The sequence below is a fragment of the Numida meleagris genome, chromosome 2 (genome assembly GCF_002078875.1).
Source record: "Numida meleagris isolate 19003 breed g44 Domestic line chromosome 2, NumMel1.0, whole genome shotgun sequence".
Classification (NCBI taxonomy): Eukaryota; Metazoa; Chordata; class Aves; order Galliformes; family Numididae; genus Numida; species Numida meleagris.
In genome coordinates this window covers 14854519-15142876 of record NC_034410.1, presented here as the reverse complement: position 1 = coordinate 15142876, position 288358 = coordinate 14854519, and the positions used below count along the sequence as shown (strand labels likewise).

The following is a 288358-nucleotide window of genomic DNA, read 5'->3' as shown; positions in this document are numbered from 1 at the left end:
GGGCTGGGTTAGGGTTTTAGGATTTTAGGGTTAGGGTTAGGGGTAGGTGGAGGTGACCGCAGCACAGTGAGACCCTGCTTCTCGCTCAGCCACATGCATTTCTGCGTGACCTCCAGGATTGCACAATCTCCGCGTCTCTATTCTGCAGCTGCAACGTGGGAATAATAACACTTCCTCTCCTTTCCCTGCTTCCTCCTCTGTTTTTGGCAAGCAGCTAATGCGAGAGGGCTTGATCTCAGTTGGAATCTATCAGTGCTACTGACATGTTAATAATACTCGCGGAGACGTTTCCTCTCTGCCTCGCACTGACAGCGCTCTGCGCAGGGCTCCCGGCGTGTCAGCCCGCGCCGTATTCCCTTTCAACCCCAGATCTGAGGCGCTTTCCGGAGACAAGACAGAGAGCACGCACAATTCCTTCTGACTTTTAGGATTTTAAACAGAGAGACGCAACCATAATGCGCTTCAGTTTGATGGCCCTCCTGTTGCTGCGTAGAGCTCCCGAACACCCTGAGCTGCTTGCACTGCGTAAAACCTCGTGTGGGTCATAGAATCATAGAGTCATTAAGGTTGGAAAAGACCCCTCAGATCATCTAGTCCAACCGTCCACCTACCACCAATGTTGTCCACTAAACAAAGTTCCTTAGTACCACATCTACACGTTTCTTCAACACCTACAGGGGCAGTGACTTTGCCACATCCCTGGGCAGCCCATTCCGGTGCCTGATCACTGAGTATCCTAATATCCAGCCTGAACCTCCCCTGGTGCAATTTGAGGCCATTCCATCTCATCCTATCTCTGTTACCTGGGAGAAGAGGCCAACCCCTACCTCCTTTCAGGCAGTAGTACAGAGGATCGGGCAGGGCTGCGGGGATGCTCTGCCTGGAAGCTGCTCAGGTGGCTTCTGGGCAATGCAGATGCAATTGAGGGAGATTTGTGTCCTGGAGGGAAACCCCAAAGGCAAAGCACCATGTCTGCAGGCAGTGTGGGTCACTGTGGGCTGATGGGACCCCACTCACAGTGCTCTGCTCGAAGTCACCCTGCAGATGGAGCCTGAGAAAGTCAGAGGACAAAATGGAGTTGTGGAAAGATTCTCTAGAGATGCTTTGCAATTAATGTTTTTGGCCCAAGTTCGAAAATGTCCTTCCTTATAACTTGCAGTTATATAAAAATGTCTCCCCAGTTGCTCTCGTTCTTACATAATTGATCATTCATAAATCTCTGATGACTTAGATGGTTTCTCAGCATTTTCCAGTAATAATAAATACAAATGTTTGTGCAAGCAGATTAAAAAGCCAGGCAGACACTATTAATCTGCTTAGCCGGTGCTGATAGCTGTATTCTTTTCTTTTAGTGGGACTGAATTTAAAGCTCTGTGAAGAGTTTTAAAACACACAAATACCATTCCCACCAGGGTGAAAGCCAACAATTCAGCAGCAGTTGGTGTTGGCCGTGCCGGTGGGCTCCGCAGCCGATGCCCGCCGAGGGGCACCGAGCTCGCGCTGTGTTTTCCTGTTTTTGCGCAGGGTTTGGGTCCTGCAGGGCGCAAACCGTGCGGTGCGGCACTGCAGCTCCCGTACAAACCCTTCGTATTTGTTATTGGCGAGGCTGAGGCATGCACGCCAGCGGAGGAAATAGCTGGCACATCTTCATTAATTCCTTTTGGTTCTAAAGTAGTTTTCAGGAAATAATTCTGCAAGCCCTTGGCTCCGCACACAGCGCATTTATTCAGAGCTCGCAGGGGCACCGGGAGCCGTGTAGTTCGCAGAGCCCCGCGTTCCTCTGGATCCTGGAGGTGTTTATCAGAAAGGGCTCTCGGGCCGCTCGCAGCCCCACACATCTGTGGCGCGGTTCCTGGGCACTCACTGGCGGCTCCGAGCACCTGTGGCTCAATCCCTGCCCCCGTCCACCTGTGAATAATCCTAGGGAATCCCTCGATGGCATTAGGGGCACTGCAGAGGAGGCGTTGTCCACCCGAGCACGTCAAGTGAATGTTGCCTTTGTCCATTTTTCTTCTCAGTTATTTGACTGTAACTATTATCTTTTCCTCTGTAATGGGACTATTTGACTTGTGACCTCAGGAATACTTTTGTTGTTGCTTTGAGATCTCGCCATGACTAAAACCAGAAGTTTAGAGATATATTCAGACTTTTTTTTGTCTGAAAAATAGACTGAAAATCTTGAATATCAGTCTCCCTCATGAGATGTCCTGATTTCACGCATTTCAGCGGGGCCAGAAATAACATGAGAACAGCTTTTCTCACAGTATTTCGGTAGTTCTTTCCTGGCCATTGCCAAAAGCAGGATGTGAAGACATGCATGAACATTAAAGCAAACTCCTATTAGAATAGTTCAAGTTCCTCCAGCATTGTGGTAAAAATTTGTGTCAATTTTTATTCTATTCAGGCTGTTTCAACCCTTTCAGTACTTCAAAAATCCGTCAGTGTTTTCTCTTAATAAATCATTCTGCTAGGTTGAATGTGATTTGTGGGTTTTCATCTGTTTTTTTTTTTCTTTTTCTTTTTTTTTAAAATGCGCCAAGAATATGACAAAGCGCTCTGACCTAAATTGCGCATTTGATCGTGTGCATAAATGTTGGCTCTCCCACCGGCTGCCCCCTTGGCTTCGCCATTTCTCTTCTGTGTGATGTACACGTGCAGTGAGTGTTTGCTGCGCTGGGACAGGAGCTGCCCTGAGTCCCCAGTGACGATTCGCGGGATCGTTCCTCAGGGTGTAAGGACAGAATCAGCCTCAGCTTTGCGTATTAAATTGTTTCCTTCCAAGCTGTCAACAAATTCAGGTGCCAGTCACCTCGCAGAGTTTCCACAAAGTAGCAAAAGGGTATAGGGTTACCGGTGTGCTGCCAGGGTAAACACCGGCCGTGAGAGCGAGCGGAGAGCGGGGTCACAGCCTGCTGCTGCTGCGCCACGTGTCCACAGAATTGCAGAATCATTAAGGTTGGAAAAGACCTCTAAAATCATCCAGTCCATCCATCCCCCTACCACCAATAATGTTGCCCACTGCACCATGTCCCTTAGTACCACATCTACACATTTCTTCCACACCTCCAGGGATGGTGACTCCATCACCTCCCTAGGCAGCCTATTCCAGTGCCCAACCGCTCTTTCTGAGAAGTTTTTCCTAATATCCAACCTGACACCACATCCATGTGTGTGCTCCTCTAGGCAAGCCATGCCCAGGGCAAGCAGCCCTGCCAGGCTGGGGACATCCTCGGGCTGAAACCCCAGCCTGAAGGAGAGGTTCCCTGTGTGCACCAGTCCTGGTGATACCGGTGGGGTCGTGTCCTTCTGCAAGGGAGAGATGCTCCAAGCATCTTGGCCTGGTGCTCCAAGCATCTTGGCGTGGCACAGCAGGTCATCTATCCTTCCTGGACTCTGTTTTCTTCATCAAGTTAAAGCAAGGCATAGCCCAGCATGTTTTAAGACTGTGTTTGCCTATGTTTTCTCCTCACCAGTTCTGTAAGGAAAGAAATTCAGGGAGTAGAGAGCAGCATTTCTGACAGCACTAGCAGGGGTGATGCTTTTCCCAATGAGGAGCCAGGCGCCTCTCCTGTAACTTCCCATAAACCGGGTTCTCCAACCAGAGGGAAAGTGTACAGTGCCATGGACTTATCTAGGCAGCAGCGACAGCCCAGATCTCAATGGATCTGAATGCTGGCTGCTAGCCCAGGACCAGCAGGTGTCACCAGGTGGTTGGCTCACACACTGCCCTTCTTAGGAAAGCTCTCAGGACACAGGTGAAGTGGGTCAGGCCATGGTTAAGTACAGAGAGGAGACCTCTGCTTTTGTGCTGAGACTCTCCCTGAGGACAGCTGAGGTACTGGTGCCTTTCTCCAGGTGGATCTGGCAGCCACAGTTCTCCAGGACACTTGAAATCTAGTCCACAGTTTGTGAACCCAGCCCCAGCATAATGAATCCCTGGATCTCAGATCAAGAGGGTACTTAGGAATGGCCAAAGCCAAAGCCTAGCTGGGGATTTTGCCATTCACTGTTCTACAGGCAATATCTGGGTTAAAACCACTGAAATCACCCAAGACCAGGCAGATCATGCCATTTCAAATTGAGTGATCTGAAGGGACCCTGTTCTGGATACACTCCCCATTCTCTGTTGGGAGTTAAATGTAGATGTGTATCAGAAAAGGATGGGGACAGGGTCCTCTCTGTGAGATTTATGGCTCTTCCTCAGGTGCTCACATGACCTCTTCTGCCCACAGAGGCAGGAAATTTGTTGACCAACCTTCAGGGGCCTCTATCTGCCTCTGTGCATCAGGATGCAGATATCTGGTGAGGAGCCTTCTGCAGTGCACAGGTAACACTGCTGCTTTTATGGAAGAAGCTGGAGCCCTCGAGGAAGTCACTCTCAGCAGCTGCTGGGATTCAGTGAACTCACCCATGAGAACTTTTCCAGTGTTGTTGCCACTACTGTCCTGTAAGAGGCTGTGATGATAATGCCAGCACCTGGCTGGAGCACTTTCTCCAAAAAAAGGCACTTCAGTTGGTGCCTGTGTTTATGTGGGAGGCTCTCCATGGATTGAGCCATAAGGTCCCAGTTAAGGTAATTCTCTTTGGCAGGAGCACTAGGTAGTTTGCAATAAACATTTACAAACCAGCCAAAGAATATGATTTCTTGAAAAAAAAAAAAAAATCCAGCTTTTTAAGGTTCTTACCCATGGACTTGCTTCAAGCAGTCACCTCCCTTGGAAGGACTCCTCCATCCTGAAACCAGGTGGCTGATAGTGCAGAAATGCTCTGTTCCTTGGAATGGACACAGTCATGTCAGTCGTCTCCAATGAAGGTAGCAGTCACAAACACATGGGTTTGCCAAAAGTCTTTGACTAGTTCCAGGAAGCCTTCATTTGTTTGCATTGCTAATCTAGCACGGTCTGAGACTGCTTGCGGAGATATGGAGCCTTTTGTAAATTCTCTCTCGTGCCACCTCTTTTGAGATCTGCAGGATAGAAGCCATCTGAGAAGGCTTTGGGAGACTGCCCTCATTATTGGGCTGAGACAGAAGGAGCTGTTCTGAGCTGGAGGGCAAGGCAGCCTCTGGAGCTCAGTGTGTGTTTTCATTCTGCAAGTCTTCTTTTGCTTTCCCAGTGATTCAGCTTCTTGCCAGGGGTGGGAAACAGAAAAACTCACTGCAGAGGGGTCTGGACAGACTGGTGGGGTGCCCTTCTGGGTGTGTCTTCTTGGCATTCAGTGAGTGCTGGGGTACCAGGTGGGCACTTGACTCACAGGTGACGTCGCAGTCAGCACAGCAAGAAGGGTTTCTGTAAGCACTCTTGGAGCTCCCTTCTCATAGGAGAGTGAGGAGGATGATTGATATCTGCACAGCCTTTCATATCATTCAGGAAAGGAGAGCAGCATGAGAGTAATGTATGAAGCATCCATCTTTGGATTTACCTCCTGCAGCTGCCCAAGGAACCTGTGCCTGCTCACAGCAGGTTGGCTTGCAGCACATCCTCAGCCACCAGGACTTTTCCTGCATCCCTTTTTGTCTCACACCATCATCTGGGGAACAGTTATTCAAGATCACAGTTGGCCAGTGAGAAATGTTACCTCCCCAAGCTAAGCGAGAGCCAAGGCCAAGACTTCATGTGTTTTTCCACAAACATTAATGATTAAAACCTTGACTGGGTGCCTGCAGGTGGCAGCCACCTTTTGTAATTGCATTTCCTCCACATTCTTAGTTTGCAGAACTGCTACTAGTTGATTGTATCGACACAATCTTCTTACTTTGTTGGACTGCTTCATTTTAGAAATGTAAATCTCATGGACTTCTGACAATTACTAAATTTCTTGTTGGATTAAATTCTTAGACAGCTTTATTGTTTCATGCTGTGGGGTTTTCCAGAGTTTTCTTTGGCTGGGTCAGCCTTTCTAAACTGCCACTTAGATCTGCTATGCAAACACTTGCCTCTGTGCGCCCAGTGCACTCTGCCGGGTGCATGGTACAAGCCACGGGCCCAGGCTCACCACGCTGCTGGATGCCCACAGATCTCTAGTGCTGGGACCCTTCAGTCCTCCCATGTTGCTTTCCATATTTTTGCATATTTTTGGACATTTCCACTGCATGGACATCCTCATATGCACCAAGCTTGGGGCTCACAGCACTGGGAAACACAGTAGAGAAGATCTGTGTTTGATCTCAACCCTCTCAGGGACACAGACACTTGCTGTTGCTAGCAAAGAGCTGCTGGAGTAGAGCATTTTGGTCAGCACTTTCTGAGGTCCCAATATCACAGCTGCATTTTGTCCTGCCCTGGCTGACCATTATATAGAATAGCCATTCCCAGGTCACAGGGCTCCTCTCTTACATCGGCTTTCTCTGATGGGGATTCCCTGGGATATGCAGAGGGTCTGAGCATGCTGCCCAGCTCTCGAGCCTGCACTCCCCATCTCCCAGAGCAAAGATGCTCATGGTGGAATACAGGGTATTTCACTCTTAAAGCTGAAATGTGTTTTACTTCTTCAGGAGGGATGTGACAGTCATGTAGGAGAGGAGACATATGATTCACATTCCCTTCTAGCAAAAGTTAAAGTGGTTTCTATTACACATTCCTACAAAGTTCAGAATGGATTAAGTGGTAATTAGATATCAGTAATTGCCAGTGGAACTAAAATCGTAACACAGCTCTCAGTAACAGTGTTGATTTAGAAATGCTGGCAATTATGAATCTATGCTGGTACTTGTACAGCCCTAAGACTGTTGAGTATGAGCATGTCTACAGGATGGAAGAGCCTCAAAGATATGCAAAGGGATGGAAAGAAACATGGGGGCATGAAGAAAGTTCTGTTCTGGGGATGTTTTTTCTTTATGCTGAGTTTGGAAAGAATTAGGCCTCAGTCTCTGCAGAGAAATCACTCCTCTTTGTTTTGCACCTCTTTGTCCCACATCAGATCCAGTGCTTGGCAGCCACCTCTACTCCTGAGTTGCTACACTGAAAAACATTCACCTAGTCATTACATTCTGGGAAGCATACCAAGGCTGGCCCACAGATGTCCGGATTTCCAAATAGTTTTCCTTTTACATGACACCCCACCACAGACAGTTGTGGAACGGGCTGGAAGGAGGCATCGATCTGACCATAACTTCTACTTCTGAACATACTCTGGCCCTGTGCTGCAAGTGCACACAGAATATTTCTCTCAAAGAGTTTCTCCAGCTCCGTGGTGAATATTTTCCTGCCTAACCTCACACTGAGGTAAGGGCTACGTATTCTGCTTTCCAAATGGTCTAATTAGAAAAGAATGTCAGCCATGAGTATAATGAAGGTCTGCAGAGCAAGACAAGCAGCAATGGGGAAAGGAATTTCCAAATACTGGGCAAACAGCACAGATGGTGCCATGTGCCGGCGCATCCATCATAACCAAGCACAGTTTTGAAGGATGAGGTATTTTAGTCAGAGTGAAGCAGCATGTGTCTCTTCTCTGAGTATATCAAAATCTGGTTTCCTTTCCGGGTTGCCCCAAGGAATTTTATGCCTATTTAATACAAGGCGACATCTCTCAGTGGGTCTGAGCTTGGCCCCAGTCAACCTCAGTTCCACAACCAAGGCTTACTAACCTCTGACCATCCACCACTAGGCTCCTTTTAAAATTTTTTTGGAGTGTCTGTTTGTCCCAATATGGGTTCCCCCACCCTTCCGTCACTGGAAGGTTTAATGCTGAGTGAAAAACCACGAATAGACTTTGAACATGTTCTGCCAAGTCTCTTTACAGTACAATACTGGCAGGAGCGAAACACTGGGGCCAGGCAAATATGCAAGCTTCATCACATTAAAGGAAGCAGAGCAGCATGGCTATTGCATCATTCTATGGCTTCCCAGACGTTGCTGTTATTTTTTCATTAGAGCAACAGAAATGCACTTGGCGCTTTTTGCTGAAGAGCCAAGGAGGCCCCAAAAGGCTGTCGACTGGAGGATAATGCAGCAACTGGAAAGATGAGCGGTTTACTGCACTAATTTTATAGCACAGCCTTTACCAGTCTGTGGTAGAGGGAACCAGCAACATGATCTGAGCTCACATTTTTTTACAAAAAAGACACATAGCCAAATACTTAAAACTATTTGCTTGTTCAAGACAAGTTATTCAAAAATTTTAACTACTACCGAATCAACCAGCATTTTTCAACACTAAATCATTTCAATTCTGTATCATATGTTTTTAATTTTATCAGCATCTGTAACTTTTTAATTACCGTTTTTATTAAAGCCTTCTTTTATTTTTTTTCAGAAGCGGTACACAAATCCCTCGTTATTTAACCCGGGTATTAGAACGTGCAGCTCACAGCCTGGCTACAGAAGCTAATCCCTGCTGCCAGATGTGCCCTGCAGACCATAGGTGCTCTGCGCTGCTCTCCTGCAGCTGCCACGCTCCTCAGAGAAGCCGGGGTTGTCACAGCATGGCCAGGCAGAACTTGCTGCTGTGATTTTAATGAACACGTTTGCCCTCCAAAAGTGTCTAGGCAGATTCCCACCTAACAAAGAGGAGGGAATCTTTAAGGCAGTCAGGGTTCTGCTGTAGTGTTTTATGACATAATGTTTCATGGTTCAGCATTAATATAATGTCATTCTTCTAGCCCCTGTCCAATATACACTCAAAGTGACAACATGCAAAGTTTTTGACTGGCAAACTGCTATCATATCAACACATAGAGATTCCCAAATTTGGATGAAACACATGAAATTAGTAATGATTTTTTGATATTTTGAGCCACTTGAGAGCTGCAAAAGAGGTAGGGTTAGGCCACATCACATAATTTGGTAGCCAAAGCCAAAGTTACCCTTCATGGGCTTATGAATGTTTCAGGAAGAAAACTTTTGTACACAAAGCAAAATTTATTACAGTTGTCATAAAAACAGATCAGACAGCTGAAGGGTACTGTGCTGCCTGTAGACTGGGATAAAACATACAACTTGCCAATGACAACAACTGGAAAAGGGAGCAGACCTTGCCAACTAAAAGGTGTCTGGCAGATAGCACACAAAAAGTTGGGAGAATAAACACAAGCTTAGGCAATGCTGTCCAAAGAGATCCTTTCCAGCAAGCAATGGATACTACTGAAACGATAGCCAGGCAATAGGATAGAAAGCACATAGCACAAAGTCAAATTGCACTCAAGGAAAAGATTCCTGAAAATGATTGATTCTTGACTTGCTTCAGTACCCAAAGCACCAAAATGTGGAGCATCGAGGAATGTCTCTGCTTAAGCAGAAGATGGAACAATAATTGGTAAGATTTTTTCCCTCAGAAGCTGTGTAATGTAACATCCTCCTTCCGTGTCTTCCGTGCAGACACTTTTGTCCTAGCACCATCAGGTCACCAAACCACAGGTGAGGCTGCCTGAATCTAGCTGTGGCTAAGATGCGTTGCTTCTTTCTCTTGTTCTGGATCTTGAACAGTCTGTGCAAAGTTTAAGTGGCTAAAGAGGCAAACCACAGTTTACAGCTGGGGAGCAGTTAGCTTCTGCTTCTGGAAATAAGCTCTGCAAACTGCCTGCATGAAAACTTGAGTACCGTTGCCAAAGAAACATATTTCCACTGTAGTCGTTCTGTTGTCATGTGTAAGACAAAGATTATTTTCATAGAAATGTTCAAGGAACAATCATTTAATTTATCATGAGATGAAATTCTTAAGTTAACATGTTATCTTGCTCAGCCTCCTGGGACAATTCCCATCTGATCCCCGTGTCAGCAGCTCATTTGACTCATTTTAGGTGACATGGACCGAAAGAGACATCACAATTTCACAAAGTGATCAAGACAGCCCCGTGAATCTTTTGCTCGTTCATTCAGCAAAGAAAAATTCTGGTGACGGAGCAAAATAACAGCCCCCAATACATCACAGATCCAGCGCACCCAGCCCCTGAAGTTTATTTTTCCCCAACAACTTGGAGACAGTATGGTGTGTCAGAACATATGCACTTGCCATTAGCATGAACATTAAAAGGAAATGAACATAAATCCCAGATTTAAATGTGCAGTTTGAACATCCTGGGGCAATTAAATTATTGATAATGGTTATCTGTCACCAAGCAATAAATCATGGACTCACGGAGCGGTAAAAGAAAAGCTATCTCTCTGCTGACAGATGCACAGACTGAAAGATTTGGTGGGCCTTTCAGGTTCCAGAAATAATTACATAAAGGTGAAAGATTTCTTCTCTTGCTTTTTTTCTCGTCAACTCTAGATTTTCTATACTTGAAACAACGCTTTCTGCTGACAACTTTTCTTACTTGGCCTCTACATTTTCTGACATCTCGATGAAAATGAGGAACGTTTGACATTTTGATGAACTACTTAAAGGAGCAGCTGGGGAAGAGCAGGCCTGTTACATCGCTGCGAGCTGCAGCACAGAGCTCTGCACCGACGGAGGAGCTCCCAGAATTGTGCAAGGTGATGTGTACTCTCTGCTGATGGTAACACCAGTGTAAATAAACAGTGTGTTGTAAAAAGACTGTGAAAATACAGAAAAAATCAAGAAGGAAGGAGCAGGAGACAGCAAGGGAAGGGGACAGAGGATTGACTTCAAATTGCACCGAAAATAGTTGCTCAAGTTCTCCACATCAGCATATTTCCTTGGAGGCTCCAGGGTTACGTGGGTAAGGACTGGGAGAGGGACAGAGGCACTCCCTGCCAGGCGCAGCAAGGAATGAGCCAGCCAGTGCCTGGCTCTCAGAGCTGCAAATGGTGGGGCCGCTGCCAGGCCTGAGTGAGCCGCGGGCCTGCAAGGCCTGAATGGGCCATGGGCTGCCAGGAGGGGATGTGCGCGGGCCTGGCACCCTGCTTTATGAGCTGCCAGCACCCTGCTTTGTGAGCAGGCTTTTCAGGAGGCTGTGGTGTAGTGGAACTCAGCACTGCTCTGCTGAGAAAGTGGAAGCTTTTCCAATGTACATGCTGTACTGCAGTCTTTAGGGGAGCCAGGAACTGGGTTCATTTATTCATTTTCCAGCAGCTAAATCTCTTTATACTAATTACGTGGAATTCAGCAGCTTTGGCCAAAGAAAGATGTACTTTTTAATACTGATCCTTGGACTGTATAGAGATCAATTTCAAAACTACTACTTCTTGTATAGTACTTAAAAACTGTGGGCATGGTAGGGGAAAAGAAAACAGCACGAATAATTTGGCTTAAGTCTGGGATGAACTGTCTGAGACCTTAAAATAAAAGACTTCAGATTAACTACTCAGAGGCGTATGGGCTACCAGCCTGAGTGTGAGTGTCAAGCTGAGGCCATTTAATTGTCAGGAACCTGACATTTATTGCCCTGACGCCTGTATCATAAAATTAAGTTTACTTTAGAACTTATTCCATATGAAATCTGTGTTGAACAGTCAAGAGTGCTTTGAAAGGTCACGTTAAGGACAATTATTGTTGGGGAGTCTTTTTCCCCATAACAGTAAGAAAAATCATCCATCAATTTACATATTTTTCATAATCAAGACAGTGACAAACTGTATCTATAATAATTCTAATTTAAAAAATGAAGTGTATCCTCTCCTAAATGAATTTGGCAATCGTATACCCATAAGTATTTTTTGGTACAGCAATGAAGCATATGATACTACTACAGCAGTGTCATCTGTACAATGATATGGATGTATCAGCTCTATAGGGCTGACGTGGAAAATGCCTAGAATAATACTTGCTTGGTTGTTGATAGAATTGGTGACAAGCCCATGATCATGCACTTATCAAAAAATACTAATTGGATTCATATTTTGATCTCCATGCTGAGAGCACCTGTCTGTAGTTTGTTTCAATTAAGATACTCTTTATACCTTACCAAAGGGCCCAATGCAATCCTCCTTTTTCAGGACTCTATCAGTCTTCTAAAAATAATTTTTAAATTAACTTTTAAAGGAAATAGAAATGAAAAGATGTATTTGCATTTTGTATTCATTAGAAGCTTCTGCCAACAGTAAAATAAGTTGCCTTTAGTAGCCATGATGGATAGAGGAGTATTAACTGAATTATAAACTGCTTCCAAAACAAGAAAATGGTTAATTACTAAGTGAAGAAGAAAATCATTCAGAAGTGAGTACTTGACAAACACCAGTTATTTAAACATCTGGTTTGAGGTGTGTTTTTTGTTTCAGATGTCAGATGACTGTGCTTATAATTAAGACATTACTGCTCTCAAAGAAATGTCCTTGTGTTATTTGTTGAGCACAGAATGTAGAGTGGTTCTCTTATCTGTAATTACAACAATAAACGCTTACATGATTATTGAAATGAACTCTGTGAATATAATTTTATATAGAAAATAAAGTAACTACATCAATACAATGTTGTACTCATTTTAAAAATGGGAAAACAATCAGATAATGTGTAAACACAAATGCAATACTCTACTTTTTATTTACAGCTCATAAATTTTAATTTTATTTAAAGACATATGTTAACTAAAACACATTTCACCAGCTACTTATAAAATTAAGCTCTATTTTGTTTGATGTCATTAGAAACAGGAAATTTTGAGTGATGCCTACTGCTACAGCTGCTTGCAGTCCTTATGTAACACCAGATGTGAGATTGATGTATCTGTATTTTGTCCTCTCCTGTGAGTTGCAAGTGATCAAACAGGCAAAAACATAATGACAGAATGATTAGACTAATTTAGCACAAAGGGAATTGTTCAAGACATTCATCAGTTACCTCACAACCACACACACTGTGATGGAAAATGTATTTATTGCAATGTCACAGATAAGCAAAACCATTTTTTATCTACAACTAATTTCAAAGACAAGTTTATTACTGTAGAAATCATCTCTTAGACATAACTGATGTTTTTTTATAAGATGTAATATGAAAAGATCCAGAAAACTAGCTGTGAGTGTTTTCTGAATTTCAGGAGTGACGAATCATTAATGCAAAAACAAACACCATTTTCCACAGATGTATTTTTTTAAGCAAATTATTCTAATTTAAATGAGCTCTGCTATGAAACACCAATGCTAGAAGTAATCATGTATTCAAATGTAGTTGGATTGCAACTCAAGTGTGCTGGTAAAAGCTGTTAAGGCATCAGCCATACTTCGCTTTTTCTGTTGCTAGAGCCAATCTGCGAATGTTTGCTATGCAACCAGCTGCTGCCTCCTGCAGAGTTTCATCTGTAGAGCCTACCATAGCCAGTAGGAGCTGGTGAAAATAACAATAAAAATAGAGTAAGAAATACAAATGAGTACGCTACTATTTAAAAAACATTCAAATCATATTTGGAACAACCGTAGGCTACTATTTAAAAATATTCAAATTGTATTTTGAACAACTGTATGCATTCACTCACACACATATAAGAAATAAAATTGAAAATTACATTAACAAAAACATTGTATTATATAGGTACATACATATACACATTTACGTATGATTTTGTATATCTATATGCATTAGCATACGTATAGAGCACAACCCTTTATATTTTATCATATTTGTATCTGTAATTTGATATTTGCTTGTCTGATTTTCTATTTATTTTTTTCACGCCTGTCTACTGGTTCTGAATTGGATTTTTTCTTATAAGTAGAAATTGTGTATATGCAAACCCAAATCACTGTTTCCCCTGAAGGCATACTAATGAATTTATGCTCCAGACTTTTAATAAACAAGACCATGCTTTTCTTTTTGGTTTCCATCATAAAACTGGATCCATGTAAAGGGACCCTAGCGTCCCGCTGCTTGTGGTAGGTTTCTTTACTGTCACAGCAACCCACTTGTGTGAAACTGCTTGAGGGATACAGACCTGAACATAACATTCTTATATATTTACATGGAAATTTACATGGAAATATAAAAAATAAAGGCTCGACAAAGGCACCAAACTTTTGGAGTTGATTCAGCTCTACAGTTCTGTGGAGGAGATCCTTCACTCTGGAAGCCATCCAGTTTTTTTCAATGGAAATTCCCTTGGAGTAAGGTACTGTTCCACACAGGCATGACATAACACAAACCTTGATGATAAACCACTTTTACATATCAGAAAATCATTAACACTTTGGGATCTCATTTCCTTGGAGTGCTGCAAGTCTGTGATGCAACTGTAAATACAACACACATTGGAAAACAGCAGAAAAAGCAGACTCTTTGCTAGTTTAAATCAGCATCTCACAATCCTCAGATTTCTGAAAATCTGCCAAGCGCAATGTGTGTCCAGGTATTTTGAAGCTCAGACAGCTCTAATTAAAACCTATATTTTCAGTCTGCAATACTTAGGATTCTGTGTTCACCCAAACAATGTTGAGTCAAACCACAAAGAAATCTGTTATCACTCAACTCCAGTGTATATTTTTCATGCAGCTAAAATATTACATAAAATTATGAACTGCTAAATATAAAAGCATAAATTGAATGCAGACATCAAATTCATACGCTACCTTTTTCTAACCTTCCAGCAATCGTGAGGCATGGGCCACAGCTGCACACATATGGCATTTGCTTATAGAGATCAAAGCATTTTATACTTGAGGAAGTATTTGTGTTAGCCAAATGTACCAAACAAGCATCTTGCCAGTCACCTTTCACCCTTTGACCCTTATATGCAATTTGTAAGAGTGCCTGTGACATGCCCATATCACGTCAAAAAGACTATTATGTAAATTAAGCATCAATTATATTATTTTCTAGCATTTCTTCCTATAATTTCCATTCATGTAACCAACAATCTATGTCCAAATAGCTAGATAAGAATTCTGAAAGTGTGAACACTTCTGAATGGATATACCACAGGGTAGACGGCTCAAGAAGAAAATGCAATGAGAAAGCTTTATACTTCTGTGCTTTATTTGCAGGCAAAATCTGAGTCAGGTTCAGCAGCCACTGGAGATGGTGAAGCTTCACCACTGCCTTCAGCAGAATGGCCAAGCAGCATGTCTCTACAGTGGTCAAGCTGCTCAAAAAGCACATGGGCCAGAATGCAAGTCTTAGCAGAAACCTAGCATTTTTTAGAGAAATATTGCTAAATGAAGATCTCTCTTCCTTCTAATTTCCACCAGCTGATTTCTCGTTAACCTAAAGTGTTTCTTTGGGTGCCTCACAAACTTCTTGTATAACTTACAGACAAAAACTGGTATAGATCCTTCACATCCCTGACTCAAAACCAAAAATATGTATGCACATACCATTCATACGGTGGTTCTGGTAACACCATAAGTTTCAAATTTGGGAGCAAGGAAACTATATGCCATATGTGATTATTTACTGCATCTTCATAGATCTAGTGCAAGGCTTTTTGAAGTGTAGTGACTGTGGAACTTAAACTTTTATAATAAATTCAGCATGAGATTTTTTATCAGTTCATGAGAGCAGAAGGTTGTCATGAAATTAATATTTCAGAAATATATTTTTTACTGGAAATATAGCAAAAAAAATCAGAACAAAAATAAACCTCTCCCTCTGTTATGACTCCATGTTAGGTAGTCCTTGATACAAGGTTACTGATACCATCTTTTAGTCATCACTTACTTCTGGGCTCAGAAGACATAGGAAAATAAATACTTTTTTTGTCGCTTCCCAAGGTGAGCTCAATGTTAAGCAATGGCAATGGCAGAGGCAGGGTTGAAGGGGGTGATCTCTACTCTTCATTGCAGCTACTTTTTGGAGAACCAGAGCTTAGTATCAAAGAACAACACATTACAGGACACAGATTTGAAGTACCTCTTCAGATGCCTAAAGAATTAGTGGTATTCAACAACGCAACAGTAATTTTTAGAAAAACATTAAAAACTGTTTTGTTTTTTTTCTCCTTCTGATTTTGGCAGTTAAAGGATCAATTGCTCTCTAATTTGTTGTTCTTCTAAATCACTTGCCAGTGGTAACATCCATAAGAACTGCCATGTTATACAAAATCCTTGTTCAGGATTTTCAGAGCATGACTTCAAAGAAATAGTCCTGGAAACAGTCTAATACAGTAGCTGCCTCTAGGGATAGAGGATATACAGAAACATTTGTCTGTCAACTTACTCCATGTTGTAATAAGAAGGAAAGTAGAGAGAAGATTATTGAAAATGCAAAATATTGAAATGTAAGCAGATAATTCTTACATATTTAGGAATCTAACTTCAAAGACTGTCATATAAATGCTGTGTTAAATGAAGCAAAATTTTATCATTTTCATATATACTAACAAAGCTATAATTCTCTCACTTCCGGACTGCCAATTCTCAAACTTGTGGATTCATGGATTCATTTCAATTTACTGGCAATTTGGGTCATCCAATTCGGCTGTGGAAATGTATTCATAGAATGCATACACAGACCAAATCCACATACTGCATATATTTGACAAGTCCAAGAAAGCTTTTTTCTTTTTAATTTCAATGCGCCAGTGCAACATTACATGTCCTTCTTGATGCAATGCCCTTGAACTTCATGTATCCCTTCCCTTTACTGTTCAGGTATTGTCTTCTGACACATGTAAATGTTAACAGATGTGAGAAGCAGTGAAAAAGCATGTGGTATAAATGCTTCTTTCTGGCACATAAGAGGCACTTTCCATAGACAGAGAAAGCATTTGCAGTACTATGTAGACTTCATTTTCAGTTGGCAGGTATCTATATTCTAAGGCAAGAGTCCAAAATTTTTTGCACAGTTAGCACGTCATACCAGCAAATAAGCACAAATACAAGCTGTTTGGAGAACGTACAGAGCATATGTTGCATTTATGGGTTCCAAAAGCAAGAGTTACGCACGGCCAAATCATTTAAATATTCAGAACAATTAAGAAGACTTGTGCTATTACTATCCTAGCTTTAAAATAGCACAGAATTGTGTGGCCTCATCAGGGCAGCAAAGTCAGAGTAACACAGAATGGATGGGGTTTCAAAAGGTCTCTGGTCCAGTTCATGCACAAAGCGTGGTCAGCCATCAGATTAGACCAGGTTGCTATGGGATTTATCCAGCCCGATCTTGAAAACCGCTGAGGACAGAGACTGCACAATCTCTTCGAGCGACCTGTTCCAGTGTTTGTCTTCATAGTGAAATGATTTTCCCTATATTCAGTCTCTCTTGTTTCAGTTTATGCCTGTTGACTCTCACCCAAAAGCCATACATCACTGGCAAAAGCCTTGCTACATCTGTTTGATGACTGACCTCCTTGTAGGTACTGGGATGCTGATGTTAAGTTCACTTGAAGCTCTCTCTTCTCCAAGCTGAAAACCCACTTCCCTGAGCTTTTCCTCACAGGACAGGTGCACCGGTTTTGGTCCTCGTGGCACTCTGCTGGGACCACTAGCTCTGGGTTAGCCATGTCTTTCCTGTGCTGGAGGGCTGACTGCAGTATTCTAGGTGTGGTCTAACGAGTACTATGGGGAAGAAAAATCACTTCCTTCAATACACTGACCATGCTCCTGCTAGTGCAGCCCACTACTGTGTCTTCTTTGCTTTCAGGAGACACTGCTGGCCAGTGTTCAGCCCTCTGTTTACCAAAATCCCCATGCCCTTTTCTGTAGAACTGCTCCATATCCACTCAGTCTCTAGCCAGTATCACTGCCAGGGCAAGTGCAAGTGCCAGTGTAAGTCCTTCTCAGTTGCAGGATGTTGCATTTATCTTTGCTGAAATTCATGATGTTCCATTGACCTGGCCTTGCCCTGGACTATGTGGAAACCACCTCCCTCTCTGGCAACCATGCTCTTTGGTATACCAAAGTCATGACAGTTCTTTTTCAAGGCAATAGTCAGATGTAAAGGGGTAAGCCAGAATACTGGCTTGCATGTTACTGTATCATGAATGATGCTACCTGATACCCTCTGAAAGCAGAGCTTCCTTAAAAATATTATCTCTACAGTCACAAAATAACTAATTGAAAGGTTTTGTTTTTTTTTTTTCAAACAAAACAAGATTTGATGAAAGAACTTGTAAATGTGTCCTTCCAAGATGGGTAATAAAAATTAGTATTTCTTGTTTTTATGAAGATGTCTTTCAAGAATTTTTCATTACAAAAGAGTAGCATAAGATTTAAAAGAAGAAAAAATGCAGACAAGCATTACCCCAGTAAATCAATAAACAAAATCTTGTAAGGTTCAGATGCTCCATGCGCTGGGTACAATAATTCGTAAGTACTCAGTTTCCTACTTTCCTTTAGTCACAATCATTGCAGCTTCCAGACTCACAGGTGGGAAGCAAGAAATAGAAGAAGCAGTGTTGTCAGAAAGAATACATTTTGCATGTATTCTTCTTTAAAAGGGGGTTAGTCACTTGATTTTTCTACAACAAGTTTTCCAAAACAGTGGAAAGTGTGGAACAGTACTACTGGGCAGAGGTTCCTTTGCTCATGCAAAATAGACATAGATCAGTCTAAGCAATACTCTGGAGTCCTGTGAAAATGAAAGCAAATAACGAAGAAAGAATAGCTAAATAATATCAATATTTAATTTAATTTATTTTGATATAAATAATATCAAAATAATTTCTAATGCCAGTTTTTCAAGCTTTTTTTCTTTTTTAGAAGGAAATATAGACGGGCTCCTTCAATAAGGTTCATATCTATACTGGGAAGCTAGTCACAGTTCACATCGAGCTTAAAATTCCTGGAAATAAAGACACTCAACATAACTGCTGCTTCTATCTGCTATGCTGGTGATGACATCTTGTAGATTGACATAGCATTTCCAGTTGGTGATAGGACTTGCCATCTCTTTTTTTAAACTGAGATTTAGTATCTGACTTACTTTACTTGCAACATTTCCTACAGGATACTAAATTTCTAGCACTGTGATTTTCTAATTGCGTAACACTTCTTTTCCAAAAAAGACATTTTTCACATGCTTTTTATAAACCTAACCTAAGAGAAAAAAATACTTTAAATAAAAGCATATGGTAGAAGCTTATCCAAGAAAGTATCAGTCTAGATCCAGCCAGCAGTTTGCTAACTTTCAACACCATGCTGCACACTGGAAAATATTAAAGCACCTAGTTTGAGGATTACGTTACACGTATTCCTATGAAAATATTTCTCACGAAATTGAATTATAAATAATAAAGCATACTCCTCAATCAAAGTATAATTAAGGTTAAGCTAAGCAACTGCTTCTAAATTAAAATTCAGGACCTTTTACTGATTTTCTCTTTCAGCAGAAAGGATGCACCATGTACCATGCATAGTCTCCTAAGAAGATGCTCATGCAAGTTCTGCAGTGTTTTCTCCTGATTTTGTTTTTTCTTGTGCAACACAAAGACAATAAACTTCAGATGTAAAGTCTTTGGGCCAGGGAATGCTAAGCTAGCAGAGGAGGAAAACCCAGTACTACAAGTCCCAGCAAATGCAAAAGATGGGCAGGACAGACACGCACTGTGTTGACTGCCTCTCATGAAACACCTCTCCTCTCCGGAACTAAAGTCAGAGCAGCACCTGGTGTAGCCCAGCTTGCTCACACTGAATGTGAAGATGCAGGAACTGAAGCTCCCTGTCTGGGCATGGTGAAATCCTAGGAAGATCCCACCTGGTTTCTTTTTCTTTATTCTCTCATTCCTGTCTTTCCTCTTCTCTCTCCCCTGAAACACATCTCCATTTAGCAGCTATGGAAAAAGGATAACAACACTTGAGAGTCAGTCAAGCACTACAGGGGGATGAGAAGGCCTGAAAGATAAAGCTGAGGCCAAGGTGCACCTCAAAGTGGTGGCAGTCAGCAGATCAGGCAGGAGCTGTCTCCTTTTTCTCATTTTTTCCTTACTCCTTAAAAAACAACAACAACAACACACCAAGAACAAAAAAGAAACAACAGTGAAAAGAGTGCAGGAGAAAATCTGCACCCTTTCTGAAAATAGGTGCAGAACAGACTACGAAATACGTGCCTGCAGTTTGTGCTACATTTTGCTATCTATTCTTTTTTGTATATTTCTTTTGTTTAGTTACAGCAAAACAAAAAGTACTGGAGGCAATGGCTATCTTTCTCCACCATGTCTGAACTGTGCCTACCTCACTCTTGAACAGAAATCCTCTTAGGCAAACACTAACAAAATACAAAATAAAATGTAGCTCCCATACTATCCAATTAGTTTAAAGGTGGCATTGCTTCACTTGTTGGAAAAATGCATACAACATGGATGCCTAAAGGAGATTATAATATGGTATGCAATTTAAGTATACTTCCAAGTCTATGTATATGTACAAAATATGAACAAAATAATCTACACTTCATTCTACAGCTATTATTTTGGGAAGGGTGCTCCACTTCTGTGCAAAGATATAACAAAAGGGCAGAGGATCCTGAATATCTGACAAGGAGAATGGGAACAAAATGCTAAATGGTAAAACGTAGAATAGTTTTAAAACTTGGTAAACTTGCAGGCCACTTTAGAATACACTAAGTTGAAAGGCTTTCCCATCACAAGTTGTTAGGCATAGAACTTCAGAGGAATATTTCCCCCTATTTCAGGTACGAGTGAATATAAACATATCATGGAAAGGTAATAAAGCTAAATAAAACTAGTAATAAAAGGAACTTTAAATCACTGTTTAAAAGGTACAATTATATGCAACCAATCAGAGTCCTTAAAGGCAGATAGTCTGAGTCCACATTCAGCTGTAAGAAGTTTGGTGCAATATTAAGAAAGAATTCAATCATCGTGAACATTCCAATATACAGAACGGTCTTACAGGATATGAAATTCATCCCACTGAAAGCAATAGGCAGATCTGATAATCCAGAAGTGATGAAGCCCAAGGTCTTACAGCATATTTTTACTTGAGCCACTTCATTTTATCCTTATTTCATGTCGTTTTCAAGAGAAGATTAACACATAAAAGGCCCTTGGTGGCACAGAGAGAATAAAGAACTTTTTCATAACATCAGTAGTCACATAAAAAAAAGCTTGTTTTTCAATTCACTGGAAATTCATTGTATTAAAACAGGAGCCTGCTTACTTAACAACATGTAAAGGACACAAGTAGGCTTATGTCATGGATGTTCCTTTCCTTTCATAATGAAGTCTAGCTCTGTAGCACGCTGGGGACCACTTCTTTATTTTATTGCATCCTGATCAATCTTTCTTTTTTATTCCCTACTCACTTTCAGTACTCATCTGCTGTTTCATACTTGCTTTTTTCATATTTTGCTTTCTTCTTCCTTTTACAGAAGCACAGCTTCTACCTTGCCCTTCCTTCCTTAATATATCTGTCAAGGTAGTTTAGGAAGTTTGAGAAAGGACTGCTAAATCAGTTTCGGTTTTCAAAATGTAAAAAAATTACTATTAAGAAGAATACTGCCTCTGTCTGTCAATCAGTCAGTCAGTCACATAAGGGCTATATAGAAGCTGAGGGAGATCAGTTGCAAATAAACTCTCAGGGGCAAGTCAGAGAAAAAAAAGGAGACTTGAGCTGTCCAGGAACCTTAATACACTGATAGATTCTGCCTGACTTCTCAGCAATACCCTGAAAACATCTTGCATTTTGTTCTCTTGTTTACCTGATATTCCTGAAGCACACTATAAGCAGTTTATTTTTGAAGTCAGCATTGAACTACAGTAAAGAGAAACCAGTTTCCAGACTAGTGAAAGAATTCTCTATGTTTATCTTAAGCTGCATCTTACTCTGAGAACATTGTGCAAAACCTTACAGTACTACTATTTCAAAAATATGTTACATCTACTGGTGTGCATGGACTGACTTCAAACTCTCTTCTCTATTCATTTCCAAGTACTGATTTTGATCTCTAAAGTCAATATAGATTTAAGACCAATGGCCCAACTGTGTGTCTCTCAGCCTAAGTATGACCGCAATAATCAAAACCAGTGGAGTGCTTCTGCTAGTAAACCTTAACCTTCTGGGGATAAAAGCAGGACAGTCATGCTGTAGATGTGTACAACAGCATTTGTCTCAAATAATGATTCAAGTCACCTTTTTTTTGTGGTGTACTAAAAGATCTATATCCTCATGTTTTAAGATGTGTGGGTGGCAACAGTGCATACATTTACATAAACTGGAAGACAACTGGTATTATTCAATTTATAGTCTGTTTTTAAACTAGAGAACATTCAACTAGAACATTTTATGAAAATAATAGAAAAAATACTATATAAGGTCAAAAAATAATAAATGACTGCTGTAATACAATCTGGATAGATTCTGAGAATAATGATAATTTAATTATGATTTAATTCTTCACATTTAGATCTCCCTCCTAACTGAAGGTAACTTCCCAAAACAAATAATATTTAAGACAAAATGAGAATAAACAGGTACATAAATTAACTATCCCTTTGGACACAATTAGAAACTCTTCCAGTCTAGAAAGGAAATAATTTCTCATAGGTCTAAATATGAGAAGTCTATTCAAACTGATTATTTAGTTGTTTGTCTTCCTGTATTAATGTCTTTCATGATGGGGCACTACTAAAGATAATTAGTAGAGAGCAGTCACATTAAACACAGGAAAAAAAATAGCAGAACAAAAATGAATGTATGGATGGTATGAACATAGTTTACCTTTACTCAAACAAATACGACATTCTGAATGTGAGAAAGCAAGAAATGAGCTGGGTTGCTTCACAGACGAAGGTCTGTATATAGTCCACATGTTAATTCATATCTGCAGATTTAAAAAATTTGTCTGTTGTCTGTACTTCTTGGTTTTCCACTTTGTGAGTTTTTGCTTTGGATTACAGAGAGAGATGAACTGCTAGAATACATTTTCCTATCTTTAAATTGATATTGGTATTTGCAGACCTCTGGATATAATGCACATTTTTGTATTTCTTTTTTGTCATTACTTTTGTGATGTATAAAGGACGAATGACTCAGAAGTAAATGTATGGTATATAAAAATGTAGAAGCAACAGTTAGGAATCAGTTGAACATTGTATGAACACAATATGATCTAGTGATGCTAATGCTAGCACAACAACATTAACAGCATGTTAGACCTTCCTGGGTGAGGATACTTGACGAACAATGCAGCCTAATTACTACAGTATGGGTAAACCGTTGTAAAACAAAGTACTGCACCTGTACGTGTAATGTTGCCTTCTTCATTTTTCAGCTCTCAACACAAAGATGCTACTTTTTCAGGAAAATACTACATCACATGCTTGAGTCATGATAAACTTAAGGAGATTAACATCTATTCCATCTTTATGAAGAGCACTGGCACTTGCTAAAGAATAGTTTCTAGAAATACAATTCTATACAATAGAATACAATGTTCAAGAATTAAACAAATAATCAATTTCTCTCCTCGCTCCCTAGGAAGTCTACGCAAATTTACAGATAAATAACTCTTACAGATAACTACAAATCCCATGAGAATTCTGGAACAAAGAGAGGAAGAGCAAAGAGATTAACAGAAACAGCCTGAAGAGTAAGAAGCAAACCCAAGATCCAAAATAGAACTTCAAGGAGTTCCTAGCTCTACATTACACAGAATTTTTGTTTTCCAGATTTTTTTTTATGGGGACTTAATTGCCTTGCCCAAATATCAGAACATATTTTCAGTTCTAAAAAATTGTTACTGACTGTCCCTATGCTCCTGCTGCACATGAGTGCCACAGGGTCTGGTGCAGTAAAACCAATGCTTTCACGAAAGGTATAAACTTTGCACTGAGCTATAATGTCCTTGCACAATAGATTTGACATGGCAAAGTACTGTGAACTGCAAATTGCAATCTGCTGTCATCTCTACTACAATGAAGGATTTGATACTGTCAGCCAGCTTTGCCAGTGTTCACAACCTTTTTCATTATCATTTATGAAACACTGAATGGCAAGATCCCTTGGTTGCAAAATCTGATTTTAATTCCTAATTCCTACAACTCAATTTCTAATTTCCAGCCAATTATTTATCCTTTCTAGGACTTTTTCTCCCAGTGACATAGCAATTTTATTTGTTTATGAGTTTTTGGTGAAGAGCCCTCTTGAACGGTCTCCTACAACCCAAGGGGGGTAAACCCAACACTTAAAATAAGAAGAGGATTATTGCACATGAATAAAACAGCATGGCTACTGATGAAAAGATGAAATGCTTTGAGAAGCAAAAGATTAATAAAATATTATTTACACAGTGAATGCCCAGGAAATCCATGACAAAAGTATGGCAGACCTTTAGATACATACACACTCCATTAGCCTACAATGCCTCTGGAGTCCAGAAGTTCTCTATCTTTGGATTTCTACAAAGGAGGTAAGCCTATCTGATGACTTTTGGATCTGTTCAAGTTTTACACATACAACATACAGAGACAAAAATATCAAATTAACTCAGATTTTTCCCACATATCTGGGCTCAAGGTAGGTGATAGGAAAAAAGTGGTGAACTCTCTGTGGCAATTCTGATTTTAGGTGTTCTAAATACCTTTTGGAGATCTTTTAATCTTTGCATATTGCCACAGAGACTAAATTATATATCTTATCCTTAGTCGAGTATTTGGAACTGTAATGTCTGCATGGCATTATGGAAGCACCTTTATGCATGCCTGCTCTCTCAATTCTTTATCATATATAGTTTCTTATTTTTATCTCTATCTTCAACACAAATGCAATGAACATACTGGATATGACCTAAATTCATTTACAATCTATCTTTCTCATTTCCCGCATAATTTGCAGTTTATCAGACTCCTTTTGTAATTGACTAGCAATAATGACCAATATGCTAGAGATAATAAAAATAAATAAAAAAATAGAGATTTCTAATAAAATGAAAATGTATGGACTTTCGTAGTCTAGTAGAAGATATATTTTGGCCTTTGATTGACTGTTATTTAATCACCACTGCAACTGTATTCATAATCTGATCCAGCCGTTACTGGACATAATTATGTCGTCAGCGACATAATTCTCATCAACCTCACGTGCCCTGGCAGCCTGGTCAAGTCTTTAGACTTTATGCCAAAATATGGAACACTAATCAGGAACATTATCACAAGGGCCTATCTCAAAATCTACACATTGTGAAAGGACTTTTCCTTAGCATCTTTACCTTGAAAGTGACAGCAGCAAGATGTGCCATATTATTAAAAGACACTGCAGGGTGCTCTTTGCAACATAAAAGAGAATACAATGACTAGGGCTTGAAGCCAACTATAACAGAGTGATTGATTCTCCAGGGAGAAGTAAAAAGAATTTCTACAGACAACAACATTAAATGTAAATTTTGGTACATTAAGGACTCCTGAATGGTAATTCAGTCTCTATTTACAACTATGTATTAGTTTGTATCTACACACATATATATTGCTCTTATTATTTCTTATATTCATCTTCTTTGAATAGCTCCTTACAGACAAGGAAACTATTTTTGATCAGCTGAATGCCAAAAATAATTACCTGGCATTCTGCCCTTGTGCATTAAGCCAAGTACCCCTCAATTAAAAAAACTAATTTAATATCAGATAACGTAGCTACTACTCCATATAAAATAAAACATTTCAATATTTCTTTTCTTATTATTACCAAATTAGAAAGAAATATTTCACACTGACACAAGGATGAGTCTTAGTACAGGGAGCTAAACAATTGCAAGAAGCTGTTCTGTGTATTTCTGTGGTTTAGAAATAGTGCCAAGTCGGAAGGAAAAGACATTCTCTGCATTTTCTAAAGCAAGATAAATACAGAAAAGAAATATAGATGAAAGATGGAACAGCTATCTATGAACTCTGCCAGATTCCTTGGCTTTTTGGCACACCTATTGATGCTGGCAGACTTAGCCAGTAGCAATCTTTTCCATTAAAAGAAGCACCATATATTTTGGTTTAATGTACTTTGTTTGTGCATTTTTAAGCTTCAAAAATGTCTATTTAAATTTTTTTTAATGATTCCTTCTGCACAGTTGGCTGCAATTGCACTTTATTTGAAGCAGCTCATTTATCACTAAAAGAGCTGCAGGGCACAGCTACTGTTAAACAGCTCCAACAAACCTACAGCTTAGTGGGACAAACTTCTTTTTATAAGACTGAAAGATGCTTAACTCGTGCCAAGAGGAGTTTTATGCCAGCCTCTAGGTTTGTTATCCAAATGTTACTAAATTAGAGGTCTTCTGAAGCATAGGATTTGGGCAAAGACAAGCTGATCTCCCTTGGGCTGCTTTTTTTTCCTATCTGGGATCAGCCAGATTTTAACAGAACACTTGCTACGTATCATAAACTTTAGTAGTGTGAAATTTTGAAACATCATTGAAACTCTAAGGCTTAATCTACGCTGAAGTCAAACTTCATTACCTTTGGCAATGGCACAAAAGTGAAATGTTTTACATGTAAGTACCCCTACTTTATGAATGGTGAATTCTACTTATTATGAAGGTAGAGGCTTACTGGTTTCTGTTTCTTGGAGCTGAAACTGTAAGGAAAATGTCCACACCTGGCAGCTGCCAACACAATAGAAATTGCAGTGGTGTAACATTGTCAGTTATCATTAATCCTTCCGAAACAAAACAACAAATGCCAGCATTGGACTTAGTTTGTGGAAAATCTTGCACATGAAATTTTAAAGTGTTATGCGATCAATACATTTGTGGGTGAAGGAACGGGGTGAAATTTCTGTAGCCAACAGTCAGGCAGCAATTTTGCCATCTAGTGCCCTCTTCCTTGACATCTAAGAACTGTAACAACTAATTTATGAAAAACAGCAGGCACAAGCCAGGAGTTATGTGCCAAACAATTGCATCTCCAGTCTGAAGAGTGGAGCCTGAGTAGAGCCAACCATGACTGGTAAAAGGGGGTTCTTCTAAACTGAAAATAAATATGGAAATATGGAAATATGTAACTATATTTTTACTGCACATGGACAACATTACTGCATAGATATATGAAATATTTTGGATTGATTTATTTAAGTACTTTCTTAAAAAACCAAACCTCTGATCAAACACATCTAGGGAATTAGGTGCCAGTGCATTTGTATTTCAGTTTCTGAACCTCAGACATATATGGTATACGCCAAAGAGGGAGTTTTTAAAATTTTCTTTAAAAATTACTAGTAATTGTCTTCCACATTCTGTATTTCACAAAGATGATCCTAGGAAAGACTATTCACATTAAAAAAACTAGCCAAAACTTGTAAGAATTTATGGCTTTAGTAAATAATGAGCAAAATTCAGAAGCAATTCAAAATAAAACACCCAAAATACATTCTTTAATACAGTCATTGTAACAAAGTACAGAAGAACTCTCCAAACAGAAAAACTACATTTCACAATACAGTTACAAAATCATGGTAAAACCAACTATTTTTATATCTTAGATTATTACAGGGGAAAGGAAGAGCCTTTGTGTGATTAACCTTTCTACCATTAAAAATAGAACTCAGAACGCACAAATACTTCACAGATTAGTTCATAGTACAATTTAGAAAATACATCATAGCTGTTACAGCTTCTTTGCAAAAATAAAAGCAAACAAAATGAAAAACAACTACGCATCTCTTGAGGCTATAGCATGATGAGAAGAAAAATTGTGATGGATTAATTAAAAACATATCTATCCATATGTATAAGCACATAGGCACACTAAGAAACATCTTGTACGCTCTTAGAAGCATGAGACTATTTTGCCTCCCTTATACCAAGGGTTTAAAATTAAGTTTTCAGTATTTCTGGCGAAGATCCTACTAGCTCCAACCAATATCAACTGATATTTTGCAGCATTACGGAAACTGAGCACTCCTATGTTGTGCAAATAATTCAGTGAAACCAAAGAGTAAAGATCAATTCTATACACTGGCAAGTTGGATGGACGCTTTCAATATTAAAAAGTGTCAGAACATGAATTGGAAAGTCTGATCTGCATTTCAGATACGCACTGCAATTAGTGGATCCTCTGGCCCAAATATGTCCACATACAGTGGAATAACAGGTGAAAATAGACTTATTCATAGTGCAGGAAAAAATATCATCTTTACATCAACTTTTCTGAATAATAAAACCAGCTCGGAACAAAACAGAGCTCAACAGAGGCTAACATAACTGACTTTCTGTAGCCTTCAGCAGATAGACAATAGCACCAGCCATGGCTCTCATATAGGTTAAGTACCTTAATGTCTGGGTGATTGGGTACTATCTGGTGGATCTGCTCTCTTGATTTTCACAAAAAGCTTATAGCTAGTATCTGGTATTTATATTTTGCTTATAAAAATAGAGTTGGAGTTACAAATTAGCAGTGATTGCATCTTGGTTTGCTTGAATTATCAAATATAAGCAATACACGTACTTTTAGATTTTTTTCTGCTTAATTCCTATCTGTTCACCTCCACATTGTTGCGTCCTACATTTAAACAGTAAGTTATCTGAGTTCTTTTTCTGATATAGCTATACATCACTGCCTAGCAAGAACAATTCAACTGTGATGAATGACTTTAAGCACTCTGACAATGCAGATAAACAAGGGAAATGACAAATTAATATTATTTATTAGTTAGGAATTCAAGCACAAACTTTACTCAAAGTCAAAATGTCAGGAGATCCTCATACAAAACACTAGAAATAACCTCACTGAGAAGATGTCCCTGAATATTTTAGAATATCTATGTACCGTCTGATCAGCTGCTTGCAAATGTAGAATATTTAGCAAACAGAAGGGGTGGTATTTAGCTTCATACTTTGCAATCAAAACAAATAATATTCTTTTCATAGACCTTAATCCATTTGTGCATAATTCAACTCTCAGCCAGCAAAATTCAGGTTTTTAATAAATCATATCTCTTCCAAAACTGGAAGGCAGCATTTTTCATTTTTTTTAAAGGCATTATTGGAAGAGTTATTGTGTTGGTGTCTTAAAATTTTCTTCTCTAAAACAATAAAATGCTTGAGTACATTTTGTGGCTGCTTTTATACTGTGAATGATTAATATAAAAAAGGCAGGTAACTCTTCTGAGACTTACAAAGTATACTGACAACTGTTAAAATCTGATTTAATCTCTTGAAAAAAAAATCAACTTACTTCACTAGGTCTTAATTCACTAGTGATTTATTCCAATCAGTATTACCTTATGTTAATTTTTACCCCTGTGTAGGAAAGCCAGCATTATAGCATGGGAACAGCTAGCCTGGTGAACAGTCAAAGTAAAAAACAAGACGAATATGAACTTTGAGGTCAATACTGAAGTCAAACAGAATAATGAAAATCTCTGATGTTCAAACAGAGCTTACATAGAAACAGGGAAGTTATTTTACCTGTTTTAAGAATTTATACTACTATTACTGGAATACTGAATTCTGTCCTGAAATATGCTGAAATTCAGTCCAAAAAATGAAATTTCAGAAAAAAAGATTCAGAGCTGATCCACCAAAAAAAAAAAAAACCAAAAAAAACCCCACAACTGAAAATACAGAGATTACATCAGAGATTACACTCATTAAAGGGATGATAATGGAGTGATTTGATTTCACTACATGAGAATATTTGTGAAAACAGAAGCTATATAGGGCTTTTCAGTTTACCAAGCAACAGTTTCATACACATAATGGCAGAAGATAAAGCTAGACTAACTTGACACTACAAATAAGGTGCAAATGTTTTTATGGGGAAGGTATTTAACTACTGGAAAAAGTTTTGATAGCTCTAGTAGATTTTCCATTGCTGGAATTTTTTAAGTAAAGAGTCAGTGTTTTTCTAAAAGATATACTCTATTCCAAACAGAAATAAATTGAAGCCATGCCTCTGGCTTGTATGAGCAAGGCTAGTCAGACCAGACCATTACAATGATCTCTTCTAGTATTATAATGTACAGTGTAGTACTATAATGTGTATCTATGATTATTCAACATGAGAATAGTGCCCAGTTTACAGGACTATAAACTTATTTAGGCTTTTAAAATATTGGCACATTAATTTTCTCCCAGCCCTGCAAGTTTCGCTGTACTGCAAAGCTCGCCAAAAGTCAACATTCAGGAGGATAGTAATTTAAATTTAGCAGCCTGAAAGACAGCTGTTTAGTCTGAGCTACAGACTTAGGTCGTTTCAATACTCAGTGGAGAAAACAAGAAACCTTCATGAGCCTATACTTTTCAGATATCTTGGGCATCTATTTTCAGCTAGCATAAGCCTGCAGGTGCCCCTCTTTCCATTGGCTAGTGAAGGTGTCTCAGTTTAGATTGGTTTAAACTCCAAACCTAAGAGTGGCCAGAGTTAAATGAAAGGAACCCATCCTTAATACTCCAAAGTCCTTCTTCAAAATCCCTGGATTCAAGTTAGTTAGATACACTAATTCAAAACATCTGTCTTTGTTAGATCATGTTTAAAGAGTGCTTCAGTTACTGTTGGGCAGATAGTGTTTCATCTCCAACATACCATAAACACATCTCATCTGTATTTTTCCAAGAAAAGAATAAAGTACATTTTGAATACCTCCTTCATATTGCACTATTATTCAAAAGTCTGTTATTCCTACCTAAAAATGAACTGGACCGCATAGTTATGTCCACAGGTATGAACTTTGTGAGACACCTCCTTAAACACAGATATGGGGCGAAGCAATTGTGTAGATTTGAACTTTGTACCTGCACTTCAGTTACAGCTAAAGGAGACCAGACAGTATTGCTGGTAGAGACTGAGGTGCCTTATCTTTGCATAAATTTCTAAATTAGGAGATAAATGAAACACAGTAAAGGGTCTAGACATGAAGACGCATAAAGAGTGGCTGAAGTTCCTTGGTTTGTTCTCTCTGGTGACCAGCGATAGAACCTGAGGGAACAGCATGGCGCTGTGACAGAGGAGGTTCAGGCTGGATGTCAGGAAAAAGTTCTTCATCTTAAAAGAGCAAGCCTGTAAAAAACCTATACTCTTTAGCAGAGATCTTTTCTTGAACAAGTTTGATTCCTTTAAAGCTTCTAGAGCACTCAACCATAGGTAAAAGTCTTTGTTCCTTTGCAACAGCTTCATGTTTCCAAGAAGAATGCTGCGATCGGTGGAGACTTCTAGTTGTCTGTGATTTTTACTATTTCTCTTCTCTAATTGTAAGGGAACTCCAAGAGTGAAGCATGTTGCCTGGTACTCATGCTTATCTTGGCTAAAAGCTGCTATCCCACTGCTGGATTTCTCTTCTTTGTCGATGGACAGCTATTTCCCATCTTGAATTCAGAGTGATGCCTGTTCCTTACCCTAACGTATAAAAATGTCCCATGTTCTAATGTCCCAAATGTCATTACTCGGTCCTCAAAAATACTTTTCCAGTACAGCCATGAATTTTTACTTCAGAAGGAGGAAGTACTTTCTGGGGCTTGATAGAAAGAAAGCATTGATTCATCTGTCACATGTCATAACCATTGTTCGACTCCTAGTCAGAAGAATATTGAGTGTAGAACATAAAACAAAAAACTTCATTCATTGCCTTTCTAAACTTCCTCCAAAATCATCCTGTTTGTCTACTCAGAATTTCACAAGGCAGTTCACGTACACCAGTGTTGCCATAACTTTTTGCCACTCAGACTTGCATGAGAAAACTGACTGTATATTGGGTGCAGCTACAAATAGTTGAGAACCTGGACTGGTTTTCTCTCACAACTGTGCACATACATCTGTTGTTTTGAAATAAGTGATTAGCAATGACTGTTTGCAGTAGTAAAATATGAAATATGAGAATCTGCCTGAAATGTGTTTCTCCATATATTTTTATTCCTGGTTTCCTGGACAGAAACTTGTACGTACACATTGTGTAGAAAATAGTCAGAAGTCTGATGCTTTGCAATGGTCTCTGACCAACTGCTCAAGCGTTCTGCAGATGTGTCATTCATGCAGAGTAAATGTTTCCCTGAAGCATCAGACTTTCTGTGCAGCATGGATGTTGAAGGACATCCAGGATTCAGCATGAATTGCAAACAGTTGTGATTACTGAAACACTAGATAGCTGGTAAAAGGATGAAAAAATATCAAAAGAATCCAGAAAAAAATTCCAGAAGTAAAAATAGGATGGGTCATGGAAACTTTTGGACACAAGAACCCCTACATAAATTTAGAAGTATGCTCTCAGTCAGCTCTTCACTAGAGAGGCTAAAAGAATGAAAATGGCCAAATATACTGTGATCACTGAGAAGCATCATGCAAAGATACCCAATAGCACATGCACAGACCCATTAGCACTGCAATAGTCTCATCTGTGCCTGGCAAACCAACTGAACAGATCAAGCAAGATTTAGCACTGCACTGACTCTTGCATTGAGTTAATAAACATTCTCCACTCACTCTCCTTTCTACCTGGGAATTCCTCTTTCACCTTTCTGAAACTCCACTAATTGATTCCCGATGGTAATTCCAATAATGTCAACACAGAAGTTAAGTTCATAAGCCTTGCTGGATCGGCCAGCTGAGTACAGAGCTACCAGGATGTCCATGCTGTGCCCCATGATATGCACAGCTCTGGCAACACTCAACAAAGACATTTTTGGTAGGACTTGAGGACAAACTGTTACAGGTCCAACAGAGTATGTCTTCCCAAATTGTACACCATGCTTTACCTATAATATGATCATCCACATTAGATAGGAGTCACTATGTGTCACTAGTGTGCTCTGCCCTTTGTATCTATATCCTACAAGAAAGCTTATTTGTTGTTTTACTTTGCTTTTCTGCTTTGATATTCTAGGTATTTAACTCAACATAAAACCCTTAGAAAGTAGCTGGAAATCTCACAGCATGATAACTGCTAATTAAAACAGCCTCTATTTAGGAATAGAAACTCTAGATGACCACAGATACTTTCCTCTTGTGGTTCAGAAAACTCCTTCTCTTTAAAAATTGAGTTAAAAACAAGCTGATACTTTTTTTAAATATAGATACGCCTATACTGCCTCACAGTACTAGAATAAGGTAAATCTAACATTGAGCTCCATGCTACCAAAGCTAGACAAATAAGAAAGACCAAGATAGCTTGAGAAAGCTAGCTCTGATAACCTGTCACAGCACTTCTGTCACTTAATGTCCTAGGGAGAACAGAACAGGGTGTAAACTTGTACAGTTTATTAATATGGATCTTTGAGCCATGTTAACTTCAATACACACACTAGTAGTGGATTCACTATGGCTACATCCTAGTTGAAAGGAAAATGTATTTTGCAGTATATCTTGCAGTCCTAATTCCCAATTGTTCCTGCATACTGTAGTTTCAATGCTGCTTCGCTTTTTTTTTTTTTTTTTTTGGACAGAACATTCTGGTACGCATCCAGATTTAGCCTTAATGTGCAGTCAGTATAAGGCCAGGCTATACACCTGGACTTAAGAGTTGGGAATTGCTCCAGGGTCCCAATGTTTAGACCTATCCATTTTATCAATTTGCCTTGTGTTAATGATTTCTTAAAACACAAATGAATAAAACTCTTACTAACAGCTTGATTTATAATAATTATGTTCGAAAAAAGTTTCCATAAAACTTATTTGAAAATATCTCGATGATTAAAAATACAGAAAGTAACAGTGAGTAGCACACTTGCATTCATTAGAAGATTGACAGGGTTCCTCCATGTAAACTAATTGAATTTATGAATTAAAGTAAGGGAGCCGGGAGTTGGACTCGATGATCCTAGTCGAACCATTCCAACTCAGGATATTCTTTGATTCTATGATGTCTTACTATGAATCATTTATTTTAAATGTATCAAACTTGTTTTCAAGACAAACTACAGCAGTAAATTCGTATTGTTACAAATTTGCTGGGCGACTCCAGGATTTCAGATTCTATGCTATATATACACTGAACAAAAGACAGTTGAAGATGATCAAAGGGCTGGAGCACCTCTCCTATAAAGAAGACCCGAGAGAGCTGGCCTTGTTCAGTCTGGAAAAGAGAAGGCTGTGGGGAGACCTCATTGTGGCCTGTCAGTACTTAAAGGGAGCTTATAAACAGAAGGGAGACCAACTTTTTACACAGTCTGATAGTGAAAGGACAAGGGGGCATAGTTGTAAACTAGAAGAGGGAGATTTAGGTTAGATATTAGGAGGGAATTCTTTACTCAGAGCGTGGTGAGGCCCTGGCACAGGCTGCCCAGAGAAGCTGTGCCCCATCCCTGGAGGTGCTCAGGGCTGGGTTAGATGGGGCCCTGGGCAGCCTGAGCTGGTGGCTGGCAACCAGCCCATGGCACTAGATGGAACTAGATGATCTTTAAGTTCTCTTCCAGTCAGAGCCATTCTATGATTCTATGAACTCTTCTTAAAAATTTGCAATTAACCAGTACATTTGACTGCCTGTTGGCTGACAGTGTTTGATATGAATGACATCAAGCTTTCAGCTAGTTTGACTGAAAAAACACTGTCAAACTTCCACTATTTTTGCTTCCGGGGAGGGGCTAGCAATAGCAAATCTATCAGGTATAGTAGTGCCTTCAAAGGTTATTATATTTTTATTGCCAAGAAGGAGAACAGGCACTAAAGAACCACAGTCCTTCTTTTCCCACTTAAATGTTCGGTTCACAGTCACCTCCCGGCTGTAATAAGATTCCAGTCTACCAAACTGAACAGCTTATGGCATCAATTGACAGAGGAGCCTTTGAATACTATAGATGATACTCCAAATCAATTCCAAAATATCCTTCCCATGACTTTTGTATATTTAGATTCAGAGCAGGTATAAAGAGCTATTCCAGGTCTTTCATGGCAAAATGCGGTCATTGGTGTTTTTTATCTAAATGCTCTCCTTTAATTCCTTAATACTTGATAATGTTTGGTTGCATTTTGAACACCTGTTATGGAATCAGGTTTTCTCGCAGTTTGACTTTTCTCCTAAAAATTGAGATATTGTGAAGTATAGAGGAGGATTAGCCAAACCTTGTAGAATTCTGAAATACTTTAAGGTATATGGAATAACACTGCATCTCTTAGTCACATGCATTTGCAGATCAGACATAAAATTCAAGTGAATTGCCTGTTTACGGAATTAATATTCCATTTCTGAATGATAAAGAGCAGAAGTCAGACACTTCATCCTACACATCTCCATAACTATCTAAACAACAGACTGATTAAATCTGTTCCTCTGACAGTATTTCTTTTGAGATACTTATCTCACGAAGTACACTGAGGAAAGGGTGACTACTTCTGCACAGAGGATAGGAAAGGCTAGTACCACAAACAATGGCTATTTTCCCTAACTGGATGTGCCACAGGAACGGATCAATAAAGTACATAGAAAAGCTGGAGTATACTGCTCCACTAGCAAAGGATTGTGGAGTTTTGCAAAGATTGATCATTATTTTCCATCTGTTAGAAATCAGATGATCTGGATCACTGAATCACTCAGGTTGGAATTTTATCTCACGTAGGCTGACCTGCTGCTCAAAGCAAGGTCAGCACTGAATTCAGAACAGGTTGCTGATTTCTTTCAAGACAGGTGTTCAGATTTTCTTGGATGTAGACTTCACAGCCACTGTAGGAAAGTGTTCCAGTGTACCCTCCCAGTGGAATTTTTTTCCTCAAATCTAGCTGGAATCCATCAGTTTCAATCTGTGATATCTCTTGTCTTGATATCATGTAATTCAGTAAAGAACCTCCCTCTGTTATGAGACAAAACCTTTCAGAAATCATTTTCAGAGAAAAATTTTTTCTAGAGCCTTTGAAAAACGTTCCTGTGCTGAACACTTAAGATTTTTCATGAGTGCATGGTTCCAGGTAAACTTCATTTCTTAATTCTAATCTTAAATTCCCCCCAAACCCAGTCACACACAGTTCCAAGGTGGCTTTCTACCACAGTGGTCAACTATCCATGCTGTTAAAATGCATGAATCATGCATGCTGATAAAATGCTGAGGTAATGTCACTACCAGCTGAGGTCAAAGTCGAGCAAAGCACTCTAGAAACGAATGTCGATGTCATACTGAAATACTCTTCACTATTTCACTGCCATCAAGCTTTTCTAGGACAAAGCTCAGAACATTTGAGGTACTCTGCAGTATTTAAAAGCTATTTCAAATGAAAAGTCGCTTTTACCAAGTCAAGTAAGAAATTTCCACCTCACCTTCACCACTCCATTTTCATGCATGGTGATACAGTTGCTGGGATCCTCTGAAAGCTGATATAAAGCCTGAGCTGTAGCTCTATGGACCAACGGATCATTTGACTTCAAGTAATGCACTAAAGGAGCTACTGCTTTGTTTTCTCCAAAGGTAACTCTATTGCTTCCCCACATGCAACAGTGAGAAATGGCCTCTGCTAAGTGATGTCTTAATTTGTCATTGTTCTGAAGAAGGTAAAAACATAATAAATCAAAAACAATATAATACAATAAAAATTTCATAGAAAGCAGAACTGCATTCTCAAACACCCTTACGTCATCTCAATTTAATGGTAGCACAATTAAGAATTGGAAAGAACTGTGAGGCACGAAGCTAGTAGCACTTTGTAAGAAGTGCTGCTAATTTTTATATTATTTTAAACGTGATTTTAGACTGGCTGGAAATTTTATAAGATTAGCATTAAAATTTAACACAGAGCCCTATCATTGTGATTCTCTGTGCATTTCAGATTTATTGCTCTCTCGATCCTTTGTGCTTTTTCCGTTCAGCAGCTGTGTTTCTGAAAAGCAATATTCAGCAACAGTGATTATTAAAATGAAGCTCATCTTCCAAAGTAATTTTAGTACCAGCCACGGAATGATTTTATGTCCAAAATACATTTCATAGAGGAGGAATTCTATAGCTCTTCGTTACAGCTGCTGAAAAATCTATCACTCATGTCACAATCTTTTATTTGGATATAATGCAGATTAATGAAAGAAATTCAGATACTTAATATAATATGTTTAGCTGTTACTTACTGTGTTTACTAGTTTAGACAACAGAGGGACGACTCCATGATCTGTTATAACAGCTAAATTTTCTTCATCTTTAGCTATATTTGTAATGGCTGCACATACACTTGCTAAAACTTCTTTATTCTTTGATTTTAGCAAATTGACTATCAGTTCCAAGCCACCAACAAAGGACCGAACCATTTCCCCTGCATCCTAAATAAGAATTAAAGGGAACATTATTTTAGAATACCCAGTCTATATTATATTAAAATGTTAAACACACAAAAGAGATTATCAGGACAATTTTTCAAAACTGCAACTAATTTCTTCACCAAGAAATATGGCTAAATTGGAACTTCAAACTCTCTTGACTGACAGATTACATTTAGACTGTTTACATACTACCATGTAGGCAAAAATTCAATGCCTAAGTAAAGGTATCTAGTGTCATTTTAGATACAGTGGGGTGTTCTTTATGACCTCAACTTGTCATTCCAAAAGGTGTGCAAGTTTCCCTTACTGCTGTATTGTATTTGCCAGGATGTGCCTCATAAACTCAACAGCATCTAAAACAACAGTAGACATCCTTGTTTAGAATGATAGAATCCTTAGAGTTGGAATGGACCTTTAGAGGTCATCTAGTCCATCTCCCTGCAATGAAAAGGGACTACATAGATACATCAGGCTGCTCAGAGCCTGGTCTAGCCTGGCCTTGAATGTCTCCAGGGATGGGATATCCACCACATCTCTGGGCAATCTGTTCCAGTGTCAAAGACTTTTTCCTTATATCCAACCTAAATTTACTCTCTTAGTTTAGGCTCTCCTAAATGTCTTCTGTTTCTCACGTTGTCTAACAGCTAAGACATAGGAGCAGTAATATGCTTTTCTTCAATGCAAATCTCTATTCAGGAATACTTTCAAACTTAATCAAGAAGAGGTTACATAAGTTGTGATAGCAACTATAAGAGAATCATTGTGCACTTCAGAGTATGAAGAATCAACATAAAATGTAGGTAAAAGATGCAAACACAAATCTAGAAAAATGTCTGTTTTTAGAAAAGAAATATAAAAGTAAACATAGAACATCATTGTGACTCTATATAAATTAATGTTTATCTTAATTGTGAATATAGGATGCAGATCTGGTCCATTTATTCCATCTCAAAAAAAGTTACAGTAAAATTAGAAAAGGTTTAGAGAAAGAAAACAAGAATATCAAAGAAAGGGAACTGCTCTCTGGAAGGAATGATTAACCAACTGGAACACTCAAGGCTGTAAAACTGAAGAATGAGAATAGATATGATAGAAGTATATTGAATGTTGAGATGAATAGAAAGGTAATACAGGAAATCTCTCTTCTAAGAGAAAACTGGAAGCATCAGATGAAAATAGCAGGCGGCATGTTAGCATAGTTACGACGCTGAAGTCCTTGGAGCAGGATTATAGGAGCTGTTAAAAGTTTCTAAGTTTGAAATTCACTGGACTAATTCACAAAAAATAAAATCATTAAGGTTTATTTAATAAAAAAGCATTTCCTCTGATTTTCAAAGTTCAAGGGCCACAGATTTCTCAAAAGTGGGAGAGAATTCTGGGGAGAGAAGCCACTGCTACGAGTTGGCCACATACTTCTACATTTCTTTAGGCATCCCCAGTAGGCCAGGATAAGAAATAGAATACTGGGGCCGTGAACCTTTGGCCTAACACAGAATAAGCTATACTTACATTCTTGTGTTTGTTAGTTAATTCAAATTAGCAAGCACACGTTTACATGTTAATGCGTAAAACAGAAAAACAGCAGTTTCGGCACTGTGAGACTGAGCTAACAGGTATGGAATTCATTTGGTTGCCTCAAGCAAAGAAGAACTGGCAGTTATCTCATAAAGTGGCATGCAGCATGCAGTACTTCATGTACCCTTAAAAGCACACAGGATATAAACCTAAGTTTTGTTTAAGCACAAATTCTTAACTGATTAAATTACATAGTCACTGACTAATGCTGTACAACAAGATTCATTACAGTCCATTAAACTGCCAGAAAGGAAACGTCTCTCTGTTCTTCTGGTAAGATGTTCCACCATGCATTACTTTAGTCAATCTCTTTTCACCTTCCTCGGGGACAGAAAAAATGCTAGAATAGAAAAACATCAACTACTTTAAATGTTTTCTAAATATATTTCTTAAACCTGTAGTTAATTCCAAGAAGCATTCTGTCAACAACCTACAAGAGATTCTCAGGATGTCTACTTGCAAAAAGCCTGAGATACAACACTGCGGAGTGCAGTACCATTTTCAGAAACTTAATTGCAAGCATAAAAATTAGCAAAAAGGTGGGTGGAACATCAAGTGCCTAAGCAGAGGATAACAAGCATTGCAATATAATCTGAAGAAATCACTATTGTTGTCTGAATGGGCCCTTCAGTTACTTACATAAGTGTACCTGTATACTAAACACAGGTACCTGTGTTTTATTATCACTCCTAAATATAATTTCTAATCCAGCCCAACACTGTTTTGGTAGATTTTCAACCTTTCAAGTATGGATGTGGAAAAAAGAGTTGTTCTCTTAAAGCTCTTTGTCCAGTGATCAGACAAACTAGCGTAAGACGAAATTTTGCTTAACAAGGATTTTGGTAGAAGCATAAAATCTAACCTAACCTGTTGATCTTGAAAAAGATACAAGTCAGAAACCACCATGGGAAAAACCTTCAGGTGTTTTTTTTTTGGGTTTTTTTTTGTTTGTTTGTTTTTTAATAATAATCTAATTTTTATGGAAAACTATTTACCAAAAGTAGAATCACGGAATCATAGAATTAGCTAGGTTGGAAAAGACCTACAAGATCATCCAGTCCAACCATCCACCCTCCACCAATAACCCCACTAAACCATGTCTCTCAACGCTACATCTAATTGTTTCTTGAACACCTCCAGGGACGGTGACTCATCCACCTCCATGGGCAGCCTGTTCCAGTGCCTGACCACTCTTTCAGAAAAGTAGAATTTCCTAATGTCCAGCCTAAATCTCCCCTGGTGCAACTTGAGTCCATTCCCCCTCGTCCTGTCACTAGTTACAATAGAGAAGAAGCCAACCCCCAGCTCACTACAACCTCCCTTCAGGTAGTTGTAGAGAATATGCCATTAGTGCCCAAATCTTACCCTTCATAAAAGGATGAGTAGCAAGGACACTGTTTTTACGAACAAGTAGAACAGGCAATGTGGTAAACAAGATCAAAGAGCTTTTGTATTAAAGAGACGGGATTAGGTACGATCCCATGAAAGGATCCAGTTCCTAAAAGGAAGCACTATTGAATTAATAACTATAGAAACCTGCTAGAAGTAGGGTAAAAGAAAACAAGAAAAGGGAAAGCAAGAACTCTTTAACCATGGATCTAGTTGAAGACAATTATCAGATATAACTAGAAAGCATTATCATCGAGAATTCCATTGATACTGTTTAGACAGGTGGATGTGGTGGATGCTTTTTTGCTGTTTATAGAGATATTATCAGAAAAGAAGGCTAATAAAGCCTCAGAGGACATCCAATAAGCACATATGCAGGTGGCAGATGTTCTGATTTAGGTGATGCAAGTGAAATGCATTAAATATAAACCTGGTAATAGAGAAAGTGTTCTGTTAGTCTGGATACAGACACTTGAAATGTCCTGATATCAAAACTGCGAGGGCACATTTCCAGGCAGGAGCCTTTCCAATTACTTGGTTAAAAACGTACCTGATGATGACTGCCATTTAACATTATCTGAGATGTCCTAGTCCTGAAATATGTAAATTATGATATATACTTGAATCTCCAATTTGCATTCACACAATCTGAAGTGCTTGGTGCTGAGGGGCAGTGATGGCCAGAGCACTGTATATCTGAAGAACGCTGGAGTCTAGTTTGAGAGGGCTGGGAGACAACAAATAGTATAGACCGTAAGAAGCTAAGTTAAGTAATGCTGGAGCAGTTCAATGGATCTCAACAGAGCTGTTCAACTGAGTAAAAAACCTTGTCTATGGCAGAGCTGGAGAATCCCTTGCTCCCAAGAGGACCTTCAAAAGCAGTCTTCTATATGGTACTGAAATTCTTAGCATAGGCTAGGGATTTGAAAACCTCTAAATAAGTATACTACTTGCAATCATCAGCTGAATGACAATAATAGAATCATAGAATGGCCTGAGTTGAAAAGGACCTCAAAGATCATCTAGTTTCAACCCCCTGCTGTGGGCAGGGTCACCAACCACTAGACCAGGCTGCCCAGAGCCACATCCACCCTTGCAGTATAAGGCAAAAATAAGGTAATAAAGGCACACGAATCCAAAGACTGATGCAAATGAATACTCTTTAAGAATGCTAACATTTTTATTAGTTCTAAAAAAGATTTGTAACTATCCTGTGACTGTTCCGGGGAAAGGCAGAATCTAGGAGCACCAAGGACATGTTCTGAAAAATTCTTGGTGACATCTTGCTGTACAAAGGGGGCATCAGATGGCCTGATGTCAAGCTCCTAATACTCCGAAAGGAGAGTAAAAGTGCCTGGCTAAATGGTCAGAAGTAAATTTGTAGAAGTTTTAGTCTGCATACAGCAGTGATGGAAAAAGTGGAAAAAAGATCTACAAGGGGAATTTAATTCATGCACTTTCCTTAAAAGGTCAATAGGATAATTCTGAATAAAGCAACCAGAATTTCTCCTGAAAACCTTCTGGAGTGAAAGGTCTTAGGATTTCATGAAAACACAAATGTGGACAGTATAAACTTTGTTAGGGCCAGTGAGTGACCATGAAACTAAGAATGGTTTAGATTATATTTACTTCTTTTTCTGAGCTGATTTACAAGCAGAAAAGGGCTTCAATTGTATTGTGCTAGTTTTGCTGAGCAAATCAATCAAATTGCTCATGGACTTGGTAAATAAAAACTCCTACTTTTCTAGTTCTGGGTTTATATGCCAAACAAATAAATCTTACAGAAGATTCCTACCTGTACATAATTTCTTTCCAGGTGATTAGAAACCTACTTCTTAAACTCCTCTTCTGACAAGACTGCATTTTCCACATTTTGTAAAAGAGTACAGTCATACTGATCGAATGGAATAACATATAAACAATCCAGCAGTAAGTAAAAGAAGGGAGTTTCAATAATTGTCTGTGAAACCAGCTAAATGCAAGGACAGAACTTTCTACCAGTGATGAAAAGCAGAGGGAAACTGCAGAAACCACATGTCAGGAAAGTTTCCCAAATGTGATTGTGGGTGTAGTCTGGTGGTCTGTGCAAGACAAAGAGAAAAGCAAAAAAAAGCAAGAATTTTGAAGAACAATGAGCAGAAAGAAGGAATGAAATGAAAGCTTTATAATCCATTATGTTACTTAAAAATTTTTTTCTTTCAAAGAAGTATAAACAATAAATGCAACCTTTTTGATATAATTTAGCAGAACCATATATTTGCTTTGTACAGTAACGTTCTACTTTCCTTTCTTCTACAGCAATGTCTATTTATTACATACAGTTGCCATAATTTAAAGATATTTTCATGTGAAGAAATTTTACAAAGCTGTGCTCGTGATTGCAGGGGTCTGGATTCAATTATTTTGAATCTGCGTTCTTTGAGAATAATTTTATTAATGATCAGATAACTATTCATACTATAAAGTCTAAAGAAATTCTATGATTTCAGTTTCCAAATCAAATGGTTACCTCAGGCATTTTCATCTGTATTTATTTTTGTAACGTAAGAGAAGAAAAATCAGATATAAAATGTTTTTGGAAATGTATTTTTTACTTTTGGTTTCAGGTTAAAAAGAAGCAACCTTTAATTTCCACCTTTAAAAATAATTAAAGAACAACTTTTTTTGTGAGCTTTAACTCAAAGAGCTTGTCATTTCCAGATATTTGTGTGTATTAAGCTTTCATATTTAATTGTAGCCCTTAAAACTCACTGCAAAAATGTAAATGGCATTGTTTCAAGGTCTAGGCTGTATAACTAGCTTACTATTAGGTAATAACATTAAAAGATGGACATTTAAAGGAGCAATAAAAATATAAAAAATCATGGGGCAAGAGCATTTTATTGTACTAAGAGGAGATAACTTCATTTAGATCATCAGTATTATATGTTTTAATGTAAAATTCAACCTCATGTGACAGATATGAAAAAAATGTGGTTTGTTAAACTACTTTTAAAGTGGTTGGAAAAGATAGGAGATAACAGGATTTTCATTACTTCACATGACCACATCTTTCTTCTAACCACTGGGCAGCAAAGTTTTTGTTCTCAGAAAGTATGATAAATATTATTTCAAAGGCGGATTCAAAGAAAAGGAGTCTGCAATTTCAAGAAGTTAAAAAAAAAAAATAGCTGGCATAGATACTGAGGACAGCAAGTTACCTGCCATGCTAGTAAAAGGTTCATCCTGATAGCCTTTAATCACATACTTTCATCTTGAACAGCATGATCATTAACAAAATTTAGTTAACTTTCCCTATTCAGATATTTGTACGCTGGCTTCTGCCAAGAGCAGAAATACTGTAAGACAGACAAGCCTTTTTTTTTTTTTTTTAAAGTAGGAGCAGAAAGCATTACAATATTTGCAGAAAAGACAGATTTGGAAAAATCATTTGATCTTTGCCATATTTATAGAAGAACAACAGTTGGGATTTTTAACTTCTCTTGTCATCATATTATGTGGGGTTTTTTGTGGTTATTTTCATTGAATAAATAAAGTTCATCAGCCTTAAGTTGAGACATACAGTACTTGAACGGGCAGTACTGAATACTTTTGTAACTGGATTCAGTTTTTATTTCTTCCAAAATGAATGCTGCTTTCTCTATTTGAAAGATTTAAAGCTAAACACTATATTAAAAAAACTCATTGTGTTTATCTTTAAAAATACTCCACTTGAAAGATAAATGTTTCTCCACTAAAAACAAGTAGTATTTCACTCTTAGAACATCTTAAAAAGCTTAAGGTGTCAGAGCTGATTTGTCAAATTGAAATGCTTTTGCCCAAAAAAGTGATGGTATGGCTGTGTAAATAAACTCCAATTACCTAGAGTCATCTTTGGTCTACCTTCACTTTACTGAAGGAAGCAGTCCATTTCCATCCTCTATTGCCAGCTGAATGACTTATCGTAATGCAAAATCAACTTAAAATTCAAAACAAAGAAATGCAACAGATAATTTTCTATATTATGGCTGTTTAGTGGAAAAAGGAAATGCAATTTATGTATGGATATTTCTGTTCATTTTTCAAATTAAACACAACAGTAATATTAATTCAAATGACTTTAAAGATTATTTTTTTTCCCCGTCTGTAGAGCTGTATGCTTCCACTGTAGGAGAACTAATGAAGAATCCCTTGCAAGCTGAGACTATTTTACTACATCTCACAACTCTTACTCTCTAGATTGCAAGCTTGTGAGAAAGTAACAGCAGACTATCAGCATGTACTTTCCTGTCCTCTTTACGTCACTGAAGCAGCTAACGTCAGAGAAGGCTTAGTGTTATATTAGTAGTTTTAACATGGCTCCAGAATAGGATTATAAATAGCTTGGAAGAGTAGAATCCCCTATTTCTGGTTCTTCAGGGATAGGATCATTGCACAGCTAAATACTTAGTGAGTATATTGCTACTCATAGTTTCAAGAAACAAAAGTAAAGTCCATTTAGACAAGCATACAGACCAATAAAGCATGCAACGCATGTTCTCTAAAAGTTAGTGGGGAAAAAGGATTTTCATAGTCTCTCATGCAACTTATAGAAGTCCTTTTGTCTATTCCTTACTTCTCAGTCTGGCAGACTACCTCTACTCTTCCTCCCCTCCTCCCTTTCACTCCTCACAACTCTCAGTCTTGCGTAAATGCCAAAACCTATTTTTTTTTTTTTTTCACAGAAGCAGTTAAACTACTAATATCAGAGTCCTTTGAGGCCACAGTGGCAAAAACGTCATGATTTGCTTTAGATTATTTTGAAAAGCATTATGATAGTGGAAGCATGAGAAACTGATGACACTGAATAATTGGAAAAACTAAACACTGTTTCCATTGGATTAGGGTTGAACTGAATCCAAGTAAGCGCTCTAAACATTGACTCAGAATAAGTGTCTAAGTAAACTTCTTCACATAATTATTAACATACTTATGAGATACTGGCAGTAATGTAGGTTAATATTGCAGTGCTGCAAGAGAGTAAAATTAAAATGTTCCAAGGACAGTCCAACAAGACAATCAATGAATTGACAACACAAACAAATAAATTGTTATAACAATTATTGTTTGTGTCATCGCAACTCATGGCGTGGTTCCATAAATTAGAGTGGTATTTGAGAAGGCAATCATATCATATTTTACCAATTGCAATTACAGACCACTGAGAAACTGAACAAGCAGCATGAGGTATAATATATGTTATATTTCAGTCAAAAGCTTCTGGGCTAGATAAAATGATTGCTTGAAATGTTCTGGTTTATATTATACAGCAAATGAGACACAATGATCTCCATGCTCTTTTCTTGCCTTAAAAATCTACGGCAGTCCTATGTGGTAAGCGAGGGGGTAAATACAGAAAAATGTGAGATGGACAAGGATAAACAGAAAAGAGATAAGAAAAAAATGGGAGAAATATGAGCTTTAAGCTTTTTATAGATTTTAAAATCTAATTAGCAAGTCTAATTTAAAAGTACAGAAGCTACATGACAAGCTGTTGACTAGTATATGTAGCTATTATAAACTAAGCTACAAGGAAAGCTGGTCGAATATTTTCCAGTGGAATAGTATTCCATCTGAAAATGCTAATGGAATGGAACCAAAACCTACCATAAGAACACGACTTCTTGAAAAGTTTTGACAGAAACCAGGCAAAAAGGCAGGCTAAATTACCAACGTGCCTCTTCATCTTTCTCTTGTCAGCCAGATGGCTGTTGAATAGCCTGCCAGGCTGCTTGGCTTCTGGTTTTCACAGAATCCCTGACTTCTTGCCCAATGAGCTGCCAAACAGCTGGAAAGCCAGGTCTCCAGCAGCCCCTATGCTTTTTGGCTTCTTAAGTTCTTCAAGCTCTCAGTCAGCTGCTTTGCATGGAACTTTGCATCTGAGGCTCCTCAGTGAAGGAGACATGGGTTACGCTCTTAGTTTCCTGTTGCTTCCCAGCTTTCAGATTGGTGTTTTACATGATTTGGGCTCCTAAGGACCTCAGGGCAATTTAAGGGAGACTCTTCAAGCTCTCTAGGATAACATGTCTATTGCAGCCCAAACTCTCCATGATAGCTGGTTCATTAAACTTCTAGGCAGCCTGTAGCAAAAGTCATTGAAAAGGCTGGTTCTTCATGCCCCCAGCAAGCATGGCAGCCAACTATGAGCTCACCAAGTTTGACTTCGTAGGCTTCCTAAGTCTCCAAGGACCCCGTTCTTCTGGAAGGCCTGAATGGCAAGCTAAAAATTCCTTTTTGTCTCTCTTACAGCAACTCTTTTGAAGTTCAGTTCATACAAATAGCTTAAAAACTTGGAAAGTCTACATTCGGGTAATAGAGATTAAAAATGCATTAAAATGAGATCAAATATAGAGTAGATGTGAATGACGTTAAAATATGATAATGGCTAGAGAAAAAAAATCAGAAAATGGAGAGAAACAAGTAAGGAGCATTACGATGAACTGCCAAGGTTTCTGTATGTGAATGTAAGAGGCATGGTAAGGAAAACAAAGCAACTTGAAAATGCTGTGCATACTCAAGCAGGGAATTCTGACATTATAGGTTTAACAAAAGAATAATATGTTAAGAACAATACATAGATACTGCTTGCATACAATTTTTAAAATATAAGCAAGTAAACAGCAGTTCGCATTATGGGAACTACTAACCTTCATACACATGTTATTGATCTGTAAGATGCGTAAAAAATAAACAATTCATATGAAACAGTAAATAATTTTAGCATTTGTCAAATATCAAAAGAACTTGCACGTTCAACTACCTTTCCTTGTTACTTTAATACAGAAGTATCCTTACTGGTTTTATACATGTGGTTACATTAAAATTTCTGTAACAAGAACATTTTATATAAGAATCTGAAATAGCATGGGTCATCTGTAACACATTTTCCACCTGTAGGTTAACTCCAGATCACTGGCTCCAGTAGAATTCAGTTCCTCAGTGTATTATACGTCTGCAAAGGTGAAGGCTACTAAACTGTCACACCTACCCATCTCTAGACCTTCCTGCCTAAACCTGGTTTAGTTTTGCTTTTGTATTTTTTGGTGTCAGTGGGGACATTATCTTTCCCTATATTTAGGAAATACACGGTAATCTTTAGATGTCCAATCATCCTCCATCACACTTATGAAATTCCACTGTTGGGCTGAAAAGGAGGCAATAGCATAGGGGGAGGGGAGGAAATCACACTTTATTAGAAAACGGAGATAGCATTTTACAAGTACATTTTAAGAAAATAAGATTTTAAAAGATTCTCTCTTCTCTCAAATTGACATTCTCAGATTGTTTACTTAAGCTATTTTAACAGACTTTATACATCGCTTATTTCCTGAAGTTCCCTAAGAAAGCCTTTATAGTTGTAGACAGAAGCAAAAGTTACAACTTCAAAAGCTGAAAGCTAATAAGCAAACACAGACAAAAGACAGAGGAAAGGATGAGCCTGACATTACTTGTTTGCACCCCAAACTCCATTAAATACAAGGATTGAAAATAACCTCAAGAACCTTGTCTTTTTGTTTTGATTTCAAAACATGCTATTTAAAGGTTCATCTGTAAGGAAATAGGTATTCCTATACAAACTCAAGTTGGCAGTGCTCCTCTTTCTGGCAAAATCCCTTTGAATTCTCTAATAGCCTAAATAACATTTCTGTAGAGTTTCTCTCAGTTTTTCTGTCTGGGCTGATGTACCAGAGGATAACACTATGAATGCTGATTTTCAAAGTAGCATCATAACCAAGTATTGCTGCTCCAACATCAACACAGTTGAGTAGACTTTTCTTAGCAATTTTTCATAATCATTTGTGTTTCTTGGACAGTGCACTTATACTTTACTAACGTGCCTGCAGTAGTAACCTTTCATTTTGGAAGTAACTAATTAATAAGAACTTGCATCTATTACAATAATTCACTTGAAAAAATGACACACCTCTTTTAGAGTATTTTAAAGAAAAGTGTACACTAGTTTATCCAAAATTATAAGACATTTGTTCTAAGACTCACAAGTAGCACTGACAGGTGCAGTGCAAATTTTCTCAGGAGAGTTCTACCACCTAAACTATGCCACTGGCAATCTACCTTAAGATCTTCACTCTACAAACAATTCTTAAGACTAGAAATTTTTATACCTAGTGCTGGCCATCGAAAGTGAGGACAGGCATCAAACCAATACTATGACTGTCAGAGCTGTAACAATTTGTGTACTGTAATGTATAATTTAATCCTCGATTTTAAAAAATCTTCAATCTGACACAGACTAAACATCGCTGCCCTAAATCCAATTGATGTAATAAACAATATCACATAGCTAGAACATTGTATTCAACAATGTTGTCAATCAAATTATATGATACTATTCCATAGGAAGTACTCTGAACCAGTTATCATGAAGTAACTGTTAGTTTTCATATAATCTAGACACACAGGCACTTAGATTCTCATCCCTCATTTACTATTAAATTCCTGTCTAGAAACAGGCAAATTATTTAGATCCAAATGCTCAAAACTATCTTTGAGATTTCAGGACTGGGCATTTTTTGTCTTTGAACCTTCTAATTGTAAAACAGAAATGGTGAATTTTCTAATCTTAAACAGATTGTGGCAAGATCAAGTGTGTGAGATACCTGCGTACTCATGTATTATGGACAATAAAAGGCATGTGATTCTATAAATATCACAGCAAATAAACTTGAAGTTGTATATACAGAAAATGTCTGTTCAGGAAAGCGGATGCTGTACTGTATTGTTTTAAAACTTGTTTCTGATACTGTTAACAAGTTCTGTTTTACCTATCTACCTCCACATTACAGAAGACAACCTCTAGAAGACAACCAACATTATAGAAGACAACCATCTTCCTCAAAACAAACAAAAAAACCAGCAGATTTTGAGCTGAAAGCTGCTTGAAACATGTTTTGCAATTTCAAGCAGAGGCTTGGAAAATCCAGAATACCCACAACTCATCTGAAGTCATATACTTATTTCTACATTTGGATCAAGCACTGCATAAACCAAACTGCACTTTTTGGAAGATTGTGTAAATTGTTGAGTATTATTAACTGTGAATAAAAATAAAAATTATGTTTAGATTGAAATAGTCACTGCATGCCCACAGTTTGGCTATAATTGACGTTTTATACATATTTCATTCCATTTAGAGTCAGAGGAAAGGGTATTACTGGTAGGTTTGTTTCAGTGTGCCAGTCGGCCTCAATCTCACACAAAGAACTCTTTGTGAGGTCACAGATTAGCATTTGGGCAGGCCGCCAAGAGAGATGAAAGGAGAGTGGCTACACTAAGGATGTACATAGCTTACACTCATCAAATACCCGGAGGAAAAAACAGAGAAAAGAGTCTACATCGTCTACAATTTCAGTTGCTATACTCTATCCCTCTTATTTCTGAAAAAGCATTTTGAGTGGAAGCTCTAGGAATACATAATTCTACTCTGACACCATAAGTCATGGAGTTTTATACATAATGAGTATTACCTCAGTAATGAGATAAAGCAGTATCTTAACATTTAGTTACAGAAATATTGTTTGAGAAAGATGCAGGTATAGCCATATCTTGACAGAAGAGACACATATACACCCCACCATTAGGTAATATAAAACTTCTATACGTATATAGAACATATGTTATATAAAAAAAGATGAAAAGATAATTTAGAATAACCAGGATGTTTGGGAAATGGCCATTAAGATACCATTGTAGAAATCATTTTGAAGAAACAGAAACTGCTTAAGTTATAAAAATCATGAGCAAATGTTCGTGAAATGACTTCACCTATATAGCTATACCTACATCTATCCATATAAGTAAATAGCAACCACACAGGCTCAATTCCAAACAGGAAACTGCCTGCAGAGGATATCTACTACTTTCAGTGAATTTCCATTCTTAACATAGTCACATTGCAAGTCATATATGGAAGGACATGTATGTGTGGTATAGTAGAGAGAAAATGAAAAAATTACATTGAACTGCTGTACAAAGATTAAGGTTAGTATTCCATGAAACCAATGAGAAAAAATTGTCTGCATTTATTTTACCAATTTATTGAAGATGAGTTACAGATTATACAAACCATTTATCTCTGTGTGGGAACCAACACAAAATAAATGAATAGCTCAGTTTTCTGTGCACAACTGACCTGCACAACAACCGCTATTCACAACTGGCACTTTTTGTTGGCAGTCTGAACAGAAAATCTAAGGATTACATTGGCAGTGAGTCTAAAATATGCTCTGAAACCAAAAGGCAGTCTCTTGAGAACGCAGCTGAAGTACCTCATAGTGGTGAACAACTACAACTACCTGCGCTATTCATAGGTCACGAGTAAAAGTTTTCTGTTTCCAGCATTGTCAGATTGACTTTTTCAGCATACTTTGTTTGGGAACAATAAGTTTGGATCCTGCTAAGTTATTGAAATATATTTTCCAAACACAGTAAGTGCTCCTAAGGCAAAACAGAATGCCTCTATCTAGTACAAAAAATGTGCTAGCTGGAGGATTATTGCTGTATTTTAAAATAATTACTTCATCAATTATTTAAAGCAGTGAAAAGAATGAAACAGAAAGAGCATAAGTTGCAAGCAGCAAAGTATTGCTAGAAGACATCTATCCAAATATAACAATTATATGTGAGTATGTATGTGACAAGACTATTACTTTCTCACCTTGGCATTTTCAATGCAAGGACAAATAGCCCAAGCTGCATTTGCTTGAACATCTGGATTAGGATTTTTCAGCAATGACCATAACAAACGAACTCCATCTAAACGGTCAATTATCCTATTGTAGAAACAGAAAAAAAAGATATTTAATTACGGAGTACGCAATGTTCAATTTTAAATTATGTTGGTTTGTTTGGAAAATTGCTTTAAGAAGCATTGGTATGGTTTTCCTCAGCATACTATTTTGCTTTACATCAGTGCTTGTGTTTTATTGTCAGTTGATTACCATCAACATATACAGTAGGCATTTCTTGCTAGGGCAGATGAGCGTGAACAAATTATGTAAAGATAGAATATATTTTCTAAATCTCAAGCATCTTGTTTACCTTTTGCTCAATGCTGTGATGTGAAATGCTTACAGAAGATAAGTGAACCGCATTATTACAAGAACTCGCAGAAAAGTAAAAACAAGCATGTGACTTTTTAATGATCTGTATGCAAAGTAAAATCTGAATTCAAGCATACTGGCTTCTTTCACACAGTAACAAATACTTTCCAAAACAAATATTTATGCCCAAAACTATGAACTTTTTATTCAATCTATGCTTAATGTATTTACTTTACTGTACAACATATTTTAAAGTTCTGTGTTACTAATCTAGCATTAGAAATTAAAATGGTCACACCACACTGCATCCTTTGTGAGTTGTGAATAACGTGTAACTTGTTTCCCAGGTATTCCTCACCAACAAGACTAACATTGAACACTACGTTATAATTACTTAAACACACTGTAATCAAAGTATCTTCACAACTAGATGAAAACTGAATTATCATCAGAATCATCTCTATGCCATCTGTGTAATGTTTACATATCAATCAGGCTTAGGGATCATAGGGTCCAGAGAATACCTTAAAAGGAAATGAAGGTCAAACAAAACTTAATAGCCTTTACAAACTTGCTTTTTTTCAAAAAGATATATTAAACCCAAAGCAGATGAGCTGAAAAAGAAAAAGTATACTTTGATTTTCTAACTCCAAAAGTAAAAATTCCATTGTATACATAGAAGTCTACATGCTTAACGGTAAATACAAAAAAAAAAAAAAGAGAAATAAAATACAGCTTAGTTCTAAAAAAAAAAAAATCACATAAAACATCTAACTTGTGTTCACTAAATATATTTGCCAAAATATATTTATGCACACAATCCTAACATCATTTGAAAGAGAAAAAAAATAGTTAAGGACATGAACTCTGTCTACAATAAGCGGGGACTTTATTTGAAACACTTTTGTGCAAGCTAGTTAAAAAACTTCATTTTCAAAACAATAACTTTTTGCTTCGAAGATTGGTTAAGCTGAAGAACTGTTAATTTTTAAGACCTGCTAATTTTAATACAGCTTATTTTAGATACTCAGCTCCAAACCAACTGTGTATTCAAAGGGAAAATTCAGAAACAATAACACAACAAATTAGAATAGCTTGATCACAAAACACACTATAACACATGGAGCGTATAACACTGGAGCGTGTTCAGAGGAGGGCGACGAAGCTGGTGAGGGGTCTGGAGCACAGGCCTTATGAGGAGCGGCTGAGGGAGCTGGGATTGTTCAGTCTGGAGAAGAGGAGGCTCAGGGGAGACCTCATCGCTCTCTATAACTACCTGAAGGGAGGTTGTAGTGAGCTGGGGGTCAGCCTCTTCTCTCTTGTAACTAGTGACAGGACAAGGGGGAATGGCTTCAAGTTGCGCCAGGGGAGATTTAGGCTGGGCATTAGGAAATACTACTTTTCTGAAAGAGTGGTCAGGCGCTGGAATGGGCTGCCCAGGGAGGTGGTGGAGTCACTGTCCCTGGAGGTGTTCAAGAAACGTTTAGATATAGCGTTGAGAGACCTGGTTTAGTGGGGTTATGTTGGTGGTAGGTGGATGGTTGGACTGGGTGATCTTGTAGGTCTTTTCCAACCTAGCTAATTCTATGATTCTACATACATGTTCACAGAGTAAGGATGACTTCAGTAAAAACACCCAAACAAGCTTTTAAATCACTTCAAATCCCTGCGCCTTTGAGCAATTTTAATAACGCTTTCCTGTAATTTCAGAAAATAATTTTTTTCCATGTTGGATTAATGAAGAAAGATCCAGAAGTCTTTTTTCCCAAGTCAAGCAGAGTACTGACAATTACCAACGTGAGATACTTCTTCCCAAGAGAAGCTAAATATGAATGACTCAACTCCAATCAGTATACAAAAATCAAGCAATACAAGTCAAACACCGAGCTCAGATTTTTCAACCATGTTTAAGAAAAGAACCTCAGGTCTAATTTATCTTCTCTTTTTTTTTTTTTTTCAAAGCCTTCTTCTCCATATAAAATCCACTTTTCAGTTTTCTCGTCTTCTCTTCCCCTTTTCAAGGTGAACTATCATCACTTAATGGTTCCATTTGTGAAGGAAGTTTTTGCTTTTAGTTGAAGACCAGAAAGATCAGTTGTGCTAGACCCGATAGAATGAACAACACATGAACATGTAGAGCTCAAAATCAAGAGCCTAGATTCCAAACTGCCATGCCTGTATCTCTTAACATGTCTAAAGCTTCTCAGAATAGACCTGGATCTCCTCTGACTCAAAACAACGACACTTCATCATAGACTGTTATTATTTGATAACTGATACAATTTAGAATAAGGTGTAAATTATTCTTCTCGAAAAACCCAATAAGCAGTTTTATTGGTGTGTGGAAGCAGATGAAGTGAGGAGGTGTCCCTGACATGCACTCTGGTACTAACCAGACATGACAAGAGCAAAGATGAAGGGATATGGCTGCTTCGTAATGTTTCCAACATCACTTTTCCAAAAGATTAATTACAGGGCATGTGACCAAATGCTTTTCAGTTTCCACATAGAACAATTTACGTATGGTGAATACAGAATACACCATATAGATAAATAATTTCAATGCAATGAATGCCATCCTTAGACTACTGGAGTGCCCAGGTGATCCTCTGAGCAATCTCAGGTTATTGTGAATTGCTATTTCCTATTTGATCAGTGCAGGTAGTTTAATTAGCTAACTTTTTGAATGACTTTCATTGGCTGTTTACATATGAAAGTTGTTTAATAAAGGCTTTTTACATAATTCCATTTAAAAAAACTTGATGCCATAGCATCACTAAACATCGTGATACATCTATGCAAAAAAAAAGTCACGATTCTAGGAATTTATGTTGCTTTACAAAATACCTGAAACTAGCAAACCTGCTGATCTGATATAGTCCTTCTCTTTAGAACTTAATCTAACACTGAACATTTCTCGTAGAAACGTCAACATGAATTACTTGAATACACATACACGCACATAGCCTACACATCTGTTTGTCATATCTATCATCTTTTTCTGTTACAGTATTATTTGCCAGAACTTTTGAGAACTCTAGTTTTATAGCCTGCCAATCTAAACCACAAATACAAATGTAAATAAACAAAGTTATACTGACTGTATTGTGCTCACTGGTAAGATTACAGGGTTAAATTCTGGTAGAATGTAATATTGTCTTTTCTGAAACCACAATTTAGCATGTTCCTTAAAAACTTTCACTGTTTGCTACAGAGTGCTTTGATACATAGTATTACATACCAGTGAGTCAAACTCTATCCCTCTGGCCGAAACAGAACGCTCAACAGAATGATACACATTTAGCTGTATTTTTTAAGATGAGGACATAAAGACTGGAAAACTGTTTATCTGATATATATCATAAAGCTGTAGCAGCCTTTTTTTTTTTTTAAGTAGAAATCTGTAGATGTTACTACACATAAACTATCAAAATAAGTAACCGTAATTTATGGTCCATTTTCCCCTTCGAGGATGTGGCATCACAGAAACATCACATCAAATGCTTGGAACTTGAGCATCCATGTAGTGTTCAATTTCCGCAATTCATATCATTAATTTATGAATTGAGCAGAAGCATATCAGTGTTTCTTGTTCTTAAAATCTCAGAAACAAAAGTCTTAGTCCCCAGTTCTGTAACTGGAACAAAGTAGTATTACAGATTATGTATCCTCCTTGTATTTGGTCACTTACTCTTCTCAAAAAAGAGGAAAGTGGTCTGTATGAAGAGCTACAGCTTCAATTACTTCTATACTGGTCTAAGGAGAAGGAAGAAGGAATGGATAGCCTTTATTTCTAGGGGGAAGAAATTGAACACCTTAACTTTGCTAGAGGCAGAGCAAAAACCAAACGGAATTATTTAAATGCGTGAGTAGTTATACTGACATCAATGTTTGAACTAGGCATTGTCAGAACATTTTCCTGGTTCAGGATCAAAGTTGTCCTCACCTGGTTGAATCATATTTCTGATAAAGATAGTGTTACCTTTTCTAGTGCTACACGTCTGAACTTCCACTAGCACAATACTTCCAGTAAATGTCACAGTCTTGCTAATGTAAGCAATTTCTGAGTAAATATATAAGTACAGTTTGCTCCTGGACTAAGATCTTCCTTATTCTTTAATTTCATAAAATATTTAAAAAAAACAAGCAAACAACAAATAACTTTTTAAACGTTGAGAACCTTCAGTAGAGAATTTTTCTTTCATATGAACTGAATTCAACATTTGAATCCTTCACCAGCTCTTGGCAAACTCTGAAATTTCCTCCCAAACAACCTGCACTCTCTCCTCCTGAAAAACAAGCTGAACTTTGTTTTATCACAATTTTAGCAGTAACTTGTGTTATTTTTGCTGCTTATGCTGACCGCATTCCAGTGTGAAGCTATCCATACTAGATAATACAAGTGATAGTCCCGAGTCTGAGAATATCAATTTATATTTATTGACTTTCTAAATTTCTCATTTGATCTACAGTGTTAATTTTGTTAAAATATTCCTGTAAATGTAGAAGTTTAGTATTCTTCATTTTAGATATGCAGTGAAGATATTTTCATTTACATGCACTTTTACACTACATGGCTAACAGTTCACACAACTCATGTTTACAGTTGTGTACCATCTATCCTTTTGCCACTGGGTGACAGCCAAAGCATGAAAACAAAAACTCTATTCAGGAAAAGAATTCCCTGCACTGCTATATGAATATCAAGTGAATTATGCAAATCAGAACAGGAGGAGTTTACTAAAACTCTCTTTTTGACCTTCCATCTGTGTAAGGAGGGAAATATGCTGAGAATCTTGATGTAAATATCCCTGCTAGGGAACAGTAAGCACAGTAAATGCCTACCTCAACTTTTAACTGGAATGCTTAATCATAAAGATCAAGAGTCTTTGTAAGCTGTACAAATCTACGTTACAAACCAAAGAGAGTAGCAATCCTCTCAGTAAAAAGGCAGTCTTTTTCTTCGGTCTTGCAAAGAAGTAAGAGGGGAAAAAAGGGTCCAAAGAAAGTATTCTTAAAAGAAATGATGAAGGTGGACAAAACTTATAAAATACAAATAATACTCTATTTCAAAAATTTCCAAATTATTTTTATGACAGTAAATGCACACCTTTCTTCCGGAATGGCTTTCTCTAATTTAGGAAATCATTTATTATATGACACCAGTAGCATAGCAGATAGTCCATCAACTCCCTGAGTTAATACCATGAACTGTAAATATCTTTTCAAACATCCCTATTACATGAACTAACTATTCTGTGATTGCAATACCATAAAATTCCATTTGAACATAAGAAAAAAAAAAACTATTTTGCAGTCAGGAAGTTCAAAAACCAGAGCAGGTTGCTCAGAGAAGGGGCTGAGCCTCTATCCATGGAGATATCAGATGTGGTCTTAGGTAACCTGCTTTAGCTGACTGTGCTTGAGCAGGAGAGTTGGACTAGATGATCTGAATAGGTCCCTTACAACCTCAATGGTTCTGTGATTCTGTGATACCTGATTACTTAGATACATGTTTTTAAATATTTTGTAACATATTCTAGCTGCCGTCACATTAGAACTTCTAGTGTTGACCCAAAAATATTATCAGTATTTCTGTCAGAATTTTTTTTTTGCAATATTTAAAAATATGAATAGCTTACATCATATTTTCAGGTTCTGTTGCACAAGCTCCCACTGTTTTTGTGACATTCACAAGTAATGCCTGATTAGTTCCAGTAAGTAACTTCACTAGGGATGGTATCCCACCACATTTACGGATAATAGATCGATTTACTGGTTCTTGGCAACATTCCCCCAGTGCTCCAACGATATTTACAAGAACTTCTTCAGGTTGATCAGTGAGCAGTCCTACCAAAGCTTCTGTGACTTTATATTCAAGAAATCTAAACAACAGCAACAAAAACAAAGTTGTTACATTCAGAATGTTACCGCTGTAAGGTAATGCTAAGTAGATTACCTTGTCGAACAAATCACAGTACACGTAAAACATTCAAATGCAATTCTTGAAAGTGTGATATAAAGCACCATTTCTTATTTTACATTTTTAAAATATATTTCTCTAATTTAACTTTCTAGGAATCTACAGAGTCATTTGAGGGCTGTTTAAAACTTAACAAGTAGATGCAATACCTAGAACCAGCTGAAAACATACTGAAAGACTGGCAAGTAAAGTATCATCCTAATTTCCGGTTATTTTTCCTGCCATATTAACAACAGCTGGAGCAGGAATATATCAGACTCTCTTACACCTCTCTGAAGCCAAAGGATCACCTTACTTTTCAATAAATGTTAGTCTCACCAGTTCCATATCTTGCTCAGGACATGTACATTTTTTGTAATTCTTATTATTGAAATTCTGATGGCAGAAGTACAACAGTTACAATAAAAGTTAATTTTTCCAAGCTGGTTTCAGTATAACTATTAACGTAACTGAGAAATGAGAAATTCTCAGTTGTCATGATTTGCTTGTTTTTGATAAACTTCTACTTATAGAAAGATTTTTCTCAGTTCAATTTCATTTGGAAGTGTCCCTATTTTTTTTTCCAAGAGAAAAAAAACATAGCATGGAAAAGAGCGGCAAGGTAAGTGAAAAATGTAAAGTATGCTTATTTATTTCTCTGGCTACTTCATCTGCATTGCAGACTAATTGCTTCATAGGTACAATAATATGAACTGGCTCTGTGATGGGCAGGCTACAGACTGACAGAGTTGCTGGCTCGGGCCATCTTGTGTCCAGAAGCAGTACCGCTGCTTGCACGCTAATGAATCTGAGCTAGTAAGGCCCGGGCACCTGTATCAGCTCACTGCTGAGTCAGCACAACTTGTCAGCAATCTATTTAATGTAGACGAAGTACTGTGGTGTAGTCTGAAGATAATTAAGTGGCCCTGCAGGAACCGGTCAGGTTTGCTAGTTCTAGCTTTGTGCCAAACTCAAGCTCATCCCTCCAGATCTACTCATGTGTTTTCATATTATCCTGCCTCACTGTTCTGCAGTGTACTCCCATCCTGACTTTGGATAGGATTTACTGCTTCAGACTCAGCAGTACATAATACGTTAATTTAGCACAAGTCTGGAGCAGCGCCTGACTAGTAACCTTCACAGAGCTTCAAGCCCTTGTGAAGATATGTGAGTAGCCCAGAAAAACAACTGTTTGCATTTGCACAGAATTATTGAATATAGCTACACTGATTATTTAACGGGCAAAGGCTCATTCTGTAGCCCTGAGGACAAGAAGCACAACATAGCATCCATGTGACTAAAATCTTTTATCCTTACCATTCAGAGTGGCCTCACCCTTTCTGCTTAATGGAAAAAAAAAATCTATTGCCTGCGCTGGCAGTGTCTGAGCATCCCCAAGGAGAGTGCTTTCTGGCACAGGTCAAACTGTGCAAGAGACTGTGCTAGAACTTAAACAGTATGGATAATCATAATTTAGTGATCAAACCCAAGGTTGGGTCCTACTTATTTTAGTAGTATAGATGGAGACATTCAGTTCATCTCATCATTGATTTGGAACTTGTGTGCAGATACTGAAAGGCCACAGAAAAGGAGGATACACCTTTCTGGAAAGCCAGGATCCTGTAAAATGAGGAATGCAAAAAGAAGTAGGACAGAAGAAGAGAATGTAAAGACCATGGTTCTGTATAACAATAGGTTGGTAACTCATACAGAACAATAAAAAGCCAGACTTCAAACTCAGATTATTAGAATTATTTCAGATTTTTATCCAGGAATTACCCATAGTATCTTCTTGCCCAGCAAAGTACATTAGAATTAGGGCTGCAGGAAGAGATTACTTCTTACTGATTCACCTTCCAGTCTGTCAATCTAGCATTCCCCTGTACAGAGCAGGGTAACTTCAGCAGGAAGCCTAGTACATACTTCAGTGGAGCAGGCATTTTACCAAGGTAAAGTGCATTAATCTGATGAATTAAAAGATGAGAGGGGCTACATATTCTCAGTCACTGAGCTATGCCGTAAGAGATAGAGAGTGGTAACTCCTGATGCCAAATTCTTAGATAATCACTCTGTGCTGTAATACTGAGAGAATATACATACCTATGCCAGGACTCTTACAGTTAAATCCAGTCCTTTAGAAGGTGAGTGTCCAGATTAAGCTACTTTCCTGAGCCTCTTCTGTAGTTAAAGAAAGAATAGTCTAGGCTAATTGTTCTAGCTTCCAATATATTTCTAAAGCAAGTGGACCTAGTATCTGCCTCAAAATTAGATAACGTGTATCCTCTCTCTCGACCTAAAACACTAAAGCAAAATGTACTGGCTACTCCCCATCAACTAGCCATGAGCCCAGTTTGTAAGCTGGAGAGGAGCGGGGATATCAGATACACCCACATGTAAAATATTTTCTGTTTTAGTACATCACCTGACTCAGTGGTCTATATTCTTCAGAGCCACCAATTCTCCACATTCACTATTAAGTTTTTAGGAAACTAACACTGTTTCCAGGGCACTCTGATGAGGTCACACAGCAATTTTTTGGTAGTATCTAAGTTGAAAGCCTCATTAAATACAAAATATGGTTTTGTAGAAGCATGACAATATTTTTTGTAAACAAGAGAAGCCTATAAAATAAAAACTTTATATTGTAATGAAAGATTTTTAAACTAAATTGTTACTTTGACACGTTTTCTTCACTGATTGCACATTTCCAGATTGCTCCTGTCACAGCTGCTAGAAGTCTTTTATTTTCAGAGTTATCAAGTAGAACAGACAGTGGTTGTAGACCGCCATGCTGTCTAACCAGGTCACGTGTTTCTTTATCTTCTGCACACTATGCAAAAAAAATTAAATATGTATGTTATGCAAAATGTGTAGAGCAATGTCTTTGAAAGTTAGGCGTATTATGCAGTAACTAGTCAAAACTAATACAGAAGGATATGCAAATATTTTGTTGAATTACTTGAATATGCTAGCATCTCACTAAGGGATATCAGGCAGTAAACAGTTACTGTATACATAGCAGTGCTTCTAATGCCGCATTGTCCATGTTGCGTGCAAGAAAACATTAAAAACATAGCTTCTTGCACAACCTCTCCCCATTAGTTAATGGTGGAATTTAGGTGTTACACACAAGAGGAACAAGAATGGGAGTGCAATATCAAATATGAAGCTAGAACATCCTCAGAAAAATTAGCCAAAGAACATCAAAATTTTTGCAAAGTGATTTCTCACACAATAGGGAAATAGTAAAACTGAGAAATATTAAAGATAAGTGTAAACTATATACGAAAACAAAGCACAAATCCTGGCTCCTATCTACTGATTAAGATAATACAATTACCTTAAATATGGCACTAGCACAGTGCATTTGAAGCTCCTCTTGTTCACTACTCAGATTTTTCACAAGGTTCTCAATCATTCCTTCTGTTCTTATTGCAAGTCTATAACTTGGCTAAATATATAAACAGCACATTTTAAACCCTGTATATTAACAGTGACAATAGTCAGTGCAGTCATTATCACTAATCCCAGTAATAGCACAGTGCTAAAATTCTAGGCTTTGATACTGTGAAGCCTTGTATTCTAAGCTCAAGTCAACTGTAATGCTTTGAATATATTATTGATGTTCTCAATGTTAAACAAATACATAAATTCACTGTAGGGCTGTGATCTTCAAATCCCCGATAAAACCAGGAATTGCCACGCCTACTTTGTAGCCAGCTGGTTAACCAGAATGCAGAATATTCTGAAAGGTGTCCAGACTTCCTGCTCAGAACCAGGGAAGAGAAATATTCTTCAGAACTGAATCACCAATACCCATTCATTTCATCTACAGCATTAGCCAGAGCAACAGAACTATTCAGTATTTAAAATGAACTTATAAACAAGATGGATACTGACATCTTACACAGAATGACAGCTATAGGATAAAAGGGAACAGTTTTTAACTAAATGAGAGGAGATTCAGGTTAGATGTTAAGAGGAAATTTGTTACTCAGAAGGTAGTGAGGCACAGGACCAGACTGCTCAGGGAAGCTGTGGATGCCCCGTCTTTGGAGGTGTGCACAGGCTGATTAGGGCCCTGCACAATTTGGTCAAGTGGCTGATGTCCCTGTTCAGGGCTAGGAGGTTGGAACAGGATCATCTTTAAGTTCTCTTCCAACATAAGCCATTCTGTGGATTATATGGTTCCTAGAATAAGGCTAGAAAAACATATTTTAGCATTCACGTTTTTCAGTGATCTTTTTTTCCAATTTGTTACCCAGACACTGGAGCAGGGGACTATTAATTAAGAGAAGAGAAACAGTTGTGTAAACAGCACATTTAGTGCTCCCTCCAAATTATGTCCAAGTTTGGCCAGGTAATGAACTCTTGAAAATGTACACTGCTCAATATTAAAGGTAAAATGATGCCACATCGAGCATGCCTAATTTTGTGTAGTTCAAGAAGCTATTTTTGAAAATAAAAATTTTTATAATGAAAAGTCTTTCAAAAATCATGTCTAGCATGTCTCAAATTCATCAAGCAAATTTATGTATATCTTTGACCTTAAGCACAACATACCTTTAATTTCAAATGATTCCACAAATAGAGAAATAACCATTCATCTCAGATGCATAGGGTGAAAATAACTGTATTCAAATTTAAAAATTTAATACACTCAAAGCTGTGAAACCTGACACGAAAATCTGTAGAAAAAATCACATATATTCCTTTCTTCTTTTTGCAATTGATCACATACATTATCCTTGTGAACTAAGTAAGACAGTAAAACATACTGCCCTGGATCTTACATTGGATCTTCTTGGCCATGTCTGCAGGTTAGCATTGCAGAATTTAAATGTACTGATTAACCAAAATATAACATCTTAATTTGCCAAACTTCATTCATTAAGTAAGATAAAAAAAATGAGAAACTCATTAAGTATTTCTATATATATATTTTTTTCCATAAAGTACTCTTAGCCTTTAAAATAAAAAAAAAAAATGTGGCCTTTAATACAACCTGCGATCTTCCCAAAAACACTTTGCATAGAGTCTACATCCAAAGCACAAACATCCTGATGGGATAAATGCCATGGTGACTGTCCTGGAGAAAGTTCATTTCTAAATGATAGTCAAATGTAATGCTTCCTTTAAACAGTCAGTTGTCTTAGTGATTAGAAATAGTATATATATGTGTTTACTTACCTCTGAGGCACATTCTTGTAGTATCCCTACAACTGGTGTTAGGATGTCTACATCTGAACTTTTAAGCCATTTAGCTAATAATGGAATGCCGCCAGCTTTACGGATTGCTTCTTTATTTTTGGTACTTTTGCTGCAGCTCCAGAGTGCTAAAGCTCCACAGCGTGCTATTTCAGTATCTTTTGCTTGATGCAGTGTAAGACCAGTTGATTTCACTGACATACAATCCAACAGCCCAACCTAACAAAAACATATATATTTTTAATTTTTTTTTTTTTACAAGTATGTTTGATACTATACTGCTTTTCAGTGATAGTAACTACTATTTGAAGAGCCACATAAACAACAAATCACAAATTTTCTTTGAAAAAAAAACCTACGCATATGGGAAAGAAACTAATTTTCCTATCTGCTTACCAGTTTCTTGATTCCTCCATAATGCCTTACTGTCCTTCGTGCTCGTTTAAATCTAGCAACATTAGCAATTGTTTCAGCAGCCAAACATTTTAGATCTGTATCTGGAGAGTCCAATATCTTCACCATGATCTGTAAACCTTCAAGATCTGCAATTGCATGTCTGATCAGCGTATTTTGACTAATTTCTTTCAGGATTTTTAATGAGCCAATCTAAATAATGAAACATAGTAGACAATAGAAGTTATTTAGGAATACCTACATAGAAAAGATATTTAAAATGCTGAGTTATGTAACATTTCATCATTCAAATAGGATTTGAAGAAGGAAATTGAAAATTGAGGAAAACGATTTTTTTCTAATAAGTCCCTGAAACTGAGAAAAAGTAGACAAAATGCGAAAAAAAATTGTATCCTACATAAGCTTGAAAACTGAAAAAAAAAATCCTAACAGAAAAGGTATATTTATTGCTCAATTCAACAAAGCTCCTTACCTGGCATTTAATTTCCTCTGTATCAAGCAAATTAATTAATACTTCAAGACATCCAATGTCTCTGATGGCCAGTTGGCAGGTTTCTTGAGTGAGGTTGAAGTCTCTCATTGCACACAATGCAATTACAGTAGCTGTTTGATTACCTCCCTAAAACACAATAATTAACATATATAAAGTGTATTTAACATAAAACTTAATCTCTTCTACTAGTAAAACTACTTCTAAAGGAGAAACTTGTCCATTTATTTTTTTTATTCTATGTTGTTAAATATAGACATAATAAGAAATGGAATTACTGATGAAGACTTCAAATGACAGGTAGATTGAAGAGAGATCATTAGCACTGGTGACAAATGATTAATACCGCCTGTTTAGAATTGACTGGCATATTAGGTAGTCAAGTACTGAGAGTTTTTGTACAAGCAGATAGCAAAAAAATCACACAGTGAAGATACAGACATTTTAGAGAAGCTATCTACATTCTTTGCATTAGGGCTTAGAAGAAATTGGAGATTCCAGACTGGAATCTTTCTTCGGGGAGGACATTTCAGAGGACTTGTCTGAAACTGAAGTCACCGTAAAAAAGGTTATTAAAAAAACAGACACAACAAACAATAAAAATTTGCTATTACCAGACAGCATTCAACTGAGTTGAAAAGGAAACTGAGGATAAAACAGTTGACTGAGTACACGTGGCACATATCCTCTCGCTTTAAACTACCTGATAACCATAGTACCAGGATAAAACAAATGACTTTGAAAAGAGTTCAAGGACTGTCAGCCAAATATCTGTACTGGAAAATTTGGTAGACTGTAATAAAAACAGAATTAGTGGACACGTGCTTAAATAAGAAATTCTTGGTACAATGTAATATGAAGTCAGTGCAGATCCGTTAAAAGAAGTCCTGCCTTATAAAATTTACCAAGTTTTTGACAATGCTGATCTGGACATAAAGCTTTTCATAAAACCTCTCCCTAATAGCTTCCAAAGAGACCAAGTCACTATAATATAAGAGGGAAAGGTCATTATACAGATTACTAAGAATGACTAAAGTATAGGAAATTAAGAATAAGAACAAAATGTTAGGTCAATGAAGGCAGGTGGTTTAGTGAAGTTCCTTGGATCTCTGCTGAAGTCGTGAAATTCAAAATGCTCATAAACACCCTGGAAAACAAAAGCACTAGTTATTTAACAGAGTTTGCGGATGATATTACACAATCAAATTAAGCCAGTTGTGACAAACTACTAGAGATCCCACCAAGACTAAGCCAGAAATAAAATAGCGAATGAGAAAATGAGAGGTGAGGCATATCTGAAAAAAACAATCCTAAATCCAAAGATGAAACAGTGAGTTTTCAAACGACCATTCAAAATTAGATATGATATATTGTAGCTATAAAAACCTTGAGGTTGCAGAAGACGACAATCAAAAAAACCCAACAAAATATTAGGACTTATCTGGAAAAAAATCAAAACAGTCAGAGAATGTCACCACAATACTGTATAAATCCATGCTTGATGTGAACCTTAAAAACTTCATGCAATTATACAACCTCAGTTTCAGTAAGATTACTATTGCAGTGTAAATGTTTGAGGGAAGAACAGCAAAATAATCCAAGGTTTTTTCAGTCTAGAAGAGGCCTTCAGAGTTAGGGATGGTATTGAGTAGGATATATAGGGACTGACTGTTCAGTGTCTCTTTTAATACTGATAAAATCTCTTTTAATAAAGAGATATAACAGGAAATACGTTAAAAATAAATAAAAGAAGTTGGTTCCTAAAAAAAAGGTATTATACAAGTAGAACTAGTTGCGAAAGGATTCTGTCTAAACTAATAGTTTAAGAAGAATGAGTTCATGAAAAATTATCAATTGACAGTAAGTAAAACCATAAATATCTCACTTAGTTTCCAATTGCCTGAGCTAAAAATGGGTAGGGACTGGGAGAGTATTAGAGAGGCTTGTGTTTGCCATGTTCCTACTCTGCCCCGGGCATTCACTTATGGGCCTGGGTTTCTTCTTCCTTGGTAGAATACCAGCAGAGTTCACACTACTGTAAGTTATGCAGCAAAATTTCCCACATTTGTGAAAATCAGAGGTTAGGCCATCTGGCATGCAAGAGGTGAGCTTTAAGCAAAAAATAAAAAAATAAAAAACTTGTTGTGATCATGCTATCTCCCTTCCTGTTGCAGTCAGGATATTGGGCTACACTGACTTACAATCTGCCCCAGACCACTCTTTTTCACATCCAAATTCAAGGTCATCTTCTTACATACGAAATAGAAGTTCTTGTAAGCCTGCAAAAAGTAGGTGAAGGTATTGTTTATTCATAGTGAAAGAATACAACTGTGAGGAAAAGACATGATCACAGAACAATCCAGCAAGCCAGCATGATGTGTGATTATTTGAAGTTAAAGGTACTCAAATTTACATGAGGAGTAAAGTCTAAGTTTTTCACTACATTGTTAATTATCCTTTGGAAGAAATTATTTAAAGCGATGTTAAGTTCTCCAGCAGTGGGAAATTTTTTCAGACAAGATTGTATGTTTTTCTGAAAGACAGGCACTATCTTAGCAACCACAACTACACTGAGACTAAGAAAAAGATAAAAAAAATACGTCCCTTGGTAGGCAGAAAGTTAGACCATATGATAACAATGGATTCTTTTGAACCCATAATACAGATTTAATCAAATCAGGTATGAATCCAGCTGCAGAGAAATTAGGAGGGTTGAGCTACAATGGAACTGCAATAGAAGCTGGAGTGCATAAACAACGACAGCTAGTGCTCATGAGGAAGTTACAACTTAGTGCACATAGAAAACCAACTACTTTCTCAACCTCCCATACATCCCTGAATTCCAGAGAAGCCTTGGTTCACATCCAGATCTGAACTGTGCCAACCAAGCCCATCTCCTTTAAATGACACCTCTGAAACTGTCTAGGAATTGAGGCTCCAGACACCCTCCAGAAGCAAATAATTTGCTAATCTGTGCACAACATTTTGAAATATAGAATATATAAAAGAAGAGTAATGTTTGCTGAAGTGAAACAAATAGATCCAACAAAAACATTGACATTTTGCAGCATATCTCTAAAATGTAAACAAACAGTAAGACAAATACCCTGTAAAAAAGTATTTATATTTAACACACTCTTCAGCAGATACCATAAAAGGCAGTAGAGAATCACCGGTGAGAAAATACTTATGAAAACAATATGAGAAAAATACATCATAAAGTTTCAGACTGGTAAATTTTAACAGACAAAACATTTTTGATAATCGATGAAGAATACATGGATTGCTCTTCATAGCTAATTTTTACTTAAATTTCTTGTAACTACAGATATCCGTAAATTTTGCAAGAGCAAATTGTTTAAATGTAGTTTTTTAACATCTATAACATATATTGTACTGAAGAAAGAAAGATTCCTACAATTTTATTGTATTATCTTTAGTTTTGTTACATTTTTATTTCAGAAGAAAATTAAAACTTTTAATTAGCTTTAAGAACATATTTTGATCTATTTTGGAGACAACATGCCCTACAGAATAAAGAATTGTAACAATTTCTCAAATATTTTCCTAAGGAAATAAATCTGTCCACATATCAAAGTTTCAATGATCTTTTTTAGCAAAAGGCCATAAAATATGATAGCAAAACTACACAGGATATTCTGTAGCTCAAAAGAACTAGCAGTTATCCTTTTGTAAAGTTTATTATCTCTCCATATACCTTATACTTTGATATTTACTCTGTTTTGAATTATATTGCTAACATGTGATGTCTCTTCTTTTGAGAAGTGCTTTTCCTATAAGGAAATTACATTTACACATAATATAGTAATTCATGCTTCACTTGTCTTACATGCACAATGATTGGCATTAGATATTTAATATGGCCCAAATTTTACAAAATAATATAGAAAAATAAATTTGTATTAAAAATAGAACAGTATATGAAATATATCCATGCATTTAATTTTTTCAGTTTCAAAGCTGACACTGAAAACACACAACTTACATTTTTTAAATAAAACTACAGTAAAATCTTGTCATATGTTCTGAAGCATCAGTTCTATGAAATAAGACATTATAGTTTCAAAAACTACTTTTTCTCTCCTGAAGTTGTTATTTTAGCAGTCTCTTAGTACTTACAAATGTTAACATGCATAGAAATAGTTACCTCTCCTCTTAGTTGACATAAAATCTGCATCATGTTGCTATACCATTTGAAATCTGGTGTGTTGGATTAAAAATAAACTCTACTGGCAGATCAATAATCATTTTCAGGCTTCACATTAAGAACAGATTTTATTTAAAAATCTGACTCTTTTATATGTTGGTATAAGATACATACACGCAAATTGAATGAAAATAAAACTTTATCACTGCTACACTATCAGCAAAACATCTTTTGTGAAACGTATGTAATGTCTCTATTCTGGTACTCAGAGCTCACAGCTGAGAATTACAGAGCTATAAGGATAGCTACAAAAAAAAAAATAGAACATGTAGCAAAGCTTCTGTTTCCCTTGCTTTTATTTTTTGAAGTGTTTAACTGAGCACTATTATAATACTATAACGCATAGATTAATCTACTTAAAACTTTTATGCATGAATACAAAGGCAGCTGTATTAGACAATGATCATATACACATTTGATATTTGTGAGTAGCATCTCACTTTGTGTTGGGAGGAAGATTGGGAAAAGATCTATACGCAACCTTCCCCAGAAAATTTCTTCATTACAGGACAGGGTGTGGAGTCTATCTTCACATTCTTTCCCCAACTTAAAAGGGTATTTCAGGAATGGTGAAAGCTACAGAGGTGTCATGCAAAATTTGATGCGTTATCTTCTCATTCCTAAAAAGGTTTTCTGAAGACAGCTCCTCACTGTTACTTGTATGTTCTGAATTCTGTGTGCCCATCTGTTTAACTTCACACCTGGGCATCACAAAATACATTTGAACTGAACAGAGACACATTGTCAAACAATTTAGATCTGTGTATAATAGCTTGTTTCCAGTTATTTCACAATCTTTGCCATTTCCAATTTTCAGGAGTGCTTTCATATTTACATCCAGAACTCTAAAAAAAAAACACGTTGACCAGTGCTTGGTAGTCAGTTCAATATTAGGAACAACCTTATTTGGTGATGTTTCCCAAAATATTCATCAGTCAGTCCATGCTGACTGCACAGCAAGATGCAAGATTACGTAGGATGCATGAGCTTTTGTCTGCATCCAGGTCCCCTTTTCACTTGCTTGTTTAGTGTGCTACCTTTCTCCATTTAAAAACCACCAGACTTTCAGAAATTTCTCCTTTGGGTCTCAGAGAATGCTGGGCATTGCTTTGGGAATATTCAAGTACCTTCTGACACCTTCTGGCAAGAGTGCATTCCAATATAGCACACCCCCAACGCACTGTTTAGAGATCTCATCTTCAGTTTTCTCCTCAACAACAGCAATGGCAGAAGGACACATTAAGAACAGCTACAAAGACAATCGTGTTCTCCACGTTCATTGTGGGTAAGAGATGGTGGGGTTACACAGTATCAGGCCTGATCTGTGCCAGTTATTAGGAATAAAAATAACATTCAGAATATCTGTATTTTGAATACATTGTTTCTAGTAGTCATGAAATCTCCATTGCAGAAAAGAAAATATTTGTCAAGATGACACAAATTAACAAAGAATTATTCATTTTTGTTAATAAGTAGGAGTAAATGTCTTCTAGGCCTATTTTCTATTATTTTCATGAACTTTCATTAGCATGACATTTTATGAATATATGCATTTTTATCTTTCGTTGTCTTAAACAATCTCAATTACACTGTAATAATAGATAAGTATACAGGATTAAGATTTCAACATCACATCTCCCATCCTATGTAAAACCCTTCCTAATCAATATAGAACTTCAGATTTTGGAACTATGATCTCAGCTCAGTAAGACTAAAGAAGAAAGATACAGAATTTCCTCTGGAATAATGTATGGAAAGGATAAATATCATTAAAGCTTTTGCAGATGTTCTACCAGCAGTCAGAAACACTGGCTCTTCAGATAGCCGAGACTGTACAGGAGACCCACGGAATATCTAAACCAATCATTTTCATCTGGTACAGTCCAAGTTACGGGATGCATTGTTCTTTGCTTTTTGTTTGAACCCTCCAACACCCTATATGGCACAACTGAGCCACTGTGACTGATAGAATAGGGTTTTACATAGCTCTTCCTATAGCAGATACTTGTATAAGAATTTACAAGCGTCACAACAGACACTAAAGAAAACATGGTTTTATGAGAAAGGCACTGCACCCAAACTCAGGACACCAGAGGTACTTCTGAGTCCTTTGACAGAACTTCTGTCTGTTACAAGCCAGGTGCTTTCTCCCAGCAATTCTGTTCCCCACTTCCAAATGAAATTAATACACATGATAGGAGTATAAATAATAAAAGTACTAACAAGGATATAATGAAACAGATTCCAAGTGTGTTGCCCAATTCATAGGAAAACATACGTACACACATGGAAGAATAATATTATAATGAAGTTGCAACACATTTCAATTTCTTGAGACAAAGAAAAAATAAATGAAATATGTACAGCTTTTGACTCACAAGCATTTCTATAAACATGATACCTATTCAAAGGTGTTTTTTAAATTAATTTATTCAACTTGTATGTGGATTTAGATGTTATGACTGAATATAACCAGAAAAGGAACTCACAGAACAAAAACACGGTTAAACTGGAATCCCAGCCCAAAATGCTACTCTCACAAAACAAGGAAGCAAAAATAAGTAGTAAAGTATAAAACAGAATTCTTAATGTAAATCTTTCCAACATTTTGATTTTATATTGAACTTGACTCTCTCAAATCTCAGATCATTTTGTAATTTATTGCTGGAAATGTAAACTAAATTTTGATAAAGCTTAATGGAAGACTGAGTACTGCAGTACAGTATGCATGATATGCTTCAGTAACGCAATTTTTCTATGCTAGTGAACCTCTAAACATTTAGTTTTGTTTTGGTTTAAATACAAGTTCCAATTTTTCATTTTAGTTTATAAAACATACAAGCTGCAACTTGTTAGAGATGAGTTATGGACAAGTATAACTCAGTTGTGGAATAATTCCCTTCCCCACTTCCTGAATCTTCTAGAGTTCTTGGGCTACAGCCTGGCAGTGCATAAACCATAGAGGTTAGTATAGCTAAAGCCAGTGGAAAATAACAGCCATCACAAAAATAACACAATCCAAAACGTTTATATTGGACTACAACTTATAGTGCACAGAAGTTGTGTGATTTTAGATGCAGATTAATTCCTTTACCCAACTCCTATGTCACAGCAGCAGAAGCAACATACGTGCTAGGACCCAGCCACAGTGAGCTAAAATTGTCATGATCTTTTATGAAATTGAAAAAAGTGACTTTTGAAACAAAAGAATAAATCTATTATTATTATTTTCTGAGTGAACCAGAAGGTTTTCTTAAACAATGGGATTCCTTCTTGAAAACTCTCCCTAGACATACATTCATTCTGTTAACTTCCCTTTTCTGATGCATAGCAATTGGATCCAATTATAGAGGTGAAGAGTCAATGCAGTTCATGTGCAAACATATATAGTGTCTTAACAATGCAAGGTTATCTTCTGCCCACTTCTGAAATTTTCATGTTAGTAGTGTATTTGTTCTCCATTTGCATCTAGACAACTTTGTAGCGACAATGGAGCAGTCTTTCCAAACCTAGAGAAACTTGCTGAGAAAAGTAATAAGATTATACAGTGAGCAACAAACCCACAGTCCCATTATGATTTCTAGATCAGACTGCAGCAACATATGTTAATCTGAGATTTAATCTAATAGATCAATCAGAAACTACTGCTATTGATAAATGTAATTATTCAGGAGAATGTGTAAACACTGAAGTCATTCAGAGTTTTAGCTCTGGCTTAGGTTTTAGCTACTACACACTATCCATAGTACCTTTGGTAGCCATACCAGAGTTCAGACTTCAGTTTATCTGCCAGAGTGTCTCAAAGTAACCATATCTACACAGTAAGTCTTAGACTGTCTCCAACTCAAACCATAGGCTTCCAGTGACACTCCAGCATGAAAGACTTCAGCTTCAACAACCATCCAAAACTTCCTCTACCCAACGTAATGGTTCCTTTCAGCATATATATATTGCATGACTTCATCTTCCACCATTCTCTATAAGAGAAGCCACCTTCCTTGGCCTTGGTACCACCAGTACACTGACTTCAGCTTCCACTGACACAGATGCAGTCCATTACCAAGTGACTTACCTCTGCATTTCTAATAAAAGGACCTTGTTTATGCAAAGTAACACTTCCTCAGGCCAAACCTGAAGGAGATTGCTCACTCATTTGTTTGTACCATGACATACCAAATCTCAGTTACTGCTCTGCTCTCTCTTCACTTTCAGAAGAAGTTGCTCTGGAGAGCAGAGACTTACACACTTAAGTCACATGCAACAGGACAGTCATTCTGTTCAGTGCTCCCTGGTATTTAAATACAAAGCTTTCTGCCTTCCCACATAAGTGGCCAAAAGGTCTGACACATCTCTGTAGAAACGATCATACTAATTTCTATGATCAAGAAAGGAATCATTTTGGGGTGGGAACTCCACTGCATGCTGCTATTAAAATTACTGCATCAATGTCATCAAACACATACTTACCCTGTCTAATGAACATCGGAAACATGACTAACACCATTTGTAACTTGACATCTTCAGTTGTGAGATTACAGAAGATATTCATATTTCATGTTGCTGCTTGCTCTGAAGTAATGGCAACTATGTATATAAAAAGATTGCTCTTTCTGTAATAACCCAGAGATTGCAGATCCATCTAATATTGGACACAGCGCATGTGCGCACTGCACCCAAGCCTGAAGCATTTCTGTTTTCTTCAGATGTAGAGTATATCAGTGATTGCAGGATACCTGTATTGCTGGTGAGTCTCAATGCCCTGTACTGCCACAAGCCAATAGTGCCTATATAAACAATACAATGCCTTCAGCTCTTGCAGGTTGATTCACAGTTACACTTAATCATGAGATGATTGATTTTAAACAAATATCTGTATACTCCATACTCTGAACAAGGTTTTCAGCAGACTTGACAACTTCTGCAAGGGCAGCAAAGAGTCCTTTTACTAAATTTAAGGAAGTCGACTCATGGCATTCAGGACTACATTTAACCTAAAACTGCTACAGTACTATACTGTTCCGTTGCAAGTAGGCTATCCCCTTAAATTTAAGTATTTGAGCTCAGTTACTGCAAACATTTTTGCATATAGGCTTCCTTCCGCGTGACATCAGTCTTTACCCACCTTCTTTCTGCCCTTTGCACCTTCAGTTTCTGGTGGAAGTCATAAGCAATGCGCATGATTCACAAGCTCTCATGACAAACTTAACCAACTGTGATGCTTCATTGGTCTTCACAGTGAGCGTTCTGGACTAGCACCTTTGATCTGTGCATCCCTCTCACCCCATAAAGATATCCTTTATGCTGCCAATTAACAGGATGGAAGGGGTGTCTCTACCAAGATGCCATTCAGCTTCTGTTTTGTTTAACAGATCCATTCAAACAACTTAGCAAATAAGTTAGAATTCAGAAAAAGAAATTCAACCAAGGCTGCCACAGAGATAGCTAGGCATACAATGTGTGACTGAGTAGGCAAACAGGGAAGGCTATAACCCCAGAGCACCTCAGCCAATGGGGAAAGTGGAAGGGTCTTGTGTGACCAGGAGTTAGGGAATAAAAGGAGTTGCATCTTCTAAAATTGTTGTGAGATTCCTCAGGAATTTCTGTCCGTGGGCCCTCCCCTTATTTGAATAAAGTTACTTTTTCAGAACTCCTCTGTCTCCTCTTTGAACATCAACAAATGAGACTTTCCACACACTATGTACTCTCCCTCCTGTTGGTCTTGTTTGCGCATAGGTATCCTTCCAAGGAAGGAGAAGAACTGCAGAGGGATAGGAAGAAGGATTCTAAACACTGAAATGAAGCTGATGGGCAGATGTAATAGCAGCGCTAAGGGTACCAGGTATGCTTAGAAAGCCAAAAGACAGCAACTGAAGAAAGAGATTTAAGGAAAAATGATTTTGGGAGAACTGCTAAACATGGATAGCCTTAGCTTGCAAGAAAAAAAAAAAACAGGCTCTCAGAGACATTATGTGCCAATATGACTATGTAAGAATAGTCATTTGGGCTAATATAGACTGAAGTAAGGCCAAGATACAAAATTAAAAGTGATTATTGGGTAAAAAGACCAAACGTGCTGTCTCTCATGAAACAGTAAGCCAATAACTTAAATTTATACAGTTCCTTAAAGTAAGGACATTTGTACTTTAGTGATCAAAAGGTAGACTGCATCTGAGAAGAAATCATTTGATTTTTGTACTTTCTTATTGCTCCATTTCAGCCAGGTGTCATAAAATTTGTTGCTTTGTTTGGACAGCTAATTCCTGCAAATTTCTTCCATATGTTTATTTACTCTTGCTTTTCGCCAGAATCCCCATAGTTTCTCTCCCTGCTAACCATAATGGTGTCAGAAGAATTATCTTAAAAATGAGAGGATGCTTTGCAGCCCACTCCTGGAAGAAGTCTAAAAGCAATGCAGCATATGTTGATAAGAAAGCAAAATGCTGTGCAAAGCCATTAGGTCTGGTCTACTGAAACTCTTAAGAAGAACCAGTAGCAAGACAAAGCTATTAGACAGTGATCACATGCATACTATCTACATAAACAAAGCTCAAGCACAGCTCCCAAGCTGGATAGGTCAAAGCTAGAGCACAGATAACTAGCCTATTGATTCTTTCTAATAAAGGACTGCCAATTTGTTTTTAAGTCTGTTAAGTAAAAGGTTGATCCTCCTCAACACGAGCTAGCAATGTGCACCAGCAGCCCAGAAGGCCAACCGTTTGTTGAGCTGCATCAAGAGAATTGTGACCAGCAGGTTGAAGGAGGCAATTCTGCCCCTCTACTCTGCCCTTGGGAGATCTCACCTGGAGTACTGCATCCAGTTCTGAGGCCCTCAACACAAGAAGGACATAGAATTGTTGGAGCACGTCCAGAGGAGGACCTTCCAGTACCTGAAGGGGGCTTACAGGAAAGCTGAGGAGGGACTTTTTAATAAGGGAATGTAGCTACAGGACAAGGGGAAATGGCTTTGAACTGGAAAAGGGTAAATTTAGACTAGATATCAGGAAGAAATTCTCTGCTGTGGGGATGGTGAGACACTGGAACAAGTTGTCCAGCAAGGTTGAGGATGCCCCCGCCCTGGAAGCATTCACAGCCAGGCTGGATGGGACTTTGAGCAACATGGTCTAGAGGGAGTTGTCCTTGCCTATAGCAGCAGAGTTGGAACCAGATGATCTTAAAGGTCCCTTCCAACCCAAACTGTTTGATGATTCTTTCATGTTTTTCATTGAATTTTACTTTTTTTTTTTTGCTGTTTTTCTCTTTATTTCTGTCTTGCCTCTCATCACGACAGCTAGGAAACACTTAGGAACGGGTGATCCTTAGGACAGTAATTAACCTCTACTACACAGAAATTCATCAGAGTTGGTGTTTATGGTCAAAAATCAACTGGCAGTTACATATTTTATATGTCTCTTGTGATTAGGAGTGATTGTTTGTACAGTATTTTGAGGAGAGAGCTATGCAAGTTCTTTAGAGCTGCCAATTATAATAATAATATGAGAGTTCTCCCTTTGCCAGTATTTCCTACCCAGTAAATTTATCATAAAAATTCTTTTTCATGACCAGCACTGGCTAAATTCTTAAAAAATACATATCTTAACTACAAAATGTAGTTTTTCCATGTTTTTATCCCACTATTTCTTCAGCATTCACATTTTTTACAGAAATTTAAAAGAAAATCTCAGCTAATACCAGAAGATGGGAACAGGAGATGTTCACGTACAGTGCAGAAGTGAAGGATATAAAAAGATTACTTGCCAAAACTGAGTTAGGTTAGCCAAATATGTGCCTAGAAACACTAGCAGGTGGCACATGATTATGTCTCATATGTTCGGTATTTTCTGAAGAATATCAGTCTACCATTTAGCCAAACTACTACAAAATTATTTTTTCATCTTGATCCTTGAGTTCAGTTGAATAATCTCCAACACATACTTTCATAAGGGCAGATGAAAGGTTTAGTGTTAGATACTCTACTAATAAGGTCCTCTAAATTATCTGCAAATGTGAGTGTTCTGAAAAAAATGCATCATGCACTTGTAAAATTATTTTACATAAAGATGTTTTATATATCTTCATATGAAATAATTTAGTAGCTAAAATATACTCAAATACAAGCCTTGCTAATGTGATAGCATAAAGAAATAACTGTTATCAGTTTTCCACAGACTGTGGAAAAAAAATGTGCAACTTATTTCCTATGCAGATTTCATATTTTTGCTGCCATTTTTCTACTATTAGATTCTAATACTTGCTTCTATTACACATCTAGGGCTGGATTTCAAGATTACAGATAAATTCCTTTAATAACATTGCAAGCAAAGTAATTTTGAAGTTGGTTACATATCTACCCAAATTCCTAATTTCTGTGTTAATCATCAAACTATCCAATTACACAGTTCTACCCAACAGTAAGTCAGTCTTCCTGGTAAAATGGAAGCCAAATTTTAAAAGACAGTTAGTTCCTCAGAAATGGTATTTGCAATTCTCTGGGCAGTTTGATATTCAGAGATATCTGAGAACACCCAATTTTAGACTTTTTCTATTACTACCAGAAAATATTTAAGCAGTAATGCAATACATAAAATAACTAAACCAGCAGTTAATGTTTTAGAGATACACTGCAACACTAATGCCATTTTTCTTTTCTTGCAAAATTTAAAATAACTTTTAATTAGTTTCACTTCAAATTAATCAGTATTGGAAGACCATTTTATTCCTTAGGCTAATATGTTCAGGTCTATTTTAAGGATCAGTATTTGAAAGTTAAACAGAATTACTTTTCTGCTATTTCCAAAATACAACTGATTTCTTAATCCATGCATACTTAATAAAATTTTAAATCAGCTTCATAATGAGTACAATGCAATCTTAATTATATGGAACATTTCCAGTATCACTGTAATTTAAGAAAGCTACATTTCTCAATTTAGCAGTTAACAAAAATACTGTGCCTATCCTCTACTTCACACAAAATTTGAAAAGAAACTATAAGCCACATCAATGTTTAACCAAGAGTCATAAATTTATAATTGATTCATTTGAAAAAGTTGCTGTATACATGACCCGTTATACTTCAGGAGGGCTGAGATTGCTACATAACACTCCTCAGCTAATCTTTCATTTGCAGAAGAAAATAATTGGTTGTTTCGAAAGGCTGAATGTTTCTCATAAAATGTAGTGGCAGAAAAGTTTCAGATAACTAAAACCTCAGACCTCAATTACAACAAGTCTCAGATTATAAACAAATTATGATTGACTACTAATGCATAATAGAGGACTGTGTATGCCACTGTTGCTGATTCTCCTTTCCCTCTAAGCAGAAAAATGTCACATTGCAAACCCCACAGAGTGCAAAAGAACTCCCAAACACACATGCTTCTGCCATTTAAGACTGTGATCTGGACAGTGTGTCCAGTGTTCCAAAATAGGCTCCCTGTTTCTGTAATAGGTTGAACCTTCCTTGACCACACTTCCTTTCATGCACACATGGATTTCCTGCACTTTGATATGCCCCAACCATATAAATTTCAATCTCCAGATGTCTCTCTGCCTTTTCCTTGGGAAGAAAACCCTCCCACATTGATCATCAACAATATCTACATAAGCCTTTCATTCCAAACTCTTCATCTTTGCTCCTGGCAGAGCCTCCCTGCATATTTTCATTCTTTCACCTGCATTTTTAACCTTTACATTTCTTTCCCAAGAATGCTAGTACCCTCCATGTACAAAAATCTCAGCCAAAGAACCATTGTGCCTTCTTGCAAGCGCCATTTCTGTAACTGATGAGTTTGAGCTCCTCAAGAAAGTAAATCCTGCCACCAGTCACAGGACAGTCTTCTGCCGTAGCTCTGCTTCACACTGCAAAGGGGATGATGGGCTGTAGCTCTTTCCCAACCACTACTCGCTGCAACACCTGCATTATAAGAACTTGACTCATAGCTTAAATTTCTTTGAAATTCATACTTTGAACAAGTTGCCTAGGAAAAAAAATTAGGACTTTTAGATAATCTGGAGAGAAATAAAGGGGAAGGGGCAAAGACCAGAAGGAACATTCCTATATATTCTTGTTTTCCTGGTTTGTCTGCTGTCTTTACATAAGGCAAGCCCAATACAGACAGGTTTCATGCCTGATAAAGAAATGTTGCATTGAGGTAGCAGTCCTCCAAAGATCCTGTATCTAGCAGTTATTTCAAACTTTTCATGCAATAGATATTGCCCCTTCCCAACCACCCACTACTATACAGCATCAGGACACATATGTGCCTGGGAGCTGACATTCAAGGTTCTACTCAAGGTACATTCTCCCTAGCTCATGTGCAGCACCACAGCCTTTCTCCAGCTCCTGGACCTGGCACAAGATGAAAACAGCTAGTGAGAAACATCAAATTAGTTCAAGTATGACTCCGAAGGAGAAAAGAAACAATGCTTTTCCAGGAATAAGTTTGCGTGGACTGGAGTAATTTAAAACACATACAGAATTAGTGGTTATTTTATAGGAAGGGCAAGACTTGACTGATTTTACTGGTGTATTCCTGACATATAGCCAAAAGTAGAATGCCTTTCCAGGTAAGAAACTGAAGAAAGAATTCCATAAATGCTATGGTCCTGCAGAGTTCTATCCAGAGCTTACCCTGATGTAGCAATATACATAAATCCATAAATCACATCATTACAGGGAACCAAAGCTGAGCAGCACAAGGGCTTAAAGGATTAGAAACTTATTTTGGAGATTAGAGTTGTTCCTGGTGCAGTCACTAGTCCCAGTTCATCCCAATTTTATCTTCTAACTGGTGTAATGCAATGGAAAACACAACAATGACAGCAGAGCAGTAAGGTCCTATGTTATGTTACACCAAGCGAGCATTTGCTCAAATGCAACAACTGTGGGCACAGAAATAAAGGAAAGGATCTACTTACCTTCAAAAGGCCTCAGATACGCAGGGATCTCTAGCAAAATATCCTTGCCTTCCCTGCCAACCCTCAAATAAGGTCTGGGAAGGGGTGGATCCTGGCTCCACTCCTTCCAGTCACTCAGAAGCATTGCATGCACCTGAGCTCCCCTAGGTTGCCCCTGCCTTCCTAGCAGGTGCTCAATCACTGGTTCAAGCCTTAACCTAGTATTTCTGCTACAGTTGGCAACAATCATATTGGCAATAATAAGTGGTCAGCAGGCAGCACAAAGTATTACGCCCCAGCTCTAACCACTATTTTGTTTTGGTTTTTTTTTTTTTTTGGTAGATTGGTTTTTGGTTTGGTTTGATTTTTTTCCTAGTGAACAAGAAAAGAAGATAAATCCCCATTTCTAGCAAAAAAGTTGGTGTAAAATATGACCCATTCACTCTATTCCTTAATTTCTTTCACACGTAAAATATAGTCCTTCCCCCAAAAATCTAATACGTCAGAAACACTATTTTAACAGATAATGCAAAATCTGAACTAAGCTGTAACAGTACAATTAACTCAGGAGAAATATCAACAGTTCTTCATTCCAAATTTACCAAGTCTAGTCCCAAAAGATTCCTAACACAACACCATCACCAAGCTCACTGATCTCCCCTTGTTGCCCATTCTTAAGCCAATGGAGAGACATGGCAATAACACACACACTCTATCTTCTGTTTCACAGCTCTGGGAAGCTTGAAGGTAGGACAAGGAGCCAGACCACAGAAGCAGCTGCTTCCCAGTGGAGCAATTCCAACATGGCTGCTCTTTCCCAGAAAGAGGGCGAAACAGAGAAGGGCAAAAAGTCAGAAGGGAATTTCCCCTGTATTAGAATTTTTGTCCTTGTCATTGTCTGCAAGTACAATTCACAGGACCCAGCAAGTTTGCTTCATACAGGATGCAACTTTCTTTTTAAGGTGGCAATCTAACAGAGAGATAAAAAATAGGTATTTTTCAGGTTTTAAGGAAGTTTTGTATTTGTAAGTTAACGTTATGGAGTCTTGCTGAACTGTAAATTGTGTTTACTACAGCAGATATCCAAAAATCGTCACATCTACAAATGACTTTATTATCTAACATCTATTATTTAAAATATTTCATTTGATTTTAAAACGTGCAAACAATGTATTCAACCTTTGAAAACATAAGCCCTCCAAAACGTGTGCTTCTATATAAGCATGCTTGTAGATACTTACATATTGTAGTCATAAATTTATTTTCTCTTACGTTGCATGTGTCATGAACACTTGCCTACAAGAACAACAAGATTGCCAAAAAATCTCCCAAGTCTAGCCAGAAGTGCAGTATTTTTACTTGAATTAAAATTAATTCCATGTGCAGGCTAAAGTAGCACTCCATCAATAAAGCATTTCAACCACTGTCTGTGGTATGGCGCAGAAGCATCTCTTTTCAGCTTTATCTGACACTAGGGATTTCTTGCTTTACATAGCTAAAAATTGACAGAGAACTATTTTAGTTATATCTTCAAGTACTTTGTTTAATTTTTATCTAGTTTAAATAGCTATTGGAAGTCTTGGGTGTACATGAATATATGAACAAGTATACATATGAATTCTGAAAACAAAGTCTTTTCATATGATGGAATTTTCTATTAAAAATAGATCTTACCAGGTACTCACTACATAATCAGAAGTACTCTCTATTCTAATTCTAGTTCTTAGCCATTAAGTAATTTTGCTTGTTGACATCTTGAAAAAAATACACTTATTTCTAAAATGGAGGAGTGTGAAAAATATATTTTCCTATTTGCCCTTCTCATGCTTCATTCAAAATGGTTTCAAGCGAGCATAAGTTTCAGTACTGAATCATGTCCAATGCAAAAATCCAAGCATATCTATATGAACGATCTAAAGAGGAGAGGGATTTTGTGAAATACATCATCAGGAGAGATGAGCCATTTAAGTAAAGAGGGTGGTTCATAGATTGGCCAATGAAAAGATTTCTTGGAGTCCATCAACAGTAACGAATTTCAAGTATTCTATCCAGGAGGATCTCAGGTTACTACTAAAAAGCAAGGTGGCTGTTTCTCTCGACTCTCAGAAAGGTACAAAGAGGTGGTCCGTAAAACCAAAGCAAGCTATCAGTCAACTGAAAGATTTTAAAACAACATCAGGGACTGAAATTACATGCAAATTTAAAAAAAAGAAAAAAAAACCTGCATCACAGAAATTGTATATGTAGTGTGTTCAGCATTAGGGATAGCTGAACAAGCTATTCGCTGAATGTTACACCAGATTAAACGTGTGAAAACTTCTTTTAGCATAGCTAAAATGACAAGAATATAGAGGTTGAATCTAGAAAGGATGAAGCATAAAGAATGTAAAGTCTTGTATTATCCACCCATTTCCATGCCTCTGGTTATGGACAATAGCACAAGTCCCACATACACGAACTAAGAAAAGACACTAAGAGTGCATTAAAATACTTTTCTCCAATACTGAAAGGACTGGAAGAAGACTAATGTGTGCTTACTCCTTGTTGGTAATTTTGTTGTATCAAATGCCAGCACAATCATTTTTATCTGTCAGATGTGTATGCTCTGTAGCTGTACTCAAAAAATAGATAAACCAGCGACTTTATTAGTAACTTACATTACTTAAATTCCTGTACAAACTTGTAAAGGAATTTTTCCTGAGGGAAAAACAGGACTACTTTTACAGTTTTCCAGAAGAGTGGAGGGGATTTGTTTTGTTTTGTTTTCAGACATATACAGAAGTCTAAGAATCTATAATTGTAGACTCCAAAAGATTTTCAACAACTCTGCGTAAAAAGCCTTTTTTGTTTTAGAGGATCTGTTTATCATATATTTTCTTACTCACTAACAGCAACTATCCAGACACAAGACCATGTTAGAACTACTTCAGTCATGCGTTAATCATAGCTGATGAAAGACTTTAGGCAAGTATTCAGTTTTAATAAAAACTCTTGAAAGTTATTATCCACATCAAGAAATATCTTGGAAAGTTTCAAAAAGCAAAACAGAAACCTAATAATTAATAGAGAAATTATACCATCTTAAGTTTTAAATAACACTGAACAGATGGCTTAATGTAAGGGTCTATGTAAGCCAAAAACAGCAGATAAAAAATGCTGGAGAAAAGGGTGGGTGATAGGAAAGCAAACAGCTCCAGTATTTAAACATGTGACATGGCAGGGCTATTGTAAAAGAAAAATAAATAAATAAGAAAGGATAGAAAGGATACAAAGACTGAGAAGTTGATGTGGTGTCCTCAGATGTAGAAAAGAGAAAAAGAAAGTGCTGGGTTTTGGGTTTTTTTTTTTTAAATCAACACTCCAAACTTACCCTTAAGAATTTTGCAAGTTTCTGAATTCCCCAGTATTCTGATGGCAAATCAGAGCTTCCTTCCTGGTGACGTACAGGCTGTTCTTCGTCTTCATCAGTCTCTGAGGAACTTTCACTAACTTCTTCAAACTTCTCTGATATTTTACTAAAAATAAATGAAGACCATCACTCACTTTAAACAGCTATGAAGTATTACGAACAAGCATATTTTAAATAGATATAACAATCCTGCCCAATAATAGCATTGGAAACACGTAACTATCACTATCAAACACACTAAGTATGGTGATAAATACTGTAAATACAAAAAATAAAAGTTAAAAAATTGAAGAAAAAACAAGTAAGCCATACCATTTCAAAGCTGGTTGTGTTTTAACAGATTCAGAAGGAATACCAGAGGCTTTCTTTTTTTTTTTCCCAGATACTGTACTACTTCTCCGTCGTTCTTTTTCTCTTACAGCTTTGTCACTAAAATGTAAGCAAAAGCTATGTTTGGACACATATTATATCAGCGTATATGAGTTTATGAACTTGCACAATAGATTTCATTAAAAAAAAATATGCCGTATCTTAAGTGACTAATTTTATTTTATGAAAACAGTGGAATATTATAAAATTTGTATTATGCTGACCTGCATGTAATACAAGATCGAAGAAGTCCGTGCAGCCAGACCACCACCACCTGTCCTAGGATACCATCTCCAATCATGACCAACAGCAGCTTTCAAGGTAATAGTATGAGAACAGAGGAATACATTTTTTCCAGAATATTCCTCAGAAAATTGTGGTTCAGGGAAATCTTAAGTGTCCTTACATAAACAGTTTTGGATTATTTTTTTTTCCCATGAATTTGACTGTTTGCTTTTTTATCTCAAGTAAATGAATGGTCTTTACTATCCTGTGGCAAATAATAATAATAATAAAATAGCTTTAGAGCTTAAATGTGCTTTGTGGAAAAAACCATGTCCCTTTATTTTGAACTCTCAGTCTCACTGAGGCTGACTTCACTTGATGTCCTGCATTTCTGCATTAGAACAGACACCTTCTCCAGTCATTACTTATGTTTTTTAATTTCTCATTTTCCTCCCAGTGTCTTTTCTTCAGGTAGAGGAGTCCTAGTCTGTTTAGCTGTTCTTGACACTGAATTGTTCCATTGTTTTGATCATGGGTTCATATTATGTATCTTCCTTTCCTTCTATTCCAAGAAGAGTCCTAGGCTCAACTGAGCAAAACCACTGCTGCTTTTTGGTTCCTAATTTACAATGTTATGAAAATGAAATGTCCTTTTGTGCCTGGGTTGAACATACTAAAACAGTAAGAACGCTAATCGCTAGCACAAGTCAGAGAGATCTACGGAAAATTCCATTATAAAGATAACTACTTACTTGTGGGCAGCAGAAAGCCCAATATTCTTCCACTTCATAGATGGTTCTAATATCTTCTTGTCAATGGATCTACTTTTTGCAGCAGAATTTTTCCTTTTCTCATAGACATTCTTTTCTGTGTAATCATCAAGGTTTGGGGATTGGCCAGAGACCTTAGGAACTACTTGTACATGCTGATCATTTTTCTCGTTTGTCGGTTCTTTAAAAAATGTAAATTCCTAACAAAAGAAGGAGACATGGTTTGTCAGTCATACTTCAAAATGAATAACGGTCATTAAAACAATACCTTATCAGCAAAATTCCAGGGAGAAGGGCTTAAAAATGTATTTACTAAATGTAGAATTAAATTGTAGGCATAAAATGAGATTACCTTTAAAAGAATGAAATGTTAGATTAATCTGAAAAATAACTGTTACTGTATGCGTACTAAAGGTTTTGAAATAAATGAAATAATCAGATTGGGAACTTATTGAATAGACTTGAATATTGAGTGTTGTTCAATTTCTAGCATGTTAAATAATTTGCAACACAAGCACTTTTATAAAACCCAGTGCCCAATGAGTTTTAAGACTTGGTCATTCTGCTTTCAACGGACTATTTATTTAAAAAATATTTCCCTGCATAAAGCATTTACAAAAAAATCCCACCAAAAAATTGGTGAAAATAAAACTGAAAATAGGCTATGATAAACTGCTAGACTTCAGTTCCAAGTAATTTAATTTAATACTGTTTAGAATTAATATAAATGCTTTCCACTCAGTTTTTTCATTTTCTGTCTCTCGAAAGAGACAATGGTGAACAAGTTACACACCATAACAGAGCTGAGTGGCACCTACCAATCCTTCAGCTGTCTGTGACTGGTACCATGGCTGATCAAAAATATCCAGAACAGCAAATACTCTTGTCAACTGTTATTTTCTATTGGAACATATTCAATTTTTAAAGGAAAGATGGCATATGATCATTACTTATTATTATTGCAGCTGTCACTACCAGATAGGCAAAGACATTCTTTTTCATATCTGATTCAAGGCAGATTTAAAGAGACTGTCACAGTATGGTCTGTCTTCGATTAGTCTCTGATGCGAATCGGCTGTTCCTGCCTTGCTAACCCAACTGTCTAATTGTAAATTAACTATTGTTAATTCTCCCATTCTATAAATATACTCTAAACAAGACAGTTTAACATGATCATCAGGGAACTGATGCTGTAGCTGGACCAGTTAAACACATTTTTAAAAGTACATTTTCTACAGCAGTATATGCCAACACAGCACTTGTAAATGTTAACAAACAAGGCCAAGAAGATAGTATACAAGTTAATTGGTTCTGCAATATGTGTGTACATAATGAGCCTTTTGAAACAATCCTCAGAAAATAAACCAAAACTATTTCCAGTTGTACTTTATTTCACATAGGCAATCTTGAAAATAGTTTTTCTGTCCTTTTTAGAGTTCTAGAGCAGAGCTAATTTTCCTTTAAATACAAATGTAGTGCCGCTCTACAGAAATAGCTCATTTAAATTCTAATTTTAGAATGCGGAGTGAACTAAACTAGCTCATCAGGAAGGCGATCGGATACGATATTCCTAAACTATTAAAGTAGCATGACTGACACTTTAGTATAAACTTCCTTACACAATCAGGGAATACAGAATAAATGATTTATATGACTATTGAAGGAATATAAAATAAATTCTATTTGTTTAGTCTTATTTAACTTTTAAACATTTCTTGAATAGTTACAGTATATTTAGAATCTGTATTACCATTTAAAATTAGAACTGTGAAAAATATTAAAATATTACCTTATTTTACCATTCATGACCATCACATGAAGCCAAATCACTTTGAAAACACATTAAAGCAGTAACTATCTAAAACATTCATATCTTGGCACATTTATGAAAAGTAAACCAATATGTAGATATAAAATTAAAGAAATATTTGCATACAGGGTAAGTAAAATTCACTTTAGAACTTTCGCACTCATTGCACTTTTGAACAAAACAATTTAAAAATTTAATTATCTTGCCATTACTGTAAGCTACTGTACCTATGTGTACAATTTAAAATGTACTGTTCTTTTGGAACTGTCAGATTTCCATGTCTCAAAAAAGTAACTATCAACTCTAAACCTCCCAAAACTGGCACCTAAGCATATGAAAATTTCCCTGTTAACGTCTTCCTCCTTAAAATAATTACAATTGCATATCAATAACCATAATAAAACTTTTGACAGGTTTTAGCCTCTAATGAATTTTACTACAAATCTATTAATCTGTAATAAGCACAATAGGAGTCTGAGAAAAGAGGGTTTTTTTGTTTTTTTTTTTAACAGGAATGATGGAACAACTGGAATGGTAGTGGCACTACTGATTCTGTTTTAACAAAACATGATGCTCCTTACTCTAATTTAGAGCTCTAAAGAAATGCCAAATGCATTTTTGAGTGACCGAAACAACAGCAACTGTGCAAGCTGGACACATAACTCTTAGCTCTGAAATTTAAATCAGGCAGTTCTCATTAAAAAAAATGGGCTACTTACATTTGAGTCACAAAAAATAAAGATAAAAATTCAAGTGGTTTTGATCATGGAAAAATATTGCCATAAAAAGTTGACCTTTTCTGTAAGGATATCATATTTTCCTGCTCTGACATTTCCAGTGTTTCATAAAGAACAACACCAGAAGACAAGCAGAATTTTTTAGGCAAAATTAGAAGCTGACCTCACATGCTGGATCAAACTTCATCACACCATATGATAGAACTATAACTGAAACAGCATATTATCCGCTTTCAAGCAAAGAAAACAAAAAGCCAAAAACCTGTATCCACAACTCTAAAATGCAAGTAATTTTAATAACATTAAGTATTATGAGGGCTAGTATTAATACTACATATCAAGTGCCATGTTTGATGTAAGTGCTCTATCTTTGCTCATATTGTCCTTCCTATTGACCTGAGAAACTTTATATACATACAGCTGCAGTTCTTCCCTTTATTTCTTTTCATTTGTTTCTTTTGTCATTGGACTGGGTTCTGCTAGAACATGCTAGGGCTATGACCAGCTGAACCGGTATCAGTTGCATAAGGCTTGCTGATACTTTAGCTTCCAATGGAGGTTTATGCAGCATTCAGGCTAATTCCGGAGGTAGGATGTGTTTGTGAGGTTTCGGTGGAGCCATGCTACAGAGAAACAGGCTGTGTAGTTGTAAGCAAGGAGTACAAGCCCTCTCCATAAGTAAGAGAGTCTCAGGCAACTCTGTGCCTTTTAAGCAGACATTAAGACTTTCTTTTCAGTACACAATTCATGGTTTTATCATAGAATTGTTATTTTCAAACAAACAAAAGCTAGGAAGAATTGTACCTTTCTGAAGTCTTGAACACATATGTATGTTTTACTCAAGACTATATGTTAATAATTATTGCTTAGTAAGATTTGTATCTTCCATTTCACTACAGTGGAGTTAACTCACTCTGAAGCCCAAACTAACCTCACAGAAAGTTTAGACATGCCATAAAATAAAGTCTGTGATGTCAGTGCTTCCTAACTCACAACTACCTGAATGTAAACTGGCAGCTATAGCATTTAAAATTACATCGCAATTATCAGGAAGATAAGTTGGTGAGAACAACAAGGAGTCTGAATTCCGGGTGTGATTAGAGTAAGGGTGAAACTTCCTGTTTCTGTAACAGAGAATAACTGCCTTTTTACACCACACCTTAATTATTCACAAAAGGAATATATTTAGTTGAGACTTTGAGAAAGCACAAATTATAATAATGAAGGCAGTTAGACTTAAAAATTCTGCATTTAATCAAAGATTTAACTTCAATTAAAACGTAAACATTCAGGTCTATAATGTAATTCTTACCAATACACACTTGTACAGAGTAGAATATACACCTTGAATCAGCATATACATACCTGCTTAGCCATATTTTCTACAAATTTAGGTGATCTTTCTCTTAAAAATGTGACAATATCTTTATACACATCGCTTTTCCTTTCATAGTCAATTTCATCTTTACCCTTTATTTCACCCTTCAAAAAAGAATAAATTTAAAATTATTAATAGTATTACTTAATTTAATCTGTATCATAAAACACTGCCAAAGAGCACACGGGTCATACGCTGTAAACACTTAGGTGCAGAAGCCTCATGCTTAACATAGACTTTGTTAGACTCCAGTAACAGGAAGTGAAGAAGTATGGATCACCTCTGTGGATCCCAACAGATAATCAAGGTCTTATATGCAGTTCTGCAAGTTAAAGTTCATTGTACTGGAGGTAGTTCAACTGAAAAGGATTTAGGACTCATAGCCAACAACCAACTAAATGTGAGCCTCCGTTTAAAAAAAATGCGATCAGAATATTATGCGTCTGTGACTGAGCCTACACTTCTTAAATTTTATCCATTAAAAACTTTCTCAATCAAGATCTCCCTGGATTTTTTTAACTCTTAAGAAAAGCATTTTGTAAAGTTATCCCTGAGGGACATCAGTTTCACTTCAAAATATTGGTCACTGCTGAAACTACATAAGGGACTATTATCACTATACAAAACCTATCTGCAAAGAGCTAACTGGAATGAAAAGCAGACAAAAAGAGATAAAGAATTTCTAAAACAGTTCCACTGAAAGGAGAAAGAGCTTCTTATATTTTATAAAAATACAAAAGCAAGCTATACATATGAGTGACAATATAAAGCATCATCAATGTTATCCATACAGCAAAATCCCATCCCAGATCAAGAGCCATGAGGACCCAGAGAGGTACCAATTCCCCCAGTACATTTCAATAGGAGTAGTGTGGAGGACTTTGGGCACATGCAAAGACCAAACAAGCTCTGCTATCAAAAAGTGTTGAATACAATCCTGCTATAAAACCTAAAGAAAAAACACTCTAAATGTATAGGAAAATCAGCATACTATTCTTTCCCACTACTAGCATTACTATTTCTTCTCCATCAGTATAAATAAACTAACTCCACAGGTCTTAAGGCTTCAATCTGATACCCCAAACCTGATGGATTTTTTATTTTAGCACATAAAAATATTCGTTACTCCATGGTCTTCCTTATTATTACTTACTCCATTTAAAAACACTCCTGCTGTGCTGCAAGTGATACACAAAGGATCAGTGTCATGTGGTTTGATGATTAAGTAACAAATTTCCCCATGCACTTGTCTCCACGGAGGGGCTCTGCATCCATTAGAGAATGTGTAATCTGTAACCAATTAGCATTAGTTTAAAATTGTTATTTAAAATTACATTTTAATAGCCATGCCTGAAGATTAATATAATACGCATGCAAATCAAGCTCCCAGAACAATTTCTTACACTTAAGTATTCACACTCTGCTGGGAATTGGTCATACAAAACTGTGCACCATGGCCTAACCCAACAAAGACCTACGACTATGCCTCGCACTTTTCACCATCAAGGACTCCGTTTATTACCTCTACTTCTAATGAAGACATATCATGAGATTATTTCACTAAGTAAAGGCTGAAAAGCACATTCCATGTCTGAAAATACATTTTATTATACTTCTTCTCTTTAAAGTGGAAAAAAACAATTTAAATTTATTAATGAAATTATTTTAACACATTCCACATAACAGTCAAATACTTTAATAAGGGTATATGTAAATGTTAGATACGATAAAATTTGGACCTGATGTATATTCCAGTGATTCCAGTACTGTATCCTCTCCTTTCCCAGAGAAATTCTTGAGAAGATTCACTTCATTATTTACAGCAGCTGGGTTTAGTCTTACATCTCTGCAATTAATAGAAAATCATCTAAAATCTATTTATCAAAAGGATGTGCACTGAGATATCAAAATGGAATATAATACGATTTTTTTCTTGGACACTAAGTTTTAGTAGTAGCAACTGAGATCTGGGGATGGGTCACTTACCACTGATTTTCTTTGTTTTATCTGTTAGATCAAAGACATTTAATTCACAGCTAAGAAGTTCTTGTAACTATGAAACAGACTCAATGTGTTTTCATAAAGAAATAAACATTTCCTTGAAAATATTTAACTGTTACTTTGTTATTTGTACAAATTACTTCAATTTGCTACCAAATGCAAAACATATGCAATAAAAAAACCCAGACACTTGTAGGCACACACTCACATACCCACACCTACAGCAAAATCTTTAGGGAAAATAATTTTTCAGTAACTTAGCAAATGGTGAAAGTTATTTCAATAAATATATTTATATTACATGAAAAGCGTATGTTGTGGGTTGAAAACAATCTAATTTAACAATAAAATGAAAAAAAAGCATGAGCTGACATACTTAGGTTGCATTTGAAGTGCACTTACTGTGAAATGTGTTTTAAAGAACTGTTAAGGAGTTGCATATCCAGATGATGAAGAAGAATAACGATTTTCATTTTCATCTCTGTTTGAGGATCATCATCTTTTTTCACTTTTTCAAGTAAACGCAACATGGATGTATCTTCTCCTTCAACCGTCGCATATTCAGGGCCAAGAATTTTAACAATAGGATCTCTGTTAGCTGTAAACATTAAATAGAATCCATATAATGGGGTATTACATTAAAAAAAAGATTTGTTAGCAAGACTAACAATTTTTTATCTCAACTGCTGAATAATTTTGTTATTAATTTACAATTTTTTAAATAAAATGAAGACTCATTCAATCAAAAGGTGAATATCAAATACTCCCTTTTATCAAAAGTCTGCTTTCCTGTAAATATGCTCAGTTGATCATCAAAACAGGAAATCAATGGGCTTAACTCACTGAAAACGGATCATTTGGGAAACAAGATTTAGTGTTAAAGAAAGTGTTTCAAGTTTTCTATCAACGTTCCCAATGGCTCCATTACTTCCTCAGCTGTGCCAGCTGTCCTTTTTTTGGTAAACAGTGACATATCTGCATGTCAGTAGGTTTTACAAAAACAATTTGCCCTCTTCTTGAAAATGAAGTCCCATGCAGCTGTGAATGTATCAGCATGATACTCTGCCCATATTATTTGTCACTATTATTCATGGTTGATCACTATCAGTGACAGGATCCCGGGTTAGATGCGTCTTAAGTTTGATTCAGTGTGTTTACAGTTTCATATTGCAGATCCAGTTTCTACTAACAGCACTGAGAAATACTTCTGATCTCTTCTACTTCCATTGAGAGGAGGACATTCAGTTTAGCATGGGGATCTTGTCAGTTGGAAACATTAGAACTAGAATATGACACTGTAAAAGTAGCGGTGCCTGTATTTTAACAGTTTTTGTGAGAAGGACCTGGAAATGTTCACCATTAACCTTGTGCAGGTAAGAATGTCTTAAGCATATGAGGTTTTCCTTGAAAATCCTTACAGGATGTAACATTTTAAAAGGGCATTAAAATATGGGCATAGGAAAAAGTGGTATTAGCCTCTAATGATTCATTCTTCTTCTGAAACTTAAAGCTACTCTCTGTTGCAACAGCTTGTGCATTATTCACAATACATGATTTTGAATATGCAAATCGGCAGTTTTATTTTATTTCATATTTCTCTGTTACTGATTACTGTGAAAGTAAAAGAACAGAAACTTCATTAAGTCCTGGATCAGTACTTTTAGCCACACTCATGAATCAACACCTTTTCATATACCTAAAATGAAGGCATACATTTCTTTCTTCACATTTCATAATGACAAATTCAAGGAAAAGACATATTTTTTAAGAGAAAGGAAAGACTAGGAAAAAAAAGGAAGAAGAAGAAGAAAAGAAACCTTCAAGGCATGCCTGTGCTTCCTTTAACTTTTTTTCCGCAGCAATTTGTAGCAAATGAGACAGCTGGTCAAAATTGCGAACTTGGAGATTTGAGCCTGTGAGGAGAAGTAAGGGATGTCCACCTTCATCTTTGGCTTCAGACTGAACAGTTGCTTTACTGGAAAAAATAAATTATATCTTTTTAAGGTAGGAACGGCAAATTTTAAAAGATGAATCTTGAATGTTATTCAAGCTTCACATAATAAATCATTACAATTTCTTTAAAATGTATTTCAGTAAGCTTCCAGGGTAAACCAATTCATTCACTGCAAATCACACCTGTTACTTATTTGCTTTACCCTGGTAACACCTTTAAATAGAATTCTGGAAGGCTGAATTTGTGACAAACTAGCCTTACAGGATTGAGATCTTTTTAGACAGCATCCATCAGAATTTCTCTAAAGCCCTTTCTTTAGGGTTAGCTTGCTATGTTTTACAACAATGCTTGCTACTTCCTGTCTCCTGCCTCTGCTTTTTTAAAACTCCAGAAAGCATATAGGCATAAATACTGACCACAAGAAAGATTCAAGCAGTGTAGAGAAGGGCTTATCTGGCTGTAGTTTTGTCATTGTGTTGGATTAAAAAAAAAACATAAGCCTCTTGATTATTAATTTTAATTTTCAAATTCTAGAAGAATTCTTACAGTATTTGAAAAGTAAGCTGTAGCAGTACAGTTGCTATGCTGATTAAGACTGAAACTGTTAGTATATTAGAACTGTCTGCTAATAAAGAACTTGGAAACTATGGTTCCCAAAGAAGTTGAAATTCAAGATCGTGCTTGTTAATCCACCTCAATAGCAGCATTAAAACCTATACTTCTAGCGTGATTGGGAATCAGAGTTAATCAGTTAGGCACCTTGTCACCAGCCTTAAGAAAACTGCAATTTGTACAAACTGCTAACCAGAAAGGTCTGTATCACAACCAACACAGAACAGTCACAAACTCTCAAAAAAATCAGTTTTTAAGTCAAAAATTTCAGTATATAACAGTAAATAATCCCACCCACTTCAGCATCCGAAATACACTAAAGCTTTCTTTACACTGAATGAGTACAATTTCACTTTGTAGTTCACTTCTGATATTTCAAAACATGCTACAATTCAGACTTACTCTATCTCATAACCCTCTCCAAATGCTGAACAGCCCAACTGCGTTTTCCACTCTAGGGGCTCCCTAAAGACAAATGCTGCTTCCTGAGGGTGTCTAGTGCTGAAGTCCTCTACAAATTTAACAATCTGATTTAAAAGAGATTCATTCAGAGGAGTGATTTCAAGCGTGCCGGCTCCAGAACCAGCAGCAGTCCACTGCGCCGCTCTTGTCAATGCTGCTCCCATGGTCTTGGCTTGTCTCACAGGTGGACACCTTATCAAACAGACACAGAGAATGACTAAACTGAGCTCTCGAATAATAAGGACAATATGCTGTAATTAGACATAGCACTAAGTGTTCCTGTTCATTCCGGGGATTTGGACTAGACAATCTTTTAGGGTGCCTTACAACTCAAATGATTCTATGATTCTGTAACAAACATGGGGCCTCATGAGGGCAGAGTGTGTGTGCGGACAATCACCATCCTGTCCCTGCTGCCACCCCTCTGCAAATAAAAGAAGAACAAAAGGTTCTTCTTGCAAAGTTGACGCCACTGCTACAAACTGTATGTACGAGGGGGCCCACATATACAACTCCCCCGGTGACTCTATCCCACTTTCTTTAAATGGAGGGGATTAAAAAAAAGGTTCCAGAGCCTCCCCTCAAGCCTGCGGAGGCCATACCTTGCTCCAGGTGATCTGCGCCGGCCCTCGCCATCGCCGCTCGGGCCGCAAGCGAGGAGATGCGTTGCTATGGGGACTGGGCCTGCGGCAGCCGTTACCCGGAGCAGCGGGTAAACACCGGGAGCGGCCGTGCCGCCGTGCCGCAGGGCAGGGAGCGGGAGGCGGGGAGCGGCTGGGGGGAAGCGGCGCTGCCCGAGCGCGGCGCTGCGATGGGGTGGGGGTGCTGAGGGAAGCTGAGGTAAAAAGGGGAGGAAATTTCCCATCGTAGAGCAAGAGAAGCTATGCTTAAAGACATCTGTAAAATAATGAAAGCAGAAATATGTTTTTGGTGTAGGATTAAGTGAAATCATTCACTTGGTTAAAGTTTCTTTACACCAGAGTTTAAACGAAGACCACTGACTGCTTCGTAGGTTGAAGTCGGGCTGGTATAACTCAAACCTTTCACTGACTTTTGGTCATTACAAGAAAACAGCTTTAATTCATAAGGTTAACATGGACCATTTTTATTTCTTGAGTCAGCGTGACAGATTATGCATGAAATGCTCTTTTATTAAAGAAAATATAACGCAAAATTAGTGCTTCTTGAAAGAAGCAAAGGAAATGAGGTTAAGCCATGCCAATGAATAAAGTCCTCCTCACATATTAAGGGCAAAATGATAAAGATCCAAATGTAGCAGTCCAGACACAGAGAGGAAAGCAACGCCGTTCCCCCAGGTGTGAGGCCAAAATGCCTGTCGTGTGGTGACAGCCAGCTTCGACCCAGGACTGGTTGGGCACATCCTGTATGTACATGTATGTACATGCCTACATGAGGCAGCAAGCTGCATTCCTGTTACTGGTGTGCATCTCCTTCCAAAGGCATAAGAAAAGAATCCCTTCAAGAGCAGTCTAGCAGAAGAACCCAGCTGTCCCAACAACATAGAGTTAACGCAGCCAAGAGTTATTTTACCAGCTGAGAACTCAGCTGGGTAGGAAACCGCTAATAATGAGAAAGGTCAGGAAATATATGGGGGATGTAGCTTGAAGAATAACAATGTGGGATTAATGCATTTTTTTCATTGAGATGATTGTCCATACGCATTTTACTTAGTGAACCTTTCCAGCAGTAACTACAGATGAGTACATGCAGTCTGCACGATAATGACTTAAGAATAGCATTGGCTTTTCTTGTTAGAAGAAAACTGCATAAGGTTGAGAAGACAGAAAATGGATCTTTTGATTAGGTGAAAATGAAAGAGCGTTTTTAGTAAAAAGCCTGGCTTAGGACTTAACGCAATTATTTTTTTTTTTCCTTTTTTGAATGGTATTGATGAAGGCATTTCCAGAAAGGATTACACCTCTTCTTTTTACTGAAATAATGACCACTTAAAAGTTGAAATTGGTGGGCAGAAGGTGCAAACAGCAAAACATGGAAGGGAATAAAAGCATGTTGTACCACGGGTGGTGAGGAGTGAAGACAGTGAGTTTTCACACAGAGCTAAGTATTTTAAGCAAGAAGTCGGTGGAGTAAGAAATAGAGTTCTTAAATGAGATCACTCTGTTCTTCTGAACAGCAAGAAAGAAAGATATTTCAGTGGCTAACATAAATGGCATGTTTTGCCCTCACAGAGCATGCATCTCCACTGACCATAAAAGGAACTTGGCTTCGTGACCAATGGAACTTCCTGTGGGGACAGATAAGTTAAAAAATGAACACGTAGAACATCTCCAGCCAGCCAGCAGTGAGGAGTCTGGTAATAGACATTAGTGGGCTGTGGATGGCGTAGAGGTTGGAGGTACTTCTTCCCGTTATTTTTTGGTAGCTCAGCTGTTCTCACACTGCTGAGATCCTAACACTGCTGAAAACTACTCTTCTGATTAATTTTCTAATCTTATGTGACTAGTTTGTGTTTATTCGGTTTTGCACCTTTATCATGTTTTCAACAGCTATTCTTCCTCCTTAGTGTTTACACCCAATTTGAATTGGAGATTTTTTTCTTAGACTTCACTTCAGCAGACTAAACAAGTTTAGCTCTTCTAGTCCCTGCTTGCAAATTATTCATTTCACATACCATCTTAGAATCCCTTATTTGCCTGTTCCAGTATGAAGTTTTCTTAAGTAGCAGTGACAATATTTCTAATGCTATTTTACCAGAACCCTTACAATGCAATTGATTGTCTTCATCTTCTGCATTCTATGTCACATTTGTTTTTGAGATCATGTTTGGGGTTGTTGTCTTGAAGTTGAATTATACAAACTGTTGTTTCTCCCTTACTTTTATTTTCAGCTGGGGAGTTTGTATCTTTCTGTAGGTTTTAAGCAAAATATAGTAGTTTGGCCTTACAAAATATAATTCCACTTGTAAAAGAAAGAAAATATAGCATACTGTCTTTAGTGCCAAAACTCTTCATTCACTCCCTTATGTGATAGGAGCTATTTCTGTTCCTGTTCTTGGTCTCTGTGCACTGTAGTCTTTTGCATATTATCAGACACAAGTTGGCTGTAACAAGTCATTGCTGCTGTTATTGTGCTGGTAATGAAGCCCTGGGTGATTTCCTTGGTTGTGTCCAGGTTTGTCTTGCTGGATGACAAGAAGCCATAACTTCTTATATCAGCTGTCACAAAAAAAATAAGCACTTAGGAACTCTCTCACTTTAGCTAGACCAAAGGATATTATTATTTAATACCACTTTCTGCTTTTAGCAAGCTTCATTTATCAGTGCTCTTAGCACAAGAATATAAACAGATATTTTAGGAAGCTTTGTCTAATAGCTCAAGTTTTAAGTAATTTTGTAAGAGTTGTCTAAGTATTCTTGTGGTGACTTGAAAACACAGAAATCAGAGACTCGGTGAAAAATGTGTAGTCATTTGCACCATTTTTAATGTAAAAGATAAAGCAGTAGGTGAAATGTTTGCCTGAGCTTAGTCAAAGATGAGATCATTAGTTACTGGCACAAAGAAATGGGGAATATGAAGAATTTGTTAACATGGAGAGAAAGGCAGTCGGAAAATTTTTTACAGTCTCAGAGTTGCAGCCAGAGTGTGTATGCAGTTTTGCTTGTGTATTTTTTCCTCACATTTCAGTAGAATACTTTTAAGTAGAACAGTAATACAAGTTGTGAAAAACAGTTGTAGAAGCTTACATAAAATAAAAAGGCCATTCAAGGTAAATAATATCATCTATTCATTCTTTTAAATAGCAGTTTAGCTATTCACGGGCAGTTCGTCAGACAAGTTAAAAATCAGCAGAAAATGAGTTCATATTTGACAGATTCTCTTGGTTGTTCATTAACTGCTTTTGTTGCAACTATTTACGTATTTTTGGCATTCACAGAACAAACAAAAGTTCTGCTGTTTTGGTGAAGAGGGAAATGAAAGGGAAATAAAAAGATCTGCTGCATTTATTTTGTTTTGTATGTGCATAAAGGCAATAGTTAGGTGCCTGGAGTTGTTAATGAACATTTTTAACGCAGCTTCATTTTTTGTAATCTGTAGTTATATCTTTTTAAAGTAGAGAGGACTGTTTTGCAGAACGGCAGGGTTTCAGCTTGAGAGCTCTAAGAGAACGCAAAAAGAGAGAGGACATGATGAGTCTGTTGATATCTTTTCTTTCAACATTTTTTTTCATAAAAAGGCATGCTTAAAACCTAATCCTTTGAAAGCAAATGGCTACTCATTTTTCACTAAGCCTCTGATTTTTGTGTTGTGATCACCTTCTTGTCTCTTGTTTTCTAAGTAATTATGTGCTTCAAAAAGGCCAAATGATATCAAGTGAGCTTTCCTAAACATTGGACACTGTTCAATATAGTTTGTTGGCTCTTGAAAGTAAAGAAAATTTTTAAAAGCCAAATTTTTCTAGTGGGAGTTTGTGCAAGAAACAAAAAGGTATGGTGTTTTATGCATGGGTGTCTGGCAAAGAGATGGTTACTTCAAAAGTCTTCAAGAAAAATAAAGCAAGAAAATATTTTGGTTAATAAGTTCTGGATGAATTTCTGGATAGTTCTTTTCCCAACAATGACAATAACAGAGATGCTGCTGTTCTTTTTTAGACACGGCTTCCAGATGGGAATCATGATGTACAGTCCAAGATTGAACATGATTGAATAGGGTTCTTTTTATCAGTAAAGAATATAATACTTCAGAATATGGACTTTGTTCCTAGTCTGTGCTTCCATCTATTTTTAGATAGCTGTTTCTTCTCTTATTTTGTTCATTTCTGTTTGCCCAAGTCTTGTGAGTGTTTCTGAGTATAATTTGGAGGAAAAAAACCCAATACTGTTTAATAACCTTATGACTGTGACTATATCGTAATAATATTTGGAGTACCAGGCAAGAACACTGTGATTTTTAAACATAGTAAATTCACTCATGTATTTTCTTTGTAGCATCAGAACAAGATATAGTTCAGGTTGTCACAGACTGAAGCATGCTGAGATGTCCTTTCAATGAAACCCAGTCTTTTTTTTCTGAATTCGTAGTACTTTACTGGGAAATTGTTACACTGAATGATTTTCCTTTTAAATTTCGACACTATCTTTCCACATCGTCTTCACGTAATATTTCATCTTGAAATTTCTCCTATTAAAATGTGTGAACATGTAGTAACAGTGAAAAAGAAAGCTTTGGAGAAAGATATTCTGGAACACAGTTATGTGATTATATATCTTAACTGTAACTTATTTTAAAATGCTGATTGTAGAGAAAGAGTCACTGAAGTATTGGCTCCGTACACTGCCTTTGCTTGTTGGTTTAACAGTACAACCCTTTGTACATAGAAAAGATTAATTGCTGATTCTCTTTACATTTTGGATTTATTCTTCCATGCTTCAATTTTTAGTTTTTTTCTTGTATATATATTTTTCCAGATAGAAGAAGTGTCTTTGCATTCTGATGCTTATAAAAAATACTTTTTCTAGAGCTAGTTAATTATTTTGACTTTAATAGTATGGCAATTTAGTATTCATACAAATTAGCCCACATTTTTTAAAACTTGCCCATAGTTAAAATATAGCTAAAAATTGAATAGAGTTTCTGTATCAGAAAGATATAGAAATCTTTTAAGTCTTCAATGTAAATCATAGTTTCTAATTTCTATTATAAAAGTTAATGGAACTTCAACAGTGACTCTTTTCTCCAAAGGAGTAGAGATTCAATTACAAAAAGCAAATCAGATTTTTTTCCCCAAACAGCTTGTGCCAAGCAGTAACCCTCCAAATCAAGCACCCTACTGAGGGCTTCTAGAGCCCTTTTTCACCTCTGCAGTTTTGAAAGGGCTTTCGGTAAAACAGAAATCGGGGAGTTAGTTTGAAATGCAGGAAACAAAATCGCTACCTCTGCTTCTTAGTTACTGTGTTTAGGCTGTAGTTCTAGACACTGGAAATAACTTGATAATAAGAGTAGTGCTGCAGACCAGTGTGTCTCATACTGTGACTGAAGGGTGTTTTCTGCTTGCAAACATAAACCTTTGCAAGTGAATGCTACTGACATGCTCAGATGCCTTTTGCTTTCCTACTGGTTTTTAAAAATTATCCCCTTTTTTTCAAGGGAGAAAAATGAGAAAGGATTGGGCTGTTTGTGTTAGGGTGAGAGTGTGAAAGAGAGATTGTTTTAAAATTAGAAATAGTATGTCATAAGTAATCTCCATTTATGGATTTCTTTTCCTAGAGGAAAAATGAAAAGTATTGGTGGAAAGTATTTTGGGCTTTAACTTGGCGGTATTAATCAGGAAAGCGGGTTTGGCTGATTCGTAAAGACCATTTTCTCACAGTAAGTGCTAATACAAACATGCAGAAGACACTACACTACATTTTTTTTTTTTTTTAAAGACAATTTAAAATCGTTTTCGGGTATTCATCTTGCAGTTACCACTGTGATAGTCCCATTTCACTCTCTAAGCAATCGCCAGTGCAGAATTACTATTCTGGATAATTCCCTGCATGGTTCATATGAAAGTAACACAAAAATAAAAAAATAAAAATTCCAAATCATTTTTCTCCCATTATATAATCAGAAAAAAAGGCCAAGAAAAGACATCAGGGCGCTTTCTCCTCTTTGTAGGTCATTGTAAGGCAGAAATTCAAGCACCTTGGAGCAATCACAGGTTTTGAAGAGACTGCTTCTATCATTTATGATGGTATGGTAATATTATATGGGAAAATGTGAAATGGTGAGAGGAGTGCAGGTCAGTATAAAGCCAAATCGCTACAGGGTTTGAGCAGCAGTTGGCTGTAAAGTTACTGTGGAGCTGAAGCTGGATGTTGCAAGGTTGAGTGTTAATCCAGTGCCTGGTAGAAAAATAATTTATCTAAGTCTCTGCTTCATAATGGTTGTGTTATGCGAGCTATTGAACAAAACAAAATAAAAAAAACCCAACCCTCTATCAAGTCCACAGATTATATTTCATGGTACTGACATCTTCAGTCAACGTGGAGATGAAAAATACAAGTTATATGGGTGGGAAGAACTCCATTCCAAACCCATTTCCAGTAGAAGTTCAAACTGGGGAGGAAATTTTTCTTTTTATCAAAATTATTTTTACTGAGAAAAACAGAACTGCGTGTTACATATACATGTCTTCTTGCATAGTGTACATTCTGATACAGTTAATTCAGCCAATTTTCTGGTATTATTCTCAAGATCTGTGCCATGGATATTAGAGTCTTCCATATGGGTACATTTATTCCTCTGCTTTTTTCCATTACTTCTTCTTGTAATAACTGCAGAAAATCAAGCTTTTTAGTTGAAATTTAGACTCATTAAAGTTGTTGAAGAGGATCTGAAGCTCTCATATTTTGTTTATTTATTATAGAAGAAGTTGTGTCTAGTTGTTACATCTTCATTTATTTTTTTTAGTTCAAGCAGAGGTGAAGATTAAAACTGTTTTTCAAAACCCTCTATTCCTTTTACACCAGTAAGTGAATATTTCAAGCTTTTTTTTTTTTTTTTTTTTTTTTTTTAAGATGTGCATTTCCAGCAAGCTTTCAACTTGGACTGTAAAATTTAGGGGATGAAAGAGGCCATTTTTTCAAAATGCCAGCACATGGGCTTTGCTTGGTGTTGGGAAGAGCAGCACAGAATGTTTTGAATGTAATTTTTCCTGGAATATCAAGCTAGCATCTATTGCTGTAGTATTGTAAAGGTCGCCGATTGTGATGCCAGGACTGTTTTATGGGTAGTTTGAAATTACTGCTCAGGTTTGGAATGGGATTCCGTCCCTCCTGGAAAATCATACAGGGCAAGGCTTTAGTATCTGCTCCCATTGCCATCAGCATCCGTGGATTTCATGGCATGAAAATTTGGCCCATCAGCAATACGGTCAGACAGCAAAATCATACCTGTGACATTCTGAAAGAGAATGTAATTAAATTAAATTTCTCGTCTGAGGTTTCAGTGTGAAAGGTTAGTGATTTATTATGGTTTTGGTTAAGGCTTTTGTTCTGGAAATAAGGATGGTCATTGCATGACAGGGTCAGAAGCAGGTAGGCTGCAGATCCTGAAGGATTCTTGTCATCAGCTGTCATGTAAGGAGATAGAAGTGTATTTAATTGTGTAAACACAAAATGCTGTGTTGGAGTGATTGATCCTACAACATTGTATTTTTCCAATATTTTTGTTAATAAGCACCACTACATTAGAAGCAGTGATGTTTAAGAGCTAATGAAGTTCTGTACCATTAAATGAGTAAGCACAGAACAGAATTTGAGGACTCCAATCTGCAATTTTTTTTTATGCCAGCAGTCCTTTGCATCCCCTGCTGGATGTGCTGTACCGCACAGGGAGTACGGTGCAGAGTTTGGTGCCAAAGCTTGCTCATGCACTGGAAGCAGGCTAGCCTGTTTCTGCAGTGCTTTGCAAAGCTGATTAACTCTGCTAAGAAACGGGGTAAATGAGACAGAATGCGGCACTAAGCGATGTGGTGAAGCCCCTTACCCAGGCTGGCTCCTCCTGAGCTGCTCTGGTGATCTCTGCTCAGCACTGCGTTGTGTAGCACAGCATGCCTTGAGTGATGTTGGTGTGCATGAAAAGTGTTTGGGTATGGAAGGGCTGATAAATTGTACTCATCCTTTCTTCCCCAGAAAGAAAATCTGTTCTCAGATACGTGCAGAATGTACAGCAAAGCATGTCTTCAAATACCAAGGGTGTAACTGTCATTGCATTTGACCTCAGAAATGTGATTCTCTGAGTAAACACAGAAAATGGAGGCAGCAACTGATTGTAATTAAGCATAAGTGGCTAAGCACAAATCTGCGGTATAAATAGATGTGTTAGGGCTGACAGCAAAAGTCTGAGTTCAGCTTACATGTGAGTCTTTGCATTACTCATGTAAATCAATGTTCTCGCTTACCAGAGAAACCTCATAATTTACCACTACCCATAAAGTATCCTCTCTGTAATCAGTGGTGATTCCGCTACAGAATTATTGTGCAGAGCAGCCTTTCTTCCATCCATATCCTCAGTGTGATTGCTGTATGGTTTGGCAGCACAACAGAAGATTACCCAGTGAGCTCAGTACTTCTCTGTATGGAAGGACTCGGCTGCCCTAATTTGGTACAAAACTTCCATTCAGCTTAAAGTAAGCAAAACTGGAATTAAGTACTCCAAATGGTGAGAGGCTGAGTGTGATCTTCAGGGGAAGAAAATGATTTCTATCTATCTCTCTGTGTTTAGACTTCACATTGAAGTTCAGCATTTTTTATTCTATCTGGAAGTGGAATGCGCTTATTGCTGTCAGCCATGTGGAGAAGTGTAAAGGACAATATGGTCATTCTTCCTTCTCCACTTTTTGGTTACGTTCATATTTTGCACTTGAGACTGAGTGCAGACGGTGTTTAGATGCATCTCAAAATATTTTGCTGCTTTCTGATGAAGTGACCGCAGCCTGCCTGCAAAGCAGACTGGAGCTGAGGACTGTGAAGCCGTGGCTCTGGTTTATACAGGAACCTCAATGCTTCACGGCTTGCCCCTTCCTTCGAGAGCCCAGCAGAGTCCCAGAGACCACCACAGGTTGGCCTGGAACATGCCAGAGCATGTGGCGTAAAGGGAACACCTGCAGGTCTGTCTTTCCTGGGGCTTAGAAGAAGCTGGAGCTGGAAGTTCAGAGAAACTTAAGCGTTGGCACTCAGCGTACTGAGAGGACCAAAGTGATGGAGCTGAGGGAGTTCAGGTTTTACAGTCAGTCAAGCAGAGGTTTTCTGAATTCCTTTTGTGGATTTGGATTGCCTGAACTTCGCCTTTGGTTCCTTGCGAGCATCCTGAGTGCGTGGCTCTGTGTTCCAACAAAAACACAGGCTGCATCTCAAGTAAACAAAATGAAGGAAACAAATAACAGTTTTTCCATTTCAGGATGTGATCACAAGGACTGAAAGAAAAAAACATGCGGCTTTTTGGTCACTGACGTGCCTATCGCCTATGGTGGAACTGAACGCACCTCTATGGAGACTGGCTGCCTCTGTTGTTCCTCTTCTGGAACAGGCTGCCTGGGGAGGCGGTGCTCACTGCCACCGGGGGTGTTCAAGAAGCGTGTGGATGTGGCACTGAGGGATGTGGGCATGGCAGGGATGGCGTTGGACTGGTGATCTGAGAGGTCTTTTCCAACCTTAAGGATTCTATGATTCTTCTAGTTATATGGAACAGATGCTTCCAAATGTAATGTTTCACAAAGCTATGATTATCTAATGGGAGGACAGATGAATTTTCTGATAAAATATGGTAAACAAGCCAAATAAATGGCACGTTTATAAGAAATCATAATTCTCTGTGGCATTTGATTAGATGTAAGATTGAGGAGTGACAGACAAAGTGTATTTAAGCTGGCAAACATATTTATACAACAGAAATCTGCGAAGTTGTATGCTTTCCTGGTCTCGTTTTATTTTCTCGTTTTATTTTTTTTGCATGAAATCTGTGTTGTTTTTTTTACTTTCCCCTCTTGATACATGGCTAGCTGTGTATATAACTGCTAGACATTTTTCCTTTAATTTGTGATCTATAAGATAGATCACATCATTACATAAACCATCCTGGTTTATTTTGAGAGTAAACAGAAGGGTCATGCATCACTTCTAGACGTATTTTCAGTAAAGTGTCTGATGTATCTTTTTCAACTTTTACCAGCAGAGCAGCGCAGTATTTTTAGTGTTGTCTTCCTGCTGTACAATGTTAAGACTGTGGGGAAAATACACAGCGGCCATTGAATCCCTAACAATTGCTTTGCATATAGGCAGTAAAAATAGACATATACTCACAGTACTGATTCATTAATGGCGTCAGTGACTGTTTGGGCTGTGATACAATATCTCTATTTAAAAGCCTAAAAAAGCAGCGTGCTGCAAGGCCAGACACGTGCTGAACAGCAACGTTCCCAATCCTCAGGTTAGCAGAAGTATCTTAAACAGCGTTGCTCACAAATGCTGTCTCTGTATTTAGCCTGACATTTTCTGTTCTAGTTTTAGGTACAAGGAAGGACAAGTTCGAGAAGTTTCCTTCCCCCTCGGAACTCACAGTCGTGCAGCGTCCTCTCCCCTTTCTCTGCCTCCTCTCCCAGCAGGAGCGTGGTGCACAGGAGGTCCCCCCATGATTCCTGCCTCGGCTTGGAGCTCCACAGGGGCAGTGCTGCGGGTCAGAATGACACAGGTAATTGTTGGCTATAATCCATCCACCGTATGGCTCCTCAAAGCAGTGTGCACAACTCAGTGGCAGCTACTGGTAGCGAACAAGCAGTGAACAAGCAAGCTTTACTTATGGGGTAGCTTGCACGATTATCTTTTCCTGGAACAAACTCATCGTAGTGTGAAAGCTGATTTTGCACGAGGCACTGTCAGAGGCATGGAGCTGAGCAGCCCCACAACTCCTTTCTTACTAATACCTTTCATTTTTAGTAACAAAAGATGCCGCTGCTAACTGTAATAAGTGCAAATTTATTTCTTGGAAATGGGACGCACAGAATGCTTTCTTTGCACATAAAAGCTATTAGAGAGCAAAACAGGTCTAACCGACTCCAAAGCAGCATTGTGCACGTACGGTAAGTATATTCATTTTCACTAAAATTACAATAAAGAGAAAAGAATTGCCACAGGTGGGAAATCAAAGGAGAAAAGCACAAAACTTCCAAAGGGGTTCACTGGTCTGCGCAGCACATGCTCTGCACGGCCATTCCATCACGCAGAGCCTGGGCAGCGCTGTGCGATTTACGGGTTATCTGCACGCGGCGCAATCCACGCACCTTCTCCGCTCTGTTACTTCCACGTTAGCGGGCAAACAGGCAGCTTGGGTTTAGCCTGGGAGCTGGGAGGAATGCTTCTAACACACGCATGCTGCAGTCTGACACTGCGACTGCGGTGTGTAAGTGGGCGCCTGCGAGAGGTCAGGGAGCGATGGGCTGTTCTGACAGGAAACCGGGGCTTGCACCGAATCCGAAACGCTGCAGACAGTTCGGAACACGTATTTAACTGAAACTGGATGTTTCTGAAACAAATTATACCAATCATTTATAAATGTAATCTGAAAGCACCGTGGCTCCTGGCTTCTGTTCAGCCGCTGTCTGGCAGCACGCTGTGTATCATCCGCAGCGTCTCGTTTAGAATCCCAGCACCCTGGCTTCAGGGAACGCTCTAAATCTCCCTAAATTCTGATGATTCTGATGTCATTCTCTAAGCTTACAGTGTTCTTTCGAGTGACATCAATCATGGCTCAACCTGGCCTCTCCTGCCGCAGATGACAAAGGCTCCTATTTTTAAACTTTCAGACAAATACAGCCTGGATAACTTTTCTTTTGGCCAAAAATACGTCAGTTCAGATCTCGCTATTCCGAGTGTGTTCTGTTCTTCTGGGATGCCTGTCAGCTGGCCTATTTATATCAGATTTATAAGAAATGAGATATGTTTTCAGAAGTAAAATAACAGACTTGGTGAGCAGTGCTTCCACCTTGCAGTATTAATAGAATTCCTGATAATCCGTGGCAAAATTGTCAGAGAGCGCGGAGACTAATTGCACAGAGCCAACAATTCACTCCACGTGGTGGTTACAACGGATAAATGGATAAAAATGATTTGTATGAGTGTGTGCAGTCTCTTGCAAATGTCAAATAGTTTCTTGACGTTCTAAAGCGTAGGCTGCACAGCAAAAGTGAGAGAGCAGCATTTTGTATTAATTGAAAAATGCATAAAACTGATTGCCCTCTTTGAGTACTCTGCATTTTGCTGTTGGTGACGACCCTCGGTGCTGCTGAGAGCTGGCAGGAGTGCTGCGTGCCGTCAGCTCACTGTGTCTCTCCTTTTACATTCAGCAGAGCAGGGACTGTTTTACTTTAGATAAATAAGACTCTACTTCTTGTACAACAGGGTATTTACGGAGATTCCCCACAACCACTTCTACTTGGAGAATGCTGTAAGAATTCACAGCCTCTGTCCTCTGCCATTCTGTGAACGAGGAGCCTGTTCCTTTTGTGTTGCTTTTGTGTAACCCCAGCCTCATGCGTCTATCCTCATGGCTCTCAGTGCTGTTACTTTAGCTCCTCACTGCTCCCTTTAACCAGCCAGCAGGGCTCAAAGAACACGTGGATATATTCTCATCTGCTACTCCTTAAAGCATTTACAAAATGTTCTCGTGCAGAGGATTTATGATATTTCCTTGCTTCACCCCACTTGTGTACTTACCATACATCTGCTGGGCTCTGGTTTTCACTCTGCTGTAGCAGAATGATGCACAGGTGAAACCACACTGACAAAAGTGTTAATATTTCTCTAAAACAGATCACTTATATTTAGTACAGCTGACATGTTGCTCATTGTTCTCGTTAATACCCACGTTTATTCCAAAAGTGTTGTGAAATGAAATCATCAAAAAGCCACCAGCTGTACAAGTCTTCTGAAGCCGCTGTCGTCTGGCTCTGCCTTATGCATTGCAAAAACATGCAGAAAGGCTTAGAGATAGCTTCAAAAAAAAAAAAAAAAAAAAAAAAAAAAAAGGAGCAGGAATATCCAGGTGGCTTTTTAACTGTGGAATACAATAAAATAGAGTTTGGAAAGTATTACACAGAAATATAACGAAAAAACAAGATGCGCGATTTACAAGTTGAACTCTACAGTGCCGTGCCCTTGGAGCCGAGCCCAGCTGGCGGGCAGAGCACGCTGCCTGCATTCACAGCACAGCCAGCAGCACCAGGGTCACAACGTGTGTCCAGCAGCTCGCAGGTGTGCACGGCAACACAAGGAAGTCCTTGAGGGTTAAGGTTAATTAAGGTTAATTGCTCTGAAATTCTGTTTTGGAGAATTCCGCACTGGGTGCTCAGTGATGGGGGTGAATTGCAGCCTCCATCCTGAGACCACTTGGGAGCGTGTGAGAAGGCTGTGCAGGAGCACACCATAGGTGTAAGAGAAATGAGGCACTGGAGGAGCTGAGCAGCACACGGCAAGCCAGCCCGCTTAGCACAACCCTGCATTTTACAGTGGGTACTGCAGATAAAGAATCGATAGATTTGACAGCAAATTCATTACCGTTTGCTTATTAGGATTTATGTGAATTCAAATTCACTTCCAGATTCTAATCATAGAATGGCTTAGGTTGGAAGGGATCTTAAAGCCCACCCAGTTCCAACCCCCTGCCACGGGCAGGGCTGCCCCTACCAGATGAGTCTGCCCAGGGCCCCATCCAACCCAGCCCTGAGCGCCTCCAGGGATGGGGCACCCACAACCGAATACCAGGCAATGATCCAAAGATAATAACCGAGCAGCTTCCCACATCTGTTGGCTCACCCAACTATTGACCATCGTTGCTGCTGGCCCCAGTGCCAGGCCCTGTGCCCAGGGGAGCCCTCAGCTGCAGCCCATCGTGGGCGGTGATCACAGCGACCACACAGTGAGCACAAAGCTGAGCAGTACATCAGCCAGGCCTGGCAACAGATTACAGCGGCTTCTAAATGAAGATCACTCCTCATTTCCCAGGCACAGGAAGACCAGAGGTAAAACCCTGATACTGTTAAAATCAAAATGAAACTTCCCAACCAAGTTCAATAGCGCCGCACTTGTTATCCTCCGCCATCTCCTCCGTGTTGCACTTAACTGCATAACCAGTCCCGTGTTTCTCTGAGTGGTGCAGATGAGCCCGGCTGTAGGAGCAGTTCCTACTGTCGCTCATTTCGGGCTTGAAGTGGTGTCAGGTATCTGCCGATATTTCATCCCTGTCCCACACCCCTAATACAGAAAGCAGCAGCAGCCATTAGATATGAGCAGTGAAGCAATCCAGACTAAGCACTTTCCAATAACACAAAATGAGGCAATTTACCAGGAAGAGAGGGAGTTGCATTAGCATGAAAAAAAATTCTAAGTTATTCTCAAGATGCTGAAAGAGAAGGAAGACTCATCAATCTTGAGCACTGGCACCGTGAGGATCCGTAAGGATTTTACATGACACTGGTGAACCCGAGCCAAGGAACCACTGCTGGAGCTGAGCTGTGTGGGGAGCGGCATAGCATGCTTACCTCTCTTTGCTCACTGTGACACATCTCAGATTTAGGGAGAATCTGGTCTCATGTGTTTTCCATGGATGTTCTGATAGACAAGTGGCTGTCGCTGAGAGCAACCCAGGAGTTCCTACAGAAAGTCTGCCTGTGAGCGTGTGGGAGGCTCAGGGCTAAGGATGCAGCCGTCTGGTCAGCAGCACGGGCACAGCCACGCACTTCCCAGGACCCGATGGGCTTGAACAGACCAGAGGAGCAGGCAGGTCCTGATCCTTGACTTGTTTGGCCTGGTAGCTTTGGGTGATTGGTACTCGACATCTTTTGTGGTGACATTCATACAAAGAATAAATGCTTTAATAACAACTCTTGCTTTCAAGCAGCCAGAAGAAAAACAGAAGAGTTTGCAATCATATCAATAGTGTCTGAAAATAAAAAGTGTCAAACTTCAGAAGATTAAAAATGAAATAGTATTTTCCTCTCTTACTCAGTTCTTTTTGACTCTTATCACAAACAATATCTCCAGTTCCAAACATGGGCACGGCCTGGCTCCACGGCTGCCCTCCATGGCTCCAGGGCTGCAGCGCCCCGGCCCAAGGCTGGCCCATGGCAGCAGGGAGTGCAGCTCAGGAGGGGATACATGTCGGTTGGATGTTTGAAGGGAAAAAAGAACCTGATACCCCTGTTCCCACAGGATGCCACCACAGAGACTATCTGCTGTAAAACAAAACCTGTGGGGTGGTGTCTTACACCACAGCATCACATGAAAGGCAACAGGCGGCCCAGCGATACTCCTACACCAACAGATCCTGCATCTCCTGACAGCTTCACATTTCTCTATCTGGCAAGCACAAAATTACGGTCTATGTACAAAGCAGCCTTTTTATTTAGAGAACAATTAAGCTAATCCCAGCAAGATTTCATGTTTAACTAGGTTTGTAGCAAACACATTTGTAGTCTGCATTCAGTCAAGCTCTTCTTTCACAAAACTGGGGAAAAACAGTGGAGTTGAAATGTTAAAATCTATTCTGCCTGGGATGTGTGCAAGGCCTGAGTGAGTAGAACTGCCGATCTATTTGCTGAAATTTCAATATTTTATCAAGTAGATGTCCTCTTTTTGTTAATCTTCCAATTAAGCAATGAGCAGTTTTTTGAAAAACTGCTTTTTTCATCAGAGTGACTCGGTACACACCACAGTGCTTGACAGATGCACACATATGCATATGTATGCACACATGCACAATAAAATAGAGTCAATGTTGGCATAAGGGCAACGTTCACTGCGCTCATTAGAAGATGCAGACTCACGGCCCTCAAAGTCTCACCTCTTCAGAATTGCGGTGCGAGTCTGTGTGCTTCTCGATTCGCTTTGAGTTTGGGTCGGATCCAGCTGCAGCCAATGATGATCTGAATTCAATGAAGTCACAAGAAGATAATAATTCAGCTTCGTTTCTGGTTTTTGACAAGACAATGGTTCAAATCAATCTTTGGTTTTCGTTCTACTTCCTGCTTAACAGCTGTGTAAAGAAAAACATCTGGAGTAATGCTCCAGTAGGGCCAATAACTGAGGCTGCTCTTTCATACTATCCAGATAGCACCGATAATAACAAAATGGTCAGGCCAGTCTTCAATAACAAGAAAAACAAACAAAAAAGCACCAAAAGGTTGTGCTTTACTCCCCATAGCAGCCAGGACTGCAAATGGAACTTCATCTGCACCAGCAATGGAAAGGGGCCCCAGCCCGGTGCTGTGGCTCTGAAGGAGCGTGGCCCAGCACAGCCTGCATGAACGCAGCCAAGCTCTCCACTGAGCCCAGCCCAGCCCAGCTGTGAGGGCTGCTGCCTTGCCATCCCAGCCATGCCTGGGCTGCACCCAGCACTGAAGCCCTGCAGAAGCCCCCAGCCCTCTGACCACCCTGGGGTGCCAGATCCCACCTGCCTGCCCTGCTGTGCCCACGCAGCCCCTGGTGCCATCTTGGTTCACTGCATCACTTTGAAGCCTCTTGCTGGCCCCCACAAATCTGTTGCCTCTGTTTTAGTGAGTTCACTGAACCAGGGCCTCCATTTTGTTCCCACGTTCATACAGTGCCTAACAAAGGCCAGTCCTCATTTGGGAGCAGGCCTCCAGAAGCTGCATCGCAGTAGGTTTAATGGGAAAGCATCACCCATACACAGTACTCTCAGGAAAAGTAAAGGGCTCTGTGGAGTGGTCTCAAGCTACACTTCCCATCTGTGTGATTTCCACATCATAAAAGTGGAAGTTTTTGATCATGAAACATGGTGACTACTCCCAGCACCAGCCCCAATTTGAGGAGCCATCATTTCTTACAAATAGGCCATTTATGCGTGTCTAGGAGAGGGTGGGGGAATCATGAAATGTCCAGAGGTCGCACACAGAACAAATACAACTGCTCCAAGCTGACATTTTCTTAAACATGGACTCCTGTAGCCAGAACTGGCTGCATAAAACTAAAATTGCTCCTGGCCTGTTTCATCCCTCACTGCTCTTATGAATCCAGAGCTGCTGGATTTCCATGGGACAAAACACTGCTCATGTGCTCTCCACCTGGATCAAGCTCTTCACCTCTTTGGTTCAGAAACACACCACCACCAGTGTCTGCTGGGAGATAAGTAAAAAAATGTCCCTTTACAAAAATGCCCAGTAGCTGGTGCCTCACTGTTTCCAAAGATTAATCAATTACTGAGATTATTAAACTAAATCTGTACAAGGCCGTGAGGAAAAACAGAATGCCATTGCTACGGTTAAGCGCAGTTTGGTGAGTTTCTGTTAAAGCTGCGCTATTTCTATTCTTTCTGTAAAAGTTAGCAAAACAAGAAGAAAACGGCAGCAGCCTTGTGAACATCAGGACCAACAGTACTCCTTCTGGGTACTACACGTCAGTTCCTCCAAACTAAATTTGGCTTTGCTTACCAGTAAAGATCTACTGGCACTTGTTTATATTCATCAAGGAGAGAACAGAAACCACAGAGCATTAGCAGCCAGCTTGCTAAACTCCTCATCCGGCGACTGACAGAACAGAGATGGTTCCCAGCATGGTGCCCTCATCTGTAACATTCCCAGTCCCTCCCTCTACCATACCACAGACCTGCTGCCTTTAAAACATACGCTGAATCCCTCAAACTCTGCTTCCCAAAGTCTGAATGTGATCCTATTGGACACTTGTGACATCTTTGTTAAACCACAGATCTGAATTTCACTGGAGGAAAATTATAGCATGCCTTCTGTTTCTTCAACATAGTCAACTCCTGAACATCAGTACAACTCCTAAAAGAACAAACAGTTATAAAAGAGATTGTAACTTAATTTTATTTCTTATCAAGAAGTTTTCAAATATTTTTTGTGCCATTGGAGCCCTCTTGGGAACTCTGAAGATATTTATTCTTGTATTGAAATGTGTAGCTGGCAGCTTTTGCCAACAAATCTTCAAGCGTTTGTTTAAACAGACGTATGTGTCCCACCAACACAGATGCCAAACAAAGTACTGATAATCATGGTTCTCCCTCTTTGTTGAAGTGTTGGATGTCAGCTACACAGAACGGTACAGTATTCTATTATAGAGATCCAAACTCATTCTATGAAGTCTTCCAAATATCCGACTTGTATTTCAGACAAAGACACCAAGAGGGAAAAATCACCCAGCTGCCTAGAGCTCCAAATGCTCTCATTTGTACTGTCATTTAAAATAAGACAAAATTTAAGACCAGACTTTAACTGTTTCCAAATGTTTTTGTGTATGCTTCTGCTGAAACCTTTAGCCGTTAGCATGCGCCAGAACTCTCAAACAACCAATGCACACTGTGCTCCTTTAACTTTCAGACATTTTTCTGTTGAATGCCTGTTGTCACGCATTGATCATGGTAATATATGATAAATACTTAATGACTTTGAGAGCATCTTGGGTAAATTGCCAGTACAAGTTATTCTAAACACTGATACACAGAAAACTCTTACTCTTGTGGGGAATGACTGCAGACACCACAGTAGCAAAAATGCACTCAGATTATAATTTTAATTGTAAATCTCTGGAGAAACGATTCATCCCCCGAAACAATCCCACAAAAAATCAATACTAGCTTTACTGAGGAAGGAATTCTGCATGCACAGGAGAAACCTGAACCTAAATACATGTGGGAAATGCAGAATACTGAACTGAAACAAAACAGAAGGGGCTTAAAAGTGTTCTCTCTAATCTCAGCATGCGTTGGGCTTTTACTCCTGGAAAAGATGTAACGCAATGCAAAAAGCAACTTAGTTAAAGTATTACCTTCCATGAGTGGTCAGAATGAGCACAGCCTCCCCCATGACTTGCGAGCAGACCAGGAGCACACGCGACCAACACCTCAGCCATTGCTCCATGTGCTTTGCAAGCACGGGTATGGCATCATCTGCCCGATCTCCTGTGCAGCGCCCACCTCAGAGAGCAAACACGTCAGTGGGGCGGCTGCAGGGAAGGGTCTGGCGGTTCTGAAGGAGAATTCACCAACAGAAATGAAAAATTAAGAATCGCAGTCCTTGCTCTAGGTTGCTGTATGTTGCCATTTAAAGATAATCAGCATGTGGCAGTCAATAGAGTGACATACAATCTAACTTCTTCGGCAGTATTTCTTCTACAGTCAACACATTTTTAAGTCACTGTCTTTTATGGTGCAAATTACAACAGAGAAGAAAACACTATCTGTGATATATCAATAATTTATTGTTTTGCATAAAGAAGATAAGATCAGACTCCAGATAAGACATCAACCAATGACCTGATGGCGAATTCAAGTACAGAGCTTGGTACAATATGAAAAACTACTACCCTTTTTTGACTATGGCAAACAGCTAGAACACAACAAAAACATCTGGACTTGACTGTCAAAACACACAGTTCCCTAAAAACCCACACAGCACAACTCAAATATGTGGAATATTGAAACCACCTTGAGTCGTCTTCATTCCCGAGTGTTCAGAGTCAGAAGAAGCACGCAGCCCTCCCCACAGAACCTCACAACAGTTCGGCACGTGGGCTCGGAGCAGGACGTGTGCTGTCAGAACTGGTGGGCTGAGACGTCTTTCAGCCTTGAACTTGCATCATCCCTGCCTGCCTCGCAGAGCCCAGAGGCTTCTATTTTTTTATTTTTGGAAGCAACCACTGCAGTAACGTTGATTTTCAAGAGCAATCTAGAAATATTAGCTAACACTACCTCTCACTGCGTGCACGTTTTGCTCCGCAGGATTTATGTTTTTGTGATTCCCTTCCTTTGCAGGTGTTACAACTCAGGACTCGGCTCCCGGCCCGCAGACGGGGCAGGCAGCCATCCGCCTCTCCGCCTCCGAAACACCTGCAGGGCTGCGCCGCAGACCAGAGGCAGTGTCTGCACAAAGGCAGCAGAGCACGGCGCTGCCCATGACTGCCCAACAGAGCGCACTGGAGAACGTCCTCTGAGACTGCACTGACCCAGGAATGGCAACTGCAGCGTTTTTGAAAAGGACAAGACAGACAGCATGCGGGACTGCTTCGGACAGGGGCCTTGCAGAATGTTCCAGTGTCTCTTTCTTAAAGAGAAAAGCAGGTCCCTTATGGGAGAGTTATTTTACACTGATGTCCTGATACACCACGGGTCAGAAGCAGTGTTGAGAGTCACTCATTAAGGACTAAAGGCTGGAAATGGCCAGATCCCGAGGGATGCAGAGTGCCCTCTCCGAGCTGTTGGTTGGAAGAGGTGGTGAGGGCACTCGGCTCTTTGCAGGCAAAGGCAAAGGCAAAGGCAAGCAGGCACCCAATTCCAGATCCCAAGAAAAACAATTTGATTTGCATTAATTAAAAAAATAGAAAACATTTTCTCAACCCACATAACCTGCATGCAATTAACTTAACCAACAAATCTCCATTTCTGTTACAAAAAGCTTTAAGTCCCCCAGAAAAACAGTGACATTCGACAGAAGTTACATTACAGCGATTCAAACAGAGCGTTTACCATACTGAGATTCTGCACATCTGTGACTCCTGCATAAACATTTCCAGACTCGGAGGGATTTTGCTGCTGCTGCTTGCATTTCATTTGTTTTACACAACTCTAAGCTACGTGCAGTGGCCCACAAATTAAATACACATCTAGAATAAAACTGCAGAATCTGATGGCTTTATCAGCACGTGAACTGAAATAAAATATTTACATGGAATGTTGAGCTCAATTTACAGAGACAGTGTTTCGAATTACAGTCTTCGTAATCTGTTTAATAAATGATCACATCGACAAGAAATTTAAAAACTTAACATCTCTTTTCAACCCGTCCATAAATATATAAAGTTTCACTAAATTCTTTTTCCTTGAAACAAGACATCTATACTCTCTTTACAGATTAACATGAAATAACTGTTTCCTGTTTGAATGCCACAGATGTGATGACCTGAATTTACAAGCTCCTATACACATTCTGTACTTACAGACACATTCACAACACAACACACAGGTGTTACTTGGCCTTTACAGATGTACTCATTTCCTGCATATCAGTAGTAAGGAAAGAAAAATATCAAATTATCTATATTAAAATACATCATCTATGATACATTTGCTTACACTGCCACATCAAATTTAAGGTGAGGTTTCCAACTGCGTCTGACCACTGACGGAGATCTTTTCATACTGAGGACTACAGCATTAGTTTGGTTTTGGATGGAGACAAGGAGTCTGTTACACTACTAAAACAAGTACCGCGACATACCTAACACAGAAAGACCTGACTTATTGCAACTGCTTCCCAGATCTCCGCAGTGTCCTCACCAATTGTTTGAACATTTCTGAATAGAAAACTGTTCTAAGGGATGCTAAAAATTCTTGATATCAATTCAAAGGAAAAAAAAATTTACTCTTTACTTGGTTGCTATTCATACTGCTCCGCCACCCATTTTACAGAAGATTAACCCCAAAGACTTTGAAGTTATATACATAGTAACCCTATTTAAATAAATATTCCTGTGAGTTCTCTTTGTTGTGCCACAAAGCATGCATGAAAATATCTTCAATCTGTGCATGCTCACAGCAGGGCTTTTCACAACTGAGCCACTGAATACATCTTGCTTTTCATGACTACATAAGTGCAAAGGAATACTGCAATCACTCTGTACATGTAAGACAAGGCTCACATCTAGAAAAGTAAAAACACTTATCTTGCTGCACATAGGATGTCTTCCCCATAAAAGCATTGGTCACTTTTGCCTATTTCAGTTCTCTCAAGCACTTAAGGGATAATAACTTCCAAGTGCTGATGTGCTTTTTATGAGAGCAGTTATACTTACAGCCATCAAAGTGCTGATCTCCAGTATTAATTCCTATCTTCTGCAGACTCTCCATTAAAAAAGCTTACCTTGGAAATGAACATAAGAGTGAGAGAGAGACGTTTGGCAGTTTTGTTACATGAGTATTAGCTCGCTTTACTGAGCACAGTAAAATTTTGGTTCAACCTGACTGTCCCAAAATTGTGAACAGGAGGATTGAAGACACAGGAAAACAAGACCAGTGTCAAGTATATGAAGAGTGTACTTGCTGCTCAGGTAGAGTTAGAAAGCCCTCTTCCCAAGAAAACGGCCCTTAAGTATTGCCTAACCATGCACCACACTTGGATCGGGACGCATCGGCTGCCTTGTGCATGGGAACCGCTACGAGTGCAACCAGCTGACGGGAACCCAGAAGGTCTCAGTCTCCAGTCTGTCGAAGGTTGCCTTAAGCTCGCTGTAGGCTGTTGCGAGGTCATCGTTGACGATCACCTTATCAAAGAGGTGGCCGTACTGGCTCTCCATGATCTGGGCAGACTTAATCATCTCTTGAAAATCTTCTTCCTAATGAGATCAGTGCAAGGAACAGTCAGTCCGCAGAAACAAGTGAACTAATTCTGTGGTGAATGTGCAGCCACTTGCTCATGGAAATGGAAACTGCACTTTTTATTAAAAAAAATTACAGAAACTACCTTTCCAAATAACCTCAGGGAACACTCTTACGAGCAGATTCTGCTCAACAGGCAATTCTTTCATCCCTTCCCTTGCAGTAACACACTTGGTCACCGCACGGCAATTTCAGAGACATCTTCTGTTAGCAGCACTAGTGGAAAGCATTTCTAGCTGTTTACTTCGATGACACCTTTAAACTTTCACTACTGAAGGAAGACTCAGCTTGCTATTAGCACGTGATATATTATGAGGCAGCCTTTATTCTTTTAAAATCTTGGCAGGAACTGTCTTCCTGTGCCTTGTTAGTCTTGCTTGGGCCTGGTTGGGTGCATTTCTATTCATGTCTGGGGAGGGAACAAACCTTAGGAATTTAATTGATGGCACAACTATGAGTAAAATGGTCCTAACTAAACAATGTCCTGAAGATTGCTTTTAAGAATGAACTCCTCTTACATTTTATAGATGACAGAAAGTATTGTTCTAGCGCATTATTTCCGAACTATTTCAAAAGCATACTCTACAAAGACACAGTCACAGAAATAAAGAGGTAATATGTATCTATCTGCTCTGTCTAAACTGTCCATCTCTGTGACTCCATTCATGACTTAGCTTAAAAACAGAATCTAATGATTCCTAAATAACAACTTATATCTGAGTACAGGAAAATCACACACCTAGTAAATGTAGATAACAAAGCGTAACCATGCTTGGCCTTGGTTTAGCTTCAATTAAAATATTTTTTCATTGTACTTCCAGGAAGTAAATAAGTTACTATTAGGTAATGACTATTTTTTTTCCTGATTATTGACAAAAAGCAGCATTTGTTCCTTTTGCTTCCTTAGATATTTCACATTCTTTCTCAGAATATTCATTTTCCTGTAACATTTTTAATTGTGTGTCTTATCCACAAATATGATCTTTTTATTACAGCAGCATTTACTGTCTCAATTGATGCTTGATATTTGAGGTTTCCTCTAAATTTAAGACTCAGAAATAGACTTGATAACACAAGGAAATTCATATACTTAAATAGAAACATCTAAGCCCACATGTTTACATTTTTTTTAAAGGATATCCACAGCATTACGAGGGCTCTTCAGTTACATAAACTCCCTCTGAGGACCATGGACTTGTGAATAGCCACGAGCACAGCAAACAATGACAACATCACAGCAAGTTTAGGGTGACAGAGATTGGGAAATAACATATATGTTGAGTCTAAGCCCTGAGAAGTACTGTGTATGAGATCCAGCAATAACCTTTATTTCCAAGGTAAAACACTACAAACGAACTCTTAACAAGTTCTCGTGCTTTACCGTGTTTAAATATACTTACTGTAAATGGTTTTGCAGTTCCCCTATCATCTTTACTTGAAATAATCTTGGCATTTTTTCTGGTCTCTCTCAAGCGGTCAAGCGGTGGAGGCTTTATAAATATAACAAATGGTTTAAACTCGTAGGTCCGTAAGTGTTTCACTGTCTGGGAAGAGGAAAAATTTTAATTAATTAGCTTATTTCTCACAACGGAATTTACCATAGTAAAATAAACTCTCTGCTAACCAAACTGAACCCATAAAGCACTTCTAGAAGGCTGTCTTTCAGTTAGTGCCATCCCATTGTGATGACCACCACTGATTCATACAAGGAGAGTTGTCATGTGAATGGTAAGAAAACTCTTTGCTTCCACAAATGTAAAGCAGTGCCCCTGGCAGCAGGAGGATGGAAGGCAGGGCAGGGAGTTCCGCAGGAGTGGAAACTTCTACACATTTTAGGAGTAACATTTTCTGTACCCATGAAAAGCAGTGTGAGCAGGAGTCTGTGATACAGTCACAGGAGGTCAGCCATTTCTTCTCTTCAGTGCTGCGTATTCTCTAAACAACTCTCTGCTGTTTACCATTCCTGAGAGATTGAAGCTATGCTACCTAAGAAATTAGAGGTCTACAACTCTGACTACAGCACAGCAGGGAGCAGGGATGGCCAGCCAGCTTTTGGTCATCTTCACGTTGCCAGGGCCCACAAGAAAACAACATGCCAGAGAACGTGATCCCAGAAGGGCTTACAAGCCCAGGTCCTCTGGAGAATTTAGTGCTTCACTGAAAAACTGGGCTGCACTGGACACACAGTGCTCTCACAGAGCCCCAGAAGCCCCAGCCCAGTTCCCCTGGTGTGAGCTTGGCTTTCCCAGCTGCTCCTGTGCTGGCACAGCCCACTTGCCGCTGCTTTAATGCAAAGCCCCACATCCAAAAATGCACTGGGAAATGTTCACAAACTGCCGGAGTTCAGAAGCCACAGGCTGACCACCCTTAGAGAAGAAATATTCTGGCTCCATTTAAACAAACTGGTCCAGCTCCTGGAAGCACTGCAGTTATTAGTAGTATAGAAATTCCCAGTGGAGCTGTTCAGTTGGGTTGAAAGACACAGTCAGGGGAAGAAGAAATGGTTTAGACAGGAACGTTCTTAACAGTTATCCAGCCAACAATACACCAAGCATGTTCCTTAACTTGCGTCTGCCTTACATGGACACTGCATGAGCAGTCCCACTAAACATAGGAGAGCAGCTGGGCTGCATGGCAGCTCAAAGCCATTCTGAAATTTAAGTTTCAGAGAGAACCTCTAACACAAAACAGAAAAAAGATGAATGAAAACTTGGGAGCAATTTATAATAATGTCTTTGGTATTATGCTGTGGGCTTTCAATACAGTAATTGCTGAGAGGAATACTTGCAATATGTATTGGAGTTTTCTTCTTCTCCTCCTTTCAGCAAGTCTTGCTGTGATAAAGTCACCTAGCAAGCCCACTCGATAGTAATTCAGGATGGAATAAAATAAATTTTTTAGGAACTGTTAGGTTTCTGGAATCCTAATATGCAACACAGAGAACTACAAGAGTCCAAAAGATATGCTTGCTTACATGAGGCTGCACATCCAACAGACAGACTTTGTTTTTAGCAAGGACTGATCGAACAGAGTCTAAGCTTGTACCATAGTAGTTGTTCTTATACTCGCCGTACTCGATAAACCTGTGGCAGAAGGTGAAAACATTAGAATCATTTCCATTTTCTCCAGCAAAAACTTATCAGTTTGGTTTACAAGATCTCATTCAGGAGCAAATATATGTTACTTTACATGCGAGTTTTACCATGTTTTATAAAGGAAATGCTGTCAAGTACTTCAACATGTCAATTTTAAGAAATCTTCGATTTTACCACGTTCAAATCAGTAACACCTGCTTGTATTACAGTAAAAGAGAAAAAAGCACTGCAGTCCAACAGCCCGCTAATGTTTTCCATCACCTCTTTTTCTGAACTAATGCAATGCAATAAAACAGTGGATAAGCTAAACAATAGAAACTACTGAAATTTCATTGCACACTACAGAATATCCAAATTCCATCTCAGAAGAGGAGGAGGAGCTACGACAGTGCTAATGGAACCAAGGCGGCTGCTTATGTGCTATAAAAGCACAAGAACAATTTGCCAAAAAAGCAAAGCACAGTTTGAAGTTTCCATAAAACCCACAGCTTTGTGTCTAATACACTTTTGCCCTCTGAAACACTGGGACAGAATTTCAAGCTGCAATATTTTACAGGCTGCTAGAGAGCACGATGCTACCATTGTCTTCATTTCAGTTTAATTTCTGGAGCGTTTACAGACAGGGGCTTCTCTGTAGGTCTCTAAATTCAAAAGCACAGGAAGTGCCTGTCCTGAAAGAGAGCAGAACTACGCAAACATTGATTCAAGCACGTTTGCAGCACTTCCAGGCCCCCTTCTCCCAGTGCTGCAAGGCTTCACTGCCATCAAAGATAATGCCCTAAGAAAGAGAGCTCCCCCACCTCAACACCTACAATTTCAGTGTTTTATTGATGAGCTGAAGTACCAAAACTACTTGGAAGCTTAGAAGCATTTGTGTCTGCATATATTGCTTTTTTTTTTTCCTGTTTCTTTCAGTTCCTTTGAACTGCTTATGTACTGAAATGTAATTCTACATCTTCAAATCACTACAGCTTACATCCACTTGGAATTATTATCTAAAATTACAACCAGCCCCATTTTATAATAAAGCCATTGTCTTAACTATGGTTCTAGTTAAAACCTCTTCAACATACTTGTTATTCTGTACGTCTGTCTCAAACAAGTGCTTGGAAATGAAAATGTATTCAACACCATCGCTTTCTTGGCTTCTTCTTGCTCGGGTAGTGTCTGTAGATTCAATAAAAAAAAAAAAAAAAGAAAGGATGCACAAAACAACATAATGCAAACCAGTTCAGGAAACAATCAGAAGCCCACAGCCCTTGTGCAATACTCAGCACAGCGGTTCCTCGCTCCTGACCGACACGAGGCAGCGCTCAGCATGTGACAGGATTGAGTTTAAAAGCACGCACAGGGAAAAACACCACTGGACAAGTGTCAGGTTATCATTTTTATTAACTAGTGGAAAAATCCAATAAATTGAGGACAGCTGAATAATAAAATAAGCAGCAGTTCATAACAATTACCCCAACCTTGCCACTCGTTAAACTTATTAGCATACAAGACCATAAAGGGAAACAAAGTTCACCAACCTGATTTATAAAATGTTACATTCATTAACAACGCTTGCAGCTATGGTATTTGAAGCATGATAGTAAAGAAACGGGGTGTGAATTTTATGATTTAGTGCTTTTCAATTTCTGGTGATTCTTTTTTCTTTCCATGGTCTTGTATTATTATTTGCACTCTTTACTTTCCTTCACGCTCTAGGCATAAAGGCTTTGCTTACAAGCTTAATTGTGGGGTTGCCACTTACGGATAACGAACACACTTAAAAATCATACTTAATGCAAGATGCGTATTTACAGCATCACATATTCTTCATCATATATATGAACACACACAACCTGATTGCAGAAGCACAGTCTGGAATGCCACTTGATGCCTTGCTCTTCTTAGGCTGACACAAAGAGAAACATTTCCAAGAACGCCATTTCTCCCTGCAAGTCCTGACTTACTGAATTTCAGGGAGAAGGATTTCTTTACTTGTTTGTTTTAAATTATAACCACAAATTTGGAAGAGAAAAGAGAAAAGGCAGCTTGATGAATACTGGCAATTTTTAGAGAAATACTTTTGGGCAAATGATTGCATATGCTTCAGTGTGTTAAATATTTGGGAACATCTGGCTTTTTTGTTGTAGTTTTCAATACCCAGCTGAGGCAAATATTTGCAAATGAAATGACTTGCTGAAAACAAATGTATTCATTTTTCTACCTAGAAAATTCATTCATATGTATTTTTTATAGAATACCTGTACTTGTAAAAAAAACATGACAGCATTTCCTGAATGCAGTGCTGGATCCATAATTTGAAGGATCCCTACAGGAGGCAAAATTACAAGTACAGACAGACCAAGGAATGGACGTGCAGCTAAGACTGTCAAGCCCTCCACATGAAAGAAAACCCAATAAAATACGGTAGAATTTAATACAGAACAATGTTATTCATCATTGTTCAAATCATACAACACGGTCAGACAGCAGGAAAGAGGGGAGAAAAATCCCCAGATCAACTTTTCTAAAGCTAATCAAAGGGATTAAAATCATTTATTCATGGAGGGACAAAACTGTTTAGCATCCATCTGTATTTTTCAGCCTAATGTAAAGGGACATTTTGCTGAAAGCAAGCATTGCTAACAGAGTACTTTTCACCACTTCGCAGCTAAATCCAGCGTGTTCTTTAGCTGAGTTTCATTTACCAAACATTGCTGACATCAATCATGCTAAACTTGTAGTAAAAATCTACTGCAGTGCCTCTGAGCCAAAACGTCCTATCAATTTAATCAATGCTACTTAAAATACTACTGCAGCAGCACTTTCAAAAATTAGGAAAGTAATCTGGATGCCAAGCATGCATTTAGACTCAAATTTAAAAGTGCCTTAAGTTAATGCAATAATAAAGGGAAGCAAGTGTAGCATCAAGAGAATAGAAGTGTGTTTCTACTTACGTGGCACTGTTACGCCGTAATGCTGGGTGTCACTGATCAGCAATTTTCGTTTAAGCTCATTCAGCCCAACCCCTACTGGTCCTGAAAAAAAGAGACAGTGCCTTTTCCCAACAGCCAGGTTTCTCATCTTCAGGCACAAGTGCTCTCTGAAGTAAGTTCAAAGGACACACAGCTATAACACATACTGTCTTCTAACCATTTAGAAACACCTATGGATATAGCCTCTCCTAGGGTATACAGTGCTGACAAACACAAGGGGGGCAGATGGTAGTTTTTCTGGCCTGACTCTACTACTGAGGAAAAAAAAAAAAACAGAAAAAGTTGAATCATAAAATCGTTTGAGTTGGAAGAGACCCTTAAAGGTCATCTAACCCAAAGCAAAGCAATTTCTCCACTACCCTCAACACATCATATCCCCATCCTTGGCCCTACCACAGACTTGACACCTTAACCATAATAAAAATTGGCATGGCTATTCATTTTGCCAGAATATCTCAAACTCCTGGACCAGAGACTCCCATCTAGCAGGTGGAGGCCATGCTCCCCCTCCTTTTCAAGGGGTCAGGCCAGAAATGAGTGGGGAGAGGAAGGAAGGGCAGCTCCTCTCCATGGACTCGGCTCTCCCCAGGTCACAACCCATTTGAGGTGCTTTTGTTTCCTTCATTGTTGTTGATTTTCTTTTCAACTCTGCTTGTACGTGGTCTGCTGTCTGAACTGGTCCAAAATAAATGCTTCTTTCTTCACGTGGCTGCCAAAGGGAAACCACTCTTGGAAAGAGGTTGGCAGGAAGAAACAAAGACTGCATGGTTGTTTTCGGACGCATCCCATCCACATCCACTAGAGTACTACTGTGCTAGAAGTTACTCAGGAAGAACTGGTTTTGATTTTTCAGTTGCTCCCAACTCTTAGCCATTTGATAATGGTTCTTAGTGCTTCTGCAAGGGTACTCTGTCCTGTGAAATCCCAAAGGCTTAATGGGGCAACCACTTCCCACCTAAAGGAACGCTATTTGGTGTTGGGATGGGGTTCATGGTGATATGTGCATGAAGAAGCCCAGCTCTGGGTTCATGGGTTTCTGATGGAGTACTGGCTTTGTTTCCACCAAGTTAGGTCAAGAGCAGAATGCAGAAGAGAATCATTTGAATCATATCCCAAATGATACGAGAATAATATATTACAGAAAATTCTTGCTATTGTATGAAAAGTGATACAACCATGCATTCAATTCTTTCCAATAAAGACATTTTAGAGATTAGAAATACAAAATGTAGTAAGCATGTTAATGAAATAATGATATACTGGTTAATTACTAATGAGAGTCTGGTATCGAAAAGCAACGACTGACGCTTCATCACCTTGAGGTGCCTATTAGTATCTACCCTGTGTGAAGTTAGAAACACATAATGATGAAAGCGTCTCCTACTATCCCCAGACTATGGTTGCTCTGTAAAGTCTTAGAGTTGCATTTATAATTTTATATGTTTACATAAGTTAAACACAACTACATTTCAAGTTCCATCTCTGACCTGCCAGTAAATTAATCTATCAGTAAGTATAAATGTTTATTTAATATGGTGTACAGCAGCCTCTACTGGTGCATGTCTGCAGAGAAAAGCAATGTGTCATGCAGATAATGACATTACTTTTGTGCTTTTTATTTTTTTTCTCTTTTAATGGCACAGCTATTTAAACAAATACCAATATTTTTTTTTTGCAGAAAAGTAGTTAAAATTCTCAGTATATTCTATTAACATTGAATGAAACAAGTGGAATTCAAGTTAAACGAATCATTAAATTCATTTCAAGCAAAAAAAAAATTGTTCTCATCATATCTACACAAATATTATTTCCTTAGACTATACACTGTCAAATCAACAACATGCTTTCAGCTCTATTTATATATAAATAATCCAGGTTTCACTTACTGTGATGGATGCTTCAGAAACCTAGATCAGATCTGTTTTAAAGATCTAAACCTCATTACTATGCTGTCTCTCCTTCCAGATTACCATTTTAAACTCATCTTTAAATTTAACTCCTGGAAATTGTAGATTCCTCTTTTTCAGCACTGTGTTCACAGAACTTTCTTCACTTTAGCATATGGACACTGAGGACTGATTCCTGATCAGTAATGCCATCCATTATGCTTCTTTTTGCACTACATCTCCTGAGTGTAAAGAATACTTCTATTCTGATTCTTATTTTCATGTTGATACTACAAAGATGCTAGTTTTTAATACTTAGAATCTGAATCTGATTTGACCTAGAGAAGAGAAAAAAGCACCAGGATTGAGAAGGACAATCCAGATTCTCAATGCAGAATGCCAAGCAAGTGGGATACATAACTGTAGCATTATTTTAGTTTACTATAACTCACCACTGGCAGCAATATTAAGTGTTACAGTGACAGATTTAGTAATACTTTGCTTATTTTTTTACAGCAATATTTACTTTGCTTGCTGTTCCATGTTCAATCATATCAACCAAGTAGTGGTAGTACCATGCATAAACAAACCATGGCACCTAACTCACCTTACTGAGGGTCATTTGCAGAATTAGACCACCAATCACTAAAATTTGCACGAAGCTTTGTACTACTCAGACATGCCTCAAGAAATCTGGAAAAACTGTTTGATGGAATAAGTTCAGGTCTCAGGAAGATTAATCCCATTAGTTATTCTTCAGCAGCAGGTACAAAGTGATCTCCTAGAAGTCTGTTTATTTGAAAGTGGTCTTTCAGAAAAGATTTTGGAAGTTAGGTGCTACCACCTCTGCTGAGACCATAAGGACCTTGTGGAAAATGTGCATTGACAGAGGTTCTGTGGCTCAATTATTCCTTCTCTAGTAAAATGGATCAGTTTAATGCAATGACTGCACATGTATGTCCAACGACATAAGAAGCAGGAAAACAGAACGTCATTTTTCTGTTTTTTTAGTAAACTGTAACTAGCAGTAGGAATGTACTTTTAGACTAGCTGCTCATTGAAGCAGGATTGGGGAGTTTATACTGATTTTCTGACTGGCAAGACTAGCCAACGTACATTTCTGAACCATGCTGATCTACCTATGCATTCAGCCAGGAACGTTTAATGAAGATATCAAGTCTAAGTCGTCTTCTTTGTTGTTCAAATGGTTTATGTGGAGTAGTATGGTCATATAGTAGGCTACTTTCTAACAGTATTGCTACAGAGCTATTACATTTGTGCAAGTCACTACCAAACATTTGTTAAATGTAAGTCAAGAGATGTAGAAACGTAAGAGCCACTTCTGTTTCATTCTCCCCTGCTCTTAGGTATACATTGTATTCACACAGCTCCTCCATGATAAAACTAAAAATGATGGATCTTATATTTTTTAACATAAGTAACAGAACAATACAGAACTCTTCCAGTCTTTACATTTCTTTTTTCTGCAGTGGTGTCCAGAAGGACTCCATTGTGGAGACTGCAGACAGCCTAGTACAGGGACAAGAAAGGCTTTTCTGATTTGTGTCACATGCCAGTAACAAGAGCTCCTTTGTGGTTACCAACCTCTGGTCCTTGCTTCCAGCGCTGCCCAGGGCAGATGCATCACCACAGATAACCACAGCAACTGAAAGGCCTTGGTTGCCTCTGGTGATAATGCTGTGTGCACACAACCATGTGCATTCTAGGACACATGCTCGTGGTTTGCTATTTCTGACCTTGCCTTATTCTAGCACTGTCTCCTTAGAAATTTCTGTTGTAGATGACACTATACCATGTAAAATTACAGTATATGGCACATCCATTCTAACTCTGCTAGTTTGGCCTTCATAACTACTGAAGAAGAAACATTTGTGAGCAGGACTTTTTCCTCATTAATGTAAATGAAAATTCTCTTGTCTAAATAGTATGGCTCATATCAAAATATTCTGTCTCAGCTTGGTAAGGCTGCAAAGTATCATGGTTAGGATGCAGACAGTATTTTTGAAGACCTTAAGGATTTTCTGTAGCCTAGGTATGGTAAGTTATCAGAAGAACACTGGTCACATGATACTGGATAATTTCACTTATAGCAGACTCATCACATTCATAATACCTGAGAGACAGCACAGCAGAGATATCTGTAACATTATCACTCCAGATTATCCATTATTTTAGCCCCAAGAATATACGGAGCTTTTTTTTCATAAGCGTATATTTGCAGACAGGGTAAAAGCTTGACTAACTAATACATCTAGCTGAGGCTGAGGCTAATATTATATCACATTACAGGGCACTAAAAATTACTATGTGTGCAATTTGCCTTCTGTAAATTAGAGCAGATCAATTTAAAATGAGGCCAAAAGAAATTTCTCCTTCGCAGTTGTCAAACTCTCTCTCTGACAAAAAGGACAAACCCCCAAAGCCTTCTAACAGTAAATTATGCATTAGGCATTAGCATAACACAGCAGATATTCAGTGTCCCCACCAATTAAAACTATACATTCATTATCTGTCCCTTCGTTTCCTGATAACAGTATCCACCTTTTATTTGACAAATTATACTGTATGCTGCTACCGGCACACAAAAAGCTTGTTGAATGTATTCACTCCTACTATACCTGTATTGCTTAGCTCTGCTACTTTTTCCACATTTTGCCCAAGACATTTTTATGGTATTGGCCAGACTTAAGCTGCTCTTAATATCCAGAGAAAAACATTAGAATTACTGAAGTCTGCAATAAATTTCTGAACTGCTTTTGTTACTAAAAAAGCACTCTTTCTTCGTTTGATTTATTACAACAAAAATCAAATGAAATCTCTAGATATTCTTTAGATCAGACACATGCAATTTGTTACAAAAAGTCTACTTATCACACTTTTGCACTGCATTTTGTTGATGTAAGTGGAAAATCAACTCAACCACGTTATTACTTGTTGTATATAGCCCACAATCTCACAGTGATCACACGAGTAGGTGGCTGAATTTTAGTTCTGGAAAGTGACAAAGCTGCTTATTAAAAACTAAACTTAATGTTCCCTTGGATAAGACTGATATAAAAACATAGCTACTCAACAGTACAAAACAGTCCTTGAAAGAAGGTCGTATTTCTCTGCTCTGCTGCTTTCAGAATGGAGGAAACTTTACTAATGATGCAAAAGCCTACGTGCTACTGAAAAAGAAACAATAACTAATGAGACATTATTCATTGGTGGTTATGGTTACTCTCACTGGGCCTCCAACAGTTTTGAAACAGTTAAGATAATATACTTCCCCTTTTTTTTAGGAGACTGAAGCAATGCATTTTGATTAGATGCTAAATACTACATGGAACCTATGGCAGCGACAGATTATGGAGGAAGAGAAAGCTGAGGATGACATCTTAAGTCTTCTGCAGCTACATTTACATCTGCTCTTGGCACACAGAAGTCCAGCTCTCATATGCCTTTCTCTCAACCTGCTTATTTACTTGTTCTAACACAGTAGGTTTAGTTGCTCTCCATGTATATATTCTGTCTTGACTGACCACAAGTATTCATTCCATTTTTTTCGTCTTTTTCTACATTACTATATTGATTGATCTTTAGGAGCAGAACACTACCTTAATTCTTATGAGTTTCAGCACATACTGACAACCAGGTTCAGATTAGTCACCACGGTAGCTATATTTAAACATTATCTCTTTTTATTTTAGCAAGGCTGTAGACATTGTCTCCAAAAGCGTCCTTACATACTAGTTGGGTTACTCTATCTAAATTGGTGGTCTACAAGACAGGTGAAAACTGAATGGATGATCATGCTCAAAGGGTAGGGGTTATTGGTCTGTGCTATACTGGATGGCTCACTGCAAGTAGATCTCCTCAGGGGTCTACTGTGGGATGTACCGTTTCATACCTTCATTAAAAAAACTGGAAAAGAACACAGAATAGCTCCCTGTTGAGTTTGCAGATGCCAAACCGGTTGATTTATGTGACTTGTCTGAGGATAGGGCTGCAATTCAGAGGGACCTCAGCAAGTTACATGAATGGGCTGGCAGATCTTTGGAAAATTTGATGAGGACAAATGCAAAGTTCTGCACATATGACAGACTGCAGTATGAGATGAGGACTGACAGGCTGTGGAGCCGATTAGATGAAAAGGACCTGGGGGTCCAGGTGGCATCTGAGCTAAGCACGTGTCCACAGGGACACTGGCAGTGAGGAGGGCTATCCTGGGCTACATCAGCAAAAGGATAGCCACTGAATTGAGGGAAGTGATTCTTCCCATTAGACACTGTGAGAAATGGTCAGCCCATGCTGGGCCCTTTACTGCAAGAAAGATGCTGATAAACTGAAGCAAGGCCAGTGAAGAGTTTCTAAGATGGCTGGAAGATGAAGCATAACCTTCACGTGAGACAGGCTGAGGGAACAGGGCTTGGAGAAGAGATTGCTTCAGGGGGACCCACCAGCACCCTTCTAACATTTGTTGAGAACATGTACCCTGCGTCTTCACTGAGGTGAATAGTGGGAACAAAAGAGAAGACATAGTAGGAAGACAAGTTCCCAAAGGTATTGTAATCAGAAACCTGCTCTGAATTCAGAATTGCTCCTGCTTTGAGTGGGAAGCTGGACTAGCTGACCTCCTAAGATCTACTCCAATCTGAATGATTCTGGGGTAAGTATTGCGCTAATCAGCAGTCCTTCGTTTTACCAGGTTAAAAATAAGGAAAACAACTTACCAACCAAAACTACAAGCCTGTATTTGTCATTAGGTTGTCGTCTATATTTTGCAACTTCTTCATATGTTGGGATATCTGCTGTATCGTACTGATCACTCTTCTTGCACTCATACATAGATTTGTTTGTTTTTTTATCTTTTCTGCTAAGGCGAAAGCTTCTTCTAAAACCAGCTGCAATAAGAACAGGATTTTTTCAAAATAAGAAAGCAAGTCTATCCAAAGCTGAAAACAGTCTCTTCCAAACACTCAAGGACTGGTCCATGAAATAAAAAAACGTATTGTGTGTTTAATAAGCCATGTCACTACAATGATTTTTTTGCCACAGTTTTAAACTGTATCAGATGCCTACTTAAACTGAAAAATTAGGATTACCAATTAAATCATGACATTTGCAACAAGTTGTAAAAATAATTACAGTAAATTGTTAACATATTTAGATAATTTGAGTACCTTACACATTAGTATGCATACACAAGGAAAATATTCATGCAAGATGGACTCTCATACCACACAATGCATTTCTATTAAATCATCATGGCATACAGACACATCAAATACAACATATGAACACATCTGGTGGTTGAAAGGATTAATGGAAATTAATTCCTTGAATAATTTTTTGTGCTTGACTCCATGCTGACACCATAAAAAAGCACACAGAACCTTTCCTGAAGATGTTTAAAAATAAAACCAAACACTGTTAGTTAAATTCCGTAACACCATGAAACATGTTAGACAATACAGCTGCCGTATTATGGATATGTTAGCATTAAACTGAAAGTTAATATTCCTATTAAATTTGCATTTACAATTTCCAATTGCATCAACAATGTTACATCTCCAGTATCTATCTGCAAGACTGGATATTTCAAATAATCACAAAGGAGATTATCATAGACGTTTTCAAGCAGAACAGTATAAAAAAGGCTTCTAACACCGTATTTTAAAAACTAATTTAATTAATTTGTTAATGATTACCTTACAGTTCTTCAGTAAATCCTTAACATTAATTTTGCTGGTATCTCTATTGCACTACTTTTGTTCTAGAAGGACTGCAAAACTGATTTCATTATTTGGGAACAGTAAAGTAAAATTCAAACTACACTTTAAAATTACTGAAAAAAATCCTGACACCTTTTTCACCCCAAGAATATTCTGTAGGACAGTAAACATTTGTAAACTTTTGGTGAACCCAAATTTTTCAGCAATATATTTTCATATACTTGTAAAAACACATTTGTTTAGGTGTTTGAGAAGTAGTCGTATTACAGTTTCATCTTCAAAGGCAGTATCTGGCAAATTCAAGACTCACTTCTGCAAATACTTAGAAGCAAAATCTTATTAAGCTGAGTTACAGGCTTAGCATGTTCTGCACAGTTCCATTTAGCATAAATCTTTGCAGAATCTGGATCAAAAATAATGTTAACCAACTTATTTTTGCTGATGTCTCTATGTTATGGGAATTTACAATACATACATACATACAAATAAAAATTCAAAATATGAATAAGTAAAATGAAAATTGATGAAGAAGAGCTAACATCCACAGAAAAGGACAACAGTGTTTTTAAGAGAGGGGGGTGGGCTGAGATAGAAGAGTGATGGAAATATGAGATAGGAAAACATATCAAAATACACTGAATTATGCTACTTTCTTCTGTATATGAAGAACACTAGCACTGAAGTGACTGCAATGAGAAAAGTCTTGACAAAATACTGATAACTGTAAACACATCCAAGAAAGAGCCCAGGTGATCTTGTCTAGAATAGCATGAAAATCCATTAGGATGCAAGGATGCTGCAGGGAACCTGCTTTACCAGGGGGGCTGGACTCGATCTCTACAGGTCCCTTCCAACCCCTACAGTTCTGTGATTCTGTGATGCAACATAACCACATCTAACTGCATACACAGTTGTATAAAGAAAGGTTAAAACTAACACTAGCAATGCAGACACATAAAAGGGGGTTGTAAATTTCCTGAGATCTCATCTAGAAGGCTCTAGATTAAAAAACCGCTCTAAAAGCAGGCTGAAAATTATTTTGAAAATTGTACTCTATAAGCATTTATAGAAAAAAAAATAATTCTTTATCACTTGCTTCTAAACAGTTGACAAAACAAAGAGCTCTGTCAAAGCATACAGCATCTGTATATCTACAGAAGGTTCTGCTCCACGCTAGAAGGCCAGAATTTGCCAGCTCCATTGCTGAAAACAAGGGGAGGCAGCAAATGAAGCCAAACCAATCCTCTCTGTACCAGTTTGGTTTTGGTCTCACAAACATCAAGAGCTCCATGCCTCTGGGTAGCTGTCTCACAGGAGCACATTTACCAACAGCTCCTTAACTTCAGCTTAAATACTTGGAATCTTCTGGAAAAATATCCTTTTTGCAAAATCTTCATGACTGATTCAATCTCTACTGTTCGGTTCTAATAAGACCCCTTGTAATTTATTCCTCTTTTCTCCACCCACTCTATCCAGATTTCATTACCAAACCACAGGACGTGGGTTATTCAAGAATTTTCATTCTTTCCTCTTAAAAGAGAAAAGAACTGACTTTGTGCATGTACATGTGCTTGTAAAAAGGAAAAAAAGAAGAAAGTTTTTGGTGCAATCTTTATGCTGTGTCCCTTGTTGCTTTTACAGGCTATGCATAAACCATCACCAAGACTCAGGTGACACAGTTCCACTGCTATTGTGGGTTTCCTTGATGAAAATATTCAGTATTTCCTTGACTGAAACTCACTGATGAAATGAAAATAGTAATATTTTCCTATATTTAAAGATAGTTCAACAACTTCACCTAGGGCTTATTGGCTACAGGAAAGCCAAGAAAAAAAGAACACACAAATGCTGGGGACACAGACAATGAAGGAGATTCTCAGCGTGGCAGATTTCTCTGCAGCGTGCTAGTGAAAATACTCCGTAAAACTACTGCATATGAAAGAACTGTGATAGCTCTGTTATTTGAAGACTATTGTTAATCTGAAAGGTGTTTTTATCTATTCTTCCGAGCACATCTGTATAGCCCAATACACAACCCCAAGAAAGCTTGCTCTAAGCTACTTTCAAAACTAAGGAAAACAAACAGTATAGAAAGAAGGGATGAGACTGTTTCCAATATATTCCCCATTTTTATGGTACTGCTACTGCATTCCTTGAAACATGACTCTCCCCCTCTCACATCTGCCATTATATACCCTCACATTTGTGGCTTAACTGTACTATGACCTTCAGAAGGTGCTTTATAAAGAACTGTTAATAAATATTTTCTATTGAACTCTGCATTTATAATACATGTTGGGCAGCTATGACTGTGTAAAAAGATTAAGCTGAACTGAAACTACATTATACTTGCAAGGCAGGAGCACATTTGTGAACAAGCAAAAAAATATTCTCACAGTGTCTGCATATTTCTCAATTTAGGAAAGATGAAAAATCAAACTTCATATATTTAAATTAACAACAGAGCATTACTAAAAATATAGTGAAAATCACCATAGAAAAACAAAAGCAAGATTGATTTGTGATAGAAAAATGAAGTTTCTATAAAATGATTAAGCTTGAAAGTAAATTTCTAAAAGGGAACAGAGGGAAAAAGAATTAGTTGCCTGAGATATTTGATAAAATAAAACTCAGTGAATATGAAAAGAGTTGCGACCTATACTGTCTGCAGAATATGGATATCAGCAAAAATTAATCTTAGCTGCCAAGTATGCAGACTATAAAATAAAAGGGGAAAATTCTGTGACTACAGCAACATAAAATTGCGAGCATTAAGAAGCTTGCACCAGTTCACTGGTTTCAGCTATATGACTAGAAGCCCACTGAACATGCTAACCCATAAACTGCCCCTGGAATGTAACAGGTTTGGTAAAATAGCTGCTGGGAAGAAAATATGAAGAACATTCTCCAACTTCAAATGCCTCCAAACCGTATGGCATTTCTCAACATGAAACAAAAATCATAAGCTGTTACTAATAAACTTAAGTAAGGACCAACAACGATCCAAGAGAAACTACTTATCTCTCTAAGATTAAGAACATAAACAAACAAACAAACAAAAACCATCTAGAAGTCTGACTATTCTTCCAATCACTGGCAATGTACATCCTTATATTTGCATAGAGAAATCCACTTGGACTTCATGCAGAAATCCAGACTGAAAACTGGCAATGAAAACTGACAAATACATCCTGTCCTAAAATACTTTTAAAGGACAACAATGTGAAATGCTGCATTTCTTTAGATTTAATAACAACATCCTAAAGAAGGGAACAAAAATTGTGACTATGTCAAGTAAATTTAAATCCAAATGTTTATGAAACTGGAAAGCTAATTTCTCAAAGAGAAACTATGCTAAGAGGAAGTATTATGATTTACATTCACCTATGCTCCATGAATTCACCAGTAAGGCTCCAGAATGCTATAAAGCACTTACATGTGCTTTGTTCATTTTCCTTCACTAAAACAAGGACTAAAGTATGCATTAACTCTGTGTATTCTTCATTGAATTTATTCCAAACTTACATAACTTGTAGTGAACAAATGGTGCTTATTTGTAAATGAATTTACATGTACTTCTGGTATTCACATGGCATATTACTGACAAAAATAATTGTGGCACCATGGTCATTACCAAGGTGCAATATTTTTACGAGGTATTTCTGGATATTCTTTTTCCCCTTCAAAATATTGGCATTTTTTTATACCCACTCGTATACTGAGTATTTCTATTGTTACACAGGAACTGCACAAACACAGAGCAGACTTCGTACTCTGCCTGCTTCTGGACTGATTCCCAGCTTGCACATTTAGACAGGGTTAATAAAAATTTAGATTATGTCTGGATTTTTAAGACAAAATTGAGACTAGTAAACAGATGATATTCATCTACATTTACTGTATATTGATAAAGGTTCAAGCAATGTTACTACGTTTTAAGATTGGCACAGACAAGGTCCTAATGTTCTCCCCAGCAATTCCTCAGGAAATTACAGCAGAAACATACAATACTACACCGTAACTTAAGTATTAGAATTCGGTGAAAAATTGTGAAATTTATTTGAGTCACTTTAGAGGGCAGAGTTTAAATTAACAGTATGATAACCCTGAACACAACGGATCTGAACCCAAACCATAAAGACATTCTGCCTTCTGAAAGCTGACTCTTCTATTGCTCTTCGTGACCACCTCATGCATGTCTGAAGTACATAGCCTTTCAGAGAAGTCTGGATATTCAGAGAACATCTTGGTTCACAAATCAAAATGTGAGCAGATACAGAGCTCGAAACCCACAAAAGCCATAACATTGAATTAAAAATCAAGGACAAAAAATAGAACTGTTGTGTTTCAAAGCAGCATGAAATACAACTTACTATTTTGATTTTAGGAAGTTGTCAGTGCATCTGTAATTTGCAAATTGTTTCTAAAATGTAGATGTGCCAAAAATTCACCATGCTTGGCTGATACTAACTGTTTATATGTGTGACTATAATCAGCTCTAAACACGAAGTAATACAGCTCAGCTCCTTCATTACTGGTTTAGAGAATTCAGACTGTCTTGTTCTTGTGACAGGTTATAGCCCACAGACAAGCAGTTAACTCAGGCGTCACAAAAACATCCAGAACTTGTTGGTGTGACCCAAGTCCTTCAGCGATCATATTTTAGGCTTAGTTTTCACTTTCGTATCAAGATTTTACGTTACAATACTGAAGACCTGCCTAGAAATATAGTTACTTAGTAAGCAAGGAGAGCAATAAATGCCTACCATCCTTCAAGAATGCTCAGGATTTGCTTCAAAAAACAGTAATACAAAAACATGGATGGACATTCAGAATACTCTGTTTTCAAAATCAGACACATGCACTGACAGGAAGCCTGATGCTTTCTAGGGGAGTGAAGAGTTCTTGTGATTCTACCCCAAAACTGGTCTTAGCCTCAGATAGGTCTATTTTCTGTATGTTGTTCTGTCTTCCAGCTCCCGTCTCTGTCACCTTATTTCCAGCAGCACAGACCCAGCATGAGAAGGCTGCAGGACTGTCTGTGGACTGATGGCAGCCTTCTAACACATGGCAGCTCTCAGAAGATAAAGCCATTACCTGCATTGTGCGGTTGTTCTCCAGTAATATTTATAAAGGTTTTGCCTATGTTAATAACACCTCATCTTCATTTTTTGTTCTTTGCATCGAGAACAACAGTAGTTTCTTTCTCAAGACATCTCCTTCCTAGATGATGGAGCCATTTGGCAACTGCTGACCCCAATGTTTCACTGAAAGGAAAACAGTATCAAGAAGACAAATTTTGTTTTGCTGCCCTCCTACTCATATAAAGCAGCAATCCACTAAAATCTGATTTCAAAACCATGATAGTCTGATCCTGAAAATCCATGCTACCTGCATCTGCAGTCAGAGAGAAAAGATGAAAAAAAACTTTCCTTCTTCAAAGAAAATATCTAGTAACAAAAATGTAATGCAGCCAAAATCACATCCAAAGTCCAAAGCACTATTTTCCAAGTATGCTTCAATATCTCAATGCAATTGCAATTCAACATTAATGTAGTTGATTTACTAACAAATCCAGAAATTTATTTTCAGCACAATCAAATGACCATTAGTTATTATGTGAATGCATGACAAAATTATACTCCGCTAAGGTTTTGAAAAGAGATTAAAGCTCTTTCAGTTAGATAGTTCGTGTGTTCCCGGTGCTGTTTATATACCACATTTAAAAACAGCACACTACAATATGAAAACCATCTCTCATTTACAGTCCTGGTTTAAGGTGTTTCAGTGAGCCCGATCACTTGGATGTACTAAAGCACTTTGACATGTTTCTTCCTGTTCCGCTTGTAGTAGGAGGATGAAAGCCTTGGGAAAAGGGCTGGTTGCCACAAAATCCACTCCAGCCAGCCTTCAGCTGGCAGGAATTCTGGACAGTTTCAACTAAAATATTTTTACATAGCTTTTAAAATGGCACAAATTAAAAAGTTGAAACATACAATGGAACATTCACCTTTTTAAAATGTTACTTTTGTTTGAAATTTGGAATGCTGAAGCTGAAGCCAAAGGACTCCTTCTCCTCCTCCTTCCTACTCCTTGCAATGATACATTGAGCTCAGGCTAGCTTTAAAGCTAAATTTAAGCTGTTGGGTTGTTAAGACTTATTTTATTTTGTAACATGGAAAAAGAACCAGTGACTACAAATTTGCTTTTTACTCTTACTGTACAATTTTGTGCTCACAAAATCGGTAGATAGACATGTACAAAGAAAGAAGAGGTAAGCAAAATTTGGACAAAACCTTGAAAGCGTGTCTTTAAAGTCTTAAACTTTTCATGATATAGTAACCTTTCTGTTGCGTTAAATACATTGCTGTCATAATATGCCTAAAAAGTCAGTATTTCTCCCAAATTTATGTTTTTTATTTAAACAGTATTTTAGTATGTTGTTATTAACCAGATAGTGGCATACCACACTATATTAATCCTTTATGTCAAATCCAATGAGCCATTTTTAAAACCTTAATATTCATGCTTTTCTCATGCATAGTACAGACATTTGTATGCAGATTACCCCCAAAAGCAAAGTGGACACAGTAGTTCCAGGGAAAAGGAGCTGAAAGAAAAGAAGAAATTGTCTTTTGTAACCAATTGCTCACCTAGATAGGATCCACTGTTGTGACCAGCACATTCAGCATCTTCTGGACGAAGGGTAAAAGCATACAGAATAAGAGCCAAGAAATAAAGCAGAATAGTTAGAAGCCCAGCAAAAAATACAGAAGTACTTTAAAATGACAACTGTACAAAGCATAGCATTAGAAAGCCTTCAATAAGCCATTTTCTTAAAAACATAAAACAACACTTATTGTTTTATATTTTAGCTGAAGATGTTCTGGAATTTTGCAGCATGCACACTGATCTTTTCAACTTCTCAAGCGGAAATTTTGATGACAGCAAACATTCTAAACAGAATTCTTACAATGTATTATTCACGCTTTATCAGTTAATAGAAATTATGATGCCACTTAAAAGAAAGCAAAATGTTTTTGATGTAAATCAAGCTTTTTTGTAAATTATACATTATCAGACTTCAGCTTTAAGTTTTGGCTCACTGGATTAGACAGAAAGGTTTTTGATCAAAAACACATCCTCTCATTTGATATAAAATAACTATAATGTATATTTTTACATACCGGAGGCCCTTTGATCAAAAATATGAGCTACAACTTCTAATGCTTTATAAACAAAGGCCTCTTAAGTTAAAAAAAAGAAATACAAGAGATCAGCTGCTATTACTTTAACATACGCTGCAAGCATAACAGTAACCGGCTACACTCGGAGGAAAAACAGTAAAGATGATACTACATGGATGAACTTTCTACCGTCTCAGAGAAATACTTCTTCAGTATTAATTAGAAATGCAAGACTTCTCTTGGCCATGTAATTAAGTCAGAACCACTGTCTTCCAACCCAGCCCACCCAAATTTGGCACTGTTTTTGCATGATACTACTTGTCTTTACACATCTTCCAACGGTTCGAGAAAGAGGGAAAGCAGTTAAAAACAACAATTCAAATAATAGATCTTCACATTAAGCAACCAAGAACATTTTGGTACTTTCATCTACTTTAAAAATGATTCAGTCTATCTGGTGGCAATATAGAAGCATTTATGTACAACACCTCTTAGAAACATTTGACTTTTTTCAATTTAATTCTAAACACATGTTCTCTAAATAAAATTATTGGGCTATGCAGGGAAACTTTTGTACATGTACCTTCAATTTCCTCTGAGAAGCACAAAGGAAAAATAGGAAAGGAAATCATTAAATGGAGTGAAAGCACAACTTAAGAAAGAAAAGTTAAATCTAAGAAGAAAAATGCACCTACCACACTCAACCGCTTCCTCATCTTAGAACAGCCAAAAAAACAAAGTATGATTGTTTAATACTTCATAAATAGGAAAAAAATGTAGCTATGTAAGCTCTCTAAAATCCTCGACAGCACCTATTATATTGAGGTATTTACCATCACACTGGCACTGCGTTTAACTTAAATGTTTAACTACATTCAAAGACAGAGAAGGACCTGAAAAGAAATCCAAATATCGTGTGTGTACTGTAAGCTTCCTATAGGAGATCTTCTGCTTCTGGTAGCATTGCTTTTACCCAGCTGTCAAGGAAGATCTCTTTTGTATTAAAGGCAGAGTTTGTTAATTCCATTTAATCAGTCTTAACCTAGAATTTCTAAGGATCAGTACCATGAACGTGATCTCAGTATTTTTCTGCACTTTATGTAACAGTTGCTACTGCCCTTGCAGCTCGGTTTTGGAGGATTCTTTTGTATTTTTTGGAATGTCTATAGCTGTAGCTTAAATAACGCTGAAAGAATTCATATACTCTGTCGTTATTTCTCTGACACCACACTAATATAATAGATCTACTTAAGACTTTCTGTTTACCCATAGTAAATCAATACATTTCTGCTTCCTTGACAGTGGAAAATTTACATTTTTACAATCATTTTAGGGCTAGCACAGAAAAGCAACATATAAATAATGGATTTTTGTACACAGAGATATTATATTTGAGATTTATATGGATTTATAGATTTATATGGAGATTTTACAATCTAGATATTATTTAAATTTCCTTTGAAACTTGAATAAATAAGTCTGAAATACAAACATTTCAAAGTTTCCATGAAGCTTGCCTCCCCTCAGAACGTGAATATTCAAGAGATACTTTAAAATCTTTCATGCATGACTGACATTTCAAGCAAAGGCTAGGTCAAAAGTCTCCTCTCTATCTGAGTAGAGAGAAGAGTTTTCCCATTTCATCCCATGAAATGGATACAAAAGGATTTTCTGCTTGAGGGCTTATTCTAAAAAAAAAAAAAATTAATTTAAAAGACTTCTTTAAATTGTGTTTACAGTTTATCACTTTTTTATCGGAGAAAAACAGGTATGTACACATAGGTATGCACTCACACAACTCCGCCTGCACAGCTGGGAGATGGCAGAGCTACAGCAGCTGAGCTAAGACAGTTGAAAAGAACCCAGGCCTGTGGTAGGAAAGGGAATGGTCTTGATTCATTGATTTAATTCTTAATTTAATGCTATAAATTAAAGATGTTAGGATTCCCAAGTGAGTCAGCTGATGCCAGAGAGCAGAAGCCAAAATGTCTACAAACTGAAGTTTAATTCTGAGATGGAGTTCTGAAACTCTACTTTTTTTTTGTTGTTTTGTTATAAGATTTCCTTCTTAATACTGCTTTTGGTTTTCTTGGGCTATTCCTAAGGTTGAACATAACAGTTCGTAATGAAAAAATGTGGGAAATAAGAGGGTTTTCACAGCTTAATGCAGCCATGGAACAGTCGTCACCACATACAACCCAATTCAAATTTTACTAGGAATTTTACAAGGGCTATTGTCTGTCCCTATTAAAACCAGAGACTGTTTGCCAGTAAACTTCATAACTAACACAGCTCTGTGTGAATCAATTGTATGTATGCAGCAGATATTTGCAGATACATGTCAAAAGTTCCAAAGTTTGTAGAGAGGAAAATTAGGATAGAACATCTCAGGCCAGTTTTACTAAATTGAAGCAGCGTGGGAATGGAAGCAGAGATGTTTATCTGGAAGGAAAAAATAAGACACTAAAAGGACAGAGAATAAGGAGTAAGAAATCTGATAGGAAATAGGAAAATAAAAGCAGTGACAAAAAAAGAACAAAACAAAACAAACAACATAAGACAACATAGAACAAATAAAACACTGAGAAAAGAAGAAATACTATTAATTAAATGTAGTGCAATAAGGGAGAAGTTACAAAGAAAATATTCATGGAGCACCATGACATAAATGAGAAAAAGAAATAGGAAACACAAGTGCAATGGAAGCTTAGAATAGAAGCGGTTTTATTTTAGAAAGATTTCAGGATAACCAATATGCTACACTGCAACAATGCAAAACAGCAGTACATACATTCTATTTTTGTATGTATTTTAACTGAAATTTTTTTAGATTGATTTTGGGGACCTCATCTAAACTATATCACTTAAGAAGCTCACAACCTGTGCCATTCCAGAACTTCCAGAACTCTTTGGAACAGTCCAGCACCAGGTAAAAGTTTTTAACTCTTGCTGACTTTCAATCATATTTCATCAAAGAATCTCATTTGAATGTTTCTCAGTTTTGAAATTAAAAACAGTAGCTCTGTTTATATTACATAATCCCTAAAATTCTATTTCACTCTACTAAGCAAGAAATTGTGTAAGAAACGGTGTAATACAATGACCTGCATTACAATGAATACATTAAACAGTTGATTTTTCAGTGATGCACCACACAGCAATTGACATTTATACTGTTTTGCAGTTTTTATCCTATAGGGTTCTATACGTCTAATGATACACATGTTTTCATGTTATAGAAAATTTAAGGTGGTCTAATTTAATTATCTCATAACATCATCAGATAACAATATCTCTGCAATTTGGAAAAAGAAGAAAGATAGTCTTGTGGTGAAGGACAGAGCAAGAGTTTATGAGATCCGTTTCCACTTCTGTCTCATGTGATCTTGGTTCAAATGCCATCCAGCTTCAGGTTTCTTTAATTTCTCTGTGGTAGTAGGAAGTTAGTATTTGTAAGGAAAGAAGACTTCTGAACAAAGATGCTAATGTGCTAATTTAACTCTAAAGGTCTGGCATATTTTTTGTCCTTAATCCTAACTACTTGCAGGTGGGCAATCGAGTATCAAATAAGAACACAGAAAAATACTGAGAAGAAAGGCACAGTTAAGCTTGTGCAGCGATTATAACAAGCAAGAGAGTCCTACTACCCATTTATCCTAAATGCTTGTTCTTCAAGTACAAGTGGTACAAAGCATTCATTCTTTCACCATATTTAAATTCTTTTGTTGGCAGAACACGATCTTCAATTCACAAGACACTCATCTCTGGATAAACTGGGATACATCTTGTTTGAATGAATACCATTTGGCTGCAGTTAAATCTTTCCTCTTGCTCATACAATGCCAATCACATACGGTAAATCAAAATTGAAAGTAAAATAGGTTTTAAGTCCTTGAAAAAACATATGATGACTTTGCCACCGTAAGCATTTACATATAGCATTACATATACAGAACAAATGTATTTTCAAGGGAAAGACCTCTCTAAACAGCTCTGTTGTATGTGCTTCATACATGCCCATATACACACAGAGCATGGATATATGTATATCATACATATACACATGTGCATGCACTGCGTAAGTTAACAGAAGTTACTGACTACACTAGTATAAAATATAAAGTTACCACTAATTTTCATACCAGAGACAATACATATATACATAACAGAAACTGCTATGAAAGCAAAATTATGCTGAAGGGATATAATATATTGGCTGATTATTGTAGTTAGTAACTGCAGAACTGTAACCAAATTATTTGGTTATTACCCAAAGAAGTTTGCTTTCCTCCCTCCATCCCTCTCCCCCCCACCCCGAAAAAACACACACAACAGTTGGTCAATGTTTTATCTACAAATTAAAGTAAAAATTAAAGTAAGCTACAAATGTAAAAATTGCCATGTTTCCTGGCAGTGACTAGTACGCTAGAGGATGATTACTCTTTGTATTCAAGTTAGCAGACTGGGAACTATTAAATGAATTCTTCTCTGTATGAAATCTCTTGGCACTCCTTGGACTAGATGCAGTGAAAGATTTCACAGAGCCAGCTCTGGCTGCAAAGTTGTGCCCAAGCTGAGTTCCTAAAGCCAGGAATTCTGTTAAGCACTATTCAGTAATATCATAGAAGCAGCTTCCATCCGAGCTGGCCTTCAGCCATGGCTAACAAGCTCAGACACACTTGAGTGGATTTCATGCAGCCAGCACTGCCCCCTCCCTTCTACATCCCAAAGAACACTTCATGCCCCATGTCAATGTCAGGTGTATGGCAGGTGCACTCTTCCAGCACAGCAGGCTAGTCCTGCTCACACAATCTCATGCATCTCTATTCCTTTACTCCCATTCCATTTATGCTGTTTCTTCTCATTATTTTTTTCAATACAATTTTCCCATAGGATTAATGCACAAGCAACACTGCTTTTTCCTGAAAATTCACTGCTGTTAAGTATTGAGAAAAACACTGAAAAGGCTTGAGAGGTTTGTTATCCTCTCATCACTTTTGCACTTGTAAATAATGCTATCAATTTAATCAGCAGGTCAGTACATCTAACTGCCACTTATCTCAAGCTTTTAAAACTTTTAAAATCTTATTGAAATTAAAGTGAGGGCTTTCTAACCATTAATAAAACAATGAAATGGGTCAGAGTTCATATTAGCAATTTTTGCACTCACTGTTTCAAAAACTTTACCAAAACAAGTATGTTAGTGTTCGATTTAAACTGAACCAAGAAACAATTGAATGATAGTATAAATATTGACTATTGCAACACTCTTGCATAATACTGTTAGTTGTACTTATCTGATCGCTTCAAAGCCCATCCTCTATGGAGTTATGTCTAACAGGTTGATGGGCAAATTTTCTCCACCCATTCTTCCATTGTCCTTGTCTCCTTTCCCCACTGTCCCATATTTGTCCTTTCCTTCATTCTCAATACTAAATTTCACTTCTATACTTCTCTCCTTATTTTAAAACTAAAATTGAAATAGAAAGTCTTCCCAAAAGTAATTTAATCTAGCTTCTTGCAGGATTTGAAACATACTTAATCAACAAAGCAAATCCTGATCAATGTTAATGTTACTGTGAATAGCTGTTGACTGTATTTCAGAGAGCTCTTGTAGTTAAATACAACAACCCTCCCCAATTCCCAACACTGCCTTGAAGAGAGAGACAGAAAAAGAAGTTCTAAGATAGTTCTTGCATAAAATCTTGACTCATTTTTAGGTTAACTTTGAAGTAGAAGGACATTACTACTCTGGAAGCCCACCTAGGAAACCAGAGCTGATTCACATTGTCTTGGTATTCAAGAAAACAGAATAATTATCTTCAATTCTCCCTGTTGAAAACAATGCCATGTATCCAGATTTACTCCTCATTACAAAATGTGGGATGTGGGGAGCGAGTCGACTAAACAAAGCAGGCTGGCATCCAGCACTACTTTCCATTTCTCAAGAAAGCTTCCTAGTACATGTCTCAGTCTTCCCAGGAAATGGACTTCTATTAGCAGATCTGCTGAAATCAACAGATGTTTGTCTTTTGGAAGCTATACGGTATTATCAAGTGGCAAATTTCCCTTTCCATCCAAACTGCTATGGAAATTCAGGCCATATGATTGGGTGGGACCTACTGCAGTAGCAAACCTTCTGTGTATAGCTGGAAAGATCTACAGAACATCATTTCCCCACACAACTAGCCTTCCAAACAATGAAGAACCTTGTATCAAGTTGAAAGCCTGTAGCACAGAACTTCAAAAAAAAAAAAAAAAAAAAACAGATGAAATCAAGCATTACCAACTTCCTACCTCTCTACAAGGAAGTTTTCTAATTAAAACTTTAGAGGACATGCCCAGTACAGAAAAGGGGAAAAAAAAGATGGCAGACCTTTCCAATTTTCTAATCTCTACATCCACTTTCTCACACATTTCTGATATTGGCAATATGCTGTTCGTTCAGCTGAGTAATGCATTGCTTTATAGCATCTCCGAATTTTGGTATGGTATTTACTGTACACAAGTATAGACAAGACCTCTGAATCTCACTGTTTCACTGCCATTCTTGGTAACTGGAAAATCCTTCCTAACTTTAGAAGGGTGTAGATTCTCCCAGATTTTATGGAATCTTCTTGAAAAGCCAAACAAGTAGAAGGTTTTCCTGAGAGCAACTCATGCAACATCCTAGTCATGAAATTTTTCTAAAGGTGAATTATGATCCTTAAATTGCTTTCTCAGTGAAGGATGCAGATTCCCTCCCAACACTATGTTTGATCTTCAAATAAAGAGATGGAGCTCTACTCAGAACAGCATTGCCACTCTTCCGTGGAAATCTGGCAGATTTATCAGCAAATTGTCCTAAGAATTGAGGAAGAGAGAGAATGGCAGATCTCCATTCTTATGCTCTTTCCTTCTTAAAGAATCACCTCTGACCTCTAGATGATAGTTGCACGGATCTAGCTTTGTTTAGAGAAAATCTAAAAGAGAATGGCAACAAGTATACTGTTTCACTTAAAGACTCTGTTGTGTTTCAAAGGAAAGGGAAAGAAGAGATAAACTTTCCTTTCTTGTTAAAGGTAGGTAAGACAAAGAAAATAGTATCAGCATGAACAACAATAGCAGCAATCATACTGTGGGATTTATCTGGATTATAATTTTGGCAATTCCAAATCAGGAAGAGAGAGAAGCATTTTGTAAAACCTTTCACTTGAAGGTCACTAAAAAGATGTAGTCTCTTACGAAGGGAATCATGCAGTGTTGCCGCAGCTGATTTACCTCTTTGTAAGCACCACCGTGCTCTTAACTGAAGAATCTTGCTGAGGGTATTATCCAGATTCGAGAACAGTGGGCAGAGATATAGATATATACACTGATAGATAGATAGATATACACTGGGACCAGACACTTTTCCAAAACTGGGGCAGAGCAATTTGACCTTGAATCTAGAGAAACAATAGATTTACTACAAACCAGAGAAGCACCTCTTTGCTGGTATGACCTATATAAATTACAAATGCTATAGTTATTGTAATTACAAAGCTAATTGAGGGCTTTCAAGTTAATAATAGCATTAGGGCATACAATCAAATAGTGAAATGGAATGAAAGATAGAAAATGCAGATTATTAGAAAACTAACATTAACCATCAAAATACAGAACACAAAAGCCATAGAAAGAAGTCAGACAAATTGCAACTGAAACCGCAGCAAGTTTTAAGGTTAAGTGCATTTAGTTTTGCACTTAGTATGCCAGTATCCACTGTTTCCCATAGTACCCATACTTGTTTTATTATTAGAAAATAAAAGATGGTTGGAAATTTTAGACTATTTTCCAAATACTTTTAGTTGAACTCACAAACATGTTTGTATTTATGATTTAGATCCTACTGAAGTGTGATAGTTTCTAACACTGTACTCACTCTGTTATGAATCTGTACAACTGAAAGAAATAACAGGTCAAGTAAAATATGCAATAATACTTAAAACAGATGTTGATGTAAATTCCAGTGGAAAGAAAATATTTGTTTCGATGTATGCACTTTCTTACAGCCTATTTTTCTTACGTTGTGCAATTGCAGTATTTAAAAGCAGAAACTACGAAGACTAAATTTGCTTAAAAAACAGAAAGAAGTTGTTCCACAAAAGCTAGAACTGAGTGTCCTGACTTTTAAAAAATAATGCTCCTTCTTATGACACAAAAAATTACTAACTATATGGAGAATGGACGGGAAGAATAACCAATCTTTTATCTCACTCTCAATGTAAATTTCATCATATCAATGCAGTCCAATTTATATAAACTGTTGAGCCAATTCTGCACTATTTCAACAGAAAAAGAACAATCCTCAACCTTTGAAATTTTATATATCAAAACACTAATTGGGCTCAGTGCTTCATAAACAAAGTCAGAGGGTTAGGAATAATTGCTGCTGCTGTTTTGGTTTCAGCTGTTATAGTTACCTATTTTCCTTTTGATACAATGTGATCAAGTAGCTATTGTGTCCTGGAGAAATGCATCCTCTAGTCACAACACGGAAACAAACTATTTTATATGGTTAGAGATCAAGAATATGATTTATTTTCCAGGTTAGCAGACTTACATGATTTTCTGTTGGAAATTTTCAGTGGCTGAATCTGCACTTCTGGTCTTCTTAGTGCAAATCGCCTATAAAATGGGAGGTGGCACAGTAAAGACACAAACTCCTTAGTTTTCACTGCAAATTTGGGATTAATAAACACTTATCATGAGACTATTGCAAAATATCCAGAAGACTTCATGAGAAATTAACTTCAAACAATGCAATCTACTTACAATGTAAAAATTAAATTCTGAGCCTCAAATTTTTGTAAGCTCTCCAAAATCTGCTGCAGTTCTTATTTCTGCATAGTACATCAGTGCGAACACAGATACTGATGTGCTATTTTCCATATGCTTTTTCTTTCAATCTGGATCAGTGTTATCCTACCAGTTTTTGTCATTATTAGTTGTAGCCAGACAAATAAGGAAATCCAAAGTATTTCAGCAACAGGTTTCCAAGTTCAATTGTCTTGCTACAAACGCAGGTTTATCATACCCTTGTAATCTACGACCATACATATGACAACTATGCTAACTTAAGCACTCGGAAAATAAATGATTTCTTACTACAAAAGACAACGAAACTGTGCTTCTCAGTAGCTCACCTCTCCTGGAAAGGCTTTGAAGGGATCAAGCCAGCTCTGGGATTGGCATCACCTTCGTGTTTGGCCTGCCACCAGGTTGCATCATCCTGGCTCATGATCTGAAGGACATCTCCTTTTCTGAAAGCAAGTCCAGCTTCTTTACAAGGAATTGCTTTATCTTCATTAGGATCATAGTCAAATAGGGCTCTAATAAACATCTGAAACAAACAGTGCTTTTTCTTTAGAATCAAAGTATTAACATGTAATCCAAAGGTATCTCCCATTATTGCTTTCACTGTTCAAAAACATTGCACATCCTTATGGAAGTCTAACATCAGAAGTTAATAAAGAAATGTTTTATTCATTGCTCCTACAACCACAATCCCGACATAATAAACGTTGCAAGATCCAGCTCCCGAAGTTAAAGAGAACTTCAGACTTTCCGGGGAACAGTGTGCTCATATGAAGAAGAGAAGATACTTTTGAACTAAGGTGCTATGAAGTGTCTTTTGCCCACTGCACGATAAGAGGAATGCTTGGAAGCAAGCCAGGTGTGCACAGAAGACTAAGGATTACTTATGTCAACTTTGTGGCTGTAAAGTTAGGACTTAAGAACCTTGTTGCAGTTACCTGTAAATCTAGCACATCAGTATCCCATTACAAATATTGAGGACTTTGGCATAAGTCATGTTCTTGGTTCTGTCATCTAAGCAAACAATGTTGATCCTCAGCAATAATGTTTACTGCAATATCTTCTGAAATATTCTTGAATACTTGCCTACCTTGCCTTCCTTTGATGGTGTTTCTTCCTTCACACTGGGTATAATTTTAAATGTAATTGCTCCTTGAGACTGAGCCTGTTGAACATTTAAAAAGATAATGCACAAAGAATTAAGCTGTACTTAAAAAAAAAAAAAAAAAAAAAAAANAAAAAAAAAAAAAAAAAACTTAAAGGAAAAGAAATAATTAAATTAATTAAAAAATACGCAAAATATAACGAGTCTTTCTTCTCACCAAACATGATTGATAGAGTTTGACAGCTTCACCATACAGAACCTTGAACTGTAAAAATCACAAGTGCCCACTGACGGGCAGAGATGGATTGCTAATGCCTGGCATCCGCATGTTCTGGAGGTTCCACTTCTTCACTGAAAGCAGGAGCAAATGCTACAGCTAAAATATACACATATTAGAAGCTACTGCTGGACTCCTGGCACAGTTTGAACATCTCTGGAAAAATCTAACTAACATTTCATTTTTCAGAAAAACCTGATAGAAAAATTCAGATAGGTTTGTGCCATATTTATCATATAAAACTATTGGGGGGATTTATTCTTTTGGCAAGTTAAAGAAACTAGAAAAGAAAAATATTTTTGAATAGGCTACGTGTACTAAATGGAAAAAAAGCCCTCCACTATAAATCTTAAAACAAGTTAGCCATCATCAACCACCTCATCCATTCATCTTTCCCTGTATCCTTCTTTAAGTGTGTCTGGCTACATTCTACTTATTAACCACAATATATTCCCACTGCCTCCGTGACATTTTGCTATTGAAGGAAGTGCTAATCAGCTGGAGACTGCTACTATTGCATGCAGCCGACAAATTTCATAAAACTCACAGAGTGCAACAGACAGCCAACGATTTAAGCAAAATGGAAACAGGCCTGTCCACTACCAAGTGAGACATACTTCTGCCTGCATGTCTGCGATCCAAGAGCTCACTGTTTGACAAACAGCAGCCAAGTTCTTATTTCACCAGCCACAGGGCTGGAATCAATAATTCTGTTACTTTTGAATCAAGCTCTAACAAGCTTTGATGTTTATATTGTACCTCAAGGAGGTAAATGGGGAAATTGTTCACACCTTTTGTAGTGCTATTGTATTTCTGGAGATTTTTAAATATTAATTTTTGCAGGAAAATATGTTTCTGTAGGGAATGCAAAACCACAAAGCAAGTATGAATGTCACTGGGCTAACACTTGAATCACCTTAGTTATTGAATCACAAGAGACAGCCAATCAACTTGGTAGGACAGCAGTGTATTTATGTATAGAAATGACTACACCATAAAGAACTGTCAAGACCCTAATCAGTTTACTTGGTGTAAAAATATTAAATATTTCTGGAAGAATCAAGATTACTTAATTTGCAATAGTGATCCTTAAGTGAATAAACAGGTTGGCTTTAGAGACTATGTTCAGAGAAGTGCAAACATAATTTACAGCCATGTGGTCATCACTAACTTCTCACAAGTCATTTGTAATTGCATATATCTAATATGTGGAAAATCAATTTTTTTTAAAGAGAAAGGTAATAGAGGCTTGTAAATGACTGCACTAGAAGAAAATACATTATTGTAATATGTACTATTTACTAAGAAACACATCAGAAATTTTAAGTATAATTACTTGACTCTCCTGAATTAATTTTAAAACATTTGTTATTTACCAAAATGTGTATTATTTCTTCAGGTTTTTTATCGTCTACAGGAATCCCATTGACTTCCCTCAGTTCATCACCAACATGAATAAGACCTACAGAAGGCAAAAATGAGTTGTTAAATGGTAGCTACGTGTAACACAAGAAGTGCTGTCAACATTCAGCTTTTTTCTTTAAGCTCTTACTTAAAAGCAGGGATATATGGTGAACACAGTTACAGCTACTGTCCCCATAGATAAGCTTGAGATTGTTGATTTACTCACCTCTCTTCCTTCCTCACAAAAATTAGTATAATTTCTCTATGACTTTTCCAGATTTCTACGCAGATGTTTGAAAAATACCTGTGCCAATTCTTTTTGTACTCATACTACTTGTTGCTACACAGCTGCAAGTACTGCAAAGATGACTTAAGCTGTGAGTGCTAATTTGTGGTACAAATGTTTCCTAATTTAATGATATTTATACAGATTTACTCCACTATTCCATCTAAGTGGGAAACACAGCTCTCCTAGGTTCTCTTCAATGAAAAGAGGCACATTAGGAGTATAATTCAGAATCTCCTGCTTGAGTTCTTGAAGATTTTGAGCATCTGAAGCTAAACACTGGGATTCTGGGGTGGTCTGGTATTTTGATAATTACCAGCAAAACTCCAAAAGAATGTACTAATATAAAATAATGCAGTCATCGTGAGTTCCTCCATCAAAAGGTTGTAATATTAGCTTATCACAGCACTTCTAAGTAGAACTCTTCAACTGAAAACAAACCATGATAAGTCTCAAAACAAACAAACAACACCCAAAAAAAAAACCCCACCAACTTTCTCCATCTGCTAACTCAGACACCTAATTGCCAGAGAATTCAGGAAAAAAAAATCTACAAATACTCTCACCAGTATCACTTTGCAAAATTATCCAAGCCTCAAATTCTTTTGATACCGATGTATTTAATGGGTACAAAACAATTCTGTTTTACCACATCTTCTAAATTTTATAACTGGAATGGCTTGTGCCAAGAAGCAACACCTTACCGCTTCTATCTGCAGCTCCTCCTCGCATGATCCTGGCCACTACAATTGCACCGGTATGTTCATCCCTTTTAATAGTAGCCCCCTTTAAAAAAAAGGGTTTTTTTGTTAGTTCAACCATAATTCAAACTCCGTACACTGGAAAATATTTGGAATGTAGAAGTGCAAAAAGTTGATACAGTATCCATGCACGAATAAGCCAGAAATGATACTCACTCGTGTACAGAATTACAAAATACGTTGTTCTGTTACCAACCTACTAAAATGTGTCCTTTCTTTCTTCTACTGGTGAGCTCAGTATGCAAACAGCTTTCAAAAAGCACAAATGATACAAAAAGTTTCCTTATCAACTTAACGTTAACTGTAACTGTAGGCTATTTGAGTCTGCTGCTAAAATTGTGCTAAACTATTACTGAGAATTGCTAAGTTGTGCCTGTAGTAAGGGGCTCGTTACCTACAATGGTTACAAAAGGTTTATCCGTGCTCCTAATAGCCGCATCTCACACTCAGAACAGCCCATGCGGACACTAACCTATATTTTGCTTTACGATGTTAGCAATAAACTTGAAAAATGCTTTGTAATCAGAACTGTAAGGGTTTCCTGAAACGAGGCTCGCAGTGATGAGTAGGAGTCCGGCAGTGGTAGAGACAGGAAGAAACTAAAGGACACCAAAGCCTGGAAGTGCTGTTTAAGAGGCAGCGACATCTCTTTGAAGCAGAGTAGAGGCAATGAGGTGAGGAGATCGGGCCCCACTCTGCAGGGCAGAATCCCTAGAATAAAGCAGGTGATTGCAGCTATATAAGTCGTACTGTGTAATCACTTCTCAAAAAGGTTACCTGATCTAGGATTTTCAAAAGCAACACACAAAAAAGCACCTCCTGGCCAACAGTTTTCTATCTGCACACGATCACTTGCCATGTTAATGTTGTCAGCTACCTGCAACAGCTCTAACGTTGTTCATCAACAAATGTTCAGGACACAATGGCGGGCAAGTCGATACGCTGAATGTTTTCCTTCAGAATAGTGAATGAATTCACTGATGAGTACTACTTCCACTCTGAGCACACAACAGTGCTATGTGTACACTGCCATCACTGATGGCAATTCTTCCATCAAAGAAGGGTTATGATTAAAATAACACAAACAAGTATTTAAAGTTCTTTGACTAAATAAATTGTTTTTATACGTAGCTTTCTGTAGTTGATTAAACATGGGTATTATGTCTAGCATTACTTCATTTTTTCATTATTTCAAGAACATAAAGCTGAAATACGTAAATGTAATGGGATGACATTTTACTACAGTTAACACTTTTATCAACTGTAAAAAGAAAGCCTTACTCCCCCTCTGCCTCTAAGATGTAAAACTGACGCTACATGAAAAATGGGAAATCAATTTATTTTTGATAAATGCAAGCTGCATTTACTGCAAATAGGAAAAACTGCCTTAGAACAGTTAATATTGATGCTAAATTATTATCTTTCGCTGAAGCTTTAAAAGTAGTCAACACCCCACAGCAACATTTACGTGCTAACTTTGTGCATTTTATTTTACATCCGAAGTTGTTTTGTACGAAATTTCATCTGTAAGCAAAGTAATCCTGCAATTTGCCAAGCTTATTCTTATGCCCTTTATATAGTGTAGGTATTAGTAGGTATTTGTTTGTATTCCTTACAATGATCTCAATTTTAAATTAGTCTGTGCTTCAGAAAAATAAGATTTGGCCGCAGCTATTCTCACTGTAAAACCCACGATTAGGCTTTGAGCAAAATGAATAGAGCAGTATTACAAACATATAAAGACAGCATTAACCCCACCAGCCTGTATCTCAATATTAAGCTCTGACTTTGTAGCAACAGCAATTAATTTAGTTTATTATTAAAATTTGTAAAGCTGCACCTGTTCAAAGGTATGTTTTTATTTTTATTTTTAATATATCCATCAAAAAGAAAAAAGCATTAGGATGCTACAACCAAATCTAAACATAGGACTTCTACACTATACTGTCCACATAAAACAGAGGCTCCCTCATTCATCAGGGAAAAAGCCCTGAACAGAGACTCTGTGCTATTCACCTGGAAGCTGATACTGTTAAACTTGACTAGATGCAAAATACAAGCCATGGCTGACAGCCAGCCACCGCCACCACCCAGCCACTGCATCCCCCATGCTGACATTAGAGAGGGTTCTTTTCCTTCTCTTTGTTTTAGGAACGACCCTAGAAAAAGCTTCTGTGGAACTTGTAGCATTGACCAAACAGACATCTCAAAGTAATGGTAAGGCTCATGTCAATGGGGAATGGTCACTCCACACTTTATGCAGTTACCACCACCAATATCAGAGTCATACAATAATAGAACGACTTGGGTTGGAAGGGACCTCGAGAATCAAGTTCCAACTCCTCTGCCACAGGCAGGTTGCCAGCTGCTAGATCAGATTGCCCAGGGCCCCATCCAACCTTGGCTTTAAACACCTCCAGGGAAGAGGCATCCACAGCCTCTCTGAGCAGCCTGTTCCAGCATCTCATCACACTCTCAGTGAAAAATTTCCCACTGACATCTAATCTAAATCTTCCCTCCTTTAGTTTAAAACCATTCCCCCCTTGTCCTATCACTATCTACTCGTATAAAAAGTTGATTTCCCTCCAGTTTATAACCTCCCTTTAAATACTGGAAAGCTGTAATGAAGTCTCCTTGCAGCCTTCTCTTCTCCAGGCTGAACAAGCCCAGCTCTTTCAGCCTGTCTTCATAGGAGAGGTTCTCCAGCCCTCTGATCACCTTTGTGGCCTTCCTCTGGAGAATATACTGGCACAGATCAGCTGGTTTGAAAGATGTCCTAGTAAAAGTAAAAGGTAATCTGGGATTTTCACACTAGGCACAAAATTAAGCTAGAAATTATTTAAACCAGTTTATGTAATTGTTAATAACTCTTTTCTAGCAATCTCAAAGTGAATGGCTAGACCCATAGCACTGAGTTCATGTATGTTTGCTGTACCTACAGAACAGAAAGAAAAAAGGGAGTTGTTCAACCTCCTCTTCACTCCAGATTTGGAATACTTAAAAAGAAATCACCAAACAAATGGATTTCTTTTTGAGCACTTGAGGAGTTGTTATTTTGAAAAAGCAGCTTCCATTATGCTGCTGCCAGCCCTGCTTAAAGTATGAGGTACATATAATCTGGCAAGAATTTCTCCTTATGAGATGTTCATCTCCAGTACTTTCAGTTATATGTGCAGTGCAGCTCCTCATTTAGAGCTTCAAAAATGGAAGAAGGTTAGGCTGGACCTTGAGAGTTGGAAAATATTTTCAGTGTTGCTAGCCAAAAGTGTAAGTTACCCTAAATGAGACATATACAGATGTAATAGCATAGCTCAGTTTAAAATGCTTTTAAAAGGAAAAATAAGGAGTTAGAGAGCCATATGGTGATCACACTGAGAGAATGTTTAAAGGTATACCATGCAAAAGCACTAAAAATAATACAAGATCCTTCAGCAAGGCTCTTTCACTATTTCTTTTTAAAGATCATTTTTAATGTAGAAACAGTGATTGGTGACCATCATTCAGAGTTTCACAAATGTGAGCTTTAACAGTGCATCCATTTATCTGATGGTTCCAGAGTAGAAACGTTCTAAGCCTCTATTTTTCTAGAAAAAATACTATTCTATAAAATGAATTACTAATAAGAGAGTATGAAATATCGAGGTTTTTTGCATACTTTTCTGATAAACAAAAATGTATGTAGATGTTGAGTGTAAAGAAGTACTTCAATAAGCCCTATTTTAATTCATTCTTCATTTAGGATGTAAATGAAGATATCAGTTATCAGCTACCTATCCTCTAGCATACAGTTACTTAAAAGTTGATGCCCATGCACATTAGACTATGCACACTAAGTCTGTCCCTACACCCAAACTAATACTACCTGTAACATGGTGGGGTTGATCCAGTAACAAGAACTGAACTGCAGGGGCTTAGAGGAAAAGGCACAGAGGAAGAATTGGGGAATCTAAATCAACAAACATGTATGTGATTATTTTGAATCACTACAATTTGTTTCATCCAAGTTCAGCTACAGAAATCAGATATCTAGTTCAAGCTAGGTGTCAAGGATACTGCTGTAGTTAACGGAAAAAACAAATAGGCAGCTCCAAAGAAAGAATCAGTCCTTCATTAGGACAGGTATCTTAAATAGAAGGAAGGGTTTATTCTCTGGAGCTGCCTGTAGAATATAATCCTAGAGAAGTGGACTTAGGCATAAATAATAAACCTCCATGCTATCTGAAAAAAAGCCTAATTACAACCTGGTGATTTTTGGACTATCTCTGGAAAAAGATACCTCTACTTTTCTATATACAAAGTTCCAAGAGATTCTAAAATTAATTTATTCAGACAAAACCTCCTAACTTGAGTAAGAAGCTGTTTGAACAGCATTTGCTAATAGAGCAATTAGAAACAAAAAAAACCTGATTTGTGGATGGATGAACCAAAAGTTTAAATTATCTCTTGCAAAGGAAGAGGAGGAAAGTTAAGCAATGACTTCTGACCTGAAGAAATCTGGCAAACAGAAGGCCCTCCCACAAACCCTGTTTTCCTCTCTTGTGAGATGATTACTTCTGGAGACTCAGGCTTCATTAATATGTGATTAACGCTGGTGGGCTGCTTAACTCAGAGAAAAGCACAAAGGAAATGTGGTGCAGTTTTCCATAAAAAGGTCACTAGATATACTCCAAAGAAGTACAAAGCGTGCCTAATTCACTTCACAGAGTACTGCTGAAAGTAATTCAAAGTCAAGAACTTCCAGGACTTGCAGCTGATGTAAAGCTTACTCCACTGCAGAAAACAATCTCTGCTGCTTGCTTACAGAGAATGAGAATGTAACTGAGGTGAAAGTAAGTTCAAAGAACTCAGTATCTTCAAGTCAAGAAACCAAGCAATTTCCATCCCAGAAAAAATATTGTATGGTCGCTCTCAAGTTCAGTAGGAAGAATTCTGATATATTTACGCAAGTGGAAGTTGCCTTTATGACGGGAGAAGAGTGACTAGATAAATTGAACAAGCAGAGACTCACTGGTCTGTACTCAGCCAGGAATATGCAAGGCCTCAAAACAAGCTCTGAAGGAAAAGCAATTACAAAGGCAATTAAATAGAAAAGAAAATTTTAAACAGTCTAATAAGGGCAGATCATGGCATATCCTTTCTTTAGTAAAGCAACTTCAGGAAACATACATGCAATGGTTCTAATATACCTAGAAAAACCTGTATTCAATTACTCTGCCATGCCATATTCTGTTAAGACCTTATCTGAATCATAACACATGTTTCTTGTCACCTATACTTAAGAAAAAAAATAATAATCTGGTGAAGACAAAATTACAAACAACTTTGGTATGTATTGTGGTAATGGAATCAAAACAATAAGTGAGCATAAATCTGCCACATAAATTAGTATCTGACATCAACATTAATACAAAAATGGAATGAAGAGGAATTATTGAAGAGGAGGAGAGGACACTATCCTCTTGGAAGTCTTCTTGGAGAATAAGCAACATGTAAAACAGAACTCACCACAAGCTGTTCTCCAACAAAAATAAAACAGCAAGATAGGTTGGGGATTTGGAGAGTTCACAAGCACTCCTTTCCCATGCAGTTAATGCAGAATCTTAGAAACACTCACTGAAGGGAAGTTTTAGAAGTCATTTAGGCCAATCTCCTGCTCAGAGCAGGACGACTGTCAGTGCAAGATGAGATCAGCCATTGCCTTATGACACAGGCTGGAGACACTACAAAGCCTCTGGACTATTTCCTCCAGTGCTTCATCTCCCACTGAAAGAAATTTAAGAATTTTTCCTAATTCTTGCTAAACATCCTAGGGCTGCATCTTGTGGTCACTGCCTCATGTCCTAGCATCTTTTACTGGTAAGAAGAGTTTGACTGATGTTCTTGTAGTTGTAGGCTGCAATTAGCTTCTTTCTATAGACATAACAAAGCAGAAGTCATGGAGGCCATTATATGCTGTTCTCATGTTGATAATTAAACCAAACAGGATGTTAAGAGAGGAATTGAGGTCTCCCACGTGCTCATTTCACACTGTATTTTCTGATTTCTTTACATCTTTTAGAATAAATATTCTGACATTAAAGCAAGTTTATTATTATTATTATTATTATTCAAACAATTTCTTAGATTAAAAATCTTAGATTAATCTTAATCTTTAATCTTAGATTAAAAAAAAGACTTGAAGCTATGATTTAAATATTTTGAAAAAAAAAAAAAAAAGATGTTTAACATTTTAAAGCAAACCAAAAACTTTCCATATGGTCAAACTTCTAATTATGTCCATGGGCATCTACAGTCAATCAAAAATAAAACTTATTTCTTGTTTATTGATGCCAGAAATCCATCAAGAATGATGGTAAGATCTAGTGAGAGACATGCTATCCCTGTATATCTAACAGAGAAATCACTCTCTTATTTCAAGTGCAGAATTGTGGCTTTCTGAAAGTAATTTTGCAGGTATTTCTTCAGGATTGCAATTCATTAAAACAAATACCCAGTATTACATAAAGCAAAGCCCTGACCGATTTGCAGGAGAAAAAGAACACAGGTAAATTTTATTCAAGATTACTCCCACACTACAGCAAATAAAAACAACCAAATAAGTAAAACATTTTAATATTCCTGAAATACAATCTAGTTTTAGTCCTTGCATTTTTCCAGATATCCCCCTGAAAATATTAACTTTCTAGTATTCATAATCCAAAGTACAACAACAGACATCTTAAATTTGCCCAGATTTCAATTCAAGCATTTTAGAATATGTTTTTATGCTTTCCTTTCAGTGTATCAAAAGGTCATTTTTTTTTATTTTTATTTAAACACAGGCACAGTTCATAACAAAGGTCAAGATTTCTTTGGGGATTCATTCTCCGTCTCTCATTTTGAAACAAGTTCATGATTCAAATTCAAGATAAAAGAGGAATATATAACATACCTAAGTGCTCAGACTGGCCCACATCTATATAACGCTAAAACATCATGAATGAGCAAATTCTTACTATTCATTTCATGTACTTTACTGGTAATAACTGAGAATGGAATTCACAAGTATGTTACTGAATGTTATGAATAAACATGAACAATGTTTATTCACATTAATAGTCAATGTTATAATTCATATTTATAAAGCAAACACTCTCATGCACAGAAAAAAAAAAAACAGAACAATAGAGAGGAAAACTTACCAATGGTTCCCTGTTTTTGACAAGTCTGATGATTTTAACTGAATCTTCTTCCTCATCAATATCATCAGGCATAGGAGGCAAGACAGGATCGTAGTTCTTCTGAGCAACAGTATCATGTACAGAGAGCAAAGCCTGGAAATATTAATAGTCATATGTTATGTGGCATCTGAAAAGTCATGAAAAACAAAGCAGAGGCTACTATTTACAGCCTGACTCAACTAGCGTGATGCAGATTGATTTAATCTAATTTTTTCTATGTAATTTTAACATACATAAATTGTGATGAAACAAATCTGTAGGGTATGCCTTTTCATGCACACAATGTATGCATCTAGTAAACTGTGGATGTAGTTATACACATGAAAATATTGAGTGCTTTGCACATTAGCTGAAATTACAATAATTATGGTTAGGAGAACACCTAAGTTGCCTAAAGTAAGTAAGAACATTCTACTCCTCCTCAAAAAAAGTTTCTTCAATACACTAAGCAGACCTACGAATCAAATAAGCAAAATAAGCATCTTCCAGTACATCTGTTCAAGTATCAGGTGCATGACATTAAGCTATTGCCATTCCCTTCAGAGGAACTCTGGAAGCTGACTTGGTTACTGGATCCCTTTCATGCTCGCTCCCTTTCATACGTGCTCCAAATTATCCTAGGAATGTTTAATTTATTGTGGAATTCATGACTGAGATTGAGGAACACAGCGCTCAAATGATTTGGCTTACCAATCACCTGTCACATCTTGCCCCCCTTTCTTTCTCTTTGTAGTTTCTCCAGTTCATGCATGGATTGGCCAACAGATTTATTAAACTTTGTTGTGACAAAAGGCTCAATCTTAACAACAAAGTAATTTATGACCTTGCCAGAAACTCAAGCGTCTTGAAAATCAAAGGAAGTTGGAAAGCTCATTCTACTAAGGCTCAAAAAAAATCTGTTATAATCCAAAATTCATTTCTCTTTCTAGATACAGAGCTCTTAAAGTTCTTTTCCATTTTGAAAAGTCCACAGGATCTGTAACATCTCTTAAACTGGTGAAAAATGGTTATATAATGCTTTTTCTTCTGAAGTGGAAACTATGCAATACAGCGGGAATAACAGCAATTGCCACACTTAGAATTGTAGCTACTGCTTCTAGTTGCTTTGGTTTTGAAGTATTTGCTCATAAGCACTTGAATATTTTACATTTTGACCTGATGTTTTTGCCCAAAGAGTCAATAGTACAAACGTTATAGTCAGAAACTAAAAGTAATTTGCACATTGATAACCTTACCTACCATAAAAATGAAGTGTTTTGGAAAATGTGAAGATGTTTAAGATTATGCAGAACAGATCAACCCTGTTGACATGGAAGACGTGAAAAGGTATCACATCAGTGACTGTTATAATGAATCTGAAGTAACAATTATAATAAAGAAGAAACACCTTCATAAATAAGAACAGGAAATGGTCACATTTCTCTGATGTTAGTTTACTTGCTACTAAAGATAAAATTAGATTGAATATATAAATCATGAGAAATCCTATGCTCTCAAGGATAATGAGAATGTTTTAAAAGGCACATTACACTTCCATTGTGCTGTTCCAGGACTTTATTAACTGATTGAAGGAGACTGTGAACAACTTCCAGACAATGCTACATGCTATCCTGACACAAGCAGATGAGAAAGAGTGCATGGCAACCCTGAAATTCTGCAGCTCCAATGTGAAGTCAGGACTTTGGCATCATAAACAGAAGACAATCATGCCTGCTTCATGACTATTTGCTGTTATTGTCTTCCTGATTTCTATTCATATTGTACAATTTGATAAAAACATTTAACACTCTAACTAGTTATTTCTCTTTTTTCTTCCCAATATACAGTTATCAACTTGAACTATGTACCATTGCTACCTACTAGCTCTCTCTCACCAAAGATTAGTTTTCCTTCAGGTCTCACCTAAAAACCTCTGGCTAGCAATTACAGTTCCTCATGGAAATGTGTACAGTGAAGCATTACAGTTGTAAAGTCCATGCAATCACATGCAGTGTTCTGACGATGTATGTGAAATATCAAAGAAACACTAAAACAAAAGTAGCGTTTGCTTCTACTTTGAGCTACTTATAGTTAAGACATCTAAAACTACTATTCTGCAACTACATTTTTCCACATAAAACTAGGGCACATTCACAGACTGGTTCAGCTTAATGAGGTTCTATATTGCAGTTTAAAATCAATCAGGCAGATAGAGAAAACAGATGAAACTAATCTAAAGTACCATTTCCACAGTAAAAGGCAGCAACTTATAACATGTTCAAAAGAAATGAAACTTGAAAACCAGACTCCATCCAATACTAAACAGAACAATGTTATCAGTGTTAATAAGATGCTTCCCTGCCAGATCAAGCTCCTGGACATAGCATGCAAAAGAGCCACATGGCACAAGCATTACAATTCAACGCCAGTCAATGTCTGTTCCTTATGATGCTTTTCTTCATTCACAGCAACTGGAACTAATCAGCCTCTTCCCTCCTTCTCCTGAAAAACATACTGAATCACAGCGTACTATACTTTTCCCCAAACTCTACTATTATTTTATCTCAAAGCAAAGATGCATTCTTCAGGTAAGAGTATGAGGGCAGGAAATATGTGCTTTTTCTCAGTCAAGTTTCCAGAAGGGCTTCTGTCATCACAAACATTTTCATGCCATACCTCAGAACACACTCAGATTTCCTGCCTGCTCATCTTCCATCCCTTCTTTTAACACACTATCCTCTGTCCACAGTAGTTGCTCTTGAATAGCGGTAGAGACATTGCACAATGATTAATCCGTGAGTAAAACTTACAAAGTTGTTTTGATTTCACCTAATGTTTCAACCAAAGATGATCAGAGTATGTCCTCAAGAGAACTTCCACGTTTCATACACATGAAAAAACAACTGTACTCACAGAGCAAAGAGCCATTTCTTCAGCAGCTTCTTGGGACCGTGTGTTTAATAAAATGCATGCTTAGTCCAAAAAATTATGCATCAGACTGGGCTATATAAAAAAGCAAACAAATTACAGCTGCCAAGAAATAAACCTTGGATTCTATCCTGAACAAGATTTACACAGAGTAATTGTGTAGTAAATTCATGAGGCAATGTAAAGCCAGAAATGTTCCCTTTTTTGTACATAAGAAGTGGTTAACTTATTCATGGCAGTTTTATACTGCATGATATTCATGTCTGCCTAGGACAAGAAACTGCAAGAAGTGAAGGTGATTTTTTTTGTTTGTTTTTGTTTTCAAATGCACAGCTCTTCAGAACTATGCACAATGACTGAAGATCAGGGTCATGCATATTTAGGCACCACTGGAAAAAAAAAGATTTTATTTGAGCTCTAACTCCTATGCTTATGATTCAGTAATGTAAACATGGTCCATATTTAGAACTTGAAAGAAGGTATGATTCAAACTCCTGCACTACCTAAATATAAATATTGATGTTCAGCTAAATTCTTAGACATGATCTAGCTGGAAATGAATACTTTCATCAGACCTCTGAAATGTCTAATAACTAGTGCTGTATTTTTCATATTACAACTATCATTGGTCATTTCACAGTTTATAAATTGAAATTTTACACTATCAACTTACACAAAGAAAATCTGACATTGAAAACATTTGAGGTTCTTTTTCATAAACTGTTCTGAAACTTTTAATGTTTACTTAAATTGAGATTGTTATTAAAGAAAACAGTTCTATGTTTTAAAAAATGTGTATCATTTAACTATACTGAATACATTTTTACTCCTCTGAAACAATGGCAAATTTCATATTACTTTTTTCTTCTGTTAGCATCTTGAGATCTGCACGAATAAAAATAGCTCCAATAAGCATGAGTTGTGAATGCAGCTCCCTGTAAGTTTTAAAATTCTGATTATTTTAAAAAAATCTCAATTTAAGCTTTACTTTTCCAAAATATTTTACCTTTACAACTCTATAAAAACATTTTAGAAAACAGCAAGTTGAACAAAGACATGAGACAGAATGGACAAAAAAAACCAAAAGAACCTTTCTTTATCTACCTGAAAAAATGTAAGATTGGAAAATTAAGTAATTAATAGAATCATAGAATGGCTTGGGTTGGAAGGGACCTCAAGGATCATCAAGCTCCAACCCCTCTGGTGCCACAGGCAGGGCCGCCAACCTCCACATCTAATACTAGATCAAGCTGCACAGGGCCCCATCCAATCTGGCCTTGAACACCTCCAGGGATGGGGCATCCACAACCTCTCTGGGCAGCCTGTTCCAGCACCTCACCACTCTCATAGTAAAGAATTTCCCCTTGATATCCAACCTAAATCTTCCCTCCTTCAACTTAAAACCGTTTCCCCTTGTCCTGCCATTATCTACCCTTTCAATGAGTTGACTCCCCTCCTGTTTGTAGGCTCCCTTCAGGTACTGGAAGGCTGCAATGAGGTCACCTCACAGCCTTCTCTTCTCCAGGCTGAACAAGCCCAGTTCCCTCATCCTGACTTCGTAGGGGAGGTGCTCCAGCCCTCTGATCATCTTTGTGGCCCTCCTCTGGACCCTCTCCAACAGCTCTCTCTCTTTCTTATACTGGGGACCCCAGACCTGGATGCAGTACTTCAGATGGGGCCTCACGAGGGCAGAGTAGAGAGGGACAATCACCTCCCTCTCCCTGCTGGCCACCCCTCTTCTGATGGAGCCCAGAATACCACTTGCTTTCCGAGCTGCAAGAGCACACTGCTGGGTCATGTTAAGTTTTCATCCTCCACGACTCCCAGGTCTTTCTCTGCAGGGCTACTCGCAAGGATTGCTCCTCCCAGTCTGTATATATGCCTAGGAATCTTCTGACCCAAGTGCGAAATCTTGCACTTTGCTGTGTTGAACCTCAATAGATTCACCTAGGCCCACCTTTTGAGTCTGTTGAGGTCCCTCTGAATGGCATCCCTTCCTTCCATTGCGTCAGCTGCACCACTCAGCTTGGTGTCATCAGCAAACTTGCTGAGGGTCCACTCAATTCCATCATGGATGTCATTGATAAAGATGTTAAAAATCACTGGTCCCAAGATAGTCCCCTGTGGGACACCTCTCTTTACTGGCCTCCACCTGAACACAGAACCATTGATCACCACCTTTTGTCTTCAGCTTTTCAACCAATTCCTTATCCACTGGGTGGTCCACCCGTCAAATCCACATCTCTCCAATTTGGAGATAAGGATGTGGTGGGGACCATGACAAAGGCCTTGCACAAGTCCAGGTAAATGACATCAGTCACCAACCCTTTGTGCACCAAAGCCATCACTCCATCATAGAAGGCCACCAGATTGGTTAGGCATGACCTTCCCCTGGTGAAGTCGTGCTGGCTGTCTCGGATCACATGCTCATTCCTCATGTGATCTAGCATTTCATCCAGGAGGATCTGTTCCATGATCTTACAAAACTTTATTTCTGAAGCTGTGAGAACTACAACTATCCTTCATGAAAGCAGACAGCTGCAGCAGATTAAGCCACTGCCAATCCTTCTGCTTGTTACTTTACTTATAGTGGAGATGGCTGTCCTGGCAGCAGTCAGTAAAACACCACAGAATGGCCATGACTTTGCTGCTCCAGCCCACAGCTTGGATCATTGGCACAGGCCACATTTTCTGGCAGTTCTGAGCTGTATCAGGTGAGACTGAGACATTTTCCCACCTCTTTGCTTTGTTATGGTGATAGTAACTTCCACTGAGGCTAGAGCAGAAAAGCTACACAGAAGGAGAATGGTGAATTCACCTGCGAGCATGGCAACATGCCCCTCAGCTCACCTGGCAGGGCTCTCATTCTAGAGGGCTGTAGCTATATTTTATTTTCCTTTGTGATAAGGTTACAGAAGAAATACAAAAAGACAAGCTGAAAATATCATTGGAAAAATTATTTAACACTGGAAAGACTGACTTACAAGGAGATAGAATCCACTAAAGGACACTGTTCAAGTATTGAAACGGAAGGAGGAGCGTAAGAGGCAGGAGAGCCAGTTGTTATATGCAAGAATTCTGGAGACAGCAGAATAAAACCAGCAGAGAGCTGAAACCTAGTGGTGATGGTATCTGCGCTCTGGGCACAGAAAAGAAATGAGACTGGAGAACAGTTTAGAGAAAGGACTAACAATACAAAGTAGTTAGAGCCAAGCTGTACCATTAAGAACAAGTGGTAGACAGTGCTAAATGAATAGTAGGTAGGAAGGGAGGTAGGAATTTAGGTAAGTGAAAGGAGAAAAAAAAGAACAACTCCTCTTCCTCTGCAGAAGAGCTAGTCTTCAAACTTCCTATCTTGAGGAGTTCATAGGATGGACTTTGCATTGCTGTAGTGCAGGCGTATATGAATGTGATTCCCCTAGCTCCACTCTCCAACAAACAGGAGGTAAAACTGCCACTAGAACGGAGCTCTTGCCCACTACCACTGCCTGCAGCGGAAGCATGCGTAACCTGTCAACGGTTTACAGGCGTTAGGCCCAATTCCGTGACAAAGGGGACGGGGGACCCAAGGGCCCACATCCCGGGAAAAGGGGAAAGGGGAAAAGGGTAGGGAGATGGCCCTGAGAGCAAAGAACAGCGGCAACAATCTGAGGAGAAACAAACTAATTTACTAAATAAAATATCGGAATGCAAAACAACACACTATAATACAATATAATTACAATTTAAGCTGATAAATCCAATACAGAGAGAGAGAATGTCCCAAAATCAAGGTAGGCCTTACTCTACTACCGACGATAAGACGGCTGGAGAGCGAGGTGCTGCCAAGACGAGAGACGGCAGAAAAAGGGACGAGGTCTCGTGATCTGCAAGTTTTTATACTGCGAGCTTCTATCTTTTCCCTCTGGCTGGAAAATGGTAACAAAGGAGCAAAGTACTGTGGGGACTGTAGTAGTCCTTCTCTTCTGAGAACTAGGTATGTCCACTACATGATGTTATGATGTGGAATACCAATAACCGAAAATCACAAAACCATGACAGTAACCACAGACCTAACAAGAGGCAAGGGCTGTGTGAACCTGCATGGATGGGTGAATGCAACAGGAGGGCACACCAGGAGAGGTGCCTCAACTAACAGAACAACCATGGTCGTTGAACTTCTCAACTTGGCTAAAACATGAGGCATAATCTAGAACCAGAAGGAAATAATAAAGCTACAGGCAGCAGAAAATTGCTAGTGCTGCTAGCGACCAAAGGATGGCCAAGACACCAAGAAACTGGATTTTCTGGGCAGTAGAAGCAGTGGGAGTACACACACTACAGTAACTACGTGTCAGGCAGAAATGGATTACAATTCCTTCTGAAGGAATTATCTAATCAACTTTCCTGCAGAAATTTGTGATTTTCTGTTCTGAATAAAATTACCAAATAAATACACATAGTACACAATGTTAAAGAAATCATTTAACTTCCGAAGAAATTACATATTTTACACCTTTGCTGCCAAAAAACACTCTATTCAATCAACATAAGCAAAAAAACTTTGACAGTGATGGTAAGAAAACTGAAGAAAGAATTAAGCGTGATTTTCAATTTGCAACCAGAAAACCAACAGATGTATTAATTTAACGAAGAAATAAAACCACTATGGTTAATTTACTATTTTCCATACCTCAAATATTGCATTTTCCTATATATCCTCTACAAATTCCCCAGTAAAGATATATTGTCTGAGAAAACAGCAGTTAGGTATGTACATAAGAGAAAAAGTATTCCATGTGTGTGACTGTCTCATCTGTTCTCAGAAAAGGGTTGCCCTAAAGTTCATGCTTGTCCAGCTGGCAATTAAATTCATTTCTCTTCCAACTTGACCTGCATGCAGTCGGATCACAACAGTGATTCAAAATATTTAAAACACACACAACACATATGTGGTTTTCTGTTCTTAATATCTACCATATATTAATGACCTTAGCATAGCAACAACTCAGCTGGATCAATGGTAAGTACATACTACTTTTTACTCATTACTACAGTGGACTTCATTTCTGATTATATGAGCTTCCTTTCACAAAGGCATAATTTCCTTGCCTTAAAATGGAGTTTCTTAATTTCAAATTCACCAATCTGAACTGATGGGTTTACCTGCAGCTGGTAGTCAGACAGCAATAGCCAACAGAAACTGAACTTTCAGCATCTTCAGACTCCTGTTTCCTTTTGCTCATTGTTTAGATCCCCTGGAGACATTTCCAAAGTCAAACTATTCTCAGTGATCACAGAAGCATGCAGTCCATCCATGTCATCTGGTAAAGGTGTTAATATTCTTCCAGATGACAGCCCTACGTTTTCCTCAACTGTGGAGCACGGTAGAATAACCTCTGATTTTAAACCAGTACTGAAGAACCTGAGCAAAATCTCTTTTACATTCACAACACAATTCATGTACCTAAACTCTTCCTGGTACCTTAAGTCATATTTAAGTAACTTCCAAGATCACAAAATAGGAAAATGCCTAGACATCAGCCCTCTTCCAACATGTTGGTACATCAATTCCTTTTTTGAAGAATTCGTAGCATCCTGACCATATTAAAACAATGGGCTGATTGCTTAGGCTTTAAGGGTTATAGTAAATGGGGTTATGTCAGGCTGGCAGCCAATCATTAGTGGAGTTCCCCAGGGCTCCACTTTAGGACAAGTTAATGATTTTATAAACGATCTGGATGCAGGAGTCTAATGCGTACTAACTGAACTTGCAGATGATACAAAATTAGGAGGAGCTATTGACTCCCTCAAAGGTAGAGAGATCTTGCAGAGAGAGCTTGGCAAATTAGTGGGCTGGAGAACCACCAACCACTTGAAGTTTAACAAGAGCAAGTGCCAGATTCTCTACCTGGAATGGGGCAGTCCTGGATTACATGCACAGACTGGAGGATGAGAGGCTGGAGGGCAGCCCCACAGAAAGGGGGTTCAGCTTGATGACAAGTTGAATGTGAGCCAGTAGTGTGCCCTGGCCAGCAGCCAAAGGGCCAATCACAGCCTGGGGGGCACCAGGCCCAGCACTGCCACCAGGTGAGGGAGGGGTTGCCTGCTCTGCTCTGTGCGGCCTCACCTCCAGCACTGGGTGCGCTTTGGGCATCACCATATCAGAAGGACATAGAACTATTAGAAATAGTGAAGGGTCTGGAGAACACGACATTTAAGGAGCGGCTGACGTCCCTGGGTTTGCTCAGCCCAGAGCAGAGGAGCTGAGGGCAGGCCTCATGGCGGCTGCAGCTCCTCACAGGGAGCAGAGGGGCAGTGCTGAGCACTGCTCTCTGTGACAGTGACAGGGCCCGAGGGAATGGCATGGAGCTGTGTCAGGGGAGGGGCAGGTGGGGGTCAGGGAATGGATCTGCACCAGAGAGCGGTGGGCATGGTACAGGCTGCCCAGGGCAGTGGGCACAGCCCCGAGTGCTGGAGTTCAAGAAGTGTTTGGACAGTGCTCTCAGACATCGGGTTTGGGTGGTGCTGTGTGGAGCCAGGAGCTGGACTTGATAGTCCTTGTGGGTCCCTTTCAACTCAGGATATTCTATCATGAGACCACTATGACATATGTCTGCAGCAGTAGCATGAATCTTTTCTTAGCTGAACACCACCTGAAGATCCTGCCCCACATAAATCAAGTTGAAATATCAACCAAAGAAAAGTAAAAGCAGAGGATGCAGTTCCCCTTTATGAACAAGCCTCTTTGAGATCTGACCCAGCTTTTATTTTCACAACAGCATGCTTAAAGCTTTAAAAAAAAAAAAAAAAAAAAAAAAAAAAAGGAAAACCTCTATTGGTCTGTGAGGCTAAATGAATCTGTATATACATAATTCTTTAAAAAAAAAAATCATACTCATTTAGGATTAAGTTCTAAATTCAGCTACAGAGTACTTATACTACATGGATATCTAACTGAAAATATTAATCCCATTTACTTTTTAAGATGATTGGTTTTGCCTGCTTTTGAATTTTCCCATATTGAATACCTTCAGGTAGTATTTCTATGCATCAATTGCACAAAATTCAGGCATAATTCTGGAAAACTGAAAAGGTGCAGTCAAAATTATCTTCCCCATTTCATTACTAGTATTACATTACTAGTATTTCAGTACTTAACAGTGTTGTAACTAAATAATTAAAAAATATCAAAATAGATGTAGTATAATAGAACAAACCCTTACACCTAAACAAACACTCTTTTAGAAAGGCCAGCAACATATCAAGTATGAGAAAAAAGCTGACAAATTCTGGTGGATTTCCAAAATATTTGTGATAAACAAACTCACAGATTTACAAACTATGCAGTCATGGGAAGCGATGCACAGTCTTGCCACTGTCTAGAAATCTAGTAATAAGCAGAAAGGGAGAAAAATGATAAAAATCATTGTGACATCGTACTGGACCACTGTTGAATAGACTCATCAATGAACTAGAAATGAGAAGACTGTTTAATTAGTGTATGGAGAGTTCAGATAGAATATGGACTGGCAACTGGAAAGGAAAAACACCACTGAAGGAAAAAGCAGCATAAAAAGTTGACAACTGGTTTTCACTGGCAAAGGTGCTATTTGTTTCACAGTGTGCAGTTTTTCCATTTTCATTAGCTGAATAGAATCTCTCCTTCAAGGGGATTATCCATAGTGATTTTTTTCTCTTCATATATTACCAGCTTCAGTAACATTGCCACCTTTTATGTGCTGTACGTGAATGCTATATGTATGCCATTCAGAAATCTTACATGAGTTACAGAGGACTAATTAGTGTGATAAAGTCTGTATACGTAGCCAAAGAATTTCTTTGATTTGCTTTTCCATTACTATTTTTTTTTTTTTTATTTTCTCCTGCCAACTTGTCTGGCTTCACTTTTGTTTATTTCATCTATCACTTTGTTTATTGTACCTTGGCTGCCAGTGAGCATTTTCATTTCCATATATCTAAGATGATTGCAACACAGGCTCTCCACTTGACCTCAGCTCTGTTAACATGAGAGACAGACCTGAGAGCCATTCCAGAATAACATCATGTTTGTTCCTTAAATCTACTCATGCAGTATTCTTTCAGTTCCTTTCTATCATTTTACATCTGTGTTTTATGGCATGCTGTATATTATATGTATATTCTGTCAGCTCCTAACACATTCAGAGCGTGCTAAAACTGCTTTCTAATTTTCTCTGTCTGTTTCATTTGAAAAAATCAAAGCTTTCTTGCTGTTTTTAGAAGGACAATATTGCTATTACATATTGATTTTAATTCTTCAATTCTAATAACAAAACCATTCCAAAAATATAGATAGCAACATATTCTCCCAGAGCTTCCCACCCAAAGAAGTTTTGTACAGCAAAACTCGTTTAAAACGTGGATACAAGTGGAAATAGAAATAGGAAGTCAAGATCTAAAGCTGGAGAATCAAGGACAGAACATATTTTTCCTCTAATGAGGTTGCCAAGATGTATGAGAGAGGGCTTTCCTATTTTTTTTTTTCAAAAAACTCATAAAAATAGCCTTTGATCTGTCTATCCAAACAAATAACAGAGACATTTAAGATAAGTACATGAAATCACCTCAGCCTCCTTGCTCTCCTTCCCTCTCCTTGGCTCTCTCTTTTGCAAATAAAGGCAGGAAATACTGGGTAGAAGGAGCTCACTCATGTCCTAACAAAGACTCCCCAGCACTGTCCACTCTCCTTCTCTCCCAGCTTCATGGTTGGTGTGCTCAGGACATCTGTTGGCTATCCACCAACCAGCGTTATCCAATCATCATTGCTGTGTTCCTTGCTTACTGTTGTGGAAATGCCAATATATTAGTTAGGTGGAAAATAAATACTTTTCTCTTGCTGATTGTATTTCACAGCATACCACCCAAAATCAAGCACGTTCTTGCTGATTTACTACTGGCCTCTGATTTTGCAAATGAGTAATAGGTCACTCCTCTGTTGACATATGAAGCACATTGTGCTCCAGCTCACCATATTAATGAACTACACTACAATAAAATCTTTTAACCAGTCCTACCAGCAAACCTCAAAGACCACTGACAAGTAAATAGTTATAAATTATGGACAATTATGCTTCCTAAACAAATATTGCAAACTATGTTACCATACGTGAGCATGAATATTTCATTAAAGGGAAAAAAGTTTCCCAGGACATGAGTAAAAATAGAAAACACTGGTGCAGTCAGAGTCAAAAGGTCCTCCAAGTGCTTGGGATGCAGTAACAGCACAAATGGAGCTCAGATGTTAACTGATCTGAAATTTGTGTTTGGCTTTTCCAGATGCAAGACCTGAACAGTTGTAGGCAAATCCCAACAATTTCCAGCGGAAAATGTTGACTTTGCGGAAACCACATATTTCAATGAAAAAGCCCTGATGGAAAATCCTCAGCAAGTCTAAAAACAAAGGAAATGGTGGAAAGAGGACTAGGTTTAGGTTAAGATTTTTTTAAATTATGTTACAATAAATGTTTCATAGAATTGTCGAAGAGAAAGCAGATATTACTTAGTATTATTATAGCCTGATATTTTCCTTAAATGCTTCACATGTTATAGTTCTTGTAGAAAAAAATGCCTGCTGTTTCCTGCCTAGTAAATTATGTTGTCATTTTTTTGCCAGTAACTGTAAGGCAGCTTTATAAAGCTCTACTGATAAAACCTTAAAATGTTTGGTTTTTTTTAACAGAACAAGAGGCACTTTGATCCCAACAGTCTATTAGGACACTCTACAAATCTAGTAAATCTCAGACAGCACAGGTATCAGCAGTTGTTTATCAAATAAAGCCCAGGATTTACAAACTTCCAACTAAATATAAGAAAAACAAATGGGAAAGGACAACAACGAAGGTATGCTTCAAGCTAAAAGCCCTTTTTTTTTTTTTTTTTTTTTTTTTTAAAGAAACCTAAATAAATATAGGAAACATTTAAATGAAGAATATAGGCTGCTCTAGTTTCACTGTCTCCAGTTTAACTCATGGTTATATCCTGAAGGAAAGCCAAGAATGTACTTATTAGATGAAAATGTTTACTAATGCAAATTGTTTATGCTTGGCAAAATTGGAAGTCAAATACATTTCAAATGAACTGCAAATAAAACAGCAAGTTATATTTATATTTATCTATGTATATAAAACCTATGTATAGTTTTCTGGTACATGTACTTCTGGTACACACCATTTCAAGGCAATTTTAAAAAATTCAAAGCAGCACAGTTTAAAGAATTGGTAATTCTTTGAATGGCACATAGAAGTTGTCCTCGCATAAATTAAATTAATATTTTTACATTCCCAGTCATATAAGAGAGGTTTTCCCTTTGCTCTGCAAGTTATCTTCAAATTACTTCCAAAATTCTATACATTCTGCAGTAATAAAAGCAAAGCCAAGAAAAATACTTGAAGAATGTCCATGGCTTGTTCCCTGCATAGCTACAGGTACAGCTCCCAAAGTGTTCCAAATAATTTACATTCCCTTGTACCATGATGCATTAAAGTCATTCACAGTTGTGCCTTGTGCCCTTGTTTATGTACCTGCTTCATGTTTCTAACTAGCAGTTGGCAACCCTTTCACCACACATAAACAGAAGATAAACTCTGCTGAAATAGGCAGAACCACCACTGGCATGCTTCAGAGGTTAAAAAAGTTTAATTTCCTTCAGGTCATAAGATGTATAAACATCCTTCAGAATAGTTTTAGCACAGTGGCAAAAGCTTTTAAAATAATTATTGTTCTGCTTAGTACACTGACGACTGCAAAGGACGTATTTTATATTAATTTAAAATGCACTAAATTTATTTTAACAGGGATTAACTTCAAATGATAAATTTCTCATTTTAATATGTGATGATTCGGAAAGCAACTGCTATTATAAACACAAAGTTAAGAACAAGTGAGATATAAATGGTATGTCCAGAGTCTCTGTCAAAGTGAGTATAATCGAGACAAAATTGTTCAATGGACTAAAAGATGGTGCATTGTTTTTATAGTCTTCTTAGTTTACAGATGCATTAAAAACAAAAGTACCTAAAATATTAATTTCTACAGTTGATTGCTTTAGTTTTTCAGGTTTCCAATAATTAAAAAAAAAAAAAAATTATGCTCTTGTGCTATGGCACTGTACCAAAAAGAACAGTTTTTTCCAGTTTGTTAGAAAAGAAATTAAGAGCTACTACAGAAGATAATTTGAAAGCTTTAAAATATTATATGGAATATGCAGACTAAACCAATACTGATTTTTATTTCCTACTGTCTTAGGAGGAAATTGATTTTCCTGTTTAACAGGATATCAATATAAGAAAGTCATCGTAAAGATTTTAGAATCATAGAATCATAGAATTAGCGAGGTTGGAAAAGACCTACAAGATCATCTAGTCCAACCATCCATCTACCACCAGTAACCCCACTAAACCATGTCTCTCAACGCTATATCTAAACGTTTCTTGAACACCTCCAGGGACAGTGACTCCACCACCTCCCTGGGCAGCCCATTCCAGCGCCTGACCACTCTTTCAAAAAAGTAGTGTTTCCTAATGTCCAGCCTAAATCTACCCTGGCGCAACTTGAGGCCATTCCCCCTCGTCCTGTCACCAGTTACAAGAGAGAAGAGGCCGACGCCCAGCTCACTACAACCTCCCTTCAGGTAGTTATAGAGAGCAATAAGGTCTCCCCTGAGCCTCCTCTTCTCCAGACTGAACAATCCCAGCTCCCTCAGCCGCTCCTCATAAGGCCTGTGCTACAGACCCCTCACCAGCTTCATCACCCTCCTCTGAACACGCTCCAGGGCCTCAATGTCTTTCTTGCAGTGAGGGGCCCAAAACTGGACACAGTACTCAAGGTGGGGCCTCACCAGGGCTGAGTACAGAGGGAGAATGACTTCCCTACTCCTACTGGCAACACTATTTCTGATACAAGCCAGGATGCCATTGGCCTTCTTGGCCACCTGGGCACACTGCTGGCTCATGCTCAGCCGAGCGTCGACCAATAGCCCCAGGTCCGTTTCCTCCACACAACCATCCAGCCACTCTGCCCCAAGCCTGTAGCATTGCCTGGGGTTGTTGCAGCCAAAGTGCAGGACCCGGCACTTGGTCTTGTTGAACCTCATCCCATTGGCTTCAGCCCAGAGATCCAGCCTGTCCAGATCTCTCTGCAGGGCCTCTCTACCCCCAGGCAGATCGACACTTCCTGCCAGCTTGGTGTCGTCTGCAAACTTACTGAGGGTGCTCTCAATGCCCTCATCCAGGTCATCAATAAAGATATTGAAGAGGACAGGCCCCAGCACCGATCCCTGGGGAACACCACTCATGAGTGGTCGCCAGCTGGATTTAACTCCATTAACCACCACTCTCTGGGCCCGGCCCTCCAGCCAGCTCCTTACCCAGCAAAAGGTGTACCTGTCCAAGCCACGGGCTGCCAGTTTCTCCAGGAGAATACTGTGGGAGACAGTGTTAAAGGCTTTGCTGAAGTCTAGGTAGACCACATTTTGGAGCAAAGAGTAAAGATGTAGAAGAAGAATACAAACATCTACTCAGCTGTAAAATACTCTGTAAATATCTCAGAAATCTGAGAATATTGGAACCTTCTAAATGTATTCATTATTCAATTTAAATACAGCTACTAACCAAAATATTTTCTCCCCCTCTTTCAGAGTTGATATCAGCTCCAAAAGGAGAAAGTACTAGCTAGATGTGCAAATTCACCTTCCTAGTTCAAGCTACTTGAATGTGTCTTCAAAAAATTGTAGAGAATTTTCTGGAGAAAAAAAAAAAAGATGCTCCCATTTTTCCTACTTGCTTCTCAAAAGCAAAGCAGTTTGTTGGTAAATAATTCTGCTCTGGGGATATTTCTGTTTTCATATTTCATTGAAAACTGTAGAACGCATACTGAAAAAAAGATGCAAGCATCTACAACAGAAATACTTAAGGAAAAATATTCTTTATATTTTCTACATAGCAGGTAAGAACTGTAGGCAGTTCTAAGCCATGACAATGAAATTTCCTTGATATTTGAAATGAAGATCTTAGGAACTAACTCACACTGAGAAATGGAATCTGAAGAATTTCGTTCAGTTCAGGTTTCCCAAATGTACAGCTGAATATAAAATAGCGGAGCATTTCTCAGCAGCAAGTCAATACTCAACACATGCCCCTTAACTGCTCTCGCTGGAGTCCAGAACATGTACTCACTTTCAAATGACAGAAGGACACAAAACATTCACTTTCTAAATTCGTCTTTGGTTAAAAAGCACAGGGGATAAAAGCCCTACCATTAACTCTTAAAAAAAACATGTTTAATTTTTCTGTTAATCCAGTCCCCTCTCTCCACCCCTGCCCCCAAATGAGTACTCTCCAACATTAGCAGTACTTCAATGTAAATGTCCTGTCCATCAGTAAAACTGAAATGTAAAACACAAATCTTGAACATACAAACAATCTTTTAAGTGTTTCCTTCATAAAATAAGTAAGGTAAGCTTGAAAGAGGGTGAAAAATAATCTAATTCACAGTTACACCTCAGAAACTATGAATGTCTTAAAAAGTCATTCCAGGAACTGAGAAGAAAGCCAGAGGCAGGTCACTGTATTCTGCTTCCAGCCAGACCAGGAATTATCACCTTCAAATGCAGCACGTTACCCTAATTTGAACAGAATCAAACCTTACACACAGCAACGAGGTCCTTCATTGCCCACAACTCAACGCTCATAATGGAAGTAGCGGATAGCTGTTTGGCTGACATGCAATGCTTTTAAAGCACCAGCTCCTGTGTTGAATAAATAGAAGGTATTAAAAGAAGCCTTAATGCAGCCAGATTAAAGGCCAGACCTGTCTGTCAGCAAATTGACTTGGCCTACAGCTAACCTGCCACGCTTACCTCTGAGGTACTTTCTTTGTTGCAACTGAATAAAAACACACAAATACAATGCCAGTAATCCCCATAGCATACCACACAGCTATAGGAAACACGCACAGCAATGTAAGTTTCAATACAACTAGCTCTACTTATTTGCCACCATCCTAGTTTCCAGAAGTTAAATTCTTAAGTTGCTTTTCAACAAACAGCTTGGAAGAGCTTTTATACCTGCATACATACGTGCTGAAAGTGTAAACATTTATTAACACCGATCTTGCTCAACTGATTTGACTGCACATTTGGGGTTATGACACAAATCAGCTGAATTATGTGCTTTGCTGTACTTACGTTTTCCGAAAGTGAGATGGCTATACATTTTGATGAGTTAAGTTCTGGACTGCTTAAAAATAAAATACTGCATTCAACTTGATTCAGGCTCTAAGATATAGAAATACTGTTCTTGCTGATAGATATATCAAGGTATAGCACATCTATATGTGTTATATATGTAAGCTACAATTCTTTATTAACCATTGGAAATTAAAAACAATATATATCGCTGGCCTGTTGTCCTTGGACTCTGCAATTGTATTTTAAATCTATAACGCAAATGCAATATTCCACACATAGATAAACAAACCTACCCGATTTCTTCTCACCCAACAAAACTTTCTAACAACTTTCAGGACATTTTGAAATTCCGAGTTCTGATAAATGTAATTTTTCTTGTGTAAAGTACCTTGCTATGGATTGAAACCATTAAACAATAAAAACATTATGCACACAATCAAAGCTGTATGTATCAGATATAAACGCTCAGAAATATATTTAACAAAATATTGTAACACCAAATGAGAATATGTAAATATTCATGTAATCATACGGTTGCTGTAAAGACTTTACACAACCAAACCTCTGCAAGCAGTGCTGCAGTGCAGTAAAATAATCCTAGCCATGCATTGTGGTGCCATGAATGTGCTACAGCAGAGCTGGAGGCAGTGGAAGCGCTCCTGCTGGCTCTACATAGCACTGTGGTTATAAGCCAGGTCAGGAGAAGAAAGTTTCCCCCACACAGGAAAACACAGATGGCTTAAATCAATCCCAAATTAAGCCATATACAAATTTTCAGATAAAGTCTATACAGCATCATTGGAAAACATGCATCAGTTATCCCAAGTAATTTCAGAGGCATGGAAAATTTTTGTTCTGGACATCATTTTGTCCTAGGACTCTAGAAGGGAAACAAATCCTCTCCAAGCATCAGCCTAATAGCAAGGGGCGAGAAAATCTTCTGAAAGGTACTACATTCGTTCAGAGTCAAGTGAACAGACTAAGAGCATCTCAGAAGAGTAACTGGAACAACTGAGTCTCAAATCCTTCATTCATTTCCCCTTCTGCCCAAAAGAGAGCAGGGGAAAGCATCTAAACAGCCTGTGAAATGCATGTAGCACACTTGCCTTGTCAATGTGATGGAGATAGCAGTGATATTTATCATCTCTACCAGTCATGTCTGATTGGAGATGGTGGATAGAGAAGACAATCGCTAGGAAAAATAGCAGGCATACTGGCAGTTCTTCCCCCTAATACACACAAACACCTGCAACCCATGCAGGGAGGGAGACCTGCCTCTTGCTCTGGATGAGCCAGTGTGACTATGCAAAGGGCTTGGGACCCTACAGCCATTGTTTCCTCTTCCTACAGCCGCTAGTTCCTCTTCTTACAGCCAAGAAAGATATCTGCTAAGTTACTGCATGTGTTCAAGCTTATTAACCCTAGTGAGGGTAAGGCAATTCTTTTTCTAAAATCCCACTAAGATTATCACATCTCGTCTAACAGCTTAAATGTAACAGCGAGAGTGAGAGGAATACAGAGGGACAGCAAGAAACTGAGTGAAGGAGAGAAAGTAAGTAACAGCGAGAGGGGAAGACAGCAAGGGGAGGAGGAGAAGGAGGCTGAAAGAGAGAGAAAGAGGGAGAAATGCAGTAGTGGCAAACCACCTGCCTTCAGATTCAATCCACTAGAGCTTCAGAAGCGTGACAAGCATGGACCTTCGCTAAAAAAATATCCACAGTGACACTGAGGATCTCCGCAATTTGATGCACCAACTTTTTCTCTTGTAATAAGCTATCACCATTACTCAGCCCTCCAGAGAAAAAAACAGCTTGTCACTTTGCAAACTACAGAATAACCAACTATGCAAAAATCTTTAAAAGGGAGGCACAAATGATCTTTGGTTTAAAATGTTGCAGCATTTTAAATATATCATAGTATGTCAGTCTTTTATATCAGTATTTTACAGGGAATATAAAAAAGCAACTCTCTTACAGAGTGCTCCTTTCCACGCCACAGTTTTTCCTCTAAACTTATCAACTGCTGCATTTAATTAGCAATGCAAAATGCACCTAGAGCACTAAGTTGTTTGTTATTCTTTCTTTGTTCCACAGAGTGGAAAAATAGTGTGCATTAGCAACAGTACACAAGAGGTTCTGACTGGATATAAGGAAACAATTTTTACTATGAAGATAATTAGGCATTGGAACAGGCTGCACGGAGATGTTGTGGAATGTCTGTTCCCAGGCATTTCCAAGATTTGGCTGGGACAGAGCCCAGAGCAACCTGCTCTGAACTCAGTGTTGACCCTGCTTTGTGCAGGATGATGGACTGCAGACTAGACAACCTCCCAAGATCCCTTCCAACCTGAGTGACTCCATGGTTCTGAGGCTATTGACAGAGGCACCACAGAGAACCCCAGGAATTTGGCAGAAAGTTTTCAAAATTATATATTTTTTTAAATATCCATCAGGAATCTTTTTCTAAATATCAGGTCATACCATTTATGCACAGTGCAATTAAATCAACAGCATGAGCGATGACCTTTTAGTAAATGCACTTTTAAAATAAATTTATGAAGAATATGCAATAAAAATAATCTACAGAAAATAAAAGCATTTACGTTTTGCCATATGCATTGTAAATAAACAGTGGTCTTCCACTGATTTCCTTTTATAAATATTGGTAACAGCTTAATAATTTACTGGCCACGTTAAATGTGTTCCTTCATAAAGGGTATTTCCTATTAACATCATGTCCCGTTCTTGGAAATGCTTGTAGCTGTTCAGGCAGACTAAACCCATACAGCCTGAGAAAGCAGCTGCAGTACATACACGCATGCAGTCAGTGCTCTGCAGGTGCAACACATCCTCACCTTGAGATTGGGTTTTGACAGCAGTTTCAGCAGTTCTCTGATCTCGCTGTTCAGCGGCTTGCTCTGCAGCTCCTCAGCCAGCTGTGGGGGAGATTGAATTGACATGGAGACCGTTAGAAAGGCATTGTTTTACCCAGTGCATCAGTGACAACCAAGAATCTATCTTGTTCAAGGTTATTACTTTCCAGTGCGTTCAAACAGAAGCCGGCATGAAGAAAAACATCATCAATCACCATGCTTCTCTTTCTGGCCCTCAGCGGACCAGATTTAAGCCAGGCCTTTCGGCTCAGTTTAACACAAGTAATCATTTCTGGCAACAGTGCAGCCAGATCACATTCTGATTTATAGCAATGAGGGCAAATCCCAGCACTTCATTTAAGTGAATGGTCCTTCGCGTGCAGACAAAGGACTGCTTGTAAAAATGACTGGATCAAACTTTGACACTGTCTATAAAAAACAGTTTCGAATGAGGTGGTGAAATCCACACTGCTTCCAAAAACCCACAGTAGCCGTGCTGTTTAGGAGTGGGATAAGAAAGCAAAGTGCCTCTACAGTGCAAGCAATCTGAACCTTTTATTATGTTTACACATACACTGGAAGCAGCTTGTTAAATGTGAAGCAGGTTAAACATAATATAGTTTATAACAGGTCATCAGCAATCCAAGCCCCTAAAATGCACAGACTATGTCCTAACAACAAGGTCAGTAATTTATGTTTGGTTATATTACAAAATTGTGGTTTGGTGAACAATAGAGCAGCAGTCTAACTTTTAATCCCATGGCTATTTGGCTCATGTTTTTAGTTTTTCTTATCATGACATTCTCAGCTAATTTGGACTCAAGAGGCATATTTTACTACAGGATTTCAGACTTGAACTATTTTTCCAGAAGAAGGAAAAACTAAAACATATTTCAGAGCACTGAGCTTTAGTTTAAGATTCTGAAGCTACATGGCTCATAATCCAAAATGTGATTTCAGATAATCACTCATTTTCTTTGCACTAAATCACTATCATAAAAGATAATTCTTCTAAGAAAAATTGGTTATTCGGAGTAAGTAATTTTATTCATCTAGCTTAATTTTAAAGTCTTACTTGCAATTTATGTAAGTTTTCAATATAAACTTGTATAGAAGTACATTTTGCATAATTACATATAAAAGACAAGTCTAGAAGCAGTTGCAGGTAACATTAAGCATGGTTTGAATACTTTTTTTAACCTTCAACAGCAGGCTAATAGAACTGACAGAAAAATTCTGCACGTACACTCCCATAGCCTTATACCTATAATTTATAGACAAAAACGTTCACGTACCTCAATGTTAATCTTAACATCATTTGTGTAATCATACAGAAAGATTAGAAAACAATTGCTGCAGGGAAGGTCAGAATGAAATACATTCATGCACATAAAGCCAAATACTGAGGTAATCTGACTGCAATTTAGTCTGCATGTTCTATGGAAAAGCTCTGCAAAACTGACAATAACCTGTGATAGGAATGACAGCAGTTCAATGACACAGGTTTCCCTTTGCTCTTTTTTCCTTCTTTACCTTCTCATCACAGAATAAAATCTATTAATTTGTGTTTTATTGATCAGGACTAGCAATCAGTCAATAAGAATGACTGCCTCAGTATTTCTCTCTCGGATGACGTGTACGAGCAGTTGTAAACTGAGCTCTTTGCTCCAACAGTGCAAACGTAAATGCAGGTACGTAAGGTTTAGAACAGCAAGAGAAAGAATATTTTGTTATTGCTTTAACAGATGTTCAAACCTCATCGTAATTTAGAAAATACTTGTTCAGAGATGAAAAAATTAAAAATTTGTTTTCACTCACATAATTTATAAGAGTTTTCCAAATACTCCCATAAGAGTCCTAAAGGCACATGTAACACCTTGCTATATCCAGAGAAACAGGAAGACAGAACTACGTTACCAGATCTGCAAACTCCCATCACCAGAGCTGCTTGCTTGCTTCTAGCAGCTTTCGACTGGATTTTTATTGTTTTATTTTTACTGTTGCTAGCAGCAATACAAGCAATATGGAATATTTCGGATCACCTCACAAGCCAAAGACTGCAGGAGGAGCAGTCAGAGAAACTCTTCTAAGATTCTCTGTTAAAAGATCCACAACATTTTACCAAGTCTTTTATGAAAACTTCCCGCTTTGAAAGGGGGAAAATAAAACAGAGGAGATGGGCAGATTTGGAGAGAGGTTGGAGAGATGGGGAACACCGTGGTTAGAGAGTTTGAAGTTTCTTGAGGAAGTTCTGAAACTTCTTTTGTCAGTTCTGCATTTCTAGCAGCCTAGAGGCATTACCTGAAGTACACATCTATAGTTTCAACAACATTTATATGATTTGCTTGAAATCAAGAGAACTGCATCAGACACTGCTGCTCCAAAATAACAGGCAAACAGAATCTCTGATGGAAAATTCACTGTAACAGTCATCAACAGTGAGGCGTGCGAAGGAACGGCAGCTAGGAAAACAAAAGCCTTCAGAAAATAAGCCCAGTCACAATTGCTACCTCTAAAATTGATTCAAAAAATTAATATCAAATGGAAGAATAAAAATACACTCCTTAAATAGTTTCTAGTTACATGAGCAGCATCCCAAATTCAGGTTTTATATAGGAAATATGCACTTGAAAGTAAGAATATCTCCTTCTTTGATTAACTATAGAAATAGGGGGAAAAAAACAGTAATTTAAAGCCAATGGAAATATGGTGTTATATCACCAACATGCACTACAGTCACTGAAGCTGACATTTGGTCAGACGAAACAGGGCCAAAAACCGAGTAACGCTTCAATCGTCAAACTCCATGCATTCGGTTTGTACAAAAATCACCGTATGTAAATCCACTTCCTCAAAGTTTGCTGATAGATACTCAAACACACAAAATCCTGCAAAATGCCAGCCTGGCTTCAGCTGCCAGAGGACATCCCAGTTCCATAGGACGGTGCCCACAAAAGCAGCTGTTCAAACGCACGTAAGCAAAAACAAAATGTCTGCAGTAGGATCATTAAAAAAAAAAAAGCTATGCTTGGAAACAGCAGATGTCTGGAGATATTCATGTCCCAACATACATACGTTTTAAAAATACTGTCACGTATAAATATGCATAATGATACATCCACAGAGTAGGGAAAAAAAACCTGACCTCTCTTAACTGAAGAGTGAGAGACTACTTCAGTTTGGGGATATCCAACACTCCATATTTTAAATGGACCTGAACAAAGAATGAGGTTGCTCCGCATTTCTGAAAATATCAAGAATTATGTTTTGCATCCAAAAATAAGAAATGATTCCTATTAAGAATTTTAGCTCAGAGATCCATAAAACAAATGTTAACAAGGATTATTAATATGTCATCAGGAACTTAATGAAGAGAATTTCAACCAGGTTTCTAATTTTCGAAATTACTATCAACATTATTCAAAACTACTTGAAGGTTAAAAAAATATTACTAATATATGCCTGATGTCAAAACTGATGCATTATTATATTTGGTATGTTATAGGATATAGCTCTCCTCCTACTGAAGTATGATTAAATTACATAATAACTCTTTTTCAGTAGACTTCAAATGTTTAATTTAGTTTTTTCTTTAAAATGTTATCATTCTACATTTACAACATTAACAATTTGTATAATTTCAAAAGCTATGAATTACATTAAAAAATGGTTAAGATTTTAAAACATCTATAAAATATTTGAAGTTTCAAACATGCTGTATTTGAAACAGATCCTAATACATATGCCCTTTTCCAAAAAAACAACCAGAGATCATCAAGTGCAACAAAGATTTCTGGATTTCACCTAAACCACAGTTTATTAAACATTTCTCTGTCCTGGCCTACCTCAGGTTCAGTCATAGTTTATACAGGTGTGCGCACAATTCATCTGAATCCTAGAATTAACCAAATAGAAAGAAATGGCTGGTTGGATTTTTTTTCTTTAAAATAAAAATTATAGTAACAGGAAATTAACTACTCCATCAATGCTGACCACTTCTACAATTTATTTTTTGGTTATGAAGGTAATTTGGAAAGCTCCAATATCCATAAATCACTACTGTACTTTCTCTTAAATAGCTTTTGTGTGTTGTTTTCTGGTTGCCTTTTTTTTTTTTTAACAAGCCTTCTTCTTAGGCATTTCATATGCTTCATTTCTGTAGTATTATCTGTCATTTTTCATGCTCTGTCAGCAGCACTGCTATCTCATTTGTCTTTATTTTTCCAAAGCATTCCTCTTGCCTGTGACTTTCTCAAAACACTAATAGTTGACAGCTTTTTCCCTCCCAGTAGAATTCCAACCTGTAATTTCTATTACGTAGTTACTAAAGCAGAACAAGAGGCTATCTAACATGCAGTGTTTTTATAACAGGCAAGTGAATAAAAATCAAAGTAATATCAGCAACAAGCCTGGTGATGACAGCACCTTTGGAAACATTTGCAGCTTCTTATGATTTCAGCTCAGAGGATTACATTCATATGTTTGCACTATGAGGAGCTCTGCTTGCAGACAGTTTTTTGGGAGACTTGGTACCAGTGATCTCAGCAGGGGACACTTACATCATCTGCCAAGGCTGCTGCACCGTGGAGTATGGGCACAGGGTTCTGTTTTTCATAATAATGCAGTTTTTCATGAATCTAGAAGACAATAGTGCAAAATGATCAGTTTATTTAGCAGCATGAGAAACATTACAAAACATCCCTGTTGAGCTAACCGATCTGTTGAGTGCCTGTAACTAGAGAAACATCCTTAGAGTAACCTACAGGCAGCAACCATGTACATGTAATTCATCATCATCCTCTGCTGAAGTGCTAAGAATATGAAATCAGATGGAAAAAATGCTCAGTATGTAGACCAATCCACAGAAAAACTAAACATTTGTGATTTTTCTCTCCCAGCTTTCTACGTCCATATTTCTAACATATTGCTTTAAGTATCAATTACGTTTTATATTGCTGCTGAAAACACAAAGCACAAAGTGTTTATCCCCAAGATGGATATAAAAAGCCCTGTAAATTATGATTTATGAAGTGAAATAATAGCCTGCCACCCACATCTTGACAGACAGCTTGGTGGAGTGGCTGCCGTCATTAGAATAATTCAGAAACAAGGGTAAAGTAGTGCTAATATGAACTCTAACACATTTGAAAGAAAAAGGCAGTCCTTCAGCAAGTTAAAGTCAGTTAGGAGCATATAAAGTTTTTAATGAGGAGTCATCAACATTAAAAATGCAGCATGTTTCAGGTCTCTCAAAAGGGGAAAGGATATACCATCACTTAAATATACAACCTCTTCCCTCCTCCACAAGTCATTCATTTCAAAATTTAGAATTTTTCCAGTGTGAAAGCTTAAATGAGCCAAAATATTTTAAAGCTTCTAACAAGTTTCTGAGAAGTTATTTCAGAATGACATAGAGTGATATATTACGCCTCCAATTTCATTTACATGATTTTCCTCAAGATACACAGATGTACAATTCTGAATTCAAATAAAAACAGAAGACAATAGTAGTCTGAACTGATGCAAATGCATCTCACCCCAAGGTTACTACTTTAGTCCCGCTGCTTTGAAGAAGGCATGGCCTCCAGATGCTTGGAGGAGTTGCAGAAGCAGCAGTATTTGTGCTCGGCAAGGGGACGTGAGGTCTGGCAAGGACCACTGGACTCAGCGCTCTGCTGAGGAGCCCCTCATATCCTTGGGGTATGGGACCCCGACGATGCCTCACACCCCCCCCCCCCCCCCTGCACACCACTGGGAGAGGAACGGGTCAGACGACAGGCAGTGAGGACCGCTGTAATGAGCAATCAACGCAGTCCTCCTCATACCAACAGCACTCCACATGGTCTAGGTTGTTTCTGTGTCACGCTGTTTCCTCCAGCCTTCCCTCCTCTCACACTCTTCCTCCGCTGACTTGCACACCTGCCACCCTTGCACATCTCCCCAGCCCCTTCTTTGGGATTCCATCTGAGCTCCTAACAACTACACCCCCAGCAAGGTCATGCCATGCAAATGATGCTTGTTGCTTATATAGTTTTCTGATGGGCTTCATAACAATTCCTAAGCCTATACTTGCTTTTACTCATTTAGCCTACAGGACTAAAGATCACCCTGAAGTAAAGGCCATCTGACACTTGTTGATGCAATGTGGCCTAAAAAGGTCCAAGCCACAGCTGATTCCTTCACCATTCCCGTAACCTGGGTAAGACAATTTCTCTAAGTGATATGCTAGAGGACTTAAGTTCTGAAACGCCAAGATGAAGCTTGAAGAAAAAATACTCGCTATTGTAAAATGATCTCTTCTGAACAGGATTAGTAGAATCTAAACGCAAGGCAGCATTTTCTCCGGAACATGAGTCTGAACTGTACGCAGCTTATGTAGACATTGTTTACTCTGAAAAGTAAAAGTAATCCATACTGGATGAAGTATAAGTGACTGGAAAACATCATATTTCTAGCATACAAAGCGCACAAACTAAACAGAACAAGGAGCAGCAGCTCCCTGAGTTTAGCAGAAATTTGATTTTCTTAGACTGTGAACTTGAGCGACTAAAAGGCGTAATAAATCAAACTCAAATCCATCATTTTCTTGATTGCTTTCACCAACACGTTGATTTTTTCCAGGCTGAGCTTCCATCAACTTCAAGGTTAGAAGCTGTCTCCTCTGCTACCTTCTTGCTCAAAGAAAACAGAGAAGCCACTTCCAATGAAGCTGGCTTTACACCAGACAACCTAAAAGCATCTTTATCAGTGAAATTTTATAAGATGCCAGGACATTCCTGTAAAATGTGTTATTAAATTGTGAATTTAGGCAACTAAAACTAGGTTTATAAGAGGAGTTCTAAAACAAATTAATAGCTCTCTCTTTGACCAGCAGAAGGCTGAAAACAAATTTTTATTTTCCTAACAGTGAATATCAGAATTCAGCTAAGCATTTAAGAAAATTAGTAAGATTTTAACTGATTATGGAGGAGTTACAGAGAGTAACTGCCTAATCAAGTCTGGTGCAAACAACCACGGCTAATCAAGAAAGCGAGAAAATCTAACTGTAATTACAGAACAGTTCTGGATGTCAAGCTTTGCTGCATTGGAGTAGAAGTTTTACTCATTTGCTGTAACAGCATTACGACCGCTTTTAGTGAGAAGCCTTACACATTCTCTGGAAAAAGACAATGCATCCTCGGCGCACTTCCATTCAAGTTGCAACACAGGTGTTTTTTTCCTAAAAACATCTGATGTGATTTAATGGGCAGTGTTTTGCCTTGCTTGTTAAAGGAATTGCAGTATGCGTTTTAATCAGATCTTCATGCGACAATATCTTTTACTTCTTTGTAATACGAAGGAGTTGCATAAGCAAATCTTAAAAGAACACTGTTCTTTGCACTGTTCTTTGCTGCAATCAGTGCACAATACAGGAATTCCTTTTCAGATAAGTATAAAATTAACATTATATCATAAAAACTTCCTAGTGCTCTCCTACAGATACCGCCTACCTCTAACTTCTGGGTAACCCATGCATTCATAATTTATGCAGTGCTTACATATAATTGCTTCCTGAATGCACTGACACAGGCAATTTGGTGCAGTTCAATAGGTAAAGCAAAAGTTTCAGCGAAGCACAAACATATTTTCAGGTAGCTCCTTCTCTCCAGGTGTCCAGAAATGCGTTCCAAGATGACCTGCTCCATAATTTCCCCACAGATCACGGTAAGGCTGACCCACATTGTATTTTTGTCCTGTTTTGAAGATGCCTTTCATCTGTTATCTTTCAAGGATAACAGAGCAAACTTGTACACTCACCCATAGCCTTTGAATTTCCCAGAACTTCAGGGTGATGGACAACCACATTTATTACTGCCACCTTCAAAAACCTGCCATGCACACTGCCAAACTTTTTGGAAACTTCTCCACATGCTGTCCTTCAGTTAATTATTTCTTCAAATTCAAGATTTGTAAATCATGCTAATATATCCGTAACTAACATTATACTTCCAAAACTCAATTCTTACATAACTAGAACTTAAATTTTTAATATGTAGATTTAGCAGCAGCATTGATGAGAATGAAGATGGTTCAAGCTCTGCAAACTGAGCTGAAAAGCAAAATGGAACAGTAATTCAAGCACTATGTCCCTTTGCAAATGTCACAGAATGAAATTCAGCAGTAGCACCAATTACAACCATCCTGAAACACTTTTGAGAGAAGTAGGGGAGTGGATTCAATATGGAAGAAAAGAAAGCATTTACTATGTAGGATAAAGCATTTCATATTTGCAACCATCTATTCGAGCTCCACTCAGAAGTATTCTACTTAATAGGAAAGCCAAAGTTGTCTTGTGTTCTGCTCTAGATGTCCAGTAACTTTAATGCTATTGTCATCTCTCTAGTAGAAACCTACAGAACCTATGGGGAGTCTAAGCCTGTGTAATGCTTTAAAAAATAGAAAATATAGTGCGTATGTTTCAACTTCTTTTGACATTTAAGTGTAAATCTGGAACCCTGAAAGTGTCTCTTCACAGATGAGACAGAGTCTGTTAAAGCAAGAGTTATGTATTGTAAATAAAACATGTAAAGCTGTTCTGCTGAACAGATGGCTAAGTTGCTGGAGTTTTTTTTTTGTGGGTTTTTTTGACTTTTTTTTTATGATGACCTATCCCTTTCACCACAGGGTTTTTTGGGTACACTTAGGAGGCTCTGCAAACACTGACAATGTATTCACTCCAGAGAAACATCCCAAAAGGGAGGAATAATCATTTGCAAAAGTATACAATTTCAGCATATTCTTAGGCAAGGGAAATTGTGTCTGAATTTTCCCAAAGAGACTGAATTAAGATTTCTATAACAAAGTAAAGTGGAATTAAGTTTTCTGCAGTGTCCTCAGTCTTGACTATTTCAAAATCCACAGAGAATGTTCTGAGTCAGAAAAACTAGTACCTTGAGCAAAGAATCCTACCACACAAGTTTAGTTTCTTCTTCAGATTTCTTACATTCCAGGTACATATCATTGGGCTGAGAAAACACAGGGAAGAGGACACCCCTGCTCCTACGGGGATGGAATCCCCCTAATACAAGAATAATTTTACTAATATTTAGTGGGGTCTGACACAATTGTGTAAGCAGGACTTTTCTGAAAGGCTTTACACAGGACAAAACAGTAATTTCAAAGCCACAAATGACAAACCAGATTGAGTAGCCTGTAGCTGTACTACAGTCCAAGATTTACCAGAAATCCAGCAGAAAGCTTTCACCTACAAAGTTGCTGGAAAACTTAAGTTGGAGCACCAAAATGGACCAGATGACTTTTACTTGTTATATGCATTGATCAACCTATCTTTATTTTATGAGGAAACAGCAAAGAAAGTAAACACAACATTTGTGAAGAAAACACACACTGTGTTACACTGTAATGGTGCCATGCAAGATTTAGAGCCCACAGGTGATCCTTGTTTGGAAAGGGTATGCAATGAACATTGGTGGTGGCGAGACTACAAGGAAGCAAAATGCAGGAAGGACACAAATTCAAAACAAAGATCAGGAGAGGAATAAGGAGTAAACAGGAGACGAAGTTAGTCTTTTTAATTGGTGTAAGTAAAGAATATACGTGTAAGAATACTTTATCAAATATTTATAACCCCCAAAACACAGCACCAACATCAGTGAACCATACTAGCACATAAAAGACAAAGAAGCCAACAGATCTTTGTAAGAATATTCTTCCAAGTGCACAGTTGTGCCACTAACTACTCACAGACATGTCAACACCTCTGGATAAGAGCTTTTTTTTTTTTTTTACATCAATGACAGCACCCTGACAGTTCACAGCAAAGATGATTTTGTGGGAAGTTTGTACTGACAATCATGCAAAGACAGAGAGCAATTCCATATCACACCAAAAGTTTCTGTCCTGTTCCTAGTTATATAAACACTCCCTTATCTGGGGATGATCTTGCTGGTTGAGATATCTCAGTACGGAGATAAGATACCTACAAAATTTGGCTAATTATGTGTACGTGTGAAAACATGCAACAGTCTGTATGTAATGCAAAAGAATGACTGCACTGAGGAACCAGTCACCACACCATAGTCACCATTTCTGGGGTTTTATTCCAGACTAGCCTAGTTAGGTCTAGTCTGCCAAACAATTGTTAGCAGATAATCTTGTTTAGTTTCATCAGAAAGGAATCCAGCTCCTGTACTGGATTACTGATGCTTGCTGACACAAACCAAAGCAGCACAAGCTGAAAAGGTAGGTAATTGCCTTTAAAAAATGCACTCCAGATCCGAACTGGAATGCCACATCTACTAAGCATCAAGATGCATGTAGAAAACAAGCACTAAGAATGTTGTTGTATAAAGTCCATAAGAGTAGAGAGAATATCTCCCTCAACTGCTCTCTTTGTTACATAATTCCTAGCATATCAGCAACAGAAGTATCTGAAATAAATGCCCTGAAAAAAAGCCACACAACTTCTGTACCATTTGGGTAGTTGCTTGCATGGATGCATAACAAAAGATTCTCTTAATGTGGAGAATCTGTTAATGGTTCATCAAAATTTCAATTTAATGAATGGTTTACAAAGAAGTCTTTAATTCCACTAGTGGCACCACAAATGGGGGAAATGCAACCACAGAGAGGACCATGTTTACTATGAGAAGCCACAGCTCATATACAGAACAGCAGAAGAAGGCAGAAGAGAAACTTGTCAGGCAGTTAGTGCCCATTCTGGCTCCACGTGTCCTGCATCTGCAGTGACTGGAGCAAGAGAAATCATTCCAGACCCAGACTTCAACACACGCGTGACCTCAAAGAACACACTTACGAACAATCCCAACATTTACACAGATTTCAAGATGAGGATTAGGGTTTCATTTGATCACTAACGACACTAGCTTAACTTTGAGATTTAGACAGCGAGTTTACTGTCTGAGCTTACTAACAACTTTAGTCAAGGTAAAATGAAGTACTTAGAATAAAAAATCAAGAAATGAAAAAGAAATGAAATGAAGGGCTATCATGAAACAAATGAAAATAGCTATAAAAGCATTGCAGAACCAAATTTTCATGTTATCTATGTTGAAAGAGCATGCATGTTATGCTTGATGTAGAATTCTCATTAAAACATCATTTAATTCCCTTCTTTTCTGCTCTCAGAATCCTAATGTACCACATGAAAGGAACCAGAAGAGTTTTGGTTTTTTTTGCCTTATTTTCATCATTTAGTGGGTATCTACAAGTCTGTTTACACAATGCAGAAATATGGGTTGAATGCAAAATTATTCATCTTTTTCCAAACCTTCCTATTGTACTTATCATTGCAGCATCGCCATGCTAATGAACATAAATATAAGAATAACTGTGCGCTATGATGAACATATGAAGTGCAGGAAAACTAAGCAGTAAAACAAATGCAAATTCACATCAAATACTCAACACATTACCTTGAAAACTGACTTTCTCAGAACACATATAGCTTTTAAATCAAATTCTACTCAGGCCAATTGACTTCAATTACAGTTAAGAGGCACAGAATATTGCTAAAATTTATCATTACGTGTTTTAGAAAAGACAAACAAAATAAAAATGCATAAATCATAGCTACCTACTCTAAGTTCGTAAAGAAAATTTCATCCCCAATAATGATATTAAATTGCCTCAAATATAAAACAAAAGTTCCAGGGTATGAGCCAATATTATAAGATAGTGAGTAACTGATTTTCTGCTTCATCACCACATTCCTGAATGACAGTCCGTCAATTCTCTATTTGTAAATGGAAAAGTAGCATTTCCTTCCTTAATGTGTGGTTAAAAGCAAGACCAAGTAAGTACTATGAAAATAGCATGCCACAAATGTCCTTTTGTTTGGGTAACATGGAATGTGTTGGTGTAGCTGATGAAGAGCAAATACATTCATCAGGAAGAAAGGAACAGATTAATCTTAAAGTTTTACGTTTAATATGGAAATTTCGCCAACATGACTTCCTACATAAACATACAGAAACTGAACAGTACAATTTCAGAAAACAAAAGAGGCCACGTACACGATAGCAACCTCACTTAACCTTTTCTTTGCCCATAGCCTGGTACTCAAAGGTAAGTTCTACAGATTTCTAACGATACACTTCAGGTAAGGCTTGCTCATGAAACAAAATTCTACCAACAGTCTTTCATGGCACCTTCTCAGGGATGTAAGTACTATGCACAAAACACGTAGAGCACACGAACACAAAACACTGAAATATGCAAAACCAAATTAGTGCCCAGGTGAACTAGGGGGTGCTGCCTATCGTAGTTTCTTTCCTTTTTTAGTGCTTTTCCTAACCAAGAAAATGTTAAGTGGAAAAAAAACATGTAGGCAGGTGGTGGTTTATACAAAACTATAGTCCCATACCCTATAAGCAGACTGTTGCGTAATTCATTCATGCAATTAAATATACAGCTTGACTTACAACTTTAACAAGTATCAGTATTTTCTCATCAAAGGTTTTCAAACAGCAAGCAAGGACAGAGGGAACCTCGAGGGGTCATAGAAGTTCATCCAACTACCTGAAGGAAAATCAATCGTACTTAACAGTTTCACATTTGCTAACAACGTCCACTCTGAAAGATCTTAACTGCACTTACCATTAGGAACATTTTCTTAATGTCTAACTTCTTTTTACTTTGCTGAAAATTGATTTCCAAACTTCTCATCCTATGCTGGAGAACAAATTAGCTGCTTTGGCTTTTTAATAACCTCTTCAACATAAAAATTTAGGTACCTCTCCAGTCATTTCCAAGTTAGACTCAAACTCTTTCAGTCTCCCCCAGTGGATCATGCTTTGCAGACCTGTAATCATTTCAACGGTTCCCTACTGGAATTTCTATATTCTACTATTCTGTATTCTACTTAATTAGTGATTGTACTCAATCTTGAAAAAAGAAGAAGGAAAAATTCTTATGTTTCCTATTTTTACTTCTACATTCTCACATGGCATCTGTACATACATACAGTATGTCATCTAGTTTTCATACAGTTGATCACTGTAATTCAAGAGGATGATAAAACTACTAAGGTTAAAATTGAAATGGCAATTACATGAAATTTGTATTTCCTTATTCACTGTAGTTTACAAATAGAGCAATTTATTATCTTTGTGATTTTAATTCCTTTACAGCTTAGCTTGTGTTGCTGTTTTTCCTTCATTTTTAAAAGCTACTGTTTTATACATACATACATATTTAATTCATTTAAAACTTATCTTACTTACCACATCACACAAAAGGAAAAAGAGAAAGGACTAAAGAATAGGAAAATTTGGGTCTGAATGAATATGCAAGCATATGGTAATAAGACTAATACATTAGCTATTTTATTTTTGCAATGTCAAGCAGAACAGATTAAATGTTGGCTGCAACCCCACATATTCCTTGCAGAGTTTCTTAAAATGTTTATTTTTCTGTTAGAAACACTTTTCACTTTGAATTCATTGTTTCTTATACAATAAAATAAAGCTGCTATTATATGAGATTTCACAGACTTCATTCAAACACATTTTTTTCAGTCAGTAATAAGAAAAGGTTTTGATGACTTTGCTTATAGGAAGAGTGTCCCTAGGTAGGCAGAGGAAGTTCAGACCAAAGCCAAACAAGTTGCACTTGCTCCAAAATAAATTTTCTTGCCCCTTTAGAGCCAAACAGCTTACATGGCTACCGTGTACAGCATTTCCAAAATTGTTTTTCTGCACTTTTAACCTCATTTCTAAAGGAAGGAGCACCAGAACAATTCCAAATTTGAATGAAGCCACTCTCTTCTGTGAGGTCAGGACATGAAGTTCTCAAATAGAATTTTTTTTTGTTAAGAAAAAGAGAACAAACAAGAAGATCAAACTCCATATTCTTTGAAACAAGTAATCTTCAAACAGAAGCTCGTAGATTTTAAAAGGACCCTTCAGTTTTAATGCATTGCCCTTCGTAAATGCATTTGTGATTAAAACAAAATTGGAACAATAAACTAATCACATACCCATCTGAATTTGCTAAAATAAAAGTCTATCAATTCTTCTTTGAAAACAATACACTGGTATATATAAAAACACCTACAATTTGGTAAAAGTTTCAAGAGAAGTTCCAGAAAAGTAATACTGAAGTTGACCAGGACACCAGTTCATAAAATGCCCTTTGCACTTGACAGCTCTTTACGCTTCTGTCTGTATGCTGCCATTTAGCAATACGCTGCCCACCCACCAGCCCCTTTTATTACAACTTTAATGAACATCACTTTTTGAATGAAGGTTACAGATTTAAAATAAATAGAGATTTTGGGGTAGGGTCACATCAGTGTTTTTGTTTCTAACTCTTCATTGATCATTTACAAAACAGATCAAATCTTCTACTAAAAGCAAATTTCCTCTCTCCTTCAGTGAAAAAAAAAAAAAAAGTTTCTACATCTTGCTGTATGGGTGACTCAAGGAAATACTTTTGTGCAGCGCTACAGACATAGGAAACTGATCACCCATACAACAAAACCATCTAAGTCAATCTGCAATTTAAAGTTGTAATAATATTCAGGATTACACCATTTTTTCCTTCAAAATTTCAGAGTACATTACCAAAGAAACTGAGCATCTATTTCCTCATCATTAAAGGGAAGACAAAGACTTTGCAGAAGCCGTTGATTCCTGCAAGGGTAACTTGCACAGAGTAGCCTCACAAAGACAACTTGACAAATAGGAGAGCAGGGCAGCCCCCGAGCACTTGAAGTTTGACAAGAGCAAGAGCCAGATTTGGTACCTGGGACAGGGCAGCCCCAGATTACATGCACAGACTGAAGGATGAGAGGCTGGAGGGCAGCCCCACAGAAAGGGATCTGGGGGCTCTGGCTGATGTCAAGGTGAATGTGGGCCAGCAGCGTGCCCTGGCAGCCAAAGGGCAAACCGTGCCCTGGGGGGCACCAGGCCCAGCACCGCCACCAGGTGAGGGAGGGATTGCCTGCTCTGCTCTGTGCGGCCTCACCTCCAGCACTGGGTGCAGTTTGGGCACCACCATATCAGAAGGACATAAAACTATTAGAAATCTTCCAAAAAATAGCGAAGGGTCTGGAGAACACGACATTTGAGGAGCGGCTGATGTCCCTGGGTTTGCTCAGCCCAGATCAGAGGAGCTGAGGGCAGGCCTCGTGGTGGCTGCAGCTCCTCACAGGCAGCAGAGGGGCAGCGCTGAGCTCTGCTCTCTGTGACAGCGACAGGGCCCCAGGGAAAGGCATGGAGCTGTGTCAGGGGAGGGGCAGGTGGGGGTCAGGGAATGGATCTGCACCAGAGGGCGGTGGGCATGGTACAGGCTGCCCAGGGCAGTGGGCACAGCCCCGAGTGCTGGAGTTCAAGGACCATCTGGGCAATGCATGCTCTCAGATATTCAGTTTGAGCGGTGCTGTGTGGAGACGGGGCTTGGACTCCGTGATCCTTGTGGGAAGTTCTATGACTAATAATGGACACAAAATGTACTTGATTTTCAAACCAATACTACTAAAATGACTCCTAATCTGAAACATACATATATTTATAGTAACCTCAATTTTTTTTATTTTTTTTTTTTTTACTTTCCAACTTCTGATAGTGAGACGAATATTGTAATGAATTATTTTACTGACATAACTGTCATATAAACAACATGTCTTGCTAAGTAACTTATTTAAATATACTTTTACTTAAAGTACACTTTGTGCAATCAAGAAATTACAACTCTGACTGATGCCCTTCAATTCTAGAAGAAACGCAACTCAGTAAAATTACACAAAGTAATGAAACCCAGATGGAAATAATCCTTACTCCAACAATCGAACAGCTGATATTTCCACAATGATTCTAAATACAAATCTCGACGAAAACCTTATTTTATTCAAGACACTGATGAACTTAGACTGATCAGTGTATTTATATTGTGTATACATATATCTGTATAGAATAGATATAGTGTATAGATATATGTATATATTTAAATACTTAAGGCATAAGTACTTTTTTTTCCCACACTTGAACATAGTCTTCGTACTACACTTTTTTTTTAGATAGTATCAAGTATATGTGTATTAGGAATGCAACAAAAAAAGGACTTGCAAAATGCTTACCTAACCAATGTGAACTATTATTATTATGTGTAACAAATAAACCGAATTGATCTAAAACATCAGAAATGGAAGATGTCATCAAGTCTTGGTGCCTGTCAGATTTTAAGAAACATAAATGTTTCTTCAACTTTATCAGGATTTTTTTTGTAATGGCACTAGTGCTACTGTTCTTATGTAGCCTAAAGGGCAAAACTTCTGTTATGGGAGTTAAAATCTAAAGAGCTCTATTAAATTTGAGAGGAGGATTTCTGTCTTTCCTGTGGTCATCATTCTTTGCTACAGAATAACAATCATTTTTGAACATGAATGTTGGATTTGCACGTTTCGAAGATGAATCCTATCTCTTTTAAAAAGAGAAAGAAATAATTATACTACTTAATGAGAAGGGATAGAAACACACCAGATGCAGCTAGAAAGTGAAGAGAAAGACCACGCTGACAGTTAATTGATTGTGTTTTGGAAGCTATCATTATCTGAAGTCCTCCTAAGCCCAAAATAGATAATAACAATTGTAAACCTTACTTCTGACAAACATGTAAGAAAACTGCAATCCTGAAGAATTCATGACTTGCTATAAATTTGATTATCTAATTCAGCAACTTAAAAAAGAAAAAAAAAATTACACTATTTTATTACACTATTTCCCAATGCTTTATGCTAGTTTGTTGATTAGTAAGGAGTCATAAAGTGAATTTGAATTTACAGTGTTTTCCATATCAATGCTAATGCCAATTTATGTTAAATTATTCCCAGAGTCAGAGTACTTAAGTGGTATCATGCCAAGAATATGGAGAAATTGCTTAAAACAAGACAATACGAAAAAAAAATCAAATCAAAAGAAATATTAACATTTCCAAATAAAGAAGCTACCACAATGCTGTTGTTTTCTTTTTTAAAGGAACAACTGTATAGTTCCACTGTGTCAATTACAGCTAAAGAAGATTTAAAGTGGGATATATTGAAAGCTGAGAATTATTGTTGGCAGTTTGCTAAGAATGGGAAGAAGCACTACACAAGAAGAACAGGTAGTCTCAAGATCACTGCTAGTAGGATTACTTAAAGGCTATGTTCAGGATTTCACTTAGATGTTAGAGAAAAAAAAAATATATATATATATATATGTGCCTAGATTGAATGCTTCTAGTAAATGCCCATTTCTTCATAAAACAATAACAGCAACGACAACAAAAGCTTATATATATTAACAGTAAAAGGTTCTCATTTGCCCAGCTGTCTGTTTTACATGTAAACAACTTGTTTGTGTGATCTTCATTCCTCCTGATACTACAATTTTTAGGCACTCACTACAGTTTTGAGTTGAGGTCTTTACTTTTGCATAATTATAAAGAACCTAATTTCCATTTAATTTTTCCAAAAGTAAATGAATTCTGCTGTTTTGTTAACAATATAAATCTATAAGAAAGAACTTTCTTAACCCTGCTCAGTAAGCAAGGAGTTTTCTTATGTGAATAATGGCTGACCTGCTCTTCTCACTGTCGGATAGATTTTTCAGTCTCCAATCACTGCACATCTAAGATTTTACACAAAATAGAAAACACGCAGGCTTCTCTATGTACGGACTGCAAAACCTTGGCATAAGCTTGTGCTTTTTCACTTTCACTATTCTGGCAGAGCATACTAAATTTAAATAATGAAGAGTTTGATTTATTCCTGCTTAGTACAGTAAATACCATCCTTATAGTCCTCTAGCCAATGCACATTAATCCTAGTTCCAATGCCATTCAGGTTCCCTGAATTCCTAACATTGAGGAGATCGCTTCTGTACAGTTCATTATGAAGAATTAAACTATTCAAAACTCAACAAGCTTTAATCACAGATAGGGACATATATCCTCTAAGTTAAACATATACACAGGCACATACATTTATCAATTAGCACCATCTAGTGGGGTCAGTACAATTTATGTAGTATGAAAAGTATGTAGCTCACTGTTCAAGTTTTCCTAAATTCTCTGCAACATGTTACGATACAGCACAGGTCATGTAATAAATAAAAGTCCAATTCAGGAAAAAAGAAATTTCTTTTTAATTCCTAACCTTATATTACTCCATTAAAATTATATTTTAAGGAAGCACTGACACTGAAAGCTGCGTGTACACAACTATGGAAATGTATTCCTAGGAAGAAAAAACTTTTAGACATTCCTACATGTGCAACACACAACTGAATTACTGTTTTCTTTTTTTGACTCCTCTGTTCTCCTATCATTAAATTTAAAGACTGGTGGACTTTTCTTGGGAAGAAGCTACTGTAAAGGATGCAAACAAAGAAAGGAACACTTATTTGTGGAATACAAAGGTCTTCATCACAGAACACAATTATGCTGTAAACACAACTTTAGACAAAATCTGACGGAAGAGCCACAAACACTGGATCCCAACCCAAAACACTAATAAAATTATAGATACAGTACTTCAGAAAATATCCAAGTAATTGATTTAAAAGAGTTCCCTTACACTAAAAACAGATGCTCAGTACTAACCATGATCATTTATACTGTTCCTCAATTATGAAATCTAGAAACTGATTTTCTGGTCAGTTTTACATTAAAAGATGTGGGGACTTAAGCTGTGCAACTTCATAATGCTGAAGAATTTCAAATACAAAAGCTAGCAGCAGTAGTCCCCTATGCATCAGATGTATACAAGAAATCCTCACCAATCAAAGCACATGAGGGTGCTTAAATGCAATGCTTCTAACAGCCAGGCAGTATCAGCCTCTCCCAACAGCCAAGCTAACTACAAACTTTACTGCTGCCTTTCTATGCTTCCTCACAGACCAGGTTAAATAAATAAAACAAGATAGAAAACAAAACCAATTGACCAAGAGTAAATATGTGCTTAAGTGTACTAGAATTTAGAGCAGAGAATTCACGTACTTGCTTAAAAGCTCTTTAATGAAACACCGCTATGAAAACTATCAAGAATGCCTACAATGCAATGCTTTACATTCTCATTTTACTTTGTTTCTGAAATACATGAGGCTGATAGTTAGCAATCTTCCGAACAGATCACAACAAATCAAGTGCAGCATGGACAATGGGGGACACACCTTTGGTGAAATCCCAGACCTAAAATTAATCTGAAAAATTTAAGTTGTAAATGTTAAACACCAAAGGAGCCAAAAAAAAGAAAAAAAGAAAAAAAGAAAAAAAAAACCCACAAACAAACAAAAAATAGAGTGATTAGTATAGGATGGTCTTCTGTTCTTCTATGTTTGGTGCTACGTGTAAATTTTTTTTTTGTTTCTTGAGTAAAAACTTGGAAAATTAGAAAAAATATGAAGACAATATGTAGATCTAGGGGAAAAAAATAAGATCAATAAAAACCAGCAATAGAATTTTTTAAGATTATGAAAATTTTAGTTTACACTTAACAGATAAGGTAATTACAGATACTTATTCACCTAAATTCAGTTGAGCTCCCCCAGCAAAACTGAAAAATACCAAAGCACCCTTTAAGTGTGTCTGTCTCCAGATGATCAGACTCAGTGAGACTGAGAACAAGAGGTCACTTAACATTCTTAAAGGTTTGAAAAAACTGTAGAAAATTGGAAATAAGTAAAAACCAGCATGATATTACCAAAGAGAAGTCATGATAGAATGGTTATTAAAGTGTTAACAGGAATATTAAAGGGAGAATAAAGAAACAACGTAAAGGAAACAAAGATCTGTCATAGATTAAAAAAAAACTTTGCAGTATAAAAGTAAACATAAAATAATCCCATTCTAAATTAAAAGACCAATACACATACTCAGAAAAGACAGAGGCAGCAGAATCAGGAAAGAAGATGCAATCAAGCCGTGGCTCTTACTCAATGGTTACCTGATATGCAACAAAGAAAAACATTTTTTCCCCTTTGGAAGTAGACAATAATAACAATATAACAATTTGGGCAGATCATTAGTTAGAAATTGGTAGAAAATGATGTTTTGGGATGAAAGAGCACAGTCATAAAACTACAAATATTTTGTTGCATGGCGTGCACTATGGCATGATTTGCAGCTAGCGATTAACAACGTACCCAACTTCAATATTCCATCTCATTTCAGATGCCAGAGTAGCATGATTATAATCATGGGTTACTTTTTTTTTCCTAGAATGTTTGGAACTTGGAAATTCAAAATTGTATGCTGATTTATGGTTTCATCCTGATTAAAGCTATGTGTATCTGTAGTGCTATTGCTAGACTATTTTAATCTCTAAATCTCAACAAAAGCTGCTCTTTTCCATGAAATCCAATCTGCAAAGTACATTAACATTCAAAATACCTTATGAAGATGATATCCATACTAAATGTAAAGCAGTAGCGAAGCTACCCTGCATAATCATTAGATGGTCTTTAGAGGTCCCTTGCAACTCAAACCACTCTGTGATTCCATTATAAGTGAATGTAAATGTGTGTCATGTACATCAGTGAACGTGTGTGTACGTTACTAGCAAACTTTAAGCTGGACTAGTCAGTGAGAGGAGGCCTGCATCTCAGAGGACTCAAGGTCTGAACCAGCGTCTGGGTAAAGTGCCATGGCTATTTAGTTGGATTTAGCACCAGCAGTGACATTTGAGGAATCTGTGAACATGGGTGTGCTTATAAACCTAGAGAGCAAAGTTTTGAGGGTTTTTGCTGGTGAACTCCAGCCCTGATCAGCTGGAGAGAAGGAAAGCAGACCAAGCTGTCTGCTTTTCTGTTTATATCAGACTGGTTGGCATTTATGTGAGTAATGGCACTGCTCTGTCTGTGGTAGCCTCTCTGGCCAGCTGAGCACTTAGGAACAACCATCCAGCCTCACTACTGGTTGCATGGGGACTGAGAATTCAATTCCTCAGAAAGATTTTACAACTATTACATCCCATCCTTTTTATAACTCTGATGATATTTTTGCACTGCAGAAGCTTGCTTGGATAGTTAAAACTATCTGTTCTAAAAAGAAACATAGTCCAAGACAGTAACAAAAAAAAAAAAAAAAAAAAAAATTAAGCACACCCTTACATGTTCTCCTACAGAACATAATTTTTCTCATCTGCCACAAAAATGACTCTCAGTCCAGAAGAAAAGAATGCTGTAAAAACAGTTTAAAATGACATTATCATTGGATATGTTGGATTTATCAAACTACTGAGCAGCTTATGAGACCTTTGATTGGCCTCAGTACCATACACAAAACACGTATCACTTTGGTTAAACAAATATTGTACAAGATTCATAGAGAAGAAAAATCTGGGTATGGCACAAGTTTTGTCACCAGGCCGGTATACTGCCCCTCTGCAACAATCAGATTACAAACTATTTGTCTTAGAAGGATTTGGATTCACTTCTTAATGTCTAGAGCATTTTGGCTGGATTTCTGCTACTCTTTGGAGGTTTCCCAGCAGAAACTTTAAATCAATTACTACTGATCCAAAAAATGCCTCCGTCTGGAGTTTAACCTAAACCAAAGTTTTTTCACATTCCAAAGCACTGATTAATTCACAAGTTTCAAGTAGTAGTCATAGACCAATATTTCACACCTCTGATTTAATAAGCTTATCTATTTTATTTTTCATTTCAAAACCTTGGTATACCATACCTGCAGAATCTCTTATCTAGCCCAACTTCTACAACTTTTATGAGACTAAACTGTCAACAAGCCCATTTAATTGCAACTTTAAAAACTGATCTTGGATTTTTTTATTATTATTATTTTTAACAACGTGAGTTTAAAAGGAGGATATGTTGACAAGAACAAGACTTCCTTATAAAAATCTAGATGAAATTTCAAGTCTCTACTATTAAACACATTAGTAACCTGATGTAGAAGCTGCAAGATGCTGGTGATACCAAATATCAAAACTTGTGGCAGGAGTTAGCACTTTCAGTTAAACTTCTACCAAGAAGTACAAAATAAAACATACAAAAAAAAAAAAAAAAAGCTTTGTGCCCACTAGCTGCTTCCCAGTAAACAAAGTACAACCAAAACATGTTTCTGAAACTCACAAATGAATCCTATTTCACCATAACTGCACTAACGCATCCATTTGGCACTAACTTGATGTGCATTTTCTCTGAAAGAAGGTTACACTGTCCAACACTAAGCTTGACCACTTTTTCAGTAAGCTGGAGGCACAGTCTTTCACTTTAATGAGGGCACAAATAAGCAGAGGTATGTACGTATGCACGAATGCGTAAGGTAAAACAACTGTATTTCATCAGAGAGAAAGTCCTACTATGCTACATGGACAGTTTGGGTTTTTAGCTGGGATTTAAAACAAAACCATTTTTGTTTGTGTTCTGTTTGATCAGTTATCACTTGATGCACTGCATGTTTACACAATGAGCACACAGGCAATTGAGAGGGGTCAACACACACATGCTCCATACGGAAACTCCCCATCTCAACAACAGAAGCATTTGCTCAAAGCGTGGCTGCTACTCACCTTTTCCTTAAATTTTCCATGGAAACAATACCAGTCTGAATAAAAAGAAAGTAAAGATCCTGTAGTATTTTCTATAAAACTTCAATTACCTTATTTTGATTAATCTGATCACTGTTCCCATGGAAATTAAGTTTAAAGGCAGCTGACTGCCTCCAGCTAAGAGCGATCTCTTTACTTGCAGATTTCAGCTGCTGGCTATTGAACAAAAATCACTTTGGCTTCAAAGTCACATGGCATTTCATATGGAATAACACCTTGCATTACATTTTTTTGAATGTAATAATTTTGATGGAAGCAAAATGACTCAGTGCTTCAATGCTAATTACTCCAAATATGAATACAAACTTGTCAGACACCATCAGGCTTTCTTACCGTGTTATTTTTTCCTCAGTAGTTTCATCTTTAGGTAAGCAGGAAGCATATGATCAAGCTTTATTTTAGTATACAAATTAGATCATTACCTACAAATACTTTGGATGAGAAGAGCACTGAAATTCTGTATGTACAGACCAAAGATGACAAAGAACTGCCTTCTATTATCTAGTCCACCAATATTAAAGAGATCAATTGTAGTAAATTCCTTCTCCCCCGTCCTAAAATTGTGGAAGTTTTTAAGCCTGACTACCTATCTCCGCATCCATCCACTGTTTGGACCGCCAGCACGTCAAGAGTGAGAGCTTTATTCAGAACTCTTTTACATGCCTTCTCTGAATTAAAGATGCAAACTCTAATGTAAGAATCAATCTTTCTCTAGAGCATGAAGAACAATTATTTTTTCATTGGCTATGAATTGGTCCCAGCTGCCAAGCCCCACACTCCCACCTCCTCCTCCAGATGGCCAGGTGGTAAATGCTTACTCACACCACCTTCTCCCTCGTTTTTTTCCCCCATCTCCAAAGTAAACAGCACTTCAGAAGAGCTTACAGAACTACAGCCTGTTCCCATTACCTGGGAGGTACAGCTTTTTAAAAATAAATATGATTGAGAACCCTGCAATAAAGAAGCCTAAGGACTTTGAATACCAAAGCTACGTTTTAGTGAATGAGCTATCAGTTTCAATAATTCCATCAACTCCAAGGTGGTCTGTACATCTCTCCAGGTCTACAACACTGTCCTCTGAGCCCACAATCCACTCACTGCGTTTGATTTAAGGTTAGGTACCTGTAACCTACAAATCTCCAGTCCCACTTTCCCTTCTATTTTTTTCTGACTTGCTGTCATTGGATAATGCAGCTCCTCCTGAGCTACTTGTTTATGTCTTCCCTGAAATCAGAAATGCTTCTCACCATCCCCTTACCAGGTACAAGGATACTAGCAACCAAAGCCTCTCACAAACACACCCTGCTCTCTCCATACAACAAAGCAATTAACAGGAAAAAAAAGTTTTCATGAGCTGCAGAAACAATTCCAATGAAGACTGTGTAAATATTACATAAAACACTACAGAAAGTACACACAAAGAACAAAGCAATCAGAAAATAACTAACTTTTATATATTACAGGTGAAAAATATTTCAATCATAGCTTCTAGATTGAAGTACAGAGAGAGTCAATATCAACATCATTGGGCTACCATGAAGAAAGCCAACACCATCCTATCTAATACATCCTTCTCATCCATCACCACCCTTGTTATTCTTTGACACCTACACAGGTATCATTCCCTTAGTCTATGGGTCATCCTCATCAACTGTTCAGAACAATGAGTCCAGAAAAATCACTTGTGACACACAACTCAGCAGAACAATTCATATAAGCAAGTCTGTTTCCTCTATAATTTTGGGGAAGAATATCCAATTGTGGGGATGCTGCAGTACATGCTCAGGCAAGAGCATTCACCATGAAGATGCACTACGTGGCAGGACAACGCACACAATTAGTGTAGCACATACCTGGAGGTCAGTTGCAGAATGTCTGACAATAGTGGGGATGGGGAAGCTGCACCATACAACCCCTCCACAAGTTCCAAAAGAACTACCAGGATTGTAAGATTTGGGCTATATAATCATTTGATTCAATATGTGTGCCAAATAATTTATACCAGGATATACTCTTGGCTGTTCTATTTTTGAAGATTAGATTCCTTAGAAAAAGACAGTCATTGACATTACAAACATTAGTACATACTAAACAACTTCTCAGAACTACAAACCAAGCCACTTCCAGGTGAAACTAATAGAAAATTAGCACTAATTAAGGAACACCTCTCCTATGACTGTTCAGTCAGGGGCTGTTCAGCCTAGAGAAGAGAAGACTCTGAGGTGACCTTATAGTGGCCTGTCAGTATCTAAAGGGAAAGAAGGGGACAGACTCTTTAGCAGGGTCTGTGGTGACAAGACGAGGGGGAGTGGTTTTATACTTAAAGAGAGTAGATTCACGTTGGATACAAGGAAAAAGTCTTTTACAGTGAGGGTGGTGAGGCGCTGGAACAGGTTGCCCAGAGATGTGGTGGATGCCCCGTCCCTGGAGGCTTTCAAGGCCAGGCTCTGAGCACCTGATCTAGCTGTAGATGCTCCTGTTCACTGCAGGGGAGTTGGACTAGATGAGCTTTTAAAGGTTCCTTCCAACTCTATGATTCTAAGGTTTTGCAGGGCCAGCTACCAAAATACTGTGCAGTCACAATGAAATCAGACTAGATTCACCAAGTAGTCCTTAGTTTTTGCAGTAGTTATTTTCTTCTCCAGTGCTACATACTTGTCATGGTTTTGTGATTTTCGGTTATTGGCTTTTCGGATGTATGATCTCTTCCCTATCAAGAGAAACAGCAACACCACATTGTCTTCATAATCACTGAATCATAGAATGGCTTGGGTTGGAAGGGACCTCAAAGATCATCTAGTTCCAACGCCCCTAGCATGGGCAAGGTTGCTGGCTGCTAGATCTAGATCAAGCACTAGAACAGGTTGCCCAGGGCTCCGTCTAGCCTGGCCTTGAACACCTCCAGTGACAGGACATCCACAATCTCTATGGGCAAAGTACAGGATTGGCTAAAGAACCGTGCATGCTCTGAGCCAGCCAAAGCCAACTGGTAAACTACAACTGGTTAAAAAGTATTTCAGTAACAGCCTAACAGATAGGCTTACTAAATGTTTGAGCATTACATTCACAATGAAAAATGTCTAAGGCTATATTGCAAGTAGAAGCGTCATCTTGGAGCTTGGCATATAAACAGTAGAACATGTGTCTAGTGCACTAACAGCAAGTAAACACACATGGAAATTCTTGTAACTCCTCAATTTTAAAAATAAGTTAAAGGAGAAGTTAAAACAGATCTTTATTTATCTTTGTTCCTCTAAAAAAAATCCAACACAACCAGAGTACTCATGTGCTAGCTGAGATGTCAACTAAGTTAGTACACGTAATTATTCAAGGGATCATCTCTTCATGATCATTTTCTATGAATCTCTACAGATTTACTGGGATCACTACCATATTAAAAATAACAAGAAGTTTGAAGACTTTTGATGGAACTTAAGAGAGACATGTAACAAGACAAGGAAGTAATAAATTGAGTGAAATGGAGACAAGCTTTGAACAGTCACTATCCAGAAAGAGTTTTCTGTTCCTAACTATCAACAATGGTTGTGGGTTCCTCCTTCTCTATACTTTACAAACAAAAATCTAATCAACAGATTCTTTTATTGAGAAAAAAGAAAGCAAGATGAGTTGCATCAGTTTTTGCTGGTTTTACTTACTACAATAGGAATGCATTGTAGGGAACTATCCAGTATTTGCAGGGGAATGGACTGGATGATCTAATACAACTTTTCCATTTCTGACTTCTTAGAACAGCTCAGGCTGATCCAAGCTCACAAAAAGATTTCTATCCAACAGTACTGAATGAAGAGAAATCCAAGGCAAGGTTTGGGGCTGGCTTTTTTTTTTTTTTTCCCCTTCGCAAAATTAAGACAGCCAGAGTAGCAAACCATATGCCATAGCATACAACCAAACAGAAAACACTATGATTATTAAATACTCATAAAATTTAGAATATCTGTACAAAAGGTAGAAAGTTCATTTTATACTTTTCGAGCATTTTGGAGCACTTTATCCATTTTAAAACTTAGAAAAACAGCTCTTCTCTGATACTTGCAATTATTAAACAGCAAGGTAAGACGCTCAGCTTTGAAATTTTTATTAAGCAGTGTGTCTATTTTAAATTGAGAAATACCAGTGCATAATTGGTAACATACCAGTGCTAATTTTCTTCCAGTTTATGAAGTTTAAAACTCACACATACCAGGAACACAACATCTTTGGCTCTAAGCTAGTGCTTCTTTTTTATTACAAAATATCTGTCATCATTCTCTGCCTGAGAAATTGAAAACATTTGTCTTTGCAAGAACAGTTGACTTTAAGAAGTTACTGCTAGGAAAAACAGTCTTTCAAATAAGATACCAGAACCCAGACAGGTTTGGCACTTCTGAATCCTTGTAACAGGGAAAAACTATGGCAGATGAGATCTTCTCTTTTGCTCTTACAGTTCCATTCCAGACAAGCTACTCACTGCCTTTTCTGAAACTTGATAGCACACTGAATAATCCTTCTAAAATGAGTTAAAGGTCAAACAAATACTATGTTTCAGATACAGTCTTGGGACACAGATATGAACTAGATAACCTTTTGAAAGTTCTTCATGCACTATTTTCTGTAACACAGCCATCAGAAGGTGAGGTCCTACATCCTGTGACATGCACTGAGTCATTCTAGATGCTGATAAAAGCCTCAGTTCTTATAATTGAAAAGCTGTTTTCTGAACAAAATTAGTAGGGTGTATTAAAGAATAAGCATAACTAGTGAACAATAAAGACGCAACTTCAAGAAATAAATCTATTTTAAGACAGTGTGAGACATAATAGGATTCAACATAACTGCTCACAAGTTAGGAATTACACATATATTTAATTCTTGGCCCTAAAATCTACAAGATAAATAATAAAGATGGTTGGAATACTTCAGTGACTTATTGTAACTGCAACAAGATGTCCATTCACTGAAACTCAAAATTTCCCAACTGCCTGAAGAACCCTTTCTCATCTAATAAGAACAATCCATCCTGCAATAACAAACAATTAGGGCTCACCACTAGTACGAGAGCGCTACTTTTCCAAACAGAGTATTCTCAAGATGTGTGTCATAGTTACAGTTGTGCTATGATTGTTTACTTTTGCAGGGAGAGACAAAAAGGAGCATGTGAATGAGTTCAAAAGGTTAAGATTTTGACTCAATACAAAATTAAGAGCAAATGTTGAAATTTGAATGTTTCACAGATCCACGCTCATATTCTAGACAGCCTTCTTTAATTTCCAATCCAGAATGAAAACTAATTTAGCTCCTGACCTAACATTTAACTTAGATTCACACTGCTGTCAACCTACATTAGAAACATAATTAGTGTTTCTCTTTCAGTGATCTTCTTAGCAAGCTGAACAGACAGCTGAATCAAAGCAGCAAGAAGCCTGGGAATCACCACGCTTCAGAAATTTTGATTAAATTCTTGAGACAAGTGAGTACTGAAAAACACCATTCCTCTGTTTGTTGCTTTTGTGTACTTGTGTTTATTTTTAGATGTAATTTCATAGCTAATTTGAAAATCTTGGCCAAGTTCCAACATTATCAAATCTTTTCTGGAGTGAGGTTGCTGAAAGAGAGGGGAAAAGGTTACATCAAAATAACAGCTTTGGTTTTCAGCCTCCTCTAGATCAATGACTGACAACTGCAGCAAATTCTCAATTACATTCAAGTCTGGATATATTCATGGTGTGGGTTACCACCAGTTACTGACTCATTTGAGAACTAAGAATTTCCTTACAGCTTGAATTAGCTCTGTACTAGTGACTTGAGCCACAGTTACTATTTTGAAGGAGTGGAACATTTCTAATCAGCTGATTGGTCCCATTTTTCTTCTTTAAGCAATTTTAGTATTATCGGGGGTGCCCTACATACTTCCATGGCATGCTTTGATCCCTTGTTGCTGATCGTTTTTGTAGCAGGACACTTTACTCAAGTATTATTCCAAACTTATTTTAGGTTGTACTTTAGTCCAACATATTTATGTGCAAAACAATTTTAAATGGAGGCAAGCCAATAAAAGAAACAGCTTACTAGAATTTCAGTTGACTTTGTTAAAGGAAATTATTTTAAATTAATGTGGCTACTGAACTGTTGCCATACTTGACCTCAGAAAATATATTCCTTCTAATTTTTGCTGTGAACATTTATTTATTTAAGCTAAACTCCAGGTCTTGAATGTTGACCATAAAGAAGGCTCAGATTTCCTGCTACTATTCCATACTCTCTTTTTCTAAACAAGGGCAAACAACATATGTTTGCTGCATTAGCATTATACTGCCAAAACATCACTCTTAAATGAAATCATCTATGTATTTTTGGTAGAATCTTATTTAACAACTTCCACTCTGACAGAAACAGAGTTAAAACAAGGCTGTTTTGTTTTCACTGAGCAAGTTTTATCACTGGTTTACTAGATGGCGCTCAAAACATTTTTCCATATGCTCTTCTCAAAGAAAATCTGACTTAAATGTGGTTTACCTTCACCAGTGAATGAAGGCTTTTTTCACCAAACATATCCCAGAGGAAGGTCAGGTCTTCCTGGCTGTCCACATGTGGCTGCAGCTGGGCTGGCAATGCAGCCAGCAGTTCATACAGACCTATAAAATGAAAATAAAACACAAAGTGTAATCTAGGGGTGATCTCATTAATTTCACTTAACAGTTCTGTGTAATTGGCTGCCTGGAGCATGTCATTTTAACTGAATAGGGAGTCTGGAGTATCCAACATAACATTAACTTGTAGAACTAAAAAGAACATTTTTTTAAAATTACTAAAAAGAAAGTATTAGCAGTGTACTTTTTACCTTGTCACAGTTGTCGGGCTTCTATATCCATATATATTTACACAAGGTTACAGAGAAATTCGTAAAGGTTTTGAAAAAAAAAAAAAGGACAAAACGAGAAAAAAACATACATTCCTTTGCTTAATCGTTATTCCATTTCCCTTGATGTTAGCCAAAGAGTGAAATGAGTCATGAATAGGAAAAACTTCCTTAAAAGAACAGAAACTGGATAGGGTGGTCCATTAAAAAAGGGTTCGTGGTTTCTCTAAATATTTCTTGCTAATATATTGCTTAATTTTTTTTTTATCCCGTGTTCAGTAGGAACCCATAGCATGACAAAAGGAACTGTTATGTGTTACACTATTAAACCTTAGAAAACAAAAACAACAGAGCTTTCTCAGAAACACCCACACAGTGTAATATTTCAGTAATATTTTTAATTCACAGGTATTCAAGATTATCCATAGGGTTAAAGCAATTGCTGCTCCCAGTTATTTGTGGCACACCTCACCAGCAGGCTCCGAGGGGCAGACAGTAGCACAGTGTTCCACAGTAGCATGCAGCATAAAATATCCATCATGCACACAGGCCATCGAGCTGCTGTCCAAGAAATGTAGCAACAGTGTTTGCAGCAGTCCTCTTTAGGGAGGTAACCTGGCATGAGCTGATATCAATTCATAGCACATGTTTAATTTTCCAGTGGGATTACTTGGGGTAAAAAGGACAAAATGCCTTTTTTCTCCCGTCTGCTGTCTACAAAAACACCAACAGTCTCCCGGGATCCAAGATACATGGTCCCGCTATTATTTTTAGTCTGAATAAGTGCTGCTGTTCGTCACAAGGACAGATTTACAAGATATTCTGCTAGTAAAGAACATTATTCTAAGTTATAGGTTGCCTATCGTTATTATGCCTCTTATCTCCTGAAAGCTTACGACTTCAAATATTTATTAGTAAACATAATTTCACAACCTTTCCAGATACCACACTCCCCCTTTCAAAATTACATACAGCACCTTCGGGATCTGATTATTTAACATTTTTGTGTTTTTACTGCCATTCAGTAAAATATTCTGGAAAAAAACGTTCCTTCCAGATACATTCTTTTTGTGGTCCAAGTGTTTTTGGTGGTTGACGTTCATTTTCTTAGAATCTTGCTTTTATTTAAATCTGTTCTTGTTTATGCTTCTGAAATACTGTAAAAAGAGGATATAACTCAAACCACTACAATTTTGCATGGACAGAAAAAGAAAACCAAGTCTTGCCAAGCAAGACTCCATCAATGACTGAACACTGAGGGAACAGAAGTCTGAATGGGACTTTTGGCTTTTACCTTCTAGATTATTAGAATTTCAGCACTTGGTGAAAAAAAAAAGTCACTTTTTAGAACTGGATGTCACAGTAGTTAACAGCTGCAAAATGACACGAATATTACTTCAGCTGTGGAAAAAAGTAGGAAGAAGAAATATTAAAATTGCAAATATTTATCTGATTAAATTTGCTTCATTTTTAAGAAATATATTTAGAAAATTAAAATTTCTTTATACTCAGCCCTATATTTCTGTGCAGAGCTACTTTTGTTACTGCAAATACACTTACCTCAGAGCAACCTGGAGGTTGTTAAAAAATGGAATAGAAAGCTCAATGCAAGTTTATACTGTGACATAACTGTTTAAGAACAATTCACATATGCCATTCTGAGGAAGGAAAATATGAACTTCAGCCACTCCCTTCACATAAGAGATGTACAACGGAACAAGCTTTTTCTTTCTTGTTCCACCAAATCTGCTTAATTTTCATGTATAATCTACCTTGAAACTATTCTATGTTTGTAAATGTAGCTTCTCAAACCTCAGATAATTAAATCCCCGGTGAAAATAAGTTTCTTGATGGGGTAACTCTTACAGTAGTGATACAGGGTAAGACTGAATGTGCCTGCAGTGAGACTGGATTTAAGGCACTGAACTACCTGCAATCCAGGACAGATTAGTCCTGTGGGTGCTTCCATTCTTTGGAATTTCCACATTCAGATCAACAGTTGTCGTAGGCTAAATTTGCTCATATAGCCCTGATCTGCCCCTTCCAAGGAAATTAATTTTTTTATGTCTCAGGAGCTCTAGTGCTAGCTTCAGCAGAAGTGTACCCAATTTATGCAACTTTTCTGGGGAAAAGGAGAAAATTAGATGGGTGTCAACTTGTTTTATCAAATACTATGGTCCTGTTTCAAGTGCTGCCCTGCTTTAGCTCTCCAGCACAGTGTTGATAGCTTTGACCCAGAAGGCGAACAAATCAAGTTCCAGATCTTCACTACAGCAGGAGAGCCCCGGCCACCCAGCACACAGGGAACAGCACAACCCTGCTCTATAGATTCTCCTTGAAACTCAGCATTATGTAGCCAGAAAAAAAGAAAAAATTACCACTGGAGACTGCAATTTAGCCCAGCATTAAACCAACCTCCTTCAAAGCAACCAAACAGCACCGCAGGTGGTTCTGTAGGCCAGAGCCACAGGCCACTGTAAGCAATGCAGGTTGTTCGCTCATTTTACCACTGCCAGTCTGCTGAAATCAGGTTTATTTTTTAAAAATCCTTTTGGTGCCAATTAGAAACATTGTTGTGTTGCTATACTGAGTTTTTAAAACGTTCATAGGTATACGCCCTATGCTGAGATGGAGTGTGACGTAAATTAAAACTGCATTAAAAGCCTTAGGATGAGACGTAGCTCTGCAGCAGAGAGCTGAACGCTGCCAGGCCCGGGCCGTGCCATCAGGCTCAGCGCGGTGCCTTCTCCTCACACCTCTGAGGCAAATGACATGCACAGATCTCCCGTTAAAAAAGGAATTTTGCACACATTTTTGGAAGGATGCCTAAAATTTAAACTAACACACAAAAAAAAGCTCATTAAAAGGCTCTAGAAGTTGTTTAAAACAACAAAAATCATGAAAAGCTGAAAAAAAAATCCTGTTTTTTTTTTAATGCCTTATGTTGGCAACACTGTAAAGAGCCATGCAAAAAAAAAAAAATGTTTCTTTATACACTGTTGCTATTCTATTCATGTTTTTATATATATATATTTTTTTAGTCTAGTTTGGCTAAATTTAAGCAGGTTTTATATTTAAAATGCATCAAAGGTCCACTGGGATTTTCTAGTATCAAAACACTTCAGGTGTCAAAATTCAGTAAAGTAAACACGACTTACACAAGAAAAACTCATTTATTTCTATTTTTAAAAGCAGAACATTTATTCAAAGGTCCCAAATGACCTGAGCATACAAGCATACATCACAAAAATTAACAAAAGAGTTTAAACATGGAGACGTAAGACTACTACCAATTATAAAAAGGGAAGTCAGTCCGACCTGCCCTACAACTTGAGGAAAAAAACCTGAAAATAAAAATCACATCACAATGTAATCAATCTTGGACTATCCCAAATCATTGAAACAGAGAAGGAAAGAGGGTTCTTTCTAGATTAAACATGCTCACCTAACCCAGTGGCTGTAATAGGAGTCACTTCCAGAAAAACAAGGGAACTCCTAGTTTTAGATACATGTATGCTGATCGTGTTATATAAACTAGGTACAGTATCAAAGTTGAACTAAGATGTGAATCAAGTAGCATCCATGTAGCACAGCAATACCAATAAAAGGAGACAAGCACTGCATGCAATAATATCATAAAACCCCTCGGAAGAGAGGAGGGAAAAGTTTGCAGGTGCTCGGATGGCCTATTAAACCTAACTACCTGAACCAAGAATAAAGCAACTTCATAAATTAATACCAGATATATGACATTTTTACATGAAATTTATTTCTTCCATGAAAAGTAACACAGGCATTTAAAAACTAACAACTGGATAATAATTTTACAGAAATAATCTATATACACTATGCATGTAGGTAACCTCATAGATATACACAATTTAAAATGAAAATTTACGAGAGCTTGTCATGCATAGGGAAACTACTCTGAAGTTTTTGGACTTGTTGCATACACAGAGTAAAACAAAATGGTTGCAAAATCAGGTTTGTAGAATTCTGCCAGCTTGGACTAAGAAGACAATTTCAAGGGAAAAATCCAATGCTTGAAACCTCAGCACGGTCCCTGCTTCAAAAAGCAATAGACAGATTTCACACTTTGTTCTATTAATACACTTAGGCAGTTCCTGTCTTCAGAGTCTCTTCATTTTTTCCTAACCTTAATTAATACAATTTAATTTTACTAGATCCGAGTAACAGTGTATGTAATACTGAGAATTCCGATTTAAAAATGTTTCACCTGATTTTGCACATGCGATAAGATTTAACGCTGAGAAGCAATGGAAAGCTTTTAAATCAGAAACAACGGGCCAAATAATTTGTCGAATTCCAGAAAACTGCTTCTTTCATAGTGGTCTTTTCTGTAGGAGTCTGCTTGTTCCTTGGAGGAGAATAAATGGTGAACCATTTGATGAAAGTGTTCCCGTACTGAACCACTCACACTGCGGAATCCAGATGCTCTACATTCTTGACATCAGAATGGAAAAATTTACTGTTAGTCTAGAGAAATTTAATATCACCATTCTTGTCATATCCTTCATAGCTTCATTATTAGGACAAGTCTGTGGAAGCTATAAACTAGTGCTAAATGATAAAAAATATGGTCTCTGCGTTCCATCACTCTTGCGTCTTACAGGAAAACACCAACTTTGTTTTGGTTAGTGTAAGGAAAAAGCTGGAGACAAATGGATGCACATTTGCTTTCATATGTTAATTAATTTCCTGATTTAGCATTCTGAACAATGATGCCAGACTTCCAATCAAAAATTTTTACTGTAACTGAGGGGTAATAAACACTAAAGAACATATATCTAAGCCCAGAACAACACTGTAAAATTTTATTGTATTAATAAAACGGGACACACCAACCTTTAAATTTTCCACTTTGTCAAAGGTAAAATAATCAGCACCATTTGCTGCCATTTATAACAAGCTGACATTTTTTCACATTTGAACTGTACTTTACAGTTCTATAAAGGATCAGACAACACTCTCCTTACACAAAGCAAACAGCCCTGCAACAGAAACCCGCGTTCTGACATCACTGCTGCTGCATAATAAAATCAAAGTCACTAACACTGAATACTGAAAGTTATTTCATTCTCAACTTTGAGATCAGTATCCATGCACAAGTTCAAACAAAAACATATTCTGTACACACGTGCATTAGGACAGACAAACTCCACTGTCCTACCAGACTCAAGCTGTAAAAGGACTACTGTGTGCTCAATCTTGTGTGCAACAAATCCTTCTTTTTTACACTTGATAATTCTATCGAGTATGGAGGCTTAGTGATACTGCAAGAACGTGCAGGGCTTCAACAATTGCTCTTTACTGAACCAGTGACTAACATGATTCTGTCACGTACTTCAAAAATAAATGTATTGTTAAAAAAAAAAAAAAAGATTTAATCTAATTTTCAAAAAGTACAGAAGACTGGGTAGCCAGATAGGCACTGCATACAGGTCATCAGCGTCTTTGGAAAAAGGTCTAGTTTGCTTTATTTACTAATTCATAAAGAAGCACAATGCCGAACCCCCTACAGGTGGCATTAATTAAAATATCATGCTCTACTTTTTTCCTAACGAAAACAAGGACTTTGTCGTGCATACCCTCAAAGAACAAGATTGCATATTCGGTAAGGGCAGTACAGTATTTTAATCTAAAAATTGTACCCAATTTTTATCCTTCTAAACTGCAGTAATTTGTTAACCCACCTTAAAACAACATTGTGACAGACAATGTTGAAAGCAAGCAAGCATTTAAGCCCACCACTTCTAAAAATATTATTCCCTTCAAAATGGAAAAGTCTTTAGTTTTGGAACTTGGCTACAGGAGCTAAAGAATCCACAGTTGTTTGAAACAGTTATTGGTCTTTTAGGATTTGTCTCAACATGTGTATTTCAGATTTAGCATACCACATACCGGTGCATTCTGATTTGAGTTAAACAGTCGGTCCCTACTTGCATTCATACAGAGTAATACTGAGTTCTTGCTTGTATAGCTCCTGAGATCTGTTTGAAACTCAAAATGTAATTGCGAGGCACTATATCAACAAGGATACTTTGAAAAATCATAAAATTACTTTCATGGGCTTTCAGAAGGACTATTTTCTGCAAGAATAACACAAACGTATAACTGATTTAAAGTGACCTATCAAGCACAAATTAATAAGCAGTTCGTGGAAAGCTCATACAAAGATCTGACGTGTATGTTTTCAAATACTCTTGGCCGCTGCAAAGAAGCCTGCATACTGTGACACCTTGAATAACCTTGACTAACTGACTGGTCCTTTGTACAGACGTCAGCTTGGGGAGTCTTAAGTATTTATATCTAGATCTTCATCAACACTAGAGGAGGCAATAGCAAGTATCTGGCAGGCAGTGAGGAAAGAACTCATTCCAGCGTTAGGATGTCAGAAAAGAATCGCCGGGCACGTTCGGCATGTTTAACTCTTTCTTCACAGTTTGCAAGGCGTACTAAATGTGGCATTTCGCATCTGCAGAAGGAGGCTACGATATCTCATTAAGAGACTGAAGAAAGACTTCCAGCAATAGAAGTTGAGACTATTTTTAACTGGTTTTAGTTGTACCAAAAAATACTGGAAGCACCATTTGATTACGGTATAGCTCAGCCTTCCATACCGTGTCTTAGGAAAGGAGGAAAGAGTCCCGTCGTCTCCGTGACAGAGATGGCAGCGCTGATGCTCCAAAACAGGCTTTCAAGTAGCCGTATCCTTTCAGTGCTGTATCTCACTATCTGACTGAGTTCAGTGCTTGACTTCAAAATAAGTTATCATCCCATCATCCCATCAGTCATATATGCATGTGCATGCACACAAATTTTGATAGAAAAATCTACAGAACTATATAGAAATACAAAAAGCTTTAAGGAGTCAAGTACAACATCTCAGCTGTATCAAAGGTAAGTTTATAAGAGGTAACTAAAAGTGGCTACATTTTGTATTTTACCCCTTACATTCCTAACCTGCATTGAGGTATGGGTTTCATGTTTAAAGAATATGTTATTTTAAGAGCAAAATCATATCTGAACTCATGTTCCACAACAGGCAACTAACAACTGTTAGCAGGGAAGCTTCTCACTACCTGAAAGCAGTACTAAATTTCCCTCAGATTAACAGCTTTAGTTTTATGAAAACAAGCAATACTTGACCTGATGTTGGGCTGAGAAGCCACAGAACCTTTCATGTGACAGTAAAAACACACGATACGCTCTGCTAGCTGAGCTGGATCCCGGCAGTTACACTTGTGCGTTACAACATCACAGTCTGCTCCTGTCAAAGGACATCTGGCAGAAGCAGGAATTGTCAACCATTTGTGTAATTACAGCTTTCGCTCCCACCAAAGTAGCTATACATTTAAGCCTTCGGTTAGGAACAATATAGGCCGCCACGCTTTCACATTTGCCACAAAACTACACATTGAGCACCAAGAAAAAAAGAAGTGTACATTCGTGCCGACAGACCGTTCGAATTTGAAGTTAAATTTGCATCCAACAACTGTAACAGTTTTAAAGAGTTTACCACCAGTAAATATAACTGCGCACATTTTCTGATTCCACGCTGCTGAATCAGCCTAGCATAAAGCATTAATCCAAACCAGAAGAGTTTAGAGAAATTGCATTCTACTTTGAACAAATTTTCCAACACTCACCATAAATATGTTGAAATCAAAATAAATACCCTTTCCCCAACACCAGAAATTTATATTTTTAAAAATTCAATCTGAGAGCAATTAAAGCTAGCCATACGCCTCATAGTTTCCCACATCTTTCACATTAGCGTTAGCCTGCAAGCCAGTTAATGCCTCTGGCAGCTGGAGATGGGGAGTTCTCAAGAAAACACGATAAAACATTGGCTCTATTTATTAATTCAGTGTAAGTCCTGCCTCAGCTAGAGGATCAGCTTTCATAAAGATCTAGCCATATCTGTGCATTTCGACGAGGTGAGAATTTCAGTAGCCTTGCAAACCCGGTGCAGACGCGGCTCCGAGCGGCACACGGAGCCTCTGCTCCCGCTGCTCGCGACGCGGCACGTCAGCACCAAGGCAGCTCGGGCCAGGGCTCAGTCGCCCCGCAAGCCTTCGCCCTGGCAGCCGCCAATGGAACAGTGACTCCCAGAAATCTTTCCCCCATCATTCTCTTAAATTCTCTTTCTCTTCATCTCATAACAGCGAACCCAGACCTTTGGCCACTGTTTTATTACATTTTTTAAACGGTGCGTAAAAATAGAAGTCCCTGATTTCTAGCTCCCTCCTCCTTCTGCAAACAACTGGTTGAAAAGGCTGAAATCCTCGGTCACCTCAGCTTTGTTTGCCCTCTGCCCCCACAAGCATTTCCCAGGCCCCCCTCTTGGCTCTGCTAACTGCTCCGCTGTCTCTTCATGTCATCACTGTTTGTTTCTTTCCCCTCTCTGCCTTTTTATCCTTTTCATTATCAATTATTCTTAGAAAAAAATATGTTGAAACTGGCAAGCTTAGTGAAGTGTACTAGTTGTAAAAAAAGGGAACACATCCATACCGAAATGGCCAAAGCAAGGATAGCATCTTTCAGTGTTCAGGTGATTAAAACATCTTTGAACTTGGCATTGCTTGTGGCTCTCACTTCCCTGGCAGACAGCCCACATAGATGATGGAGCTGTCACATTACCATCATGTTTTAGCAAAATATTTGTGCTGGCATTCACTACATCCACACCAATGGTATGCAGCTCTAGACAGAAGTCCAGATAATTATTAAAGAGCCGTAGAATTTGCTACTTCAAAAATATCCTGCACTTCAAACAGGTTTCAAAGCTTTATTTTGCATTATTACAAGACAGAAAACACCCAAACCAAGAGTATTTTAAAGGCCAGGTGAATTTACGATTTGGTTTGCAACAAGCATGGCTTTTCCCCATTTAAAAAGCTAACGTGTATTCAGATTTATATGCCTATAACATTGAAAAAAACCTCTATCTGGCACAGCGCTAGCTCCTTATATGTACTCAAGAAGGAGTTAATGTAAGCCTTGCACATTTTTACTGTCTATAACTCAAAATATTCAAATTCAAGAACTGCTTCTGACTTTCATTATACTTATGCAATCGCACAGTTTTACTTGGGGACCAAACTTGGCCATTAAATGTGATTTTCCCACTGACAACACATGAATCAGTAACACGACGTCTGCTTTGCACATTCTTGTGCTAGTTTTTAAGGACAAACAGAGAAAGCATTTTTAAACTTGTCAGCTGAGCAAGCTCGCTACAGGGTTGCGAGGAAAGAAATCTGCAACAACTTTACAATGTTTTTCACACTAACACAACACTTCACAAGGCATAGTGATGTCATCTTGGCTCCACAAAAGTCAGCAATGAAGATGACATCAACTGCTGTGAAGCCAGGATAGCAAGCTTGAATCTCCCTAAATTTGCAAGTGAATGCTAGACCTCAGACTTGCTTCACCCGTAGCAGTGCAAGTCTTTCTTCTCAGACTTTAAACTCTGACGGTCTCACATATGGAGTTCAAGTAAATTTTTAGAACACAGAAAATGGTAAAGCTCCAGATGCAGCCTCACGCAGGAGCTCAGCCCTCCGGTCAAGATGCTTGCTTTAACATAACTTGGACCCAACACTGAAGGGACAATAAGCCTTAAGGGAGGAGTCGGATCGCTCATATGTTGTCAACAAGTTTTAAAAAAGTATTTTATGTGTGCGTGTACATACACCCATGTGTGCACAGACATAAGCTTGTAGCTCATAAGAAAGCCTGTAACTCATTTAAACATTTTATAACTCTTTTAGATGGAAGCAAGTTGCACAAATCTGGTTTGCCTGTTGACAAAGTAAAAGCTATCCAAAATTAACACGAATAGATCAACATTTAGTTGCATCAAATGTTGCCGATCATGAGCGCTATCCTGTTTTTGACAGTGGTCTGATGTCTAGGAATATTAAAACAAAACTAACTTCAAACAGTCCATGACTTGCAAACTTTCTGATATGTGCAGATGATGCATTTCTCTTTACTAATTCTCAGTAGAACTCTTTCGCTCATTTTCAAATCCCAGTTTACTTTTACTTTGCCAGGTGAGAACAAATACAAAAATAAACTAGGCTGGAGTTCTGTTTAAATGTGTTAATAAAATACTGGCTTAGCAGGTAAACTAAATGAAGCTGCTCCCCTACCCTAGAGGCACATTTGTTAGGCCTCCATTAATTAACCTGCTAACTCCACTGCAGGAACACACACAGCCACCACCAGTTTATGCAGTCAGAACCAAAGGGCAAAAGGAAAAGTGGTCTGCCCACCTTCCAATGGAGAACAACAAAGATAAGAACTGCTCTTCCCCCTTTTTTCTTTTTGTCTTTAATTTTATTTTATTACTCAGAGGAAGAGCAGAAAAACAGCTCTGAGATGGATCATGCTGCAGATTAAAAAACACTTGTATTACAATCAGGATAGAGACCACAGTTGGATGTATTAAAAAAAATACATGAATATTTATCATCAGCCTTCAGGAGAAGCAGTACAGAAAGCAGAAATACAGAAAAATAATTCTCTTTCCATTCCAAAAGCAAATAGTTGCTTAAAGAAACAGTTTACACCTTGCAGTGGAAATCCAACTGGGTTTAATAAACAATCAGCATTACTTAAGCAGCAAGATACAAATGATGACATACTTTTCTGTTACAGATTTCCGAGGACAATATAAAGTTTATTAATTAGGGTGTGTGATCAAAAGCAAGATGTACTTGGAGAATCATATGCATCAAGCAGCACAGTAAAACATTGTTTCTAGAGACACTAACACACAATTTTAAAATTAGGATTTTTTTTCCATTTGCTGAAGTAGGTGTTTTTTTTGTTGTTTTTTTTTTTCCTGAGAGTACGTCCATTACTAATACTTTTGGGCATATTAACATTCTTTAAATAATAAACCCAGAAATATCATCAGCATCAAGCGCCAGTCATCACTCATTTCCCCCCTACTATTCATCTCAAAACTGTCTTGAAACATCAGAAAATATTTGGTCACATAATATTTAAAAACATAATAATAAGGCAGATTTTGGAAGGACACAAAAGATTGCATGATAAAGGAAGCAAAGATCCACAGTGGAAAATTTGTCCAGGATAGAGCTGACATCTTCCAAAATTCAGTTCGAGTATACTCAACAGCTTCAAGTGCCACAGATGTGAAGCATGTATTTCCATGGGGGAAAGAGAAGAGAAGTGAGGTAGGTAGAGGTAGAGTTTGGGGAGATGGTAGTCAAATCCCTCAAACACAGCAAGTGGGAGACAAAAGAGCAGAGGAAAACCAGTAAAACTCCCCTCCAAATCACGGAATCATAGAATGGTTTGGGTTGGAAGGAAAAAGGAAAAAAAAAAAAGAAAAAGAAAAAACCACTAACAAGAAGCCTGTTAAGATTCACTTTTTCAGCTAACAGAAATCTTATGTGGACCTGAAGTGTGAGGAAAAAAACAGTGCAGTGAACTCTTTGGTCTATTTAAAATAATAATCAAACGCAGTTCCTTACACTGTTTTTGGATTCCTGACTTGAAATCTCCCTCTTCCTTTTCAAAATCCTATTACTCCTTGGGCATAAAACTATGTGATCTAGAATAACAAGCAGTGACCCCTCTATTGTAATCTCAGTGGGACGACCTATTTACAAAACATCCTTTAGAAAAAAAATATTGACTTTATTTGTCCCTAGAATGGTGACAAAAATAATTGGCAGAGAAACTGCAACCGTAACAGCAAAATGAGATGTAACCTTTGAATACAGCCTAACATCACTACAAAGAAGGTTAAAGCTATGGAAAACTACTTCTGCACTCCCACTGCCTGCATTTGGTGATAGGAACCGGACTTTGATGTGGAAGGCAAGGGAAGGAAGAGAACTTGAGACAGTATTTTTCTTCTCCTAATTTGTTAAAGAAGAGTCAAAGCTAAGTAGTCTGCGTTCAGAAATAACTCCACTGATAAGTAACTCACAGAGGGGATAGTCTAGACTGCTGCAAATATTAAGGCATGTATGATATCATCATCTTTTTTCCTCCTCCTTTTTCAAGTTAACATTGTAGGAATCACTCTGGGGTGAATCCAAATTCTTGAGATCCGTATATAGTAGCGGGGGCTGGCGATAGGGAGAAGAGGATGGTGGGACTTTAAGAAGTTATTATTTAAAAAAAATAGCGTGATGTTTCACCTGCTTACATTAACTTCAGGAAGAAAAGGTTATGCTTGAAGTGCTAATTTAAGCATCTGTTAAGACCATAATTAATTACATTATTTGATGATTTCTTGAAAGAGAGACTGTAGACTTAACAAATAAGCTCTGGAGGAAACGTGCAGTCCTCTCTGGCTTGCATACCTGTGTCACTTCCAGATCCAGTTGATAACGCTGGCATGATTTAGTCTGCAGAATATCACACACGAATGTCAAACTAGCGCTCTGCGGCCAGAAGGCAGAAGTTAATTTCGGTTTAACTGCTTGCAGGCAACTTGTCTACAAAGATTTATGCAATCTCCTCGTTTCTCCTAGAAAGATCAGAAACAGAATTTCACAGTTAAGAACTTTGTTAAACTGTAAATTACTGCTGCTAATCAAATACAAACTTTATCACAAAAGAAGCCCTTGATTTAACCTAAGTCTCACAAAAGCAACAAGTTTTTTGCACCTCTATATGACTGTTAAGATTATTTCCACAGGTGAAAGAAGTTTTGCTTTTTTCCATCTACTCTATAATTGCATCCCACTGTAAAAGTATCTTCACACTTTTCTCTCATTTAAACTACACTCTAGTGCGTCAGGTATTTTAGAAAGAAAGCACATTTACAAAATTAAAACAGTGAATAATTTAAGTCATTCTAATTTTATCGCTACTTCTCCCTGAAAAAAAATTGCTTACATGTTAATTTATTGCATGTTTCTATTCAGCTTCCTTTCAATACCTTTCAGTTCATTTGCAAATACAAAAGACATGTCAGATCTTAATCTAGAAATATAAATTCAATTTTACGTGAAATTATAAAAGCCAGGACTGGAGCAAGCACTTATCCAGGGGAAACGGCAGCTTGATTTATGGAGCCATTCTCATGCTAACCATATAAGGATTTTTTCCTGTAATTCATTACTAAGAAATCACATTTTTAAAACAAACAAACAAAAAAGATGCTTGTTTAATTATTGCACAAGCCTGGAGATACTAAACTTGGGGCTTCACTTTAACCAGTTCTTGAGGAAAACTCAGAGCAAACACAAGGAAAGCATGAACCAATTTCAAATATAAGTGCACATATTTAAATTCAGGTATGTTAAAATATGAAACTGGAAGAGAAACTCTGAAATTCTTTTCACAAGTTAAGTCTGGAAATGTTTACCTAGAGCAGGGCAGAGGCCGATCTGTTTGTAGGGAGAAGGAAGGGAGAGGGAGAAGCAGAAGCTTACAGAAAATAAGGTATTTTCTCCAGATTTCAGAAAACAAAAAGTGTCCTTGAAGAAAGAAGCCAGCACAGTTCTGCTCCAGCAGAAGAACATAAACAAACAGGAGAGCATTTTGTTGCTGCTGTTGCTGTGTTTCTTTTAGCTTTTATTTAATTTCCAAACACATTCATATTAATCAGAATGGCTTTTGAAGTCACATTGGCTTCAAAAGTGCATATTTTGGACACATTTGTAGTTGGCAACAGTCTCATGGAAGACTAATACACAGGTGCTGTAAACACTGTACGCTGTTCAACATTTTCTTTTTCAAAAAAAAAAGAAAAAAAAAGAAATCTACACATTGCTGAAAGCATTGCAGCGCACCAAGGGCCATCCACTCTATTTTATTTATACAAAGTTTAAAGTCAATTATTAAGATACAGGTTAGCTGTTAACTCATCCACAGGTGTAAGCCTATCGCTTAAATAATTGGAAAGGGTTTTTAAAGGTTTTTTTAAATTCCCCCTAAGCATTTATTTATCTGAAGAATGATTTTGCATGTCAGCTTTCAAACCCGAGTGAACCTGTTTGCTTGTTTGTTCCCAGAAGGCGAGCAAAGTGAAAGTTACAGCCCTCGATAACAACTTGTAAGTTAAAAGGATTATCTATTGTCCGTTATAAGGATGATTGTGGTTGTGGTTTTGTTTGCTTTAGTTACAAAAGGTTGCGGTAAAGAAAAAAAAAAAGCTTTAACTAAAAAAGCTGAATTTTCAAAAAAAACCCTTCTTCATCAAATCAGGACAAATCTATTAGCTTGAATAAAATTTAAAACAGAGATAAGGAAGCACTTCAGAGCAAAAGATCAATTTGAGGTGACAAAGTTGTAAGAAATAAATCTATCTGCAAAGCTAGCCTGGGTGCAGCTCAAAAGGAAAAACAAAAAAAAAAAAAAAAAAACAAAAAAAGAAGAAGAAAAAAGAACATGAACAGAAAAAGATATCAGGAAAAAAGAGAGAAGCATCACAGCCAAGCACACACTGTACAAATTAAGAAAGAACATACTCGCTTTGCACTAATTCTGCTTGTTTTCTTTTGACCACATACAAGAACCATAAAGGAGAACTCCGCTCCAAGCTCGCTTACAGTCCCCGGAGTGAGCACACAACTACAGCCACAGGGACGGATGGGAGCGCTTTCAGTTTTCATGTGTGCAAGAAACTTGTTCAAACAAAGGGATTTCCTATTAATGGGACGTCTTTCACTTATATTCAGTCTGACATACTTCTGTATACGAAAAAAAAAAAGGCAATAAAAACAACAGGAATAACACCTAAACATGCAAAGAATTCTGCTTAATGCTGATTATTAATTAGAACTGCGGGTTTCTCAAAAAATATTCACTGCGCAGTGTGGAAAGTGGTGCAGCTCGACATACATGTCATGTATTCAGAACTCGATCATACTCTTGATTTTTCTTTATTTCACGGTAAATCATTCACTATTAAAAGAATTCAAGTTTCTTATTATTTAAGAAACTTATATATCGCATAAAGTTATTCCCTCCAGATCCTAAATATATATTAATGAAAAATAAATGACCTGATGAAATCCTTACCAGTAAAATGCTTAATATTTTGCTGGAATGGAAGGGGGATTTTTTTTTTCTAACTTGCAAATTAAGGCACATTTTTGCAGCGATGATGTTATTTTCTTTGGCTCGCTTTGTTCCAAATGCTTTGGAAGTTTTTGCCGGAGCGCGGCCATCAGCACTGCTGGCTGCTGTATGGAATCGATTTGCTGCAACACAGCAATACCAGCTGTTACAGTATGTCCTGAGAGGGATTACCGAATATTCTTAAATTGAAGTTCAATCCATCTTTCCATAAAAATTAGAACCAAAAGCCAGGAACGCAACAGCAGTATCAAGTGCACCTGAGGCATTTACAATACCCAACAGGACCGTTACGACCAGCCTCTAAAAAGGGCTTATTTTTGAAATTTCATTATTCCAGTCGTACCTTGCTTCTATATATCACACTGTATCAGATTCTTCTGGCAGCCACCGCGTGGAAACAGTGAGCCAGGCGCGGCGGCTCCCGGCCGGCCCGCGGCGCTGCTGCCACCTGGCGGCCTCAGGGCGCCGCGCCTCCCGCAGCTGCCGGCCGGGGAGCCGAGGGCCGAGGCGGCGGCTTCTGAGGGGAGCGGCGGGAAGGAAGGTCGGAAGGCTTTCCATTCCGCGCGTATTCCTACTGCTGTAGGAAAGGCGTTCCTAGCTGCAGTTCAGCTAAAGGCATCCAGAAAAATTCACGTCTATAAAAAGACGTTCCCCTCGCCTTCAGATAGCTCTCGTACGCTACACGAGTGCGTTAACCAAGCCGGACGCGCTTCGCCCGCCGAGCTCCTTACAGCCAGGGAAGGGATGGCAGTGCCCAACACCCTGGTAATAAACAGCTCCTGGGGACACCTCCATAGCGCACAGCCCTACAATTACAGCTCTCCAGCGGAACGGTTTTCCTGCGTCTCACACCAATAAGAGGCCCCTTACCAAGACACAAAGGGAAGGGGATAAATCCTGCTCCCCACCAGCTGCGTTACATCCAGGAAGGAAGATGAGACCAAAGGGAGACGTGTACAAGCGCTAAGGTGAGCAGACATAACGCGCTGCTTCGGCCTGAGCTCATCTGTTGCTTTTGAATGGAAGTGACTCCAATAGTCACACGCACACTTAATTTTAGTGAAGTTATTTAGGTAGGAAAACCCATTCAAATTTGCCTTTATAGCAAGCATCAGGCCTTTGCAGACAACACTCATCAAGACTTGGTTTTGCATTCAGCTCCCTGTCCAAACTTTAATAAACTGCATAATATTTCTGTCTGAAACTTTGCTTTACAAGTTACTTAATATTTTTGGCACAATAATGAGTATAAATAGATTGCCTTCTCATTTTAACGGCAGGTTGATTATTTCAATCGATTTAAGACAGTTAAGATGTAAAAAGCATGAACCTAATAATGTTACAAATAGAGGAAAAAACATAAAAAACAGGTTGTTTGATACAAGAAACCCACTCAGCCTGTTCTTCTAAAGGATGCTACAGTTATGAAGACTATAACCCTCATTTCCAGAACTAAAACAGCGTGCCTGCAAATGGTATTCGAACCACCAGATAGAGATTTCATGCAGAGACAGGAAATTTGACAGCCATTTGGTCTTGTACTCACTGGGGGGCCTCCGGTAACTGAATGACTTGGGACATGTATACAAATCTCCTAAACCTAGTCAGCACAGGAAATTGCCAAAGGAGGTTTTCTAGACTGGGGGAAAAGTAAATCAGCTTTGGTAGACAAAATATTAATTGAGAGTGGTGGCCTACTCTTCTGGAAGATGTAATGAGGTCTACTGAATCCTTAATCCCTACTGAGGAAGCTTCCACCCACTCCATCACAGGGTCTCTGACAGTCTTCTAGAATCAGTCGTGGCTCTCAGCTGCCCTCCAAAGCTGGTCAGCTGTCTCTACAGGAAGCATATGCACACCGACAGCAGGAGCCCACAGAAAAGTCAACCTGAAGCCCTGCATAGAGCACGAGTGCCTGTGACTTCAAATGTGCCCCAAACTGAAAAGGACAACAGCCGCCTTGACTGACATCTTACCAATGCCATCACACCCATCTTCATCCACCAGATGAATGTGGAGATTCTGCATAATATTTTAGGATATTACATCAGCATTTTCCATTTTGCTTAGCTTATGCAAACGTTTAGCTTACCCAGTGGGGATTTTAGATACAATCACACTTTGAGAATAAAAACAGAATTTTCAGCTTTGTACCTCAAATTTAACTATGAAACCCAAAACTTCAGAAAGGAGACACCTTTGGTTTCTACTTATGGGAAAACTTTTACAAATGGAGACATTCTGCTGACATAGCTACCTGTTTAAGTGCCAAAAGGTAAAAGCCAACCTTCATAAGAATGAACTGTTTCACTCGCCATGTAATACAAGGCTAACTAAATGAGCCTGATAAGCATCTATCTATAACTCCCACTCATTTGATACTACATTCTTCCATGCAAACTAAATACAGTTGGGAAGGATAATCGATTCATCCCAGCGGCTTCTACTGCTCCTGGCACCTCTACACTTGACTAGAAGTCCCTGACTTCAGAGGAGAAAGTAAAGAAATCAAAATAGCTATATATCACAAGAGATGCCAGAAACTTTTCCCAGTGGTGCTTAGCCAGCCTGCCATGACACTGTTCTGAAGAGGGCACTTCATTATAAGACTTAATGCATATGGCTTTTAATCAGCCAAAAGTCTTATCTTTTGGGGAAGATTTGTTCATCATCTCTACAGCTGATGTTTATGTATCACTTGAATGTAGGTAATCCAAATTCACTTCTGTGCCGCATAAAAACAAACAAGCAAACAAAAAACAGTGCTCACTTTAGAAGAACCTCTTACGTACAAAAAAGAATTGATCACCTGTGGTCAGAGAAAAAATAACCCCGTTTTAAAAATGAATCTCAGCATCTTGATTAGAACATCTCCACCAATTTCAGAGATCTTCAGACAAAGCAACATTTGAAGGCACTCCAATCTAGCTCATAAGAAGCCAAGTAATACTTATTCATCCTCCATGAGAAGTTGTAAATTGTTGCTGCCTTAAAACATAGCATTGTTACACGCAGGATACGCTCAATAAAAGCAGCACTAGATAAAATTGCAACAGCAGTAAAACTATTCACAATGTGCACCTCTGCTGTCTTTAGCACAAAAAAAACATATGAGCTCTGTTCAGACTCAGATTTTACACATCATGTTGGAATTGAACACATTCCTTTAAATACATACACTAAAGCTACCAGTTTAATTTTAAACAGCATCAGTGTAGTTGATGTCAGATACTCTTAGACAGACTCCATTTTTTTGCAAATAAAATGTACCAACTGACAGAATAATATTAGCTTAATAAACTATTTTAATAAAGCTGTTCACTGAAATGTGACCTAAGCTATGTCTCGCATCAAAGGTGCTCTGTGGGTTTGAGTTACTGGTTTGGGTTCACGCTTAACACTTTTCCCCTAGCTGCAAACCATTCCTTTTCCTGGAAAAAAACAAAACCTGTCAGCGGGTACCACAGCCTCTCCATTAATTACCTGCACAAACAGTTTTGTTCTGGCACAGTCTTTTTGACATACGTAGGCTGAAGTAAATTATAATGACTCCAAAATACTGAAAAACGGAGCACTCCTTAACAGACAACTATTCGCTTTGTACCTAAGGGCCCTGCAACTCCTATTTTAGAAATACGTATATGATATTAAAATATGGATTGTTATTCTATATTTTTGGGTGGTCCTGTGTGGAGCCAGGAGTTGGACACGGTGATCTTTGCTAGTCCCTTCCAACTCAGGATATTCTATTCTATTCTAACGCAGTTTGATTTCACATCTACAAAAGCTGATGGAAAATCTCCAACTAATAGAAACAAAAACAGTATTAGGGCCATGCTAAATAAAACAATAAATATTTCATTGAATTATTCACGGTTTAGCAAACTATTTGTGTCGGCAACATATTGAACATCGTAGTCCTGAGGCTCAAAGAACATGCCACGTCCAAAAAATCATCCTCAGAAACACGTGAATACACAAATACCATTACTTCAAATTGAAAAACATCCCCAATGGTATTAGCATGTTTTTTTCCAAACTGGGAAATTTTTACACCTCCAGAGCCAAATTGAGGGGGAAGTAGGGGCTGGGAGGGGCATTTTGCAGCGCTTCCACATTTTATGTTTGTTTTCATAGGAGACAGAGGTTTGACTACCCTACCTTTTCTAGATTACTTCATCTTCCAAACCATTATTCTTTGTTCAGCATAACTTTCTATAATCCATTTCTGTCAAAATGTGATTATTTTTTTTATTTTAGATGGAAGTGAAGATTGGGAGAGGGAGAACAGGAATGAAAAAGTAAACATTATGTATCTTTTTCCTCTGAGAGCAAGAGCAGAATAAACCCCACCTTCTCAACATTCTTTTATTCAAAAAAAAAAAAAATCAATGTAATCCACTTCAGGCTTTTTTTTAATGTTAAGTTTTAACATTTAATGAGCAATCTGAAATGTATATGCTTTTAGCTCAATTTTGTAAAACGTGTCGATTTATTAAGTGATAATTTATTAGTTGCATCTTAAGTATAAGTAACAAAAAACTTCCTTACAGGTACAGGTGCACAGTAAAAGTGAAGTATTGCACATGGACAGGCAGGCAGCTAGTGGGAGGAAGTATGCACATTTGACTTCCAGAAATTTGCAAGCACTGTAAGCCAAATTTCTGTGGGATGCTAAGTCTGTAAAAGAAAACAAAGTTGAAGCTGAATAGCAATGACATCTTCCAGGGCCTCTGCACTGTTAGTTCTTCAAGCATGCCAGGCAACTCCTTGCAGTCTTCTCTTCCCTGTAAGCTCCCTGTGACCGTTCTTCAGCCCAGTATCCTTCAGTTGTCAGATTCCAGCTAGCTCCAGGACACTTATGTGAAACTCTCCTCACTCTTTTCCTCCTCTGCAAGCCCTGAGGGTTGCCATGCCATCAGTTCAGTGTGTGACTTCTTGCTTGGGACATACTTCCTAACAGTTTTGTTTTCATTTCCACGTTTCCTTCCTTCCACAAGGAAAGATTCCTCCTCTCAGCCCTTGCTGTCCCAACTCTACCTTGCTGCTCCTTGCTTCACACCTCTATCCATCTTACTTTCCTCCTTGGGTGGCACTGCTACATACTCACTATTCTTGTTGTGAACCCATTGTCCTCTACTAACAAAACTTTACCCCTTTCTTCACCAACATCCCCATGTCCTGACATGATAGCAAAGACTGTAAGGGAAGCAAAAACGAAATTTCTCCAGTCTCCAGTTCCACTCATCCCAACACTGCCTCAGCTCTCTATTTTTCATTCTTTTTCTTTCCAAACCTAGATTCACCTTCCAAACCTCTTCTTCATGAGCAAGTCCTAGCTTTTCTACTCTCCGAACCTCAAATTTGTGATTATATGCAAGCAAATAGGGAGGCAAGAGATAGGGAGACTGTTCTTCCTGCAGCTCTGTACCGCCAAGCTCTAACTGACCTCACAGCAGGACTTCCCAGTGCTCTGACTTGCATATTTATCAATGCACAGTAACACCTGGAACACTAAAATTTTAGAACCAACCATATCATTTCCAAAGTTGCACACTGTCATACAGAGAGATACAGTTAGAGCTCAACTTTACTACAATGCATCAAGCTTGAGCTACTCCATGAGTACAGACACTCTGCACACTTTAATTAAATAGGGATTTAATTAGCAGAAAACAGATCTATTAGATTTAATGACAATTGTCAGATCTGTCTTGCCAGCATGCATGGCCTAAGTTGCAGTCCCACTGCAATTAGAGTGCCAGCTACTGACTTCCAGTCTTATAGTCAAATTTATTAATTCAGATCTGAGTTAGCAATGGATGAAGAAGAGTCAGATTCAAGGCCAAAGGTAAACTGTATGGCGAGTTTACACTGCAGTGAAGACAGATTCTCAGATTTCATTTCATTAGGCCAAAAAAATCATTTGGCCAAAAAAAAAAAATCATATTCAATCTTTATGAAGAAAATAATTTAAAATGATAAAAGATCAATAAACACAAATGGTACAGTACTTAGCTTGGCAGCATTACCTACATGAAGAATTTTCTCTGTTTTTCTTGCTCAACTCACAGCTTAATACGTTACTTTATGTATGTAAAAACCAGGAAAACACAGGATACGCGAAGAGTCCAAGTTAATGTTGCTGTTGGAAACTTAATGTTTGCATTTCCTGGATTTTGCAATTTCAACTAGGTGAACAATACTGCATTGATTCCATTTTGGCATTTGCTACAAATACCAAAGTATTTTTTCTTATTTTGTCTGAATCTGAATAAATCAGAGAGCTAAGCAATTTGATAATGAGCATTTGATGCTTTTAGTTATTCATAGTGGCGTCTCCAACTTACGTATGTTGCAGTTTATTAGGCACCCCCAAAGGTGGTGATACACAGATCACAAGGCATATCAGCTCCAGCAGGTGTAGCTAAATAAAGCTGTAGAAACGTTTAAAAATTTGATGCTTTTGAAATTAAAATATTGTGAATACCAAAATGTTGATGAAGCAACAGAAAGTATTCTACAGTAAAAACATTAATTTGAGATGGTGGCGTTGCAGATTCCCTAACAGCACTCAAAATTAAAAGAGGAATGTGCAGTTACTGTACACTTCCTTATGAGTGGGCATAAAAGAGGTAGTTCCATCTTCCCTCTGGATTCAAAAGCTAAAATAACCAGAAACTCTGAAAAATAGAGAGGTGGCAGGTAGCTGAGTTCAGCTGAAGTACAGCTGCTTGAGGAACCACATACGTTGTACAAAAATTACAGTTACTGCATTGGTCTCCTCCAGTACAAATGAATGCTGCTCCTCACGTGAGTACCCCTGAGATGGGAAGATAAGGAAGCGAGCAGTGGCTAGTGTTGATCTGGCAGTCTCAGCTTCCACTTTGACAGGTGATGGAAAGGCGCCGTGCTGACAGAGCTCAGCTGAATATATTTTTTTAACCATTCTGTATTTTCAGAATTAGGAAAATGTACAAAATACTATGTTCTCGAAATCACTTCAAAAGGAAGGAATCTAATAAGCTGCTGGTTATCTGACACCCGCTTCATTCTTGCTACTCACTGCACCCAAAGCCATCCTACAAAATTCCCACTGAAAACTGATACTAAACAGCACCTTGCAGACCAGCCCCTTCCACAGGAATACCTAGTGCATGAGGGTGATTGTCACAGCAATTATTCCTGACCAGCAACTCACAGCAGAGTATTAAAACACATTCTGAGTCACTGGGATGTCCTTGACCACAGGGATCCTACTGCTAACTGAGCAATCATGCCCTCTGGTGCCCAGCGGCACAGCTGGCTTCTATATGGCATACTGAGAGGCAAATACTCACAGCTGTGCTATAAAACTAACTACAGTACTGCCCAACCAAAAGAATATGGCAGAGATGCTGGCATTAATACATTAATACTATCTTGCTCAGCAAGATCATAAAAGTAAATAGAAATAAAAACCCATAGAGTATTTTACTGGGAACTTCAGTGACAGTCTCAGCAAGAGCAGAGGTGCTACATTCCCTTAGACTGCAGTAACCTGTGAGGCCTCCAAAATCCAGTGAGGCTGAATGGGAAAAGATCAGTCAGTATTCAGAAATCTATATTCCTGGGCAATTCACCAAGGTGATGAGATGGATAGTGCCTTGCCACAACTAGTAAAGAACAACAACACTCCTGAATCCAGTGTTTATGATGAAGATACCAGAAAATGAAAAACAGAATTAACCAATTTATGAAGACCAGAAGTGGATGCACTGTGGCTTCTCAGACAGCGGTGGTAATTCAGACTGACTAATACCTATTAGCATGGTACATGCAACGCACTGAGGCAAGAAAGGGAATGTAACAACAGTCACTGTTTTCAGGTTCAAGGGACTCTTTAGCGTGACACGTGCCCAGGTAACTACCCAGAGAAAGCCCCAAAAGTCAAAGCACCTACATCTTGAACAGCTCCTCAGTCCTTGCCGGCTTTCGCACACACAGGACATTCCTGTGCCCCTCCCTCCCGTTGCTGCAGACTTGCTCCCTGTTCCTGGGCAGATGGCCTCACCAGCAAAATCGCTGGAGATAATCCTGTTTATGCAGAACAAAACATGATCCACTTCTTGGCATGCAGGCAGTCCCCAGTACAGGCCTAAGGCTGCCTCTCCACTCATGCAGAAACTCATTTTGATACAGCATTGTCTGGGTCAGCTTTTGTTTGGTTGCTTTCTTGGTTGTTGTTTTTTTTTGTTTGTTTAAGAGCTGAGAAACAGATCTCCTCCCAGCGCCACTCTCCCAGTCACTTTCCTGCCCTTGGGAACAATGCTGCATGAGCGACTTAGATATTGCCTTTCTAAACTTACGTACCTAGAGAACTATAATGTTTTCTGAGGATTCACAAAATTGAAGATGCTACCGAAGGAGAATGCTTGAATGAACACAGACAGGCAGGCTGCTCTTTCCTACTGCCTCCTCCAGGGACAGGAGGAAAAGGATGGTGTAACAGTAGTTACAACAGGAAATTCTTGCAAAGACTCCCACTTCTCCCCCTTTCTAAACCTATAATAATTTAGTGCTTTGTACCAAGTCACCAACAAGGTCTAACATTATTAATAACAGCTGTGAAAAGCTCAGGTGACAGGTAAACAGATGATACTGGAATTGCAGTGTACACCTACATTCATCATTGCTGCCCTGACCACAGCAGCAACACAACACCGACAGAGAGGAAGCCTGCAGCCCGTGGTGGCACAGAGCAAGGCTCAGGTAACATCAATATCCAGCTTTTGAAAAGCTGCTGCTTGCTACGGAGAGTTCCACAAAACATCAGCTGCACCGTGTAATAGCCATCAGCTTGTATTTTGTCAAAAAATTTTGGTCTGTACAAAGTAGGAACAAACACAATTAACTCCTCTTGAACTGCTGCCTCCTCTTCACGTGGTTTAATATATTGTGTGCATGTAGTCAGAACCACCCGGTAATATCTTGAAGAAAGGGTTGGGTTGCTCTGCTCGTGTTTGCCTTTAAGAATCATTCTTGCACAACTGTGAAGTTCCCCCAAACTTTCCAGATAAAGCACGTTAAGGCCGGGAGAGGGAGCTCCTGCACTTCGAAGTCAGTCAGTATGGATGTCCCCTTCTTCAGCAACAAGACAATTCTTGTTTCATGCCACACATTTGCATATGGTCATTTAAAAAGTTAATACACAGCAAGAATCTAGTGCAAAAATAAGAAATAGGCACAAACTGACAAAAAAAAGTTTAAAATTACTTTATTTCCTTGCTTATTATAAGCTTGGTCATTTTCACATTATGTATACAGTATTGCAAAGCTGAAATCACACTGTCTGCAAACTGTTCAACATTTAAAAATCAAGTGTTCTACAAGCACTGACATGTAATAGGTATGAATTCCCTAATGTGAAGGGGTGTTCCTCCTGTCTTTCTTCGAGTAAGTTGAACATAAATCTTGCCTAGAATTATAAGAAAATAAGGCACCGGATGAAATTAGGAAACAGAAAAAATGCCAAGTAAGAAAATATTTAATTTACAAAAATACAACAGTTCTATATTATGCAGCAGTTTGTGTTTTTTTTTTTAAGAAGGTGGCATTTGGGTTGGGGTAAATCATTTATTTTTCTGCTTTTCTAATGAAGATAAAAGTATTTCACAGATTTTGTTGTCTAATTCCACTGTATTATAAAGGTAATAGTATCCAAATATGACTATGTTATCCAAATTTTACCAAACGGTAAAATTATCCTAAACAAGCGTAGACCACAAAAAAGTCACAGGGGACAAAACAACTTTTCACAGCCTGTTTCATCAGAATGCATTCCTTGGACTTCACCAGGTTCATCACAGTGATACCTGTTACATTTCCTAGTTTAAGGGAAAAAAATATAAATTGGATACTGAAAAGATTTTCCTCCAGTGCATTTCTAAGTAACTTCTCTTCAAAGTACATACAGAAATCGAATTGCTTGGCTGGCAATTGAACACACTTCAATCATGGGGATGACTTCTGTTTTGTTTCAGTGAAAATGAACTCATCCATATGAGATTCTTATACTTTTTTTCCTTTAACTAAGAACTACTTACTGAAAATGGAATAAAAAATAATATACATTTCCAAGACTGAGCAAGTCCTTATTTTTTATTTTTTATTTTTATTTTTATTTTTTTTAATCTCTAGCAGTCAGTGAAGGACGTCCAAGAAATTTGCTCCCACTGCAATAAGTTACTTTGTCAAAACTTGCTAGAAAGCATATGCCAGTTTCAATAGGAAACTCTTTAAGATACAAGACACAATTTGTCGCGAACACAGTGAATCAACTTATTTCAGTCTTCCACTGGACTGAGTTCCAGGCAAGCACTCTGGTTTCCCACTTCATGTCCCCTCCTGCTATTTTGATGAAGCTCTTCAGCCTTCCAGGTTCCCAAGCCTCTGATTTGACTTTCATATATGTTTAATTTTTCCCTGGGAAAAGTGGTAACATAATGGATTTCTTCCCAAAACAAATAAAGCAAATTTCTTCCGCTCTTTACTAAAGTCTGTATTAGCATTTCCCACACAACTCTCAGCTTAATCAGAAATCTAAAACTTAGCATCATCATATTCCAGCGAACAATTAGCCATCTGGTTTATGAAACTCCTAATTTGAGGATCTTAATATTCTTGAATGAATGATTTGTGCTTAAAAGCAGAATTGATATGCAGTGAGACCTACTCATCAATGACAAAGTCCGCCTAACCGCAGTAGTCTGTTCACCAAAGTCTGGAAATCCAGCCTCATGATAGAGAAAAATCACGCTTAGAATTTCCCCCCGCATCCGCTATGACCTTTAACTGGAGTGTTGAAGGAGAAGAGGAAGAAAAACAGTAAAATGAGAGTAATACGTGCTGCCAAATTTCACATCACTGTCAGATTTTACAGTATAGCAATATAATTATGCGGTCTAAATTTCATACCGTTACATAATTACTCTTCTCACTCATCAGTAGGCTTCAGATTTTTGGAAAATATTATATGGTATACACTATTTTTCATGGTAAATTATTTGCCAAAATACCACTGCCACAGCTCATTTCATTTACGGTGGTATGATTAAAACACACTAAGTTTTGACATGTCACTTAATTTCCACAAATATTGTAATTTTTTACTCCAACATTATACACTATTTTAAACAAACATTTGAACCTAGAAGTTAATTCTCTAAAAGTTATTAAGTGGATACCAGAAGGTATTTCCTCACTGTGTAGCTCAGCAGCTGGAAACAAAACAAAATACCACCTTCCAGCCAAAAGCCGCGTAGGAGGGGCAAGGAAATGGACACACTGAAGCACATAAGCACTCTGGAAGAGTTTTTCAATGCACTCTAAATTCTTGCATCCAACATCCCATTGGAAAAAACAACCAAACACAGCCAACACATGTCTAGCACGCTTTGCTGTTAGACAGATAGACTAACAGGTTTGATTAGAGCTTGTCAGATAAACCTTTGCTAAGAACGCTCACAGTAGTAGATAGTAAGGAAGCCTATAGCTGGGAAAGTAAGAAGGCAGAGAAGAAGAAAAGCTTGCAAAGCAAAGGTGTGGAATTGAATTCCTCCATGCAGGAAAAACTGCACCCATGGACACTCATCAATGTTTGCTGAACAGTTTATGGAGACCAAACAGTGGATGTCAGCACAGTGAAAGCTGGACTGCGTGGGCAACATCTTCCTAGCAATGATGCCATCAGAGCAGCTGTGAAATACAGGGAGACCTCCACCGCTGCAGATTTTTACAAGCACAGCACACAGGCTCTTGTTCATTGCTGGTGAAAGTGCACAGCTAACAGTAGTGGCTACGCTGGAAAAGAGTGTTTTGTAGCTGTGAATTTGGTCTATCAAATAGCATTATTGTGATCTTTGTAGCCATTGCAGTTAACATGGAAATAAACAGGAGGCATTACTTTTGGAGCAACCTACGCACAATCCCAGCCATGTCACATTATTACAAGTGGATAGCGTACACAAAACTGAATAGATAAATGATAATAAATTATAATGAATCCAAACGAGAAACAAAACCAAGCAGATTTTAATCACATGAGATGCACACGTGAGTATTTGTAACAAATAAACAAGTGTATCTATCTCAAAACCAGAGAGCGCTTCTGTGATAAACACCTATCATACATGTTGGCACAGGAGAGGATGAACAAGAATTATTAAACTTTCTCCTCTTCTGGCTGAATGCAAAACCCCTTCAGGCAAACTGCAAGCCTATCGAAGCATAGCAGGAGTTTTAGCAATGCAAGAAAATCACCGTATTAATACATGGTTTTTGGAAAGAAAAACAAAACCCACCACACCTCCTGTACTGATGAATAATATTACAATAACCACAGTGGGCACGGTCCAGCAGCTCAGCTTCTGCACACTCAAAGAGTAACAAGAAGTCTTACAGAACACCTAACACACAGTCCATCACTGAAGACCCGGTGATAACACTGTCACTTCATAGCACAAAAGACCAAAAGGCAAAAGATCTACAGCACACCAAAGGAAGAGAGAAAGACCAAGGCTATTAGTCATGCTGTGTGCTTGCACGGTGCTTGTCAAGGTGAGAAGGTACAAGTATTTATTTGAAAGATATGTGTAGCTGCATGAGGGGCAAGTTAGAAAAAGAGAAAGAAAAAAGAAAAGGATGTGGAAATAACAAAGCCTCTGGTTGTACATTTAACTGAGAACTGAAGTAAGCACACCGACTAGGCACTCAATAAGTTTTTCGTAACAAGTAGGGCCACCCATAAGGCTTTCCTACACCGGGTGGAGAAGGGCTGAGCTGAGCTAGGCTCTCTTTGCTTCCTGAGACCTAAGGAGTCAGAGGAGCAGCCTGCAGTTGCTCAGCTCGATTCCAGGAGCCAAACGCCTGTAGTGAGTGGCACAGCCACCACCCCTCGTGCTCCTCAACAGCAGAAAGCGGCCACCACCTCCTGGAAGTGGCTGATCAGGACCTGCAAAGGGCAGCAACATTTCTCACCCTCTTCACAGAAACAGGAAAAACAAGAGCTGTCAGTGGGAAGCAGCCGCTTAGTTAAGATGCAGCTCAGCAAGTCAGGTGCCAGGATCTATCGCAGCCACACAGCCACAGCACTGTGTCTGGAGCTCAAAGATGACACAACAAATGCACAATACTGAGCCTTGGGTCGGAAGATTGGGGATCTCCATGAAGTGCACCCAACACTTTCCCAAAGAGGAACTTTGATGTCACCTGATAGCAGGCTAAAGGCCACAAGCTATGGTTAATTGATCTCTATGTATTATACACATACACGTTTATATACACATAAGCTTCTATATTATGTATACCTATTTCCTGTGCATCTTTTGTCTTATCTGCCAACTCCAGATAAACCCACCCTTGCCCATGAGTTTCAGCCAATCTGCAAAACAAAGTCTTTATGTGAGCAAGAGTGAAAGAAGAGCATAAATTTAATGGGAGTGGGCAAAGAACGCATCCTCAACCTTGCTGAAAGTGAAGGCCTGAAAACACAGAACAAACTAGTATCATCAGTGAATTTACAATCAAATTTATAAGTAATCTTTGCTAAGGACACCCGCAATACCCAACAGCTTCGTCACAAAATCCAGCCTGGAAGTAGAAAGTTGCTCTGCTTATGAAAATCTAGCAAGCATATATTGAAACAACTTAAGTTCCCGGTTCACCCTACATCCAAGCTCATACTTTGCCATCACAAACAATTGTTCTCCCTCCTTACCCGCTCCCCCAAGCCCCCATGTCACTCACTGCACAGGCCAAGCCCTGCTCACCAAGCAGCTCACTTTGTCCTTACCGACACACGGGCCGTACATTCTGCAAACCCTTCACACTGCCCTGAGGTCACGGTGATCTTCTCCTTCCTCTGCATTTCCACAACACTGCTTCAATATATCACAAGATATCAAAGCATTCTAATAAATTGTTTTACTTAAAAAAAAATTATAAAAATAAATGCATTTCAAGCTATACCTGTTATTACAAGTGCCTCTTCATGGCTCAAACCAACTACAAGTAAGAATCTATGATAAGATTAATACTATGTAGTTGTCTAAATTTCCAAGTCCAACAACAAAATAAACTACAAGAAGCTACAATGCATACCGAGTTTTCTGGAGTGTCATAGCGGATTACTCACAACCTTCTGAGATACGCTGAGAATATTTTTTCCATTTTAAATTACTCAGTTCAATGACTAGCCTAAAATTCAAGAGAAAGAGGAGGAACCATGACACAGGAATACTTGTTTTAATTTTCCTTTATTCAAATAAAAAAAAGTAAGCAGAGGAGAAAGATCTGCTTCTTCTATTTAAAAGACAGTAAACTGGATGTATTCATTTAAATAATCATGGAGACAATAGTTCACCTTTGTAATGAAACTTCTGTATATATAACAAAATTTTCCCACAGGAATGAGTAACTGAATTTCAAATGACATAGAATCATAGAATGGTTTGGGCTGGAAGGGGCCTTTAAGATTATATAGTTCCAACCCCCCTGCAATAGGCAGGAACACCTCCCACTAGACCAGGTTGCTCGCAGCCCCATCCAGCCAGGCCTTGAACAGTTCCAAGGAGGGGGCATCCACAACCTCTCTGGGCAACCTGTTCCAGTGTCTCACCGCCCCCACAGTAAATAATTACTTCCCGATATCTAGTCTAAATCTATCCTCTTCCAGTTTAAAGCCATTTCCCCTCTCCTGTTCTGTCACTACATGCCCAGATAAAAAGTCCCTCCCCAGCTTTCCTTCAGGTATTGGAAGGCCGCTATAAGGTCCCCCTGGAGCCTTCTCTTCTCCAGGCTGAAGAGCCCCAGCTCTCTCAGCCTGTCCCCAAAGAAGAGGTACTCCTGCCCTATGATCATCTTCATGGCCCTCCTCTGGACCTGCTCCAACAGCTCCATGTCCTTCTTGTGTTGAGGGCACCAGAACTGGATGCAGTACGCCATGTGGGGTCCTCATGAGAGCAGAGTAGAGAGGCAGAATCCCCTCCCTCAATCTGCTGGTCATGCTTCTCTTGATGCAGCCCAGGATACAGTCGGCCTTCTGGGCTGCAAGCACACATTGCCGGCTCGCGCTGAATCTTTCATCAGCCGACACCCCCAAATCCTTCTCCTCAGAGCTGCTCTCAAGCCATTCTCCGCCCAACCTGTATCTGCGCTTGGGATTGCCCTGACCCAGGTGCAGAACCTTGCACTTGGCCTTGTTGAACTTCATGAGGTTGGCATGGGCCCACCTCTCAAGCCTGTCCAGGTCCCTCTGGATGGCATTCCTTCCCTCTAGCATGTCAACAGCACCACTCAGCCTGGTGTTGTCTGCAAACTTGCAGAGGGTGCACTCAATCCCACTGTCTGTGCTGCCCACAAAGATGTTAAATAACATCGGTCCCAACACTGATCCCTGGTCCCACCACTCATCACCGGTCTCCACTTGGACACTGAGCCATTTAACGCAACTCTCTGAGTGCGACCATCCAGTCAATTCCTTATCCGGCCAGTGGTCCATCCATCAAATCCATTTTTCTCCAATTTGGCAACCAGGATGCCATGCAGGACAGTGTCAAATGCTTTGCAAAAGTCCAGGTAGATGACTTCAGTCGCTCTTCCCTTATCCACTGATGCTCTAACTCCACTATAAAAGGCCACCAAGTTTGTCAGGCATGACTTGCCCTTGGTGAAGCCATATCTGTTACCACCAATCACCTCGTCTTTGTTTTTTGAATCTCTTCAGAAAAAAAAAATGTTTTATAGCAAATTAAATTAGTATTTATTTGCAAATTACTTTACAGATTCTTACTGTATTTACAGATAACTTACTGTTAAATATGGTTATTAGAAAACTACTAGATTTCAAGTGCTTTGCACTGTATTATTGTTTTACTACTTTCATACATTTTCAAAAGACATATGCAAGGCAGCACCACTGTGCTTAGCCCCCAAGTTCCAAGAGGAGGCTCAGACAGGCTTAGGTCAGGAGTATGGGTTCATCCACACTGCCCTTCTTGAGATGCTCTCATATTTTAAATCACTTTAATGAAGACCTATGCGTGCAAAAGCACAGTTAAAACTAATGTAAGCCCTTGCTGAACACATCAAGGAAATTTGCAAATTTGCTTCCAAGTGTTCACACCAAGATCTCTAACTCAAGTGTCTATTGAGCTGTACCTCTCCAGAAGTTTAATTACCTAGAAACACTAATTAAAGTCTAATTGAAAAACCACAACACTTCTGTTGCAGAAGCACAGAACGATGCAGTTCTCCATCCCAGGAGGGCGCTCCCTAAGCAGCACCGCACCTCCCCTCCCCTTGCTTGCAGGCTTTTGCAATAGCTGCATGCCCCACAACTCTGACAGCAACAGACACTGAGGCATCTGTTCAGAGAAAACCGTCATTCAGGACCCGCAAAACATTTACACAAACAGGACAACATTTAGCTCTAAGTGCAAATGTTAGAATTGCCCGATGTTAGCACACCTAACTTAACCACTTTCAATGCTATTCTTTCAAATCTGGTTGTAAAGTAATGCATTCCTACAGCCTTCGCACACAAACTGTGCAGCTTATCAGGATACATCAGCACTACATGGCTCACTGGGTGAGACCTGCAGCTCTGTGACCCACGGCACAGGATTGTGGCACAGCAGCACCCAGCACCCCACAGCAAAGGGCTCTGTGCTGGCAGCAGGGGAACCAGCCCCACCATTCCTATATCCTTTAGGACCTTCTGGGCTCAGCCCTACCTGGCAGGCCAGGAACACATCATGAGATTTGCAGGAAGAATGGAAATCTAGTGCAACGTGAAACATAAAAAGATAAAAATCTCCCTGGCCTACTGCTGAGTAATACAGAGCTACTTCAGAATCTGTTCAGAATAAACCTCCTGGTTTCCACAGCTTTCTTCTTTTCAAACTGAAGGAGAAAATACAAGAAAAACGTGTTTTTCCAATTGTCTGTAGGACATTCAGAGAGCCCACACCAACCAGCCTGACACCGGAGGCAGAGAAGAACCACATCCAGGTTTGTTTGCATGCTACAGGTGTGCTGGCTTGCTCAGTAGGACACAATGTTCTCCCCACTTTCAGAAAGTTCCCTGCCTTCTTTAAAAGACCAGCTCAGAACAAGCCACAGAAAATCAGTGAAAAAAACCAAAGTCACCTGCAGAGTTATGAAAGGAGCAGCAAACAGGATGGAACTTGCTGCCTTGCTGATCCGTAGCGAGGCCTGGGGAGGGTGCCAAGTTACTTAATCCAAACACACAAACAAGTTAATGATGACCTGAGGGAGCAACACTGGATTTACACATCAGAGGAAACACCAAGTAGGAGAACTGTTAAGAAACCTCCTGTTGTCAGAACTCCAGGTTGTCAGAACGTCAGCATTTCAAGAGCTGTTTAGTTCAGTGCTGGGACTCCCCAAGATTCTGAGCCTCCTCACAAGAGCATCACTGCTTCCACTCATAGAAGGATGGGAGTTTGCAATGAGAATTCAAAAACCAAGCAGCACCCAAATCACCAGGCCTTTTGGAATCTCCTACCGTGCACCTTCTGAGGACCAAAATGACATCCTGTGCTCAGCAAGTTCATATGATCTAAACAAGTCTTTAACTTCTTATTTTTTTAAATATCAGAGCATAATGGAAAGATCAAAATGGTGACTTGGTCAGAGTTTCAATCCACTCAGGAGAGAGTTCTGTCCTCTGGACTTGTTGCACTTTTCATTTCAACAGTTATACAAGTGGACTTGTTACACAATTTGAAAAAAACGTTGAGGAAATATAAAACAAAGTTCACATGACAGAATTTCCATATCTGAATATCAGACAGCAGAAACTTGAATTCTCTGAGGAACAAAAAGTACTTGTTGACTCCAGTATTATAATGCATATGAAAACATTCAGTTCCGTGTCAATTGCTAATGTAAGTAAAAAAAAAAAGTCAGCATCTGAGAAGATGGAAATTACCTTCTGAAAATGTTTTCAAACTTAAATGACAAAAGAAAAGAACATTACTCCCATTTTCATAGGTAGAGACATCAGCTTCCAATCTAAAGAAGGGATCAGGATACCTTCTTAGATGTAAGATAATAACTCTATGAAGCCAGTGACAAACAACTCTTAAAATAATTGTATAATGTACTGTAGCTTTCCTGGCCTCTCTGTTTAAAATCTCTATCTAAAATCACAGTTAAAGAGACAAATCTCTTGCCACTATGTATTAGTTATCAGAAAATATCTGACATGAACAGAACCACTATAAGCCTTCTTGCTGCTTCCTTCATTCACATTCATAGGCTCCATTGCATTTTTTTTTTTATCTTGCAAATACAGAAGAATGAAGCAGCACTGAATCCCATATCCAGGCTGAGCTGCTAGGAATCGAGCAGCTCCCCACAAAGCCACCCCTCCTGCAGAAGCAGAAGCTCAGAATCCAGCTGCAGAAAGAAAAGGATTCCTGCAGCATGTGGAGGAAAGGCTGAGGAAAAGCAGCTGCATTTTCTGTCAACATGTTTTTTGTTGTAGGAAAATCTCAAGTACCTTCAAAAGCAAAAGTACATTTTTACATTCAAACAATACCCTTTAAAATAAACCCGATGCTAAATTATTTAGGAGAGGTCTCTGCTTACCCTTCTTCCTTCCTGTTTTTACACCAAACATTAAAAACATCATCTTCATAGATACATCCAAGTACTTTGGGGACTCTACAGTTGCTTAATGTCCTTAAAAGCAGCTGTCCCAATCTTCTGTATTTCACATAATTCTGGTAACTACGTAACAAGCTTTAAATTAAAATTCTGGGGATGATATTATTTTGCCTCGGAACTTTAGAAACGGGCTATGGATTTTTCCACTTCCTTTCTCTCTCTACAGGAGCGTGAGGGCTTCCCAGCACTTCCGCAAGGGAGTAGGAGTCAGGGCCCAGCCCTTGCCCCTGCAATAACTGGGTCACAACATTCAACACCCATCACTGCATGTGACTTGCACGGGGTATGGAACAGGGACGCATGCTCTACTTCTGATTACAAGATGCTGCATCTCCTTTCTCTTTCCTTGTTGGGACAAAGAAAGAGCCCACAGCCTCACCATCCGACTTCCAGTTACCCGCGATTCTTTTTAGAACAAAAGCAAAACAAATGAACAAACAAAAACTATTTCTAGTCACAGAAACAGCAAAAGGGGAGGGAGCTTTTATTAACAGTACAATTCAAAAGTACGTTTCGACAGCAATGTGTAAGTTAGATGAATACAATGTAAATCCAAGTACATCTGCACACGCACACAATTCTGCTGTGTTTATCCTAGTCAGAAGTGAAACAAAACCATTTATAGCAGGGTGAGAGGTAGCATAATGGCACCACGTGCTCTCAACTGCGCATGAAAGTAATCACTATCAGAAGAACTATAATGGGAATAATGACAAGCGTGCTGTCACAATCAATCAACAGCTATGAAATAACATAAAATATTATTTTATTAAATGTGTATGTTTAAACATAGACATATAAGTCTGTTTTCCCCAGCATGTCTGTTGAATATGGCAAATAAAATGTGAAATTGGCACCTACAGCGTGTGAAGACTCAAGGACACGACAACCAGTAGGATTTATGATGACAAGCTGTCTTTCCAGGGCACCTCTCATTCATGTTATAATAATGAGATTGTTATCTTTAAGCATTAACTTTTGACCAACATAATATCCTGTAGAGTGACTCAAAATCATAGAGTTACCATTTGATCCTGTTTGTTAGATGTTTATGCATGAAAATGTTTGTCCCTTTTAGGAAATAAATATTAATAAACACACCCATTAAACCACAGCTCTGCCACATAATAAAGTCCTTCAAATTCAGCACTGCCTTAAGCAAGTCATTACAAGAAGTTACTGCTACAATCACTTCTTAATTGAGCTAGAAATAAATGCAACATTGATGAAGGCACTAAGAAACATTTAAGACAGTAAAAACCTAATGGAAAAAGAGGAAAAACAAGAGAGAAATTCAGAGGGCGCATTAAAATGAGAAATGCCTTATGCAGTTACTTAATAGGAAGTTGAATACATCTATTCTTGGGATCTTAGCAAATTGAGTTTGCCTTCTTTTCTCTGAATTCTATTAATACCCAGACACCACAATGCATAAAAAGTCTGCAGATGCACTTAAATTTTGTTTTGTTTTGAACTGGAATGTCTTATCATTGCAGACATATTTATCTTTTTTCTCTGTCCTACAGGTTTACCCATGTTAAATTTGTTAAATAGAAGCTTATGTACATTAAAAGGCTCAAGAACCATCTAATTACTTACTTTAAACGACAAACTAGGTTTAGGTTCATGTTCGATTTCTTGGGCCTTATATATTCATAATTTCAGGTAAGATTGTATCTTCACTTATTTTATCCACACCTGATCAACTTAGTTGATTATTTGAAGTGAGCAATTTAATTTAGGTTCAGGAGTTGTATTATTAAGGCAGTTATGGTCTATGTAAGAGAACAGAACTTCAATCACTCAGCATCTGTAACTATGTAATTTCACAGCCTGTGACTTCAGATCCCTTGACTATGAAAGATTTGCATTGGACACAAAGACACTGTGCATTTGTTCAACAGTTTTAAAATGGTCCTTCAGAATTTTACCAGTGATTAAGCTCAAACTCCAGGCTAACAAGCTATATTTTGTCCATCTTTGAGAAGCTTAGAAGAGTTAAGCAGAACTACCAAATTAAGGTACGTACCCTAAAAATTATGGTGCAACATGACTTGCAATTCACAAGACCAGCGTGCTTGGAAAGCAAGCACCCAGCTCTCCAGGATGCTCCGGGGACTGCCATACAAAACAGATGCTTTGAGAAGATGCAGAGATCATCCCTCAGCACTGCACTGCAGAACAGATGACGACCCATTAAGTCACAGTCAAGCTGTCTCGCCTTCATCAAGATCTTTCTACAGGTACAAAGGGAAGTTTTCAGAAGAAGCATCAGAAGAAAGACATCCATTTGCCTTTATCTCAGGAGCGCTCCCCTTAGGGCAGCGTGAAAGCAGGCTTGAAGACATTCCTATCAGCGTTTGAAGGCAGCCATTTTGGATAAGATGGCCTCCACAGGACCTGTCCAACCACAGCCATTCTGTGATGGAGGGCTCACTGGAGGTGGGCCACTGCGTTTTAGCAGCTGCTATGAGTTGGTGATAGGCAGGATCAGAGCACACAACAAAAGGAGGCCTGGTACTCTGCATGTAACTCACTAAGAAAGAGGATTCCTGCTGAAGAAAAAGAGAGCGATGAACGGCACGGTCTGAGCAACAGCCCGGTGAAATCTTTGAGACTGAATTATGTTGCAGAGATAAGCATGACTAAATGTTACAAGAACTGATAAATGCCGCAATAATGAACAAAAAAGATAATACAGTCCAAAATATTTTCCGTGTTCAAACGTGTAAGAGCAAGCATATCTTACAGCTATTATTGCAGGATCTGAAATGATTACGATTTAAATATAGTCTTGACATGAGCTGAATTTGGAGAGCGTTTTCCTGTTTATGAGCTCAAGTGAGAGAGAGAATAATGGCATCATTCATAGCAAATTAAGACAGCACAGCAGAGGAATTTTAGAAATGATGACGAAATTACGGCTTGAATTATATTATTCAAGAAAGCAAGTAATGTGCTTTATTAACAATAGTAAGTTAAGATTTTCTGATCATTTATTTCTTCACTAATAGTAATTAATACTAATAAAGTATTTTCCATTGCAATTTGACTATATATATACATTTTAGAAAAGCTGATGACATGTTCATACATTGCAGATGATGAAAATTTTACTTTGTTTTTCTTTAATTAACACAATCACATTTTTAGCTAGTTTTAGTTAGAATAATTAATTGGAACCAAGACGGCAATATGGCAAAACCAACTGAATGGATTTCACCATCTGCATCCAAACAGTATATAAAAAGGTGCAAGTGATGACTGAGGAAGACAAGGTGCAAATCGTTCAGACTTTCTAAATTAAACAATTTTTTTATACACTAAATCAAGTAAAAACAATATTATCAACACCCCTTTCTAGCTTGTCATTAAACTCAGCAACGTGGCTCAGTAGTGACAGGTTTTTTACTTCCTCCCCACGAATCAAAATAGGATCCATTACCTTCTTTTTTCTGAAACCCAACAGACCAGCAAATCCAATACATTTATTTGGTTTGTCTCCAGTGAATGAACAACTGAAAAAATAGGAAGAGGAATCCCTTCCATTACAATTGTGTTAAAGCAGTATTTGTCAATGGCGATCCATTACAATTTTCAAGAAAAACTCGTGCTGTGTTACTTTCAATTAATGATTTACAGGATGCCTCTGTAGCTTCTAAGTTAGGACTGACATTTGAACCGGACACAAGCAGGCACAAGCAAATCAAGCTGAGGCAAGCCTAGTTTTCTAGGGAGACAGGAAAAGTGTTTCATCATGACAAAAAACTGGGGATAGATTCCCTCCACCCCACTAATTCCCATGAAAGCAACGCACATTGACATGAACTTCTATGAGCTACATTTTTATGTTATTCAGTTAAAATCACTAGTTCTTCTAGTTCTTTTCTAGTACTTTCAAGTGATTTTTACGATCATTATTAAGAGATGAAGGCATTGGAAATGCACTCAGCTCTCCATCATTACATCAGTTCTGCCCATACAGCTTCCTTTGCGATTTACCTATGAGAACATCTGTCTTGTTAATGACAAGACAGACACTGCCCAACTCCTTCATGATCTGTTTAGATCTCTCAGCCCTTAACAACCAGCTAACGCTCCTTTCCCATCCATGGAGCTGCACACTGTCAATTTGGAGCAGCAATGCAGAGAATTCCTCTTCCCGGTCATTTCCCTGCCTACATCCTAAAAGGAGTACCATCACCTCCTTTGCTCTACACTCCTTTCTTCCCATTCAAAACAGAACACTGCTTAGATCATTGTGCTCCTTTATCTAACATCCTCCAGAGAAATACAGTTATAGGTTTCAAATATTTGTTCAGATTTTCTCCAATCTTAAAGAGAATCCATTCATTTGAAGTAGCATTAAAAAACAGCTAGGGTATTAGACAGAAAAGCAGTTATGTATCTATAACAGTATCCTACAATGCTCATAGTAGTATTTACAGAGCTGAAAGGTTAACCATTTATAGGTATAGTTTCAATGCTGTAGTTTCCAGGGCAGTACTGAATTCAATATCCATTGGCCAAAGCAGCAAGAAGGCTTTGTTCTGAAGTCCTACTGTAAGGTGCCAGAACAAATGTTTGTTGGCTATGTAACATAAGCCTTCACCTAATGTTCATACTTACTGTTGTTACTCTTCAGCTGTCAAACTGAAGAGAAATACCAGTAAGCCACAAAAATCTGCAAACGCTCATTTAAATGCAAAGAAGCATCAGCCGATGTACTGAGGAATTACAAGCTTTCAAAAAAGAATTCATCTACCCCTGGAGGAGTGATGCTCCAGTGTGGTTTGGGTTGTTACTTACAAGTATTTGGATAGCGTATCAGCAAAACTCAGCTCCGAGAGGATTTCAATAAAAAGGCGTGTGCTAACATTATAATACTGCTTTCTGACTTCTAAATAACACTGAAGCAGAACACCCCCACTTGAAATATTTAATTAGGCAAGAAATCTAAATCTCGTATCCAATTTTCTTTCACCGAAACCTCTTTATCCTCAACATTACAGTAACTTCATTTATTCTTAACATTAACAGGTGCTGTTTGAATCCATTGCCAAAAAGAGGATAGGACACAAGCGTAATATTACATTTGGAAACATGAGTGAAATTTGGCAGAAGCTAATGTGCGGAGGTATCTAAGACACTGCACATGTGCTCCTTGCAATGAACTGTGCCAAGTGTGAAAACTACACCACTCTAAGGTAAGATGTCTTACGGGTCAGATGTATGGACTGCACTTGCTCCATGCTTCAGACAACACAGGGCACAAAAACCAAACCCACAATGGCCCTCCACAAGCACACGTTCTCCTTCCACCTCACAACTAAACTCAGAAGGGTGCAATCCTACTAGTGTTCAGAATCTTCTTTATTGCCACTTTGCTTACTTTGTACATTACCTTTAAAAGAAGAAAGGAGTACACCCTGTTGCAGCGTACTAAATCCACAGATCCTGAGAACCAGCTGAACTGAATGTATGCCACTTTCTTTCAGAGCTGCAGAATTTTTTGGCACATATCAAACCTATGCATCCTGTTTCTGAATTCTGTCTTCATGTTATCACCTGATCCACCTGAACCATTCTGGGCATGAAATACCACCTTCCAATAAGGACGAATCCAATCACCTTTCATGCGCACTCTGTCACAGAAAGCCAAGCACACCTTTTCTGCTATCACCACACTTGTGTCACAGCACGCGGGTCATTCATAGCACGAAGTCATTCATTTATGAAGACAGGTACTGTCTCACACAGAAATCCAGAAGATCTAGCAGGCTGCAGCTAAGAAGAAATACATAATGTTATTTCACGATACCGAGCAACATTTTTTACAATTTTTTTCCACTATCAAGGTAAATAACTCATTAAAAGTGAAAGTTGCCTCAATGTCATTCTCTAACAACTTTTGGGCAAAGGAAGTACAACTTTTGAGTGTTACCACTTAAGGAGCAGGCAATATGGAGATACACATGTGTGAAGACGTACCCAGTACATCTGTTTTTTTAAAGAGTCAATGCTTTGGAAGTTTAAGAGCCAGCAAAGTCCCCTTTTAAAATCTCCCATTTTCAGCAATCTTCTATTTTTGAAGATAAAAGGTATTTTTCACACAAGCGTTACAACATCACTTAGAAACTAAAGATAACTATGTTTCTTCAACTTGAAAAGTAGCTTCACAGTTCAGTCTTCCATTATTGTCCGCATGTATCAAAAGCCTATTCCTAACACAAAACTGCAGAAAGTCGTACGGAATTTAGTTTCTAATTAACAAAAATGTTTCATGAATGTCTAAGGTATACCCTAGCTTCCTTCTAACCGGGTTCACTGCACCAGTACTCCACATTATGGATTTCAAATTCTAGCAAAAAAAAATCAGTCCCATCAGCATGCAGTCCTTTCCATGCCAGCCGCCACACTTTCATAGCCAGGAGCCTTAACCTTTACGAGCTGCAGTGTTGAACATTAGAAGGCTTAATTAAGTTCTTTCTTAAACCTGGGATATAAACAGTGTTAAGTGTTTGGTTTACTTTTTCCAGCACACTGGTGCTTAGGATTCTAAAGGGAAGGAAAGTAGGTCAGGTTTTCCTACTGAAGCTTTTTCAAACTCTTTAATTTTGTAGTTAAGTTCTACAAAATGCATCTGCCTTTCACATCTTTCATTCATATCTTCAGAATACAAATCTCTGAAGTGCAGTTCAATGTATCAAAAGCCTTAAAAGTAGCAATTACCTATAAATATTAGTCAGAAAAATGTAGCTCCTGTTTTTGGTTCCTACGTAATAGACCTGATTCAACTTTGACCACAGATTTCTGCAGTAACTCATTAAAAATGCACAAAGTATATGTCTGCACAGATCAGCCACAGAATACCGACCTGAACATTTAACAGCCTTAGGGGGAAAACAAAACAACAAAAACATGGACCCATGCACTGGAGGCAATCAAACATCTGCCTGCCTTGAACACTTATGTAGGATTGTCTGCATTCCTGAATTACAGTATGTACACTGAGAGCCCTCATGATTAGACAACGTTCACAGGGTTTAAAATATGGAATTTTCTATTTTCATGTTTCTATTAGTGCACTGCAATAACAAGGAAGCTACTATTTGCTCCTTTTATCAGCAATAGTACACAGAGTAAGGCACACCCTCCTGAAACAACTGGAAAAACCTGCTATGTGAGAGCAGAGAAGTCTCAGAGCACCCAAACCTTGGTGTTGCTCCACATTTCAATGGAGACTTGGCCTGAGCCTGGCTAAAATAGCTGGGCAGAAAGGTAAGGGCTGTGCATAAACACACCAAGAGAACTATAAAAGAATTGGAAAAAAAAAAAAAAAAGCCCCATTTAAAAAAAAAAAAAGGACAATCCTGGCACAAGAACTGGTTATTACCAGAACTGATCGTGAATAAATTTAGGCTGAGTATTACAAGGAGGTTCCTCATATTTAGCACAGTATAGCTTTGGAACAGGCTTCTAATTAAAGTCGTGGGTGAAAAGGCCCAGCTGCTTTTAAGACAGAGCTCCATATGTCTACAACTGTACGATGAAGCCTACAAGAGCACGAAAATAAACTTGATGAATAGGGAGGGCCTTTCCTATCCTACGTTCCTAAGAGAACAATAACTGTCAAGCAAATAACATCATTCTGATACAGCTCTGAGATATAACCATCTGTGAAGCAACACCAAGCAATAATCAGACCAGAAAATGCAAAAACACATGAATACCACAGCAGGACAAACTTTGCCAACAACAAACTTCAGAGTATCTTTTCACAGAACGTCTTAGACTCAGAACTGCACTTCCTGTCATTTCGTACCAGAACTTGCTCCTTCTGCAAACAAGAGGAGCACAAAGCATACCTCAGCATACTGCTCACACCCAAATTTCACAGCACTCCATACACTTGATCTCCATGCTGCTAAGCAGTCACAGCATCCTGCACACACACAGCAGATCACCTTTCCAAAAGAGCATCACCTCTAACACACAACAGTCCCTTTGTTTGCCGCAGTCAATCGCTATGTTCAGCTCAGGCAGGATAAGACAAAACTGGCTGCCAGCTGCTTTGCTATTGAAAGGCTACAACAGGCACTATGCACACATCATTAGCCAGAAAGCTGCTGCAACCACAGTGGTCCAAGACCACCATGGTAAGGTGAGAACTATTTACAAGACCATATTCAATCAAACTAAGCACAGCAGTTTTAAAGAGCAGATGGTCTTTTAGGGACACCAGCCTTTCAACCTGATTGACATCTAAAGAGGTACTTAACGAAGTATGCTAGCTGGTCTAATAAAGAATATTGCCTCCACCTGCCATTCTTTCAGGCAAGGAGACAGTTTCATCCTATTGGGTACATGCTCAGCAGAGCGGACCCTATATCTTTATTATTGCAATGTACCTGAAATTGAAAAGACAAACGGTATTGACTCCACCTGCTAACTCAGAAAGCTGCTGATCACACCATGCATCCCGCTGTTCCCCTTCTCAATGCTCATACTGAAATGGGACCACTGAGGGAATTGCAGGAAAGAGCAGTGTGAACGCTCTTCAGGAATCATACACATAAGGCAAGCCAAACAACTCCCTGCTATTTCTCATGAAACACAATATCAAGATACTCAAGGAAATTGCCTGGGAGCAGCCAAAACACCAAATGATGGGAAATATTTTTTCTATACAATACCAAGGTTAAATTGTAGTAGCCAAAACCCAATTATTTAGGTAAGTACTTAAGACACTTTGAGAACAGGTTCTTCAAAGCTTTGACATCAGTCTGTCAATGGCCGTACTGCTACACCAAAACACAGGCTGCTTTATAGCTAGTTTTGGTGCCTTCCCTTAATATCCCCTCTCAGACACTTCTGAAGAAAGGACAGCTCTTACATTCCTGTCAGGAGACATACGGCATGTAGTTTTCCCTTAAATAACACTCAATTTCACTTCAATGTTTGAACTTAAAAACAACTCCTTTCTTGCAGTCGATTTCCTGTATCCCTAAGCCCTTGCAAAACTGTTGTGTCTTAACACACAGAGAAGTTTAGCAGAATGAGAATAAAACTTGTGTCTGAGCAGAGAAGTTTATGTAAGTTGTCTTTTCTGGGTTTTATTCTCTCGGTGAAGCACAGAGGAAGGTGACTGCAAGAGAACATTTCAATCCATTCTCAGTTAGTTTATATCACATCACAACATTTTCCTCCACCATTTTAGTACATCTGCTTATACCAGAATACCAATGCTTTTTTAGACTTGTCATCAGAATAGCACACACTTACATTCACCGTAAGTGCCTGCAGATCTGATTTATAGTATATTCCAGACATATGACTGTATAATTCAGACAAGCTTAAAAAAAAGTATGCTGAAAGAAGATACTGGCAAGGACTTCCCACTGGCTCTGCTCAGCGTAAGAGGACATATTTTTACTTGACCTACACTACTAATCTCAGTAAACTGGACGTTAGCAACAGATGCAAAGCTCAAATGACCACTTTCAAATCCTTAATGCAGCTCCACCTTCAGCCACTGGTCATTTTTCTTCTGAAAGTAACAAACTGATCTCTGCTTCTTGGCCTCTGTAACAGTCTCCTCTTAATCCAGGAGCTGATCTCTCTAGTACCAGGAAGTGGGATCCCTGGCCTTGACTTGAGCTGCATTGCTTCCTATCACAAACAGAAGGGCGTACATTGGGATATAAAGACAAATTTCAGAACTAAGTTCAGAGATTGTTCTGATTATTTTGCTGAAGGAATAGGTAACAAATGGCATACATATGGTATTTTTGTAGTACTACATTTTGGCCTTTAAAAATTGACATTCAGTCTGACCCAGAAATCTGGCCTAAAATGTAGGACAAAATCTACTCAAGCCAACTTTCATTCTGAGTATTGCAAAACTGCAAGCACACAAATTGATTGAAACATAATTCACCCTTGCACAAACTTCAGTTAAACTGGAATAGAGTGCGAATGTTTTGTAACACAAAAGGTCTTTACCCCAAGATAAGTATTAAGAATAGAAACACTGTAAGCATTTTAAAGCAAAGAAACAGTTGCCTATAGAAAAAAGCTCTCAAAAACATTCAAGTAGTAAGAACCCACTGATCTCAATGAGCACCAACTTAACCCTCCTCTGTTTCTGCCAGGCTTCAGCCACGGTAAATTGACAGAGCTTGCCACCAGACATGCCTGCCACTATCCTATGCTGACCCCTGGCCAGGATCCAGCACGCTGGATGATTTTGCTGTGCCATTGCAATGACAGCAAGCCTGTGTCCCAAGTAGTGAAGGGGTTTTTATGTATGTTATCTGGAAACAATACTTTTTGAAATATCACCTTTGAAACATGAACGGGCTCATTCCTGTATGCAAATTCTGGATCTCAATCATAGCTGTTTATGCCAAGTGTCAGGCTGAAAGTCACACAAATTTGCAGTTGTAATAGCACGTTTATTTTCCCCTTCTTGGTTTACATTTAATACCAAGTTCAAAGACCTACATGGGTCATTCTGGCAGCTGGTACAATCACATGTCAAGTCATAAGCTAAAGACTCTCATGACAAAATGTGACTTAACAGAGGTTCACTCATTTAACAAGCAGTGGAGAAAGAAATCTCCCTCCCAGAATACAGCCTGGGCGAGCTACTTACAGGCATGGTCTCAGCACCAAGTCAGAACTGTTCTAAGAAGCACAAGTCAGCCTGATCACACTGCTCTCTCTTCAGTATTGTCTACCAAAGAAAAGGAAATGCAGAACACTATGCCCCGTTATAACACAGCCTATGGACTGGGAACAAACGATCTAGACAGTCACACTGCGACTTGAATTCATATCCCAAACTCAAATGCTAGAGCTGAAATCAGTTTCTTACTTGGATACCAGAGTAGCTGATCCCTTGACTCCTCAGGAAAGAGGCTTTTATGTGAAGTCTTTATCATCTTTCTTTTAGTTACAAGATTTCTGTAGGATCCAGTACAGTAGATGCTTTCCCTTCAGCTTTACTTCTTCCAAGGGTACTGTACAACTACTCTGTTCCCTCCCAAGATAAGTTCACAACAATTTTTTCCTGAAATATGCTGATGCCATCAAAAGAAAGGTGAACACCTGACATTTTCCTTTCTTCGCTTCATCATTCTTCCCTTTTTTCCTTGGCCTAGGGAAGGTTTCACTGTCAAAGGAGGCATGGAAGACTCAGCAGTAAGAGAGAACTGCTGCAACAATTACCTAAAATACAAGGTCAAAAGGGACACACACACAAACCCATGCTTGCTACAGAAAGGGCTATCTTGTACTTGAGTAGATATGCTGTAAAATAACTTCTATGCACAGCAAATGTGCACACAAGAGGAAGGTTATACATAAAAACATTCACATTCCATGGAGAAAACCTAATTATAAATAAAACGGGTTGTGTAGCTTCCACGTACTTGTAACTTCTAGTTTCTAACTTCATAAGTTTCTCTACAATGCTGGAAACACTGGATTTTGGATTACCTTTTCTATTACAGTCTATATCCAACAAAGAAGAGAAAAGTAAGACAGATTAAAAAAAACTACAACATTTGGCAAGAAGCAATCACACACGAGGCTTTCACTGTGGCTGTGGCACATTCCCACTTCTCCACTGCAAAAGCAAAGCTGTCAGCTATTCTATACACTCATCTCCTCAGTCAAGCATTCAAATGGGGACATAACATTTCATGCTGCTCAAGAATGAGTTTTGCAGAACAGGACAAACTATTTATTTTTTTTTTAATCAGAGCTGGTGAGGCCCTGGCACAGGCTGCCCTGAGAAGCTGTGGGTGCCCCATCTCTGAAGGTGCTCAAGACCGGGTTGGATGGGAGCCCTACCCATGGCAGAGTTCGAACCTTTAAGGCCCCTTCTAACCCAAGCCATTCTGTGGTTCTGTGATGACTTACTAAGTCAGAACAATGTATTACCACATACACAGTCTCTAAAAACACTCAGAAGGCAGCAAAAGAGATGAAGAGAATGATTTCCATTAGCCAGGAGAAGATGCAAGGCAGCAAGAGTCGTGAGGCATTAAGATTTGTTAAGGTACAATCAAAACCAACTCTCAGAGAAAGAGGAAGAGGGTTAACATATGCTTTAAATTCACATAGCATGTAAGAGCATGTGGGTTGTAAGGCCAATGCTAATCGTGCACATAAGGAAAGCAGTAGCCCTTTGCTTATTGTCCTCTCAATCTCCCCTAAAGAGAAGGGATTTGCATTTGACCAGCCAGTGAATCAAAAGCAGCTGGCAGCAAGGAAAGGGAAAGAGACATGCGGCCTCAGAGAGGACGCTCGCCTTGCAGCCCGAGCAGCGGTGCAGCAGGCACGCCGAACCCCCAGCACAGACTGCTGCAGCTCCGACCACGTCCTGCGCAGACACTGAGCACACTCTCACTGTCATCCCAGTGTAGACGAACTGCACAGATAGCAGCCAAACAAATGCTTAGCTATAACTACCAAAATGCAAGAGGAGATTTGATTTTTTGGACAACTGAGGGAAACTTCATTTACTATTTAGATCTTTACTGTGTGGGCAAATGTGTTAATTGAGATTTCTTGTGTAGCTACTGACATAGTGGAAACTTAGTGAGCAGCCAAAGAAGGTCCAAATTCTTAACTGAACACTTTCTCATTCCTAGAGTATGGCACTAAACTTGTTAGTTTTACACTGAGGTTAGACTGTCTTAATGGGCACACAATGTTTTCTTTCCAGGAATCTGAAGCTACTCCATTCACAAAATGAAGAGGCCTTCTCTCCATTAGTACGTGACATTAGCACAGACGCACAGTGTGCCCGCTGGCACCACATGTCACTCCAAGGATGTTTAACTGCAATGACAGCGGGCTTATTTTAATAAGCTGCAGTGTTTTGACAAGTAATGCACATGCTTATTGAACTGATACACATAATATTAATGCTATATCCAATCCAGATGACAACATTAGAAAATACAAAATAAGTGATTAATTACGGTGGGGCACTTGATTCCCTGAAGTAAGCTAGCAGCATGCAAAATGGTTGAGTTCAGTGACCAGAATCCCTCTCCTTTCCTTTCAAATTTAATTGCCATCACCCACTGGAAGCCAAAACTACTAGCCAGAACTCATTACATGCTGTGATAAAGCTTTAAGTCTGAGGAGTAAAATGTAAAATCCAACATTAATGAAGCAGCATTTAATCAGCTGCCATCATCCATTACACTTGTCCACCTACACAACAAAGTTACAGAATTAAACGTTGTGTGACAGATGTTGTCTGCCCTAATGGTAGAGAAGGAAAATAGTATTAAATGAAACAGTATCTTTGTATCTACCTACAGCAACACCAAGTCTTCTACTGCCTATGCTTGCCTATGATTAGATAACCACCAGTGAAGAGTTAGTGGGATGAGACCACCTGTCTTTATGCTACAGACATTGGCTATTGTGTTTCCTGTGTATTTTTCCAGTTAGTTAACTGTTACTATATCCCTCTGCACCTAAAACACTTGAACTCCCCCTCCACAGCCACGCCAGCGGCAGGTTCTTTCTTTTAGAAAAGTTTCTGCATGGATTTTAACACTGTTCTGTTCTCACACCCATTTTTTTTTCCTGTTGAAATGAAGGTATTTAACAGCCTGCACTTATCATTATAAACAAGTTCAGTGAAAAGCCTTTACGAGAATGAAGCTAAATAATCTTTATTAAATAATAAACACATGTATCATGAAATCAGGAATAATTCATATTGTATACAAACTGTTAGGAAACAATTTTCATAGCTTCAATGAAAAAAAAGCTGTTTACTTCACTGGTGTAATGAAGTTTTCTACTTTTCTCTTCATTATCAGCTACCCCTTTGCCACCTGTTCCTTCCAGTATCTGTCTTGCCAATTCCTCCCTTCATGGTGAAGAAGTTTCCAGATCTAGCTGCCAAGGAAGCCATGCTCCTCCAGTTCTGAAATCAGCTATTTCCAGCTGCCATTCCTCCGCTAGCCTAGGAGCCAGCACACACACCACAGATGAGACGTGGTTCTCTTTCAGCAGACACGAACAGAGGGAACTTCCAACAGCGCCCACCTTCCATGCCTGCTGGTGGTAGCTACAGCACCACATAAAGGACACCACACATCTTTCCTGCACTCCTTCCCAAAATCGCTCTGCCTGGTGACTGACTGCTTAGCTGCTGCACTTCACTTTTAGCCTCCTTTTTAAGCAACAAGGTATCTTAACACCGGAGAACCTTTCCTGAGAAGCGCTCCACTGGCCCCACCTTGCAGCAGGCAGATGAGCACCCAGCGCACCACTCCACGCTTGCCTCCAAGCATGCCATTTAGTTTTATCCCCTGAGATTGGTTTGCTGTTTTGATATCAGCCCTAAGACAGTCGTGGCAGCTGGAAGGTGGTCCAGATTCCAGTTTGTATGGTATTTCAAATGTATGACAAACTTTCAAACCAAGGAGGCTCAGTGCCACTCTCCTAGAGCAGTTTAAGGCTTGCTGGGCTGTAGCACTGTGTCTTTTCAATATAAGGAAATTCCAACATTGAATCTTAATGTTCTTCAACTGATTTGGATATTTGGAAAAGAAACCTCTGAGAATTCTGTGATGCAAACTGGGCGCTCCTTTCCCCTCCATAAGAAATTAAGCCCTAGAACTGAAGCTTACTTGCCAAAGCTGCAGGTTACTTATACACGTACTGGAGATGACTGGGAGTTGCTTGTTCAGACAGCCTGCGACACAAGGCAGCAACTGACTCTTTTCAGAGTCCCCATGCCTGCAGATGGTGAGAACAGCAGGGAAGGCAGGGCAGGGAGCCCCAGCAAGGCTGCTGACAAAGGGCCGCTGTTCATGTGTGTCTCAGGCTGCTAAGAGAGCAAGGATAGAGTGGGAGTGTGCAGGGAGGACAGAAAAGTTTAGATGCAACCTACAGAGCCAGGCTGCTCACTCTTGGTAGCCATGATCCTCAACACACCTGAACAAGAGAGTACGCTGCTTGCTTAGAAGTTGGCTTTGGACACTTCTGCAGCACTGCTGGTCTCCAGACAATACAGCCTCAGCTTTCTCCCTCCATACACACATTCCACTCGCCATCAGAACACAGAAGTGAGCTGTGTTTGCAGCCTCCCCAGTGACCCAGATCACAGTGAGATAATTAACCGCTCGTGAACAGCTACTTCATTGAAAACGTCTATTACTGTATCTGAAAAACTTCATTGCTGAACCTATTGAGCCTCTGAAGAGAAATTTAATACTGTTTCTTCAGATCAGTTCTCTTCTGCAACTCTTCCAAACTGTGATGAAAAAGCAAGGCTTACTATCATCTGAATTTGCAACTTCTTTTTCTTTAAAAAAAAAAAAAGAAGACTCTCCATTAGCCAGTTCAAGCTTCTGACCTGGCCACATACTATATGTGAAATAAAAATATCCCACTCTTACCTATAATTAGCAATGTCAATTACATTTCTTCAGAAAGCATTCATGCCATATTGACTATGAAACAGTCATCCCGCATTTCATACATGAAACTACATTTTTGCTTTTGGAACAGATTCATTAGCTAAAGCCAAGTTCAGTCCACCAAACAACATATTATGAGTGCAATAAAGATGTTCTGTGCTCCTTATATAAATGGATGTAGACGTTTCCAAGTTCTGAGACGCAATTAGTAGCTCTGAAGCACTTTACCTTATTCTTAAGTATGTTATATAATTTAACGTGTAACTGCTTTTGTAGCCAGTCACTGTTAACTGCTGGCTGTATTGCTAACATGCTTCCCCATGTTTTCAAACTTAATCCATCATACATAATGAAAGAACATATGAAAATGTAATCATTCCTGGCTCCAAAAGAAAAAAAGAGGCTGTCTTTATAAGACAATAAAGCAGCATACAATATGAATTAAGCATACTTACACCACATTTCGTTATACCAACATCTGACAGCTTTATTTATTAATACTAAGTAGAATATAAATCTCTTCTGGATCTCTCATCCCAATCCACACGCTGCTAAGAAGCAGAGAAAACAAATGACAGCCTAATCCACCATCAGAAAACTGTGGGCAAGAGTAATCATACAGTAATCCTACCTGGATGACTTTACTTCAACATGGGTGCAAGGTACGCATTTTCCAGACTGGGGAGCTGAGAATGTATGGAACCTAAAGGAAAAAGGAAAGGTTAATAGTATTATGACATTTATGTTGGAAACATGAAGTATCTTCATGTTTTTGTTCTAGAATCATAGAATCACTGAGATTAGAAAAGACCTCCAAAAATCATCCAGTCCAACCATCTACTTACTACCAACATTTCCCCACTAAACCATGTCCCTCAGTACAACAACCAAATGCTCCTTAAACACCTCCAGGGACCTCCGTGGGCAGCCTGTTCCAGTGCCTGACTACGCTTCTGGAGAATAAGCTTTTTCTAACATCTGTGGGAATACAAGGAAGACTATTCAGAGCAGAAGCTGCAGAACAAGATAAACAGCATGAGAAGGCAAGGCTGAGAACTAAGGACATCTCCAGAAAGAAGAGAAAAACAAAGTCAAGTAAGCTGCGTGATGGCCACATTATGACGACCCTGACTGTAGGAAGAGCATGTGGCTAGGAACGACTCATGGCTCTGATTGGATATGTGCCTGCATGCGTGGTTAAGGAGCGTTTGCGGAATGTTTTGTTGACATGTAAAGCCGGATTGGAAAGTTAAAAGAGAAAACTTGTGATGGTATGTAAGGGATGTTAGAACCTGTAATAAATGACTTGGATCGTTCACATCTGAGTCCGTGCGTCAGATGTTGCAAATATCCAACCTGAATCTCCGCTGGCACAGTTAGAGGCCATTTTCTCTCGTTGTATCGCTGTTACACAGAAGAAGAGGCTGACCTCAACCTCACCACAACCTCCCTTCAGGAAGCTGCAGAGAACAATAAGGTCTCCCCTGAGCCTCCTCTTCTCCAGACTGAACAATCCCAGCTGCCTCACCCACTCCTCATAAGCCTTGTGCTCCAGACCCCTCACAGCTTAGTTGCCCTTCTCTAGACACACTCCAGGGTCTCGATATCTTTCTTGTACTGAGGGGCCCAGAACTAACTCAGTACTCGAGGTGCAGCCTCACCAGAGCTGAGTACAGAGGAACGATCACTTCCCTGCTCCTGCTGACTGCACTATTTCTGATACAAGCCAGGCTGTCATTGGCCTTCTTGGCCACCTGGGCACACTGCTGGCTCACATTCAGCCGAGCACCAACCAACATCCCCAGGTCTACTTCTTCTACACAGACTTCCAGCCACTCTGCCCCAAGCCCGTAGCATTGCCTGGGGTTGTTGCATCTCTAAATATTAAGAAAAAAAAGTTCCTAAAAATCCTTTCTCTATGAAGCCTTGCAAAAAATAAGAAAAGTCAGAAGAGACCATTACTCAGGACATGGTGGTATGATGAGCTGCAAACTTGTTCTGCCTCCAAGCCTACCCTAGGCAAATTGGTCTTAAAGGAGTAATTTTTTTTTTTTTCCAAAATGGTTACAGGAAAGCTTCAAATAAATGGATACAGATAATGTGGATATGGATAAAGCAGTAAGCATCCATAAGACTTCCCACATGTACGGCAGGCACTGAGCAGTCAAATCAGTAGAAAACCTCAGGACAGGGCTATGCTTTCAATATCCGCATTTCACCATAGCCTTGGCACACCGCACATGACAGCAATCACATTGCTCATTTTATAGTTCCATGTGGTTTTGCAGTATAATTTGAAGTTAGTTTACAGATTCTTTCAATGATTATCTTTAAATATTGATGACATTCCAGATGTAAACAGCGAGTTCATCTCAAGAGCACCTCATTGCAGGTTTGTGGTAGAATTTACATCTAATTACATCACTGGCAATACTGCATGCTGTTAAAGAACCAGGAAAGTTCAAATTTTGGTTCTTTAAAGCTAGCAAGTTGATTGGGTTGATTTCTTCTTCTTCCACTAAAACACTCTTTTCTTTCTTTTATTAAGATACAACATCCCAAGCACTTCATGTGAAGCATGCAAACACTGAAGCACACCAGATTTCAAACTGACTGTACAGCCAGCTGAAGTGACAGAAAAGGCTGTTCGTTCTTTGGTCAAGCATTAGAACACGTGGCCCAGGGAGGCGGTGGGGTCCCTGTCCCTGGAGCTGTTCCAGAACCATGGTAATGTGGCACTTGGGGACATGGCTAGTGGGTATGGTGGGGTGGGGTGGGCTTGGACTCGGGGATCTCGGAGGTCTTCTCTAACCTTTATGATCCTGTGAGTAGACACGATGGGTTGACAGTTGGACTAGATGATCTTAGAGGTGTTTTCCAACCTTAGTGGTTCTATGACTCTATGACTCCATAACATACTTTAAGAAAGCACTGTTCAGGTTTTTATGCAGGTTGGATTTTAGCCTGACTTGTGATTTCATTTAAGCTCCCCAAGAATGGCGATGGCAGGAGCATCTTAGCCCTCACAACTGAACAGAAAAGTGACAAAACCAAGACACTGGTCACAGTAACAAGTTGTGATCCCAAGGGATTAAATATATTGAAACCTTTTTATAGTAGCTGCTCACCTTTTCTCCATAGCTAGCAATGGCGAGATAAAGTCCAATCTACACTTGATTCATAACGTGCACGGCTAAATCACTTCCAGTACAGAAGCTGTAGTCCCCAAAACTAGTCTGCTTAATGCTACTGTTCAAGAACATCTTTCCGAAGAGGGGAGGGAAAATTCAAGTCGTATTCCTTGCTAGCTAAGCATGAAGAATACAGATACTCTTCAAAAACATCCAATTGAAGTTTTGTACATCTTCAGACAAGCTACTTTTTGCTTTCTGCTGTCTTTCCTCTAAAAGTAAGACTGTTAGCTGAAGCAAAGAGCATGTCAAAATACCATTTAAACTTGGAAATTCACTAAAAGAACTTCGCTGAATGCCTCGTGGTAATCCTCAAAAGGTCCCGAAAAACCCACAAGCAGAGCCAGAGTTCTCAGACCTGCCACACAGCCAGCCAGGCAGGGCACAGAGCGAGTGGGCTGCGCTGTTCGGGGACATTAAGGACACTGCTCCGCGAGACTAATTTGACACGCATTAAGTAATGCCTGCTCCCTCTTCAGTACTACTACCAGGCAAGGAAATCCAAGGTAAGTATGATATCACTTATGATATAAATACCCACGATCCACTGAAAGCAAGTGTCAATTTATTCTGTCATATTTCTAAGATTAAAATTAGGAAGGGACAAGTGAATACACTACATTTTCCTTAATGAGCTATGTATAGCCGCAACCAGGATGAGAACTTCCCAGGAGATGGGGCAGGAAGAACACGCACACCCCGCAGGCTGGGATTAAGCTGTATTAGCACAACTGAGTGGAAAGCTTTCGGGACTCCCACATGTAATTCACCTTGCACTAGGTGGTGAAACTTGCTTCAGTCACTACAACAGCTTTCAAAGAGGTACACCAGGAGACAAGTAACGGACGTTTTGCAAGCAGCAAGACTGGATTTCTTCCTGCTTTTACTTATTATCATAGCAAGTTCTGAAATAACCCTTAACATGGAAGAACCAGTTTAGGAGGAAAGGTGCTACTGAACTACTTTTCTTATGGCCCTTCTGCTCCTTTCCATATGCTACAGATAAATGAAAGGCTCAAGCATGCCTTGTTGTTTGCTACATAAGGAGAATTCATCACAGGAAAGCACAACCAAAGTTTCACTTCTAGTCAAAGGCAGTGCTGCAACATCCTAAGAACAGATGCCATTTCCAGCAGTTTCCAACAGCATCCTTCTGAGAATCGCAGTGCTCCACGCACTCAGGAGAGTGCCAGCAGTTGGCACTTTGAAACACACTTATGACTGCTTCCTATCAGGATCTGGGGAGTCCTGTCAATTGTAATGAAATTGCAAATAAGCACCAGAAGTAATAGTACATTATTCTGCTTTCTTTGCACCTGGCTCTGACTTTTATATTGTGCTCTTACAAACTTACAGCGCTGGCACCTGCCTAATATGGAAATTAAATTCCAAATTGAGTGTTACAGCACAGAAAACATTTTACTGCGTACACACAAATGCCACACCAGCCCAGGAGTGGGGCCCATGCAGCATAGCCTCCTGTCTCTAATAGGGACCGCTGATGGATGCCTGAGGAAGAGAACAAGAACAGAGTAAACACAGAGCAACGCTTCCTCAATGCTCTCTGCCACTCGACAGCAATAAGCACCTTCGGGACTTCCTCTGTCTCCATTTGCATGTATACGTGTAAGCACAGAGATGGTCAAATCCAAAACTACTCTAAGTCCAAGACCATTTAGATCTACCTTTTGTCATTTAGGTTGCCACTTTACTCTTTGTCATTCTGATGAATAAACACACACAGCTGAAACTGCTGTGCCCCTTTCATTCATTCCCTGCCCTAAGAGATTAAATCCTAAAACCTAAATTAACTGTTGCTTTAAGACTGCTTTTAGAAACTGCATGTAATCACCCGTTCTGAATACAAAAAGACTTACTCAATCCAACAGTGACATTTAGCAAAATCCTAACGTTAATTCTAAGCGAGATCAGAGATTTAATCATCCACATCGGTGAAAGTATTGTTTATTCTAAATAAGTGAATAACGAAGCTGTAAATTAAGTCAGATCTTCCTGTAAATACGGCGGAGACATAATCACCTCTGTATTAAAAGGTCATGAAGGATGACACTAATACCTCATACCAAAATTCTAATTGCTACATTTTAAAAAGGACATCTCCAAAAGGCACTTTTAACAAAGAATGATGGCTATGAGCAGCTCTCCTTGAAACCAGGATCTTGAACAAGGGAAGCCTGAAATAAGAACTCTGAACCTCACTGAAAACTGTAGAAATGAAATGCTGAAATTCAGTGCAGAAGATCTCCGTGAGGCTGAAGGATGCCCGCCCCGAAAGCCCCTGAAGTTATTGCACACCACGTTCAGCAGAAAGGAGAGGCAAAGATGCACAGGGCTGTTTAGGAAACCAAATCAGAGAAAGCTCTGGAGATGCAGGAAGGGGTTTGTTATGCCAAGGACTGAGCAGCAGCAGAGCCCGGACCTCAGTGGTGAGGCACAGCGCTCCGAGTGCTGCCGCATCCAGGGTCATTTCTACTGCTCACGTGCAACTCGCCCAATTAATAATGCTATTTAGGGATGCTTTTAAGGCTTGCTCAACGCAGATTAAGCGTGGGCATTAACAAACCAACGAGGGGCCGGCTTCACGCCTGGGTTATGCTATTCTCAACCAACCTACGAGCACACCTCCCAGTACCGACAGCCGCGAATTAAAATTTATGGCTCTGCGAGCCCGGCTGCGCGCCTGATGTCCCCTAACATTCGCTCACATCCATTACTTCTCGGAACGAGCTCCCAGTGCCTCGCAGGACTCCAGGAGCCGGGCAGGGCAGCTCACTCGGCCCCGCGTCCCCAGCCCCGGCGGGACCCAGCCCGGGCCCGACCCGTGGGAGCTCCGCGGGGCCGCACTCGGGGCCGAGGGGCAGCGGGGTCGGGCGCCACCCTCAGGGGGCGGGGGCCATCTTGGAACCTGCCGGGGGGGCCGCGCCCCCAGCCCGCCTCAGCCCGGCGCCCCCTCAGGCGCCCCCCGCCCCGCACCTGCCTCGGCCGGGCGCCCCCGTCGGCGCCCCCGGGGCCGCGTCCCGCCCGCCTCCCCCGGCGGAGGCGGCGGCTCCTACCTGCGGCCGGGTCTCCCGGGTGGCGGCGAGCGCACCCCAGCCTCCCTCTAGCAGCGGAGCCGCGCGTCCCGGCTCCACATCGCCTCTGCCGCCGCGCTGGGCCGGGCCGGGCCGCGCTGGGCCCCGCCCCGAGGGGCGGAGCTCCGCGGGAGCGCGCGGATCCCAACGACCGCTTTGCCAGAGCCCGGCTCCGGCCGCCGCCCCGCGCCCAGGCCCCGGGCCGCGGAAAGCCTCGCGTCCTATTGGCTGCAGGAGGAAGGACGGCGCGGGGCGGAGCGCTGATTGGCCGCCGGGCGAGGCTGCGGCCCGCCCCTCGGTGGGCGCGTGACGCCAGGTGGACTGGGGCTCGTGCCCCGGCCGGCGCTGAGGTGGCTTCGGCAAAGGAGGGGGGGAGGTCCTGTGGTGCTGTGTCTGTGTTGCAAGGTGTGGGTTTGTCGCGTGACAAACACGGAGATGAGCAAAAGCTCCGCAGAGCCTGCAAGAGGAACGCGGGAGCACGAGGCTGCTCCTCTCCGAGCAGGGGCTCCCGCTGAGGGGCTGCCGCCTGGGGCCGGGGTGCTGGCGGCAGCGGAGAGCAGCGCCTGGTGCGCCGACAGCCGCCTGCGGAGGGGCAGCCCTGCTCAGCACCGGCGGGCTGGCTCTCAGCTAAAGGCACAGCGGTACAGGTGGCTCAGGACAGCTTTCTTTCTCCTGTACTCTGCGGAGCTTTACTGCGTTGCCCTCAGGTGGGATTCGGGGTGATAAATTTGATTACAACAAAAGGTCGCTGAGATGCGTCAGTGTTTCCTGTAGGCCCTTGGTTTCTTACGACGTCCTCTCGTTTTGGGGGCCGATCTTTCGTCACTCAACGCATGTGGGTGCGAACTGTAGTGCAGCTGATCTCATTCACCCTCCTCTGACACTTGTTTCTGTTCGACTTAATACGAGGGTTTTTGGCACTGCAGTACTACATGGTTTCGTTATGTTGCCATTTGTTTTCAGCTCAGATCGGCAAATCATTAACAATGACTTCCTCCTTATCCGTATCTTCAGAGGCTGGGGACAAGATCCTTCCTTTTGTGATCCATCAGCACCTAAAGCATTTCAGAAAGGAGATCAGTGGAAGAGGTGAGGTTAGTTTTGTGATAAATTATTCTCAAGGACAGTGGAGTAATTGCAATGGCTAGAGGTGCCAGACACCTCAAAATACAGCCCAGTTTCAGGATAAATCTGTAGTATTTTGCATTGTTCAAGGTCATACTTTAAACGTTCATCTTGCTTTCCTTTAAAATAAATATTTTACAAGATTAAACATGTGCCATGCTAATAATTTTTTTCTTTTAATGTCAAGTACCCCCCAAGTACTTTTTTTCATATCTCAAGACTTAACCTCATTTGGAAAGTTAATTAAAAAAAAAAAAAAACCAAAAAAAAAAAACTTCTGAGTTCTGACACTTTATATGCAAACGTTTAGTTGAGGCCAAGTTGTTGGAGGAGAAAGTTAAATTCCTCAGAATGAAAGTGCTGACGGATACTAAGCAACAAAAGTCCAAAACAAGGCTTCCAGCCAGAAAGATGATTTGCCATCATACCCATCCAAGAATTACCCTTCTTTTCCTGTTATAGTGTTTGGCAAGAGTGAGTTGAGCCCTCAGTTTTGAAAAAGGACCTATTCTCCACAAACCCAAACAAAGCAAATCCTGCAAGCTGACCACTCCCACTTGATTGCAAAAGAAATGAAGCTAAGGGTGAATATCTTCCCACAGTTCAGTGCTCTTTGCAAACCGAAGGAAACGTCATTCTCCAGCACAACTTCAGCTAAGGACTAAGCATCCCAACATCATTACATCAATCTGAAGTCTGAAAGTCTAAGAGCCAGACCTGCAGATGATAGGGAGTTAAATTCAGGGAGGTTAGCTGCCAGTGTTCCTTTGATTTTCTCCTAGGACTTCCACTGGTGGAAAAGTACAAGAGGAAATAAGACACTACAGAAGCTAATGTGACACACTAGTGCCCAAAACACTTTAAACGCGACTGATGTGGCTGGGGATTTTCTTCTCCTTTGCTGACAAGATTAAACATCTGCAGAAGTAACCTCCTACATCTTTCGTGGAGGAATGCCATAGGAAGATGTCCCAGCTGGTACCATGGCTGCAGGCTGCTCCAGGGCCCACAGTCCTCCTGGTGGACTCTGAAGAGCCAATTGCAAGATGTTGGCCCCTCTCTGCAGTTGCTAAGTTGTTGTTTCAAGGTAGCTAAAACGTATTAAATACTTTCCTAAAATTATTTTTCCATGCAGGCAATTGCTATATCTGGCACAGAGATATTTTATGATCATTAATGGGAAGTGAAGCTAAGAGTTTCTCTACAAAATGTGGCCAGAACTCCTGGGAGAGTTTTGAGAACTCCTGCTTTAAACACATTTAGTTGTGTGTGTATAGAGTGCTGTGTTCTTCACCTCCTGACACTGATGCTTTTGCTGTGCATAGCTGAGATTCTTGCATAATTTAACAGAACCATCTCAGGTGTCTCCCACTCCATTCAGAGCACTCAGCTGTGTTCCAGATTTTGGCACACAGCTTGTATCACATTACATTTGAGAAGAGTTTACCAGCAGTTCTTATTCAGGGAATTTTCTAGAAAATAGATTTTTTTTAAAAAAACACATATATTTGAATGGCTCCCAGAATATTTATAAATGACAGCAGCCCGGAGTCAAGTTTTTTAGTCCCTTGATTTTAGTCTGACGAAGTATAATCAACATTATTTATGTTTCTGTCTCGAATTCCAGCACTACTGCAGCAAGTGAAATAAATCCTCAAACATCTTTCTTTTTTTTCCCGATACGCTGAAAATGCTTGCTGCTTTATTGTGTTACTGCTTCATCTTCATGATATTCAAACAGGCTTGTGGACCTGGAGTGGAACTGGAACCAGCAAAAATCATTGCAAAATGAGGATGCTGGAAGAATGTAAAAACAGATGAACTTATTAAAAATTGATTTGGTTTTCTCACACTTTTTCCTACTGTAATTGCAAAACCTTCTGAAATTTGCTGTTCGGCAAAACTCTGAAGTATATCTAGGTGCAGTAAATGAATTATGCAAATAATTTTGTTAGAAGAACATGCGCATTCATGTGTGCACATTATTTCCCTGGTCTTCCCATTACAGTTGTGGTTAAATTCTCACTTGTAAAAACTAAAGAGTTCTCTAGAGAATCCAGGTTTCCTTTTCTGATATGGTATAAATCTGTCATGTTTATGTAGGGCATATGGAGCTTGAATAGATTAATATGAATAAACACAAAAATGTGCTAACCATTATTTTTAGTTGTTTTAGATTTGTTTCCTAAGGAAACAGGGCTATGATATTTCAATATTCATGAACAATTTGCCTATGAGTCCTCCATAGCAATTTCTGAATCTTTTTCTAGATACCCTTATGGTAATTTTAACTTTTCCTTTCATTATAAAAAAATTCAAGTTGTATCAGTTCTCTCCAGTCTGTCCTTCATCTTGTAAACTTTTGCAGCTTTAGAGTTCTGAGGAATTTTTGTGAGACCACCTTTCTGATTTTCTGGAGTGTGCATATTTCTCTTCAAGAGAATCCAGCTGTCACAAAGGTCCGTATGCAAGGCAAGCAGCCACCTTCAGGTCTGATCGTTCTATTTTCCACACGTCAGTCGAGCTTGCCATGGCTGTTTTTGCTGTGCCTCATCTACTCTGAACATGCACATCGTTTTGGTAAGTGGCCAAAGCCAGCTTTTCTCCCTTCACCAAATATCTCGTTCATGTTTCTCAGTCTTAGAGTTTTCCTTGCTGCAGACCATTTTGATATTCTACCATTCATGCCACCGACTTCTCATTTATGAAGGAGAAGCTAAATAAAGTAAATCAAGCAGAAATAAAGCAGCTTGCTTCATGCACATTCCAAGTTTGAATCCTACCTTTAGACTGATATTTCACATTCTGTTTTACTTTGAATACTTTCCTGTATGTTTTCCCATAATCTTGCTTCAAAGACAAGCTGTTCTGAAACTTGCTCTTCCATCCAAATACATGCTACTCGTGTGTGTTTACATATATATGTGTGAATATATATTTATTATGTGTGTATGTATATGAAATTGCCCAGCCATCAGGCTACAGTCTGCTTTGCTGAATTTTGAAATGCATCCATTGTTGCTACTCCACCCAACTTGAGAATTTATATTGGAGCTTTCTCTAAGTTGGAATTTTCCTATTTTGAACTGTTAATTATTTTAATTATGAATATTATTTAAGATTTTAGTGAAGGCAGTTTTGTCTGTACAATCTGTATCATTTAATTGTCCCTCATAATGTTCCTCACTGTATGATCGGTGTCTGACCATCCCTTTCTTTTCTTATTAGAATCTCACAAGTTAATCATTTATTAATTCTGGTTTGCAGTTAAAACACTTTCGCTATTGACACACAGATCAAACATCTCCTCAGAGTTTTACTGCCACCTCCTGATCTCTGGCACACCTACTGATATTTTATTTAATCTTGCTTAATGCTTTGGATTTGCCTAAATATGTCTCCTACTGCCATCAAACTGGGTTGGACACTGCTGGACCAAAACTAGGCTTGTCCTTTTACAGCTTAATATTCATATTGTATTTTAATGCGGTGCTTGGAGAGGAGAAAAACATATTCAGCTGACACTTAGCAAAGCAAAAATGTTTGCTCTACTTCTAAACCAAGGAGTATTTCTGTGTTAAACACAGATGTTGAATTTCTTTTAAGACAACTTTAGAATGTATGGTGGAGTTGTGAAAGAATTAAGAACGTAATGAATACAAAGTTGAGGATGTATCATCCCCGATTCAGATTGCACTTTATTTTGCTGAAATCCTGGGAGAATAAGCTGTTTGCTTCACAAGGCAGCTACAATGTCATTGTTTTCTTTATCCTTCCTAGCAGTTACAGGAAAGTACTGACTACTATTAATGAATTTGGATGTGCCGGCAAACCAAGAATGTGCAGTTTCATGAGTGTGATCCTGCATGTGCGTTTTTTTCTTTCTCTCAAAGGATGAAGAGAACTCAGAAGCTATGGCAGACAGAAGTATGAAAAAAAAATAATATGTGGTTTGATAAGCAGCTGTCATTTCATTTTAATTTTCTACCTAGTTGCCCGATCTCATTTCCCTATATTTTCTCCTCTGAACTGATCTCATTTCCCTATATTTTCTCCCCCTAAACAGCATGTAATCCCTCCCCTCTTGCAGCCTGGAGGCTGAGTGCAGAACACCTGTGCAAACAGAGCTAAGGCAGTGAGCACAAACCACTGCTCCCTTCTCTTTGGGCAGTGAGTGGCTGTACAGTGGAAAGCAGATCTCTGTCTGGCATTACTTTAAGTTATCATGATATGCAGTTGACAGTATTTTGAGTGTAAGCTTGAGGAAATGCATTATAAAAGAGGCAACTGCTAAGGTACAGGCATGCCACCAAGAACAACAGGAAAAATACAACTATAATCTCAGAAAATCACATCATCTAATATACAAGAGGGAGGCAGGTAAATCTTTTTTCACAAACTGGGACATAATTATGGTGTGTTATCAAATTAAAACAACTCTACTGAATCAGTGATCTTATTCTAACAGGAAAATTGAGTAACCAGTGCTGAGTGCCTGCAGATGTTAAATGGGGAGGATGTTTGCTTTGGAGTTAACCTGGCCCTCCTAATTCACGAATGTTATACATGTGGCTGACAATGGAGAATATCAGAACGGAGAAGATGATAGTAATCCAGAACAGGCAGAAGTTACCATCTCTTGGATGTCTCCCTCATTAAATGAAGCTACAGCAGCCACAATGCCTGATACGCAGCACTGGCACTTGTGCATGTAGTGCACAGTGAGAGGTTATCTCTAGGCTGAAAAATGAGCACCTCTTACTGGAAGATGCTCATTATCAATCTAGCTGCTATCAGCCATTATAAAGCATCCTCATTCTCCAGCAAATTGTTAAACAAATGTTTACTAGAGCTGCCTGACAAATACTGAGAGCCATGTAATCCTCCAGACATCAGGAAAGACACCAAAAATGAATATAAATTTTCCTTCATGACCTAACAGGATCTACACTTTCCTCTTACGCTTAGCCAGGCATAGTCAGCCTATCTTTAAAATCAGGACTGCACACAGCTGTGTTGCACTTAGTCTGTACTAAAAGGCCACAAGAGCACGAGCTAAAGATCTTCTTGATAGGTGCCAGATGTCTTAGCAGCAGCTCTTGTGCCCTTGCTTGGACGTGGATGACTCACACACTGGCAAATGCCTTGTAAGCATTAGTGAGACAGTCTCAAATATACCTCTTCCTAAGTACAAGCAGAGATGCTTTGAGCTCAAGCTGCAGCAGAGCTAACGTCCAGGGTGAAATGGATTGTGGATATCTCCTGCTCAGATCCCATGTGAAACAGCCACCACTCCTCAGACTTACCAGGGATCCCCAGATGTGCTCCAGCACAAGCTTCCGCCTTGCAGATGCAGCAGGGCTGAGCCACTGGGACCAGCAGAAGCAGGGCCCATTGTCAGAGCACGGCTGGTGAGCACCCTTCCTCGTGCTCCTGTCAAGAGGGCTGAGGTAGGAGCTCCACTGCTGCAGCAGGAAGGTCACTGCCATCGTAACAACGCTAAGGAAAAGGCAAGTGACTGCATCTCAGAACTGTAATTTTGTCTCAATCCTTCCAGGTCAACATTTTCACCACTCTGGACTGGATAACACACTGTGGTTCTTCCGTTTCTATTTTTGGTTAGCTCAGCACAGTGAATTGTAAGCAGGCTGGCTGTGCTCACTGTCTGCCAGCACAAGCCAGCCAATCTAGTGCAAAATCTCATTACCAGTCTTTTATTTTCAACTCAGTTAAACTCTATTACCTCTCAGGTCCGCCAAAGTGCTTTTCTGCCTCTGTAGAGGAACAGTCTTTTCCTCCTGGAAAGCACTCGTATCCCATTCAGTCCTTTTTTGTGCATGTACGTGCACATCCAAGGGAGGGGTGGGAGGAAGGAGCAGCTCCCCTAAGAGACAAACATCCATTTCTCTCCCTAAGCTGGAAACCTATTTAAATCTGCTTGCTGGGAATCAGCCCTTCAGCCGCTTCCCAAGGCCCCACGAGCAGGGTGAGCAGCTCTGCTGAGGCTTTAAAGGGCCTGGGCAGCCCCTTGCCTCGGGGGCTTAGCGTTCCCCACCCCGCAGCCAGCTGCCAGCCAGCTGTGCCAGGCCATGCCAATGTGGGCTGCAGACATCTGTGCGGATGGTCTGCACTGTGTGGGTGCTCTGCTTCTTCATGGAAATGAGCAGCCAAAGCATTCTGGCATTTCTGAAACCAAATATAGGATGAGTAGATTGTTTTTCAATGGAAAAAAGATGAGTGAAATGTTTTATGGAAAAAAAAAATTGCTTTCAAATTAAGCAAAGGAAGACTTTGTCAGATGCTTTTTTAATTCTTGAAAGAAAATCTACTCTAATTTGGCTGACTTTTAGGGTATTTCAATTCTCAGTTCACAGAGACTCTTGCTACTTCTTGAAGGTTAAGAATGTCCCAGAGCAAACTCATGCCTCTTGCAACTATGCTCCTGCTTGTGCATCATTCCCACGGCTCAGTAAGGCTCCAACCCCTCTCAGCCTCTTACCTGGGCATGCACTCTCCTCACAAAGCCACCACACGTGCTGCAGCCTAGGGTGACGTGATGAGGACAGAATTTCCCAGTGATGGCTGTTTCCAGCTGCTACTCACATAGCCAGGGCCAAGTAACGATCTGAGAACAGGGACACTGCCCTGCACCCCCAGTGACCTCCCTGCTGGCATCTAGGCAATGGGAAGGAAGGAGGAAACTGTCCTATTTAGAGGCAGGAGATCAAGAGGCAGACCTAAGGAGAACCAGCAGAGTGCAGGAAGCAGGAGGATGTGGGATGACAACTGGGATCTGTGCATCTGTTCCAGGGTGGCTCCTCCAGGTCTTGCAGTGCAATCTTTCCGTGTTCAGTATGCACAACTGGGTAATCATGCTGCTGGATGCAGTTTGATGCTAGATAAAAGCAGAGAGGTTTGGGTAGCTGTATAGCTCTTGATTGATTTTAATCTACCAATAATAATAATAACGGTGAGATAAATGTGGCACAATCTGCTGTGGATGAAATCTTTTACGGGTGACAGCATTCACTACATGACTTGCAGATAATGGTTATTATACCTAGCACTGCCTTCTTGGCTGGACTCATGTTCTTATTTTGGAAATAGTTCCTGATCTTTCTCCTCTGACCAATGGGTAGGACCATGCCCATGAATACTCAAGCCAGGCTGATCCTCTTACTCCGGATTGCATTTAACAAAAACTCCAGCTGGCTCCAGGCTTTCTGTGTATGTAAACACGTTAGGCAGCACAGACTTTAGCGTACCTGGTGCTGGTTTTAGAATCACAAAATCCTAGAATGGCTTGGGTTGGAAGGGAGCTTAAAGATCATCTGGTTCCAAGTTCCTGCTGTGGGCAGGGACACCTCCCACCAGACCAGGTTGCCCAGGGCCCCATGGGCAGGAAAGCATCTTTACCTCTGTCTGCAGTGACCTACCAATATTTGAGCTCATGCCAGCCATTCAGTAGTTACTGTCATTCAAGGTCAACCGGGTACTATCAGCATTTAAGAATCTCTTTCATGTAGTGCTTTGAGGCTAGGTTGCACCACGGGTTACTCCAAGGTGTGGTCAGCTACACATTTCCCTTTCTCTTGACAGCCAGTTCTTAACATACTTAACAAATGTCATCCTGCTGATGTTTCATCCTGGATGGAAATCTGACAAAACATCACCCACAAGACCATGCTGGGGCTGGAGCCTGTCCTGCTCAGGGCCCACGTGGTTGCAGCTCAGAGCACTGGGCAGGGTGGATGAAAAGTCTTCCACCTGTCTGCCTTCTGCAGCTTCTGTCAGGTCCTGGGAATCCAGCTCTGCAGCACAGAGTGAGTGTGAAGATGGACAGGTGGTGCTGGCATTTCTCTTCCAGTTTCTGTAGCAATTACAGCATTATATCATCAAATCTGCATACTAAGCTAGATTAAAAGCACCAACTGATTTCAGCGTGTGGTTCCTAGGACCTTTTTTCAGTTGGTGGTTAACCTGGGGTTATGTATCCCCTTGTACGCTCAAAGAGCAGTGCCTGCACACCTCAGTTACAGGCATCTAAGGCTGTCTGCAAACCAAACCCTGGGTTACTGAGTTGGCACCAAGATGAGGGATGTGAAATTAGAGACTAACATTAAGCACTCCTCTGCTAGAACAGTCCAGCAGAAGCAGAGCAGACTGCAGTTCTCCAGGGATCGCAGCCTGCTATCCTAATTGTAAAACAATCCTGTTTCTTCACGCAGTTCCCTGTATCATCCACTATTCATTTCCCAATTTCAGGAACGAGGACAAGGGTCTGGCAGGCAGCAGATTCTTTTGGTTCAGAAACTGATTCATACCCACAGCACAACTGAAAACTAACATGCAATTTTGTAAGTAAAAACTATGCTAAAATTTAAAATTACAAAATTAGCTTTCCCGAGTTTTAGTGATTGACTGTGCAACATTAATAGTGCTGCTTGAACGCATTTTTTTCTGAATACAGATAAGTTTATGTGCTCTACTTGTTTGTCAGCTCATGTTCTTTCTCTTTCCAGTGGGTGTTGAGAAAAAAAATCGTAGGAGACGGAAGAAATGGGAAGGTTGTGCTAATTCGGACTGGTCCACACAGGCAGCTGGAATGTGCATTGCTGCTTCCATTTAGAATGGGAAAGCCAGACAGAAAGGGTTAAGGGACATTGCATAGTGAAGCTCCTTGAAGCAGCCATGGTGGGATAAACATAAGACTACACCTAAGCTGTTCCATGAGATTATAGTCCCTTTACATAAGGCTTATGTGCTTAGTAAGATATTGTCTGGTTTTGAAAAAATTTAATTTTGTAAAAAATTAATTAAAGATAGATCTAAAATAAGCTGACCAGACTTTTCTTCACCCGGATAATCCATGTGTAACTCTGGCAATGCCAGGCATGGTGTTGCAGCAAATGGTGGTTCCTCTCACTGGGCAGATGAGAGAGGAGCTGGAGCTGTCTGCTTCCAGGCAGGCTGTGCTATGCACTCAGCAGCACTCGGCGTGCAGGCGGTCTCAGTGTGTGCAGGTGGCCTTTGGTGCATTCTGTTTAAGGCAGAGTCTCACAGAGCTGCTGCTTCTTGCAGTGATGGGGGGAGCTCCATCTCCTCTCTGGGGCCACGCACAGCACCAGACCTATAACTGAAGCATTACAGAGTGGACAAATAGCATGCAAAAACACTGCGGAAAACTAGTGGACCAAGTATGCTGCTTTCTAAACCTGTTTCCTTTCTTAGATGCTGGCAAAGGCTGATGAAAAAAAAAACTCTTCTATAAAAACAAAAACATCTTGTGTGTGTTCTGTAATGTTTTTCCCTTCGGAGTCAGGTTGGCAGTGGCTCTTTAATGTGCAGCACTGTGAACTTAAAAGAAATCTCATTATCAGCCTTCCTAGCCTTAAGCACTTCATCAAGTATTCCATGGTCGCTGCCTTGCAGATGCTACAGTTAAGGTGCTGGGTGGTGGGGTTTTGTTTGCATTCCCTTAAGCCCTGTTCTTGTTTTCATGTGTAGCTATAAATATCTTATCCCTGAGAAGACATGAAAGTAATCCTATAGACATTAATTAGATTCTGTGTGATTTGTTTTTCAAATTCTGGAGTCACAAAGCACAAGTTTTAATTACCCATTTTTGTTTTGGGACTAAAACTTTCAGACATATATCAACACGATCAGAAATATGTAAAATTCCTTCTCCGAAATTCTTGTATTCTTTCCCCCAGCCAACTTTTAATAAGTAAGGAAGCATTTATGCCTGAATCAAAAAGCTGCGCACCCCTGAGTAAAAGTTCCAGTTCCTCTGTTGTGGGTCTCAGCACTGTGCCTCTGTCAGGTACTGTTCACAGAGATCCTCAAGATAGAAACCAAAAACTTGAAAGTATAGTTCATTTCAGTTCACTTTTTTAACTTTGGAATTAAATACAGACAGCTTAATCCCAGAGCAGCCATATCCAGCCAACTGGGTAAGTAACGACTTTCTTTATCCTTCCCCCTAAATGTTGGTGCATCAAAACTTAACTTAAACGATATCCAGCTAATATTACATGCTTGTACTACATATTCAGACATGAAGGAAATTACCCTTTTCTGCAAACATTTTTGCAAATTTCAGGGAACTGTCTTTAGACTGATGATCAGTGCGGTATTTTGGGTAGGTAGCTTTCATCAAAGTAGAAACTACTCATGATCCATTGACGTCAAACAGCTAGAAATTGCTGAAATGCAGCATTTTCAGACAGGGTCTGCTGCAGCTAGGATTCATGGGGTGCCTCACTTCGGATTTCAAACCTACCTCTTGCATCTCCACTCCCCTCATCATGGAGAAAATCAGTGCAGAGCAAGGGCTGTTGGTAACCAGCCCCCAGCTCTGGAGGCTGCACAGGGATACTGGGATAGCTGAGTGGTGGACCTGGCTTCTTGTGCCGACTGCTGAAGGTATCCTAATCACTTTGACGTGCTTGTGTTAACTGAGTTCTATTTTTCAAAATATCCAAAACATTCTCAGGTTTTCTAGTATCTGGTTTCATTCTTTTTGCCTTTCTTTCGACTTCTTTTCCCTTCTTTTTTTTCTTTCCTTTTTTTTTTTTTTTTTTTTAGTTACTAAGGAATCTAGGCTTATACGTCTGTGTGTATTCCCAATAATTCTTGGATTTGTTAGCAAGTTTTTATCAATCAGAGCTGACAGAGTTCTCACAGATAGGCTTGAATCTACTCAAAGCTAAGTTTAATTTAATGAAATTACAAGGCTGACAGAGGAAAGCAACCAAAACTGGTGGCCCCACACCAAAAGGCTACAAGAGCTCAGCTATTATTAGTGGTCAGGGAATCTGGAGGAGCAACATTTCTCAGCACCTACACCATAAGAAAAGCTTCTACCAGAGTTTTGCATGGATGGAAACCCATTATAATGGCCAATTAATACAGATCCTTGGTTTAGAGACCGTTGTACTCTGACCATTTATTTGTCCAATATAAAAGCAGAGATGGACCATTAAATATGATGAATGCCCCCTTTCCTTTCTATCCCAAGTTTCCCCAAGCAGCACCCCTCAGCTTTCCTTCCTGCCTCCCTATTTGTCTGCCAGAAATTAACAGGATCTGATTTAGATTTCAAATATATGCCATCCAAATCAACAATTCAACTTCCCCCCTACCTACTCTCCTGAATATACACTGTGAAAAGCCTATCCTGTGGTCATATGCTATTTTAATTGGTTCCTGCACTCACCTAAGGCTGTCTGTGTCTCATTCATATTTGCTGTCATTCCCTTTTCCAGCCCCTGTTCTTACCAGGTACACATTTGTCTGAATGTGAACCAATCCTATGACCATGAATAGATATTCTCACCTTAAATTTACAGTTGCATTTCTCATAAATATTCTCAAACTGCTTTCTTTTCAAAGCTTTATGTCTCTATAGAAATATAACTCTGGATTGTGACAAGTATCTTTGAGGTGTTTCTATTAATAATATTTTGCTGTAATAAATTACTACTATTAAATATTATGGACTGCCACATTTTATGGATAAACATGAAGAAAGAATCTCAACCTGGCATGGTAGGCTTGGTGAATACCTTACCAATTATTCACTCTTAAGCTACTTTAGTGATCGGGGAATAAACTGCTGGGCTCAGAGAGAGAACAGGTAGTCAGTCAGTGCATGTAGCACTCACTGTGCTTCTCTTCAGTTTCTCATTTTGCAAAGGACGTGAGAGCAGATCTGGAGTGCTGCAGACTCACTGACTAACACATGGGTGACTGTGTAAGTGCTGGCTACCTTGGTCACAGACGCCTGTCTTTGGGAAAGGCCAGCAGCTAGAGTCATATAAAGACATCTCAGTAAGGGTTTGAATTTTCAAGGCATTACACAACAATCTCTCCCACCCGTGAAGAAAGAGCAAGGACACAGCTTGTGGCTGATTTTAGGTACAAAGTCATATTTTTTTTCTGGAAGGCAAGAGTCACTCACATGCATTTCCCAACTCTTCTCATTTAATGTAAGTTGGAAGTGCAACGTTTCCATGGTTGTATTGAAAATGAGCCTGAAATTTCTGCCACTCTCAAAACTGTAGTTCTGAATGGGCTGCCAGTGGCCACCTACATTTTCCCTGTCAGCAAACAAAAGTTCCCCTATCTTATCTTGCAGCACATGTCGATCACTGACTCAGTAGAGCAGCCAGAAACCTTTCTCCCAGCCCAGGTCTCTGGAGCAGTGGGCTCCAGAGGAGTGGAGGAGAAACTGGCTGAGGAAAGACACCTTAGTAAGCCCCAGGGTAAGACAGAGTCACTGAAGCCAGGAGCGTTAAATTACCGAGCTCTGAAGCTCTATCAAGAGCAAATTGATCTTTCTGAAGCCTAAAACTCAGCCACGTTGAGGTGGATTTCCAGAGCGAGTAAAGCACTTTTCCTGCCAAATGTCAGGCTTCTTATTCCAAAGCACAGAGCCTTTCAGACTGTCTAAAAAAGAGGTAGCCATTTTTTTTTAATGTGATGGGAACAGCACATTTTTTCTTGTAATTGTTCAGAAGCAAAACCATTTTGGCAAAAAGGTGTATATGTGCTCAGCCTGAGGCAATTCTTGATGCACATACACAGATGTCACACGCATCGAGCCTTTGACAGGCACCTGCCATGGAAAATCTTAGTCCTGGTGGCTCAAGTCTGACAATGTCATAGGCAATGGAAAACGTGGTCTAACAGTGGGAGTTACCAGGCAGCATTTAGCAGGTGAATTGTCCCAGCACCACCCAGAATTATCCCTCCACTGAAGAGCTTTGAAAAGATTCTACAATCTTATTTGCCCTTTGCAGTAATTTTCCTTTTAAAAGCCTTGGCATGCATTTGTTCACATAAAATAACGATTTGCGGAAGTAGGGGAAGTGAAAATCCCACCCATCCTTTTCTCTCCTGGTTTATTTATTTTCCATGTGAGATTAATGAGTTTCCTGCAACAGGGCTAGATCCGCTCACACATTGTGCAGATAAGTTAATATTTATTTCCGTTTCCAAAGGCGAGCAGACACCTTCACGTTCCCCGTTTCTTTAAAGCAGGGATCTGTGTACAATATGTCAAGTGCTGCCAAAATCAAACATCCTAAATCGTAAAACACTACTTCCATGTTGCGTGCTGCCACTGAGCACACTGGTAAATTGGAGCTGCACTGCTCAGTGCTGACATGGAAGCTGAGTTAACTGGATGCATTTTACCGGCAGGTACCTTGGAAAGAACACATATGCTTTTTTAAAGGGCAGAGCCTGTCTCGTGCTAGGCTCAGCTGCTTGCAGCAAAGCTCATGAAGGCCGGTTTCCTACAGATTCCTCTCCCACGTTCCCATACACTCCCAGTTCCTTCCCGCGTCCCCAGTGCCATCGCTCCTCCCTGCAGCATCCCCCGTGCCCCCGCTCCAGGCAGCGAGCTGTTCTGTCTCTGCCTCTGCAGAAGCTGCAGATCATTGCTTCTGCAACCTGCCAGATTTCACAGAGCTTCCTACTCCAAGGCTTCTCTGTCACATGCCACCAAGTTGAAAAATGACCAGGAATGGGCAGGCGTTGTGAACGCAGAGGCTGCATTTCCCAGGGAAAATGGGATAAAAAAGGGGCTCCTTATTGTCAGGGCATTATGTAAAAGAATTATATATAAGAAATATTGTGTGCGACTTGGTTCTAGAGTTTGTGTAAGCAGATATTTATACTGTTATTAAATTCTTCTTCTCCATGGTCAACGCCAGTGCATCAGTTACAGCTTCTTTCTCCTTGGCCAAGTCCTCCTTAACAACACAGAAGAGAAAATTCTTATTTTTCTTCACACATAACTTCAAATTCTCTGTTTCAGTAGGTAAACTGGAAAAAGCAGTATGAAGAAGTTATAGCAGCCTAAGGCCCCCATTTGGGTGCTCCGTGCTGCTGGCAGCGTGCATAGGGTCACTGCTCAGAGGAGCTGCTGTGCAGGACGCGGGGAGCCGGTCCAGCCGTGCACACTCTGCAGAGACCTGCCTGCTGCAGCCAAGGAGAGAAAACGCTGATCTGACAAGGGTGAAGTTCAGTGATTATTGCTTTTACCAAATGACACAGCTGTATCAGAGCAGGGAATGTTCTGGTACATTCAGGTATTTGATTATTCACTAGGTATTTGATATCAAGTATAACAAAAACACCACGTCTTGTGCTCATGAACTGGCAGCTGAGAGAAGCAGGGATGTCTTGGCTCAAATGTGCCTGCTCTTCTCAAAAGAAAAGAAAAAAAAGCCTGTGAAGTTTACATCCCATGAATTTACAGTGAGTATAATAACATTGGCACTTCTCTAGGGGAGTAGTCACAGTCACCGCTTTCATTATGGTGCTCCCTCTGCCACAGATAAAGAGTAAATGAGCCTCTGACTCAGCTCCAGATGTGTCCTTTATCACATAACCCAGACTCAGCTAGAATGAATTTTTCAAGACATATGGCAGCTGCAATTGAGAATTTCAGAGCAAACAACAAGTTTTCAGTATTGTTACTACATTACCTGTATTGCTCATGATTTAGAAGCCTATGTTTTAAAAGCAGGCCTGCTGCTTCCAGCAGCGTGACTGGTGAGCATTGTATTATACTGCCTCATGGAGAGCATCCTGCATGTTCAAAGAGTTGCCTGGATCTCAGCCTGTGAGGAACGGTGGGAATTTGGAGCCTCTCCCTCCTCCCTCAGAAGCAACAGGCAGGAGGAAGCTTGAAAAGGACAACTCATTTCCCACTTGTCATTTTAAAAGAGAACAAAGCATAGCTGATTGCAGAAGTTCAAGGAGAAGATTGTGAAGACTCCCAGAAGTGCCCCGAGGCTCCCAGGAAGGGTAAGGTCTCACAGAGCTCACAGCTGCATGAAGCCAGGCAGAGATCAAGGAGATGAGAGCCCTTGGTGCCCTCCTGTTCTCCTGTCCCTTCTCACCAGTAGCACACATTGAGAACTGCTGAGCAGCTCAGTAATGCTGTGGCCATAAAGGTGCAAGCAAGGAGGGAACGTCTCAGTGACAAAGTACGTGCAGTTTTTACAAGAAATACACCATCCAAATTCTGGAGAAGCAACAGTGATCCATGAGGGAGGTTATAAATATTTTCCCCACAATCAGCCAGTTTGATTTTCTCTCCTTAATTGCAGTCTTTTTGGAAATAAGTTCTCAGGCATTTGACTTCTAAGATTTGAGAGTTGCAAATGAAAGCCCATGTGACCTAAAAACTGCTCATTTTACATCGCCTTTCAGTAACCCGAAAATTTGGATTATCAGTTCTTGAAACTGAAATGCCGTGGGCTGTGAGGACTCGACATGCTGCAGCGCTGCAGATGCAGAGCTTGTAAGGAACAGAAGGGAAACACGGTTTTAAAAACCGGACCCATAGATCAGAAGTTTGTGAACTCTGCAGTAAAAAGCTGCGTTAAGACTTTTTGTTCTGCGTCCTGAAGAGTTTTTCAAATCTTCATATATTGTTAATCTTTTAGAATTTATTTCAACAAAGAGCTTGCTTTCTGCAAGGCAGAACAAACCCACATCTGATCTCCAAAGGCCATAGAAACAAACCTTCTATATTTGCATGGAACTAGTTTCTATACTTCTTCTGCTTTGCAATTACACTCCCAGATAACTGCCCAACCTGCGGGCTGCAGACTCTGATTCTATTATATTTCCTCTCTTTCCACCATCTCACTCTTGGACTTGCAGTGACCTAGCTTCAAAGAGAGAGGCAGACTTTCTTCCCTAACCACTCATTTTATAGCTTACTGACTTGCTGTCTTTGGAACAACTGATTTAAATCCTTCCAGCTGAGAAGGGAATTAAAGTGATCTCTTATTTCCAGAGTATGAGCTCTACCTTCTAGGCTGTTGCACAAACAGCAGAAGATACTCCCTGGTGTGTTTTGAAATGCAAGTGGTCATGGTTTCTGCTGTCTTAGATGAGAAGAAGATGTGGAGCTGCTCAGCTCAGCAAGATGGCTGCATCTCTGGACAAATGTTTCTGTAGAAGTTTAGATACCAGTGATGCTCAGGTGCCCATAAACTCAAGACATACAACAGGGCTTTATTCCATGGTTCTCTTGGTCTGAGGCATCACAAATTTGCCTAGGTTTTGCTCCAGACGTGTAGAGATTTCCTCTTGAAAGAAACCCCTTGAGCTGGTTCTGCCTTCCTGAGTGTGAGCCTGGGAGTCCTCTCGGCCACCACAAACGTAACCAAGTCGTTCTGGCCTCCACCACAGCAAGTCCTTCCTCTGAAATTTTCCTCTTGTCCTCATGCCAAAGGTCAGTGTTAGATGCCTGGTCTGGAGTGACTGCCTTTTGATGACAGTGGTGCAGGTAGCAGCTCTTCCCGCATTTCCCACCACCAGATGTAGAAAGGTCTCCAAATAAGACATAAAGGTTCACGCACCTTCAGACAGTCTCCAGGACCGAGGACCCAGAAAGGCTTTTTGCCTCTGAAAGGATGAACTTGAAAGAATGTCATGGCAGTGGTAAGTGATTGCAAAGGCAGAGGCTCCATCTCTGTGTGGGATTCCCAGCATCAAAAGCTTTGCTGAGCCCCCTCAGTGCTGGAGGTTGGACTGCAGCCTTTGTGTCCTTGATCTTTACAGACAGGAAGGAAAAGCAATTTTCAGATCAGAATTTGTGAAGTTTCTCCCCCTTTCTAGATCTATGGGAAAGCTTTCCACATCTCACACAAAGAAGTAACATATTGCTGGATTTTACCTTATGGTCGGTAGGCAAAAATATTCGTAAAGTTATATAATCATTACAGTGTGGAGACTAGCAGGTTTGTAGCCGTAAAACATTTGTAAGTGAAAGCTAAAGGAGGACTTGAACTTGAAATATGAAATTGTTTTGGTGGTTCCTGTGTCCTCAGGTCCCCCTAGATGTGTTCTGTACTTGCAATCATAGTTTTATCCCACTGGAATAGAAAAGAAAAAAAGAAAGATGAAGTGGAAAATATGCAAGTGGAAATATTATCTTTGCAGAGAAAAGACCATAAAAAGACAAACACCAAATTACCCTTTCTTTCAACTGTTGCTTCTTCAAAGATGCTGCTTTCAACTGTAGAGGTAAAACACTAATAAACAGTTTTGAAATTTGGTAATTGCCAATATCCTTTGAAGCTCTTTCCCACTAATTCCAAAGTTAATAAATAAATTAAAGACCCTTATTTATCATTAGCTGACATTTGCATAAGCTCATTTCTCCTGAACAGGTTGCAGCTTCACAAAAAGCTGCTCCAGCATGGCTACAGTCCAAGCCACAAGAGCCTTCATAATCAGCCGGGAGTGGTGGGCAGCCCTGGCACTGTGCTGAAGGCAGTTTCTGGTGGGTTTCAGCCCCCTGATCCTTTCCTTGGTGATGCACAGAGCATGACACCATCACTGTCACCAGAGGGCATGTCTCCCTTCTTCTGCCCACCTGGTGGTCATGCTCATCATTAAAATATTCTTCTTCAGAAGCCACTCACATCCTCAAAACACCAAACTTCTCATTTGCAAAAATATATATATATATATTAAATTTAAAAAAAGGAAACAAAATACCAGTGGAATTTACCCTTTTGTAAAGAAAATAAGGTCTTGTAGAAAGTGGGAGCTAAATGGGACTTAGCTAACACAGGGCCCTTCTGCAGATTGCAATGCGTAATTACATGCACTGCATTTTACTCCTGGTGCAATGAACCATTGCAGCCTAAGCACACCACTAAATAAAATGTGCTGGGCAGCTTTTGGCAGTGAGGAGTCTGGTTCTCATGCTCAGAAACAGAAAGAAATGTTTCCCTTTCCTAGCTTCTGTAATAGGTTTTCCCTACTTACGGAACAAAGAAAAGAGCTGTTATGCAAAAGTTATGAGCAAATACTGACCACTTCCTCTTTGAATTCCTGTTGCCATTTTTCCCATCCGCTGTATTCCTTTTTTCATAACTGCTTCTTATAGCATACGCGCTTGCCTTAACCAGAGGGCAAATATCAGAAAAGAAACTGCCCAAGTCAAGGTTCACTTCTCTATTGACAGTGTTTCAGAGCTGTGCTGAGATGAGGCAGGGAGATCTGGCACCACAGGACGTGAAGCCTTGAAATGCAGGATATGAGGATCCCTGCTGAGCAGTTCACACTACTGCCTGACACATCAGATGCTGCTGATCAGCAAGTCAGAGGAACAGCCAGTTTTGCCTCTGACTTGCTGAGATACAGGAGAGAAATACAGGAAAGATGCAAGCTTGTGGCTTTACTGCAAAAGTCTGTGATGGGGAAGGTTCACGTGCATGGGGTAAAACTGGATGGGTCTGTGACAATAGGACAAGGATGCAGCCCTGCATGCCAGTCACTGTGTGAAGATTTGCGTCTGTATTTGCTGCTGTGGAAAACATGAAATATGAAGGAACACCTCTGGTAAATGAGAGATTTCCAATCTCTGCCAATTTCCATCTCTGCCAAGGTCAGCAGTGTTCACTTTTGCTCAAGCAGTGACCATTACAAACAAGCCATGGCACTGAGGATTCAAAACTCGCACCAGAGAGTCTCAGAAGCACCTCCTCCCCACAGACCTGTGGCTCCTGTAGGAAGAAAACCTGAATGTGTAAGCAGGCTGAGGCACAAAGCCTCGGGATGCCTTGAGAGCAGCCCTGAGGAAGTGCTGAGCTCACACCCCTGCAGCAGTGCGGAGGACAGACAGATACAGATAAGACTGGGCAGGCTGGACTGCAAGAGCCCACACTGGCTGGGCTGGGCAGTGGCCAGGCTACGACTTCCTCTGGCGTCACCCTCAACAGTGCTAGTGGCCAAGCGTGTAATGGAGGCGTGGCTCTCCTAATAAAATATTTGTTAACCTGAGTGGTGCGCTGTTTGCCTCCTGATGAGCTGACCCTCTTCTCACTGATGGGAGTAGGCTGTATTCTTGCAGCTGTTCTTTACAGCAGCTCCAGCACAGAACAGAAAAAACCTTAAACGCAAAAAGACGCTGGACCTGTGGAAAAAAAAGACGGAGCTGCTGCCTCCAGGCTGCCTGCAGCTGTAAAACCTGATTTGAAATCCACCTCTGCATGCCAGCAGGCAGCTGGAGGAACGCTGGCCTAAGCAAGGACCAGACTGCAAAAGGATTCTAGGTGCCTCAGCATGCAGGCAGACATCCCTCAGGACTTCTAAAAGCTCCCAAGAATTAAGGATGGATTTTGTTGAGCTGTTGAACACCTCTACGACTGCTGCCTTGAGCCAAAAGGCAGACACAGTACTACAGAAACTGAGGTGCAAAAGATGAATGAACATTTAAAACGTACTAGCTGTGATCTCAAAAACAGCAAGGGAAGTGTCAAATCAGGAAGGGATGAGGAATCCCAGGCAGCAAAGGAATCTGCAGGGTGTCAGTGGGATGCTGTGGCCTCTGGCAGGAAAGAGCAGGTTGCACACATTTTCACTCTGCCCTAGCATTTGCTGTTTGCTTATTATAAACGTAGTTAAATCGAAAGTGTAATTCAGGAGAGCAGAACTTGGTCTGCTGCGAGCAAGAATTACAGCTTGTTGCCTGAGACCTTTCTGCACTCCTGAACTACTTCCTGGGTTCACCTGCAGCTTTTGGGAGCCCATATACAACAGTTCTGCCCGAGGATTATTTATCTCACTCCTTAATGGGTGGTCACAGGCACATTACATCTATGGGGCATCTTGTGTGTTTTTTAACAGGGTAAGTAAGAGTAAGGATTTTTACTTCACAGTTTTCAATTTGAGTTAAGCATCACTATTACAGATGTCTTTAAAAAATGATGTATCATACACCCCCCCAAATCTGTATCTTTTTTTTTTTTTTTTAATGAAGTTAGTTGCATGGATTTTTGGTGTCTGTCAGCTGGATCACCCTTTGGAGGTGCCAGGTCTATCCATCGACTCTAGAGGGAAGCAAAGACAAGCCAGCTTCTAAGACAGACCTCTCTCTTAAACACCTACAATTATGTGGGATGGATGCAGGCCTTGCTGTAAGCCATATGCTTCAATGACCCTGTCTGTTTGAAGGACATGGCAATTCTGCCCTCCCTGGAGTACACTTAATTAAATTTTGCGCAACGTAACAAAGGATGAAAATTCCAAAACTATTTACAACAGTCATGAACAAGAGCAGCAAAGAAGGCCGATATGAAACATGGTATTTGCATATTCATATGTATGTTAAATCTTTTTAAATGATTGGTCCCTTTCTACATTCTGTTCTTTCTGTAGCACTTTTTGAGAGTAAGCTCAATCTCAGTTCCCTTGCAGAGCGAGGCTTTGCAGAGAGACGTGGACAAATAGGAGGGCAGGGCAGTCACCAATCTCTTTAAGTTTAAATAGAGCAAGTGCCAGATTTTGCAACAGGGATGGGGCAGTCCTGGATTACATGCACAGACTGGAGGATGAGAGGGTGGAGGGCAGCCCCGCAGAAAGGGATCTGGGGGCTCTGGCTGATGGCAAGGTGAATGTGAGCCAGCAGCGTGCCCTGGCAGCCAAAGGGCAAACTGTGCCCTGGGGGGCACCAGGCCCAGCACTGCCACCAGGTGAGGGAGGGGTTGTCTGCTCTGCTCTGCGCAGCCTCAGCTCCAGCACTGGGTGCAGTTTGGGCACTACAGTGTAAGGACATAAAACTATTAGAGAGCGTCAAAAGGAGGGCTGTGACGATGGGAAAAGGTCTGGAAGAGCAGCTGAGGGTCCCAGGTTTGCTCAGCCCAGATCAGAGGAGCTGAGGGCAGGCCTCGTGGTGGCTGCAGCTCCTCACCGGGAGCAGAGGGGCAGCGCTGAGCTCTGCTCTCTGTGACAGCGACAGGGCCCTAGGGAACGGCATGGAGCTGTGTCAGGGGAGGGGGTCAGAGTAAGAGTCTGCACCAGAGGGCGGTGGGCATGGAACAGGCTGCCCAGGGCAGTGGGCATGGCCCCGAATGCCAAAGCTCAAGGAGCCTCTGGGCAATGCTCTCAGACACAGGGTTTGGATTTGGGTGGTCCTGTGTGGGGCCGGGGGCTGCACTCGATGATCCTTGTGGGTCCCTTCCAACTCGGGATACTCTGTGACTCTTTGATTCAGTTGTTTGAAACTGCAAATCTCAAAAAGCAAACAAACAAAAAGCCAAAAACACAGAAGGAAGAGAGCGGCACGACAACACACCCAACCCCACTGACCTCCCCCACGTCCCGCGCACGGCCCCGCAGCGCCGCGGCTCCCACACCCCCTCTGCTGGCGAGCGGCGGCGGGGCCGGGCATGCGCAGTGGCGCTGCTGCCGGGTTATGGTGGCGCCGCCGGGGCGGGACAGCGGGGTCGTGTGCTGCTGCACAACGGCGGCGTGATGCGGCGGGGCTCGGAAAACAGGGCGGTAGGGCAGGTTGTCCGTTCACTGGTGTTACTGGCGTTAGTTCTGTCGCACTACAAATACATGCTGTTTCTTACCGATGTGTAATGGATTTGAGGCTTTCTTCACAGAGCATGTTGTCTGCACGAGTTCTTTTGCAGATGTATGTTTTGTAAATTAAATGCTGAAGGCAGCAGAAACATGCTGCGAGTGACAAGATGAGCCATTTGATCTGCTCGGCTGATTGCAGATAAACCGTACATCAGATTATATCTCAGCAAAGGAGAAATGTAGGGGACGAGTGAGCCCCTAAAATAAGAGTGGCTGCGATCCCGCTCTCCTCAGAGCCAACGTGGCCTGTGGGGAACGTGCCTGAAATCCCATCTGTGTTTTCAAACTGACATTAAATTATTGCAGACATCTCGGTATTTGCTGTGCATGGACATACCTTGTGTTGGAAAACAACATGTTGCAGCGATGGAAAATAACCTGAATTCTTCCATCCCGTTACCTGCAGGAGGTTTTCTACCCGAAGGGCCCCATCTGGCAGACAGGCTGGTTGGCCATCACAGCACGATGCTGGGGTTTCCAGTGCCCTGCGCACAGCTGCTGGCCGGGGCTGAGCTGGACAGAGCCGTGGCTGTGTGGCTGTGCTGTACAAGAAGGGCTCTTCACTGCAGCCCGTGCTCTGGGCTTTCTTCACACACTTCGTTGCACCTTGGGACGCGCCCCATGGTGGCTCTGAGCCTCACAGCGGGCCCTGCTGCTGCCCCATCCCCAGGCCAGGCCCTGCAGGTCCACCACAGCACCAAGCTGCAGCAGTGCAGGTCACCCCTATACACAAAACAATGGCCACTACAGTTTCCAGTGGGCTGTTCGCCAGATGGGGTTGATGGTCTGATCCTTTTTCTGATTTGATAATGAGCCTTTTGGTTTGCATTCACAAGAAGTGAGTGATGAACACAATAACCAGAACCAAGGGATCCCTGCGTTGAGCCTTCAGGTGGAAGAGAGGGACCTCCTCTCGGGTGTATTGTACAGCATGAGTTCCACGGCCTGGCACATGAGAACTGCAGGAGTACAAGGCTCCAGTGGACAGCACACAGCATACCCTAATGCCATCAAGCTATAAAGGAGCAGAACTCTTTCTGGAGTATTTCTGGAGTGATGGAGGATCCCAACAGCTAATTGTATTGGAGGCTGAAGTGAGCCTAATTGGGAAGGAGTGGCAAAACACCCCACTGAGACCAGCCCAGAGGCTCTGTGCAACCTTGGCATAGATTACCTCAGGAGAGGACACCTCAAGAATGCTTGGCTTGACCTGGCAGCCAAAGCACCACACCTTTTAGTTCCTGTTAAATGTAAGGCAGAATTACAGAAAATAGCTTTTTAATCAAAGTGTTTAACTGGAATTGAAAAGGAGTTTGGAACATAATTTGGCAATGCTGAAAATAAGTACTTGATGTGACACAGTGTATTGATGGGAGCCGGGGAGCACAGTGACAGCAGCCAGGTAGCTTTGCTGGAACTGAGCCATGGACCCTAATTCCCCTGTAACCTCAGCATGCCTTGTGGGCCCATTGCAAAGGGAAGCTCAGAGCTGGATCTTAGAATGAGCTTTTTGGAAGTGTAGAGCCTGCCACCGAACACTGCCCTGGGGAATGGAGGAGGGAGGCAGCGCCTGTGGGGCTGAGGCATCACCTCGCTGTGTTCCACCTTAGGCTGCAGAGGTGACATCAGCCTGTTTTCTCTTGGAAGGCTTGGCCTTGCGGTTGAATGGCTGAGAGCTGATCCAGATACCGTTGCGTCCTCACAGTTAGAGAATCATAGAATCAATAAGGCTGGAAAAGACCTCTAAGATCATCTAGTTCAACCACCAACCCATCCCCACCATACCCATATCCATATCCCTTATCTCCCTTTGCTTACAAATCCAGACAACAGCTGTGCTATGAGAACTCTGGCAATGCAGTGCCACTTGGGCACCTGCTGCTGCAGGCCCAGGACAGCAGCCGCTGTCCCAGAGGGCCGATAGGGTGGGCACTGTCCCTGCTGCAAGGAGCGTGGCGCAGAACGTCCCCGGAGCAGGTGGGTGGCCATCAGCCCTGCGTGGCACCTAGTGCTGTGACCAGGACCACTGCCATGAGGATCCCCAGACAGACAGAACAAAACATGCTTTCATGGGGCCACTGTGTCTCCTGGTTAGAATGAAGGTCAGGCACAAATTTCAGCTCTGATTCCCTGGGGATTCCTGCCTCTTGCTGTGTTTTGGCAGCTTAAGGCCTCTTTGATATTTGAGCGAGGCCTTTCCCTTAGCACATCTGATCCTGATTACGGTTTATGGCAATGGTAATTCTTTACCTCCCTAAGGCAGCAATTTTGAGAAGAGAGAGGGAAAGCAAGTACAGTGCGATCGTTAAGGAGAGGGGCACACTGCACAGCATTTTAACCATTTCTCTATTTCACAGCCATGGCTCTTTTACACAGATTACCAGCGTCAGTACTGAGCTCTTCCCATGGCAACGCCCCATGTCCAGCCGTGAAATCACTGTGCCTGGAGGCAGGAAAAATCAAGTTGTGTATTTATATATCCAGCCACTGAATTCTAAACAACAAAGCCGTGGCTTAGGTAGATTTTTTGACACTTTCTGTTTCCTGGTGAGCACAGAGTGAGCAGGCGTTGGTAAGCACCAAAGCTTTTCTGACTGCAGTGAAGAGCCCAGGTCCCAGTGGGTACCACCATCACCTCTCTCCTGCTTCAGACATGAAGGGGGGTCCTGCTCTGAGAGCATCTGAGACAATGTGGAGGTGGCAGAAAACACCAGCGCTGATTTGCTTTTGTGATGTGTCAAGGCAGTATGTGATAGAGGCGCTTTGGCACACAATGGTGAGTTTCTCGTGCCCGTTTGTAACGTGCTTTATCCCCCTGTTGCTTTGGCTCCTCTGCCTTGGTTACACCGTGAGCTCACCAGGTTCCCTGAGGCTCTTCAAAGGCCATGCAGGGGCTTTACAATGTGGAGGCTCTTGACTGTGAATAACCACTGCTGAAACATGAATAGCCACTCCTGCAGCTGGAACCATCAGCTTGCCCTCAGACAAAATATCACAATTCACAAAAGCACTAGGAGCATAATTCACAAAATGATTCCATTACCTGTCAGCACTACAAATGCCTCCAGGTGGCAGAGGCCTGTGCCAGATACGGTTCTTTGGTGGAGGTGACCGCAGACATCTCTCAGGGAAGCACGCTGTATTTACCCGTGGAGCTACCAAGTAGCGGAGTGATAAATAAAGGACACTTGTAACATTTTTGCTGAAAGAAGGACATTCTGTAACTCCCAGTCCGTAACCCTTTCCTAAAGGAAATGCAAAACTGTCACAGTGCAGGAGGGGAACCAAGCAGCACCAGCTCTCACTATTGCAGTGCAGTATTGCAGATGTAGTGAACCTCCTCAGGGAGCATTTTACAAGTCAAAATTTCTACTCAGTTAATGCTAAGGAAGGGTCTAACATGGGATTTTCCCCCCTTCCGTTAGTATTTTAATTAGACTTTGATATTATCTTGGGATGTATAGCTTGTGAGGAGCACCATGTGAAGGAAACAAAAGCTTCACACCTGTATCTCCCTGTATGTTTTCTTTGTGTGAAACAAGCAGAAATTTGAGAGCCCAGGCAGGCAGCCCGCACCCTGACTCAATGGTAACACCGCAGCCTTCGAGCTGCATCTCACACTCATAAATCAGCCCAATTATTCTAACAAGGAGAGCTGGGTCCCTCTGCTTCGAGCCCTGCTGGTTTACAGAGAGAAGAGAGCAAATAAAAGAGAACAATGGCAGCTTCTGCAGTTGGGGGTAGGGGACAAAGGGATGGGGGACAATGGGCGATACTCCTCACCACTGCCACTTCAGGAGGGCAGCGGGGCGGCTCTGCATGAGCCCCAGGAGTTATTCCAGATCAGAACCAAAAGCAGTTCCTTTTCTTGCTCTGTATTAGTTTAAGTTTTCTTGCAATGGTGAAAATTAGAAACTTGTTTTTCTGCAATGACAATTCAGGTTCTTATTTACTCCATGAATCTGGGAGCCAAAGCTCTAAGAAAGCCACAAACTACCATTAGATTTATTAATGAAAGATGAGAGCCAAAATTATGAGCAGCCCCATTCATTGTTTTCTATGTTTTCATCCTGGTCCCTCCTATTGTCCCCTCTCAGTGATGACTGAAACAAATCATTCAGGTCTAGATCTCTTCTTATGATACCCACAAAACCTCCTTGCTATTGTTTTGGCCAAATTAAAAACATTTGTCAAGAGTAATTGTGGAATGGCGTAAAAATTCATCTCTATTTTGCTGACGAGGACTTAATTACTTCTATTCTATTGTGATAAGTTATGTACTAAGTTCATTTATTTTTTAATACAAAACATTTTTTTAAATTGCCAGTTTTGGCAGTCCTTGTGACATCCTCCTCTCAGGAAAATTCTTCTTGATCTCTCTGGATGTTCTCAACAGCTTATCCCTCTTTTCTAATGTCAGTTTTCCTAAAACGTCTTCTTATTCCTGCCCCACACACAGCCTAAGTATAGCGTACATATTTCTGTGCTGAGCTCTAGTCTGATAAATCACTCCACTTCTCAGTCCTGCCCTCAGACTCCAGCTGGGTCTTGCGTCCATATTTTCAGCCTTTCAGACTCCAAAGAAAGCTCCGTAATTACTAGATAAACCTTCTCTTTGGTTGTCATCCCCTCTGTGTTTCCTGTGTTGATTTCGGGGAGCTAAATGCATTGAGATGTTTGTAGATGCCCCACTCCATCTTCAGCCCAAAGTGCCACTGAGACCCACAGCTGCTGCAGAATGCAATGAAGCTGCCAGGGACACTAATGGGAGTTCCAGGGTTTGTAGACAGAAAGTAAGGTGTGTGCTGCAACGCCTACAACCACGGATTGCAAGAGTGCCCTTCTTAAAGCCAAGAGAATGGCATCTTTTTTGATGGAAATATAACAGTGGGACTTGAGAGCATGACCAGCGCCCAGCATTTAAAACAGCATGTGTCAGGCTAGACACAAACTGTGAGATTATCTTTAAGTCATTAAAAAGATGCAGAATTAGTCATATTTGCCTTTTATTTCTGAGCCTTTCATGTTTTCTTGCTTTTGCGTTTTCAACCGTTCCTCGGGATACAACTTCAGGGGAGGAGAAGGAACAAAGAGGATGCCTGGGTTTCAGGTGCTGGGCCTCCGCGCCATACACCAGGAATCACAAAGTCCAGAGAGTCAGCAAACAGAGCACGAGACCCACAAAATTCCAGTAAGCCTTGTGATATTAAAAATATCTCTGGAATTCATTTAATTCTTAGCATTATCTCCAAACTCACCAGTGAATTTTAAAATTAGCTTTGTT

At 39.0% G+C, this 288358-nt stretch overlaps 3 protein-coding genes across 13 annotated transcripts; 1 reads left to right on the top strand and 2 right to left on the bottom strand.

The window, feature by feature from the left end:
• Positions 12376-92569, bottom strand: ARMC4 (armadillo repeat containing 4). 6 transcript variants are annotated; one of them, XM_021386548.1, is made up of 20 exons: positions 92442-92569; positions 91780-92031; positions 90629-90786; positions 89214-89409; positions 88550-88656; positions 87964-88100; positions 86798-86914; positions 82868-83085; positions 81834-81950; positions 81483-81627; positions 62971-63117; positions 62481-62690; positions 62067-62303; positions 60217-60327; positions 59552-59706; positions 56557-56799; positions 50530-50644; positions 36684-36872; positions 35886-36107; positions 12376-14063 (listed from the first exon to the last, which is right to left on the bottom strand). In XM_021386548.1, the coding sequence occupies exons 2-20, from the start codon at positions 92001-92003 to the stop codon at positions 14013-14015; spliced, it is 3099 nt and encodes a 1032-aa protein (XP_021242223.1). In that variant the 5' UTR covers positions 92004-92031; positions 92442-92569; the 3' UTR covers positions 12376-14012. The 6 variants fall into 6 exon arrangements, with proteins under 6 accessions (XP_021242223.1, XP_021242227.1, XP_021242224.1 ...); XM_021386549.1 differs by having other exon boundaries at positions 12696-31220; XM_021386547.1 differs by having other exon boundaries at positions 12696-13164.
• On the bottom strand, positions 111571-260666 carry MPP7 (membrane palmitoylated protein 7). 5 transcript variants are annotated; one of them, XM_021386558.1, is made up of 19 exons: positions 260521-260666; positions 254887-254958; positions 217335-217501; positions 204615-204733; positions 180088-180165; positions 175511-175591; positions 155505-155636; positions 148267-148348; positions 147249-147334; positions 145581-145655; positions 144820-145016; positions 144237-144301; positions 135119-135157; positions 127464-127634; positions 120803-120883; positions 118931-119024; positions 117737-117845; positions 116163-116306; positions 111571-114719 (listed from the first exon to the last, which is right to left on the bottom strand). In XM_021386558.1, the coding sequence occupies exons 3-19, from the start codon at positions 217369-217371 to the stop codon at positions 114540-114542; spliced, it is 1770 nt and encodes a 589-aa protein (XP_021242233.1). In that variant the 5' UTR covers positions 217372-217501; positions 254887-254958; positions 260521-260666; the 3' UTR covers positions 111571-114539. The 5 variants fall into 5 exon arrangements, with proteins under 5 accessions (XP_021242233.1, XP_021242235.1, XP_021242234.1 ...); XM_021386560.1 differs by lacking the exon at positions 180088-180165; XM_021386559.1 differs by lacking the exon at positions 135119-135157 and having other exon boundaries at positions 260521-260665.
• Positions 260733-272161, top strand: LOC110393577. 2 transcript variants are annotated; one of them, XM_021386563.1, is made up of 5 exons: positions 260733-261245; positions 261553-261627; positions 264032-264243; positions 269929-270020; positions 270186-272161. In XM_021386563.1, the coding sequence occupies exons 1-4, from the start codon at positions 260974-260976 to the stop codon at positions 270000-270002; spliced, it is 633 nt and encodes a 210-aa protein (XP_021242238.1). In that variant the 5' UTR covers positions 260733-260973; the 3' UTR covers positions 270003-270020; positions 270186-272161. The 2 variants fall into 2 exon arrangements, with proteins under 2 accessions (XP_021242238.1, XP_021242239.1); XM_021386564.1 differs by lacking the exons at positions 269929-270020; positions 270186-272161 and adding an exon at positions 265557-269922.

Coding starts and splice junctions, on each gene's coding strand:
- ARMC4 (XM_021386547.1), bottom strand. CDS start 92,003: ATGGGAGCAGCATTGACAAGAGCGGCGCAGTGGACTGCTGCTGGTTCT. Junction 83,086..86,797: donor TAGAAAATATGGCTAAGCAG/GTATGTATATGC, acceptor TTCTTTTGTTAG/GAATTTACATTTTTTAAAGA. Junction 62,691..62,970: donor CAGAGGAAATTAAATGCCAG/GTAAGGAGCTTT, acceptor TTCATTATTTAG/ATTGGCTCATTAAAAATCCT.
- MPP7 (XM_021386558.1), bottom strand. CDS start 217,371: ATGCCAGCGTTATCAACTGGATCTGGAAGTGACACAG. Junction 180,166..204,614: donor GCCTTCATTCACTGGTGAAG/GTAAACCACATT, acceptor ATTGTCTTCTAG/ATTCATGAAAAACTGCATTA. Junction 155,637..175,510: donor TGTCAAAACCCAATCTCAAG/GTGAGGATGTGT, acceptor TAATATTTCCAG/GCTTTGCTCTCTGTACATGA.
- LOC110393577 (XM_021386563.1), top strand. CDS start 260,974: ATGAGCAAAAGCTCCGCAGAGCCTGCAAGAGGAACGCGGGAGCACGAG. Junction 261,246..261,552: donor CTTTACTGCGTTGCCCTCAG/GTGGGATTCGGG, acceptor CCGTATCTTCAG/AGGCTGGGGACAAGATCCTT. Junction 261,628..264,031: donor AAAGGAGATCAGTGGAAGAG/GTGAGGTTAGTT, acceptor AAACTTTTGCAG/CTTTAGAGTTCTGAGGAATT.